This window comes from Sander vitreus, chromosome 8, assembly GCF_031162955.1.
Source record: "Sander vitreus isolate 19-12246 chromosome 8, sanVit1, whole genome shotgun sequence".
Lineage (NCBI taxonomy): Eukaryota > Metazoa > Chordata > Actinopteri > Perciformes > Percidae > Sander > Sander vitreus.
The window spans coordinates 30,290,141-30,578,498 of NC_135862.1; the positions used below are offsets into that span (position 1 = coordinate 30,290,141).

Below are 288,358 nucleotides of genomic sequence, written 5' to 3' on the forward strand. Positions count from 1 at the left end.
TTTTAATACGTCACCTAACATTTTGTGTGCTGCATTGCGCCAACTCAATGTAATTAGATAGGATACATGTATGTGTCAAAGTCCTGAGAAGGAAGAGAGGTCAGAAGACACCTGGTGTTGTGGGGGCGGACATTTGAAGGACACGGCAGTTGTTGAAGCTTCTGACAATAGCCAGTCAGCTGACTAGTACCAGAGTGGTTTAACCTATTTATGTCCACACAAAAAAAGACCATAAAAGGGACAGCTCACAGAAGGGCAGTATGTATTAATATGGGTGGATAAAGTCAAACTGTATAGCGGCACAATTTGAGCTATAACTCAAGTCAAGAGTCTCCTACACATCCTGTAGTGGATCCGGAGTGGATGGGGCTCTTCAGTGAAACAGTACAAGACATGCCAGATTGCCAGCCAGTGCTTGGACATGTGTATGCCCGTTATATAATACGCATAGGTTTTTGCACCTAGCTGTAAGTAATTCATTAATTCAATAGTCTATTTAATAGTTATACCGGTATATTTAAACATTGACAGTATAGTAAATTAAATATGATTCAAATGCAGGACTTAACTCACACACATCTCTCAGCCACCTTCTGACCCTAAACACCGCAGGAATCAGTGTTGTCTGAGCCTTGTTCACATGATTGCCTTCTGTGAAACCCGGAGCCACAGTTTGCGACACTTTTGTACTTGTTTCATGTAATCAAAATGAACCTCTGTCGCTTTGTAAGAGCTGAACCGGTGTTGTGCCAAGTTTTGCATCCCTGCCGATAATTGCACACTCAAAGGAAACTAATGATTTTTAAGGCAAAGTACTGTTTAAAAACGATATCATCTTCTTTGTCATGTTCATCAATGAAGATAGCCTGAATAAACTGAAGTCTATAATTTTAAAACGTTTATAGGCATCAATGTGTTATTAGACTTTTATTAGTAGCAGTTTCCTTGCTGCCTGTGAGGTGGATGCAATTTTCGGTTTCATTCAGTATTAAATAAATTAATAAATACATAAATAAATTAATAAATACATGAATGAATAAATAAATAAATAAATATGCCATTGAAATACAGTACATCATGAAATAAATGAGGCAATAAACATAAATAATTAAATAAATGTAAATATTCATATATAAATTAATCAATTAGTTAAATAAATATATTAAAAGGTTTTACTTTTACTTATTTCATGGTACTTTTATTTCATAAATCCACATTTATTTTTTTCCGTGGACTTTTATTTCCTAATGCCACATTTATTTATTTCCCTCTCTATTTATTTCCAGTTCTTATATGCAAATCAAGGGGCGTGGCTATCTCTCACATTTAGAACAGACAAAAAAAGGCTGGCAAAGTGAGAATGGATGGACAAATAGAGTCTTTAAACGCTTCAGATGTAAAGTTATTTACTGTCAAAGTGGCGCCAAAATGAATGGCAGTCAATGGAATGCTAACGGCACCTGATTGCTTATTAGCATCAAAATGGCTCCATGCTGGAAACCTGTACATTTATCTATCCTGCTTCCATTACAATTTTGCGGGGACCAATCACAAACTGGCTTATCCACCTGGTGCGCTATTGGTGGGTTTAACAGGATGACGATAGAGAAGCAACCAAACAGCTTTTTGTTTACATTCAACATGGCGGCCAACATGGTCTATCATCCCGAGAAATCGTGGCTCTTTTTGGTGTGTCATTCAGCACGATTCAGAAGAGATTGGATGAAGAAGGCCTTAGGTTAGTTAACTTACTTATTGAGCTAAAGAGTAGGCTATGGTGGGCAAAAACATTTATAATACAGGCCACATTTTATCCCCCCTTACAGGCTGTGGTAGTAGCCGTATATTTTATGAGTCGGGCTGTTATAGGGTGCTGCCGTGCTATCGCTAGCTATAGGTGGACCAATTCATTAACCCAGCTGCTGTTTTAATCACTGCGGGTTGACACAACATTAGCTGAGGCGTTGTTAAGTGAGCTAACTGCTCTAATTCACATTAAACTGAACATTTGGTGGTGATGTAAGACAAGGTGAATTGGACTTCTTTGGGACTATTTATGTGGACGTTTCTGTATTTATTGTTTATTTTATATAACATTGTGTTTACAGGTGTGTCAACTGCAGCGGCTGCGCAAGAAGGAAACAAGGTGAATGAGTACAGAAACGTCCACATAAATACAGTGCTCTCAAGTGTCACGCATTGAGCGTGACAGTCACTCATTTCGGTCTGTTGTCACGCACTCCCGCCACACATTGTATTTCTCACGCGGAAAAACTATTTATAATATATTTAATATGCCGCAGTGCCCACAGCGCTGCTCTCACTGCGGAACCGACAGGAATCAGGCGCCCCTGGAGTTCTTAGTTGAGCCTGCCACTTATCAGCCAATCAAAAAAAAAGAAAGGGGCTACAATAGCCAATCAGATAATAGCACTGTTGTATCTGGGTAAGATTTAACGCAACAACCAATGAAAAACAAAGCATAGAGCAGCGTACAGACACACGTATCAGCAGAGCAATCACGTAATGCACAACAGACTATGGTGCAGGTAGATTATTTTCTGAAATATAGTGACTATTATAACTTTATTTTTCTCAAAATATCACGACTCCTCCAAATCTCAGAGAACACAGATATATTTTGAATGTGCACAGAGTTTTGAACATGAGCAGAAATGTTGCTCAAACTTAAAAATATTACAGTCCAGGGTTTATTAATCCATTAAAATGAATTCATGTATCATAGAGGTGAATAATTGTCATATGCACATTTAAGGAGGTTACTTCCTCAACAAGAGACGCAAAAGAGGAGGGAGGAGTAAATGATGCCTAGGTTACATGTGTGCTGACTCAGATATAATTAGAAAAGTCGATCGAGAATAAATAGATGAAAGCAATACAGAATGCCTGAGAGCCTTCCTGCTAAATATTCCATCATGTTTTTATATTTGGATTGTAATCTATGTTTCCCTTTACATAAAGATATTGCCAGCATCTATAAAAGGTAGAAATAGGTTTATAAACATTCACCAGAATGCAGGAAATGAAGTGTTTAATGCTCAACATTTTCTGGGGGAGGACCCCCAGACCCCCGCCTCATTACTCACCATGTCTTCAAAACTTGAGAGCCCTGTAAATAGTCCCAAAGAAGTCCCATTCACCTTGTCTCACATCACCATCAACGGAAATGTTCAGTTTAATGTGAATTAGAGCAGTTAGCTCACTCAACAATAGGGTTGGGCATCGTTTAGATTTTAACGATTCTGATTCCAATTCCGATTCTTCCTTTCGATTCCAGTTCTTGACGATTCTCGGTTACGATTCTTTGAGGGGTGGAGTTGAAACGGGTCACATGCCTATTTTCACAAATAAGAGGAAAGTTTTATTTTGAGTCAATGGTGGTTTGCAGTTTTACTGCTTTTTCAATGTAAAATAAAGCCACACTAGAGCGCTGCTTACTGCGCTCCAAGGCTGCAACACAACAAGCGCCTGCCCGCTTTCGGAAACCCAAACTTGCGCGTATTAAATTGGGAAGCGATGATCGGATTTGAAACCAAATCCTCTAAACGATTCCAATAAAGAAACGATTCCGATGGAATCGTAATTTTTGAAATGATTCCAAGTAGGAATCGGTTCTCGATGCCCAACCCTACTTAACAACGCCTCAGCTAATGTTGTGTCAACCTGCAGTGATTAAAACAGCAGCTGGGTTAATGAATTTGTCCACCTATAGCTAGCAATAGCACGGCAGCACCCTATAACAGCCTGACTCATAAAATATACGGCTACTACCACAGCCCGTAAAGGGGGGTTAAATGCGGCCTGTATTATAAATGTTTTTGCCAACCATAGCCTATTCTTTAGCTCAATAAGTACGTTAACTCACGGCCTTCTTCGGCCAATCTCCTCTGAATCGTGCTGAATGACACACCAAACAGAGCCACGATTTCTCGGGATGATAGACCGGACAACAGAAAGTTAGCCAGCATGTCGCCTGGAATATCCAGAGGCGGGCATCCAGCACCTGTCCTTGCAGTACCAGCGGTAACGTTGACTTCTTGGACTTGGACATCATCCACACGAACACGGTGCTCAATCAATCTTAAACAATTTAAAACACCGTTGTCTATGTATATTTCTTGAAGAGCAGTTATCTGCCTTAGTATTTCCAAAAATTCTTCAATATGTGCCAAAATAGTATCTGCTGATAAACCATGTTGTTCAATTTGATCTGCTAATGATAGCATGCTATCTCGGAGCCCACCGATGTCTTCCATTAAGTCCACACTCTCACTTCGCCAGCCTTTTTTTGGCTCTGTTCTGAATGTGAGAGATAGCCACGCCCCCTGATTTGCATATAAGAACTGAAAATAAATAGAGAGGGAAATCAATAAATGTGACATTAGGAAATAAAAGTCCACGAAAAAAAAAACATGAAATAAGTAAAAGTAAAACCTTTTAATTTATTTAACCAATTAATTCATTTATATATGAATACTTACATTTATTTAATTATTTATGTATTTATTGCCTCGTTTATTTATTTCATGATGTACTTCAAAGGCATATTTATTTTTGTATTCATGTATTTATTAATTTATTTAATATTAAATAAAACGGCATTTCATAATGGCAGGGATGCAAAACTCGGCACAACACCTGACGGACATCTCTTTTTTTAAAGATTTTTTTGGCATGCAGCAAGCCTTTATGCATGGGGCGTCCCACCGACGGACATGTCTCCTAACGAACATAATCCCACAATTCTCATTGAAATAGGCTACTTTACTAGCTTTGTAGTTAATTAAACACACACTCCCTCCACCGCATCTGTCGGTCCCCTTTCATGGCTGACTTGGCGCAATTAACTGAATTGGAGTTGCTGCGCAAAAACGAAACCAAAACAATACCCTGTCCTTGGTTTCGTTTTAAAATAATAGAAACGCAGGCTGCAGTGAGACGCAGTCTAAGACAACAGTTGTTGGTGAGTGCTTATATTTATCACTTTTAGCACATTTTTAAACGAATATGAACTGCACCGTTTAATGAAACCTGTAGGCCTACCTGTGTCTGTGTCTGTACTGTAGGGCAGCAGATAAAAACAACTCGGAACACTTAAATGCCCTCGGTTATACATTATTTCAGGACAGGTTGAGGATTTCAGAAATAAAAGCGCACTTTCTGACGTTATGTGTTTTTCTGGGACAAGTCTTTTACACTGAAGGCATGAGATAGCCACATTTAAAAACAAACAAAATCAGCCTTTTTTGTCTCATGTCTGACATGAAAACAGGATATTGCTTTTCGAAGTAAGCACAACTATCTCAGTTGTCTGTTTCTCATTAATGACTCACCGAAGATACCCACATTTGAATTGAATTTACACAGTGCGTCAATAGTAGAAACTACAACTATAGCATCATCAACAACTATAGCACAAAGCACCAAGGGAATATTTATGGACGATGATTAGGGCCACATGTGAAAATGTTATTTCAGTTCTGAGTTTAAACTTAGAATTCTGAGAAAGAAGTTCAGAATTCTGAGTTTAAAGTCATGATTCTGACTTTTTTTCCCCTCAGAATTCTGACTTTAATCTTAGAATTCTGACTTAAAACTCAGAATTCTGAGTTTAAACTGAAATAAAATGTTCACATGTTGCCCTAATCGTCTTCAATAAATATACAATATTGGAAAGTTGATGTACATTTTTAAACCAACCACATCCCGTGCGTGAAACGTTTTAGTGTTATAAATGAAAGCCAACATGTCCATTAAATTAAAGGTTAGTTTAGAGGTTCCATTAAGAAATTAGCAAGTTTAAATTAACAAAAGAGCAGCACTATTTCTAATTACTGCATGTGAAAAGGCCTCTACTTCTCTGCATCCACTTTATAAACTGGCTTGATGATAATGATGTCATGAGGTGGTCATTAGGATATATAGCCCTCTGAGGTGCAAAGGCTCTTTTGCAGTTCTGCGCAGGCTCCGCGTAGAGCTTCCGCCATAGCCTACGTAAGTGGCCTGATGTTTATACTTGTGCGCTGGTGTGTGTGTGTGTGGGTGGGGAGTGTGTTAGAGCGAGGGAGAAGTGAGAGAGTGACAGTGATTAGCTTCGGGGCGAGTACCGACTCGTATCTAGAGTCATAGTGAGAGAAACAAAGTGTCTCCCCTGTGTTTTCTGACCAACGTGGGAAATCCTTAGCAGGAAACGTTAACCCTCTCCTTGATTTCATGTTGTTTATGGAGAAGGAGAACCAGGAAATGAGTCAGGGGAAAAGCAACGCTACCAAGCCACGGCCGAGCGACGTGTGACGCTGCAACGTGTAGTTAAATTTTTCGAGAGGTGCGCGTCAGGCTATGGCGTAGGGTCCAGCGTAGACACAGAGGGGTCTGCGGGGGTACGCCGTCGATTCTGTGCAGAAACATAAAAGGGCCTTAAGTGTGTGAAGTGACTAATTGGAACACACAAAATGTAGGTGGCTCCCCATTAGTTTAAAAAAGGTGTTACTTAGTTTTGTTGTATTATTACCATCAGTTAAAGCTATCTTTGATGGATGAGATTGGTTGTGAATGTATAGGCTATATGTGTGCTTGTTTTCATGTTTACTTGTTTGTTTATTAGCTGATTAGGGCTGGGACGATATGCTTTTGTCCCGATTCTTTCACGATACATGGGTGCCCATTGGATTTGAATTGCGATTTTCGTTAATTGCGATTCGATAGTATTGAGTACTGCAATTTTCATTTGCTTCTTTAACAACAAAACAAGATAAATTATACACTTCTAGAGACAATATATCATGAGAAATTTCTAAAAACAAATCCATAAACATGAAATATATCGGTGAATCATTGGTAAAAAAATAAATAATAAATAAAATATTGATTCTGGGGAAAATAATCAATTTTAAAAATCGCCACGATAAATACGTGAATGGATTTTTTCCCCCCACCCCTACAGCTGATGGAGTCTGACCATGAATGAGGAGGCTGACCCTGACAACCTAAATGTGAACTCCGTCTTAGCTCAGGAATTCTCAGAACTGCTCCAAGTCCTTAGCAGTCAGTCACCCGCAATCCTACTAAAGTTGTGCCAAATAATGCCCAGTGATGCTCGTCGGAACATCAACATGGACCCTAGTAGCTGTTCTGCAGCAGCAGTAACCGAACATATCAAAGTGATGTTGGAGTACTTCAGGGTGGCCAACCATGCAGATTGCTGCAACTTTCTTCAGAGCATGTGTATCTTATGTGAGGGCATCCCCATGCGCCTGGAGTCGAGGCTTATGTCAGTGGCTGGATATGGAAATAGTGAGTATGAAATAATGCTATGAATGTTGACATGAGATGATAATCTTATTTATATTTTATACTGATTGCTAATATCTTTCAATGTGAGAATAATAAGATGCTTTATTGTCAATGCGTGTTAAACAAAACCAAATTCAGTTTGGCAGCAATCCATTTGTCTTAGCAGCATATATAAATAAGTATAAATTGTAATCTACATATACATATACAATATATATCTATAGAAATATAAAGAGTTGTATACCTTACATACATTGAAAATATACAAAGTAGCCTGTATTTAAATTACAGAGTGCCATTTTAATATTTACAGACAGAATCAGCCATGCTTGCGGCTCTGTGAGCGTGTCTAGGCGTATAATGTTTAACAGCTCAACATTTTAGTTTACACTCACTTAAAAAAAAGTACAGATACATATGTGCTTCCAGGACAAGAACAACCATTTCCTGGGGGAAAGTCTTGTGTTTTAACCTTAACTTGTTCTGTGACACGAACTTCGCTCCCACTCTTGAAAGTCTTGTGTTTTGCGTATCATCCACTAGGCTGCCTCACTTCCACAGTTGCACTTGGGGCCTGGTTGATGCAGATGTAGATGTTTACGGTTGAAAGCCCAGTGCAACTACTGTACATGGCGTAAAATGATACGCCAAAAGCCACAAAAAAGCATTGTGTTACCAAGCAAAATGATTTAACAGATTGGCGTGTATAAATATACAGCATTCCGTAAGAACAGACTTCTCAGTGTATTAAGGACCGTGAGTTCATGGCAGAAATGTATATAAAATATAATACATTTAATATGTATGTGTATTAAATGGTAATTTATCAAAAATTACAGGGCAGGAAATGAATTGGGGCTGCATTTCACGCATTCGTGGGTGAAAATGAAAGTCTCTTATGGAAAGCACCTTTGCATTGCACCATTGTGTAATTAAATAATTCACCAGTGTTGCAGTTAAGCAGAGTCTTTATTTCGCAATAAACAAAAAAGAGCCTGATCAGAATAAAATGTATGTGTAACCAATTTGAACAGAACTATTTTGCCTATTCTGTTTACTTTTGCTTTTGGAATATATAATCCACTGTATCTTGTATGTGCATGGTCGCTCATTTGAGTTGAATAAGGTGATCTCATTTGTGGAGGATTTTTAGTAAAAAAAAGTAAAAATAGCCTCATTGACAAACTGAAGTGGAAAAGTGAAAGTAAAAGGCAGCTGTTGGGAGAAGCAGCAACGGTCAACATATCATCAGTAAATCTTATGACTTTTGTTTCACTTTTGGCATTTCCTTTGATTATTTTCTTTCCATCTCTAGATTATTTAGAAAGAAACTTAAAGTCAAAGCCTAAACATCATATGCAACATATACAAAATTCTTGATAGCATTATTCTTTTGGATTTCTATGGATTATTCTTTTGGCTATTTCCTAGTACTAGTGTATTTTTGTATGTACTTTATGGTTTGTATGTGTTTTTCTATACTTTAGATGTTTCCGAAAATTCCAGTCCCTGTGGAACGGATGGGAAGTCATCATCGGCGCCTTCAGAGCAGCAGCTCATCAAACGGCCACGGATTGGTAGAACACATACATAATGCTTCAACCTTGTTACATTGCTACTGTATAAACTAACCTAGAAAATGGCCATTTACTGGTTAAAGTCAATGAATTTATTAAGAGAACTGCTTACAGTGTGGCAGATTCCGCATTGCTTCCAATAGGTCCTACTGCCAATTGCAAAAAAATGGTAACCCTTTATAATAAGGGTACATGAATTATCATGAATTCATGCATGAAAAAGCATGAATTCATTCATGTATTACTTCATGAATTATCAGGAATGTCCATCCATCTTCGTCCACTTATCTGGTATCGGGTTGCGGGGGTAGCAGCTCCAGCAGGGGACCCCAAACTTCCCTTTCCCGAGCCACATTAACCAGCTCCAACTGGGGGATCCTGAGGCGTTCCCAGGCCAGGTTGGAGATATAATCCCTCCACCTAGTCCTGGGTCTTCCCCGAGGTCTCCTTCCAGCTGGACGTGCCTGGAACACCTCCCTAGGGAGGCGCCCAGGGGGCATCCTTACCAGATGCCCAAACCACCTCAACTGGCTCCTTTCGACGCGAAGGAGCAGCGGCTCTACTCCGAGCTCCTCACAGATGACTGAGCTTCTCAACCTATCTCTAAGGGAGACGCCAGCCACCCTCCTGAGGAAACCCATTTCGACTGCTTGTACCCTGGATCTTGTTCAGGAATGTACATGGATTAATAGTATCTCATGCATGACTTAATGCAGGAACAATATGATAATTAATGCATCAATTAAGGTATTTCACTCATCATGATTTCTGATTTATTAATGATGTTTATGTGTTCTTCTTTAGTATATCGGTAGTTAAATTGACCTGAAAGACCTGAATGAATGAAGCGTTGTAATCACGATTAACTAAACATCACTTCCTCATTACTACATCATGTTTGTGGCCCTTCCAATAAAGTGCTGACCTGGTCCATCTTTAACATTGATAAATACGATTTGTGACCCCTCAAATAAAGTCAGCCCTTCTGTCTATTTAGACATCACATTTTTTTTTAATACAAATGAAATCATAATTTTGTACTTCATCAAGACATTTCAGGTTTACAGACACTTAAAAGTTAGTAAAAAGTCAAATTCATAAATATCTTACTTGGGTGAGCATTGTTCTGTACTGTTTAGGTGCCTTATGTTATTATGTGAATAAAGCAACTATACAAATGCATCTACAGTATACTGTATTACATGTAAATTTAGTGACTTCAGTATCATTTTGCCAACCCACTCCTTTATATCCTAATACATTTAGTTTTATGCCACCATTATTCATATCCTTTTTATCAATGTTAAAGATGGACCAGGTCAGCACTTTTTTTGAAGGGCCACAAACATGATGAAGTAATGAATAAATAATGCTTAGTTAATGATGATTACAACACTACAATTCAGGTTTTTTAGCCTGTCACTTAGATTTACCAATGAAGAAGACATAAACATTATTAAATCAGAAATCATGATGGTTGGAATACCTTAATTGATGCATTAATTAAGAATACGTTCCTGCATTAAGTCATGCATAAGATACTATTAATCCTTGTATACTACTGATTGTTCATGGAGTACTACATGAATGAATCCATGCTTTTTTCATTAATTAAGTCATGCACGAACTCATGATAATTCATGTACTTATTATAAAGTGTTACCAAAACATCTTCTACATGCAAAAAAGCATTTCCCCCAAATACAGTGTCCTTCAACTGTGGCTGTAAAACAGCAAACGTGACATATCAAAAACCATTAGTTTATTTTTGTAATGCAAATTTTTAACTTTTAAAGATTTAATATTTGTATTTTTCAGAGAAAATCCCTTTTTCTGTGTTTGACATTTCAATGGAAAGTATATGGGGTGTGCTGGCAGGTCCAGAGAAAGAGACACTAAATCACAAATGTCATGAGTTACATGGAAGAAACCAGGAATAAAAAAAAACAGCAACTCTCAGACTTTCCATCTTAAAACATTGTATCCAGTTCTCATAATACATTCGATCTAAAGTCTCATTTAGGTTCATCTTTGCACATGCACATTTCGTACTCTGAAACATACTGTCCTTAATGCCCAGGTGTAAAATACTTGCTCTTCTTGGACATAGTTATTAGTAAGTGCTGCTTGCTATCGACATCAAGACTAACCATAAAACTCATAGTAAAATCAAAAGTGAAAGGAATGAGATGTTTCCATTTTAGGACACTACAGAGTAGGTCTAGACCACACTATAATTTAGAGAGACCCAACATTTTCTTCCAAGAGCATCCATTTTGTGCAGTAGGTATCATGTTAACTTAACCAGTTAATTAACCAACCATGTTCAGATGTGATGAACCAAAACCAGCTACTTGAATGACCAAGAGCCAACTCCCTCTGCATGAACTGTAAATGTCCAGCACCTCATTTAGTGTATTTGTATTTAAGGAGTGTTTTGGATTCCATGAGTCATTTTATTCGACAGACACACAGACCTTTTCAAACCAAATAATCCGGTTCTTGTACTGTGACTTTTCTAAATGTTGTATCTTGAAAGCGTAACTCTCGTGAAAATGCAACCAAGGGTGTTTTTTTGAATGTACCTGAGTCAAGCTTTCATTTAAAAGAATATTTAGGACAGAATCGCCACTTTTAAGATTTACCGTATTTTCGTTTTTCGGTCAAATGGCCTTTTGAATGGGAGTGCTAGGGGCACTTTTATGCTAGCCTCAAAATAGCTATTTTTAAAACACTAAGAAGGCTCAACACAACATGAAACTTTGCTCGAAGTATCACCAGGGTCTCTACACATGAACTGCAGCATTGGGAACATTGTTTGTGTACCCAGAGTTTACTAAAAAGAAAGGTTTTGAACAACTGACCGTAGGTCTTGTTGTTTCCGGCCGCTACTACCTCGGCAGTCAAAATGAGTCGATATCTGAATGTGAATGAACGGACTCCATATGAGGCTCCTTTTTGAACTACGAGGTCAATTTTGATTTTCAATAATGACAAAACAAGAAATAATCCGTGAATTTATATGGAACTAAGCTTTAGGAGCTTTCCGTCTTTACTCTCTTCCCTGTTATGTTGTATTCGGAATTCGATTGTTTTTGACTGACAAAATGGCTGCGGCCGGAAACAACAAGACCTACGGTGAGTTGTTCAAAACCTTTCTTTTTAGTAAACTCTGGGTACACAAACAATGTTGTCAATGCTTTCGTTAAGGTGTAGAGCCCCTGGTGATACTTAGAACAAAGTTTCATATTGTGCCGAGCCTTCTTAGTGTTTTAAATATAGCTATTTTGAGGCTAGCATAAAAGTGCCCCTAGCACTTTTAAACGAAGGTTTGACTCTGGTACATTCACAAAAAGACCCTAGGTTGCATTTTGGCACAAAAATCAATAAATAAATATGTGTGTGTGTGTGTGTGTGTGTTTACATATGAGCAGGAACTTGAATTGAATAGAAGGAAACTTTTGGCCCTGTGGGGTGCTGCCCACAAATTCCACCCTCTACAAATAATGTGTTTTATAATGTATTCTACCCACAGATCACTGGGAACAGTACATTGCTGCAGTGATGCGTTTACTGCAGAGGAGGTGGGAGCGACTCAGTGAGCACCTGGTGAGGGAGGTCCAGCCTGAGAATGTGTGGGTCAGACTAAGAACAGCGAACAGAGGCAGGGACAGACCTGATCAAACCCCTGCATCAGCAGAAAAAGGGGGCAGAACACCAGGTTAGCATGACTTCCTTTTCCTCTCATTGTACATCAGGAATCTGCTGAATATACTTGAAAATCTAATATTCAAGTGGTAGCACTTCAAATTACGGCCCGGTAATAAGATGGTAATAGTGGGGTAACAGTGTGATAATAAAGAGGTAATATATAGGTAATAATATGTAATTACCAAAGTAATAACTGGGTAATACATCACATTAATAAGATGTAATACTGGGGGTAATAAGGTGATAAGAAGGTAACAGATGTAATAACATGCAATTACCAATATAATAAGTAGGAAAGGGTTCGATAGCCATATGTATATCTGGGTAATGGTAATATCCATCCATCCATCCATCTTCATCCGCTTATCCGGGGTCGGGTCGCGGGGGTAGCAGCTCCAGCAGGGGACCCCAAACTTCCCTTTCCCGGGCCACATTAACCAGCTCCGACTGGGGGATCCCGAGGCGTTCCCAGGCCAGGTTAGAGATATAATCCCTCCACCTAGTCCTGGGTCTCCCCCGAGGCCTCCTCCCAGCTGGACGTGCCTGGAACACCTCCCTAGGGAGGCGCCCAGAGGGCATCCTTACCAGATGCCCGAACCACTTCAACTGGCTCCTTTCGGCCCAAAGGAGCAGCGGCTCTACTCCGAGCTCCTCACGGATAACTGAGCTTCTCACCCTATCTCTAAGGGAGACGCCAGCTACCCTCCTGAGGAAACCCATTTCGCCGCTTGTACCCTGGATCTTGTTCTTTCGGTCATGACCCAGCCCTTCATGACCATAGGTGAGGGTAGGAACAAAAACTGACCGGTAGATTGAGAGCTTTGCCTTCTGGCTCAGCTCTCTTTTAGTCACAACGGTGCGATAAATTGAATGTAATACCACACCTGCTGTGCCGATTCTCCGACCAATCTCCCGCTCCATTGTCCCTCACTCGCGAACAAGACCCCAAGGTACTTGAACTCCTTCACTTGGGGTAAGGACTCATTCCCCTACCTGGAGAAGGCACTCCATCGGTTTCCTGCTGAGAACCATGGCCTCCGATTTAGAAGGGTGCTGATCCTCATCCCAGCCGCTTCACACTCGGCTGCGAACCGATCCAGTGAGTGCTGAAGGTCACAGGCCGATGATGCCATCAGGACCACATCATCTGCAAAAAGCTGCGACGAGATCCCCAGCCCACCGAACTGCAAACCCTCTCCACCCCGACTACGCCTCGATATCCTGTCCATAAATACTACAAACAGGATTGGTGACAAAGTGCAGCCCTGGCGGAGGCCAACTCTCACCTGAAACGAGTCCGACTGACTGCCGAGAACCCGGACACAGCTCTCGCTTTGGTCGTACAGAGATTGGATGGCCCTGAGAAGGGACCCCCTCACCCCGTACTCCCGCAGCACCTCCCACAGTATCTCCCGGGGCACCCGGTCATATGCTTTCTCCAGATCCACAAAACACATGTAGACTGGTTGGGCATACTCCCAGGCTCCCTCCAGGATCCTTGCGAGAGTAAAGATCTGGTCCGTTGTTCCACGACCAGGACGGAATCCGCATTGTTCCTCTTCAACCTGAGATTCGACTATCGACCGAACCCGAACGGTTTTCCAGAAGTACCTTGGTGCCGACCGAAAGTCCTTCTCCATGTCTTCTCCAAACTTCTCCCACACACGCTGCTTTGCCTCTTTCACGGCAGAGGCTGCAGCCCTTCGGGACCTTCGGTACCTTGCAACTGCCTCCGGAGTCGTCTGGGATAACATATCCCGGAAAGACTCCTTCTTCAGTCAGATGGCTTCCCTGACCACCGGTGTCCACCACGGTGTTCGTGGGTTACCGCCCCTTGAGGCACCTAAGACCACAGCTCCTCACCGCAGCTTCAGCAATGGAAACTTTGAACATTGTCCACTCGGGTTCAATGCCCCCAGCCTCCACAGGGATGCACGAAAAGCTCCGCCGGAGGTGTGAGTTGAAAGTCTGTCGGACAGGGGCCTCCTCCAGACGTTCCCAATTTATTTGGTAATTTTTGGGCTTACCAGGTCTGTCCAGAGTCTTCCCCCACCCCCTGACCCAACTCACCACCAGATGGTGATCGGTTGACAGCTCCGCCCCTCTCTTCACCCGAGTGTCCAAAACATACGGCCTCAGATCAGATGAAACGATTATAAAATCGATCATTGACCTTTGGCCTAGGGTGCTCTGGTACCAAGTACACTTATGAGCATCCCTATGTTCGAACATGGTGTTCGTTATAGACAATCCATGACTAGCACAGAAGTCCAACAACAAACAACCACTCTGGTTTAGATCAGGGAGGCCGTTCCTCCCAATCACGCCTCTCCATGTGTCTCCATGTGCGTTGAAGTCCCCCAGCAGAACTATGGAGTCCCCGACTGGAGCCCCATGCAGGACTCCACTCAAGGTCTCCAAGAAGGCCGAATACTCCGAACTCTTGTTCAGTGCATATGCACAAACAACAGTCAGAGTTTTCCCCCCCACAACCCGCAGGCGTAGGGAGGCGACCCTCTCGTCCACCGGGTTAAACTCCAACGTAGTGGCGCTCAGCCGGGGGCTTGTGAGTATCCCCACACCCGCACGGCGCCTCACACCCTGGGCAACTCCGGAGAAGAAAAGAGTCCAACCCCTATCCAGGAGTATGGTTCCAGAACCAAGACTGTGCGTAGAGGTAAGCCCCACCAGATCTAACCGGTAGCGCTCCACCTCCCGCACAAGTTCCGGCTCCTTCCCCCACAGAGAGGTGACATTCCACGTCCCCAGAGCCAGCCTCTGCTGCCCGGGTCTGGTCCGTCGAGGCCCCTGACCTTCACTGCCACCCATGTGGCAGCGCACCTGACCCCAGCGGTTCCTCCCAGAGGTGGTGGGCCCATGGGATGGAGAGATGTCCGCCACGTAGCTTTTTCGGGCTGTGCCCGGCCGGGCTCCGTGGCAAACCCGGCCACCAGACCCTCCATCCGGGCTTCCTCCGGGCAGGGTCACTTCATCCCTTCCTCGATGTTTCATAGGATTTTTGAATGAGATACCATGATAATGGTAATATAGTTATATTAATATTGTAATAACATGGTAATAGTAGGGTAATATATGTTGATGTTTTCACAGTATTATAGGCTACTATCAGCGTAATACCTTCCAAATTAGATAAAACTTCTTGGAATTTAAAATTGGTAATTACCATAGTATAATGCTGAAATTCATCCACCCTTTATGTTCCAAACATTTTGCTTTTGTTTCAAGGTAATTCTTTGCAAATTATATGTTTAATCTTGTGACTTCTTAACTGGAAACACGTCTGGTAGTTTCTGTGTAACAACCATGAATCAGTGCTGCAAAATGCAAAACTGCCTGTTTCTATTGTATTACATGGTAATATTAGGTTAACGGAGGTGTAGAGATGACCTGGAAATGCTTCTGGTAGTTTCTGTGTAATTTCCATGACTCAGTGCCGCAAAATGCAAAATTGCCTGTTTCTATTGTATTAGGGACTGTTCGTTATTTATTTCAGGGGCCACCGGAGGAGTTTTGGGACCTTTAGTCAAAATAGACCTGACCCTCCCTACACCAGCAATAAATTTTGGATGACACGGAAAAAAGGGATGACCCTCCCCAGCAGTTTATTGATGCCTTCTGTACTGGTTTGCGCTTGGCAAAGACATACAGATAACTAGGGCTGTCAATTGATTAAAAAAATGAATCTAATTAATTACATACTCTGTGATTAATTAATCTAAATTAATCGCATACGTAATTATTGCCCGGTGCCTTCACCGATACTTTTTAAGAAAGTAAAAAAAAAGTCGGCAACATTAAAGAACGGCTTGTTTATTACGAAGGCCATATGGTCAAAATGAAATGATTTAATAATAATGTAATACCTATAACAATAACTTATTTCACTAGTAAATTGCTGTTGAATGAGAAAAACAACCACCAGATGGGAAAAGGGCATTTAACAATAACTTTGAATGCACCACGAGGCTGTAGGTTACCAGTTTCATTGAACGCACCGTCTGTGTTTTTCTGACAACGGCAGCTGCAGATTGTTACATCCCGGTGTTGAATCCTCTACAGTGAAATACAGTCACACTTTTCACCGTTTAGCATTAGCTGTCAGCATTTTAACCGTGTTTAATCCAGCTACTAGCTAGCGGTAGGCTAAAGTTAGCTGCTGTCAAGTAGCGTCCCGTGCAGCGATGTTTCTGTTGCCGGTTTCAATGACGGTTTCAGAGCATCAGAGAGAAGTGCAGACATATCAGTGGCACCGGAATGAGGCGCCGAAATCTGCGTTGCTAATCGGTCCGGTAGATACAGGTCGTGAAGGCACCTGTGCCGTATTAGCACCGGATATCGGTACCCAACCCTATTAAGGAAGAAGATTTTAGTAAATGTTCCATTTAATGATCCAGGCAGCACATTCGCATCTCCCTCCTTCTTTTTACAGTTGAATGGTGGCTAGAACGGCTCCGGATCAAAGCTCAATATGGAATGGATTAATCTGCGTTATTTCTTTTTTTTCTCAGATTAATTAATCGAAATTAACACGTTATTTTGACAGCCCTACAGATAACCATTATTTGTTTACAGCCATGGCATACGTGACTAAACCGCCTTCTCATCTTATGCATCACACTCCTCTGTTATGGTAGATTTACTCACTAACATTGTTGTGGAAACACAATAAGCATGGAAACTAAATGCACACTTCCTGCATTACTGCATTACTTCAAATACTAAGTTACTCATCTAGTAAACTAGTATTCACATGAAATAAAACAATAAAACATTGAGACCATTCTGACCAATGCTTCTGGTAGTTTCTGTATAACAACCATGAATCAGTGCTGCAAAATGCAAAACTGCCTGTTTCTATTTTATTACATGTAATATTAGTTAACGGAGGTGCAGAGATTACCTGGAAATGCTTCCGAGTTCCAAGTTTATTTGACTTAGAAAGGGTGAAACTGGGAAATGAAACACAATGACCAGTTACTTACATACAGTATTGATGAGTCATAAACATTATACAATGATAATTGTAAACACAATATAACTGCACGTAACTGTAATGCGGTAGTATATACAGTAGCTAACATGTAAGCTGAATGAATAAAGGTAATACCATACTAGCCGCTTCAATCCTCGACATTCCATGCCTTTGGTAACATTCTTGGTATGTGAAACAGATGCTGACATACTGTTCGGATATCTTTGTTAATTATTTTCAGAAAGTTTGATGTGCAATATGTATATTTTTGATGATGATTGATAGCTCATATTAGACTGACGGTATGCTTCATTAAGCTGGTTTGCCATTATTATCTTGGGTTGTGCTACATGTAAGTATATTTTAGTTTATTTAGATAAACAATATAGGTTAAACTATGTACACTGTGTAACAATACATTACATATTTCCTTTATTTCAGCTTACATGTTAGCTACTGTATATACTACTGCATTACAGTGTCGTGTAGTTATTGTTTTTACAATTATCATTGAGTCATTGATCATTGAATAATAGAATAACAGAGGTGCAGAGATTACCTGGAATCTCTGCACCTCTGTTATTCTATTATTACCATGTAATAAAATAGAAACAGGCAGTATTTCATTTTGCAGCACTAATTCATAGTTGTTACACAGAAACTACCAGAAGCATTTCCAGGTAATCTCTACACCTCTGTTATTCTAATATTACCATGTAATACAATAGAAACAGGCAGTTTTGCATTTTGCGGCCCTGATTCATGGAAATTACACATAAACTACCAGAAGCATTTACAGGTCATCGCTACACCTCTGTTATTCTAATATTACCATGTAATACAATAGAAACAGGCAGTTTTGCATTTTGCGGCCCTGATTCATGGAAATTACACATAAACTACCAGAAGCATTTACAGGTCATCGCTACACCTCTGTTATTCTAATATTACCATGTAATACAATATAAACAGGCAGTTTTGTATTTTGCAGCACTGATTCATGGTTGTTACACAGAAACTACCAGACGTGTTTCCAGTTAAGAAGTCAAAAGATTAAACATATAATTTGTAAAGTATTACCTTGAAACAAAAGTGAAATGTTTGGAACATAAAGGGTGGCTGAATTCCAGCATTATACTATGGTAATTACCAATTTTAAATTCCAAGAAGTTTTATCTAATTTGGAAGGTATTACGCTGATAGTAGCCTATAATACTGTGAAAACATCAACATATATTACCCCATTATTACCATGTTATTACAATATTAATATAACTATATTACCATTACCCAGATATACATATGGTTATTATTGAACCCTTTCCTACTTATTACATTGGTAATTGCGTGTTATTACATCTGTTACCTTCTTATCACCTTATTACCCCAGTATTACATCTTATTACTGTGATGTATTACCCAGTTATTATTTTGGTAATTACATGTTATTACCTATATCAGCCAATGTCAACTGGTGGCCCACGGGCCACATCCGGCCCGCCAAAGCGTTTAGTCTGGCCCACAGAATAATCATGAATTCAGAAAATGTGAAGAGGAAAAAAATGCGTTCTGTTATTTAGCATTTCAAGCATTTACAGCATGTAACATTACACAGGTAGAGCACAAACCCAGCCCCTGTATTTGCATCTCTATTCACATGCCGGGATTCTGTACAGCGATGTCTGCGCGCCACACACACACAGCTGAGCCGAGATGTGTGTGCGTTAAAACACGCAGTACCTGACTGGGAACGATACAAAGAGGATTACCAATGGCTGCTGGGGCAGATGAACTCACGCTAGTCTCGTTACTTAAGTAGGCTACAATAAAACCTTTGTGAGTAAAAAGTCAATCCTTATCAATGCACTCACCTGTATAGACAGGCATAAACATGTAGAAAGCGATATTTCAATCTGCTCTGTCTGCTCAGTCCACTCTTGTCCACCGCGCTGTTTTACGCGAACACAGCTCTACTCTGCAAATAGCGAATTTTTACAAACAAGCTAAAACAAAAGCTGTCTGTTTGTAGTCTAACTGTTTTAGTTTGCTGGGAATCTTGAAATTTGGACAAATTCTTATAAATTTAACTGCTGGCTGAACGAGCCATCCTCTCCGCTGGAGCGGTAAACCTATGGATGTATTATAAGACCAAAACAGATGCATGTGGCTACTTAATATGCATGTGAATGACACGATCGTTATGTTCGCGTTCTTCATTGTTGATGATGATGTCACGCTTCACTAGGACAGGAACCCAAAAGCAGACAAGGACAAGGTAAGTAGAGTGGAAAAAAGGTAAGTATTTATTTGGTTTTGGTACGTGGAAGCAGGAGAAATCCAGCTGGTGAGGCAGTGGGTGGAATTGAGTCGGCTGACGGATTAGTGCAGACTCAGTAATAAAGGTGATGCAGACGACCAGACGGTGATGGAGTGAATCTTCCAGGTCCCAAAACTGAAGACAGAGGAACAGGCAGATTAGCAACGGTAAAACGTCACAAAAGAGCAGAACAAACTTCTCAAACTTACTAACTGGCAATCTAGCAAACATACTGGTGAGAATAACGATCCGGCAGGGAATGGATGTCAGTTCACGGCTTAAATGGTGGAGAGGTGATGATCAGGACCAGGTGTGCAGATTGCAGATGAGATACAGGTGAGTGTGATTGCGGATTCTCCCGCCTTGCTTCGTCGCCAGGCAACTAGACAGGATGCGTTCAGGAACTCAGAAAAACACTGACTCACAGGTGAAAACAGAAACTGAGGCAGAAAGTGAACCTAGGAAGCAGGATTCCTGACAGATTATGCTGGTTGTATTGTTTTGCAACAGCATCATTTCATCGCAAATGGGGCATACATGACGAATGCATAGCTTGCTTATCAGTCCATTCATCATTCACCATTACCTGACAACAGCCATTTCTTTCTGCAAGCATTTTCCACCAATCAGGACACTGCATACTACAACCATGTTTCCCTAATCACAGACTTTAACCATCACTCCTCAGTGAACGTGAAAGCGTATTAGGTATAAATTCATTTTATTTTCTTTATTTGTAAGTCCGGCCCCCGGAGTGTCTGCTTAGAAACATTCTGGCCCTTGGAAAAATGCAGTTGATGACCCCTGACCTATATATTACCTCTTTATTATCACACTGTTACCCCACTATTGCCATCTTATTACCGGGCCATAATTTGAAGTGCTACCATTCAAGTTTAAAATATAAATATAATCAGGGTGTGATTTGTGAGGGGGAGGGATGTGTTTTTTTGATGATGCACAACAAAACAAAACATGCAAGAATTAAATCTCCCTTCCAATACCATGGCCGGCCATGCCAAAACACTCATGCACGTCAACATCCAATGGAAAATAATCTCAAAGTGAAATAGCACAACGTGGTGTCAACATAAAACACAGTGCTTTCAAGCCGGAGAGTGGAGTTCACTATGCGGCGAAAACAAAAATACTTTCACCCAGGAAACACTCCTCGGGAGTGTTTTAATCCAAACCACAATCTTTTTCCTAAAAAAAAACACGGCCTCTAAAGGACCGTCATCTGGCGGTGCCTGTACCCGGCTCACAGCCCCTGTTGGCAGCTGAACAACTGCCGCTGGTAGCTGGCGTCCTGGAGCTCTGTAGCAGCTATATACAACCAGCAACTGCCGCTCGGATTTTATCGTTCTATCACACTATAGACTGTTCACGTTACAGCACTTTACTTAGTTGAAAATACTTCTATTTTAGGTATATAATTTATATATATTCTAGGCTATTGGTGAAGTAGCATTGATCACTTTGAGGAGGGGGATACATTTTGTCCCCACAAAAAAAATCGGTAAATCCTACGCATCCCCACCGGCAAATTGCACCCTGAATAAAATATAGGCTACTTTAATGTGGTACATGCAGGTGAAAAAAACTGACATTGAAAGGGTGAAAAAGAAAACCCTGGTTCTCCTATGGTACAGCTTTGTCATAGGACCTGTTCCTGTGTCAACTGACGTCCTCTGTGCAAGTGGAACTACGTACTCCTTCGCTGGCTTCATCCACGACGGAGGAGCTATAGGTAGCTCTGTGTATTTTAGCCGTTTTTGTATTTTTTTGAAATTAGTATTTTAAAAAAAAGCATTTCTCATGTCACAGAAACCACTGAGAGTAAATATTGTGTTTTGGATGTTATTACCTGTCAGTATTTTTGTTCTGGTGCTCTGCACAGATCGAACACCCGTCTGCATGCTCTTAACCCCAGTTGTGCGCCGCGGTTGCCTGGCATCGGCAGCCGAATAACCTTATTTCAGAATTTATTACACACATACCGCCGTTGGGCGGAGAAGAGTACGCCCTTCAGCACATAGACAAAGACTGCAGGCAGCGCTATTTCATTAGTCATTGCATATTTCTGTAATAGGCTAAATAATGTATGATTTATGTGAGAGTAACAAATGAAATTTACACACAACACAACAATAACAATGATTTTTCATTAAAATATGTAGTTTTTTATATGCAAATGAAAAGGATGAATTCTAAAGCCATGTGTTAACTGACGTAGTTAGAGCTGTCCACTTGTGATCAGATCACCCAAGACGCATGTTAATGCCAGGTCTGAACAGGGCCATACATGTCATGGCTGGCCGAGGTCTGAAGCCGGAAAAAAGGATTCTGGACCCAAAATGCACGACACCACAAGGCAGATGCAGGTGTAGAATTTATTTAAATAGAAAAAATCCAGGGTAACGTTAATACTGAAGTCCATAAATCCAAACAGAGGTAGGCTAAAAAATGTTATAACAGAACTCCAAAAGTGTCAAGAAAATCCAGCTGAACAAATACACGGGGAACAAGCAGGAAACATTCGACAATAGACGATGAACCAACACCAGACAAAGGAAGCACACATACTAAACACACAAAGGAACGAGGGTAGAAACGAGGGACAGGTGACATGAAGGCTGAGGAACAGGTGAAAAACATCAGGGCAGGGCAGACAATCACAGAGGCGGGAAAACACAAAGCAGGAAGGAAACAAGAAAAGACACAGGACAAACAGAGACTACAAAATAAAACAGGAACTGAAGCATGAAAACATAAACAAGAATGGTACTGGGAAAGAACAACAGAATGCAGCAAAAACCACAACCATGACAATACAGACACAACATTTTCCTACTCATGAATAATTAAAGACTGCTCTATAATAACTAAACATGTTTTTCACCAAATTTAGAGCTTGATGGGGATTATGGGTACATGGATTCCAGAGTAACTTTGGAGACCTTCCTCCAGGGATGTGCAGGGAAGGTGACAGTTCTCGTTGGCCAGGCTGGATCAGGAAAAACTCTGCTGATGTCTTGTTTAGGACAGCAGTGGGCACATGGACTAGTAAGTTTAAATTTTTGTCATCATTCAATAGTTTTTTTAAATAAATATTTCATCATTTTCAAGGATGTTCTGTGTAAATCTGTTGGATTGTTGTCAGGGCATTTTGAGGCAGTGGGGATGCTCGAAAACTCAGGAAAATGGGCTCTCTTGTCAGACATGGCGAAAATTGTAAAGTTCTGCAGTGATTGGGCTCGGGTGTGGCCAGCAGGCTATATAGCTCCCCCAACGGCACACCTGGGTTGGGATTAATGCCCTTTGATGTCCATGAAATTTGATGGGAGCATAGTTGTCATCTTTAGGAACATATATAATTTTTTCGAATGTGTTTCACCTGACAGGATGTTAGCCATCTTGGATTTTGTGCGTTCATTTTCATTTTACGCACAAAAACTCACAAACCTTTGTACCCACGTTCAAACTAGTAATTATTTCGATAGATATTACAATCGGGCTTGGGCGTGGCATGTCATTCTATAGCCCCACAAATTATTTTTAGCCTTTGAATGCATTTTTTAAGCCCTTGTAACACTCTAAAAACTCACAAAAGTTGGTGCACACATCAAAATCTGTGCGCATTACGAGACTATACAGTGATTTGGTTTATGCGTGTTTAGCTGTCTCCATAATGCCCCCTAATACATGGAAGGCCTTAATTTGCTCCGATATTAACAAAATTTGGTACCCACATTGCTCTCATCATTTTGGGCATTTTTCCAATTGGCTTTCATTAGCTTCTCTAGCGCAACATATTGGACGGAATTTGCAGTGCATCATTTCCAGTGTCACGCACTTTACCCAGAAAATAATGTCTCATGCAATTTGTGCGCACAGTGTCGAAGGGGCGAGGCCCCGTTTATCGCTGCTTGCAGCTTTAATTATTTTTTATTGTTTTTACAATAGGGGGGTTTTCTTCAAATTGCACCAAACTTTAAAATAATAATCTGATCTTTGGGTTGTATAGCAAAAGTACCTACATTTTTGCACATTTGAATTTGTGCAATCCAACTCTTGCGTCAGGTGACACATTAGGCTAAATGTCACCTAGAAACTATTAAAGACACAGCGTTCTGAGCAACTAAAATGCAGATCAGCACAAACAAACTGCCAGCTGCGTATTCCAATTATAGGGGAAATCTTGTCGGTTTACAGGTCTTGGGGGGTTACGTGTGAAGAAAGTTGTATTAGTCCTTTTGTGGCTCCAGAGGGAGCTGAGTGAAGTCTGCTAAATTACCTCAAGTAATATCATAGGCATCTAAAGGCTGTCTAAATCCTGTCCAAAACTTTCTGTCACAGTAAAAACACATTTAAAGGGGTGATAGAATGCAAAACCGATTTTACCTTGTCATAGTTGAATAATGACAGTTCAGTGGTTAAATAGGACATACATAGAAGCTCAAAATCCCAGTGAAACTCCTTTACTATGCAAATCTCACATTTTGAAACTGCCGCTGAAAATGGGCGAATCTCAACAAAGCTAAAAGTTGACGTCAACATCTCAACTCCTAGTCTTTGGCACGCCCCAACATTTGCATAGGCTACACCACTGACCTGAGGTCAGCTTAGTCTTCTGAATCTAGCTAGGTCATGCAGATCTCCAGAGGTCCGCTATTTAATTACTAAATTCACTTCTGAGACTTTTTTATCAAAAATCAACTATGTAGAGGTCAAATATGGGCCGTTTTACGAAAATTGATGGCTAATTGCAAATTTTGTCCGGCTGTGTGTCGCAGTTCAGCAGGAACTCAGCAGGCTACGTGACAGCGGCCGGTGCTACCTCGCCGCCCCGTGTCCTACTTCATAGACTCCGGCTCGCTGTGAGCTAGCTGGATCTCCGTCACGAAGGGAAGCCCGTGGCGCTCCATACCCGCGCAAAGTCACCGTTTCTGGGTTACTGGACTACAAAATGCCGAGGCCCTGATGGAGCTTCAGGGCCTGCAGCTAGCCGCAATTTCAAACTGTAAATATACTCTAATTATGCCGAAGGTGAAGCTAACTAGCCGCGATCTGTACGCTTAGGATTGAAGGGACAGTAGTAGCTAACGAAATCCCTAATGTTCACAAAAATGCATTCAATTGAAATCAGACACCGTTGTTAGCTTTATAAGACCTTGGGGTAGATGTTATATAAGTGGTGTGACGAAATTCAAACTGTAAATATACTCTAATTATGCCGAAAGTGAAGCTAACTAGCCGCGATCTGTACGCATAGGATTGAAGGGACAGTAGCAGCTAACGAAATCCCTAGCTAATGTTCACAAAAATGCATTAAATTGAAATCTGACACCATTGTTAGCTTTATAAGACCTTGGGGTAGATGTTATATAAGTGGCGTGACAAAATTCAAACTGTAAATATACTCTAGTTATCCCGGCAGCTGGCAGCCAGCGAGCTCTGCGGAGCCCCGAGCCCCGGTAGTCCAGTAACCAAGAAAAAGTGACTTAACTGGGTATGGAGGTTGCCATTTCCTCGTCAGACTGTGTTGAGCTCCTAAAGTCCGACAAGTCTTACCAAATTTGCAATTAGCCATCAATTTTCGTTAAACGGCCCATATTTGAGCTTTATATAGTTGATTTAGTGAATTTAATAACGAAATAGCCCAACAAACAATGTATAACTTTGCAGTGTCTGAAATATGAGACCTGCTGTCTCGGCTCCAATGTGTTTCTATGGGGTTCGCTCAAACCAATCAGCGTGCAGCTCATCTAAATATTCATGAGCATACCATATTTGGAAGAAAATCTCTTGTTCCAAATAGAGCCATATTCACAGGATAGTTAAGGGCTTAATAAAATAGCATTCGGGCAATTTTCAGCCCAACCAATGTACCCTATTAGGAGATCTTACGGAACAGTGTGAAATACCCTATATAATCATTCTATCACCCCTTTAAAGGTTCCCTGTGTTTTGATCAAACAAAACTTACATTTAAATGTAAGCTTACTTCAGGCTAAGGCTAAAGCTATTTATTTTTAAATCAGCAGTCAATATGAGAGATATTCAATACTTGTCTTGGCTCAAGGTTAGGATAAAAAGTAGAGAGTTTAAAAAAAGCATTTAATAAAAAACCCGGCACTGATATTAACCACAATGCATTTCATCCTCCAACACTTCAGTGGGAGATTTGGCTGTGCCTACTCTGCTTGTTTCATGCGCTCATTTTGTGTTTATTCTATTCTCTCACTGTTTCTATCCCCCCTCTCTCTTATTTCATGCAGGGCCCTATCCCTTCATCCTACCTGTTTGTCCTGCAAGAGTTTCGTCAGCTCAATGTACTGTCCCACCCTCTCTCCCTGTCTGAGCTGCTATTCCGACACTACCTCCCTCTGGAAGGGAGCAACGACGAAAAGGTATGCAGGTAGCAATACTACAACAGAATCGAAATAAAACATCCTAAAAAGGAAAGAACTGTAAAGTTTTTTTTTCAAAACAGGATGATAAAAAAGAAGTGAGAGCAGGAGAAAAGTTATTCAGACTGAATGACATGGGTTATATAGTAGAGTGCTACAGACAAGGGCATAGGTTTGGTCTCAGAAGTAGGAAGGTAAGTCCAAAAACTGTTTTCTGTATTAAGATACATTTATATCAATAATATTGGTTGTCCATTAGTAGTACAGTCAAAGGACTTGTGTAAAGAGACTTTAGAGAATAATGGGTTGATAATATTGCCACTGAACATGCCCACCAGTGAGATATATTTTAAACCGTTGGTCAGGTTCCTAGGAATATTTTTTGAAAGGCTAGCAAACCAAGCAAACGCGACTAGTGTATGTCTTTAAACCTTAAGAACCTTGGGAACGGAACTCCCGCCTTTACACTCTGCTCCTAAACATGTGTAAATCTAAAATATTTTGTTGAGTGTTAAGGAATATTTAGTTCATGTTTCTATATTTACAAATATTTTGGATCAATATGTTTTGTGTTTATTTAGTAAAATTTTAGACACAATTTTTTATACTTTTATTAATTGTTATGGTTTTTTGACTTACCTAACCTTTTAGCTTAGGTTGTACTTATTTTAGGGATATGAAGCATTTGAAGATACTTCAAGAAATGACATCACAACAAGCAAACATACCAATGTAGGCACTGGCTGACCTTTTCTATTGCAGAGTTCAAAGGGTTAAGTTCAACTTGGTAAACTAATACATTACTGTTGTCATTCTTACATTCCTCATGTCCTGTGTTCTGAGCAGAGAGCCATTGTGGATTACCTACTTTCCAATCCAGAGCAAAGCTGTTGGGTGCTGGATGGCTATGAAGAGTTTCACAGCAAACTCACCAGACAAGAGGTGCAGAGAGAGCTTTTGGACCCAGAACAGCCTCTGCCTGTTGCAGACCTCATCTCAGGGCTGTTAAATCGCCATCTTCTTCCAGGATGTACTGTGGTGGTCACCTGTCGTGCACGCGATGTCATGGATTTTGAAGGCATATCAGATAAAGTTGGGCAGCTGCAAGGGTGGGACTGCCATGAGATCAAGGAGTATGTGGACAACTTCTTTCAAATTAAAGGTAAAAACATGCATCCTTTTATATTTACATTGAGATATTTGTTATTCTGCGTAGTGTCACAAAGAGGATGAGGGAGAGTGTCATCAAGGAAAGGACCCAAACTCAGACAGTCAAGACAGCAGGACGATTTCAGTGGTTTATTTATGAAATATAGCTTACACACAAACAAAAGAAGGCAGACTTGACCAGGCTGGACAGGCAATAGGTCCAGCAGGCCAGTAACAAGCAGACAAGTAACAGAAGCTCGAAAACAATGACTGAATATGCCTATTACTCATAGAATCTGGAGTTACACTACGTAACTTCCGGTCTATTTCAAATATACTCCACTCTCCAATGCTGCGTTTCCACTTACCACAATTTGGGCGTTTTCGGCAGCGCGATTACATACAAAGTCAATGCAAAGACCCAAATAGACGCGAGTGGCGAGTGGCGTGAATGACACGAATGCCGCAATGTGAATGACGCAAACACGCATTATTCGCGTAATTTGAATGTTAAGTTTGGTTTGTAGAGCAAAATGCAGGGTGTCTTCTGTTGATCAGCCTTGCCATCCATCCATATGTCCATCCATCCATCCATCATCTATAACCACTTATCCACAGAAGGTTTCCAATCACTGTTTCACTGTGCCGCCCCTAGTTTGACCTACTGTTGCTTAATTCTGTAACTGTATACTACATATAGGTATATATATATATATATATATATATATATATATATATATATATATATATGTATAGTTGGTGGTATAGTGGTTATTGTTGTTATTTGTGTGACTTTGTTTGTGTTCAACACTTATTTTGCATTGAAGAAAGTCCCTTTAAAACATAGTAGCATTAAAGAGGATTTCCACAAACTCTACTTTTCATCGTGGCTACTATGTTGGCTGCGAAAACAGTTTTAAAAATGTGTCATAAGAAAATAACATGATGATGACGTCAGGGAGACTTCAAATTATTAAGTTGCATTATGGGAGGTATAGCATCAAGTGTTTTTGGAACTTTAACCATATTAGGAATTAAAAGTCAGGAAACCTCTTGCTGTGTCTAAAATCACGCACTTCTGCACTATTTTAAGTGCAGAAGTGCGTTCACACTAAGAAGTATGGCAAAATGCAGTGCACTCCGAGTACCCGGATGCTGCACTTTTAACAAAAAGTTGAGTATGGAACGCTAGACACTACTCACCCTTACCAGTTGCCATCTTTGCTAAGGAGCGAAGCTATGGGACCACCAACTTATTTTCAAACTTGTGAAAATGGCCGCGAGGAAGCTGCTGCAGGTGCGATTTAAACTGCATATATATATATATATATATATCTACCTTTAATTTCAATGGGCTTAAACTAATTTACATCTCAACTTTAAAGGTCACTCAGCAAACAAAGCTGTTGGGGTGCAGGCAGCAGATCTCCTTCTTTCCAGTCGACACCTACTCGCCATGTCATCTCTCCCTGCACTCTGCAACATCTGCTGCATCTGTCTGGAGCATTTACTGCTGAAAGGGGGAGACCAAAGAGGGATGCAGATACCGGAAGAAACAGGAAGTGAGAGGAGGAGAAAAGCGAGAGAAAAAGGAGTACAGATTGCAGGAGGAGGAAGAGGAGAAGAGGGCAGTATAGGAGGGAGTTATGCACAAAGCAGAGATCAAGGGGGAGGGAGAACGAGGGGTGAAGACATAATGATGGACGGCACAAATGGCAGAGGCCAGATGCCTTCCACACAAGCCCAGATACCCTCCACCCTCTCCCAGGTCTACCTCACTATTCTTGGTGCCTTTCTGAGCCGTGACCCTAATACAAGAGGAGGCAATGACGAGCCAAAGACCACACCACAGAGGTGAAGGGTGAAGGCTGAGTAGAGCACTAAACATATTAACACCATTCTACACCACTAATACCATACATAACTAATAAAGAATTTCAATGAATGTGATTGACAAGGTAAAATCAGAGCTTGATCCCTCGATATTACATTCATTTTAGTATTTTACACAGAAGGAGAAGTAATCCAGAAAAACTCCTACAATGATTTATTAATAGTTTTTTATAATGATTTAAAGATTTTACATAAGATGGTGCAGCTCAATAAGAACACGGTAACACAAAAATATAATGTAAAAACACATAAACATACACATAAACATTAACATGTATCCAAAATATTTTTTTTTAAAACCCATTAGTGCAATGTATTCACTTTAATAATAGGCTTAGTTATTTTTTCACTTTTCACATTATGTTTGATTATATAACATACCAATGCAGCAAATGTTTATTTGTCTCTGTGTGCAGTGTTGTGTGTGAGCTGAGTCAGCTGGCCTGGAAAGGCTTAGAGGACAGCAAGATCCTCTTCATGGAAGAAGACATCTCTCAGGATGTTTTGGAGTTTTCAATCAGGACAGGGCTCCTCGCACAGGTCAGATTTGACTTCAGAGCATGTGTGTATGTTCTATGCATCTCTGAAATTAAAGGGCAGTAGTAGTTGTGGGTGGAAGAGGTGGGGGGGGGGGGTTCTACCTTATGTCCCTATGGTTGGAATATCTACACTATTCTGTACCATGAACAGCCATAATCTGAGCCGTTGTGGGCATGGTGCAAGTGATTTTTCAATAAAACAGGAGCAGCGCAGGAAAGATTGTGGCTAAAATGGTAAAAACATGTTTGAGGTTTGAGTTCTTTTGCCACTTTGATAACCACCATGCAACATTTTAAAATTGGTGTCATTTTTAGCCATGCAAGAATGGGTCAAGGTATGGCAACCCTGACATTCGTTGTTTCCGGAGGATGAGTTGTAATAACTTTGTTGATATCATAAAATGTTATTTAATATATTCACCTCTCTGCTTTCACATTGTCACACAAACACACTATATAATACTGCTACACATCATCTTACATGCTCACAAAATGTCCACAAAATCTTTACTCTCACCCGCTAACCAAAACTTAATCTCGACTGCTAAAGATGAAAAGCAAACATTGAACCCTAACTTTTATTTATCGCACAATTAATTTGTCTTTACAATGAGCATTAACACATTTTAGGGGTACTAAACCAGCAAGTCCGACGCCCAAGAGCATCTGTATCGTTTAATGGGCAATTAAAGCATCATCTATTTCTCATTTCTGATATTTTACACATATGAAAGGATGAATACTGTGGACCTACATAACTCAGTGTAATTATAAGTGATTACAAGTGCATGTGAGTTAATATTGGCATGCAAATAACTTTCTTTGTTCCATTCATTCTTTCAATGAGCTGTACGGCCATCATCCAAATGCATCAATTTGGCTGCAGGGGGAGAGGGCGGAGGAGAGCACCAACATTAACTAGGGATCGACCGATATGGATTTTTTTGTGCCGATGACGATTTTTTTTTCATCAGACTTAGCCGATGACCGATACGGGCTGCCGATTTTCTTGAGCAGATATTTGGAGCCGATACTGCTTTTGCTCCCTCAATTTACATCATAAAAATGTAAACCCTGCCACACTGGATTTGTTTTCGGAATCTGCCATTTCTTTAAAAATAATAAACAAAAACACAGCTCAGTGTCACCTCTGCAATCATCTTACATTCATATCACCCAAATTATGTGTGCAATGTGCATCATATGGATGGGTGCACTGCATATGGTTAACTGTGCAAGGGTAAAAGGCTTTCATCAACATCTACAACACAGCCTTGATGATGCATTGCTTGCTGACATATTGTAAGACAGATATAATCAGGTCATCACAAAATGTCCTTTGTCAACACATTTAAATCATTTAAGAAAACAATAAACCTGAAAAGTAGCCATTGAAATAAAGTGCTTGATTCGTAATTTAAGACTGCCATGGTGCTGGAAGCCTGCCAGGCTTCCAGCACCATGGCAGTCTCTATCCCTACTATGGCAGTTCTAGTGTTAAAGCCTCACAGAGGCATAGCTGAAGACTGTTAGTCTTGTTAGTGACATAATATAAAATATGTTTTTCCGTATCTTCCTGTCAGGTGGAGCTCAGACGTGAGGATGGGATTCTTGTCAACTCCTACCGCTTCATTCATCTGACAATACAGGAGTTTTTGGCTGCACTCAGAATCATGACCAGTACTGATGTTAGCGATATGCAGCTCAAGAAGAGGTAGGGAACTGATTTCAGAGAAGCCAAATGGAGCTGGAGGGGAACATGGTTATATGTTTCAAGGTGATTGCAGTCTTCCTCTATGGAGCTGTTGATCATGTGGCCTTTCTAAAGGCAGTTGCAGTAACCAGATAACTGTGCTAATTATACGTACTGTTCATGGAATCAATTATAAGTACAGCCTCAAGCGTCAATCCCAGGTTCAAACGTTTTCTCGCCCAGCCGAAGGAAGCAGCTCAATTGCCAAAGTCAAAGCCACATCAGCAATGAGCGGGTTTCAGGCTTCACAAAGCTGAACAAAGTCACTTTAGCTGGTTTAATTCTGTATAAAAAGATGTAAGACCAAACACACACCTGTTTCATCACTGCAATGGATGAAACAAAAAAAAGTCATCATTGCACAACCCTTCATCTGATTTTAACACATCTTGGTGGGTACGTTCAGGTCTTCATCCCATATGTCTCCATTGAGTTTTAGCAGGATTGCTGGAGAACAGCTTGAGTTATGGCCAATTCCCTGCTAAGAACAGCTAAGCTCTCTTAATTAATGGCCATCATGTTTTTTGAACAATTTTGCTCATTAGTAGAAAAGTGTACCTCAGCCTCACAAGGCTGTATTCCAATTTTGTTGTTCATAGAAACAAAATTAACAAAAGCCTATTCATATTATTGTTTTTCTGTTTCTGTTTGTGCAGATAAGCTAAACAAAACCCATCATGGTGGACTTCTATGGTCCAAGAGGCTTTTTTGTTGAGCACATTGAGCTGGATTTGTGTGACAGATTTGAAGTAAATTGGTTTTACGGTGTGAGGTGCATGGCTTTTCAAAGTTTTCACTTTTTTGGGCTGTGGTCCAAAATGTTTTGATTGCAGCAATAAGTTCCGATTTCATTTCAGATCAGGCGACCTACAGTATTAAATAGAAAAGTCAAACATTTGTTATTTAAACGTTATATTCAATGTTAACATTCTTATGTGTCCCAGTTTGTTTCAAGGGCCCTGTTTTAGAAAGCAGGTTCAACAAACAAAGTAGTCATTTTAACATAGTTAATGAAATGCTATTAAAATAAAAAAAAACATGTTCAGACTATATGCAGCTATTTAAAAAAAACCTCACTTTTAAACTACATTTTCCAGCTGCACCACAATACTGCTCACCTAGAAATATTAACATATAATATCCAGTATTAAAGGAATTGTCTATATTGTCTATTGTATTGCAGGAAAATGTCAGTGTGACCAGTCACATTATGTGTGCAGAGTGCCGTGTTATGAACACAAAAAAGGACATGCAGAGGGTTTTTTATACGGCTTGTTACTTCTACCGACTCTTCAAGAGTCTATGTCAAATGTTATAAAAGGGGGCGTGGCTAGAGTTTAGCGTGCGACATGAGTGTGTACACAAGTGTAGTCCACATAAAGCACATTTCATGTAAATCGGATAATGTTTGTCACATGAGGCTAACTTCCTGTTGCCATTAGTAAGCGCTATGACTATAATTCCATGTTGCACCAAAACAAGTTCCTTCCAGGGACTATTTTGCAGAGCCACTGTTGCTGCGTCCGGAACTTAGCGCCGCTTATGACGATTGTGATTGGTTTAAAGAAATGCAAAGAACCCAGAACCTGTTTTCACCTATCCTAGAATATATCTGTGGTGTAGCCAGACCTTAGTCCACAGTGCTGTGGAGGCCTGACAATGCATCTACCATGTCATTTTTTTAAATATTTATTTTTGCAAGAATTTGCAGTTGTTATTTTTTAATTGTTTGTTGTTCACAGTACTGTTCGCAGTAAACATGTTGATGCACTGTGGGCTCAATTTTTGATGATTCAAAAATCTGGCTGATTGTTTGTGGAGGACAGTCTGAAGATGCATTGTAGTAGGTTTGATGTCAATTGAGCAAAATATGTGGAAGGAGGTAGGTTTAATTAGTATAAACACAGAGTGATGTTTTTAATAATTCATGACAGCTCAAAGCATGTGAACATTTTTGCTCACTTGGCCTTTGGCCTGAAAGTTACAAAGTGCTAGCATGTACGACTGATAGTTTGTGCCACCATCAGGACTATAAGCCTACAAAGCCAGTTGAGGAAGGTTGGCATAAGACCAGACCTATGTGTGTTTCTTTTCATGCATTGAAAGGAAGATTTCCTGGTAGAAAGAAGAAGGAGAACTAGAGAAACTAGTTGGAATGCTTAAAAGCTGGCGCTATACTGGATTGCTGGCTTAAATGTGTAAGAAGAACTTGTCTAATTAGTATGAATGTCATTGAAAAGTTGACTTAAACCAATATTGTATGACAGTTGTGGAATATTGTAAGTATTTTTTAAAAGCTGATGCTAAACTGAATTGCCCGGTTTAATTTGGATGAAGAAGCAGCTGTGTGTGTAGGACGTACAGGTGATTTATTTAGGTTTTTTGAATTTTGGAATGTGAAATGTCTAGAAAGTAGTTGCTATAAGCAGTGCCTACTTTAATCAAAATTCACAATCATTAGCAAATTGAATGCATTAACTGACTCATGACCTTAGATTGTGCGATCCCAATTCCGTCCGAATCCATGCAGCCAATTAGGATATATAAACCTTTTTTTCATTTGTGTCACCCCCTAGAGGAGAAGCACAAGTGCTTTAATGTGTAAGCTTAGTTACTACTCTGAACATTTGTCTCAAATATCACCATAATCATTAGTGGGCCAGAGGTACTTTTGGAACGACACAAGGTGCAGAGTACTATAGCATTTCAGTACATAATGTAACACTCGACGCCAGGAACATACCAGGAATAACCTGGAACAAGATGAGCCTTGTAAATTGAGCATGCCATGAGATGTCCTTTCGGAGGCCAGGAATTCACAGATGCAAGCACAACGCGGATGGTCCAATTATAATAGGGGAGGGTCAGGGGGCCAGTAGAGCTGAGGGGGGCACTGACACATCAGACGTCATAGCAGGTGGCAACCACTGTTACCCAATAAAAGCCTTCTTGTTTATAGCCATATTATAAATTATATCAACAGTCTGTTTTTCTTGATGCCTAGAGAGTGTCTTGTTGAGTGCACGTCACCAGTCAACTGAAAGACATGTCAGCAAGATTAACTGAATTACTTGAACTCTGCACTTCCTTTAATCAACACTTTTCAGCACACAGGGCTCAATGCTAACTTTTTAAAGTGGTTGCCGGCTTGACAACCAGGCATCAGCTTTTGATTGCCGAAATTGACAGTACGGTTGCCATGTTTTAAACTGCCTATATTTGGAGCAATTAGTTTCTTATCTAACTATACCACACATTTTAATAATGAAACAATGTGAGAATGGCTTGCAATATAATTTCCTATCCCTCTTAAATAGGGGCGCAACGGATCACAAAGCTCACGGTTCCGATAACGGTTTTGAGTCACTGATTGAATAAATTTTTGGATCAGCACAAAAAAGGGGGGAATTTAAATGATTATTAAAAATGTAATAATAACTTTTAACAATAATTACTTCTTTCACCAGTAAATTGCTGTTAAAAGACAAAAACAGATGAGAAAAGGGTTTTTTACAATAACTTTGAGTGCACCACGAGGTTTACCAGTTTTAAGTAAACGCAACATTTAGTCCCGTCGGTTATGTTTTTCCGACAACAGCAGTGACCAAGTGCTAGTTAGCTCATAGCTTTAGCGGCAGGCGGTTGTACGTCCCGGTGTTGGAATACTCTACAGTGAAATACAGTCACACTAAACCGTTTAGCTGTCAGCATGTTAAACGTGTTTAATCCAGTTACTACTGTACCTAATGGTAGGCTAACTTTACCTGCTGCCAAGTGTAATGTTTTATTAGTGTTTACTAGCGTGACATGCAGCGATGCTTCTGTTGCCTCTAACGTCGGTTGTGGAGCATCAGAGAGCAGTGCAAACATTTAGGTGGCATCGTAATGAGGCCCCGAAATCCACGTTGGTATTCTATCCGGTAGATACCGCCATTAACGTGAACAGAAAATTGCGTTGCCTGTATCACGGCAAACGCGCATGTGTGGAAAGCGGTCGCACAACAGCTGATATGTTGTTTCACACACGAACGTAGTGTTCGGAGACAACCAAATCAAATTTTGAAATAAGATTTTCCAGTTTTGATTTGTTTGTATATATTAAAAAAACTAGGGCTGTCAAAATAACGCGTTTTTTCCCGATTAATTAATCTGAGAAAAAATAACACGTTAAAAAAAATAACGCAGATTAATCCATTCCATATTGAACTTTGACCCGGAGCCGTTTGACTGCAATTGAAGGAGGGAGACGAGAATGTGGTGCCTGGATCATTAATTGGAACATTTACTTGTAAAAATCTTCTTCCTGCCAACCCTGGCTTCCGAAATCTGGTGCCACTGATATGTCTGCGCTTCTCTCGGATGCTCTGAAACAGACAATACAGGCAACACAAACCGCTGCACGTGACGCTAGTTAACACTATACTCGACAGCAGCTAACGTTAACCTACCGCTAGCTAGTAGCTGGATTAAAAACAGTTAAAATGCTGACAGCTAATGCTAAACGGTGTAAAGTTTGACTGTGTTTTACTGTAGAGGATTCAACACCGGTATGTAACAATCTGCAGCTGCCATCGGAAAAACAACACAGACGGTGCGTTCAATGAAACTGGTAAACTACAGCCTCGTGGTGCATTTGAAGTTATTGTAAATGTCCTTTTCCCATCTGGTGGTTGTTTTTGTCAGTCAACAGCAATTGACTAGTGAAATAAGTTATTGTTATTGTTATACATTATTATTAAATCATTTAATTTTGACCATTTGGCCTAAGCAATAAACAAGCCGTTCTTTAATGTCACCAACTGTTGTTTAGTACCCTTTTTTTTTCTTTTTTTACTTCCTTAAAAAGTATTGGTTCAGGCACCGTAAATTATGTATGCGATTCATTTCGATTAATTAATCACAGAGTATGTAATTAAGTAGATTACATTTTTTTAATCGATTGACAGCCCTAAAAAAAAACACAATAACTTAATCTGGTTGCCAACGGCAACCGGGCAACCATTACTGTCGAGCCCTGGCACAGGAACATAATCAGGTTTTTTACGCATATATAGAAATATGATTCATAATAATTATAGCAGTTGGTATGATGAGCAGTGGCAATTATAGTAACAATAAAAATAATGGAACTATGACTAGAAATAATAGTTGTAGCAGTTCAGGGCGTAGCAGGGCATAGCAGGGTGTAGCAGGGCGCCGAGCAGGACCACCCCAATCCAAGGAAAACTGCAAGGGGAGAAAACATAAGAACTCCGGGGAATAAGCTACCCGGAGCTAAGTTAGCATTAAACATTACTGGGACATGAATGCACACAAATGGAAAGAGAGAGGAACTCAGTTTGTCAAATGTAGTCCCCCGGCAGTCTAGACCTATAACAGCATAACTAAGAGCTGGTCCAAGGCAAACCTGAGCCAGCTCTAACAGGGTTGGTTGATGGATTTGAAGACTATGAGGAGAAGCAGAGAAGAGTAGGGGTGCCATGTCTGTAGTGGAAAAGCCCGCTTTTATTAAGCAACTGTAGGAAGGCATTCGGAAATGTCAACAGATGAGCGCATCAGCGCACACGGGGCAACAAGTGCATCAAGTGAAACAGGCCCATTGGCTACCTACATAATAAGCTGTTTTAAATTTAAAATGTTCAATGCCTTATCGCGCTGATGTGACAGAGCCCGAACCCAAACATCATTTCTAAATATCTGTCTGAACTCTGCCCGGCCCGTCGGGTCCCGTCGGGCTCGGTCGGGTATCCATCCTCTAATGCCTTACTGTACATTGTGTGAATTCTTGTTCTCATCTGGCTGGAGTGGCCAGGAACTGTCCTCTACACAGCAACATAATGGAGGTGTGTACCTAAATCTTAGTCCAAATACAATATTGACTTTGCTCTATCTTCTTCCTTATTGCTCTCTCAGATTCAGTCTGAGAACTCGCTGGACGACCAAGTCAGACCAGAGGACGGTCTTTACTGACTCTCTTCATCTATATGTATGTGGTCTGGCTTCCCCCCGCTGCACTCCAGACTTGGTTCAATTTGCCAGGACCTCTGGCCAAAGTTGGGTCCAAAAACGACAAACCCTCGTTCTGAAACTACTAGAAAACTTTTGTCACAGCAACACCCTAACTGGACCAAAGGTAGAATATGAACTGAAGGGAATTAGGACAAATAGATGTATAATTACCTTTTTACCCATTCTCTCCTCATTTTTACTCATTCTTTCCTTAATTATCATTCCTTCTTACATCTTCCCAGATATTGGATCTTTGCCACTGTGTCCAGGAGAGCCAGGACAACCAACTAGCTAAGCAGGTTGTGGGTACGAGACCCACCCTGGAGCTGCGCAACATCACGCTATTACCTAATGATATTGATGCTCTGGCTTTTGTAGTTAACTCAGTAGGTGATAATGGCATTGGATTGGACTTTGGAGCGTGCTCAATGGAGTTGGAGTGTTTAGATGTTCTGCCCAGTTGTCAGTTCATTCACTACCTCAGGTAAGTCCACACAAATACTCACACAAGCAAAATATAATATAACCATACATAACATCCCCACGCAAGCACGCAAGCTTGCGTGTGCGCGCGCACGCACACACACACACACACGCACGCACGCACACACACACACACACACATACACACGCACTTGTCTAATTGCTTTTCATTACAAAATGAAAAATTTGAAATATTTGTTAGAGAAGCAAAATCTGCTCTACATTTCATATTATATTCCCCTTGGGTGATTTTCTCTTCCATTGGAGACCATCAGTCATATAAAGTATGCACAGTCAAAATGCTAACACCTAGCATTTGGGCATATAGGGTGAATCATTATTTTTGTCGCCAGAGGCGTAGTGGGAAACTGCAGTTGTACATGGAAATGGTACAGTGAGGCGAATGGTGTTCAGCTGTCAAGAGTCTGAAATCTGTTTAGCTTAATAACAGTGAAGTAGCTCTGGAAAGATTTACTGCTTTCCCTTCAACATTCCTCAGCTGATTGGCCATCTGTCCCGCATACTTTGAATCTGACTGAAGCTCTTTGTGTCCTGCTGTGTTCCTGTGGTTGGGTATGGGTAGACATACAGTAGCCTGGACTCAAGTGCAAAAATATGGCAATGACAATTTATTTATTTATTTGTGAACACTTACACATGTAATTTAACTTAAACATTATACAATAAACGGTAAAGCCAAAAGGAGACTAAAGCGAAACTGGCCAGGACATATACTGAGCTGCAAAAAAATGCAATTTAAAAGGCCTATTTTTATTATCTTAACTTTATGTTTTAACTGAAACTTGGTTAGATGAGAACAACAGTGGAGCCCAACGTTAGAAAGGAGGTGGAGTTGCTGTTTTATTTAACAATGCTTTCCGATGCAAGACCATTTCAATTAAAAAATATGCTTCTTTTGATTATGTGGCTCTTCAGTTAATTTCCTCCTGTCGAGCTTTGTTATTCAATATCTACCGCCACCAAAATATTCTGCAAATTTTTTCAATGACTTTGCTGAACTACGCTCAGCTGTATTGACTTTGCCTGCATTCTTATCGTGAGTGCTTTCAACATCCATATTGGCAACCCCCAGGACAGCAGTGCTATCGAATTACCTTGCATTCTGGATAGCTTTGGGCTGACCCAGCATGTGTCAGAGCCCACACACAATAAGGGTCACACTCTTGACCTAGTAATAACTCATGGTCTCACTATTTCTAGTGTTGTGGTTACTGATGTTGCCCTGACCACTCCTGTGTATTCTTTGAAATAACAATCAGTGTCTGCACTAAGGTACAAACAATAATAATCACTAAGCGGTACATCACTGAAAACACCAGCAAACTGTTCCTGCTGTCTTGATATTCTTCCCACAAGCTTCTTGAAGAATGTTTTTAACTGCATGCCATCAGACCTCCTGGAAATAGTGAATAAAACTCTTCTCACAGGCTGCTTCCCCAAAACATTGGGGACAGACAGCAGTGTTTAAGCCTTTTTTTTAAATGTAGACACCTCAAAAATGCGGAATTATAGGCCCATATCAAATCTCCCATTTCTGGGGAAATCATAGAATTGGCCGTTTTCAATCAACTCAGCACCTTCCTGGCACTAAATAACTGTTTTGATGTTTTCCAATCTGGATTTCCATCTCATCACAGCACTGAGACTGCTGTTATGGAAGTACTGAATGACATCTATTTAAATACAGACAATGGAAAAATCAGTCTTAGTTCTGTTGGATCTCAGTGCTGCGTTTGATACAGTGGACCACAAGATACTGCTGGACAGACTAGAAAACTGGGTCGGACTCACTGGCACAGCCCTTAACTGGTTTGAATCCTATCTGCAGGATAGAGAATATTTTGTGTCAGTTGGCCCTTACAAATCTGAGCTAACGACAATGTCATGTGGAGTTCCCCAAGATTCCATTCTTGGTCCAGCCGCCTTCAACATCTATATGCTCATGCTATATGATATATGCTACAGATCCTACCATAATTATGTGGATGACATGCAGATTTACATCACCATGAACCCACAGGATTATGATTATTAAGAATATTTTCAAACAGGGATTGAAACCCAGTCTTTGCATGTTATTTTAATCACAGTCTGTTTTAATAAAAGCGCATGTGACATCTCACATGCGGCTTTGAGCTTTCATCTGAACATTTAGCCCACTTTGTAGGAAATGCCGAGCTATATATTGTGTATCGACACTTAGCCAAAAAATACAGAGATATTTTTTGTGCCATATTGCCCAGCCCATGCTTTTGCACATTTATATCACCCAGGAGTAGGACAAGTATACTATCAACGGGAATGAAACTCTCTTTAGTGGCCCCTCTTAACCAGTAATTGTACAATAAATGGAATTGCAACATTGATTATTCTTTGAACTATGTAGAAGTTCATAACCAGCAGATTAAATCTTATTGTTAATTTTTCCCTGAGATTTTTCCTTTTGTGTGCTTAACACATTTGAAATATTTAAGGGGGGTCTTTGCATCTCATATTCCAATCCAACACAAAGGTTTCTTTCATTAATGTTTCATTTCACTATTTGTGTGCCTTCAGTTTTCGCAGCCGCAAGTATGGCGACAAGTTTGCTGAGAAGTTGTCCTCCATTCTGCCAAAATTCACAACGCTGAAAAAACTAGAGTAAGATTCAAATTTCTTCTTGTCTTCTTCCTACTCTATTTCCTTTCCACAGTCTCCACAGTTTTTTTAATCACTCTTTAATTCCTATCTAGCTTAGCAAAAGTGGAGTAGTTTAAAGGCAGGGTTGGTAAAGTTTAAAAAGCTAGCAAGATTTGAAAGTAGCATCTCCTCGGGGCTCGGTCTGTCGCAGCTTCAGAGCAGGGCGAAGAAAGGACCGACATTTTACTCAAGTAATCTCAGCTGTAGCAACTTTTGCTCAAATTTCTCCTCCATTCTCCAGTAGACCTACAGTAACTGTGGCTTGTACACGGGAGGGGTAGAGTACGTGCAGCGGAGCAAGGAGGCATTTCATTGGTTCTTTCTAAGTGGACCGCGAGGCAGTGATTGGTAGGCATTTCAACAGGATTACAGTAGCAACAGATGACAGATCTTTTTCGCTCCTTTTTCAGAGCCCATAAGTTATTTATTGCTGTCGGGTATAAAGACCATTTCAAACATATACAAAAGTGTGTATTGGAAATCGCTACCAACACTGCCTTCTCCAGAGTGTACTCACAGATCAATGTAATTCCCTTTTGAAATACTGCAAGGAATGCACCAGAATGAAGTGGAAGAAATCAAACACCCCAACAACGGTGATTGGCTGATTTTGTCTTTGTCTTCCCAAGGTTTTGTGGCGCCAGTCTGACTACCACAGGAGCAGCTAGTTTGGCCTCTGCTCTACAGAACTGTCCAAACATCACAGAAATCAAGTATGTTTTCTACAACATCATTTCACTGCTAGAGCAAATAACATGTCCTCTTCATTGGTGTTCCTCAGTTCTTTGGAAATGTGGGAACAGATTGTTGTGTTTCTGTCTAAATGGGGTTGCTGACTCCTGATACCTAATATAATGGTGAAATATTTTGGGTGCAGGTTGCAAACTTTAACACCACACTTTTATTTTTGTGTTGCAGTCTGAGTGACAACAATCTGAAAGACGGAGGAATCAAACACGTAGCTGATATTTTTACCAAACAACCAAGACTGGTCCTGGTAAGGTAAGTACATACTTCCAATTAGATGCTATTTTTAAAATCCCCACAATCTTCAGATTTTGCTGATTTTTAGCTAATTCCGTGTATCAAAGTTCAGTGTTTTTGCCTGTTCACCTTGCAGGCTGGGTCAAAACAACAGCTCTCTGGAAGCAGTGGACTATCTCATTGGGAAAATGTCTTCATGTTTGAACATCCAGCACCTTAATGCAGAGTATGACCACACCCTGGCACACATACAGTGTCAACTTGTTATGTTTGCATTATTTAAAGCAACACTATGTAACTTTTAGCTGCAGCTGTAGTTCCAATGAGACAACCTGTAGGGGGCCCGAAGCGGGAAAAGTTACATAGTGTTGCTTTAACACCCTACAGTACATCCACACAGGCGCTCCATTATGGGATCTATGTATGTTTTGGGTCATTTTCCACTCACTATCACACTTTCAGCATGCAACGGCAATATATTGTTGCTGTCAGCATTTCTGCAGCCAAAATATCTTCTCAGTCACATACAAAATTGAGGTTTAGAAACTTACTTTAGAGACCTCAAAGGAATTAAGTAAAAGGACATCACAAAGTAAACTTGTTATATATAACTGTTATACAGTATCAATGTTTGTTTTTGCAGTGGGAAGAAGGAATTGACCGTAACTTTCTTCCAAAACTCTGATTTGAACCGGTGAGTTTAATGGATGGACATAATGAGTAAATACAAACCAGTAATTCAATGTCATTGACTTACATCCTTATCAAATGAATACTGCACATACTGAAATTCTGTCATGTATTCCCCTCTGCAGCCATATAACTAAATCTGAACCAACAATCAGGTAAGGCATTAGATGATAACACTCTTATCAAATGTTGACCACTTTCCAGATCTTTACTAACATAGCCAGTTTCCTTGAAGTTTCCTCCTTTAAACAAGGTGCTTGTACCTTGACCTTGTTTTTTTAACAACTTAATCTGATTCTGTGACATAACTACTGCCTGACAGCAGCTATTTGAGTTTAATTCATGTGCCGATTCATTTGATTTTGATACAATTATGGTTTTTATCTTGCGCTACAATTTCTTTTCCAGCTTGCTGAACCAGACATGGAGCAAGCCTAAGATGCAAAAACTTGCAAAGTCACTGGCACGTTGCAGCGCCTTGTCGGTCCTGGAGTAAGTAACCCTAAATACACCTCCTTTTAAAATTTAGGATACCCCCAATGATACATGAACATACCAAAACAGAATTATGCAGTACTAAATACAATAACAATAGCCATTTATTGACCTTTTGTGTAATCCTGGCTTAGCTATCTTTACAAATGATACTAAGTGTAAAAAAAACTAAGTGTAAGTAGTTGGTAGAAGTTATTTTTTATGTTAGCCATCACCTGTCCTTTTGCTATCAGAACTTGGTTCTGACATTTTGCATATTTTCAACAGTCGGCACTATAGTTTGGCACTGCTGGTCAGAATGGAAATTCTGTCTGTGTATCAGATTGTGTGTGTGTGTGTGTGTGTGTGTGTGTGTGTGTGTGTGTGTGTGTGCGTGCGTGTGTGTGATCTTTTGTGCTGTTTATATTTTCTGCTCCACCAGTTTATGTTGGCAGCTACCTATGTCGTGCCCTTTTTTGTCTCTGACATTATTTTAACATTATCAACATTCTTGTCTATCAGTCTGTCCAGTAACTGTTTAGGCAACACAGGATTGAAGAAACTGTTGGACATCCTGCCTTGTCTTAGTAACATCCAGGAAATAAAGTAAGACTCACACACACAATGACAATAAAAGATACATACAAAACAATTAAAAAACATCAGAAACTTTACTGGTGAACTTTATAACAAACCCCCATATAAGCTGTTTTTTATGATATGCATTTTGATGATTTTTTTTATTGAGGAAGTGTTTTGAAAAAGAAGGATGAGACTCTGTGTTGTGTTACACCGAGCTAATCTAATATTGGTTATCTGGCAAAAGCATGACTGTTATTTTCTCACCAAACAGGCTCCAAACCAAATGAACCAGCGCTGGCAGCTACTGTGTTTACCCCGGGGCATTACTCGTTATAAATGGCTTGTTTAGAGCTAAATAAAGTCCTTCCCCTTGGCACATTTGTTTTTGTGTGTGTTTTTCAGCGCCAGTAACAACGGGATTGGCATGGAAGGAGTGGTAATGCTGGCTGGTGCATTGTGTTCCCATCACAACTTAACACAAATTCACATCAGGTATTCTTTGTTGTACTGTTTAGGCTTTTAATGATTTTATTAGAGCAGCAACAGAGTGAGCACATGTTTCACCAACGTGGCGAGCTGCCAGTTAGAACTGCAACAGCTGCTTAAGAGCTCATTTGTGTCTGTTTAAGTACAAGTATAAATGCCATAGACATTGGCATATAGATCAATTGATTGGGGAGACAGTGGTCTTGTTAACTAAATACTGTTGTTAACATGTGCAGATTGTTAATCTTATAGTGTCCTGTTGGTTTTACAGCCACAGAGAAAGACAGCAGGTGATTCTGAAGTTCGGCCCTGACGAAAGGTAGAAAAGCTGCATCTGTGAAATCCTCCACACATCTGGATACCTCTGTCTGCATTTTAATGTGTCAACTAATGAGCTCATTCTATGCTCTTTTTGTAGGGATGACAAACAGCAGCTAAAGATGTTCAGGTACAGTAAGCCGATAAAGAGTTTAAAGGAAAGGCACACAGTTGACAGTCATTACTTCGAAATTAAAATACAAAGAAACCATCCTCTTTAATGCTGCAGGATAAACAACAGCAGCCTCATGCCATCGGACACAACCAAAATCTGTGGACAATTGGTCCAGTGTCGCTCCCATTTTGAGTTAGAGTAAGTTTGATTGTTTTGATTGTGTATCCACACGTTATTATTTCATGATTTTGACCGAACAGGTAGACGGTAATATACTTTTATGTTGTGTCAGTTTGTCTCACAGTTCATTGCCAGACGAGGCTATTGAGAATCTGGTGAAGGTCCTGCCGAAGATGGCATCACTGCAGCGACTCAAGTAAGACGTACACACGTCAGTAACATATTACAATCACCTCTAAAATAAGCAGGGAGCCAATGGAGCCAGGCCAGGATTGGGGTGATGTTATGTCCTCTGTTAAAGCAACACTAGAGAACTTTTCCCGCTTCGGTCCCCCTACAGGTTGGAAGCGGAACTGTCCATCACATTACATTATGCAAGTTTGCCAGATCAGGTAGCGCAAGCTGTAGTTACAATGAGACAACCTGTAGGGGGACAGAAGCGGGAAAAGTTCTCTAGTAGCAGTGAGAAGCCGAGCTGCTGCATTGTGAACCAGTTGTAGGCGAGAGAGGGACCTTTGGTTGATGACAGAAAGGAGAGCATGATGAAAACACGAATGACTTTTTCCAGGTCGGGAGTGTGAAAGCATGGGTTTGATTCTGGAGGTGGTAATACATACATGATGGTAAAATATACATGTCAACTGCAGTGTGTGCAGGTATAAACAGAACGGAATTGTTTAAGGTAAAGTGTCCCAGTGCGGTGTGAGTAAAGTGTCGTAGTGATGAGCTCAAGAGTTCAGCAGTCTTATTGCAGATACACAGATCATAGAAATATACACAAAGATGCTAAAAAAAAACATGTATGTATGAATATTTAAAATTGTTTAAAATTGTTCAATTGTTCAAAGTGCCACCTCACCAGTGTGACATGGCAAACATCATGTGGTATTTTAACAGAGCAGGAGTCGTTAATGATACCAAGGTATTTCATTACAAGGTTAATTTTTTCTTTTCTTCATTGGTTCATTTTTCAGCACCGGAGGTTGCCGCTTGTTTTGAACCCAGCATATATTTGTTGTAATATTATCAATTACCACTTTCTCATTTAGCATGAATCAACCCTATCCTCTTTCTCTCCAGTGTCAGCCACAGCATCACATCCACAGCTGGAGCCCTGATGTTGGTCAGATGTTTGACTGTCAGTCAGCGAGTCAAATCAGTGGTGATCACGTAGGATTTTTTTTTAATGCTCTTTTCTGTATCCAGGCAGTGTGTTCATTGGCTACACTTAATATGAGTAATTATATGTAATACAGTATGCCCCTGAAATAACTTTAAATACTGCTTCTAACTCTCTCTTCTTCAGGCCTCAGATTGAGTCCTTCATTCATTTTGACAGTGTGAAAGTCGAACAAGCCAGCTGCAGGTTTGTGATTTCTTTTTTTTTGTCTATTGGTATAAGTACAAACACTTGGTGGGTGTTTGCTTTTCAGACTGCTCAGTCTGTCACTTACCCAAGCATTCATTGCACATACTGTACACTATATCAAATCTAACTTTCTCTTTAAGTCTGACTGCCATTGTATGCGGTTCAGTATAAAAAATGATCATAAAACTCTGCCAGCACTGTTAGAAAGTGCTGTCTACCATAACTGAAGATGATACTTGGCAGCAAATTTACAATTTCTCAAACTGTGAATTAGTTGAGAACATTTTCCCTCTTTTTATTTTTTATTTTATTCCCTTTTATTTTTAGTGTTAAAACACAAAAAATGCTAAAACTGAAAAAATATACAACTTTTTAGAGCAGCACACATAACGTCAACCACTGTGAGTCGCCAAAAAGAAGAAAATGATAAAAGAAAAACGAAAGTAGTAGTAATTGTCAGTTTGAAGTACACTCTGCATTTTTTTGTGACCTTATTTTTCTTTTCAAGTACGTTTTTAGCAAAAAGAAAAGTGTGAACACACCATAACTGTCTGTGACTTGCTATCTAATGTGTTTTTGGTCTGTCTCTTTCTGTCTGACTGACTGTGTGTGCTCACAGGTTAACTCATTGTAGCCTGAACGGTGAAAACTTGGAAAGGCTGCTCGAGATCCTACAGCAGGGTCCCCAACTGTCTGACCTGGAGTATGAGCCACAAACAAACCCAGTCTTCTTACTTATACATTATTAGCGAACACCCATATACTGTACATACTAACCTGGGACCAGTACTTATTAACACAATATTGGTATGGATGCTGAGTTATTCTTTCTTTTGACTGCAGTTTATCAAGCAACCAACTGGAAGATGAAGGAGTGAAGTGTTTTCTGGATTCTCTACAAAAGCTCAAAATCACCAGCTATGTGAAGTAAGATTTTAACAGTGATGTTTACCATTTTCAGTTCTATATTAATTTGTACCTTATAAAACAAAAATAACAGTGATTTAATGGAGGGCTTGTTAAAAATAGAAAAGACAAGAATTTCAGTTAATCCCTGTTACCAAAAAAATTAGTATTTCACTTTAATGATCTATTTTATGTAGACATGCAGCTAGGCCTGTTGTGTAGAATACTACAACATTATACAGAGTAAATAATGTATTTAATAGAATAGGCATATTTCAATAAGAATATAGGTCACATTATACTATCAAATCAAATGGGTTAAACATAGAATAATACTTTCCTGGTCTTTAATGTGTCTTCATCCACAGTTTGAGCAACAACGGTCTGAGACAGCAGGGGCTGTTGGATGTGGCCAGCACACTGTGCACCTGTAACAACGTCTCCGGTGTCGAAGTCAGGTAAGTCTGAGCATTGTGGAAATGAATGAACAAAGGGCCAAGAAAGGTAGCAATTTAATAGAGGTGGGGGGGGGGGGGAAATCCATGCAGCATAGTATCGCGATATTTTTCGTGGCACGACTGTATCGATACACAGACGCCAAGTATCAATCTATTACTATATATGTGGTGGTCAGTTTGTCTGCTTGACAATCCCATTTTGCAGCAATACAATTGAAGTGAAACTGAGAAATGTATCTTTTTAGATAAAACAGATGTTGACAAAGTTTCCTTTTGGGGACATAATATGGAATTGGGGAAAAAAAAGGGTAATATCGCAGGGTAATATTGCAAGATGTTTAAAATCGCAATAATATCGTATCGTGACATAAGTATCGTGATGATATCGTATTGTGAGGCCTCTGGTGATTCCCACCCCTTACAATTTAACCGATTGTTGAAAGCATGAAAAACTGAAAGAATTAACAGAGTCCTTTTCCCTGTCGGTCCCTTTGTCCATGGACTCAACCTTCTGATGTCTGCTGCTAGTTTGGGAGCAGAGGAGAAGTGTCTCATCTGGTTTACACAGTGTGAAGGTTGTGTAAAAACGCTGAGGTAGGACAAAATTACAAGAGTACTAGTAACTAGCAGCTCCTACAGTAGCAAGCATTGACAGATGGAAACAAACAGGAAGTGGCAAACATTCAAATTCAAAGAGGCTTTATTAGCATGACCATATAGACATATAGTATTGCTAAAGCACATAGTACAACAGGTACAAATACACATATATATACTTTTTTTAGGATGCAGACAATAAAACATTATGTCAATATTTGTGCAGAAGCATGTCAACAATATTTAATAGCAGCAAGAACATAACTGATGGATATTAGCAACAACATGACGTGTGTGTGTGTGGGGGGGGGCAGGCATTCTGCTGCTAGACTGTAGCTCTCTGTGTGCTCTCCCAACAGGATTGGCATTTTGTTTATGTTGGTAATTTGGTCAAATTTGGGATGTTTGTGTTTAAATTTAGGGAAATATTAAGTTAGCTAAATATGTAGTTCACTAACCCTGGCTGGAGTTGTATGCATTCTGAAACAAAAAGTTCAGTGTCAGCCAAAACAAGCCAAAATCGTCACCATATGTTTTTATTGCACGGTGGCACAACTAATGCTACAATATGTCAGAGCAACACCACTGTTTGATTGATGGCATTCTTAACGGACAGCTCTGTTTATTGTCTGACTAGGTAGTTCAAAGGTTTCAGTGCCTATTGCATCCATCAGTTAGGCAGTATACTGTATACTGTACCTTTGAAAAGTCCTCTTGTATTGAGTTATTCTTTGTTTGTTCTCTCCTCCCCCCTCCTCTTTTCTGCATCCCTGCCAGTGTCAGAGAGAGTAGTTTGGAACATGACCATCTGGTCAGATTAGCAGAGATTGTGTCTACCTGTCCCAGTCTGACCAAACTAGAGTAAGTACACCTCCATCTTCAGACCATCTTATACTGTAGCTCTCATTAGGGCTGAACGATTTTGGGGGGGAAAAAATGTAATTGCGATTTTTCTGCCAGATATTGCAATTACGATTGGTTTTGCGATTTTTTTTCTTAAAAGTTTAGCTAAAGTTAGCTAATGTCAAGGAGCATTATAACATGAGACACCATAACTGCTCTATATTCCTATGCAAGGATGACATATGGATATGAAATGCCAGCAATAAGTGTTTTTCTTTTAATAAGCATGGAACATTGAACAGTCAAACACAGAACATTTATCACAAAAGCTAAAGTTATAATAATCAAAAAACAATTAAAAAAAAAATATATATATATCAGTACTTTCCTGTACACTGACATTTCTGATATGCCTCAGTTCAATAGCAGCATCTACATATTGCACCTTCTACAATAAGTAATACAAAATAAATGAAACATCCACTGAAAATAGGAAACAATCTGGGATATGTAACATTATTCCAGCATTTATCTTGTGAAAAAACAGTAAATATAATAATAAAAAGAGGAATAAAAAATGTTAAACCAAATGTTACACCAAACATTGAACTTCATTATGATTAATTAATGAATGAATTGATTAATCGCGGTCTTCACGATAAGCTAATCGCATTCTTTCAAATGGAAAAGGATTAATCACATTTAAAAATCGTCTCTACAGCTTCAGCTTATGAGGAATTCTTTTTATTAAAATGTAATTGCTTGAATGAAAATTCTTTGTCTTATGAAAGCCTCTCAAAACTCCTGAAGAATTACCATTTTAAACCAGATTTAAACAGACTAAAGGCATTTATTTTTTATTTAAGAGACTAACAAAAATATGGGTTTTTTTTAATGCATTTTTTATGTTTTTCTTGACTCATTTAATGTGAGTATATATGAATAGAAACAGAAGGACATCTACTGATTAAAGTGTCTCAGGTTGTCCAGTGTTTACTTAATTACTTGTTGGTCCACAGATTCAAGAACAATTTGCTGCAGTCGGATTGGATTGAAGACTTTGTGAAACTGTTAAACAGCAGTCAGAGGGGATTCAGTGTCAGGTAAGACTTGGTCTATATCCACGGCGTTCCACTTCCGAGCTGCATTTTAAACTCCGGTGGATTTCTGAGGACTATGGTTAACTGCTCCTCAGATCTCTGCAGGGTAAATCCAGACAGCTAGCTAGACTATCTGTCCAATCGGAGTTTTCTGTTGCACGACTAAAACAACTTTTGAACGTACATACAGTGTTGCCAATAGCAATAGGTAGCTAGCTCTAGCTCCAAAAGTCGCTAAAAGTAGCTAGATGACGTCATATGCTCATTTGCATATGTGTGACGTCATTACGCAATCATTTGCATAAAGCTTAGTGGTTGTGTCAGCAGATAGATAGAAAGAAATAGAAGTCTTTAGCCTAATAATCACAACAGGAATTTATATTACATTATAATTATTACTTAGGTAGCCTATGTTTGAAATAAAACCAAGAAATTTTACAAAGGGAGGGAGAGCGATCGATAAAGAATTCTCAAAGAGGGCTAGCTTGCCCAGGGCCAGGCCAGCTCAGCGGCGTTTTTCTCCTGTCGCCTCCTGCTGTCTCTCGTACCTACACCGGCCCCCGCACCCTGTCCCCCCTCCCCTTCTACCTGCCTGCGCAGTTCTGCTGCACATGAGGAGAGAGCAGAGAGGGGAGGGGCTGCTCCTCATTCACAGAACAGAAGAGAGAGGGGACTGTTTTGCAGACAGAAAGTTGCCAGCTTTGTCGCTAGTTGCTTTTGTGTAAAAAAAGTCGCTAAGGGGGTCTGAAAAGTCACTGAATCTAGCAACAAAGTCACTGAGTTGGCAACACTGTGTACACATGTTCTACCAAAACAAGTTCCTTGCCGAGGCTATTTTGAGGAGGCACCATGGCTCTGTCCGGCGCTAAGATGATTGTGATTGGTTTAAAGAAATGCCAATAGACCAGAGCATGTTTTTCTCCCATCCCGGAATGCTGTGTGGACTAGCCAGACCCTCCTCCGCAGCTCTGTGGAGGAAGGTCTGGCAAAGCGAGACTAGGTAAGAAGGAATACAGTAGATGTACCCTATGCCATTGTGTAGGAACATTTTTCTGTCGCTTGTTTAAGCTTAGATCTTTATTTTTTTTAGCTTTCCTTTTCTTAGCATACAATCCATATTGGCTTCTTTTTGTCTTGGCAAAAAACATCTGTATCACTCTTTCTGTCTCTCTCCTGTCAGTATTGAGGAACGTTGGATCAGATCTGAGGAAGCTGTTATCTTGGTGTGTCGCTGTCTGGACCTCAGCAGCAACATACACACTATCAGGTGAGATCTGCAAATGCATGCAAGTGTACACACACACACACACACACACACTGTGACAGTTTGACTTTTGTATCCGTTTTTATTATTTGGTCAATGAACAAGACCTGGAGTTTGTAGTGAGGTTGATCGGTGAGCAGATGTCAGTGGCGGATTGATAAACGATTTAAAAGGGATTAAACGACATTACTTATTTTCTGCCGCGGCCGATGCTCTGTAATACTCCTTCCTGGTCCTAAACTGAACGACACATAACGCGGAAGAGCTGAACAGTTGCGCAAACTGGGGACGAATCGGTGCAGAAATGGACGTTTTCAGGGTTGACACAGCTGGTGAAAATAATGTGATGAATTCCAGGTTCCAGATTTTGCAGTGAAACACGTCTGTTATTATGTGTAACATCACTGTGTACTTTTGCAGGGTTCACCACACCACTCTACACCTGTCTTTGATGAAGTCGTCTGAACTGACCTCAGTCAGGTAATATATTTAGGTTGCATATTTTATTTAAATACAGTCTCCCTCCACTCCAAAAAGCTTAATGTGGCTTCACTTGACCTTCCCTGTGCAGAATGATCCGATAACAGCAGGAAAGAAAATGCTAGCACATAACTTAATAACCTCTCCTCTCCTTTCCTATCCTCTCCTCTTCTCTCCTCTCCTCTCCTCTCCTCTCCTCTTCTCTCCTCTCCTCTTCTCTCCTCTCCTCTCCTCTCCTCTCCTCTCCTCTCCTCTCCTCTTCTCTCCTCTCCTCTCCTCTTCTCTCCTCTCCTCTCCTCTCCTCTCCTCTCCTCCAGCCTCGTGGACTGTGCAGTAGAGGGGTACCAGCTTGCATCTATGAAGAGCATCATCTCGAGGTGTCCTTTACTGACAGAGCTGGAGTTAGTACTCTATATTTTCTTTATGAATATAACATGCAAAAGGCATGTATGCAAGGGAGACTTATTTGTAAAACAAAATGGAAGAAACAAATCCTGTCTGTTCTCGTTATTCACAGCTTCTCCCACAACAGCCTGGGCGTAGAGGGAGCTGAGTTCCTCTGTTCTGTCCTGCCCTCGCTGCCAAATCTCACTTGTCTTAGGTGAGAGCTTTTATGCTTCACATTTGACTCTTTTACTAATGCCTGTTTTAAAGTTCTAGCATGACAAGCTGCTACTTTTGTTTTCTACAGTATTGGTTCCAAAGAGGCTTGTGTGACGGTGGTTGAGAAGCTCTCAGAGGCCTTGCTGCAGGCTGCAGGCATTCAGTGCTTAAAGTGAGCAACACATACACAAACAAATTGTATTACTTGTCTGGAGCTCTAGCACTGCATAGTCTAAATCCACGACGTTTCATTTACGGGATTGTTCCGGTTCCGCTGGTGGTTCCGCCTGATGTCCCTCACCTTCTGCCTTTCTTTGTGTTGGCATTCTAAACTCCGGTCGATCCGGGAAACATCCTCCGAGCTAGAACCAACAAATGTTATAATATATATATATATTATTTATTATTATTTTTCAAGTACTCGACAGCTGTTTTAATTCCAGAGTTCGCCTCTCTACGTGCACGTTCCACCAAAACAAGTTCCTTCCCGAGGCTATTTTGCAGAGGCAGAGCACCTGCGTCCGGCGCTCGGCGCCGGCCAAGACGATTGTGATTGGTTTAAAGAAATGCCAATTAACCAGAACACGTTTTTCTCCCATCTAGTAATGTTGTGTGGACCAGCCAGACCCTCCTTTGCAGCGCTGTGGAGGAGGGTCTGGCTTTAAGCAGATAGCCAGCATGATTATAAGTTGAAATCAATTCTTTATTTTTTCCTCTCCCAGTCTATCAGGTCATGTGATTAGTGACACAGCAGCCCAGATTATGACCCGAATGTGGCCCCGTCTAAAATCACTCAAGTAAGCGTTTAACAGAATAATAATATTTTCACAGACCAATCACCAACATGTAAGAGAAATAAAGTGCCTATAATGTGGAAGTTGTGTACAATTTGCCTTTTCTTCTCTAGTCTGTCTCATTGTGAGTGGTCAGCTGCTGCAGGGCTACAGCTCGTCACAGCACTGCAAGTGTGTGTCAGTCTAGAAGGCCTTTGGTAAGAGACACATGCACACACACATGCATATGAATGATCATGTGTGCAAAAATGTCTGAATACATATAAAGTGGCTCCTATAATGTGTGTGTGTGTGTGTGTGTGTGTGTGTGTGTGTGTGTGTGTGTGATGTGTTTCTGTGTGCACCCCAAGTCTGGACTCCCTACAGCTGAATGCGGAGAGCAGTGTGTGCCTGGGTCAAGCACTAAGGAATATCAACTCTATACGCAGTCTCAAGTAAGAAACACAATCTGGTCTACTGTAGCAGTCTCATTGTTGAATTTAAAGGCTTACTTAATATTATGTGCTCCCTGTTTATAGCTGCCCATTATGTAGTAAGTATGTATTTCACATATGAAGCTAAGCCTGCCAAGTTATTTCAGGCAGGAGTCTTCACAGTACATCTACATTACTGCTACAGTCACACTGATGCACAACTCACACATATCCAGTTCCACTCTAATAATCTGCTCTATTTATGAGTTGCAGTCACAGTAACTGCCAAAGCTGCTGCTCACTTTCACTGCTCAAATTGCAGCCACTGCTGCTGCAGCTCATCATACCAGCCTGTCATCGGCTCCATGTGAACCTTACACAGATGAGGGGGGAGGTCAGATCCCATGATTCCATTCCCTCCCCCTGGGAATTTACCATTCCCTCTCTCATAGTGCTAGGTTGTAAAGTGTTGCTCACTGATGAGCTTCAAGTGCAGAACTTCCATGGCAGATGTTAATAATGTTTACATAGCATATGAATAGATATCATACTTACATGGAAGTAAATCCTCCTCACATGAGAGATATCCACCCCTAGGTCGGAACCAATATAAGGATTTCACAGAGGATTTGATGCCTGGTTGAACATTTCATTTGACCCTTTGTTTGTGCATTGTGTGTGTGCCAGGCTAAATAAGATTGTCACAGCAATGGGCCCCTCAGAAGCAAACGGTGTGCTAGATCTCCTAGCTGCTATGGAGGGACTCATACGAATGGAGGAGATCGAGTGAGTATGCTGCACATAAACAAATGTGGTTGACCTCATTTTAGTCTGCGATGAAAAAAATGTGGCCATCAGTGATCTTGGATGGGTTCTTTCTCTTGTCGTGTCAGGCTGGAGAGCTGGAGGATGGCTGATAGAGGAATAGAACAGCTGACCAAACTCCTTCCTCTGTGGACGAAACTCAGGAAGATCAGGTAGGCAGGAAGTTCCTATTGGTTAAAAAAAAAAGAAAGGGTAGATAAACACTAATAGGCACGTACAGTACTGTCTGGCCTTTGATAACAGATTATTTTTAACGTGTCACATTTCAAAAACGTTTGGATACTCTTCTTGTCTGTCTCGTATGCTCTTGTGTATGTTCTGATTTTATTTATTCAAATTATATATATATATATATATATATATATATAGTGTATTGTTTTATTAATTATCTTTTGATGAGAGATCTATAGTCAATTAACGCCACTAAAACCCCCACATTGTCAAGGCGTTATCACCAGGTTGTGTGCTCTCTTTACTTTATATTTTACACATATTCATCATTTATGATGATTTATGTTATTATAATCCTGCAGGTAACTATTGTATGGTTCTTGATGACTGCAGAGCCTTTGTGTGTTGTAGAAAGTTTCTTGGGTCGCGTGAGCAATCTTTGTTACACTTTGCTTTGTGTTTGGTGTGAACTGTTCGTGCAGCCGGTATACTAGAGACAAGACGTGATAAAAAAGAAATTCCCTCTGTAAAAACCGTCGACTATACATGTCAACAAAATGGAACAAGATTTTTTTAACCTGGCTGTTGTCCAATGTTCTGTTCTGAAAAGGTATGCAAACGAGCGCATATTTGATAAGATAATGCATCATTTGCATATTTTAAAAATAAATTTTAAGAAAACCTGTAACACAAATAATGACTGGACTAAGGCAAGTTTCGTGGCGATTTATTATTAAAACGTTTACCCTAGTCACCTGTAGTGACTTAAAATGTTTGAAAAAGGAAAGGGCAATTGGTTGCTTTCATTTAATTACTTATTTAAAGTGTAATTTGGGCTTTTTTTTCAATCTTCCCCATGCATTTGTGTCTAATAGACAAAAATCTTTGAATTTGGTCCAGTATTGAGCAAGATCGCAATGACGGGCGATGTGAACCGAGCTACAATGTAACCTAATGGGGCAATTGTGCACCCTCGATTTTTTTTTTTGGTCGCTACTGACAGGGTCAGATTGTTACTAAAAGTGTCTGATAACACTATCGATCTCGACTTTTTAAGATCAGACAAAGATTTTTGGTCACATCAGTCTATTAGACAAAAATGCATGGGGAAATGGGGTCCAGGTTGAGAGAAAAAAACGAAATTACCCTTTTAATGTACTAGTTTTATCTTAGTGTCTTTGAGTTCTTTTTAAAGCGCTATATAGATAAAATGTATTTTTATTATTATTTAGGAATACATGACTTTCATCACTCCATGAATAAAGAAAGAAAGAAAATAGTGTCCAAAAAAAAATATATATATATATATATTTCCGCTATGTTTTTAGGAGTAAAATGTTTTACATATCAGGATATGAATGATGCATGAAGAAACCCCTCTTTAAAAAGAGGGGTTTCAGAATATTGATGGGAATTCATCTGGAATACAGATGTTCAGTGCTGCTGAAGTGGAGATTTTTGCCTCAAGAGTATGAGAACATACTTATTTTGAGAAAACAGCCATGTTTTCAGAAATGTTATGTTTAAATATGCAAATTAGGCATTATGTAATACTAACTGTTGGTGAATTTAGGAGAAATTTACTGGTGCAAATAGACAAAGTGTACTGGAGTAGATTAAGCACCTATATTTGTATTTCAGTTGTTTTCTTTTGACTAGTCTAAAAGTTATGTTAACTTATTAAATAGAATGGAAGAAAAATAGCCCAAAACCTCAAGATTGACCCTTGAATGAAAAAAAATGCTTGTATTTTCAATAATAAATCAATCTGCTGCTTTGCTATTTTTGGCTTCACTCAGGAACACAGTTGAGCTAGATGTAACGATCACAGGCTTTACTGCATGATCTTGCCTGTGTAAAACGATCACTCAATAAATAGCAGGCATTTTATTAACTGTCACCCCCTTCTTAATGGGGACCAGCTGCTTACGTTGGCAGCAGGTTCTTCCGTTTCAAGTGTGGGACTGACAGCAGCAGTTTGGCCTTCATTAGGTGTTGCTGTTTTTATTTATTCATGGCACATGGTATTATTGTTGTTGTACGTGTAATAATAATACATTTTACTTATACAGTAAATATGTCATTTTGCTCTTCACACCCTTGTTTCACAGAGAAGACAACAAAATAAAATACAAAAAAGGACTGTTAAAAAGCACATTGAGGTTAGGCATGGACCGTTCACAGTTTCAAAACCACTAAAATGTTCCGTCGTACCGTTCCTGCGGTACAAGCTGTTTTTTATGAGTCGTCAAGGAAAGAAAGTGCAGTTTAGAAATCCCTCTCCCTGCCAGTGTGCAGTGTGTTTAAAAATAAAATATATTGTGTTCAATGGAGAGAGAAATTTTTTTTTTTTTTTTAACCCAGGCATTTCAAAATAATACATTTTAAAGTTGTAATTGCAATACCGCAATACCGTGAACACGTGATATTTTTAGTGTGTTATGGCTGCTTCATTGCTTCTGATTTTAGCGCCACATAGCGGTAGTATAAAACAAAAAAAAACACTTTCTGCCTCTTACCTATTTATTGAAAAACTAGTTTATTTTTTTACATTTTATGTTATGTGGGTGTGTGTCTGCCTGTCTTCCAGTCTATCGAAGAACCTTATCAGCGACCAATCAGGAGACAAGCTACTTGAGGCTTTGAAGAGCTGTAGTCACCTGGAAGAGATCCAGTAAGGACACAATGACATTTTTTTTTTTTTATGTTTGAATCATTCCTGTGAAAGCTGTATTGGAAAACCAAATGAAATACCCTGTAAGAGGTGAAATATTCTAATTTTACATTTGCACGCCTTGTTCGCATGTCTAAAGACACTATATAACATTCTTGTCCCCAAACAAAGGGGACTGTGATAAAGACACAGTGGTTTTGAAATGTTTGTCTGCATTGTTAAAGACTGTAAATCAACCACTTGGAAGTTTGCTACCCTGGAAATGAGAAGCACCCATTTCAGCTGAGCCCTGTTTTAAGCTGTATAACATTTTGGTTCAATGAACACTTTTTTTATTACCCCATGTAATGATTTCTAGTCTTCAATTTCAGTTGTGTCCTTTGCTAAACTTTTCAGCTGTATTATTGTAGGGGTGGGAATCACCAGAGGCCTTACGATACGATATCATCACCATACTTATGTTACGATATCAGCACAGAAATAAAACATCAACCTAATGCTTTCTCCCAGTCTGTCCAGTAACGGTCTCGGGGATCTCACTGCTGCCAGGATGGCCCTGGTTCTGCCGTCACTGACGCACATCACTGTGTTGGAGTAAGTCACACACACATTCATACTTTTTATTGACATTTATTACACTTGTCAGGCTTGTCCTGAGGTTTATGTTCTTTTCTAGTATTTCAGAGAACAGGATTGGATATGAAGGGTCAGTGAGTCTGTCCAAAGCAATAACGTGCATGAAGAACCTCACCAAGATTCAGTAAGACTCTTAAGCTTCTGCTGTTTTGAGAGTGACAGTCCTGATTGATGACTAGATGTATTGATTAGTAGCTTTCCATTAAATTATATGTTTCTTTTTCTTGCACGGTCTGGCAGTCTGACCTCTATTGGGACTTCAGAGCTGTGTGCTGTAGCTGCCAGTCTGGCCCACTGTCCCCTCATACAGGATGTGGGGTAAGATTCAGTTTTTTGTTGCACGACTAAAACAACTATTGAACGTACACATGTTCCACCAAAACAAGTTCCTTCCCGAGGCTATTTTGCAGAGGCACCGTTGTTGTGTCTGGGGCTTAGCTCCGCCCAAGGCGAACGTGATCGGTTTAAAGAAATGCCAATAAACCAGAGCACATTTTTCTTCCATCCTAGAAGGCTGTGTGGACTAGCCAAACCATCCTCCGCAGCGCTGTGGAGGAAGGTCTGGCAATGCGAGACTAGATGCGGAGTGGTAGCTAGCTTTCATTACTGCCAATAATCACAATGTGTGACAGCATTTCACTCTGCCACTTTTTGTTGTGATAAAGCTCAAAAGCAGCTTTAAGCCATCTACATTTCATATACAGTGCCAAGAAACAGTAAGTGAACCCCTTGGATTTCCCTGCATTGTTGCTAAATGTGTAATACAATGTGGTATTCAAAGTAAAAAAAAAAAAAATCAAGAAAATAATAATAGTAATAGACAAGCTACATCTGCCTGACATGGTAACATTACAAAGAATTGCATGCATTGGTGTATTAATTAAATTATTTGCTTGAACATTCAACATCAGGTTAAACCTTTCTTGGCAGCAGTGATCTCAAACCAAATGTTTTGTTGATAACATCTTCACATTGGCCAGGAGGAATTTTAAAACCATATCCCTGTTTATTTATATTTATATTTCAGGAAGGGCTCTCTTCAGTTGATGTCACGGAATCTTAATTGATTTGAGGCCAGGATTGACCATTCTGTTTCTTGACCATTGCTTTTCATACAGTATATCTAAGAAATGTTTCACTGTGTTTCAGGGCATTTTCGTGTTACGTCTCCCAACTTCAATTTAGCATCAGATGACTGACAGCTACCCTGAAACTTAAACTTGTAAAAGTTTTTTTTTTTTACATCTTTGAGTACATTATTTTCTCAATGAGTAATGTTTGTTCAGGCCCAGGGGTAGCAAAATGACTACAGATGATGATAATTCCTACTCCATTTTGCTTTACTTTAAGTATGATGCAGGCGACGGCATTGCCAGAAAATGGCTAGGAGAATCATTAAAGATCCAAATAACTGATATTGGGAACTGATATGCATTTACATTACAAACTCCAACACAAAACTTTGGTTAAACGCTTGACGCGATTATATAATAAACTTGAAACTTTCAACATAATACCCAGTAAAAGATAGTCAGATAGTGTTGTGGGTGGGACATTAAGTCAGAGTCAGTGGTGAGTGAAACCGAAGCAGAGGGACAGACACAGAGCTGTAGCCAAGCCAAAGTACCGCACTTTTTAATGAATTAACTTTATCGGTTATCAGGAAATTAAAAGGCTGATTCAGATAATCTGCAACAACAAAAACGGACCGATAATCAGCCAAGGCCGATAATCGGTCTATCCCTAGCTTCTACCCTCACTAACTGAGAACACTGCCTAAGACTGGTTCTCTCCACTTTTTAAAAAACTTTTGTTTCGCCATTTTGCTTCATCTGAAGTGTCTGTAATCAATGTAATGTGTTTTGTACAGAAAAAGGCACAACTAACCACTAACTACAATTTCAACTCAATGATTGGGAATTCTAACTTGTGGGTAGCTTTTTTTAAAGGATATTTATGAAAGGGTTGACATTCTATTTCCTATTTGGATTTTTAATATTGAGATTATTTAATAGGTATGCCAATTCTGAAAACAATTATATGAATGTTATTGGTTTACATGGAGTGTATTTGTCTATTATAATATAAGTAACTTTGATGCATATCAGACCATATTTTATGGATGAATTATGCATAAATGTGGGAAATTCAAAAGGGTTGATTTTCTTTTGCTTAGCACTGTATATGGGACACAAACATGATCGATTCTGATTTCAAATGTCTGTGTTTTTAGCCCCGATCTAAATGTTGAGAGGGAGTGATTGTTTTTCCAAATTCCAAACAGCTGCATTTTTCTCTGTTTCTAGTCTGGGATGGAATAATTGTGGTGATAACGTGGCAGTGGAGCTAGCCAGAGTTATGCCTCTCTGTCAGAAGCTGAACAGAATAGAGTGAGTTTGTGGAAATGCACACACACACACACACACACACACACACACACACAGTGTAAGTTTTCTCTTTTTTATATTGAGGTGTTTTCAAGATTTAGTTTTCCTATAGCTTTACCATTTCTTTCATCTTTATTCATTTTCCCCCTTTGTTTAGTTTTTAGTTGTCTTTACTGAAATCAATAAAATGTGCTCCTGTGGGTTTAGATTTAAATTTAAAGTGTAACAACCGTTTTTTTCAACCCGATTTTCCTATGTTTTTGTGTCTAAGTGACCAATGGGAACAACAATTTTTGACATTGGTCCAGCATTAAGCAAGATCGCTGCAGTCGGCAGCGGCAAAACAAGCTACAATGTAAGTTAACTGGGCAATTGTCCAGCTTGTATTTACCTTCACAAAAGTGCTTATTTTGCCACTGACAGGCTCAGAAGTGTCTGACAACATTATGGAAAGGATTTCTAAGGAGGTCGACCTTTCTGTTAAAGAGTAAGATCCTTTTTTTAAACTTAAAAACATCTGCGGAATTGCGTTCTCTAAACCCACCAGACTCCATGTAAATAAACAGTAATTTTAGCATGGTGAAATACACTTCATTCAAAGTCGACAGAAACTAAATAAAACTATGAAAAGACGTTTTGGGTCATCTTTCCACTTTTCCAACCATCACAACTCTAGTTGTGGTTGAAATAAACACATAGTTTACCAATTTACATGTGAAAATATGTTGGTTCTATATACGCTAAAAGTATTTTTAAATAGAGTCTGGTGGGTTTAGCGCTAGTGACCTCAGAGCTGTTTCTGGTTAAACAGCAGGTCTTAAAGAGGTTTTAAAAAGGCCTATCTCTGTAGGGATCCTTTCCATAATGTTGTCAGACACTTAGAATAATAATCTGAGCCTTTTAGTGGCAAAAAAAAAGCACTTTTAGTAGACCACACTGATGCTGAACATTTGCCCCATAGGGTTACATTGCAGCCCTGTCTGTGGCTGCCACTTACAGCGTTCACTGGATCAATTTCAAAGATTGTTGTTCCCATCAGTCACATACACACGAAAACATAGGAAACTAGGGTCCAGGTTGAAAAAACAACGGTAGTTACCCTTTAATTCCTCCTTTAGTTGACTTACTTGTCCACCACAAACTCACACTTGGAGGGTATAAAACGGTGTGTATGTATCTGTTTATTTCTCCCAGTCTGGAGTCAAACACTGTGAGTGTTTTTGGAGCGGAGGCCCTGGTTAGAGCCTTACAGTTGTGTCCTGCTCTGCAGCTCATCAGGTAAACTTGCTGCCATGGTATCTCTCAGGCAAGGTTTGGATCATATCACCTTCGCTATCTGCTGACAGCACATTGAATACTTACGCTGTGTGACTTTGATTTATTTATTTATTTATTTTCACTACAATTTATAATGTCTTGATAATGCCTGCTATAATGTTCCACTACTGTGCTTTTCAGGCTGTGGAGGAACAAAGTCTCCCCCAGTGAGGCCCAGAGGCTCAGTCTGAGGGACAGGAGGCTGAATTTCTCATCCACCTAATGTGATCCGTATTGTTGGACGGTGTTACTTCCAGGGCGAAGTAACATTCCAGTTCATCAGAATCTTCAGAGATCAACCACTGCTACAGCCAGTGTTGGAAATTAAGTGGATCAAAGGGCAAACATGTCCTAAGAAATCTTAGAATACCTCAGAAGAATTACAGTTTTTTTTAAAAGTCTCCCCAAATTGTTTAGAGAAATTTGGGGAGAAAAGTTGCTCCAGTAGGATATCCATGTAACAACAAGAGCTTCGCTAGGGAACAATGTGATTACAGCTGTACTGTTGAATGTCTTTAAAGTGGCTAAATGTAACTTTCGAAGCCTGACCGAAGTTGACTCGCCCGTCGTCTTTCACTTTCACATTCCCTCTTAGTTTTTAGTTCTTTGTTTAATTTCCTTCGATGGTCCTGCCCCAGTACCAGCCATTACTACAACAGATAACTTCTAAAATAACGTTAAAACAATTAGGCCTATATAAAGAAATCTCCTGCTTCCTTTTACCTGGCTCAAAAGGCTGGATACTAACACAGGCTTTTTCAGTGTAAGAAAGAAATCTGTGACCCATCAGAATGTGTGACTGTAGCGCCGTCTACCTGCCGCAAATCATTCTGTGACTGCGCGGTAAAAATCGAACCCTGGCAGAGGCCTTACTAAAAACTATATAAAATGGGCTTCTTTTCACTGACATTTGCCGTCATTTAAGACCATTGTATGAAAAATGACAGAGCTTCAAAACGTTACATATAGTCACTTTAAGGTTGTTGTTTTTTTGACTATTTAAATGTATGACTTACCAAGGATGACTCTAAATGAAATAAGCATCAAAAATGATAATACAGCAAATTATTTAATCAATGAAATAAAATTGTGAGTCAGTAAATCTGAAGGTCCCAATAGGGAGATTATAAGAATGTTATACAGGGCTTACACTGATAGAAATGTGAGAAAGTGAACTAGTGCTCCAGAAAATTCACTTTTTCATTTGTTTAATTGATATAGCACTTATTAATAGTGTTTCCCAGCAGCACATTGCTTTGCTTCTAACTAAACACACAAAATGGGCTTAAAGTTTATGTGCATGCCAATGGAAATGGATTTGGTAAAATAAGCCACTTAAGAACCAAAATACTAATTTCAGGTTGTATGAGACACATTTCCTTATTTTTTTTAGGATGATGTGTGTGTGTGTGTGTGTGTGTGTGTGTGTGTGTGTTTCTAGCTGTAGGTAAATATGATTTATGTGACAGGAGACTGATGGATATTAGTGGTGTACTGAAATGATACAGAGCTCAAAGTTCTGTAAAACCGTGATGAGGTTAACGATATCCCTAGCTGAGATAGCTGGTGGAGGGACGTCCTACAAATAGCTGATATACTGAGTCACTTTGCACTGTAATGTGTTTACAATAATTAGAGGCCACATTAGTGAAAACACAATCAATCACAAACTTACAGTAAAGGAAGAGTTGAAAATGAGGACCCCCCTCCTCTGTTATCTACTCTTATGGTCATTATAGGTTGTGGTTTCTATCCAAATTGCATATTGATTTCTGCTGTTTTCACGGAAAGCTATTTAGTTAGCTAAAACTATATATATATATATATATATAGTATGTATATACTAAAAATGTTTTTCACGAGTGAATTATAGATGATACTATTTATATTGAAAAAGAAGTGTGAAGCGCCATACATTTTGAGAATAACAGATTCTAGTTTCTTGTTGTGCTGATAATGATGCTCACATTCTGAGACAAAATCACCTTATTTCCTCACCCATTCCTCTACGTGTTGCTGTCTAGCTTTTCCTTTTTATTCAGTTTTATTATGATTTTTTTGCATTTTTTTTATTTAAAGGTTGTCTACAAAGCCACTGGATTTTAATGAGCACACAATGGGATGCACTGTGGTACTGTTGCTCATCTGTTAGACAGGTTTTTTCTTGCACTGACTTGCTCTAAAATGTCAATTGAGATAAAAAAAAAAAAGACTACCTTGACTGTTGTCCTTTATTTACACTTTACACGATTAGTTTCTCTGATTTATTTCTTTCTTTCAACAACTTGCCACTAAACTTTTTAAAACTTTAAATTAAATAAACAAAGTCATTTCTAGAACATGGAATTTTATTTCTGTTAAATCTCAAAGACAATATGTAATACACAACTATTTCCACATACACACATCATCATGTTTACATCACTAAGAGTGGAATATTAATAGTTACATATGTTGTTTTAGTTAAGATGGTGTGCCAAGATAATCTAGTTTCTAGAGTACATAAGTTATTTTTTTTTTCCACACAGCTTGCACGAAAGCGTGTTTATAACCCACTCTTATTTCATTCGGACTAATGCCAACAAAAGCAACTGATATAGCAGCTGTGCCTGTCAGTGATGGCCATACAGTCACAGGACTCCCATTCCTTCATGTTGATCTGGCACTCTCTTGTGGTTAATACTGGAGTTGCACATGTGGTGAAATTATGTGCTCCCCTCCTCATTCACAGATGCACATAGACAAGACATAACACACTACCCACAGTGTAATGTAGATACAGTGTAGATGCTCAGTCTAGGTGCTAGTTATAGGGTTATCACTAAGTTCATGCAGGTGTGTCGGCCAGAACACCACTTAAGGCCAAATATCTCATGAAAAAATAAATGAAGAGCTGAGAGATGTTCTTTTTCCGTTTATTTCTTCCTGGTTCCTTTGTGTACGTTTGAGTGTGAGTGTGGTTTCTATAAAAGAGAGGTACAAAATACAAATGAATAAAGGAAATATATGTATACACTCATTCCTTCTTACGCACTAAGAGACATTACCAAACATAAAATAAACAATAGTCAGCATATGGCTATATATCTCTTAAACTCCAATAATGTAAGCAGAGAAAAGGGATTCAAACACTTATTGTATGGGATTCTCATAGATTTTCTACCCTCCGTTAAGTTACTGCTAACGTAGACAGCACTTCCTGTTGTTTATGATACACTTAAAAGCCTCCAACTAAACTGAACGGCTTGGTGCTTTTATTGTGAAAACCCAGGACCGGATGCTATGTTCCGTTCAAGCTAGCAGGTCTCAATAGTGAAGCCTTAATAACGGTACAGATAACACTATTTAACACCACTTATTTCTTATTTTACTCAACCACAAGTACTGAACAATCCTAACAACAAGTATAAAAAGTATACACATGTTTAAATACAATGTTACATATTTTGACCCGACATACTGAGTCGGGTGAGCCGAAGGCGATAAACTAGCTAGCTTGAATGAACGTGGCTTTAATTAGCACAGTGGTTGCGTAGCGTGGCGACCCCTTAAACTCCTAACTCTCATCCACATCAAATAGCAGAAATAAAAGCTGGTTTAATAAAGAAATACAATATCACGAGTGATGCAGCACATATACTTTTCTCATTTACGCACACTCTGAAAAAATATGCTCCTCACAACTACAGTCCAACTGACGACTAGCTACCTTTTTTTTTCTTTCTTTTTTTAAACTTTATTGAAGAATGTGGACATACAGTAGGAAGGAACGTCTTCTGTACATCTTAACAGTCTATGTTCTAGACGAGCCAGGGGGTTACTAAAGGAAAACAAAACCAAAACAAAGCAAAACAATTCATACAAATATTTTGTAAAGCTTACAAAGGTCATATGATCTAACAGCTTTTTTGTTTGTACAGGTGGAAATGGAAAACATGTATTGTTTAATATTGGCAGTCAGCTCCAAAAAGCTTGGCTTCTTTTTCAAAAACTTTGACTTATGTAAATAAAATTTGGTTAAAATAATTATCAAATTTATCACATAATACTCAGAATAAAGCTTTCTATCATATTGAGTGAATCCAAACAATACATTTTCCCAAAGTAATGTGAATTGAGGGTAAATGTGAACAGCAATGAAATGTGATAATCTGCTCCAAAGTGTCTTGGTATATTGGTAAGACCAAAATAGATGTACCAGTGTTTCATTTAGTTCTCCACAAAAGGTACAGCTGATATCAATGTCTTTTTTCATTTTCCGCAGATAATGGTTAGTTGGGTCAAATCTGTGGAGCATTTTGAAAGAGATCTCTTTAACTTTGTTGGTTAAGAAGAACTTGTGTGGCAATAGCCAAACCTTTTCCCAACAAATCTCAACATATGAAGACCAGTACGATAAAGCAGCAGGTGTACTCTTAACGTCTTGCTGAAAGAGTTGACGAGTTGCCTTATTCTTACTTTTAGCTTGTAGTGAAAAACAAATATTACCAACAATTGTTTCTTTCACATTTAACAGTACAGGGTGATCGCCAACTCCATTAAAACCTTTAAAGAGTGCAACGAGAGCTGAAGGTATTGCATCAAAGACAATAGAGAACTCCTTCGGAGAGACAGGGATGCCGTAGTGATGAATAAACTCAACGTAATTATAAAGCTGACCACGCTGGTTGAGTAATTGGCTTAGAAGCAATATGTTGTTGTCAACCCACTGTTGAAAGAAAATGGATTTGTTTTTATACAAAATATGTCTGTTGTTCCAAATATAAAACCTATGAGGAGAGAAATTATGCTTGTAGATCAAAGACCAAGCCAGCAGCATTTGTTTATGAAATGACGAAAGTTTAAGAGGAATTTTGTCAATATTATAGGTACATAATAATAAAAACTGGAGTCCACCAACTGAGGAAAAGACATAATGGGGAATAAAATTCCACAAGGAAGTTGGACATTTTAAGTACGACTAGCTAACTATCTTACTGCTTATTGACTGTGTGACGTCAGCTATAATATACCAACCAGCACGCGCTTTGACAAGCACTGAATAAACGAGAGTAAACGTTAAACACAAAACACAACATGGTCAACTGCAATAAACAACAGCAACACCAACACAATTTTGGGGCCTTTTCTACTAGAGATGTTCCGATACCAGTATCGGTATCGGCTCCGATACTGCCTAAAATGCTGGTATCGGTATCGGGAAGTACTGGAGTTAATGCACCGATCCGATACCACGTAATAAAGCCCTAAAGAAAATCTACGTTAAGTAGTTTATGTTATTTTTCCATTATAACTGACTGTCAAACTGCATAATAAAAGAAAGTTCTGTGGCATTCATTGTTTGTGTTTGTTCATGTTTCACAAAGAAATTAACCTGAGCCAGACCGACATCAAAGATAGAAATCATATCACATCCATACAGGGATAGCAGTATACAGTTGTTGAAACATAATAAAATATATGACACACTGGTATCGGATCGGTACTCGGTACTCAGGTATTGGAATCGGTATCGGGAAGCAAAAAATGCCATCTCTATTTTCTACACAGTTATACTGATGTTTCATGACTGAATCTAGACTCTATTAATACTGTTCTGTTCTGTCCTTATCACTGTCTTTTGACAATTATTACTTTAAACTACACACATTCTCCTTATGTCCATTTGAATAATCAGTGTTTGTTGTGGGTAACGTACAGTAGTAGAATTAAGTAATCTACTCAAGTACTGTGCAATTTTAAGGGTAGGTTACTTGTAGGCTACTCCACTACATTTCTTATAACTTATAGTTAATATTTTGACATAAAATATATGTGATCAGTTGATAATCTTTTGTTATGGATGAAACAACCCAACACTAGGCTATATAAATTAGCTTCGATCAGCTCCACCAACATCAAACATAAACAGTTACCAGTAATCATAATCCAAAAAATATAATATGAAATAATATAACACTAAGAGAGGCCACCCATGCATAATGGATAATGCGTAGGCCTGTTTTTGCATTTGCTTGTGTACATTTATAATGCAACTGCAATGTGTTGAAGTTATGAACTAAAGTAGGTCGTAATACATGTATTAACCACAAGAGGGCGCCAGTGGAACAATATGCTTATCCATACTAGATTTTACAACACTATGTATTACAGAAACATCAGGCTGCTGTAATGTAGAGTAGTACTGGTCATTAAATAACACCATAATGTACGACAATCGCACAAAGCATGTCTTTATGAGTGTCAAGTCTACCGGTGATACTAAAACTATATCTGGTTAAAAAACACACACACACACACACACACACACACACACACACACACACACACACACACACACACACACACACACACACACACACACACACACACACACACACACTTTAGACGGAAGCGCTTTGCATCTGTTTGACAGCGACGCTTTTATTTTGTAGGGGGAACTCGTAGTACGTCCGGTCGTAAGGTAGTTCAGTTAGCTTGACGCAGCTCGGTCCATCAGTGCAGAGATACGAGAACAGAGTCCAGGTGGCTACGAGGATGATTTATATTCACACACTGTTGCGTCTTCCAGGATACTCGGCATAAAAATGGCAACAGCAACTTCAGTGTTCAGTCTTTGGTAGAAAAAAAAGCTTTGGGGGATTTAATTTCTCCTCTCACTGAGCGCGGTAATTAAAACAAAAATTCTAAACTGAAAAGCGGCAAAGAAGTTGGACGTAATTTACTGAGGTGAGCGTGACATCAGTTTTCATATTTGTTTCTCTTTGATATTCATTTGTAGAGATTTAACAGTTAGGTGGTGTGGTTTTTGCTGTTAGAAGCTACTAAGGGGCGCTCAGTTTTCAAAAAATGACTCCGCAACCGAAATGTACAGTCAGTCTGCTGGTTAGAAAGGTTAAGATGTTGGAAGGATGTGACATTTTACTGCACACCTTTTACGCTGGGTGAATATCAAAGGTAACGTACAGAAGTACGCGCGCGCGCGCGTGTCTGAGTATGAACGAGAGAGTTGCTGCTTTAGTGGTTTTTTTTAATGTCATGTTCAATTTAAATTGACAAATGATTACTGTTTACAGTCTGAACTTCTTTGGCACGAATATGGCAGCCAGGACGTGTAATTAGACTTAATGTGCAGAGCTTACTCTGCTATTAACAAGTATGAAACAGCTTCCATGCTGTTTTGCTCGTCAGTCAGTTAGCCTCCTCTCTCTCTCTTTCTAATGCTCTGTCCTCCTGCAAAGAGGGGACTCAGGTGTGGATGTGAGGTGTGACTGGCTGTGAACGTCTTCAGCAGGGTCAGTAGTAGGCCTACAACCAAACACCTTAACAAGACTGCCAGGCCTCTGGCTGCCTGTAGTTTGGGCTGATTTGTGTATCATCCTGCTATCCATGTACCTGTAATGCACTCAAACACATAGTGCTGCTCCACTCTCCAACACACAAAGTGCAAATGGTCTTTGTATAATGGCACACTAAAAGAGACGTAATTTTGTGTTAATAGCAGGTCCAGGTTGTTTGCAGCTGCAGTAAATCATTCCAAGCAGAGTTGGTTCAGAAGGTTATGGCGTCAGCAGCTTTAGTATTATTATTGGAAGACAGGAAAATCATGTTATGAATAAAATGAAGTTGCATATTAAACTGGGCCTACAATAATGTGTAGGGTGGCCTAAATCCTTTCTACATACCTTTTTAGTGCATAGAATACTAAGCTATTAAAATAAGTGTTGGCATGATTTTATAAATCATGTTTTGATGTTAAACGTGCATGTGGCACAATGAATCCTTAAGGATTAACTGTATCTGTGGATGGCTACCTTAGTGACTAATCTATAGGCCAGTAAGCCTATCATCAATGTTTGTTTTTTTCACAAATAGGCTGATTTATATTTGTTAATAATATGCTGGATTCATGTTAAGACATCTTCATTTTTGAAAAAAAAACTTTCAAAACATTAGTCTTGCTTTGCCAGACCTTCCTTCACAGCAGCGCTGCAGGGGATGGGAGAAAAACATGCTCTGGTTCACTGGCATTTCTTCAAAACCAATCACAATCGTCTTGAGCAGCGCTAGGCGCCGTACGGAGCAATGGCGCCTCTGCAGAAAAAGCCTCGGGAAGGAACTTGTTTTGGTGGAAAATGTGTACGTTCAATAGTTGTTTTAGTCGTGCAACAAAAAACTGTAATGAAAGCTAGCTACCACTCTGCATCTAGTCTCGCATTGCCAGACCTTCCTCCACAGCGCTGCGGAGGAAGCAGCCTTCTGGGATGGAAGAAAAACGTGCTCTGGTTTATTGGCATTTCTTTAAACCAGTCACGATCGTCTTGAGCGGCGCTAAGCCCCAGACACAACAACGGTGCCTCTGCAAAATAGCCTCGGGAAGGAACTTGTTTTGGTGGAACATGTGTACGTTCAAAAGTTGTTCCAACTCAGATTGGACTAGATAGCTGTCTGCCCCGCAGAGATCTGAGACAAAATTAACCATAGTCCTCTTAAATCGACCGCAATTTAAAATGCCAACACAAAGGAAGCCCAAGGCAACGGATATCCGGCCTAAATGAGTGAAATCCTGCGTAATTTCCGTCGGCAACGGAGCAATCCTGGAAGTGGAACATCAAGGATATAGACTATCAAAACATTAACAATAATTTGCCGGCCCCCCTGCACTAACTCTGAGGACCCCCCTAGGGGTCTCGGGCTCCCTGTTCAAGATCTCTGACTTTAACAGTAGACATTGTTTTTCTCCCCTGAGGCTCTGAAAGTCAGTCTTGACTATTAGAGGCAGGACATCCTGCTGTAACACCTGCCCTAATGCATTGCAGCATCATGTATGAATTGGGTGGTGTCTGTAAATGGGTGCTAACAGACATTTTGTGTCTTTGAATTTTTATGAGCTTGGAAAAAGGAAGTGTAATCTTTATTATTATTTCATCCATTCATCATCCATGAACAATGAATAAATAAGTAAGTATCCAGTCAAAACAACCTTTCACCACCTATGAATGACTGAGTAAATGAATGAACATTTTACACTGGTATTTTCAGGACATCACCACTACCAGTATGACATCACAGGAGCAAACCGGGGAGGGGCACGCTGCTTATGACACATTAGTATCTTAGCAACTGACAGTATCCTTTTAGCTTGCCGCTCTGAGAACAAAACCACCTTTATGGACACAAGGTGGTGTGTTGTTTATCTGTCCTTAAATCCTCTAGGAAATTATTTAAAATATGACACAAGTTATTACTGAGAACAGCATGACGTAGTTCTTATTACACTCAAAAAGTGTTCATACACGTGTGTGTTTTCTCTTCATGCCTTTCTCCTTGCCTGAGATTTCTCCATTTTGAAGGTTTTGTGACGGCTTTGATCTGTGTTTCTGTGTGTGTGTGTGTGGGTGTGTGTGTGTGTGTGTGTCTCTTTGTAATATGTTTACATAATACTGGATATTGTTGGGGTTTCCTGAGGGCGGCCGTGACCTACACCAGAGTCAACCTCAATGGCCAATGCCCAACATTCTGCTTGTGTGTTTACGCCTGTGTTTAATTCTTCCTCAGTGGGTATTTCTAGCCAAACAGTAGGCCTATCAGTGTCATTAGTCTAATTAAACTCTCTTGGCACCTCACGATTCAATTCAATTCCGATTCAGAGGCCAACGATTTAATTCTAAACCAATTATCGATGCATCTCGGTGCGTGACTTTTAAAAAAAAATATACATATAAATCAGAGTTTGCTACTCAGAGTTTGCTAATCACTTCTTAGACAAAGCAGCTAGACAACGCTTAGGTTTTGACATATACAGTATTTGTCACACACAAGTTTTAATGAAATGTTTTGTCTACTGAGGTTTTTGTTTTGTACTTATTCCATGCTTAAGCCTAAAACCTGCTTGTGAACGTCACCTTCTATCACAGTAGTCTTCCGTGTCAGAGGCTCAGTCAGTCATGTTTAAAGGTGGATCATTGGCTTCTTAGAACATGAAACATGAGGTGGTCAGATTTAATGTGATAAAGTAGATGAACAGCCTATATGTGTTTTGCCTAATTATTTTAAGTATGTCTTATTAGATCATGTGTATACAATATTCTTTTTCCTTTTGGCCATTTTTGTGTGTTTTTTTCTTTTCTTGCCTAAACTCTAAGTTGTTGTCCATTATCCCATGCTCTTTCAGTCACTCTGTTTTCTGATTTGTACTTGTCTGGAGACAGTCATTTTTAAACAAAAAAAATGTTTTTAATCGATTATTAACTAATCAGAATCGAGCATCGACTCGTTCTAGACAGAATCACGATGCATCTAAGAATCGATTATTTTGCCCACCCCTAGTATTTAGTCTGTAAGACACCAGGAGAAATATTGTAATTGTGATGTAACAGATTTTTTACACAGTACTTGTGTACTTTTTCCCTTCTTTCTTTCTTCACACAATAATATACTCCTAACAAATAAAAATTGAAATGTTACCTAAATTCAACACATCAAACACTCTCTCTAAACCACTGATTTAGAGAGAAATGCACACTCTGCCTGGCAACAGATTTGGACACCAGTATGTTGCTAGCATCTCATTTTTTCTCTGCAGTGGTGTTTCTAGTCATTTATGATTTTGTCAGCTGTCAGTGTAAGACACACATAACACCCTTGCCTCCTGTGAAGGATTACACAAGACCCCTAACGAGTAACTACAGTTTGTACATGTTATCCTGGAGATCAGCCATCACCGTGTATGTAAACAACAACCTACAGGACAGTTAATTTCCCAGAGATTGTGGTGAATTATGTCATAGAAATGTCTTTGTTTATTCATTGTTCAACACAACTATATATATATATATATATATATATATTATATTTTTGTGCAGTTTTATCATGGCAATTTTGTATTTTATGAGTTTAAATATCAACAGAGAAAGTATCTATACAAACACATTGGTACTTTTTTAGCATATTTAAGCCTTAATTATGGACAGTACAGAGATAACAGGAAATGAGTACGTATTTTAGAGAAATCCCCTGATTTCCAACTGTTCTGAACGCTCCGGTTTCAACAGTATTTTCTACTCTTGTTTAAGTTTTATGCAACTCTAAGCCGGCCTTCTATGATTGGTCATCTGCTCCAGGTAGGCAGGAGTGGAGTGTTTTTGTTGTTGTTTTTTTTTAAGCTACTGTGGCGTTAACATTGTCACATGTAGCTACATGCTAACGGCAGTAAAATATCTAATCTTGGCTGCCAATGTTGTTAAATTCTCCCCAATTCTGGGTCACATTACTCCTGAAACATTTCCGGTTATGTAGTATTTGGTTAAAAGCCTTTATCTGCGTTTTTTTTACTGTAGAAAATGTTGCTATATTCTATTAGTGTCCACTGCTAACTATAGTAGCTACATGCTAACGGCAGTAAAAGATGTCATTTTGGCTGCCAATTTGTTAAATTCTCCCCAATTTCAGAATGCATTATTGCTGAAACATGTCCGATTGGGTAGTGTTTGGTATCGAAGCCTTTATCTGCGATTTTTGACTGTAGAAAGTGCTGCTTCTTTCCATTACAATCTAACGTTAGCCTAGTGCTAAATATTAGGTAGCTGCATGCTAACGCGAGATAGCTGTAATCTTGGTGGCCAATGCCAAATGGTCATTTCTCCCCAATTCCGGGTCACTTTACTGCTGGGACATGTCCGGTTGTGTAGTATTTGTTTTAGAAGCCTTTATTGGTGATTTTTCACAGTATAAAGTGCTGTTATATACTCCATTGCAGTAGTTCCAGCTTCAACCAGTGAAACAACAGCGGAGGCTGCGACAAAGTATTATCCTGAAAATGCTATATAATAGTTGCCTTCTAAACTGAAACGGGGTTCACACTCTGCTGTGTGCTCTGCCTTTTAATTACCTCAAGTTTACATACATGTTGCTGATTTGGTAACATCTCTCACACACCCACCAAACGAGAGAAAGCATACACAAAGCTGATTGCACACCGTTTCACCCTGGTCCGAGGAAACATGTCGTTCAACACGGAAACCGTAGCAAAATGGTGCACAACGTTTTGAGATTGAACGTGTCCCTGGTTATCAGCTCTCACGTCACTTGAACTAGCGCCATCATCAGATCAAATACTGTATATCACATGTCCAATATAGATAGATCTTTAACGATTAGTCGTTTAACTGATTAGTTGATCAAAAGAAAATTAATTGCCAAGTATTTTGATAATCATTTTTCAAGCAACAATGCCAAATCTGATGGTTTGAGGTTCATAAATGTGCAGCTTTTTATTCCTAACATAATGGTAAAGTCAATATTTTTGTGTTTGGGGCTGTTGGTCACACAAAACAAGGCATTATATGACATCAATTTGTGCTCTAGGACATTGTGATGGGCATTTTCCATTTTTAACTGTGATGTTTTATAAACTTTCAACAATGAAAATAATCGTTGCAGCTAATCCAATACTTTGGTTTATGACCACATACCTGCAAAACTAGAGATGTTCCGATACTGATACCAGTATCGATATCGCCTCCGATACTGCCTAAAACGCTGGTATCGGTACTGGTACTGGAGTTTATGCACCGATCCGCTACCACGTAATAAAGCCCTAAAGAAAATCTACGTTAAAGTAGTTTATTTATGTTATTTTTCCGTTATAACTGACTGTCAAACTGGATAATAAAAGAAAGGTCTGTGGCATTCATTGTTTGTTCATGTTTCACAAAGAGATTAACCTGAGCCAGACTGACAACAAAGATAGAAATCATATCACATCCATACAGGGATAGTAGTATACAGTTGTTAAAACATAATAAAATATATGACACGCTGGTATCGGATCAGTACTCGGTATCGGCCGATACGCAAGTTCAGGTATCGGAATCGGTATCTGGAAGCAAAAAAATGGTATCGGACCATCTCTATGCAAAACGTCCACAAGTCTCTGCTGTACTTTGTGCTTAGTGCTAATATTTAGCAAATATTAGTTTGGTAACACACTAAACTCAGATGGTGAACATAATGAACATTGTACCTCTTAAACATGAGAATGTTCACATTGTAGCTCTTAGCACCAAGTGCCAAGAAACAGGCTAATGTGGGCATGTATGAAACTGAAGTTTATTTGACTTATTTCTCTGTTTTCTTTCCGCCAGGGTAATTCATTGTGACCTCAGACCATGGCATACACTCTAGGCTCGAACACTGAGGACCAGACACGCAGTGTCGCACCTCAACACTGCATCACTCGGGTGGAGCTGTCCGTCACCGCAACCAGCCTGCTGGACCGAGATGTAGCCTCCAAGTCGGACCCCTTCTGTGTTCTCTTCCATGAGGTGGATGGGAACTGGGTGGAGGTAAGGATGGAGGGATGATGGGATAGGAGAAAAACTGACAGATGGAGAGAGAAGTGGAGGAGGACCACCACTTCGGATACTGTAAACTTATCATTCAATTAGTCAAGTATAGCTACTTAATGAGTGAAAACAACAAAATATATACCGGTCATCAAAGTTTATTTATCCAGCATCTCTATTTTTTATATTCAAATGTAGTGCTTCTATTCATTTAATGAACTTAACACAGAAACAGTGATATACAATTATTTCAGTGCAATGACAAAAATCATCATTCAATAATGGTACAACTATTTCCTGATTTTGTTTCCAGGCACACTAGGCACATTGGTTTGCTTTTGAATTCCGTAAAAAGATAAACCGTTTCACATCTTGCCTAGAAGACACGATTCTCTTGGTCCAGTTTTCCTTTTTGGCCGCTTATGTCTCTCTTCGTGCCGTGTGTCGTTGCCAGTCAAGACCTGACGAGGCCGCAGTCGCTTGGCAGCAAACCCCTTGCCTTTCAAGGAAGCGCCCTGTAACGGTGGACAGTATATAATTAAAATGGGAATGTATTGGGCCGCTTGCTCCCAACGCCTGTGAAACCAACAATTTGTTATTTGGAAATTGATTTGCGGGCCGTACTGAGTGAGGACGAGGGCCACATGCAGCCCGGGGACCGCCAGTTGCCCATCTCCAGGAGAGACATTTGTTTTCATACAACAGGTGGAAACAGGAGAGAAATCAGTAGGGTATGAAAATGGCAGATTGAGGAGAAAAGGCTGAACAGAGAGATAATATATTAGCGTTCGGATCATGAGGAGTCAAACCCATTTCTGGTGCTTCTCCATGCTGTTTATTTCAACTCTATGGAGGTGGAGAGAAGAGGATAAAAGGAAGGCAGAAATAAATAGAAAACTGAAGGGAGGATGGAAAATTTAAAAAGTGTTAGAAGTGCTTTCAAGGCCACGTCCACCATGCTGGCTCTTCTAGCAAAGAACAAACATTTTCTTTGTTGTCTATGTTGCTTTGCAGACAGTATATATTGTGAGCCAGATCCAAACTCATGATGTCTTGACCATCTGGCATGAGCCCTGGCGTGCTGAGCCCAGTAGGATGTGGCAGCATTTGTGAGCGTTCTTTTAACGTTGTTCTGGCATTGCATAGTCTTGGTTAAAGGCTCTATTATGAATGCCAAGTTAATGATATAAGGTTCCACAAGTAGGATCCATCATGGGTCGATATTAGCTTATTGCATATATATTTGTGTTAGTGTATATGTCGGGTGACAAGTAATAAGACATTACCGTTGCCAGCAGATATCCAGATAATGGATAACGGATTTTCGCGGCCAAGACTACCTCGTCGACTTGAGATGCGAGAATGGAGCTGGAGTTGAGGGACGACGTCTCTGTAATTATCTGCATATGAATGCATATTTTTTTTAAAAGCTAATAAAAAGCTAAATGGTCGTCAGACGATAGCCGATGGATTCTGAGATTGCATTTTGGCCAATGCATTCCACTTCTTTTGCTCTCCACATGGACTGTTTACCTGCATGCAACCAAAGCTCGCTCAAACGTGATTGGTCAATACTCCTAAGATTACAAACAGAGACCAGAACGCTTCCGATACCATAATCTTTTCCTGTTACCTACAGATTCTGCATTCAAATGCAGATATGTTAATATAGATATATATAAATAATAGATCTGTCTTTAGGTTTCACAGTTAAACCTTGTTATTTTGTTCATTATGTATTTATTTTTATTTAAACTTTTGAATACCACACAGAGTGTTGAATATGTTCAGCTCCAGCGTACTATTTGAATTTATGTATTACATGAATTATAATTACTCGTAACATAGTAGGTAGTAAACTTGACATTCCAGTTCATAAGGAATACAGGACTAGAAGGCAAAGGCAAATGAAAAAGGTACATGTGCAATAATTCAATAGCATAAGTGTTTAGCAAAGCACTGAATTATGATTTTTGCAATCATTACAATTTTTGGATACAACTAGATCAGTGGTCTTCAACGTTTTTTTAGGCCAGGGACCCCTTAGCTGAAAAAAAGACAGAGTAGGGACCCCCTACTTGTATACAATTGAGTTGCATATTAAACTTGGCCCAACTGATGAACATAAATTTAACAGTAACATTAAACATACATGTGGAAGGCACAGTGAATCTTTAAGCTTAACTGTACAGCTACCATAGTGGCTACCTTATATAGTAAGCTTATCTTCAACATGTAAACAGAATCTTTTTTTTCAAAAATAGGCCAATTTATCTTTGCTATTGATATGTTGGATTCAAATTAATGTATATTTTCAGACATTTTAATTTTTGAAAAAATAAACTTTCCAAAACATATTATATTTTGACACATATATTTTTAATAATTTGGCAGCCCCCCTGCACTAACTCTGAGGCCCCCCTAGGGGTCATGGACCTCCTGTTGACGATCTCTGAACTAGAGAATCATTAAAAAAACATTCTGCATTGATGCATTTCCGTTGACCTTGTTCACATGACATAGATGGATGATTCCCATGTTTACGACTACTGAATGTTTACTTCAGCACAAAACTCAATACAGTTGTTTGATTGCCGAGTTGGTCATGTGAGGGTTAAAAACACCAACAGCACTGACAGACTGGGATATTAAATCCCAAATAAGGTTTCTCTCTGTCATGTTTAAATTCTTTGCCTGAAGTTTTGAGGAATGCCTCTACACCTCGTCGGTCAGGACCTGTAGCTCGCGCTCTAAACCTTTCCTTATTTCTTTTTCTCTTTGCCATTGTTCTGCCTCCTGTGTTCTTGGCACAAAGGCAGCATTTATACTTTGCCACGTGGATAATTGCAATCAGACGCAGAAAAAGGGCAAATTGCACTGAGCTGCAAAACGTGATGGGCGTGTTTGCCCTGTAATATCATTAGTGCAATACCTTTTTTTGAACCGGAACTTAAGATGGGGCAGATAGCGGTTGCAAGTGAAGCGCAATTCATGGTGCTATCAGCCGCCACAATCCATTCATTGTGAATTCGCTCCTGACGGTATAGCTCTATCAAATAAATATGGGTTTAAGAACCTTTGATGACGGACTTAGCAGACATGAGGTGCTGCTGTGGCTTTATGGTGCTTCAGAGTTTCCCTGTCGTAACTGGGATGTTGACATGAATGACAACTGGCAATTACAGTAACATGGTGGACCAGAATTAGCTATAAAAAGGTCAACTTAAAGCCACCCAGGTGATTTTAATTATTGTATCTGATTAGACCTCCTCTCAGGACTGTGTGGGCATTAACAGTCTGTGCTTGATTGGCATATCCCAGACTCTCCTATTAGCTTTGTTTCACCTGTTAGGGCAGGACAACAACAACTACAATAAGTGAGTGAACAGTATGTGTGGGCTTGCATAGATATCAAGCCTTTTTAAGTTGTCTTTACTGTCCACAAGAAAGGTAATGCATTCCCTCCAAAATTCAAGGCTTTTTTAATGATCAAAAGTAAGTTATTATTATTGTGGGAACCTAAATCTTTGCTTTCAACATACAGTATTATCAACTTAGCAGCACAGTGTCTCATTGGTTAACAAGAAGGTGCTGTGTTTAAATATTCTGTCTAGCGGCTAGCTGCGACCTTTCTGTGTGGAGTTTGCATTTCCTCTCTGTGTCCACCTGGGCTTCTTCCAAGTAATTGATGCCTCAGTTTAAAGACATGCAGGTTGAATCCTTGGTCACATCAGGATTTGAAGCGGTGAAATTTCACAGCAAAATCAATTCATTCCAATATATTAGTTGATCCGCTTGAGGAGGTGAAATTAACAAGCATATTTATGCCGTTGACCAATAGCAAGCCATCTTCTCAGGGGACAGAGAGCCGGAGGGTCCAAAATAGAGGAAGCTATCGTACCTCTAATTAGGTATGTTGCACTATTTTAACACTTAGCACTTTTATTTAACGTCCTCTATCAGAGTAGAAACTGTGTCCACAAAGAAGGCTGTTATAAGACTAGGGTTGGGTACCGAAACCCGGTGCTAATATGGCACCGGTGCCTAAACGACCGGTATCTAACGGACCGAATAGCCATGTGGATTTCGGAGCTTCATTTCAGTGCCACTGAAATGCCTGCGCTGCTCTCTGATGCTCCGAAACGGACGTTGCAGGCAGCCAAAGCTTGTTAACAGTACACTTGGCAGCAGGTAATGTTAGCCTACCGTTAGCTGGTAGCTGGGATAGACAGGGTTAAAATGCTGATAGCTAAACGGTGTACAAGGTGGCTGTATTTCACTGTAGAGGGTTCCAACACCGGGACGTCCAACAGTGTGCAGATAAAGACACAAACTAACCACTGCCTGCCGTTTTTCGGAAAAACAACACAGCCGTTGCCTTCACTTGAAACTGGTAAGCCTCATGGTGCTTTCAAAGTTCTTGTAAAATCCCCTTTTCCCATCTAGTGGTAGTTTTTGTCGTTTAACAGCAATCTACTGGTGAAATAAGTCATTGTTGTAAGTTATTGTTATTACAATATTAATAAATAATTGTAATTTGACCACATGGCATAGCAATAAACAAGTTGTTCTTTAATGTCGCCGACATTGTGTTTTTTTTTTTTAAAGTATCGGTTCAGGCACCATTTAAGCACTGGCACCATTTTAAAAGTATTGCTTTAGCACCAGTATCGGAAAAAACCCAAACGATACCCAACCCTGACAGGAGTTGATGGTACAAATATATCTTTTGAATTAACTGTGGGAACTTATTGTCCAGTTAGCGATCCATCTAATCTAACAAGTTTGCTAACAACTTGTTCAATTAATCAATTTTATTTGTCACATGAAATCGTTCGAGTAATGTAATGTAATCCCATCGGTGCCTCAGTTGATGTAGACATTGATACGGACGCAGACATGGTCTTATTTGTCCACGTAGTCGGGATTGAAGCCATAGGTTGTAGCTGACAGCCATCTTCACCTTTTCCTCTGTGTTTACTCTGATGTTTACATTTGAAAAACTTGACCGACCAGGCTAGCAGTCAGCAGGAGACTGGTGAGTTGATTTCCCGATCCTGATGAGGGACTCATAGCCACATTCCGTCACCGTCCAACGTGAACCACATAAAGCACAATTAATATTTGTTAAATAGGCAAGGATACATTTTGCGGAGAGAAGTCTGAAGAGTTTCCTCACCTTCAAACTTGTTAAATCTGAGAGCTGTATTATCCCTCTTTTGTATTGAACAAAATGGTTTAAAATGCTGACCCAAATGGCATGGGGAAGTAGATAAAGAGTAGGGAGAAAATAGAAAGACGCTCCGAGAGCTATTGTGACTGATTAGCGCTAGCCCAGCTGGGCTGGCTTTCAAGTTAAAGGTTAGCTCACCAGCTACAGCAGTTCACCAACTCCCCCTAACGTCACTATGTCACCAAGCTTCTGGCCCCACCTATTTTGCATGGACGAACAAATGTCATTTTGTGATTGTGAGAGCTAATTTAGCCCTGTGATAGACTAACAACCTACCAACAGTGTAGCCCACCTTATGCCTCAAAGGGGGCAGGGACTGGCTCCAGTCCATGACAACACTGCACAGGATAAACTAGACTATAACAAAAAGGATTAGTTACGAATCAAAATTATTGAGCACAATCACAACTTTAACCAGACTTAATTATATTTATGTAAATGACACTTTTAGTGGCGCTGCATCAGTCAGCGGTTCTGTTGAGTCCAGGCACTTTGTACTTTGTGTTCCGTTTCTTGTTTAGGGAGCTTTCTCGCTCCCTCTAATTCTGCAAACAATATGTGATGTGAATGTATAATATACAGTATTTTCATTGTGTAGAAAAATAAAAACATTTAGTTAAAGTTAAAGCTACTGAAGAGGAACATAGTGATGAAGTTTTGGTGTGTGTAGGCTGCTCCCTCAAGGCTTTTCTGTAGCTAACAGCTGGTCAACACGACAAACTGGTGTTTTTTAGTGTGTATGTATGTATGTGTGTGTGTGTGCATGCATGCATGCGTGTGTGTGTGTGTGTGTGTGTGTGTGTGTGTGTGTGTTTGTGTGTGTAGGCGAGTGCCTTGGGTTGTAGCTAGTTGTCGGTCAGCAGGGCATGTGGCTCTGATATGAAATTGCCAGCGGTTACTATGGCAATGGGAAGGGAAACAAAAGCTTAGTGCTCGTGGAGTGACGGAACGATGGAGGAGGCGAAATGAGGCCCGAACCTTTTCTCGGATATTATCCACCGATCTCTCTCTCTCGCTCTCTCGCTCTCTCTCTCTCTCTCTCTCTCTCTCTCTCTCTCTCTCTCTCTCTCTCTCTCTCTCTCTCTCTCTCCCTCTCTCTCTTTCTCTCTCGCTCTCACACACCCCCTGGCTTTCTCACTTTCTCTGATCCCCCTACTGTTAGTTTTGTTTTCTCTCTCCTCCTTTTTCCAATTGTCTTTCTCATTTCTGTCACCAGTCTTCCCCCTCTCTGTCTCACTTTCTATCTTCGGCTGTCTTGTGAGATAGAGGTGTGAGAAGCAGCTGGGTCCATCACGGGGAAAGAGAGGGTAAGAGTGTGAGTGCGAGGAGGTGTCAGAGAGGGAGATGAGAAAAGGGTGGAGGGAAAGAGAGGGTGAGGGGAAAATTAGCGAGAGAAAGAGAGGATTGAGAAGGAGAAGAGGAAGACAGAGATGAGAACATGTTTGAACAACGAAGAAGAAGTGAGACGTGTTGGTTTACCACATACAGTAGGAATGCTAAAATCAGTGGGGTTTAAAATCACATCTTCAGTGCAGGCTTATGTAGCTTTGTAATGTCATTTGTTGGATCAATCTTTGTGATACTTTAACCCATATTGAACAAGTTGAGATCAATGATCTCATTTACAAGTGTGACCTGGCCAAGATAGCAGCATAAAAGGTTACAGACAAAAATAATCACAAGAAAACATAGAAGAAATATTAAAAAACCTACGTACAGTGACAAGTACCAACCCATTCGTTCCCCATTAAAATCATGCAGAATGATATTTCTGCTTTATTATACATATAAATATAAATGGAGCATCTAAGAAAAGTTAGCTAAATGACAAGGGGTCTCGTTTATAAATGTGAACCTGAAAATGTGCGTACGCCACTTCCCACGCAAAGGTTGTGATTTATAAAGAGAGATGGTGAGGTGGGGAACTGAAGTCAGACTGCAGAAAATAAATGTGGGAATAACGATTACTCTTAATATTTTCAAGTAGGGGTGCACGATTCAGAAAATGTCACGATTCAATATCGATTTGGTATCAATTGGTAGAGCTTGAATCGCAATTCGAATATGAATAGATTTTTTTGCACACCCCTATTTTCAAGTATTGATGTCTCACACATTTCTTCCTCACTGCATATCATCCACGTTATCATGAAGATTAAATCCAGCAGTGTTATTTGCGTTAATTGTACTGAGTGATACTTGTTCCATAAACACCTTGTAAAATCCAACTCAAATCTTAAATCAGAATTCGTTCTTAACATTTCATCGGTGCTGTCTCACCATCACGTTGTCTGCTACGGAGCACATGAGGAGGAGATGGCCCGACTGCATGGAATACAGGATAGCATCAAATATCCTACCATTAGATAACTGCAGAACACAGTGTAAATAACTAAATATCTTGTCTTTAATAATGTGCATATATCATCAAATGTCAAAGTCTGGAAATATAGCCGTTACTGGGGCGCAATCGTTACACTTAATGTCCTCGTTATCGGTCCGAACTTTAATACTGTTTGTGACAAAATCAGCATGAAGAAAAGTGTGTTTGCCTATTAGACTTTCGTCTTCAAATTGTATCTAGGGGTGGGGGATACCACTAGTTGATGCTGTGATTTTGGCAAGGTGTCTACAATCACAAATTGTTGTAAACATATAAATACTGCGGTGACCCCTGTGCATAATGCTACATGATGGCACTGCTTGCACTGCAGGAGGACTACGCCAATGGAAGTATCAGGAGAGAAAGAGACTTCAGGGACCATGACGATTTAAATTCCCTAAAGCTGTGCTCTTGGCTCTATGTACTGAATTGGGTCCAGTAGAGAGGGCAACACACCAGAACCGTGCCATTCCGGTGCAGGTCCTCGCCACTCTGGGGGCAACCGGCTGTTTCCAGAGGGAAATGGCAGACAGCTAAGTGTTTTATATAAATATTATATATAATCTTCAACTTCATCGCTAAGGCTCGTTTGGATATAATATTCTGTTAAATCTTATCATATAGGTCTGGTATATCGAAGCTGTCCCTGAGTGCCATAATGCCCGTTTTGGAAGGTATTATTAATATAGGTAGTCTATACATCAGGTTTACCTACACTATGCGAGAACAGGCTGAAATTATAATTCAATTTGCAGCAATTCCCGAGCGTCTGAGAAGTTTTTTGCTTTTTCCACGCCAGTCGTCATGATTCAGCGTAAAGAACAACTGCCAGGGTCATTAACATGCTGATCAGCATTCATGAGGTGCTTTGCATTGACTATTTATGATTAAAAATGGGCATGTACAGGGCGGGAAAAGAGACTGATTCACGTACGCACACTTGGGAACTATGACGCGGCGCAGGGAATTAGAGGACCAAAAACAGGGAGCAAACCGAAGGCGATCCAAAAGGCAAAAAACTCACAAGAACAAGACAGAAAACAGACTATCAAAATAAAACAGGAAACAGAATATACAAAATCCACAGGATACACCACAGAACAGAAATATACACAATCCAAAGAATCCACAACAGAGAACAGAAATATACCGAAATATGCAAACAGGCAACAGAAATACGAACAACCCCAACAGAAATATCCATAACCACAACAAGGAACATTGCTTACACGTTTTATAAATCTGATTCGTTTTTGGGGTACGCCATTTTTAGTAAGGATCCTACGCACAGTTTTATAAATGAGACCCAAGGTCCTTCACCAAAACTGTCCCCAGAACAGTGTTTGTGTCCTTTGTTAGGTTACGTCTAGTGTTTAGTGATTTAACAAATCAATTCAAATATCCATTTGAATGCAGGCCACATTAAAAAAAAATTATGTGAGCAGTCAGTTAAAAAAAAATATGATCTGGCAATAAATCGGAATTGAGCATTAAAGCCTGCAGTTTGAACGTAGCCATATTGTTTGATGCGTAGTGCTGTCCTTGGTGCTGATCATGCAACTGTCACAATGTCGCTGTTTTAGTGACTTTGTTTAGCACAAATAACTGAGTTATCGGACTATTTGTGTATGAATTGTAAGGTTTAATAGTGGGGTGAGATTACACAATTATAGCATACTTTGCCATTCCTATAAATAATAGGCTAGACATATTCATAAGTTTGAAAATATGTTGGTGGTCCTGGCTCAAGCCCTGTAGCAAAGATGGCGATTGTTGAGGGCGTCGTTTTGAGTGCAACGTCTGGGTATTCTTAGTGCACTGCATTTGGCCATACTTTGTCACTTTATATATATATATATATATATATATATATATATATATATATATATATATATACTTTGTTTGTGTAAATGCACTGAAAATAGCAAGTGTAAGTACAGAAGACCGCGAACTGAGACACAGCACAGGTCTCCCATTGGAGAGAGTGGGGAGAGCCAGCAATGGAGGGAGCTGAGCCACTGGACTTGTGCGCAGCACCATGGACTCCTACCAGGCCCAAGTCAGCCTGTAATGTACACTTTATAACGTTTCAGATAGTTTTGAGTAGTTGTATTTCAAACCCTAGGTCCTTGAGCAGTCAAACAACACAAGCCAACCCCAAAGAATTGCCAATTAACAAACACCTGCAAACAATGGGAAATTTGTTATAGTGTGTGTAATCTTGTAATCATAACACTTTAGCTCCAGCTGTTCATATTGTTATTATTGTACCATTTGTAGCTTAGAGGAAAAAATCTGAATCCTTTTTTGTTGGCTTATTTTTTTGTCTAATTAATCTGATAGCAAACATTAACAAATGAATAAAGAGGGTAACAAATGTATGAAGTGCTACAAGGGTCTGATTCATTTCCATAGCCCAATGAGCCAGGTCAAATCCACAGTGGCACAAATATGAAACATGCACTTGAGCCTGCTGGGCTGCCATGATGCCCCAGAAATATCAGTTTTTAAGCCGCAAAGTGCAGCCATACTCCTCTGCTCTCTTCCCATGAGTGAGACAGATGGATAAGTGCTGTAAGCACTGTTAGCAGGCTAAAGTTAAAACCCTTTCCCCTTCTGAAGTAGGTCTGCAGCCTGTCTCTTCTCAATTCTTTAATAATAACAATTTGTACAGTCAGAGAAATCTATGATATTTTAGATGAAAGCATTCATAATGACATGTTAAAGATACATTTTTATAGAGGTACCTTATGTCTCAACAGTTATTTGATACTGCTATATACTCAAAGTGAAAACACTGACAAACTAGAGACCATCTTGCAATGGTATCACACCAGATGCACCGCCAAATCAGACCAGGGATGTAAAGTAGGGGGGCCAATGGCCTCTTCCCTACCTTCTACCCCCCTACTTCCGATGCCCTTGCTTGGACCACACCCATCTTCGAACTTGATCTTCATTTTGATCTCAACTACAACATCTGGTGTTCAGAGAGAGATATCTAGGCTTTAGCATCTGTGTTTAGGCGACTGCAATATCTTTGTTTACCTTGAAGATTGATAACGATGAAGAGGCGTTACGTTTAGCTGTAACGCCTCCAGCATGAGTTTAAATACACCTTCAGGAAGACAGAAACTTCAGAGAGTTGGGAGGGCACTGCACAACAACACATTCATGGTTAAACTGTACTGCCTGCTTAAATGTCTCCCTAATTAAGTGTTCATTAAGTGCTTCTGTGTAAGTCAATAAAATCTCCCAAATCTTCTTCATGTGAAATTAGTTGAGCTGCTCCTGAGTTTTTCCCTTAACAGGTGCCACCTGCTCATCGGATAAAGATTCACACACATTTACACACCGATGGCGCTGCATCAGCAGCAATTCACGAACCACCAACCTTCCAATTGGCAGGCGACCACTCTACCACCTGAGCTACAGCCACCAATTGTCAGCCTGCCTTTGTGTTACCAGTCGTCTTGTTACCACTGTCATTATCCTGAGTTTTTGTTAAGTCTGTTTCCTGTTTTATTTTCAAGTGTCATTTCTCCTGTGTCTAGACTTGGTTGACTTCCTACCTTGTATGTTTTCCTGCCTTTGTGATTGTCTGCCCTGATGTGTTTCACCTGTTCGTCAGCCCTTATTTCACCTGTCCCTCGTTGCCTTGTAGTGCTCCCTTTGTCTAGGGTAAGATTGTCGTCTCTCTCAGTGTTGTAGCTTCCTGGTTTTTAAGTTTCTAGTTTTCCCAATGTATTGGATTTTGTGTTGGATCTTCTTGTACCTGTTGCCTGTATGCCTCAGGACACCTTCTGTTGTAATCGGTTTTCACTTAATAAATCTTCAAAATCTTCCCGCTGCCTCCTCGTCTCTAAACTTTACATTTTGGCTCCAAACCTGCTATTTTCCAAGTCGTCACAATGGCAGTCCATCCAGTAGTTGTTGGGATGTTTTGGTCTGTACCGTAGTGGTGAACCTACAGACCAACTGACTGACGAACATTGCCATCATGTAATTTTCAGTTTGTATTGATTCTTGCGGCCGCTTTGGACAACAGCAGTATTGTTTTTACCACACCTGCTGTCGTAAAGGTCTTTACGGTGCTGTATTACCCACTGTATTACTGAGTTAGCGTTACGGGGAGGTCATACAGTTGCGAAGAATGTTTTGCTCAGACAGAAAATCATTCATTTACAATAAGAGGATAATTTACAGATGCATCGTTGCATTTCAAGTGTTACGGTACTATGCCTACTTTGGATGTCTTGTGAGATAAACCGGGTATCACTGTCACTGTGTCACGAGCCAAAGCATTAAGAGTTTGTTACAGAATTCGGGGTGGGTTTTGAATAATTTACAATCCCATAATTGTCTCCATCTGTTGATAGCCTGACCGAAGTTGACTCACGTTATTGCCGTTGTCTTTCACTTTCACGTTCCCTTTTAGCCTTTAGTTGTTCTTTGTTTAATTTCTTTCTTTTCTGTGATGGTCCTGCCCCAGTATCAGCCATAACTACAACAGATAACTTCTAAAATAACATTAAAATACAATTAGGCCTATATAAAGAAATCTCCTGCTTCCTTTTACATGGCTCAGAAGGCTGGATACTAACACAAGCTTTCCGGGGTTATAAAGAAACCTGTGACCCATCAGAATGCGTGACTGTAGCGCCGTCTAACTGCCGCAAATCATTCTGTGACTGCATGGTAAAAATCGAACCCAGGCAGAGGCCTTACTAAAAATGGTGTTCTTTTTACTGTTAGACTCATTTGCTGTTACAGATCATTAAGACCATTGTATGAAAAATGACAGAGCTTCAGAAACTAGGGGTGTGCAAAAAAAATCTATTTGATTTTTTATTTTTATTTTTAATTGTATGTCTACTGCAATCACATGGGAAAAGTAACTACATTTACATACTGTGAATCATTTTTTTTAACCGAGAATTGTTTTTGAATCGAAAATTTTGAATTGAATCTTGAGCCTGAAAATTGATATCAAATCGAATCGTGACATTTTCTGAATCGTGCACCCATATCAGAAACAGTAAAAAGTTACATATAGTCACTATAAATTTAGCAACACTTATCTACAAAAACTGAAACACCACATCACCAGACACTGTAATAGAATATGACAACAAACAAAGTAAAGTGCTTTGTTTAGTGCTTGTTAATCAGCAGAAGGAGAGATGCAATTCAGTCCCAGAGTGTTGGCATTTCATGGCTGCCATCTCAGGTTCATCAGTCCAATGACCATTCAAAAATGCCTTTTATATTCCCTTAAATTCTGAGGCGGTGACAGACTAGACGCACAGTATTGTGACCTTGTGTAATGGTGGATAAACACACTATGCAGTATCAGGCCCCTTGAAGAAAACTCCGTGGCCACCCTAGAAGTTGATATTACCAGTGAGGAATTGTCTGCGGTCATAGATTGTATGAAGGGGGGGGAAGACCCCTGGGCCCGATGGGATTCCCATTGAAATTTTCAAAACTTTTCAGGACATGTTAATACAATCTCTGCTTGAGATGTATAATGAAGCACTAGACACTGGGTCCCTTCCCTCCTCTCTAAATATTGCTGTGATCACACTGTTGTTAAAACGTGGGAAAATGTCCACCCTATGTGGATCCTACAGACCAATTTCACTTCTTAATAATGATCTCAAAATTCTTTGTAAGGTATTAGCTAGACGGCTAGAAACACTTTTACCACAAATGGTTCACTCTGACCAAAATGGTTTTGTTCAGGGACGACAAGGCTTCCACAATATACGAAGAGTGCTTAACAAAAATCTGGATGTACAGATTATGCTGTCTTGTCATTGGACGCCGAAAAGGCCTTTGACAAGGTGGAGTGGCACTACCTATTTGAGGTTCTTCAAAGATTTGTTGTTAAGGGGAAATTTCTCTGATGGATTAGACTTCTCTATGCTGATCCCCAAACTATGGTCTTAACGAATGGACTGTCCTCAGCACCCTTTAAATTGCACAGGGGAACGAGACAGGGCTGTCCCCTGTCTCCACTGCTGTTTACACTGGCAATTGAGCCACTTGCCATGGCAATTCGTAATAATACCAACTTTAAAGGCATAAGGATAGGAGATAGGGAACACCGTATAGCCCTGTATGCTGACGATGTAATTTTGTTCTGCTCAAATTTACAACAGACTTTACCTACCCTACTTGACCTAACAGACTACTTTGGCACCTTTGCAGGATACAAAATAAATTACTCCAAATCTGAAATATTATTTATGGATGAAAAGGAGAGACTAAATCCTCCAATTCATACTCCTTTTATGGTCTCACTCAAGGGTTTCACCTACTTAGGGGTCAAGATACCCCCTACTATTAACAAAGTAATAACAAATAACTTTGATACATTGTTAGATAAGGTTACGCAACTTATAAATAGGTGGACAAATTTACCAATTACTATGATTTTTGTAAAGTTTTTTGTATCTTTTCCAATCCATCCCACTTGCCCCCCCCCCCACCACCTTCACTCTTTCATACACTTAAAAAGCTTTTTTTAAATTTTCTATGGAACAACAAGCGTCCCAGTCTCAGACTCTCCCTGTTGTATCTACCGTATGATAGAGGTGGATTACAACTACCTAAATCTTGAGTGGTACTACAGGGCATCTCAAATCAGAGCAGGGATGTTTTATTTTGAGAGGAACCACCCTCCAGCCTTGGTTTCAGTAGAATCACATTTAATTAACATCCCTCTAAATCTTTATATATATATACTCTGATAACAAGCTGAAACTAATTAAAAAGACTGCAAACCCTTTTCTCAAAAATAAATAAATGGTTTGGCATAATTGTCTGGCACACCTGGGAGAAACTCCTAAATTATCTCAGTTCTCCCATGATTTTTGGTAATGATGACTTCCGACCTGGTAGAGCAGACGCAGGCTTTAAAATCTGGGCATCTCCAGGTGTGGCTAAGGTAGCTGACCTCTATAATGAAAACGTAACCCTCATGTCATTTGAAGAACTTGAGATATGGAATTCCTTCCAAACATTTTTTTTTGTTTCATCCTGTCCATCCTAGTTTGAAACTCTCTCCCCGATCCACTCTGGAAGATTACACTCTAAAGTTCTTACACTCTAGGGGACAGGTTTCATTACTGTACAATTTGTTTGTAAGTAAGTCTAAAGAGTCATCACAAAACTTACTACATGCGTGGAGAACAGACTTGCAGGAGAATATTACAGATGAGGAATGGTCAAAAGCATGTTCTCTAGCTCAAACCCAATCCATAAATACTAACTCCAAACTATTGCAATATAAGTGGATAAGTAGACTATACATAACCCCAGCTAAGTTGCATCGCTTTAATTCTAACATACCAGATACCTGCGTCATTCTGGAGGAAGGTGTTGGACCTGGCAAGCCAGATCACTGGTGAGGAGGTGCCCCTTAGCCCTAAATTATGCTTATTAAATCTCTACTCAGACAGCTTTATAACCTCTAACAAAGTTAGGTCTCTACTGAATATTTGTTTTTTAGAAGCCAAACGATGCATTGCTTGCTCTTGGAAATCAGACACGCCTTGTGGCACATCGCAGTGGTTGAGGGGAATTACTTTTTACTTAGCTCTAGAAAAGATAAGTTACACAACAAAAAATAAGCTTGACAAGTTTTGGAAAATCTGGAGCGTTTTCTTCAATTTTCTTGAGAATAACAGTATGGATGTGGTTGGTCGGAGTGATAACTAGCTGGACCAAGCGGGGTTTTTTTTATTTATTTTTTATAAATAATATAACATTCTCTTAATGCCTGTAGTGTGCCATCTGCAATCGGTGTTGAGATAAACAACGGCGGTATGTTTTTCATGTAAGCATACACCTATGGATGTACAGACTTATGACTGTGGATACTACAGCTACTACATTTGATCCTTGGTCTTTTTTCTGTTTTATGTTATGTGCCTTGTACTGTTTTTGTCTGTAAAATGTACAAACATTTCAATAAATACATGGTTTAAAAAAGAAAAACACACTATGCAGTGTGGTCAGGGTAAGTCAGTCTGGAGAGTAGCTCGGCCTGTAAGTATTAGTCATCCAACCACCAGGGTTAGAGGACCTAGAGCAAATAACGTGACTCCCACAGTGCTCTTAGAGACACTCACACACTCTGTCTGTATCTGTCTGTGTGCTGTCCGGGCTATTTTGGGGCATCAGAATGACTTACTTGTGTTTTGAGTTAAAATAATCTATAATCTTTTTAATCTCTACGAAATTTCTCGGTAGATTTTTTTATCCCACTCCGCCGCAGATTCTGTCTGTCTGATAGTCCGGTACACTGTTGTTCAGCCATGTTTCCACAACAACAAAAACACAGCAGTCTCTGAACTCGCATTGGGAGTTTCGTTGAAGTTGGATGTAGTCCAGTTTGTTGTCTAATGAGCGGACACTTGCAAGCAGGATTGATGGAACAGGTGGCCGGCTAGCGTTAGCTTTCGAACCTAGCTGCTTTCCACTCCTGCACACCGCTGTCGAGGTCCCTTTCCCCGGCTAGCGGCATCGGGCAACACCGCAGGCTGAGGTGCTGGTCTCCGTAGCAGGCGAGGCTTGCGTAGTGTTTCGAGTATTCCGTCTATAATAAAGTGTCCTGCATATTCTCCGATCTGTACCAATACATCACGGTGGTACACATGTGCGGTAGTTTGAATGCACATAATTGTTAAAGTAAAAGTTTTCTGTTGAAAAGACGGAGCTCCCTGTTAGCGATGCTTCAAGATGGCTGACCTTCGTTTTGCCTCTGGAATACTCGGGGAAAGCCAACAGTCCAACCCCCTATGGGCGGGTTGCATGCGGAAGTAGCTACTACTACTGGCTGTAGTCCATAGCCTCTGGGCAAAAATGCCTCTTATGATGCAAAATGACGATTTTTGCATCATAAGAGGCTTTTTTCCAGACCCACAATACAGAAATCTCTGGTCTCGGGGACATGAGGGAGAGAAGCACGGTCATTCAAAAATACTACCGGGTTTCTACTGATACAAAGCTTAATGCTAAATCGGTGAAGTATCCCTTTAAATGATTTTCAAAATTATTTTTCTCTCCTTGTTTCTTGCCTTTTAGCTTGGCCGCACTGAAACAGCTGTGAACAACTTGAACCCAGTGTTTGGAGTGAAATTTCAAGTGGACTACCACTTTGAGGAGATCCAGAAGCTTCGCTTTGCCATGTTCGATGAAGACAAGTGTGCCACTCAGCTCTACGAACATGACTTCCTGGGAGAATTCATTTGCACTCTGGGAGTGGTATGGATTGATATCTCCTTTTATGTTCAAAGTTGGTTCTGTATTTAATAGGATAAGTTGCCATAAAATGTATTGACCTTATGTGACCTACCCATTTATTTTTTTGTTCTATTAATTTCTGGTTTTGTCTTTAAACTTCTGGTGTTAATTGCCAGCTATGTTAAACTCAAGCCAAAAGTCTTGGCCTTGATCAGTTCACACACTCATTTCTCAAAGTTGGACAAGATCCACATTTTTGAGTAGGATAGGCTAGAATACAGATTTCAGTGGTTCAAACCCATATTTCTTTAGTTTTGTGTTTTGTCTTAATTGTTTCCTGTCCTGTGTGTCTCTTTTTAATTGTCTACTAGATTGTGTCCAATAAGAAACTTCACAGACCGTTGATCTTAGCCAATGGGAAGCCAGCTGGCAAAGGATCCATTACGGTAATATTCAGTACTGTCTCTCTCTCTCTCTCTCTCTCTCTCTCTCTCTCTCTGTATCTTAAACTTTCTTTGTGTCTCTCATATTGACACACACACACACACACACACACACGCACACACACACACACACGCGCGCGCACACACACACACACACACACACACACACACACACACACATTGTACCGTATTATCAAATCAAAGGTTGTTAGTCATGTGGATGCAGTCGCTTTTGTTTACTATAATGGCATGTTTGCTATTGTTGATGATGATGACAGTGATGTTTCTGTTATTGATGAATGTTATTGTTGCTGCTGTTCCTGCTGATGTTGATGTGAATGTTAATAGTTGCCAGTACGTTTGCTGCAGCTAATGTTGTGCTGTAATGTTATTTTAGATAACAGCTCAGGAGCTGTCTGACAACAGAATCATCACTTTGACCCTGAGTGGGCGTAAACTGGATAAGAAGGTAGGCAGTTAGACACACACACACACACACACACACACACACACACACACACACACACACACACACTAAGGCTACATCTACACTACTACGTTTTAATTTTTAAGCAGCGTTCTGAAACAAAAACAATCCCCGTCCACACAAGAGTTGAAGTTTAGTTTTAATTTTAGCTCCAGTAGCAGAACTAATCTCCGTCCAAATTAATACGTCTGACAAAGCATATCACATGACCATTCGCATACACTGGGCATGTGCGTGCCAGTGTAAACAGGATGCAGATTGTCTATCTTTACTCTGCGGTTGAAAATAATGGATGTGTAAGTTGAAAATAAAGAAAAAACAATGGCGACAAGTGAGACCAGGGATTTATTTGCTTGGACCGACAACGAGGTGGAACGGTTACTGAAAAGTGTGAGACCACAAAGCAACCAAACAAACCAAAACGTGGGCAGCAGTGTTTTCTAATGTTCCACGTTTTAGGGGCTCTTGAAGCGCCGGAGTAGTGTGGACGCGAGGTGTACACGTGGCAAAAGATGTTCCATTTTAAACTAAAAAGTAGTAGTGTAGATGTAGCCTAATGAGCTATCATGTGCACAGATAGGTGGAAATTAAAACCATGCAGAATTTCTATTTTTATTATTTCAATGTTTTATTTTCAATCTTGGACCTACAGTATGAAGTAGCCATTGGTGTATGGTGAAGGGAAGAGTGACAGCAGGTCAGAAACAGCACAGCTTGAATTGTGATTTGAACTAATACTGATGTGTGCCTGCTGTGCACCCTCTAGTTAAACCACCATAGTAAACACAAAGCACAGCCGTTGCAGGAGCTCAGAGTATCTTTTAATTAATACATGAATTAAACAAAAAGAAAACAATTCCTCTCTGCAATATGATGTTTATTTATTGTTGGCCACTGCAATTTAATCTACTATAAGCTATATATACATATAAACTAAACTTAAATCATGTGTTGCAGTTTGGCTAAGGAGAGGAGAATTAAGGATAAATCAAGTAACATCTTTAAAAAGACAAACTGTCTGTTCTATGCAGGACTTTTTTGGGAAGTCAGACCCCTACCTGGAGTTTCACAAACAGGGAGAAGACGGCAAATGGATGCTGGTGCACAGGACCGAGGTGAGTCATCAGTGGGGAATAAAAGCTCCTTTATCTAACTGTCAAAATTGTCAACCATGTGCGGTCATTGTCAGCTAAACCAGGTCTTACACAACAATAAGTGTACAGCCCCGAGTGTAGGTAATTTTACTGTGGCTACAACTGCATTATATATCTGCTGCTGTGTAATTCCATGATTAAGTGCCTTTCTTTTATGTCTGTGACTTCAGGTCATAAAGAACACTTTAGATCCAGCATGGAAACCCTTTACTGTGCCGCTTATTTCTCTCTGCAATGGAGATGTGGACAGAAACATCAAGGTTAGTTAGAGTATCATCTGTTACAAAACTGGTGTGATGTGGCATTTCTACTTCATTAAATGTTAGCAGTGCAGATTGGCAATTAAAAGAAGAACAGGACGTAGCATGTTTGTGCACTGTTAGTATTGCATAAAAGTTTGATCATGTTGTTTTGATGATGTTGTGTCATTATCGCAAAGTCTGGACAATAGGGGTGTGCAACATTTTTTTTTTTTAATTGTATGCCTACTGCAATCACATGGGAAAAGTAACAACATTTACATACTGTGAATCGTTTTTTTACAAACGTTGTTGGACAACAATGCAATATAAAAAAATTGCAAAAGGTGTTACTGTCCATATAAAATGTAACCAATTATTCATTTTGATAAAAGTTAAGATCCTTTGAATAGAGAGTTTTTACAATGAGCAGCATGGAGAAGTGTAAAGAGGGCCAAATACCAGATACATAACCACTTGATAGTTTGGAAAATGGAAAAGGTGATGGAATGATGCGATTTGTTCTACACAATGACAGGTCCTGTGTTACGACTATGATAATGATGGCGGCCACGACTTCATAGGAGAGTTTCAAACCACTGCTGCCAAGATGAGTGAAGCCCAGAACTCAGTGGAGGTAAAACATATTTGACATTAGTGTGATTAGGTGTGTGTTTGTCAGTTCAAGTTACTGTAACTAAGACACAGGCTTACATGCAGCAAGTCCAATCTAGGGAGGCAACAAAAAAAAAACATACATAGCAACTATGATGAACAGACAGGGGAACAAACTGGTATACAGAGAGTAGCTGATGAGGGAATGAGATCCAGGTAAGGACATGGGGAAGGCCAGGCAGAGCAGCAGAGCAGATGAGTAGGGCTGGGTATCGTTCTAATTTTTTCGGTACCGATACCAATACCAATACCATGACCTGGATACCAGTTCCTGAACGATACTTTTTTCGATACCAATTTTATAAAATCCATTTGAACAAAAGTTAAATTACAACACAACAAATCTTTTTATTTAGTTTTCAGCTCTTACTATGTGAGCCCTGTCTCTGTGAGTAACGTAGAGTTTTTCCTGCCTGCCTCTACGACGTGTAACCTTACACAGCCTGCTACACCAGTATTATTAGATCTTGGCAGAAGCATGCTCCATGCTTATTGGCTCACTGATGCTGATGAGATTTACTCCTTAGGTATTGAAAATGTGGTATTGAATGACGAGGCATTTTTCGATACTCAATACTATATAGGGAATTTAGTCGGTGCCTAAAAAGTATTGAATTCGGTACCCAGCCCTACAGATGAGGGAAGTGGGAACAGGTTTGTCAATGGGTGGGACAGCCAGGTGATAGGTAAAGGAAGGAAAGTTTGAGGGCATCAGGTTGATGGATGGAAAATGGCAATGATGGGGCCTGGGGAATAGGGAAGTGGCTGGATACGAGGGACACAGAGACAGACTGTGACAGTTATCTGTATGTAACTGTATTATTGCAGTAAATCCTGGATTACCTGCATTTTAGCTGTCACTTCTTATATCTTTATTAATATCTTTTTTTCAGTAACAAAAATAGGATAATTTGGGACAGAGAGGGAATGTGAATAGCGACAGTGCAAGGGTCATGACCTGGATTTAAACCACTACATCATCCAGTTTGGGCTGCTGCAACTTAGCTGCCGAGTCCTTTTACAGTAAAACAGAATGTTAATGGTTTGATTTTGAAACACTAAACCATTTCTTTTCTAAATTTAAAGGGCATTTATCTGATTTTGCACCAAATAAATGAAAATCAGGCTCTGTCATTAGCCAATGGATAGTAGTTTTATTTTACTTTTTAGCTATACTGTATTTGCCACAGCCCTGCCTCATACTGGTTAATCATGCACCGATTTGCATTGCTGCATTCACACATTATGGCCGTCAAGGACTGGTTGGGTCTTAAGTCTGAGCTGCTAATAAATAGATACTATTGAGATTCATTCTTTTCACTTTTGCATTTCTGGTCTGCTAAAGATGTAAAGATGCAGGGATCAGAAAAACGTTCATTCATTAGTAGCTCAGTGTGTGTCTGCATGTGTATCTGTGTGTGTGTGTGTGTGTGTGTGTGTGTGTGTGTGTGTGTGTGTGTGTGTGTGTGCGTGCGTGCGTGTGTGTGTGTGTGTGAGTGTTCATTTGTGAAACTGGTGGGTGTGTGTGCATGTGCCAAAGCAGCCTCATGACTTGTTCTCCCACTGAGTCTCTTCATGTGTGGTAATGATGTGGACACACACACACACACACACACACACACACACACACACAGAAAATAAAAAGATGCGGGATGGAGAGAGAGAGAGACGTTGTGAAAAGAAGGATGAGAAAATTAAAGGTGCTTTTGAGATGTAAAACAGCCTTTAGCTGAGCCCTAGTAACACGACAAGGCATTTAGAGCTACGTACCTGTCATATGAATCACCAGCGACTCAAGGCCTGTGGCGTGTGTGTGTGTGTGTGTGTGTGTGTGTGTGTGTATGTGTGTGCATGTACATGAATGCGTGCATGTGTTGTGTGTGTGTGTGTGTGTGTGTGTGCATGTCTCAAATGTTTCTTTTCATCAAACACATTGCTATTTAATGTGTGTTGGTGTGACTTACAGTATCAAAGATAGTCCTAAGTTTAATGTGTCTTTCATCTTCATGTTCATCACGTACAATTAACTCATTAAGTGTTTTTAATAAAGAGTATTTTTATGGTTTCTATATATATGTTTGTCATATTAACTGTACACTACACCATTGTAGCATAGTTTTCTTATAATACATCTCCATGTTAACTGTAAGCGGCGTGTGGAATACATGCAGATCCAAGTCACAGTCTCTCAGTCGTGTGTGCATTTCCCCCCATCCCACCGACTTGCACTCTTTACAACTGTGCTGTCATCTCTACTATTACCAATTTCCCCCCGATTTCCCCTTTGATACTTTCTTATTACGTCATTGACTCTTTTCGCTGCAATTGTGTTTCTGTCTCTTCAGGTGGAGTTTGACTGCATCAATCCCAAGAAACAGAAGAAGAAGAAGAATTATAAAAACTCTGGCATTATCATAGTAAAGTTATGTAAGGTGAGGATGGATGGATGGATGGATGGATGATTGAATGGATGATTGGATGGATAAGGGGTGGAGCATTGGTCTTTTGTCAACAAACCATGTTTGTTTTACAATCTTAATCTTTGCTTGCGTCTAAATGATAATGGTTGGGTTCTTACTGTTAGGCTATAATTAGCCTGGCACATAGACCTGTGCAATCACATGTAAAGCACATTTCCCACGTCATCTCCTTGCATCTTTCCTTATGCAGTTTTTGCATTGGTCTTATGACAATTATTATACCGCTGTAGTAATTAATGTGTCATTTATGATAAATAAAACGGGGAGATACGCTGATGTTTTCAATATTAAAGAGTAGAGTGACTACAAAAACAGACACAGGCACTGTTGCCGTTTCAAGCTTTCGGTTTTAGTTGCAGATTCATGTTCTGTCGATCGACTGATCAATTAATCGACTAATTGTCAATCCTAGATTCAGTGTTCAAGATGAATTCCCATTTAGAATACCAATAGGATAAGTTATATCCATTAAAATGTTGAGCTGGAGGAGAGAAGAAAAATAACTGACTTGACTGTCAAAAGAAATCTCTGCACGTCTTGCCACCTCATAATGACCCATCTTACCCTCGACTCAGTGGAACATTTGATTAAACTATTGTGGTTTTGATCAGCTGACACACGTCTTACTGTGTGTCCATAACTCCCTCTGAATAACTAATTAGCGTGGTAGCTTTGAGCCCCACAGAGGACACATTAAGCTGGAACACTGTGTCTTTAGATGCCTATTTGAATGACATTAAAGCTGTGTACATATGATGACAAGCTTTCATAATTAATTCTTTTCCTTCTTTCTCTTTTCATGCGCACAATCATGACCAAGCCTTTGTACGGACATGTACACACACACACACACACACACACACACACACACACACACACACACACACACACATATAGCACATGCACAAAACAACTAATGCAGTAATTATATTTGGCTGACGGCAAGGATTAGACTAATGACAGTAAAATCCATGCTAATATTCATTGGAATTGAAATGGAAATTTTAAGATAATAATTGGTGCTCCTTTGGTGGTACGTTGAAACAGAAAAACATGGGCTGTTTTGTCATTTTAAAACAATTATGAAAATATTTATTACAGTGTGCTGTGTTTAGTTGTGTACTGCATAGTCTAGGTGTTAGTCTAGGTGTTAGAATGAACTAAGATTAGTAGACAGTCAATTAGTCAGAAATTGTACCTTAAGTAAAAGAATAACAAAAGTCTGTGTGCTTATGTGTAGCAGAGTTAACAGTATATAATGGTGGTGAGATTTACACATTCTAATGATTTAATTGAGTGTATCACATACTGTATCAATAAATCAATACTCTCTTCTCTTGCTGATGGTTTTGTACTTTGCCCTGTGATTTTTGTTTTGCTAGATTACAAGAGACTACACTTTTCTGGATTACATACTGGGAGGATGCCAGCTCATGTTTACGGTGAGTATAATATTAGCTTGCCTGTTTTTCTGCTTCTGCAATGACGTGGCAATGAGATACATGTTTCCGCATGCCTTGCTCTCGAAAACAGATGGAAAACATTTAGACTCTTTAGTTTCATCTCCCGGGGTTATGGTTAGATGGCGATCATTTACATACAGAATAGAAAAGTGCGATGGCAGAAGAAATGAGTGGAGTGGAGAAGAGTATTGGGGTATTGTGAAACATTGAAATGTGGGTCCTTTTGTTGAATTGTGAAAACAGGAGGGAAGAAAGACAACAGGGAAAAACAGGTAAATACAAGACATGTATATTTTTAAATGGTGAATCGAAAGTAACTGTGACATTAAGATTTGGGGATAGATAGAGAAATAGGAAAAGAAAGACATAGAAAGATGTGTATTTTACCAGAGAGAGGGAGAGGGACAGAAAATTGTGATAGTGTATTCTGGTCTGTTGTTAAGAGAAACTATTGTGTCCCTGGTGATGTCACACCTTTGTGTGCAACTGAGAAAGAGTCCTGTTTTGTAATAGCCAATCACACACACACACACACACACATACACACACACACGCACACACGCGCATACACACACACACACACACACACACACACACACACACAGTTGTTTCATTATTTTCCAGGTCGTATTTTTCCAACAAACACAGCTGCCCTGTTGATAAATCTCAGGACCATTCAGACTGGCTCACTGTTACTGTAACACACACTAAACACAAATGTACACATTCTGAAACCACATGCACATTAAGAAAATGTTATACTTACAGCGCATATACAATCAGAGCACACACACACACACACAAACACTCTGTGCCAGCTATACATAAGCACATACACAGTGTTTTTCTTTTCTTCTCTATCTCTACAACAATTTCCCAGCTTTGTGAGCTAGAACCGGGCTCCAGATGCAGCAGGGTACAGATAATGTAGTCTGTTACATGCTTGATTTTTTGTGATCAAGTGTATTCTGGGTTTAAACACCTGTGCACCTCCTTGTATTTTACAATGTGATGTTTAGTAAAACAAGTGACTACATAGGGATCTAACCTGGAAAAAAAGCTTAAATGTAGTCCAGCATATACCCTTCTGTGGTGTTATATCGGTACTTTGGTTAAATGTACTGTCATGTGACTTTACAGGTGAAGCAATGTCTCTAACGATTGAGCAATTACAGTATATTAAGAACTGTCCTGTCCAGATTGTTTCGCATGTTTTAGCACATTCTTTTAATTCCATTTTTAGACGGTTAATATTACCAGTTAAGACATGTAGTCTGTGTATTATAGGACAACATAAAATTGAGGGTGCAGAGAAAAATAATTTGAGCTTTACTCTGTTGCATATTCTGAATAGCACTGAATCCAGACCATCATGTCACTGAAACCAATTTACCAATGTGAAATTATAATGGGACTTTTATTTCCACAGTAAATTACCATTTAAAGCAACATTGCATAACATTAGTATTTTTGTGATTTGTAATATGTGCATTTCACTTATACACCGCTGAATTATACATCGCTACACTTTGCTAACACAGCCAAACATCAAGCATGTGCAACAACACAAGACATAGCAAGCCAGCTAATATTACTTACTAGTCCAACATTACTTGCAGCTCCCCGGTTTTATTTTGCGAAGCTCTCGCCAACGACCAATCTGTGATTTACTCTTGTCCAATGGCCTCTTGCTCGGCCACTCTCTCCTTTACTCTTCTTAGCTTTCTCCGTCAACATCATCTTCGGTGTCTTGGCCTCTGCCATGATGTCCGTATAGGCTGCTGAACCTCATTCTGTTGCCCGCTTACCCGACTCCGGTTCTGGCACGACACCGGCACTGCTTCCTGCCACCATTCCCCAATTTTTGGGGCTCAAGGTCTTAGTCAAGTACAAGAGAGTTTTTGCATGGAGGTAACTTTACTTGTGTTGTTGTGCAGACATGCTGTCAGTGTCAGAGGATGTGTTCTGTTATTCCTGGGGGGGCATAAAGCTGCTAGATCTTCTCTTAAATGTAGGGTATTGTTAAGGAGCACACCCATGTACTGTCAGCCTGTTATTTTCACCTTATCTTATTGTTGTAAATTAGGCTTTAAAGCAAAGAGCACAGGGTGTTTCCATAGTGACACGTTGAGATAGATGACAATGTTTGTACCATTATGAATATGATTGAGGTAAATATGTGGCGTGAGCATGAAAAAAGAGCATTAAAGCCAAACGGTATAATGTTTCTCTGTATGTAGGTTTTTGTCTGTGAAGACAACCGACTATATAGTGACTAATATGTGACGTTATTTTTGGATATTCAAATTTGTAATGCAAACCAAAAAATAATTTTATAATTAAATTGCCATTGTCGATTTACAGCTTAGCAACTGGCAAGCCAGTCAAGCTTTGGATTTCTCCCAATGTTGAAGCAGTGTACATGGTGGTGTAGTAAGAGCGATAGACAACATTTAAAGAGTTTGGAGGTAGGTGTCTCTATGTATACATTCCAAAACCAAGAACACTAGAGCAAAATTGTAAGGAATAAAATAAACTTTGTGTTTATCTGCCTTAATGCAAGCTGCAAACCGAGTGCTACAAGGAAAGAAAGCAAATCATTTAGCTACTTTAATTTGTGGGGCTGCAGGTTACGTTAAAGGAACACCCTGACTTATTAGGACGTTAGCTTATTCACCGTATCCCCCAGAGTTAGATAAGTCCATACATACCCTTCTCATCTTCGTGCGTGTCGTAACTCTGTCTGACGCACCCAGCGCTAGCCTATTTAGCACAGATCCTGGAGGTAACCAGCTCCATCTAGCCTACTGCTCCCAATAAGTGACAAACTTATTGGGCGCAACACCTGAAAAACACCGTTGTTACTCTCTGCTCCTCACCACGGGGCTTCTCAGGTGCTGCGAGCAAATCACTCCGCCCAAGTAGCAGTGTTTCGCCTTTTGAGAATATAGTTCCCAGTATGTATATGGTTAGAAGATGGCTGTGTGTCATGTGACCTTGTTATTTGTACACACTGTGACTATACAAATCACAACTTGTAAATAGGAAAATGTTGGCGTTATTTTGTCATCAGATAGTCCTCATCCTTAAAGCTTTTTCTTCTGTACCGTTAAAGCAGCTGAACATTAAAATGTGACCTGAAGACAGTATTTTTAATAGGGCTGTCAAACGATTCAAAAATTTTAATCGCGATTAATCGCTGAAGTTCAATAATTAATCGCGATTAATCACATTTTTTATCACATGATTAAAATTCTATTATTTTGCATTTCAGAACTGTTTTTAAGTACATATTAACAATGGAAAGCAATTCTTACGAGTGTATCTTGATTGGGAATCAAATGAATGCAAAGAAAGTGACTTTATGAACTTGACTATTATTTATTTACCGTAAACAAATGTGTGAATCTGTCATTATTGCACAATTCCTACAAGTACATAACTAAAACACCACAGCAATTGACTGAGATGTAACACTAACACGTTGCTTATACAGTACAAACAAAATGGTCCAAAAACCAGATGCCACAGCAGGACATTTAACCTTTACATTTTTAACAAGGATTGAGAACAATTGACTGAGATGTAACACTAACAACCACCGTTAAGGCAAACGAGTGCAAAGTCCAGCCAGAGTCAATATAGTGTTTAGTAACTCCTAAATAATGTTGATTACTCACTGACGTCCAGTGATTACTCACTGACGTACAGTGATCACCGGTTAATGAGACAGCGTTTGCATTTGGCAGCAGTTCCAGTTTAGCTGCTTTCTCTGTTATACAGGCTGTGTATGGTGAAACTACTGTTCCCCTCGATGGCAGTGTATAAGACGGGTCAGAACATGCCAACCGTAGCACTTCTTTAAGACCCGAGTCCTCTACGATGCTGACAGGTCTGCAGTTAGTTGCCACCCATTTTGCAAGAGCTGTAGTAATTTTTTGGGATTTGTTTTCATCCACAGGTCGGCAAGTAGCACTCTCAAAATACTGCTTTGCTAGCATCAAACTGCGTCACGTTAATATGCTCAGCTCGTAGGTGGTAGCTCAAGCTTGACGTGCTTCGCTGATATTTTAATTCGGCTTTACACAACGTGCATATGGCTTTCGACTTGTCTACTGAGCCGTCCGGGAGTTTTTTTAAAAGTAAAGCGCCATTCAGAAGTGTGTTGCTGCAGTCTTTCTCCATGCCGGCAGCCTGCCTGCATTCTGCAGCAGAAGATGTGTTATGAAGAAGTACGGCAGCGCCAAAGGGTCAAAATAGTAGCCGTTAGGCACGACGCAAAGCCCAGTGAAGTGTAAAATAAATTAATCGAATTGCGTCAGCCCTTAATCGCGTCGCGATTAACGCGTTAACGCTGACAGCCCTAATTTTTAACAATCAAATATTCATCAAGTATTGGAGCTAACGTTAGCTTTATTAGCTAGTTAGTTAGTTATCTAAAGCTGATGAAGGGAAAATTGTTGGTTGCAAGCTAGTTCACTTCTAGTCTACCTCAGTTTGAAATCATTGACCCACAGAATTTTAAATGGTAAATCTGCCCCGTAAATTATTGTAAACTGCCTATACAGCCAAATTTTAACTGGACATGATTTAGTATCATTAGATTAGATTAGATTATATAATACTTTATTCATCCCACAATGGAGAAATTCACTTGTTCACACCTAATTGCTGAATATCTGATGTAGATATGCTCTAATCAGCTCTTGATGGCCAGTTAAAAAACAGAGTGGGAAGTTTTGACTTGTCCAGATGTGCTTTGAAGTTTACGGGCGTTAGAATTCAGACTACATCCAGTCTGCTCTCTTTTGGATGACTGAGGTGAATGAGAAACACTCCCCTCAAGTGCCTCAGTAAAAGGTTGGACAGTGTTGCGCAGCTCTCAGCCATGGACATAGTTCAGTGCTCTGTGTGTATCAGGATGTTGCTAAAGAGGCAAACATGCAACATACTGTGGTAAAATAGAAATATTACATTTTTTGGATTTTGCAAATGGGTGCTGGTAGTTACTGACTGATGTAAGTATTTTATTAATTTCCTCACTCCGGACCTTGCTCGTTTGTAATGAGCATAATTTAACTGCAATGGGAACATTTGCCTTATCTAGTGGTGGTTAGATGAGCAAATTTAAGGCGGAATGGGAACTCTTAAATCCTCCCTGCTCCCTCCTAATCTTTTGCCTTTTGTCACAGACCTGCGGCACTTTCACTGATGCACACACACACACACACACACACACACACACACACACACACACACACACACACACACACATACACACACACACCTAATTCTGTCTTAACACAGATACTTCCTCTCGCCTGCTTACAAACTCATTATATAATATCCTTGTCACACTCCTGCTTTCATACTTACACACTACGACCAATTTACATGTAAAATCCCAAACCATAACTTTTACACACACACACACACACACACACACACAAATCCAAACACAGTATCTTCTTCATACAGACATTTTATCACAACACAGTATCTTCTTCATACAAACATTTTATCTCATGTACCTCTGCACTCTGTACAATACTTATACTGTTGGTGGGCACACACACAAACACACACACACACACACATGCACACACACACACACACACACACACACACACAATATCTTCAAACGTGCACCGTCCCTGCTTATGCACACTGACTGATTTAGACATGCACAAGCACACATAATCTCACGTAGACGCTCACATTTTACATACACACACACATACAGTGAGTAGCAGCCGTTTGCAAAAACACACACACACACACACACACTCACACACGCAAGCAGGCAAGAACTGTTTTGCAGTGTTCAATCAGACTTAGTATGGCTCTAATCCTAATCTCTAGGAAGGGAAAGTCTCTCCTCACGGCTGTGGGAGCAGGAGGAGAGAGCAACTTTCTCTGTTACACACTTCAACAGAAAGGGACAGCCTGCTACTGCTGATGGGCTGTTTGTGTAAAGACTCATTTCAACCAAATTACGCTATTATCAATATCTTATGTTTGATATCATTCAGGGTCGTGTCGTGCCCCTTTCCCTGGGGACTCATGTAGAAAACAAACTTTTCATGAATGAGAGCACAGACAAGCATCTTCAGAGCTCAAGATGTTGACAGATGATATCAGTTAAAACCAGTACATAAGAAGTAATTCCACTACTTTTGACAGTAACTAATAATGTAACTACTATTACTTTCTTAATTTAAATAAATGGGCTCAATATTTGTTACTTTTGTTGTGATCATCAAGCAGACAAACGCAGCCTATTCCCCAAATTGTTTCCAGGTTATCTAACGTCACACAACCTTACGACAAAGTAATGACATGAATCAATCAGCATTAGACTGTCACTGCACACAATGGCCGACTTTAAGAAATTGTGATATGTTTTTAAAATTACAAAATTGCATTACAAAGATATGGGCATTTAGTGGACAAGGAGGGTCAAATGAAAGATGCTATTGAGTTGCATTATGGGAATTGTAGGATCCATTTCTTTTTTTTTACTTGACCCATACCAGAAAATAAAAGTCTGGATATTTCAGCCTCAGATGAATGATTTTTGATCATTCTTTTTTAATCTGTTTGTTGTGAGTAGCTGATTTTCACTTATTATTTGATTGCAGTCACTTTATTTTTTTATTTTTTTCATCAGTGTCAAGCTACTGTCAATCAACTCATTTCCTGTAGATGTTTCACATTAAAAGCCTACCACATAAAGGCGAGATTATGCCTTTTGAGCAACCGGGTTAGCACACACCAAATGTTTCGGCCGATGACGTAGACGGCCCTACCGATTTTGAACAGCTCACCGGGAGACGGAAGGCAGGATACATTCAGAAACCCTTATCTCACTCAAAACAGCATGGATGTTTTTTTTCCAAGTTTGTATGCATGTGGAAGCACCAGAGACACAAAATAACACCCCATATCCCAGAAAAAGTGATTTTTATTTCATAATATGGGCACTTTAATGTAACCTGTGTATGTAACCATGTAATCTGTTCAGGAAGTGTTGAGTGTCATTAACAGTATAACACCAATGAAAAACAGAAAGTATAATTTACTCCAATTAACTAGTGAGTGAGTGAAAAGAACAGTATTAATGTTATGGAATGACTATGTTGTTGTACTGACTGAAGTAGTGCTGTGGAAATGTACAATAAATAGCTCATACCATACTGGGTTTTTGAGATAGATACAGACGTCGACAGCAGTGGCTGTTATGTGTTTTGCTTAGAACTTGTCATGAAGGACACGATACACAATTAGGGCTGCACAATATGTCGTTTTTTTTTGTTAGTTTAAAGAAAATATCAGCAGAATACTGCACTTTAAAATGTAACGGTCATTCTTTTTTTTTTAGTGGTGCGGGTTTTTTTTTTTTATTCAATTCAATGTTCAGTTTGTTAAATAAAAGAATGTTGGAAAGTATTTCCTTTCATTTATTTTAAATGCATGTTGCATTTTAGCAGAATACTGAAAACATGCAGAACTGAGTACACTTTAATATCTGTTTATTTATTGCAAGTAATATCATTATCGCAATATTCAACAACGCTATCGCTTATTTTCCTCGTGCAGCCCTACTATAAATAGACTTTCCTACAGTTAAAGTATGGCAGTGGACAGCAGGTCCTAGTTGTCAGTGGGCAGAGTGAGACATAGTAACTCCAGTCGATGCTCACACAGGCTCTCACGCACTCATCCATCCACACTCCCCTCCATCCATCACTCTCTCTCTCTCTGTGAGGTCCTGGCGGGAGAATTGGCTTATACTCAACAAGGCACAGCTGAGAAAACTCCAATGTAAATGTCACTATGTCAATTATTTGACAATAAGTTGCCAGTAGTGGAATCCCGCAAATTTTTACAGTCACAGACGTTTTCTACCACATTGCTGCGCTGAAATATACAGTAAAGAGATGCTGCTCTGTTGCCCCCTGTTCATCTTAAATCTGTGCTCTTGCTTGTCAAAACTGTGTGTTTGTCATGTTGAGTTTAGTCTACTTATGTGTTAGCAATGACTAATAGCTTGGGGCGAGGCATAAGTTAGAAACAGAATGGTGTCATCTCCTACTGTCATCAAATTCACAGCCATCAAACTAATAATGTCTGTCACCTGGAGAGGGCACTGGAGGAAGAATGCTTTAATAGGTTGGGCGCCATCAACTGTCAGTTCGGGCATATATATTTATAGGTTCATAATAAGAAAAAATGAATGGATACCAGGGCTGGAAAATGAACATCACTGATATAAACAATCTCCTCCTTAGCAGTGTACACATTCATGGATTGTATAGTAGCATGTATGCAGGCACGCTCACAGTACATTGTTAGGGATCTGGAAAAAACTCATTTGCCAATAAAACAATGTTTTGTGGTTAATTTGGTAATTTAAATAGTCCAATGGAGATTTCATATCTATATCATATATATATAGCCAATTAGAGCCACAATTTACATTAATTTTTAATGGGTTGTAATTACACTTTATTCCCGAGAAGACAAATTCAGCATGCATGCCCTGTACATTTACAAAGGCAGGCCGTGACATGTGATCCCCGGCTCCTCCTGTCCGCATGTCGAAGTGTCCTTGAGCAAGACACTGAAGCCCAAGTTGCTCCCGATGGGCAGACCAGCGCCTTGCATGGCAGCTCCGCCATCATCAGGGAATGAAAATGTGTGTGGCGCTTTATAAATGTAGTCCATTTACCAATTATACAAAATACACAAAAAAATCCTGATTCTGTCACCCTGCGTTTCTCTGTGTCCGTCACTCCTGCTGCTCTTTATGCTCTGTCCTCTCTCTCCTCGCATTCTTTACCCAATTTCCTCTCTTGTACTCACACATCTACCATCTTTGCTCTCTTTTCCTGCTTCTCCATTGTCTCTTTCCTTGGTCGCTGTCCCCATTGAACCAGAACATTGTTGGTTTATAAAACGCCAAACAAAGAGAGAAAGGAGTTGCATTAGACTGTCTTTAAGACGATAGGAAGGAGGCGGAGTTTCTGGGTCTGTTATTCACTGCCTGAGGAAAAGCTTGTCACTATTAATCTCATATTATGTTAGGCTGTGTGTGTGTGTGTGTGTGTGTGTGTGTGTGTGTGTGTGTGTGTGTGTGTGCCTTTTAGTTTGGGTACACGTGTTTTAAAGCATCTGTGTTCATATTTGTATATACTGTATGTCAGCGCAGTGTCACTCTGTGGTCTTCTGTGTTAAAAATATGCCTCTATGTGTTTTCAGGGATACTCGTTTAATACACTGATGCGCGATGGAGTATTTTTCTTAATCTGTCCTCAGATGACAATAATTCCTTGCTTGGTGACCTTAACGTTTTGAAATGTATTTAATATTTTAAAATGTTGGAAGGTATAAACCCTGTAAATACATTTTTAGAGTAAAGGTCTAAGTTTGTGTCACAGAAAACATACTGTAGGGCCACTAATAATTCATAGTTATATGGCATTTGTAAGATATTGTAAGAGTCTTCTTCTTTCTCAACAATTTAAAATGTGATGAAAATAACTGTAGGGCAAAAATACATTATGTTAGATTATTTGTATGTCCTGCCCTTCAGGGGGAAAAAAAGATGCTTCTTCTTTTAGTGAGAGGCCATTTTATAGTAGGCCTATCGCTTTATTTTTCTGTTCATATCATGGCACAATATTTTGTGATACAAAAAAAGCAACAACATGCATTATGGAGTTGATAAGTGAATCACGATATCAACTAAATCATAGCAATTGGCTCTCGAACAAGGTATGTGAGAGGTGCATGTTTCTCACTTTAGATGTTCTCTTACTCCAAGATAACATGTTCCAGCTCAGACACAGTTTTTAACACTTACAGTAACAGCAACTCCAGTTTCTCTTTGTTTCCTTCAGACCTTCACTTAACATTGTATAATGCCACTAAAAGGCAGAAATAAATACTGTCATTGTTTGCTTTCAGTCAGATTGTTAAAAATAGTAAGTGTAAACATTGTATTGTGTTTTATTATGGACCCTTAACAGACATGTTATGTTTTCAGCGACATCTGAGTTATCAAGGTGTTGTTTTTCAATACTTTGAACATATATCATGTGACGACCTCAACATTCTAAAACCAGAGTTTAGTCAGGCAAAGAGGGCAAATCTGCAGTTTGTGAATCTGAAGTTGTAGTTATGTAGTTTTACATAATCATGGCAAGTGACCTTTTAGTAGAGAAACAAAGTTAAACCACCAGTGGCTCCAGATAAGTAATTGAGGCACCAATGAGAGCGGCATGTGTCACATGAAGAGCTAACATTAATTTCCTCATTCCACATTTAGCAGATGCACAGTAGAGTTAAACAGAATAACATATCAAAACGCACAGCTTGTGTAGTTGCCAGATGAATAATTTTGCCTTTTAGATTTCTATCCGAGTAACCTGCACCGAAGAAAAACAATAAAACGGGGCTCCTCCTGGGATATTTTTTATTTAATGTCAAAAGAGACTGTTCGACTGCTGCTGCTGTCTATATTCACTTTTTTTTCATTCCATTTTTGTAGGTGATTCTGCTTTGTTATACTCAGTGGAGAAGGAATTAAAGGAAACAGCTAACGACCCACAGCAATTACAGTATCTCAAAATATCACTAAGGTAAAAGCAGTGCAGGTTTCAAAGATGGGCTCTAATCTGTCACTTCTCTGTATTTCCATAGGTCGGTATAGACTTCACAGCATCTAATGGGAACCCTCGAGAGCCGTCCTCCCTTCACTACATTAACCCACTGGGCAGCAACGAGTATCTCGCTGCCATTTTAGCTGTGGGACAAATCATACAGGACTATGATACGTGAGTATCCTCATGGCTGTTGCACTTGTTTTTAATCAGTTAGGACTACAGTTATCTTGAAATAGTTGACTTCACTTTAATGGTCCAATGGTTGTAAACTGCATTTTCGAGGGAAGGGGCAGATTAAATACAAGCATTAGACACTTACACTTATACCCCGTTTACACGTACATGGTTATTTTGAAAAACTGAGACATTTCCCTTTGTTTGTGCCCTTCTTTACACGCAAAAGGAGAATTCGCCTCCGAAAACGATTCTTTCTAAAAACTCTGGCCAGAGTGGAGATTTTGGAAAACTTCATTTGCACATTTGCATGTAAACTGAGACAAACTGAGGTTTGGGCAGCCGAGGAAGTTAGGAAGAGAAGAGAGAGGAAGTGATTTGTTATTGTTGTTGTTGCTATTTTCGGGATTCTGATTGGCTAACGTGGGCTTGAGCTTCTCGTTACACTGCCACCTACAGGTTTGGCATGCGCTTGACGGCATATACTGTATACACGGGTACGTGTAAACGAACACTTTTCTGAAAACTGACAGCTGTGTATGATATTATTTTTGAAAACGGAGAGGTTGAAATATCCATTTATGAAACTAGCCGGCCACGTGTAAACGTAGGACTAAAGACTGATAGCATAAGATGAGCTGGACTTGGGACCATATGAGAAACAATGAGGATACAGAGTATTTTTTTGTAATTTCCATGTACTTGTGGGCATCAAACTGGTTTATCAGTTCCCTAATATCCATCTTAATCCCATCATACCTAAGAACCACTGTGTAAACTGTGTACGCTTTAGAATGGGTGTCAGTAAAACACACATAACTATCAATTCTTTTACTGTTTTAAAGATTGTCAGAGTAAAGGCCACCAATAATTCATAGATTTACATGGCATTTGTAAGATAATGTCATATTATTCTTCTCTCTCAACAGTTACTATAAAGTGTGATGAAAATCACTGTAGGTCAAAAAGACTATGTCAGATTGTTTGTGTATCCTGGTGCTTCTTCTCTTAGTGAGAAGGCTTAATTTTTCTGCCAGCTCTCTGCTAGTTCTCTAGAAATGTCTTTGAATGGGTTTCTTTGTTAAAAGGTAACAGGATTTCCTCTGCTGTCTAAATCCAGCTTGTAGAATTTGATTGAAAAAATTGAAAAAGGTTTAACTAACGTTCCAATGTGTTGTCATGGTTTCCTCCTCAGCGACAAAATGTTTCCTGCTCTGGGATTTGGAGCCCAACTCCCTCCAGACTGGAAGGTATGTGTGTGTTTGTTGGTGGTGTTGTTTGTTTGTTTGTTTTTGTGTGTGTGTGTGTGTGTGTGTGTGTGTGTGTGTGTGTGTGTGTGTGTGTGTGTGTGTGTGTGACAGAAGGAGGAGGGCGGGTTCTCATATGCAAACTTACAGTTAAAGCGAGCCTATATCTCACACACACATACACACACACACACACACACGTCTAAAACTAAGCATTATACATGCATATTCACATGATTACGCAACTGTTAACCCATCTGCGTTGCCATGGCACTGAGCTGATGAAAAGGACAAAGGAGAGAGAGTGGTACACAGAGGGAGAGAGAGAGGGTGGGAGGGAGAAAGTGTGGGAGAAATGGACAGTATTGCTCAACAATATTTTACAGTGTAGTGAATGAAGAATATCAACTTTATTGTCTTTGTTTCTTGTCTGCTCAGGTGTCACACGAATTTGCCATCAACTTTAACCCCACCAACCCATTCTGTTCAGGTGAGTTACTGTGCAGCAGTCCCAGATGCCATCGGTGACCCTGAAACAGAATTAAAGTTCAATTAAAAGGACAGAAGAATATAGTCCCATTTTCTCTACAAACATTTCGACATAAGGCTACAATGCCATTGTGACTTTGTGGAAATACATTTAACACTACAGAGAAAGAGCTAAAACATCACTGCAATAGAAACTGGAGTATTCTTTATTTTTAACAAGAATGCAGGACACCCTGAAAAAAAAACATGCCATCTCCAGCTCATGTGACAGCAGCAGGTGCTGTACTCCTCTATAAGTGTCTTACGGAGTTTGAGTAAATAACACCTTCACACTTCACCTACACTTTTTACGATGTTTGTGTAAATTGGTAGTATAAATAGCAGTGCACACTATGAAACCAAACAGTTGCTCCTGACAATTCAGACCAGTGAAAGATCCAGAAAAGTTATTTATTGATTGTGTACAACGCTTAAGAGGTTAAATTATGGAGATAGATTAATTTCAATATAATTTGTGTGAGCAGATAGACAATCCCTATGTAAATGTGTAATATGTAGATATCAAAAAGCCCGAGCAAGAACAATCTTTGCTGAGTTTTGTTGGTGGCCATGATGTTGTGGCCCTCCTCCCCACGGGGTTCAGGAAAAGTTTGATTTTCCAGCTTTCCATTAGTGGTGAAGGAGTTGGCTAAGGTGAACGCTAGCGATGTTAAGCCGACGTCACGACCAAACGTAATGCAGTGCAAAGCAATTGCCCTATCTGCTCCTTTCCCCATGTTTATTATAAGTAATTAACCCTTTATAGGGCACTCATTGAAATCTTTGGAAATTCTAAATTGTAACCTCAGAAAGCTAATGGGGGATGGTACAGGACATTTAAAAAAAAAAGTTAACAATATTTTTCATCTTTGCATTACAAATCAAGGTCAATGAAGTTACCACATATGCTATCACACATGCCCGTCACACATGTCCGTCTAGGGTCAAAAAAATTACCGAGCGTGAATTTAAAAAAATATGAGAAAAACACACAAAAAAGGAACATTTAGTTAGAGATATCTCTGTCTTGGGGTAGGCTACTGATACTGGCTTGACTGTCATACAAGAAAAACATTTAAGATCATAACTAAACATGGTAAGTTGAACCAGAACATCAACATCACCTTTGCCACCACTGAGGATGAAATTATGAGCCACAAAGTTCATAATTTCATTATCAGTGGTGGCAAAGGTGATGTTGATGTTCATCTGGGTTGCATATAAGTTGGTTTGATATGTTATGTGCGAGATTACTTCACGACTTAAGTACCTGCTGAAATAATCAAATGGACTTTGGATGAAGTCAGGGGAAATGTGCTGGTATTCAGGCAGGGGTGTGTCGCCCTCTGCCAGAGGGTTCCCGGGGTTCTGGCTTCCTTTTGTTGGTGGGCCTCTTTGCCGTTGGTGCCGCCTCTTGATTGTCATCATTTTCGTCCAGGTCCTCATCTACAAGCACCTCCACTGCAGGCTGCACGCACTTTCTTTTGGCAGAAGGGCCATCAATGTCCAGGTTGTGGGTGGGTGGAAGGAAGTCGGGATCTGCCACATCGTTGTCTTCTTCCTCTGAGCTATCATCATCGCTGATGGCAGGGTTTACGGGAACAACAACGGTATCCCTCTCCCCATAAAAGAGCCGAGCAGACAGCTGCAAAAGGAATATGTTTTTAAATCAATATTAAGCCAACTCTGATTTATTTGTTAAGGAAAACAGTAACAGTGTAATGTAGATCTACTGGAAAAAGAGTATTGACATAGAAAATATAAAAACATGATAAAAACAGAAAAATCAATTATAATTACTGTTAGTACCACTTATATTTTGCTCATAATTGTGTTTTATCACAAACCAATATTGAGTAATTAAAATCAATTCACACAGTACAAGGCCTCACACTAAAAATAAGCACCTGTGTATGCCATTTAATTATAATAAAACGCATACATTCATAAGGCATATGTCTAAAAATGGACACTTGTGCCACTCATGCTAGTCTTATACAGGGTATATGATCAAATATGGTACATTTAGCTTTCAGCCAAACATTAAGCTAATTTTAAGAAATGCTGTGCAAATAACAACAATCTCAATCTTTAACACAACTATTCAACCAAATAATGTGTGAGTTACATCAACTTACTATGTTTATTTATGATGTTATTACCATAGCTGTGGGAGAAGCCAGGTTCAAAAAAGCAATATTTATGATTTCTGCAAGATGGCTGTGTTTGAGGTGCTCCAGGCCACTGCTGATTGGTCAGATGCCATGATGTCAATATCTCTCAGATAGCTTGATCTCCCCTGATTGGCTGAGAGAAAACCACATGACTCTGCAACTCCAAATGGAGGCAGGGGGAGGGCATTTTGAATGTGTGCGGAAATAACTAAATATGGTTACTTGCCCCATAAAGGGTTAAGTGTTACCACTGCGTTTCTCCTCCTGATCATTGATGGTGCGCCATCTGTTGTTATTCCTAGGAGAGACTTCCTTGACAAAACAGCATGAATACTTCCTTAACTGTGGTACGGCCTTGCATTGTTTTCACACAAAGTAATTCACTTCAAACTGCTTCAACACCACGAACAGAAATGGCAAGCTGAGCATTTTCATTTATGTGAGTACTCTCACCCAGAGCCACAGAATATGCGCTGAAACATTTGTCTTTGTCACACAACTGATCATAAACATCATTTGATAGCTCAGCAATCCATTGTGTTGTCTGAAAGGCTGATGTTGCTGAAGTTACCCTTTTTTCTGGACATGATACTTGCAACTTCTAGCATGCATTTTTTTAAACTGGCCTTCAGTAAACGGCTTTACCACTTTGGCAATCACCCCATTCACCACAAAACTATCTCTCACCGCTGCATTGGCTTCCTTGTTTACCTGTTGAAAAAGGTTTTGTTGCATGTATAGCCCTTACTTTAGCTGTGCAGCCCATTTGCTCCTCTCCTCTCCCTGGTATTTACTGTACTCCTGTGCATGCTTAGTTGAATAAGGCTGCTTCACACACAACTAAAACCGGGACACTTTGCGCGTGACCGTAGTGCTCGTGCACGCACACGCTTTTTAACGTGAACATGTGCCAGCCCAGCCCAGACATAGACACAGACAGATTAGACACAATTTTGCCAACAGCACACGTAGGCCTACTGCTCACAACATAATGGGGTATCTCAGTTAATATTCATGAATGTTCTTGGTATGTAGCCTACATATCTAAGAAATAATATTAAAAGACATTGAGTGAGTTTAGTGTGCGACCAACTTTATTTTTCAGAATTAAAGCATTCTTTTGGAAAATGCACCCACTGAACTTGTGACTGTATTTTTCATTGCATGGCACTAAACGAATTATTTGGAACTGCTTGAACTAAAGTTATGGTAACACTTTACAGTAAGGGTACATGAATTATGAATTCATGCATGAATTAATTCGTGATTTGTGCATTACTTCATTCCTTTATATCTTATGAATCATCAGGAATTGACATGAGTTCATAGCCTCAACACATCAACTAAAGCATTAGGTAAGGTGGGTACATCATTATGCACAAGTTGTGTTCAAATCAGAATGTGTGCAGTGATGACCACATTTTTTTGCAGAAAAAAAAAAATAATCATGATCATAATTCATAATGATGTGCCCACGTACCTAATGCTTTAATGGTTGTGTTGTTCATGTATGGTCACGAATGACAGACTATGAAAATGTAAATTCCTGATGATTCATGGGATATTAAGGAATGCAGTAACACATAAATCATTAATTACATAATGCATAATAATACATAGCCTACATCAATTAATTCATGATCATTCATGTACCCTTACCGTAAAGTGTTACCAGTATCTGCTTCACATTTTCAGCAGGGCAGCGTCGCGGCTGTGGTTGACTCTCCACAGTTCTCATTTATTTAAGTCCTAACGTGAAAAAGCTTAATGTGGTTTAATGTACCTAAACAACGATCAGTGATCACCAAATTTCTCTCTCATATTGCTCCTCATAACCACTGAAAACTGTCAAAAAGTCTAATCTAAAGTCCAATTATTATGGACGTTATCTGACATTAAGCGTTTCTGCTTCATTGAGGCTATTGTAAGGAAAAAGCTTAACGTGGTTTAATGTACCTAAACAACGATCAATGATCACCAGATTTCTCTCTCATATTGCTCCTCTTAACCAGAGCAATATGAGAGAGAAATTTGTTAATCATTGATCGTTGTTTAGGCAAGGCAAGGCAAGGCAGCTTTATTTGTATAGCACATTTCAGCAACAGGGCAATTCAAAGTGCTTTACATAAAACATTAAAGAGCAGTTAGAAAACGATAAAAAAAACAACAAAGCAGATTAAAACATGAAAGACAAGAATAAAATTGACAGTGCAGTATAAGAAATTAAACATTAAAGGGCAGTTATAGAATGACATACAGTGTCATCAACGCAACTTCAGTATAACAAATGAACAGTTATTTAAAGAAAGGTAACATCAAAAAGTTAGGTCTTTAGCTTTAATTTAAAAGAACTGAGAGTTGCTGCGGTCCTGCAGTTTTCTGGGAGTTTGTTCCAGATATGTGGAGCGTAAAAACTGAATGTTGCTTCCCCCTGTTTAGTTCTGACTCTGGGGACAACAAGCAGACCTGTCCCAGACGACCTGAGAGGTCTGGTTGGGTCATAGTGTAGTAGCAGATCAGAAATGTATTTTGGCCCTAAACCGTTTAGTGATTTATAAACCAGCAAAAGTATTTTGAAATCAATTCTTTGAGGCACTGGAAGCCAGTGTAGAGACTTCAGTACTGGAGTGATGTGATCCACTCTCTTGGTCTTAGTGAGGACTCGAGCAGCAGCGTTCTGAATCAGCTGCAGCTGTCTGATTGATTTTTTAGGGAGACCTGTAAAGACACCGTTACAGTAGTCAAGTCTACTGAAGATAAAAGCATGGACAAGTTTTTCCAAATCCTGCTGAGACATAAGTCCTTTAACCCTTGATATATTTTTAAGGTGGTAATAGGCTGACTTTGTAATTGTCTTAATGTGGCTGTTAAAATGCAGGTCTGAGTCCATGACTACACTAAGATTTCTGGCTTTGTCTGTTGTTAACATTGTCGTTTGAAGCTGAGTGCTGACTTTTAATCGTTCCACTTTTGCTCCAAAAACAACCACCTCAGTTTTTTCGTAATTTAATTTAAGAGAATTCTGGCACATCCAGTCGTTAATTTGTTCAATGCACTTAGTCAGTTGTTGTATTGGACTATAGTCCCCTGGCAATAAGGTTATATAAATAGGTACATTAAACCACGTTAAGCTTTTTCACGTTTTAGAATGTCCCCATTTCCACCCAGCGCTCGTCCGCTGACTTTTGTCGGGACTCGGGACACTCAATTCAAAATCGGGACTGTCCCAGTCAAACCAGGACGTCTGGTCACCCTAGGCCATAGGCATTGCCCGTAAACTCAACACAAAAATAATCGATCTCCCACTTCTCCTGAAAGTCTGTGTTCATCATCAACTTGTCTCTTGGCTTTCGACAACGATATGTTGACCTATCACCAAAAGACGGCGCTAGCTGTTCACTTGTCAATCAGTCTGTGATTAGCCCAAACGCCTGTAAATTGGCCATTTAGCTTTCAATACGGTTGCAACATCGACAACAAGTGGCCGGGAGTTGGAACACAAACCTTGTGCCGTGCGCTGTGTTTTTACAAGAAAGAGCAAGGTTGCTCAAATGGCGGGCTGCATGAAATCGATGAGGGTGCCGTGAGTCTAATACCTGTGCTGTAGACTCTTAGTCTTGTTTAAATATGGGTGCAAGTCAAAAGGTTACTCATCATGATTTGTAAATCATCAGTATGTTGCACAAAGTATTAAAGAACCACAACGTAAGCACTCCTTTTAAATATGGTGCATTTGTTAACGCACCATTAGTGTTTGAGATGTGTAGGATGGCAATGTGCTGGCAATGCAAAAAACTAGTACCGACTAGTAGGAGCACAATTGTGACACCCAGATGGAAATTGTGGAACCCATATTTTAGCCTGACAGAGGCTGGAGGTTATGCTAAATAAAAAAACAGGTCAAATGACAATGAAACAAATGAAACATGAAGTTCTGTGTGCTTCTTCAAAATAGATGTACAGCTTGTCATTAATATAACATGTAACTCCACAAATGGCCTTTGTTTTTTTTAGGTTAGCTGGTGAACTGCTCCTCTACAAACTACATAAGGTCATCTTTTGTTGGAAAGGTCAATTCAGCCTCCAGTGCACTCTAAAATAAAAAGTTATCAGGCCTGATTTGGAGGGTTGCAGTCACTAAGTGCTGCTATAACTGCCATTTAAAACCTTTTTATGTAAAGTGCAATATGCTACCACCCTAACAATGGATTAGCATTATATTTTGGCACTAAATAATTGTTTGTTGTCATCTAGTATCATAGTTTCATATATCTCATTTATACCATTGTGTTTTTTACTGTAAAGGGGATAATGTTGTTACATTGAGATGTGAATAAAGACAACCGTGGGCGTAGGAAACATTGAAAATGTGGTTGGGACAATATAACCTGGGTTCAGAGTACATGTCATTTCATGTATTCTCTAGTCTTTCAACAGGTGGTTTGATACTTGTATCTGGCTATACTAGCATGAGAAACATTATGGGTACATTTTGTATTTTGGGTCCTAGATCACATATTTGAAGATATTAAAAAGCTAAGTACAGAAATTATTAATAAATAATTATATATTAAACTAACTATTTTAAAAGAGAAGACATTTCGGGGACTGAGGCAAGTGTTCAGCAAATAAACTCATTCACATATTTAATTGTCTGGTTGTATTTAGCTGATTGGAGTCTGAAAAAGCACTGCTGATGAGAAACAATCGTTTTCATGAGCTTCTGGCCCTGAGTTGAAACTGTCTCACTTCAGCTGGGAGATATGCGTAAAAGACACTTTTTCATATACATGGCCCATCGTTATTTTCTCCCTATTACAAACCTCTTTTCCTCGTCTTTTCGCTGTCTCTCTCCTACCCTCACCACCTCTTACCCATCTTTCAATTTAAGGTTTGTTGTTATTTGAATTATTTCTTTCTCTCTCTCTCTGTGTAGGTGTAGAGGGTATTGCCCAGGCCTACTCTGCCTGTCTCCCTCACATTCGTTTCTACGGCCCAACTAACTTTTCTCCAATCATCAGCCATGTAGCACGTTTTGCTGCCCAGGCACTTCAACAAGAGAATGCAGCGGTAGGTGGCAACATCTTACTTATCTGACTTTCCATGTTTTAATTATTCTTCAGTTGAATATGTACATTGCAGACAAGAATGATGAGAAACAGGGGATAATACAGTATGTAAAACATTTGCAAATATGCAGACTATATTGCAGTTTCCATTACAAACAGTAACCACTACAACTCCATGCCTAAACGCAGCCAGCCATCAATTGAAATCCGTCAGAACACACCTGCCCATAACAGCCCACATGTCTATCTTTCAGACATAGACTGTAAACTTATATACATGTAGCATCTGTGATAGATTTCTTAAAGAGACCCTATTGTGCTCTTTGGAGATTCCTCCGTCCTTTAGTGTGTCGTATAGTAACGTGTGTTTCAGGAGATAATATAATCCATACCTATTTTTCAGCCAGGAGGTGATTATAAAATGCAGCTACATTTCAGCAAAATGATTACAGTAAACATGGCAGCTAAGAATGTAGTAGTACTTTTTATGAATTTGTTCCTGTATAATAAATAAAAAAAATCTGTAATCTCACAATCTGATGTAGTAAAATTAATAAATTCATGTATCAAAACCCATTTGGTTTTTCACAGGAAGCATGTTAGTAGATACATTTATAATTAGATTAACTAATTAAAAACAAAGAGTGAGGTGAGTGCTACTCTCCATGTAGTTAGTTACATAATGTATTAATTGATTATACTGATAGCAATCTTTTGGATTGGATTGGCCAGCTGACCAATCAGAGCTCACTGGGCTTTTCAGAAGGGGGGGGCAGGAGCTCAGACAGCTTTTCAGACAGAGGCGCTGTAGCAATGGCCAGTATGAGAAATATAATGTGTTTTTTTAACATCAAAGCATGTAAACCTATTTTAGGAGACCCCAAAAATACAAATATGTTGCTTAAACTGAGCATGATAGGACCTCTTTAAGGGAATTAAGTAAAATGAAAGCATTGTCTATTCAGTTGGCTTTATTGTCTGGGGAAATTGATTTTTGACTGCACGTCATCCCAATCCTGTCATGTATGCACAGGTCATGATCTAAATGCAGACAAGTCCTGTTGAGAGAAGGGCTTTGAAACTTGCCATTCAAAAGACCCTGTTCTTTATCCAATTCTGCTCAAGGAGGTTTGTCTAACCTCTTGGCATGTTCAGTGTTAGGTAATGGCATCACAGATCACATTCCTCAGGAACACCTTCCTTCAGCACACCGCGGGTCGCCTCACAGAACATACCGGAGATGCGCGTCACTCTGCCGCGGCGAGCCAGACGGAGGCGGGTTTGGTGATCTACTGGATGTTATTACAGAGCACTTTGGTTTCTGCTAGTCATCCACAACGTTACTGCCATGGATGTATTATAAGGTTACTGCTGCATCGCTTCCTGTTTTTCCCAACTACGTACTGCCCGAGGCCTGAATCATAGAACGTGCGTGCGTTGATCGCCCGTCCAAAAAAATAGTGGCGTTAAAAGGAATTTGCGTTAACTTGTTTGTGTTGTTATCGCATTTATTTTGACAGCCATACTGATAACCCTACTTTTTTTATCAGAGCCCTCTGCACAGCACTCTTACTGTTCCTATGTCGTGCTCTCATTGAAATGAAGTCTTAAATGAACAGTATTTGTCTTGGCTGCATAGAGATTATTCAAACCACAACTACATGTGCAATCACTGCTACTGCTCTAGCACAGCTTCTAAATCTGTCACTTGGGGACCCAAATAAGATAAATATTTGCATTTGAGCCACAGACTTGTTTACTGTGAGGCAGCAGTGGTTAGCACTGTCTAAGGTCCTGGGTTTCAACTCCAGTAAGGCCCACAGGTGCAGCAGCAGAATCATGTCAAGCCAGTTAATCTATTTTAATTTCCAATTGCATGTTTCTAATTCAGAGCTAGCAATGCAAAAAAAACAGAAGTCATTTTATAACAAAAACAAACAATCCTTTAAAAAAATAAAAACCTGTCCATGGTTCAGTCTGTTTCAATTTATTTTTTCACGTTGGATTGCGTGACTACACTGCAGGGGTGGTGATGGCGCAGTGGATATGACACATGCCTTTGGTGTGGGAGAGCTGGGTTCGATTCATCAACCAATGTATCCCTAAGCAAGACACTTAACCCTAGTTGCACCAGAGGCATGCAACCTCTGATATAGAACAATTGTAAGTCGCTTTGGATAAAAGCGTCAGCTAAATGACATGTAATGTAATTTTCAACAAGATGAGTTTGAAGCACAAAATCAGAGGTCTCACACATGTTGCTGACATCTGTAGGGCAGCAAGATTCGGGTTGCATTACCCGTGAATCTCAACATCATGTTACCACTGGGGTCATTCATACCAAAGAAATTACAAATGTGTGACACCTCACAGGAGCTTCAGATCTACAAACGTTCAACAAATGGTAGATGTCCCTGCCTTGTATGTATCCAGTGGTATGTTGCTAAAAATCTTGTCTAAATCTGGAGAGAGTGCAGTAGCTGGGTATCATTATGCTCACATGGTGCTTTTTGTCCCTAATTGTATCTTGTCACCCTGTGGAGAACAAATACACGAGCAAAATACACAAAGGATTGTACTCGTCTGTGTGTTGTGTGCCAGAATCCTTTTGTTTCTGTAAGAATATGATTGCAGGCCATTTTCTTGTTTTACATTACAGGGAGTTCAAACAGGGGGGGAACATAGGAAGGAGTGACAGACAATGAGATGTCACAGCTGCAGCAGAAGTGTGGACCACATACTGGGGCAGTAGTTAGACTGGTGTGTGTGGTGTGTCTATGTGTGTGTGCGTGTGTGGATGGGTAGGTTGTAGACTGTACAGATTGGCTGTTGCTCTGCCTCAGTGTTCCTGTTCCTTTAGATAATAAGAGAACCTGCGACTGCAGACTGTAAGAACACACTCCTGTTACCGACATATTTACACACACACACACACACACACGCGCACACACACACACACACACACAGGCTGCAGGCCAGTGCAGTTTGTGCCTGTCCCAGTGTGTAAGCGACCCTGTCTGTATGTGTGATAATGATTCTCTAATGAGCGCTGCTGTTAGCACATTAAAGAGACAGGCTTCAGAGCCCTCCCTCTGTGTGTGTGTGTGTGTGTGTGTGTGTGTGTGTGTGTGTGTGTGTGTGTGTGTGGAGGGGGGTGGGGTAAGTGGGTGGGGTAGGTTGTAGGCTGCACAGATCCGGCCGCTCTGTCTCAGTATTCCTGTTCCTGTTCCTTTAGATATCAAGAGAACCTGCAACTGCAGACTGTGTAAGAACACACTCCTGTTACCGACACACACACACACACACACACACACACACACACACACACGGGCTGCGGGCCAGTGCAGTTTGTTCGTGTCCCAGTGTATAAGCGACCCTGTCTGTATGTGTGATAATGATTCTCTAATGAGCGCTGCTGTTAGCACATTAAAGAGATAGGCTTCAGAGCCCTCCCTGTGTGTGTGTGTGTGTGTGTGTGTGTGTGTGTGTGTGTGTGTGTGCCTTTGCGATAAATGGTCAGTTCCTTGGCATAAGTGAAGTCGCAGTTGTATTAGATGATCAAGATCAGTATGTTTTACAATGATTGGCTTATTCACACTTACAGACGTGGCTAGTAACATCCAATCATATTCATGGAGGTTTGTAGCGCAGTAATTATAACCCAACTCATGCCTACGCTGTTTGCTGCTGCAGCTCCCATCACCACCCCAACCTCCTTACGTGGTAGTTCATGTTGTTGAGTTAACTAAAATGTATTGTTCATGTATTGTATGCGTTGGGGGATTAGCTCTCTTTGTGCCTTTTCTGCCAAATCTAACTGTATAACCATTTTGCCATAAATGGTCAATTCCTTGGCGTGTCTGACTGAACTATGAAACCAACCAATTTTTAAGTTGTTGAGGTGATTCTCAGCTCAGTCTATAAAAACCTACTTTCCTGCTTTTACTACTTTGTTTTGTAAACTCAAGATTGTTGTACCTGTCAGAATCCTGTCTGGAGTAAAAATCTATTTTGTGATGTGATTGGTCTGTAGGCAGGTTTTTGACACGTTTTGATCTGAACATCTGAAGTTAACTTGCTCAGGACAGCATATGTGAAAGAGTCTGTTTCGTGATACTGGAAAACCCAAGCTAAGCCCAAAAATAGCTGGCTAACACACTAATCTCAACCCGTGGTACAGGCCTCTGGTGTTTGGGTTTTCCCAGTTTGTTTTGACCGTTTGCATTGAATGGAACCCATTTGTTTCATCATTGGGTTAATGCTCAAAAAATTGTCACAAAAGTGTTTGTGTGCATGCGTGCGTGCGTGTGTGTAGGTGTGTGTTTTATGCATTACGACTAGATTGCACAGCTTTGTAGAATTTTCACCTCAAATTGGTTGATGTGTTTGTCATCAATATTGTTAAATGTTTCATATATATAATTAGAATAAAAATAAAAAACCAAAGTAGCTTGTCTAAACATGTAACCTCACTGAAAATGTTTCATGTCTAATGATTGTCCTCCACAGCAGCTGTATTTTGAGGAGTTTCTTGTGTGAGTTTGGATGGTTTTGTCACCTAAATGTCTTTTGTTTGTGTGTGTGTATATGCACTCAACAAAATTATAAACGCAACACTTTTGTTTTTGCCCCCATTTTTTATGAGCTGAACTCAAAGATCTAAGACTTTTTCTATGTACACAAATTGTTATTTTGTGAGAGACCCCGATCAGGTCGACGAGCATGCAGATGAGCTTCCCTGAGACGGTTTCTTACAGTTTGTGCAGAAATTCTTTGGTTATGCAAACTGATTGTTGCAGCAGCTGTCCGGGTGGCTGTTCTCAGACGATCTTGGAGGTGAAGATGCTGGATGTGGAGGTCCTGGGCTGGTGTGGTTACACGTGGTCTGCGGTTGTGAGGCCAGTTGGATGTACTGCCAAATTCTCTGAAACGCCTTTGGAGACGGCTTATGGTAGAGAAATGAACTTTCAATTCATGTGCAACATTCCTGCAGTCAGCATGCCAGTTGCACGCTCCCTCAAAACTTGCGACATCTGTGGCATTGTGCTGTGTGATAAAACTGCAAGTTTTAGAGAGGCCTGCAACTTTATTTTATTTTTTTTCTGACCCCCCCACCCCAATACAGTAAAACTGCACATTTTAGAGTGGCCTTTTATTGTGGCCAGCCCAAGGCACACCTGTGCAATAATCATGCTGTCTAATCAGCATTTTGATATGCCACACCTGTGAGATGGATGGATTTTCTCAGGCAAAGGAGAAGTGCTCACTAACACAGATTTAGACAAATTTGTGAACAATATTTGAGAGAAATAGTTCTTTTGTGTACACAGAAAAAGTCTTAGATCTTTGAGTTCAGCTCATAAAAAATGGGGGCAAAAACAAAAGTGTTGCGTTTATAATTTTGTTGAGTATATATATATATATTTTATGTATTGTATAAACAATGTACAGTTTACTCATAATTTGCTAATTTAACCTTTAGGGTGATGCAGACTGGCTGGCTGCACATGGTCTTTTACATATTTCTGTGGCAGAGATGTTGTGCTTTAAATCTTCCCCTCTAATGCTTTGCTAATACCACTTGCAAAGCACTGGGTTTACAGTATTACAGTTTTTGGCTCGCCACAGTTTATTTGCTTCTTTTTTTTTTAAATCATTGGTGTATGTTTGTTTTTTTGTAAAAAAAAAAAAAGAGTAATAAGAGACAGGATGAGTGCCATTTGTCTGCACAGTCCATCTCCAGACCTGGCCATGACACATTCCGTATTTTCCACTTTATACACACATTTCTGTGTGCCCTTTATGCATTCAACATGGTTCAATTTGCAGAAAATAATCCAACAAGAAACTTCAACACGTATGGATTCCAACTGCTACAGGGCCTGACGCTTTCCCTTCTGATTCACTGCAAATTATTCACCATTTGTTCTTCCTTTCCCAACCTTTTTTCCTTGGCGCCTCTAAGAAAAGCTGAGCCCCCCCTCCAAAACCGAAGTTGAGGTAACTCTCGAGATAGAGCCTTACTTTCTTTTTTTGATACAGAGGAGGTATCAGCACTTTTACGTTTCTCCGCCATGTTTCATTCATAAAATAGTGATGCCGTGGCGGCAGGAAAAACGAGGATGATAGCAGCTAGCAGCTGATCTGATGACAGCAAGGGTCCCAGGTTAAGAGGTCCCGGAGGTTTGGCCTACTAAGTAGCCTGCCTACAATTTTAAGCGAGAACAAAAATACATAGTTTTTATACAGACTTTTGTATACATTATATATTCTAGTGTATTATCATAATTTGTTTAACGTGCAAATTTTTTTTTTTACCTCAACCTCAAACCAGATAAAGACTTGCGCACCCCCTGTGATCTTTGCCGCCGCCCTGATGGGTCCCCGGACCCCAGGTTGGGAACCACTGATCTATTCCCCTTGTTCATTTGTGGATTCTTTTTGTTTTCTTCCACCATTTTTTTCCAGGGACAGATGGCACGCTCTGTTATATGAATGGAGTCCAACTTGCTGCGATGCAGAAAAGCTTTCATTCTGTTTTCTATTTTTCTCTCTGTCGCGCAGTGTCGTCCAGCTCTCTGTCTCCCTCTTCTTAAATTATTTCCTGTCTCCTTTTCACTGTCACACCTAACAGTTTCGGAAATGTCCTTTTTTTTCCCCATTTCTCCCTGGTCTCGGTCTTTGTTCTAGCCCTCCTTGTCCGCCTCCACAACATTATGTCACTTTGCTTAGCATTATTGACAGCATAATCATAATGATTGTAACTGATTGTCTCGGTCTTCGTTCTTGATGCAGATTTATTTTCAAGTGACTTTGGAAGAAATTCAAGATTTAGCAGTGACATCACATGAAAACGGGATTTCTCATTTCCCTTGTTTTGTTTCCCTCATTTCTCTCTCTATAACTTCCCTTAAACCATCCCTCCTCCCCTTTGCAGCAGTACTTCACTCTCCTCATTATAACGGACGGTGTCATCAGCGATATGGACGAGACGCGCGATGCCATCGTACAAGCGTCTAAGCTACCCATGTCTATCATCATTATTGGCGTGGGCAACGCAGACTTCGCTGCCATGGAGTTCTTAGATGGAGACGCCAGCGTTTTAAGGTCCAACACAGGAGAGGAGGCTGTTCGGGACATTGTGCAATTCGTCCCTTTCAGGGATTTCCGAAATGTGAGTATTGGTCTCAGAAAACTAGGGGGGGGGGATGACATGTACGTTGACTTTAACAGGACAATTAAGAATGTAGATTGGTAGTACGTTAAGTCGTTGACTTCCAAATGTTGTTCCTAAAAACTAGCAGCTACAAAAATCCGATGAATAAACTAAAGTATGACTGTGGCAAATTAAAATTGAAAATATTAAAAATGATAAAATAAAGTAAAAATGGCGACAACGCCACCTAGGTTAAAAGAGCCTAGCAGTCTGTAAAAAGGCTGCACATGTTCTTAAAATCAGGGGTGAGCAGAGTTAAAAAACACAAACTAAGGTTAAAACTTTACAGTAAATGTATTCATATACGGTATATTTATAGTTCTGGCGACAAAAAACAGCACGGGTAAAAAGTTTTAATTAAAAAGAAAAGTGTAGAGAGGGTACTTAGCTTGAAGAGGGTTGTATCGCAATGACACCCCTCTGCTGTTCCATATCGCTTCCCCTACTCTTGCCTGCGGCGCTCCTTCCGATGCCGCTACGCTCTTCCCAGCTTGTCTGATTGTCCTCAAAGCACTCACCCAGGGAACTCCACCAGCCAGCAATCTCAGATGCTGACTGCCGCGAGTCGAGGAGCCGGGGATGCAATTTAAGGAAAGTGAGATGCACCTTGTGTCTCTGTGCTTTTCCTCCTGCCGCCAAGGTGTCACCTCTGGCTGCCCCCCTTCCCGCCCATAGGAACGTTTCAGGGGGAGAAGCCAGCGCTGACCACACGCACCTTCGTCTATATCAACGAAGTTTCTTTTGGGATTGTTCAGGTGCCGCCGGACATTCCGCCGCATGTCCGTGACCTTCAGCTTTCTTTGCGTTTTGTCATTTGTCATTTTAAACTCCGGTGGATTTATAAGTACTATGGTTAGCTGCTCCTCAGACCTCTGCAGGGTAAATCCAGACAGCTAGCTAGACGATCTGTCCAATCTGAGTTTTCTGTTGCACGACCAAAACAACCTTTGAACGTACACATGTTCCACTAAAACAAGTTCCTTCCCGAGGCTATTTTCAAAGCCCGTCTACGGAAAGCCTTTTCACTCCCTATTTAGCCCCATTGTACCGAATTTGTTTGCAGTTCCACCAGAGTTCCACTGGGGGTGATCGCAGGCGAGTGCTAAATGAATGGGACTCTATGGAGCTAGAGGCTAAATGAATGGGACTCTATGGAGCTAGAGGCTAAATGAATGGGACTCTATGGAGCTAGACGGCTACATGTGTCTCTTTCGCCTGATTGTCGTTGAGAAATCTCAGATTTGATTGTAGTTTTTGCAAGTTCAACATGGATTATAGGTCGAAAGTTGAATGAACGAGTACTTGTGTCCTTTCGATTTCTTACAGGTTGAGTCGTTGTTGCCCATAATACGCTAGCATTCTGTAATGAATGCTGATTGGTCAGTGAAGGACTGATTACGATCGGAGATCCCGCTTGACGGCATCCGAAGCAGAGCCAGAATGTCAGAGTGAATATTTCGTCGTTGGTCTTTAAAACATTAGCAAACCTCTTTCTAGCACGTGTATTAACAGGGAGAGCCTAACCTGTCAGCTGTGTTGTCGATGCCTCGAGAGAACAAAGGAAGCGACTCAGAGCTTGCCGTAAAGCAGTATCTCTGGTCATATATGTGTATGACGTCATTGACATTTTAAAAAGACTTTTTAGAACAAAAAAGCCACTTCTAAAAATCTAACACCCAGCAGTGTGTATTTTCTTAGCCTCCCTTTTCAAATGCAACATTCAAATTACTAGACAAAATATTATATCCGAAGAAAAGTGGATTTTGAAGGGTATAGCTCCATAGAGTTCCATTCATTCTGCACTCGCCCGTGAGCGCCCTATAGTGGAACCGGAGTGGAACTGCAACCAGTTCAGAAGCCTGAAGTATCGAGAGAGTGGAACTTCTTCCCTTATTAGAAATTCTTTGCTATTTTGCAGCGGCACTGTTGCTCAGTCATGTGCTTAGCGCTGCCCACGACGATTGTGATTGGTTTAAAGAAATGCCAATAAACCACAGCACGTTTTTCTTCCATCCCAGAATGCTGTATAGACTCGCCAGACCCTCCTCCGCAGCGCGGTGGAGGAAGGCCTAGCAATGTGAGAATACACGCACGTGGTGCTGCTTCCCGGGTCCCTCGTCCCCTGTCAGAGCTCCACGCCACCGGGTTCTTCTCCTTCTGTTTCTCCTGTTGTCTCTCTCCTCGTGCTCTGGTTCTCTCTTGTCGCTCAGCTCCACACCTGCTACTAAATGGTCCTGTGTGTACACCTGCTGCTCGTTGAGTTAATTACTGGCTGCCATGGTGGGTGTGCAGTTTAAGGGCAATAGGAAAAAAGCGATACTGTTGAAAAACTACACAATAAAAACAACCAACTTAAAACATGCAAATAAAACCATGCAAAATAAAATAACACACGTCATGCAATTAAAAACACTTTTGCCCTGTGAGTGAGTATTTCAAAAACTTTACTCTAGTGAAGTACTTGACTATGTTAATTTACAGCTGTGGAATATTCGTCCTCAGTGGAACTGTTGAAACATGAATAGTTAGAACAAAATATGTCTCTTTACATAGACGCGAGTTTCTGGTGAGTCATCCACAAAGTTTAACAGCCAAACAGCACGAAAGACGTCTTTCAGTCACCATTTGCCGATGATGCCACTTGAGCTAATGTTTCGACTTGCTGATGTGATTTGTAGTGGCACTTTGACTCCATCTCAGTTCTGCGGTAGAGGCTTTACCTATGACATGATGTCATTCTGTCTGAATGTGAATGTGTTATTCACTCAGACTGTAGATGCTCACACACAACACACATACAGGCTCTGCTTGATGAAGAGCGAGCCGCCTGGTTGTCTCAGACTCGACAGAGACACTGGGACCGTGTGTGTTGATGAGCATACATACATCTCATGTAAACAGGTTTGACGTGAGTGTCCATACACGCAGGACTGCATTTTTGTTCATGATTATATATTCTTATATATTTTGTGTGTGTGTGTGTGTGTGTGTGTGAGTGTGTGGGCTGGAGGTGGGCAAGCTGACAACAGCGTTTGCTGGCTTCGTTCCAGTTTATTGGTGGGAGGGTGAGAGACAGCAACAGACATAATAAAGAGGAAGATGGAGAAATTATTATTATTATTATAACCTTTATTCATTCAGGGAGGGCCATTGAGAGCAAGCTCTCTTTTCCAATCTAAAAAAAAAATGACAGTACAAATAAATAATCTGATCATAAAACGATACCCAAATTACAACTACTACAATTACTGGACACATCTTCAGTGATGTTCCTGGAATCATTGGGTGTTTCGGGTCTTTCAACATCATACACCCTCATCCAGGCGACCCAGCTGAGGCTGATCAGACCCCAGCTTGTGTCCAGTTGGCGAATCTAGCTACTTTGCCCCCCATGGATCTCCTCTCTTGAGCCATAGCCATCTTGAGGCTTTCTCTCCCGCTTCGGCGGCATTATGGATGGCTCAAACTGTATGTGTTCCTTTCATTGGATATAAAGGGGCCTGAAAAAAAGACCAACAGTACACAAGCATATGCGGAAAGGAGTGACCATAAACATCCGACAACCATATGCAACCATCAGCCAGCACTGGTGCACTGGACATGCAGATACCAGGGCTAGTGTGGAAATAAGACCACAATCACCAGTAATCTTACCTTTTTTCATCCTTCGTTTTGCTCCGTGTTTTTGTAGAAATAAATGTGCTCTCTTGCTCCCTTTCTCTCTCAGGCACCCAAGGAGACGCTCGCCAAGTCGGTCCTGGCCGAGCTGCCTCAGCAGGTCACCCTGTACTTTAAACAGCGGAATCTACCGCCCACCAACACAACGTCGAAGTGAGACGGCCAAAGACGAGAGCCCACACGCTGTACGATAGCTCATCAAAGCCTCTCTTTCCGTTTACGGCAAACAAGACAGAAGGAAAGTGTCTATATTAGCTGTGAACAAACATGAGTTGTGGACAACAACGAAAAAAAAAAAATCAAATATTGAAGATATCCCTGCCATTATATTTGCAAAGCTGTTACTGGTTAGAGAATGTTTTGTCAGTATCCAGTGTGAATCCATCAGAAGTGATTTTTTCTCTGTTTCTTAAAGCTTGAGAACCATAATAATGATGTGTAAAGAACCTTGCATGTCTACAGTGATGGCAGGTGTCTGAAAATGATATGGATATATATGAATATGCAGGTAAAACACTGGCCTTTTATTTTATTTTTTTAGAGAAAATATCCAGATTTATCAGGATGTAGTTTTTTTGTTGCTTTTTGCATGTGTGTCTTGTGATTGATACCATGTGATGGATACAACTCCCTGGTGTATAGTCCCTTCTATGCTGAAATACTGTATATCAGTGGTTGAATCACGTCCCGTTGTCGTATGGATCCTTTTCAGGTAGCAGATTAGATGAAGGCTGTTTGCTTTTGTGCTCATGTGTGGCAGACTGAGGCTCAGACTGAGCCTGAACAGAGAACTATTTCTTCACCCCTGCTTCGGCGTCAGGGTGGGAGGGTTTTAATTCTAACGTTTTAATCACCGGCCATCTCAGAGGTGGGTTTTAATGCTCCACTCTGCTGATTTGATTCAAGAGAACAGAACCAGAGGAGGGTGAGGCCTTAGTGGCAGCTGTAGCACTAACCCAAGATAGGTTGTGGATGTGGGATACTGTGTGTGAACTGTCTTAGGCTGTTAAATACCAATAAGGCTGCCATTTTGCTAGATTTTGCAAAATCCTTTTATTTCTTCTGAATTTAGTTCATCCTGCATGTTGCCAATATCTACTCACTGTTTACAAACTGATGCTGTTGATCACAAACTGCACTTTTTTTTCTTTTTTAAATTATGTATCAGATTTTGTAAATATTTTAATGAAATTCCGCTGAAAGGGAAGAAAGTGTTACATGGCAAAGAAAGACGTGTCAAAGAAGGCTGTTACTGTCAGAGTTTGAATGATTGGAAGCAGAAGAGGAATTTCTGATATGCATATATATCGAATGTAAATTTATATGATGCTGTTCATGTTCTGATAAGCCAATGTTTCTGACATGTTTTTAATGTACTTTTTATGCAGTGCTGATTTGTGTAATTATCCTACTATGTGTATTGCTGTGAATCTTTGTACTAAATGTGTTGCTATTCATTTTATAAAGTAGTGTCTATGTCCACATTCAGGTTAATAAACTGAAGGAAATGTCACATGTCCTGTGTCTCTGTGGATATAAGACCATCACAAATTGCCTGGTATCGTGACATCCCTACAAGTGACCATAAGTTGTGAACTCTGAGGGGAATAAGTACCTACCTGGGCTTCCCCGTACCGATCCCAAATCATCTGCATTACCTGAGGGCCCTGAATCCTCTCCACCTGCTCCACAGTCGGGTGCACCGCATTGAGACGGAATCCAGAGACGTGACGCTGAATATGGTCTGCTGTGTTAGATAAAGTGAGCTTTTCCTGGTTTACCGACATGCCCATGAGAACGAGGACTTTGGATGTTCTCCGTTCTACCTCCTGGAATGAGGAGGCGCAGACAAGCCAGTCGTTGAGGAAAGGGTACATCTTTACTCCCCTCAGACCTGGTGATGTTAAGGCTGCCCTCATGCATCTTGTGAAAATGCAAGAAGCCAGGAATAGGCCTAACAGTAGTAGGATAGCAACTACCTGATATGCTTGACCTTAAAAAGGCAAAGCAGAAAAACTTTCTGTTCTGGGTGAATAAGAAAATGAAAGTAGGCGTCCCTGAGGTCTATAGAGGTGAACCACTCTCCTGGAGTGATAGGCAGGAGGATGTTGATTGTACAAAGCACCTGAAATGCAGACTGATCTCATGATATGGCGTATATACGACATGCCAATTCGTATGCCATTATTGGCGTGTTATAAAGACGCATACTCGCTTTTTAGCGTGTTTATCAACGCCGTTTGGCCTCCATTGACTTACATTACCTTGCGATTAAGTGTGAATTTACACCGTAGCGAGCAGTACAAAAGGGCGAAAATCTGCGTAGGGAGGTTGGTGGATGGGTAAAACACAGGACTTTCACCCAGGAGACCGGGGATTGCGTCCCACGTGTCACGTTTCCTAAACTCAACCGTCGCGTTCTTCTTTTCCTAAACCCAACCATTGCTTTCTTCTTTTACTAAATCCAACCCCGTTGTTCTTTTCCTAAACTCAATAGTCGCTTTCTTCTCGCGATAACACGCCACGTGGCATGTACGTTTACGTTCGCTGCATAGCGCGTAGACATCCACACGGATAGCTCAAAATGTGACCTTCAGATAGACCTCCTTAGGGTCATGAGCCTTTTTTTGGTATCAGGAAATATGTATGAGTAAAACCCAGCGCTCTGCGTATATGGGTCTACTACTGTAACGTCCAAAACAAAAACTAAGCCCTCACTGGGTCTGGGACCCAGGACACCTATTATATGACTCATTGTCATAGCAACCTCTTTTCACAGCCACACCATGATACTGAGCTTCATCTGTCGGTTAAACCAAGAAACCCACGGCTTTCTTAATGTCAGTGAACTGTCCTCAGACAAACTAAAATGCTTGCTACTGGCCATGAACAAAAGCTAACATTATCTCCCACTCTCATTATCACTCTGTTTACCAAGGCTTTGAGGCACTTTAGGCTACCTTGAGCAACACACTCCTACACAGACGCGTTTCCTACCAAAGAAAATTACAAACATTGCACTGCTTATGGTTGTTTAAAGACACCGACAGGAGTTAAGTACATTTTGATATCATCTCACCTTGACTGCCACGCTGGGTTTCTATCAGCTTACTCAGCTTCTGATGCAATGTTCTCCTGCCAAGCTGTTAATGAGGACTGAACACATCCCAGAATCCAATTACCCAAATTAGTTTTGATCTAGTCCAATTTTACACGTTTCATTTTATGGCCCATGTGGGTCTGGCTCTAAACCACATCTTCAGATCTTTTAACCCCCCCCAACAACCTGGCAGAGCCTTCCAGGTCTTTATTACGAGGGAAAGCAGAAGCAGCTTTTTACAGTTTCATCTTTCATACCCGTTTTCAGTCTTCATTTTTCTAAATTTCTTCTCTATGCACATGTAATGAAAATACACACATCCACAAAATTGCGGTGGTTAATAAAAGCTTTATATTTTGGTCGGAGCTGTAGGATTTATTATAGTCCATCATGAGTCTGACAATGTTACAGGAGTGTAGTGCCAAACCAGTCAAGTATTCCTTTTAGTCTATTCGAAAAACCAAGTTTCACCACGTGCATGCAGAACCACTAGTGGTTGTACCAAGTATTATTTATTTATTTATTACAGTATTTTAAATCTGAAGGATTGGGATAAGGATTTCTGACAATTTTATAAGTTTAGCATTTTTCTTGTGAAATACTGGATACGTTTACCTCTTATTCATAATCCATATCCACACACCATACCTGTGATGGGTGGTGACATACAGACATTAACACAAGCGAACCATTGACCTAAGGGAGACAAAAACAGGCCGATTTAATGCAAAATCATATTTCAAATCCATAAAAAGTCCCCGATGTTAACAAAAAAGTTCCTCACACACACACACACACACACAGTACAAGGGAGGCTCTTTATTTCTCTCTGCTCAGACTTTGACCAGAACCTTAAAACAAAGTACTAATGAGAAAACAAATTACATCACACTGATAAAAACATTATTTTTTAAAACCACTCACGCTTTGCATTTAAACCAAACGGAGAGCGAAGTGTGTCCTGCCCCGGCTCTCTGTCCTCTGCTGCTGCTGCTAGCTAAAAGGTGCGACTCATTTGACACGGCCTAAAGCAGTCTCTTCCTTGCTCCACAGCTGTCAACCACTGTTCCCTCAGCCAACAGCACAGCTTGCAGTCGCTGTGCCTTGGGTGGGAGTAGGGTTGGGTGTAGGGGGGGGAGTGGGAGGATGTCGTCGGGGTAGGCAGTGCGGGATTGGTTGCTCGGCTTAAACTGCGTGAGATGTGATTGAGGGAGGGAAGGAAGGGTGCCACAATAGCAAAAATCACAAATAGATACACAGATTTAGTTCAGAGTAGAGTTTAAATTGGTCACAATGTTACTGGTTCTTAAGATTATATTACTCGGCTGAACTTTGTCTGATGACAAAGAGCAACAGTTCAACTCACAGCTGTGACAACAACAGGAATACTGAAAGTGTTTCCTAGGTGTGTGTGTGTGTGTGTGTGTGTGTGTGTGTGTGTGTTGACAGTGTTATGCTTTATGAGGATAGCAAATACTAAACTTGTGTGCTTTTTAGGTACACTTCTGCTGGCTTCGTCGTGTGTGTGTGTGTGTGTGTGTGTGTGTGTGTGTGTGTGTGTGTGTGTGAGACACACTAGCTTTTCCGTTTGCTAGCCATTCTGAAGGCATGCAAACTTCACTTCACCTGGTAATCTCTGACTCAACAGAGAGAGTACGCTTGTCTAAGCACATGTAAAAAGGTTTAATGTGAATGTCCGTACACGTGTGCAAGGACTCAGTGCATTTTTGTATATTATATTATATATATATATATATATATATATGTGTGTGTGTGTGTGTGTGTCTGTGTATGTGTGTCATGTCTATCTGTAGGCCCTACTGTGCCGGGGGTAGGGCAACATGATTGCGTCCACGCTACCTTCGCTGTCCGAACTGCTGTCAGAGTCGCTGCTGCCAGAATAAACCCAGAGTCCTGGTAAAACGCCGACGCACACGGCCGCTGACGGCAGGTGCAACACGCCTTGACCGGAGCCCAGGGCAGCCGAGGGGGCCTTGGCCGTCAGGCCGGGGACTGTTTGTTGATCTTCAGCTCCCCCTGCTTCTCCTCCTGCTGCTCCATGCTCCTGTTCTGAACAGCACAACACACTGTGAGATTCAGAGCGTGTACATGCAGACGTCCCTGTGTAAGGCCATTTCAATTTGGAGGGTAGGAAACTCTGCATTATGTAACCAAGAAAAATGAAATATACGGTATACATGTTTTTTTACTGTACTGAAAGGCTATTTTTATTTCGGCGCCCATGTCATACAATCTGTCCACGCATACCGGGCGTGTAGCGTCGGCCCGCGCGCTGCAGCGATTGTTTCGGCGTCTCCTCTACGTCTTGCGCGAGACCGAGCGTGTGTGTGTGAAGCCAGGCGGGTAATCACATACAGGAAGACCAGAGTACAGCTGGATACTTTACAAAACACATTTCAAAATAACTAACACACACACACACACACACACTGAGCATTAAACCACGCAAATTCAAAACTTGCGTCAAGACGGGCATGCTACATCATTAAATACTGTAGGTTAGATTCTCCGCAATTCAATCTTTCAGTTCATCTTACGGAAATCAAGTGCACCAAAGCATGATTTCATAATCTTAGTGGCTATGCTAACAAACAAAAGAGCCGAGAAACGATAACGATTCCCTACCTGTGAGCTGGTCCTAAACGCTGAATCCTAATCATAAAAATGACTGAATATCATCGGTCTGACAACTATCTGCTAACTTTGTTCGCCGAACTTCTTCCAATTTGAAAGAATAGCCGTTTCACAATCCAAACAATGCAAAGAACGGACTTGTGCTCTTGTGGAGAAACGTTCTTGCAAGACGTTCTTGAAAGAATGAACTCGAAAGGTCACGGGCACACAGAACGCTGTTGACAGTTTGAGACGATGCGTTCTTGCTGGTATTGCTCAACGCCCCCAGCACAAAATATGAGCCAGAATGAGAAAAAAACAACAACAATGCAACCACTTTAGAAAACATTCAAATGAGCTCAGAGGCCCGTTTCAGAGAGCAGGTTTAGTGAAAACTCTTGAGTTTGTTAAACCTGAGATGAGGGGAACTCTGGGTTTTCCGTTTCAGAAAGAGAGGTTAATCAAACCTGAGAGAGAGGAGGGGGGGGGTAACTCCAGCCCGTTTCAGTCTGTATCAGGCACATTTTAGCGCAGTATTGTCATCTGCATGAATAAAGAAACAGTGTTGGTTTATTGACCATGTTAGGCAGACTATAAAACTTTTTTTCCTCAAACGCGGCATGTCCATTTGTCGACGATCCCGTTGATGAAGAAGCTGTATTACTTCGCAGGGAGTTAAACATACGTCGGGAGATGATATTGAGGCCACGACTATAGATGCATTTTCATTTCCAGATAACTACCAGGCCTATTTGAGCGGTATCGTTTTTCTTCACAGTCGATCAGATATGTATACCTTCTCCGTCCTCATTTCACTAACGTCACCCATCGTGGACATGCGCTACATCCCAGCAGATTATGTTGTTTTTTTTTGTTTTTTGTTTTTTGCAAACGGCAGTTTTCTTTACAACATTGGCGACGCGGAGCATATTAGTAAAGCCGCTGTATGCAGAGCCGTCAGAAAAGTGTGCCTCGCTCTGAAACGGGTTTTTTTTAAAACGTTTTTGTAGAGGACACAAACCAGTGGGAGACATTAAAAAGAAATAAATGATTATAAATTATAATTCCGTTAATGACCTGGTGCTGCAACCTCAGAATGGGATCAGCTTGCTTTTCCGCCCGCAGATTTGCACCTTAGTGAAATTATAGGTGTAATACCATTCAAGTTTTCACCAGTAGTATTATACCTGTGATTAAATATGAAATGAATACACTATATTAGGAGCATTGACTCAAGCAAGAATTTCCTCCCACACCATTTCTCGCTATTTTGCAGCAGCTAAACGAAATATATGTTCAAACTCGCTGTATGTGCGCATGAGTAGTTCCAGTTCCAGAGGGGTTAAGTATGCAGACCAATTTCTTTGTGGTTGTTGCCATGGTGAATCGTAGCTCCATTCATGCTGCCTTTTTATTGTGGGGGTGCACGCGCTTAAAGGACAATTCCGGCGCAAAACAAACCTAGGGGATAATAACAGATGTGTACCCACTCTGTCGTTCTGTGGGACATGTTTTCATGCTAATTGAATGTGCTCTGTTGCTCTGTTGCTCTCTCTCTCTCTCTCTCCGTTCAATAAACTGTCTGTACACTTACAAAGTTCTCAATGCTTCGGTTAACATTTAGGGACCCTCATTATGCTACCGTTGAAGTGTGGTGATATTTTGAGCCTTTTTAGTGGTATAAATAGCGATTTATGTTTACTTTCCCTGTGCCCCGAATACTAGCGTTGTAAGCTAATCAGCGGTCCGCGCTAGCTTGTTTCAAGCTACAAACACATTCGATTAGCATGAAAACATGTCCCAGAGAACATCCGTTATTAACCCCTAGGTTTGTTTTGCGCCGGAATTGTCCTTCAACGCTGAGTGAACCTACTCTGAGTTGATTGAACCAACTCAAATCAGCTGTTCTGGAACCGAAAACTCAAGAGTTTTCCATCTCAGGGTAAATCAACTCAGAGATCAGGGTTAGACTCAGAGTTTGTGAAACCTCCTTCCTGAAAAGGGCCCCTGGACAAAAGAAACAAACGCATACCAATGTTCTCGAAAAATAAAACTTCTTGATGAAGATTGTTGTAGCCAATCAAATTCCCTTTCCAACGATGTATAGCATGGGTAGGCGCGTACAAACCAATGAGTAACCGAGCCAAGTCCCTCCTGAAACATTTTAAACCATGTTTGAACTGATGTAGTGCAGGCTAGGTTTCAATCATTAAGACTAAGCAAGACTATTTTTCAGAAACTAGAAGAATTTAGGTTCGCAAATGCAGCCTCATACATGCAAAATGTAATAACTACAGATAGTCTTGCTTTGGTTATTGGCAAACAGACACCTCACCTTGGCTAATATATAGCTTAACTGGGTAACAACTACCCTGTAGTGTGAACAGTTAAGATCACAATCAGGGTTTGAACCAAAGCAAGCGACACTCAACGATGTCAATCCTGGGCGCTGTTTGACCATGAACCCTTTAATGTAACGTGTAATTAACACAAGCTCAAGCTAGCCCTGAGCTTTCTGTCGACTCAGGTTTAGGGTGGCCTTGGTACGACTTTCTTAGGTTTCCATTATGAGGCAGACCGCCTCCGCTTTGCAAAGAGGGTCAGTCGTCCTGTCCAATTATAAAAGTAATTCCAGCTCTGCATGTAGAAGAAAAACGCACACTCCTTGTATGCAATCTATGCGCCATTCAATCACAAGCAGTGAGCTGTGTACAAGTTTTTTTTGGTCGGATAGCTCTATCATTTAGCAGTTCCAGGAATTGTCAAGGAGGTACACTACTCAATTTCTGTCTGTCTGTCTTCAGACAGACATTCCTCCTGATACATCGGCCCCAGGCTGCAGCCCACCTGTGTGTCTGTCTCCGTTTCCTGTCGTTGCTGTTGTTGTTAACCTCTGCTTCTTACTGCTGTCTGACGACTGGGAGGAACTGGGTAAGAACAAAGAGAACAAAGAGATTTTGAAGATTTAAAGCGGCTCTAATCAAGATTTTCATGCCAACAATGGGTCAAATGACTGAGTGCAATGTGAACGGGGTCAGTAGCAGTGACAAACCCACAGAGTTTACTCACCCGCCTCTGCAGTTCCGCTCAGCTCTACGGAGCATTTTAGCGTCTTTCAGCTCACTGTTTTTGGTTTTGTGACACACAACTTAACTTGGGAGGTTCAGTCTTGACACACATTCAGTATTGTGAGAAAATTGTAAACTCAAGGTTCATTTACTTAGCAATTCCTCAAGCTTTCAGCAGGTGGACTTGGGATTAGGGCTGAAAGCTTCGTAAATACTTTTTGGGTTAACAATTTTTACGATTCAATTCACTCTCATGAGCAACATTTCCCTAAAAAGGTAGTAGTTTCCTGCTAAAGACCTCTGATAAAGCGACGCTTCCTGCACAACGCCGACTAGCTGGTGAACATAGTGAAGCATTTAGCAGCCAAAACATATATCCTTCAGGAGTTGGCGAAGATTAAAACAACTAAAGGAGAGTGAATATTTGACCTTAATTCGTAAGATGGACACAAACTACTTCAAATGAATGATAATGTTGTTCTGTGTCTGCTGGATGAGGAAATAGGCAAGCGCTTTCTAACGAGTTTCGTACTAACTTTAAAAGGTCAGCGCTGTATTCACAGCATGTTCTGCTGCCCCTGAGCCCAAAACAAAATCAGGTGATGCAGCTATAAAGGACGTGTATCTGTGTGCCTACCTGCGTCTCTTGACAGCTCCAGCCAATAGATGGGCCTGAGACAGGTGGCTGGTCCTTTGCTCCGCCCCCGGTTGTTTAGCAGCCACCTTCTTTTCCGGCTCTTTGCGGCTTTCCGTGGACACTTGCTTCACTAGAGCGCTGTGACAGTACCGAGTTAAGGCGAATAAACCATATTGGAGCCTTGGAGAGGGAACAAAGAGTGGGGCTCGTGGGCAAGTAGAAATGCACGACCTATTCAGCAGCAGTCCAATCAACAAGGTATGTTCTGTCCTCCCTTCAGGGAGGACAGAACGCCATTACATCTCTCCATCAGTGTGCTAGAAAAAGTGGCACAGTTCTGAGAGGCTAAAAACGCACTAATGCAGCGAAGCAGAGAGAGCTGACACAGATATGAAGCCTAAAAGAAGACCAAGAGATGGACAGAGCTCAGGAGACATGTAATCCGGGTCGAGATGCAGAGACAGAGAAAACTGGACTGAGAAACACATAAAGCACAAGACAAAAAGGGACAGATGGACGGGAAACCACGGACACAAAGTGGGGCATTAAGTATACGTGAGGTTCATATGAGCAGTCATGAGTTTTCACTGCATTAACTAAGGTCTGCACCTGTGTGCGTGCGTGTACTTTTTGATCACAGCAATTGCTTTAAAAACGGTCACCCTAGTTACCAGCCTATGATACAGTTTCCACGACAACCCATTCTCTTCTTCATCTGCACACAAACCTGTCTGTCAGAAACCTGTCTGTCGGCAAAGACAAAAAGAGAGTGGCAGAGAGGAGCAGATGAAGAGCACAGAGAGCAACAACCAACAAGCAAAACTACTTGACATGTATTTAAAAGTGCAAGAGTTCCATATGGTGTAGTATTTACACTGTGATGTAAGGCAGAGTATCTAGGGATTACACGAGTTCCGTTTATGAATCAGATGGTCTGTCCTAAATACATAAACAATATCTTTCTGCTTCTTTCATGGGCTAAAATTTGAGGTTATGTAATGCAGTGATATGATGCAGATGCTATTTGGCAAAAACAAAACAGGCTGGTTCCAGACCTCTGACCCGCTGCCCCCACCTAAGATTTGTTCAGTGATTGCGCCCACTCATAGCTGCTTTCTCTAGTTGGAGAAAGTCAGCCAATCAGAGTTTAGTAAGCAGGATTAAGAATGGAAAGGACATCTTCCTACAATCGCTAGCTGGAAGAGCTAGACTGAGAAATCAGCCAGGCCGATATATTGGTCGATATCAGCTTATTGCAGAAGAGCTGATCGCTGTATGTCAGCTGACAACATTGTTTACATTAAATTATGTCTAAATGTTATTACTTCATTCAGCGCATAGACTTCAAACGTGGCAGATTTAATTTCTGAATGGCAGACAAAAATTTAAAACTTTTTTTTCCATTTCAGAACCTGTTACTTCGTCAGCTTGAGTATTAAAGACTTTGGATGTTTCAGTGGGCAGCGAGAATTTTTTGTTTCGAAATAGCGTATGGGCTGGAAGGTGTTTTGTAAACCAAAAATCTCAGCCCCAGGCATTAATGTTTTTTCATTACTAGGAGTGTCACAATTTGTTTAGATTTTAAAGGTCACTATTTGATTCCATTTTTGATTTAAACATTGTCTTTTCAGCAGTGACGCAATGCCACAATAAGAGCCATTGGATGGCAGAAGGGTACTTTACAACAACAGTCGTGAGTTGTTGTTTTTTTTTTATTATTGAAGTGCAACTGAATGCACCACTAGTTTAAATTATTGAAGTGCAAGTGAATGCACCATTCGTTTAAAGAGGTGCACATGAACGCACCATGAAGTCCCATTGGAGGCCACACGCATTACCCTCGTTTCTTTACATAACTTAGTCACGGAGAAGGCAAAAAGGATTTTTCAGTTCTGTTGTTTCTCCGTTATCTGCGACTACGGCAGTGGCAGTGGCTATCCGTAAGCTAATGTTACCTGTGTATTTGGCTGCCATGTAGGTACCAGCTGGTAAGCTACGCTATGTCTGTTTGTTTTTTTCTACAGACGTGGGCAAGTAGGCGGGGTAAAGAGAGGAAATAATACTGGGGGGCTCGCCGATCCTGCTTATGATTTTGATTGTTAAAATAGAAAGCTTATTTTGATCTTTTTTTTTATATTTAAAATCAAAACCATGACGACCTTATGACGATGATCAAAACCATGACGATATTCTTTACTAAGCATTACGAATGACACATTTAGCCTTAAGCCTTTCATTTTAGCATTAGATATAAAATGTGTATTAGGTTTAAGAAAGATTTGAAAGCATGCCTCTTCTTTAGAAATAAACTTGACTGTCTTGCTCTGGAGGCACTTTGAATGTTTCATTTGAATTGAATTTGTTTGAATTGATACTCGTTTTGATATAATGCAAACATTCAAAAAACATACACATTTTGAATGTCAGCATGCATCTTATTGAAGTAAATTGATACTACTCTCTGATTCTCATTTCATAACAAAATAAACTAGACGCACAAAGTGACAGTGACTTCCTAGTGCTTATTTTAAACCTGAAAAACTGCTCACTAAAATGGAGGATAACCAATTAGTATATTTAGGCTAATAATCACAGAGCTACACTGGCTAATTAAAATGTTTTTTTTATATAAACCAACATGTGATAAAAGGATATTCTGTATTCCAACAGTTCCTGTTTCTCCTCATCCCTGCGTTGCTTCTCCACCAGGCACTGTTGCCTGGAGACCTCGTCCAGGAAGCTGCTCTCCTCCTCGTCCAATCCCCTTACCATGTTCCCTGTCACCATGGAAACAAACATGCTCTCAACACATGGCAGTCGAGTGATGGCAATTTTCAGAAGAAAAAAAAACAGATGTAACACATTTACTGTTGATATGAATAATGTACATAAAGGAATGACAGGATATGGATTTGCACCGCTGCAAATCTGCCATCTGATACATTAATTATTAAAATACCAGTAAGACAATATATAAGTACTCCATTACTATCATATTTAAGTGAAAGCACAGAAGTCATGTCTGCAAAACATGGGAGGTTGTGAGAAAACGAATGAGGTGGGAAAGGTTCCATTTTTAGAAACGTCTTGGCCTTTTGCTTTTTTGTATTGTAATGGCTAATCTCTAATTAAATAATGATTTAAATGAAACCATCTCAGAAGTTTAGAGGGTAAATATCTTTTTTTGTCAGAGAATGGAGTCACACTCCCTCTGTGTGTGTTGTAATCTGAGTTTCTCCGTTCTTTGTTTTGATAGTTGGTCCGGCCGCGTGCCTTGCGCGTCAGTATCTGACGCCGAGGGCTGTGACAAAGCAGTGGTATCTGACGAGTTGGGAAACGGTCTGTGAGAGCCGTGTGGAGGTAATCCCTTTAAAGCTGTAGTACGTAGTTTCTGTCTCCCCTATGAGGAATTCTAAGTAATGACAACAAAACTGTCGGCGTGTCCACATGATACAAGCGTTCCGTGATTGCGCACTGCCCCCACCCCTCCTTCATGCAGTTACTTGTAACCAAGGAGGACACGGAGGATTAAAACAAACATGGTGGACTCTTCAGATAAGGTAATTATCCATCGCCGGAAAACACAATCTTCTGAACATAGCCATACTGAGAAATACAGAGAGAGTTGTGTGAAGCTGATTAATTAGCTTTGTAGCAACTCAATTGGCAATGGCTTGAATGTAACAGAAGTTCATTAATATCAAAAAGCAGTGTTTCCCACAGATTAGAAAGCAATTTTATTCAACAACGGTATGGAATATTTTCCTCATATCGTGCAGCCCTACATTTTACAGCTATTTTTTGCAGTTTAAGTGCCACTAACCTAGAATCGCCAGACTAATTTGCAAATGCGTAGTAATCTAGAACATTCAGTTCATCTTTGATTTCCAAGGGGCGCAGACCGAAATGTCTCGACGCAATTAGATAGACCTACAACCATTCATCGCAACGAGACGTGTGACGTAGCGCTGAGCGACACATGCAAGTTGGGCCGGTGCTTGGTCCGTTTTCAGGCAGGAAAAGAAATGGCGGCCTGGTCACAAACTTTCTTACATTACGGTTAAACACTAAAACGTGTTTCTAAAAAATTTGAGACGGGAAAATAGGCACTACAGTAACAAAATCTTAATTCATATTTGATCAGCACTGCCTAAATGATACGAGTTTCGGGGGCATGGTGGGTTGCGCTGGACAGATCTAAAGGAGGGGGATGCTCCTCTGTCAGTCATCGTCTTAAACCCACCCCATATTAGATATACGGTTGTGAATGGGCCGCCCCAGGCTAGTACTAAGCATGCAGCTATTCAATTAATTCATTTAAAGTTAGACAGCGTGCAGCAGTTTCTTTGTAAAACTGAGCAGACGGAAATTTGAACTTGAGTTCTGAAGTGGACTATTTACCTTTTGATAGCACTGAAAGGTACTGCTAAAAACAAATCCTTGTCATGACTGTTTATCTTTATAACACATTGCCACTGGCTATATATAAAGTGTTAATTCAAACCCATATGACAAACGGAGGTAAAAGTCCTAATAACAGATATAACAAAGAGAAACAGAGACAAAGACTCACTGAATTTGAATTGCTCCTCATACTCCTCTTGTTTCTTGTCTTTCTGCTCCTGCAATCGCTCAAAGAGGGAACGTGGGTCATACACCTCCTCCGGCGCATCTGAGCAGTACACAAACAAACGTGGATGTATGCACAGCTGCATGCATTTTAGAAGTTCGGCACGTTTCGGATTTGTGAGCAAGTGAATGTGTTGTCCTTACCCTCTGGGTCGTCAGGTTTCCTGACTTTCTCCCATTCCTCCTGTCTCTTCTTCCTCATCTCATCAAGCTCAGCTTCCGACACAAACTTCCTGCTGAGGTCAACGCCCGGTGGCCCTGCCCCTTCCATTACTACTGACCTACACACAGCACAGTTGCGAAATAGAGAATTTAAAAAAAGCTAAACACAGAGTCCATTGGGCCCTAAATTAAGTCAGTGCTAAAAGCTAACTGGAGATTTGAAAATATGACTACACCTAGTACTGTGAAGTACTAGTGAAGTTTTCAACAGAGCCACCCACTGAAACTGTAGTTTCAAAATACGTCTTAAAGCTACAAAGAAAAAATTATTCCCAGTGTCTTAGGCCTGGTGGGGGGGTAATTTAACACTGGGGGAAACCCTATAGTGTATCACTCCAAAAAAGTAAGCCTATGTTTTTTACTTAAGGCTGGACAAGACTACTAGTTGAAGAAGTCACTGGCAGTTGTTTTCAATGGTAAGCCATGCCCGAAAACCGCCACAGGCCAATCGTGGCTTAGCAACCGTAACTAGGCGCGGGAGGTCTATCAAGCTTTTGAGCGAGGAAACGCATCAAAGCCCGTCTACGGAAAGCCGTTCCACTCCCTATTCAGCCCCATTGTACCGAATTTGGTTGCAGTTCCACCACAGTTCCACTGGGGGTGATCGCGGTTCATGCTAAATGAATGGGACTCTATGGAGCTAGACGGCTACATTTGTCTCTTTTGCCTCATTGTCGTTGAGAAATCTCAGATTTGATTGTAGTTTTTGCAAGTTCAACATGGATTATAGGTCAAAAGTTGAATGAACGAGTACTTGTGTCCTTTCGATTTCTTACAGGTTGAGTCGTTGTTGCCCATAACACGCTAGCATTCTGCTAATGAATGCCGATTGGTCAGTGAAGGACCGATTACGACAGGAGATCTCGCTTGACGGCATCCGAAGCAGAGCCAGAATGTCAGAGTGAATATTTCGGCGTGGTCTTTAAAACATTAGCAAACCTCTTTCTAGCACGTGTATTAACAGGGAGAGGCTAACCTGTCAGCTGTGTTGTCGATGCTTCGAGAGAACAAAGGAAGCGACTCAGAGCTTGCCGTCAAAGCAGTATCTCTGGCCGTATATGTGTATGACGTCATTGACATTTTAAAAAGCTTTTTAGAACAAAAAAAGCCACTTTAAAAAAAATCTAACACCCAGCAGTGTGTATTTTCTTAGCCTCCCCTTTCGAATGCAAAATTATATCCTGAGAAAAGTGTAAGTGCACAGATAGTTTATTAAAAAGATAGTATCTTTTTAATAAACTATCTGCTGTATTTTTTGTTTTACGAGGCGGAAACACACTAACTAACTTACTGCAGTTAGATGACCAAAAGACCACAAATGTAAACCGCAACAACTACTGGATAACCACAGCATGTGTGAGATTTTTGATATTGATGTTTTTAATACCTATATTTCAAGAGAGGACTAATCTGAACTCAACCTGTAAGGTTTTGGCTCTCCCTTGTGGTAATCTTTAATCATCACAAGTAATTAAAATTATAGCAATTTAAAGAACTTCTCGTCCACGAAGACAGCTCAAGAAAACCATAAGACAGCACGGCCGATTTGCAATGAGGCGACGATCGAGTCAAATACGAGGTCTACCTAGAAGGGGCCAAGATTTATCGTGTGTATCCCTGTTGATTCACTCACGGCGACGATAACAACATTAACGTTAGCCGCTCAAGGTAGCTAAGCCTTTTAAGCCAGAGGACACATTCGGTTAATGATACAATTTATATTTTACAATGTATGAACAAAACAGCATCAATCTGCAGTACACCAGTCAGACTCATTTGCTTTCTATTGCTGTAGTTTAGATGCTCGAGTGGTAAAGCAGTGGACACGCAGATATGCCTATGAGTAACGTTATGTGCTGCAACCCCTGGCTAGCGTTAGCTTCATTAGCATTCAAGCAAGCTGTCAGTAGCCGAACATCGTGTCATGTTGGAAAAGCAATACTTTCAGCTGCAAAACCGAGCATAATTGAGTTTCAGCTTATGGCCGTTCCACATCATGTTGAAAAATTTCTGTGTCACTTAAACTTACCAAGCTCGGCTAGTCGATATAATACAACTGCTCCAAATCAATGACGTTTTGTGTCACGGTAAAAATATCCCGTCGCTATTTTCAACGTGCGCCTTTAGTTCCGACCTGCTTTTCTGCAGAGGGGCCGAGCGACTTTTCTTCATGAACTATATTGCTGGAATTTAGTGCAATATACAAACAAGACAACCGTGCCAACGAGTGATGACACTAGACCTAAACCTAAAAATTAAAAAAATTAAAAATTATTTAACGGTTCTGGTGTAGAATAAAAATTCAAAACTCAATACATCCATGTTCAAAACAAGGAGAGAATAACAAAACAATATAATAGTTGTATGAGTTATGAATAAATGTGCAGATCCCGAATAGATCATTTTTTAACTTCCAAAAGGGACAATTTCAAAGGATAAAACTTACGAATCAACTTAAAAAACAAGCATTTTTTCACCTTTTCTCCATATCTGTCACGTAACAATATATTGTGCAGGGGACAGCAACAGTGTTGTTCTTTTTTGTAGTTATTTAACTTGGTGCCAGAAAAACAAATCTTAAGGAAGAGATGTTACTCCACTCCTATCAACGTACACATGGGACAGCATACAATAAACGGAAACAACAAAAGATTCTCCAGGGGACAGATAGACCAGGCCCTTACAACTAAATAACCGAGACACTAATATTATGTTTTCAATGATTTTTTTTTTATATACAATATTGCAATTGTTCCAAATGTTGAAATTTGGAGATAAGAATATGTTTATAGAATAATACCCAAGTTTGGGAAAATTCGAGTTTGATAAGGTGTTATGTATTATTTGATAATCAATTGCATAATAAAACCCATTTCAGAAAACATGGTGAGAAATGAAAATTCCATTGATGTAGGGTTTTTAATGTAGGCTAATCTTTAATTTCAATGTATCTTAAATGCGTTATTTACTCTGCGATAAATTACATTATAGATACATTTAGAATTGTAGATTTGAGTATTATAGTGAGTTTTATTTTTCCATAAAAAGTTTGTGAGCACAATATTTACATGTTGGACCAGCGAGATTAACTTTGTCAGCTTCGGACATACTCTCTGTGGGTTTAGAGGACAAAAGAAGTCACTACTGTATCTTCTAAAATAATTGGCAATTTGAAACTTCATGAATCCCCAATTATTACAACACTATTTAAAGAGGCTATACGTAACTTTCCGTTTGTGTTGATTCTAGCGGCCTCTTTGGGCAAAAAACGGTAGTGTTTTTACCACACAGCTGTGGTAAAGGTCTTTTCTTTACGGTGCTGTACTGTCCACTGTAGATTACTGAGTTAGCGTTACGGGGAGGTCATACAGTTGCGATGAATGTTTTGCTCAGACAGAAAATCATTCATTTACAATAAGAGGATAATTTACAGATGCATCGTTGCATTTCAAGTGTTACATACTGTAACTTAGCCTACTTTGGATGTCTCGTGAGATAAACCGGATATCACTGTCACTGTGTCACGAGCCAAAGCATTAAGAGTTTGTTACAGCAACCAACGTAACAATAACTTAGATTCATGAAACCCAAAGACGCTTTACACAAGTAGCCTATAGGGGAACAAGGGAAAAGAAAATAGCAGGCCAACACAAACACGGCCTAAAAGGAATAAAAAGTCAGCGCTAAATGGAAGGCGGACGTAGGGTAATTATATGTCGGCTACTGGCGTACAACCACATTGTGCATTGTAAAGTTATTTTATGAATGAAATATTGCATATCAGGGCCGGGGGACGTTTTTGAATCATTTACAATCCCATAATTGTCTCCATCTGTTGACAGCCCGACCAAAGTTGACTCACGTTATTGCCCGTTGTCTTTTACTTTCCCTTTTAGCTTTTAGTTGTTCCCTCGTTTAATTTCCTTTTTTTCTGTGATGGTCCTGCCCCAGTATCAGTCATAACTACAGCAGATAGCTTCTAAAATAACACTGAAATACAAGTAGACCTTTATAAAGAAATCTCCTGCTACCTTTTACCTGTCTGGATACAATAACACAGGCTTTTCCGGTGTTACAGCGAAATCTGTGACCCTTCAGAATGTGTGCTCTGTAGCGCCGTCTACCTGCCGTAAATCATTTTGTGACTTTGCGGGAAAAATCGGACCCGGGAAGAGACCTTACTAAAAACTACATAAAAATAGCGTTCTTTTCACTGTTAGTCTTGTTTGCTGTTACAGGTCATTTATGACCATCAGATGAAAAATTACACAGTTTTATATACATTTAAAAGTTACATATAGTTACTTTAATTTAGAGCTTTGTTCCAATAACATTCAACAAATGTATCAATATGTTCAATGATTTCTGTTTGCTGAAGCATTGAGCTATTGAGGTTCCAGTACGAGGTGTGCTTTGAGGAATTGGAGGAATATAACAGAGGAAGCTTATACAAATATGAATTGAGTTCTAAGCAGTAAATGGTGAAGGAATATCAGCCTGTTCCTTATATCATTGGATATTAACCAGTCTGACCAGATGAAAGACTTCTGTAGAGGACACATTTCTCCACACATGTCTACTAAATAAAATAAAGGTATTCAAGTTGTCACATACTGGACATGCCTTAATCTTCAGTCCTGTCTAATGTTTCAACCTTCCATTAAAATGTACCTTCTGAATACCCAGAGCACAGTGGAGGCATCACACAACGCATAGAGTAGCTTGAAAACACTTCAGAATGACTTGACTGTTTCCCAACATGTAAGATAACTCTAAAATAAGATAAGATAAGCCTTTATTGTCATTGCACAGAGACCCTTACAACAGAACTGCGAGTGCCATAACTGAAGGTTCATTAGAGATTAAAAACAAAATAAGGGATGAATAGATAAAAACAAGAATAATTGAAGGCATTAGACACTAAGGACAGGTAAAATGTTCGACATGATGTATGATATTGTAACATATTGCACACGTGTGATAATGAAGGCAAGTTAATGGTTCTTGTGTGTGTTGCGAGGGTGTAACTTTGGGTTCAACACTGGGGGGGTTGAGAGCTCCACTTTTGAACAAAATTTAAATTTTTACACTTCATTTCCAGGCATTGTGGTGAATTTTGAAAGTCCCTAGTGTCCCCTTTGCCCTGTGTTTCCTGTGTGTATTTCCCCTGTCTGTGTAAGTAGGTCAGAAGGCGGGACCTGTCGAAGGCGGGACACCTCTCTGCTCACGCAGCTGCTCATCATTCTCAACAACTCTGCAGTACTACTGAACAGCCACACAGGGGATTTCAGTTATCCTGACTGATTAGATCTCTGCTCAGGTTGAAGGTGGTTGAGCTTTGATGATAAATCTTCATCTACTATTAATGAATTTCAGCAATAAAAACAAAAAAGCCATTAAGACCTTGAAGTTGATAAAGAAATATAATATGGAGTGATATGACACATTTTATAATGCTCTGGCATTATAAAATGTAAATGTCTTTTTTTTATAGTATTATCTTTTCTTTTGTTCCTGTTCTGTAACGTCTATTCTATGTATCTGTTTGTACCTTTGTATATGAACTTTTGTACAATAAAGAATTGAAAAAAAGAAAGGTATTGGTAAGCTGTCATTTGTCCTGCCCTAACAGGTGCATGGAAGCTAACAGGAGGCTCAGGAAAATGTCAATCAATCAGTCTATACACACCCACACAGTCCTAGGAAAAGGTCCAATCTGACAGATTAACTCAAAACACCTGTGTGAGTGTTCAAGACATTTAACTGAAATTACCTGTGTGAGTGTTCAGAGGTTTTTAAGCCCTGGTTCCACACTTTGCCAGAGTGTCTCCCTGAGTGGGAACTAGGCTGACTAGATTCCAGTTATTGAGGGTGCCTGGGTAGCTCACCTGGTAGAGCTCGCGCCCATATACAGAGGCTCGGTCCTTGACGCAGCGGCCGCAGATTCGGTTCAGACCTGCGGCCCTTTGCTGAACGTCATTCCTCTTCTCTCTCTCCCCTTTCATGTCTAAGCTGTCACAAATAAAGGCCTAAAAAATGCCAACAAAAATAATCTTAAAAAGAAAAGATTCCAGTTATTGTTTTGCCCTGGTTTCAGTTTAATTTGCTACTTTGCTCATTGATGTTTTTTGCTCCTCTGCTCAGAACCGCTCAGAACCAGCTCCAATCTGCCTCCTACCTGGTGCACTCCAACTAATTCATTCGAAGTCAGACCTGCTGCTTGCTCCACTGAGTCCTGCCTAACCACCGGTTTGAGAGTCTGGGGGATGTGTTGACAGTAGTTTATAGGCTGCCATTAGTTGTAGAGGCAGTGTACATTACATGGTTTTGCTCTGTAAGTGAAAATAGGTTAGTTATTTATTTTAGCAATATTTTTCTGATAACCTGAGTAGGACTACCTCAATGTTTGGTCTGTACTGTACTTTATGTTAATGTTAAAAGGCAAAATACAGTTATTAACTTGAAAGTAAAGCATTCCTGGTGTTTTTTTTGTCATATTGCAATAGCCTGTTTACACTGATTTTATACCAAACAACTAATCAAAGCTGATACTGTACGGTAATAAATAAATCAGTCATAATAACATATTACTGTACATGTTTGGAATTCCTTATATATAGCTATGCAGTGTTGAGCACTGAGCTGCCTGGATGGAACGCAGCAGGTGATACAACACTCATTAGTACCACCAGAGACTTGAGACTTGATTTGGACTTGAGCTCAAAGACTTGAGACTAGACTTGGACTCGAGCTCAAAGACTTGTGAGCATCTCTGCCTGTACCTCCTTCCAGATGGTTATCACAAGGTGGTGGCTGTGGCTCAGGTGGTAGAGCTGTCGTGTACCAATCAGAAGGTTGGTGGTTTGATCCCTGGCCCTGCAGTCCCAAGACGAAGTATCCTCTGGTAAGACACTGAAACCTGAATTTCTCCTGATGCTGCGCCATCGGTGTGTGAATGTTTATCTGATGAGTAGGTGGCACCTTGTACTGACAACAGACTACAGGTGGCACACTGTATGAATGTGTGTGAATGGTTCCTGTACTATGTTAAAGCTAACCCTCAACACAGAGACTTAAACAGGCATATTTTCATACACAAGGCTATTTTGGGCTATCTACTTCAATCCTACCTTCTGACCTATATCAGTGTCGGGACATACAATCTTCATTCCCAGGGTCTTTTCCTTCTGTCTGTTCCAAAGGTTAGAACTGAACTGGGGAAAAGGGCGTTTAAGTTTGTTGCTCCCCCTTTCCATCCATGAAACTTATTGAGCTGGTCTCATTGGTCGCTTTTTAGAGGATGTTAATTGACTTGGAGGCAGCCACATCTGGCTGTAGATGTTTTGCCTGATGTGTTTAGGATTCTGGTTGACTTTGAGGGATTTAATAATTCAGTTGTTTTGTGTTTTTGTGTATTTTGTGTTTGTACGTATGTGTGGTTGTACTGCTGCCTGTCTCGGCCAGGAAACTCTTGAAAAAGAGATTTTTAATCTCAATGAGTCTTTTCCTGGTTAAATAAAAGGTAAATAATACTACACCAGGTACACCATCAAGCTGAGGGTCATATTGACCCTGGAAAAACGAGCACTCCGTACATCTCTGCCAGCCATCCTACCATTAATCGTGTGCATGGTTATCATTGCCACTGTGATAGAGAGGTGTAATTCTAATCTATGGTCATTTGCAGTTGAGTCACAGTCACTCCATAATGCAATTGTACTGTATTTCTTTTCTTGGCATTTGGTGTTTATTGTACAGTCTATCAAACAAAACAGAGATGCAATGGAAAGACTGATAAGATATTGGCAATATTGCTGTTTATTTTTTAACTCATAAATGCATATCAATAAAATGCTACTGCAGTTAATGTTGCACACCAGACTAAAAAGATGACGAATCGGCCAGAATGGCCTTCATCATATCAATCCCAAATAAATCAATTACCAAAGCGTGTCATTCTTGTTCCTCCATGTTGACTCCAACATGTTCCAGATGGATGAAGTAAACAAAACAGAACATTTTGCCCCCTGATTGGATAGTTTGACTTCTCCTCTGATTGGATGGTCAGTGGGCAATGTGCTGATTGGCTAGTCAGCTCAGGGTCAAATCTCTTGCTTGTAACTTGTAGCTTAGTCTGTAACTTCAGGGCCGCACACACAGATAGCAAATTTGTATGTCCGTCGCTCACACTTTGTGAAATGTCACTATTGAAAATATTCCTCCACCATTTTTATTTACACATGCACAACCTAATTCTTCAGCTACAAAACTTTTTACACACTTGCAAATTACTGTATATCTGTGTGCACAAAACCTTTTCACACATGCACAAAATAATTCTACATCATTTCACAAGCTCAAAATATTAAAGACCCTTATTTGATTCCATAGTCATTTGAATACATTGGTAGGCCTGGTGGTAAGGACACATGTCAAAGCATGTTATGGAATCAACAAGTTCTCCAAAATAACAGCAAAAATGTTCATCCAAGCCCTACTCAAACTACTCAGAAGTGTTTTCCTGATCTGATGCTCCCATCGGCATGACAACATCATTTGTCTGTTCCTTTAAAAAAGGTTACACATCACTGTTGGAAAATAAATCACTTTTATGACTTTACAATGCTATGGTTAAGGTTTGGTTCAGTTTAAGCACAACAAGATCTTGGTTTAGAGAAACATTATGGTTTGGGTTAAAATAAGTACTCCGTTTAGGCTACAGAAACACCATGGTTCTATTAAGGTTAGGGGATCTTTGTCGATGTTTTGTTGACCATTCCACTCACCCGGACCTCTGCTATGCAGACTTAGTCACTTTAAAACATCACCTGACTTCCTCCTTTGCTCTTATAATAATTTCTACAGTTGTGTAAAAACATGTTTTGGGGTACTTACTGAAACAACTGATGCTGTCGTTCTTCCTGGGAGGACAGTCTCAATTCAAAAGTAAGTCTATATCTACTTAATGGAACACACAGTACATTAAAAGCACATTGTAGCCTGTAACCTAAACAGATATAATGTAGCTATGACGCCTGGCATAATTCACTATGTGTGTTAGCTGTCATAGCTAGCATATAGATAGTGACTGCTGTGAATAGGGCAGCTGAAAACTAAGGAAAGAGCAAATGGCAGTCGGTGTGTCTGCAGACAGCCTCACTGTGTTGCCCTGAGTTGGATCTTCATGCGATAAGGTTTTGGAGTCAGCGTGACCCCATAGACTGGAGTATAGTCTGGCTCTCCTGCATCCTCAGGCCAGATGAACTTAAACTTCCTCAGGAGGGTCACCATGATGAGGAAGAGCTCCATACGAGCCAGACCCTCTCCAAGACACATACGAGGACCTGGGACATGAAAAAAGACCTCAAAATCATCTAATGAAGCTTAGCATGAGTTCCATTCTCATTACCCCTCTTTCTCTCTCACCCTCTTCCTCTTATCAGCTGATTAGGGGCGTTTTACTCTTTTAAGGCGCTTTCACACCTATAGTTCGGTGCACTCGGTGGTGATTCGGGGGTAAAGTTGCAACATTGTTGCATTTTTCATTTGGTTCGGTTTGCTTTTACACTGTACTTTGTCAAACGCACCAAACACTGTAAACACACGTCACACGATTGAGACGGTCGCTTGTTTATTGGACAGAATATCCGAAACTCGCCGATAATTCTGGTCTCAGAAATAATGGAGCAACACCATTTATAACATCTTGGGTTTTCTGGTTCTGCTTTAGCGTTTCTAATATTTTAGAAGAAGGCGATCAATGTGAGCAGCTGACACGCAGCAAGCGAAGGAGAGAGAGAGTTGATGATGTCACATAGACGACCAGCCATGGGGGCTCGAAACAGCTTATGGATATGAAAGTTATCATCCCTTAAATCATATATAAGTCCGTAAATTGTGTACAAGGTTAAAATTGCAGGCTAGTAAATGCTCTGTTTTTGGTTTACTTCCTGTATTTGGGTAAGATCGCATTCTCACCTGAAGTGAACCGACCTCTAGTTCACTTGGAAACGAACCGAGACCCCCGTTTTCAAGTGGACCAGAGTTTGCTTGTTTGATCCGCACCATAGTTCGGATGAGCTTTCACACCAGCCCAAACCAACCGGACAATCCGACCAAACGCTCCAGGGTTTGGTTTAAACGGACCAAACGAGGTAGGTGTGAAATCAACCTTAGTTAAACTGCTCAGATTTAGCCATGGTCTCTATCAGCAAATCATGTCCATGCTGTCAACATTTAACAAAAATGTCTCCTCTATTGCTGTCAGCCGTCATTTCAGTGTGAATCGTCACAACCTTTCTCCACCCTGCCTTTAGTACATCATTTCCAGCGTCCAGGTCTGAGATCGCAAAGCCCGCCCCACTTCTCAACCGTCCAGATTTCAGCCTCCTCTTCATTCATCACCACCACCACCGTCAGTGTCTAGACTCCATCAAGGGTACCTTACACTACTCATGGCTTCTCTAAACCCTTTAAAATATGATTCCGTCACAATGGGGTCTAATCGCCAAAGACTTTTTCAGTTATCATCTATTGTGCATGTGTTAATTAAATAATTGTTCACTTAAAACTAGTCTCCTGACTGAATAACGGTTTGATTAAACCCACTGTGTCTGCATGCCACTGAAGGTGTGATATAATTGAGTTTTGTTTGGTCATGCGCTTATACCTGCAGAAAAAGGCATGAAGGCCTCTGGTTTAACAAACTCTCCCTGGTCATTGAGGAAGTTTTCAGGGTTGAATTCATTGGGGAATTTCCATTGTCCCTCCTCATTCAGCACTGAAGTCAGGTTAGGGATGATCAGTGTGCCCTTAGGAGAAAATATCCCAGTTAGAAGGCTAAATGCCGTAAACATTCTTAGTAAAACTTTACAATCATTCACTGAAAAAAAACAAAAACAATCAGGCCTGCCTTATTTCACGATTCAAAATGTCGTCAAAACTTGCTGTTTACAACATTAGCGTTAGCTTGCTAGTTTTGGGTTGTTTCCTGTAGTGAAGGCGTTTTGACACAAATATAGCAGTAAGCTAGAGGAGGGGCTTATCCTGGTTATGTATTTCCTTGATCCAGACTAGAAAATCTGTTACCAACATTGAAAGACACTTAATTTTTCTTACACTTACTGCTGATCCAGTACAGTGAGGTTTCTTTCCACAACACTTCACTATAGTGTTCACTATACCAGTTGCTTCTTACCCTGGGAATGGAATATCCCATGAGCTCTGTGTCTTTAGTTACACAGTGAGGGACGCTGAGTGGAACAGTGTTGGCTATCCTCTGCACTTCATGGATCACAGCCTGGATGAAGAGAATTTTAAACATGTTCTTATGCTTTATGTGACTTGGGGCAGAAGAAAAAAAATTAAGACTTTTTGTGTAAAAGTAGACCAATAAACTTGCAATATGGGAACCTGCCAGCAATATGTTGACAACCAGGCAAACAAGATCATGATAAATGTGGTTCATTCCCCTACCTACCACTTAGACCCATGTGTAAACATAAAATAAAATTGACATTATGTCAAATATGCCTGATGATTTACCTGCATGTAAGGCATGTTGTGTCTGTCGTCGAAACTGGCCCGATCCTTCCCTTCCAACACCTCGTCGATCTCCTGCTGACAACGCTCTGACAGATAAAGCAGAGAGAGATAACAAAAATTAGCAATACAATTGAAATGGGAAGACGATGACACGATGAACAACATGACTGAGTGTGGGTGAATGGTAAACCTGGATGCAGGTATAGAAGTAAAAAAATCCATTTACTCTTGTTACTGAAATAGTCGTTTTTCTGTGTACTTTTAGTACTATTTTAGAGTTAGGGTCCACAAGGCTTGTCCGTCTTCCCACTAGAAAAAAAAAAAAAAAAAAGTCCCACAACACTCTTTGGCTATCATGTCATAGAAGTCTATCATTGGGCCGCACCGAATTGAACTGATCATTGTTCCATATTCAAATGTATGTCCATCATAGTCACTGTATCTAGGTACACATTGGGTCATCTTATATAGAAATGAAAACACCTAATCACTGTAGCTATATTGTTAAGTGCAGATTTTTCATTCAGTGCAGCCAGTATGTGTATTGTAGTAGGAGCGTTCAAATAGGCATCAGCAACCAGACAACCCCCTCCAGCTTTAGATGATGCACTAATATCTGGTATTTAAATAACTTTGTCCCATCTGGAAGCAGCAGGTTCTCAAGGGTTATTTTCCGACATGAACATTTGCTCAGGTCCGTATGTACAAAGTAAGGAATCAAATGTTTGGGCCCATGTTATGGCTGTTGAGCTGGCACATATTCTGCTTTGGGCGCTGGGACCAGGGGAGGTCTGGTTGTTGTACCCTGTTGCTGCTGATACCTTGAATGGCTAGAAGGTGGAGCCTCCAGAACATAGATACATTTACATACAACGACTAATTTGTACAGCATAGTGCGTTATTGTGATTAGCGAGCTATGGAATTTAATTAACTATTTCAGAGGGGACACATTTGTGCTAAATTGTGCCTTTACTGCAGAAATATGGTGTACCTGAGCTGTTGCTGTGATTTACAATATACTGTTCTTTTATAACTGAAGTGAGAGCTTTGTCCATATTTGCAGCAAAAAGTCAAGTGTATTATTGGTTGGTGTTGCATCTTGTCACTGCCTTTTTCAAAATGCCCTTCTGTTTATGACTTTCATACAAATAATTCAAGAGCATGAAATGAATAGATCAACTTTTAGATAAAAAGACAATGGTAAAACTATGGAGCCGGTGGCAGAAAAGCAATTTACATGTGCCTGCATACCTTGTATGTGTGGGTAGGTCATAAAGTAGAGGAAACCAGTAAGCAGGGTGTTGGAGGTAGTGTCTGTCCCAGCAAAGTGAAGATCTAGAGCATACATCCTCAGTTGTTCTTCTTCAAAGGAAGAACCATCATCGCCTCTCTTAAAAAATGGAGAATGATTGTTTTATACAAACATACATTAAATGCAATCATGCCTTACTGATACACACAAATACACACTATGAGACATAATGAAACTACAAGCGCTTGTACATTTGGTAGTGAGCTGATCACACACACACACACACACACCTTATCCATTTCATCCAGATAGCAGTCAACAAAGTCTCGTGGCTCTCCAGGGACTCGGGTCTTCTTGTGCTCTTTCATCAAACGAATCGCAAGATTCTGACAAGTCTGAAAAACGCTCAAGTTCAACATTCATAATTTGTATTAATTTACCTTTATTTCCATTCCACTGTCAAAATGCTTGCTATGTTTTAAATGTTGTCACTGTATGTGTGACTAGTAAAAACATCCATTGATGTTTCTTTGTTTTACGTTTAATCCTTAATTAAATAATAATTATTTCTTTTAAATTTAGACTTTTTCCATGATTTAATATAGATATTTACATTAAGTTTTAGGTCCAATTAACATACCTCAACATTTTTAAAGGCCTTGGCGAAGGGCAGCGGCAGGCCACGAATAATGGGAAAGGAGTCATAGAGCTGTAAAAAGAAGATACATAATTAGTTCATTTCATTACAAACCATAGCCTGTATAAAATATGGTAGTAGTTTCCATAACGTCAGCCATAGGTTTCTAAAGAGCCAAAATGAAGCTCCAAGTGGGTGACTCCTGTTGGCTCTGACAGTCAAGGTCTTGGCAGTGGGTTACGCTGCCTAACTCTCGGCTAATCCAAAAATGGGGAAAGAGGTGGAGCGTGGATTGCTTTTCCTAGGGTTCCCGGATGTTAACACTGAATTTTATACATTAAATTTTGCAGCTGAATTTTGCCTATTGAATTTGAAAATATGAGTTGAATTTTATAAATTGTATTTTGCATCTAAATTTGGTATATTTAATGTTGAACTTTTGATTCTGAATTTGTGAACTTAGAAAAATAAAAGGTGAGAATGAGTTGTTGAAAATTCAGAGGCAAACAATTCAGATACATAATTTTAATGCATAAATATTCAGTGCTAAAAATTCAATGGCTTTTTAATTTCAAAATCCGATGAATCCTTAATGGTCATGGGTAGCCTAAATGGGTTCCATTCAGACCTTAACATTAAGTCTTTTACTGTAAGATGTCAAGACATTTTCACTTGGCTATACCCAATGTTTAGATCTGTTGTATTTATGCAAATTAGCATATGCAGTTATTAGCTTATGCACAGTTTGCCCCTGTTAAACTAATTCTTTCAAGGTTTTTTATTGACTGACAAAATTGCAATACATATTTTCCCCTTTTTAACCAGAACATAACTCCCCCCGCCCCCATATCCCACCCAATTACAACCAAACCTGTATTAAAGATTACTACAAGAGATAATTTAAAACACAGACTAAATTATAATACATAAAACATAAAGGTTGAGAAGGTACAGAATGACAAAAAGTAAAACACACCTTAAAATCATAAAAAAAAGAAAGAAAAGAGAAAAAGAAAATTAAAGAAAAAAAAAAAGGGGGGGGGGGGGGGGAGAATCGCTACTCCGAAATTGTTGTAGTTGGTTTCTCAAAAAATGTCAAGAAGGGGCGCCATATTTTGTAAAATGTTTCCTCAGATCCCTGGGTAGTGTAACGTATTTTCTCTAAATTCATACAGGACATAATGTCTCTAATCCAATGTGAGTGGGAAGGAGGAGCAGGGTCTTTTCCACTTGATTAAGTTAATTCTACGAGCCAGTAAGGAGGAGAAGGCCAATACCTTCAGCTTCACCTTAGGCAAGCCCAAATTGGGAGCAATGCCAAAAATGGCAGTAAAAAGGGTTTGGCTCAATCTGATGGTGAAGTACTTCAGAAATTGTTTAAAAAACTGAAGTCCAGGGGTTAGGGTGTGACACATCCAGAACATGTGAAAGAGTGACGCAGGTGCGCTCTTGCAGCTATCACAGGTCGGGTCGACGACAGGGAACATATGAGCTAGTTTGGTTTTGGATATGTGGAGACGATGTACTACTTTAAATTGCACAAGAGCATGTCGGGCGCACATGGAGGTAGAGTGTATACGATCCAGGACTGAATCCCACATGTGATCAGTGAAGGCACAACCTAGATCCTGTTCCCACATGGTTCTTATAGCTGTTAAAGAGGGAATATGCAACTTCGAAATAAGGTTATAAAAGACCGAAATTGTGCCTTTTAATGTGGGGTTAACAGAAAGAAACATATCGACAGGATTGGCTGGGGGTTTATTAGAGAATTAACTTCTGTATATAATGCCTGATCTGTAGAAATCTGAAAAAAACAAACAAACAGTCTTTACGATACCAAAGTTCTTCGTCAATTGAGAAAAGCTAGCAAATAGATCAGTAATAAATAACTGCCAATGCAGATTAAGTCTTTTTTATGCCAGATCTTAAATGCACCGTCCACCATTGAGGGAGCAAACAAATGATTAGCTGCAATTGGGCTGAGAAGTGAAAAAGTCTGCAGACCAAAATTCTTCCTAAATTGGGTCCAGATTCAAAGGGAGTGCTTAACCACAGGATTACTGTTGGGAATAGCAGAAGAGAGTGGGAGTGCGGCGCTTAAGAGGCATTCTGATTCAATATTTTTGGGGGAGTATAATATGTTCATTAACCGGCGGGTATTATAAATTGAGTGGCGTCCCTTTATGACGCCAGTTTGGTCGGGGGATATGATAGACGGAAGAGCATCCTCCAACCTGTGGGAGAGGATTTTGGCAAGTATCTTTACATCCGTATTTAATAGTGAAATTGGTCTGTATGATGCACCATCTAGTGGATCTTCACCCTTTTTTAACAGCAGGGAGATACAGGTCTGATAGAACGAGGGGGGGGGGAAACTATGTTCAGAAAACTGAACATAAAAAAGGCGATAATTTGGCTGACAATTTCTTAGAAAAGTCAGCTGAAAGTCTGTCTGGGCCAGGAGATTTACCTGATTGCATAGAAATTATTGCTGCAATAATTTCCTTCTGAGTAATAGGTGCCTCGAGGCTATGTCTCAAGTCTTGAAAGGGAAGGCATGATTAGTTACTGAAAAAGGTTTCCATAACAGTTACATAAACTATACAAATTTGAATAAAATATTTTGAACTTTGTTAATAAATTTCTGATCTGGTGATGTACACCCACTGCCTGTCCGTATACCAGGAATAAGTTGCGTCGCTCTAAATCCGCGCAGATGATTAGATAGGAGTTTGTTAACAAACAATTTCAAAAAAACATTTTTTGTTTGTCTTGATGTAAATAATGAACTCAGTCATTTTCATGGTGATATCTAAAGGTTAACATTTTTACCCTATTCACGTGAGAAAAAGAATGAATAGGCGTATGAATAGGCTATATTTGGGTCTTTTTCAAAACTTTCCCCTAATGGGATTCTTTGGGGCTTTTTTTCCCTTACTCGGGACACATTGAGGATACAAAAATCAGTTGAGTTTGCTTCTGTTGCAATTTGTTCTACCTTTTTTCATAAAATGACTGAACTAAATCCTTTTATGAATTTGAACATTAATATTGTTGATATTTCTTCTAAGGCAGAAAACATGTTTTGACTCACCATAGCCCATGGTCCATTGGATATCTTGGCATTCTCAGTAAAGCATCGAACAATAACTTTGATGAACTCATCATCATACTCGTAGCGTGTACCAAACAGAACCTGGCAGATGATGTTGGAGGCCGCATTATGAAACATAACTTGAGGATTCAAGGTATTGCCTGTAAAGACATAATGTTGACAAAAGTATAACATAGCATTGTACAGTACAAAAGAAAATTAAACCGCACAATGCAAAATTAATTAATATTAATGGAAATGTATGATCAATGCCCACCTTTTCATATTATCAAACAATATTAGAGTATTTGTGCTGCTCAGTTTTCCCTGATTAAAGTTAACCCTCCCATCCGTATGAAGATTGTGTGGACCCTCAGATGACATACCAATGCTCTTTTCCAGTTCATCAATGGTGTAATCTATCTCTCCATGAATCCTCTCCTCCATGGAATTCTTCCCCATACCAAAGTTCCTCAAGGTTGTAAGAGCAAAGCGACGATGTTCCTTCCAACTAGAGCCATAATCTGCCAAAATCACTCCTAGGTATAGTATAGTGACACAAAGAGCATACAGTATGAGCTTACATGTCATCTAATGTTTAAAGTCAAAACTGTCCAATGTGTGCATTGCTGTTCTATTCCAGAGCATATGTACTTTTCAACCTGTTTTAGTATTAACTCTTCACAGCATATTAATATCCTTTTTTAACTTTCAAACCTGAGGCAGCTCTATGAGGGATTCGAGACAAGATTCAGTGAAGTTTATTCATAGTCATTTTCCATAGTAAGTTACTCTTGACCTGAAGTCAATGAGAAACTATCGCCTCTTAAGCATGCTTTCCTGCAATTAGAAGATTCTGCTAAAAGTTCCTTATCTCAGGCCAGTTATTAGCAAATAATATGCAATGGCTATTTCACATGTTGCTACAAACAAATACTAGGAATTCTCCCAATCATTGCTGCATCACTTTAGGCACAAAAAGCTTTTGATCAGTCTTGTCGAACTAGACCTGCAAGCAGGCGTGAACGGGGTCAAAAGCCCCCTGGCGCAACTTTTTGCAACAAATGCACCTGGAACTGGCCAGGAGGTGACTGCCGATACCTTAGCCAGGTTCGCCTGCACACTACATTGAGCCGCGACGTAACCTAGAAAGGAGACGAGGAGGCGTGGAACTCCTACTTCTCAGCCTTGACGAAGAAAGAGTTCTCCAGTAAGCTTTGCAGGACTGACTGGACACGGTAGACATGCTCCTCTTAGGACTTGGACATGGTAGACGAATACATAGCGATGTCTCTCGGCACGTCATTAATCAAAACTTGGAACATGTGGTTCGGGCATCTCCCTAGGGAGGTGTTCCAGGCACGTCCAGCTGGGAGGAGGCCTCGGGGGAGACCCAGGACTAGGTGGAGGGATTATATCTCTAACCTGGCCTGGGAACGCCTCGGGATCCCCCAGTCGGAGCTGGTTAATGTGGCCCGGGAAAGGGAAGTTTGGGGTCCCCTGCTGGAGCTGCTACCCCCGCGACCCGACCCCGGATAAGCGGATGAAGATGGATGGATGGATGGAACATGGCGGGGATGTCAGACCAAAGGGCATGACTAGGTATTCAGTTTCCAGTAGGGGTAATGAAAGCAGTTTTCCACTTGTCGCCCTCTTGCATCCTGACCAGATGATAGGCATACAGAGGTCGAGCTTAATTAAGATGGTCGCCCCCTGGAGCAATTCAAAGGCGGAGAAGATGAGAAGGAGTAGGTAGCGGTTCTTGATAGTTCTTAAAAAGCCTGGTTTGGAAGAGGGGTCTTTGGTTGGAGAAAGACAGAGAGGAAGTATGGCTCACCAGTAATCTACCCTGTACTGGTGAGCCCTGTCTTTTGATGGACAGCAGGAGGCATAGTTGCTAGCCTGACCACAGTATATGCAAAGATTAGCCTATCATCGACGCTCCTTCTCTCGCGGCACGGCTGTCTTGGAACACAATAGACAGACGGTGGCGGAATGCCCCGACACTTAAATTCAACTAAAATGTAACGGTGAACCATCAGTGTTCGACCTACAGTTTGTTGAGATGCCTCTCCAAACGCAGAAACGAAGCGCAATCACACCATAAAACGTTAAGACACGTTAAGAAAAAAGATCCGTATTTTGCCATAATCCAATGACACGAAAAAAAAGAAGTAATCCACAGCGATCAGTAGATCCACAAAAAGGGTCACGGTGTATGCAGCAAGGCCTACGCGCGTCACATTCACCAGCCTGCTCCAAACAGGTGAACGAGGCCTCTCCACTTCGCCGTTTAAACAAAGTGGAATAAAATGTATAAAAGTCCAAATCTACACAAAACGCACAATCAACGGCAAGATGTCCAGACTAGTGCAACGTTCATTTTCGTTTTTTGCGTCCTGCATATGCGTGGACAATGGTCTCAGGTGAGAGACAGAGCCCTGAAAAAATATATTTTTTACTAAAGCAGTAGGCCTATATGAAATCAGATGTATTATACCTACCACCATTTAGTTGTTTTGTGTTATTTAAAATATTTATAAAATATCTGGTCATGCCAGAAGTAATTATTCCACTCATTTTTGCAACAATGCAATTACCCGTTACCCGTTACCCGTCCTACAGTAAGGTATCTCTTTTTTAATTAGCTAAGTTTGATAATACATTCCCTGCCCTATAACATATCATGACTGTTCTACCTTTCTTCTGGGTGTCATTGACAAACAGGTCTTGGGGTCGTCCAGCAAAATCAGTGCCCTTGGTCACCATAGCCTCCTTCATGGCCTTCATCCCATTGATGATAACAGCTGGTCTGGTACCAAGAAACAGACTGTAGACATTTCCATAAGACTTCCTCAGCTGGGAGAGAACAAATAACATATCAGTGTTTAAAATACACACATATATATATATATATATAATGATAATAGCTATCTAAATCTTCATAAATACTTTACATAGTCTTAATTAACTATTAACAAGGTATAATATTCATCAAATGCAACTTTATAATAGCCATCCAAATAATGTTTATTTACGGCTTATGAACAATTTCTTAATCATTAACAAATACTCAATATAACACATAAGATGTTGTGATTTGGGCAACAATAAACTGTTAGAATAACATAAATTATAGCATAATTAATAATTAATAAACATTAATAATGATAATTTCGTTGTTAGTTAACAATAAAATAACTATTAAAGGTCCCATGACCTGGTGCTCTTTGAATGGTTTTATATAGGCCTTAGTGGTCCCCTAATAATGTATCTGAAGTCTCTTTTATATAGACCTTAGTGGTCCCCTAATACTGTATCTGAAGTCTCTTTCCCGAAATTCAGCCTTGGTGCAGAATTACAGCCACTAGAGCCAGTCCCACAATGAGCTTTACTTAGTATGTGCCATTTCTGTGTCTGTAGCTATTTAGGAGGAGGGGGGGGCAAGGTGGATAGTGGGGGTGTGGCCTTGACCAACTGCCACTTTGCTCGTTTGAAAGCCATGATGTCTCTCTCTTTCTCATGGGCGGGCCAAATTCTGTGGGCGGGCAAAGCAGAGAAAGGGGAGGTAACCTTGCTCCTTATGACCTCATAAGGAGAAGATTCGAGATCGGCCCATCTGAGCTTTCATTTTCTCAAAGGCTGAGCCGGATACCCAGGGCTTGGTTTACACCTATCGCCATTTCTAGCCACTGGGGGACCATAGGCAGGCTGGGGGAACGCATATTAATGTTAAAAAACCTCATAAAGTGAAATTTTCATGTCATGGGACCTTTAACTTAAACCATCATTTTATCATTTATTAATGGTTATTATAGAACGTTACCCTGCATGTCAGTCCGGTTCGTAAATGTGTAAAAGCCTCTCTAAATACGTACTGAGATCTGTGAATCTGTACAGTTTAAAGTCGTTTCATATTTCTGTTTTTCCATTATGCAAATTAGCAAAAAATCCATCATGGCGGGATGTTTACGGTCCAAGATGGGTTTTTTTGTAGAGCAGAGTGAGCTGGATATGTGACATTTCAAGTCAATCGCACTTACAGTGTAAAAGGCGTGGCATTTTGGGCGTTAACTATAGTGCTACTATGTGGCTGATTGGGCTCATATTTATTGTGAAGCATTTACACATGATTTCCAGTTACGGTGAAAAGGTTGACCGATAAGACCCTATCAAGCGGCGAAACATTGGCGTCAGTGTCGGTGTTGCCAAAGGTCTTATTGACTTTTCAGCCAATAATATCCATGTACACATCTACAGATTTGTCTACACATATACGGTTGTTGTACTCTCTACAGATTTGGAAATATTGTTGCTACAGTGGCCCCATACCTGTACTGCATGGGTTGGCTATAGTCCAAGTGCACAGGCAGTCAACTTTGTACAGACAACCTGCTATGAGTAACCTTTACCCTCAGAAGCATATTGTGCTTGTGCCATTGTAGATACATTTTAAGTAGGTACTAATAATAGCAATTACATCAATGTCATAACAATTTCAGGTTTTGGAAGAGCAAAACATCATTCATTTTAATGATTTTTCTTACCCTCTCAAAGTCCTTCAGCGGGTTCTCTAGGCTCAGGTGCAAAATATTCCCTAGTATCGGCAGGATAGGGGGTCCTGGTGGGAAGTTTTTAGGCCTCTGGGATTTGAGTAGAAGAATGAGAAAAACAACACAGAGCCATAGCAGAATGATAGAGGCAAACATGGTTAAACTGATGTGGCTAAACTGAAGAGGAAAGCTGACTGACTTGCTTTCAAAGTGTAGCTCAGCTCTTAGTCCGGCCCCTTCTGGTTGTGTACTTTGCTCCCCTGTATTAAAGGTGAATGGGAACATTTAACAGAAGCAGGACACACACTTTTAGAGGCACAAGTTGACACAGACTTTGGTTTGAATTATCCACTATAAACACTATACTCAGGTTATACTGTATATTGCTAAAGTAGTTTTAAACAAGCAAATTTAGCTTGTCCATAGTGAAAGAAATCAATGAGTTCCAGCCAGTGGTGCAATGTAATCCAAGCACATTAACTCAATTCCTATACTTAGTGCACATTTGAAGTATTTTCTTTTTTATGCCACTCTCTTGTCACAGCCCATTCTGTGACCTCTAGACTTCCCCAGTTTCCTGTTTGTTTCCCTGCCTGTCTTTCCCCGACCCCTCCTCTTTGTGTGTGTGTGTGTGTGTGTGTGTGTGTGTGTGTGCGTGCGTGTGCATGCTTCTCAGCAGGGGCCTGGCTCAGCAATCCTTACATGGCACACCTGACTCTTATCAACCATCAAACTCAGTATCAGAACCCTGGCTCTCCACTCACTCGTCGCCAGACTCTATGTGTAAACTCTCCAGGCCCATGTACATTGAAAGAAACTTGAATTGCTCTGTTGTGGAGATTGTGCAGAAAATATTCTCACCAGTTGTCTCTTCCACCTCCAGTACCTGCCAGAACCTGAGCTAAGCCTGCCACCTGTCATAACCTGCCACCAAACTCACCAGCCTGCACCAGTCCCCCACCACAAGATGCCAGATCTCCTTCCACCTGGATAGCCATCTCACCTGTTTATCATTCTAACACTCTGCGTGTGTCAGTGTGTCAGCGTCTGAATCTGCCTTGGGGTCTAAACAGAGCTTAAATCAAATCGTAATATTTCTACTTCTGCTCATTCACAGAAAAAAAAAAAAAGTACTTTTGTACTCTACTTCAATTATTTGACAACTTGAGTTACTATACAAATTAAGACGTTTGCATACAAAACAAACAGCTTACAAATGTTTTTTTTCTAAATAAAAATACCCAACAGTAAATACAGCTAAAACACATAACTGATTAAAGATTAGTCGATTGAAAGACTATTAATTGGCAACTATTTTCATAAAGGTATAAGTGATTTTTAATGCAAAAGATGCTAAACATTTCAGTTCCAGCTTCTCAAATATGAGAATTAGCTGCTTTTCCATTAACTTATTTACATTTTAATTTATTTTCAATAATTTGGAGGTTTGGACTTTTAGAATGCTTTATATATATTAATACATGAGTAATAATAATCTAATCATAATATATAACTAATAGTTCAACAGTCACAGGGAACATTTGTTATACCTGTGAAAGTGTCAGGACCGGTGACCAGAACTCAGACGCAGACCAGAAGTTAGTTGCAATTTAAGGTGATTTTATTGAACAGAACAAACAGAATGTGGTTCGAGAGGCAGGTGGTTCGGATGAGTCAGAGAGAGGGAATGGGGTCCGGGCTCCAGGTCTAGCGGTGCTGGCAGGTTGGTCAGGTTTCTGGCACAGGGCGAGGTGGTTGGCTGAGGTGAGACAGGACAAAAACAGGTTAGCAAAAGGGAATTCTCAATAGTGAAAGTTTTTAGGTTGGCTGGCGTGTTATCATACAGGTTGATTCAACGATCCGGCAGAGACTGGAAGGTTGGCCTGGCTTATATGGGGAGTTGATAGTTGATCAGGAACAGGAGTGCTGAGTGGTGTGATGAGCATTAGGTGTGTCAGCGGGAGCTCCCGTGACCACGCCCACCTGTGGCTTCCAGAGCATGAGGGAGAGGCAAAACACAGAGGCCAAACCAAAACACACCAAGCATACAGCAAGCACACCAAAAGGGGAAAAAAGAACACAAAATGCACATTCACACACATACTATGAAGGAAGGCCAGGGTCACGGTCAGCGTTCCGTGACAGAAAGGTAGTTCCCCATGATCTAGGCCTCATTTATAAATGTGGCGTACGCACAAAAGAAGGCGTACGCCGCTCTCTATGCAAGAATTGGGATTTATAAAAAGCAAACTTGACGGGAAAATGTGCGGTCCTCCAGGGACACTCTGACCCAGGCGTAAGCACAGAAACGGGTGAAATGAGAAAAGGCGACACTGACGGCAGATGGATAAAATACATGAAACTGTCTGAAACTGAGACCATCTTGTAAAATAAATGGTAAGGTGGAGGTTGGGGGTGTCGCCTTGACCAACTGCCATGCTTCACTCGTTTGCAAGCCATGATGTCTCTCTCTTTCTCATGGGCCAAATTCTCTGGGCCGGCAAAGCAGAGAAAGGGGAGGTAACCTTTCCCCTTATGACGTCATAAAGGGAAGATTCCAGATTGGCCCATCTGAACTTTCATTTTCTCGAAGGTAGAGCAGGGTACCCAGGGCTTGGATTACACCTATCACCATTTCTAGCCACTGGGGGACAATAGGCAGGTTTTGAGTTTCGACCTAAAAAGAGCTACATCTGTCCGAATATCAGGGGGTAACTTGTTCCAGAGTCTCGGGGCAGCAACTGCAAAAGCCTGATCACCCCACCGTTTATACCTTGACCTTGGGACTTCTAAAACCAGTTGATTTTCATTTGCATAATGACGCACAATGGCTGATTTTTCACTGTTGGAAGATGTGGCAAATTGAGACCAACAGCAAGAAAACTTGCTGGCAAACGAGGACGAGTGGCCTCAGAGCAAGTTCCGACTTCCTCGAGCTGTCTTGTTGGATCTCTGAGCTGTTTTGGGCCCAGTGTTACAGAGGAGCACTTGGAGAAACCACGCTGTGCCAGTCCCACTTCAAAAGGTGTTGGCTCCTTAGCTAGTTTTTTGCATCAACTTTAATACCGGACCATTTCTTTTTAAAGATGCAGTAGGTATTCCTTTGCTTTGTTTTCCTCTGTGTGCATGATGTTGGTATGGATGAATATTAATTAGGGGCGTTTCACTGACTATTTAGGGGCAAATATGGGTGTGACATGAAGCTGCCAAAGCTGCGCCACATTTAGAGTCAATTGTGATTTATAAAGGGAAACCGGTCTAGGACGTGCGTTTGTACGGTTTTATAAATCTGAATATTTCTGTGCGTACTCACGTCCTATGTTTCGTCCGTACGCCACTTCTGATGCAAATTCGTCGCACAGTTTTATAAATGAGGCCTCTGGTTTGGATTTGGTGGCAGTTTGTACAGCTCCAATCTGCAGACGAGTCAGACATCTCTTTTCCAGAAGTTATGTACAAGTTGCCCGATGGCTACATTGACATAGGATCCACAGGCCAATGCACAATATTATGTTCCTGCTATAGAGGAATCTTAGTTTCAGGACGGTAGTCCTAGGGCCGCATTTGTAGGTCCACATTTCTAGGACCATAGTTTTTAGCGATGGCGCCACCTAGCGAATTGCAAATTCCAAATAGCCAAAAAGTCACTTAGACGCAAAAATGCATGGGAAAATAGGGTCCAGGTTGAAAAATATAGTAATACCCTTAAGTGAGGAGCATACCTATAATTCTCACATGACCACACTCATAACAGTTGTTTCACAACCTATGTTTCTCATCCTGTCTCTAGGTATTTTGTACTTTTCCACTGTCCCATATTGATGTAACCTGTCAACAATACAAGCTCATCATATGTTAACAGGGAGGGTGATGATCTAAACAAGCTTGCACACATATTGCAAAAAGCACCATTGGATATCTAATCCAGTTTACACATATATTGCAAAGAGCATCATTGATTATCTAATCAAGCTTACACACACATATTGAAATGAGCACCATTGCACTTCTATATTTATTCCACAGTTGCTATAAACATGTAACTTCTAAGTAATGTCATTTTGGTATTTAGGCCCATTAGTATGTTAACTTTAATTAATTTCTTCACAGAGAATGAAAAGATTTGGTTAATATTGCCATTTATTTGTTTTAACTCATAAATGCATATCATTCAAATGCTATTGCAATAAATGTTGCACTCCAGACTGAAAAAGATAGATTGGCCAGAATGGCCTACATCATATCAATCCCATATAAATCAATTACATATCAAACGACTGATGCTGTCATTCTTCCTGGGAGGACAGTCTCAATTCAAAAGTATCTAGTATGTCTATATCTACTTAATGGAACACACAGTACATTAAAAGCACATTGTAGCCTGTAACCTAAACAGATATAATGTAGATATGATGTCTGGCATAATTCACTATGTGTGTTGTTAGCTGTCATAGCTAGCATTTAGATAGTGACTGCTCTGAATAGGGCAGCTGACAACATAGGAAAGAACAAATGCCAGTCTGTGTGTCCGCAGACAGCCTCACTGTGTTGCCCTGAGTTGGATCTTCATGCGATAAGGTTTGGGAGTCAGTGTGACCCCATAGACTGGACTGTAGTCTGGCTCTCCTGCATCCTCAGGCCAGATGAACTTAAACTTCCTCAGCAGGGTCACCATGATGAGGAAGAGCTCCATACGAGCCAGACCCTCTCCAAGACACATACGAGGACCTGGGACATTAAAAAAATACCTCAAAGTCATCCACAACAGTGATTAAACCAATTCATACAGTGAGATCCATACTGTTGTTATTTTATGCTCTTATACCTGCAGAGAAAGGCATGAAGGCCTCTGGTTTAACAAACTCTCCCTGGTCATTGAGGAAGTTTTCAGGGTTGAATTCATTGGGGAATTTCCATTGTCCCTCCTCATTCAGCACTGAGGTCAGGTTAGGGATGATCAGTGTGCCCTGAGGAGAAAATGAAGCAAAAGACAAAAGGGCATAGAGGAAGGCAGAAAACATTTGTTAGAGGATTTATTTCAGTTATCCTAGTAAGATAATGTTCCTACCATTATTGAAGTATGGTACAAACAGTATTGTAATCTGTTTGGAAAATCTGTAGTGTCGCATTGCCAGACCTTCACAGCGCTGTGGAGTAAGGTCTGGCTACACCAAGGATACATTCTAGGAAAGGAGGAAATAAAACGTTCTGGGTTGTTTGCATTTCTTTAAACCAATTACAATTTGCCTTGGCAGCGATAAGTTCCAGACGCAGCAACGGTTGCTCTGCAAAATGTTCTCGAGAAGGAATTTGTTTTGTGGAACATTTGCACCCCGCAAATTAAAACACTACATAAAATATTAAATGAAGTGTTAATGTTCACACAATACAGTAACGTGAGCTATTTCAATTAGCTGGATACATGTCTGAACATGATTTTCTTTAATAGCTGCATGTACTTTGTCCACAACAATCCTCGCCAATTGGTGCCGAAACATCCCAGTTAGATAGTAAATGCCGTAAACATATTTTTAAATCTTCACAGTCTTCACATTCCCAAAAAGAACCAAGCCGGCCTGCATTATTGCAAGATTCAAAATATACCCTTCCATTTTGAACATGTAACATTAGCTTGCTAGCTCTGAGGTTCGACACACAGCTAGCAGTAGGAGATGGGCTTATCCTGGTAATGTACTTCCGTTGATCCTAACTAGAAACATTTTAACCAACATTAAAGACACTAAACTTTTTTCTTACAATAACTCAAATCAAATGAGAATTAAAATTTGAATTAAGAGTCATGTTTAACTTTGTTCCCAACAGAGGTTACCATACCTTGCCTCCACAATAAGGTACCGTGCTGATATAGTCAGTGAGGTTTCTTTCCACAACACTTTACTATAGTGTTCACTATACCAGTTGCTTCTTACCCTGGGTATGGAATATCCCATTAGTTCTGTGTCTTTAGTTGTACAGTGAGGGACGCTGAGTGGAACAGTGTTGGCTATCCTCTGCACTTCATGGATCACAGCCTGGATCAAGAGAGATTTAAACATGTTCTTATGCTTTATGTGACTTTATGGAGCAGAAGAAAAGCAATGCAGGCTCTCAGAAGCTCAGCCACAAAACAGTAGAGCAATAAACTTGCAACATGGGAACCTGCCAGCAATATGCTGACAACCAGGCAAAAAATATCATGATAAATGTGGTTCAAAAGCAGAGATTATAATTGATCTACACCAAGGACCCCAACCTAAACAGATTATTTTACCAGATTCATGGTTGATTTTAACACGTTTGAAAATGACTCCCTACCTGTAGCAAAGTTTGTGTCATGCTGTAACAAACATGCAGACCCATGTGTACACATACAATGAAAGTAAAATTATGACCTGCATGTAAGGCATGTTGTGTCTGTCATCAAAACTGGCCTGATCCTTCCCTTCCAACACCTCGTCGATCTCCTGCTGACAACGCTCTGAGAGAGAAAGTAGAGAGATAACGATAATTTGCAATACAATTTAACTAACATATATTGGCACACCTTCCAAAATGAACCCAAAATAAAAATATAGCCATTAAATTACCACATCATCAATTTAACAATGAATACCAAACTAAGCAAACTAACACTGGGAAATACTAAGAAATATACAGACACTATTCACAAGATGTACACTTTTGGGATAAAGTCTGCCGTTGGCCGCCTACTTTAGCCAGCATTCTTCTCCCCTTGTGCTATCTCCGCTATCTATTTTGCAAGAGTACCGTCTCTGCATCCAGGGCTTAGCACCACCAAAGACTATTTTGATTGGTCTAAAGAAATACAAACAAGCCTGGATGTTTTTTCCCCTATCCCAGAATGTTGCCTTGTGCAGCCAGGCAGGTTTGTAAATTGGGTAGGTAGCTTCTCACAAACTGTGACCAGAAATGGTTAGCAAGCATTAAGCTGTGCTTGCTTAGCTGCTCCATTGCAGTGTAAATCACTTGAGGAAGTTCACAAGTGCCTGCTTCAAGCAGCAATGTTGAAAACAACAGACAAAGCAAAAAATCTCGGTGTAGTCATGGACCCAGACCTGAATTTCAACAGCCACATTAAAGGAGAATTCCGGTCGATTTCAACACGTAGCTCTGTTGTTTGGAAATTTGGAGTGCTGTCAGTAGCAAGAAAGACCAAAACAATCGGTGCTGCCTACACCGAGTTATCCCCTCAAATTTTTAGCATAAGCGCTTGTGTGCTTCCTTCAGCAGCGTGAGCCACCAGCGGAAGATTGGGATTTTTGGGTGGTCAGGCTATTTATGGCTCAGGTCCCCTGACCTGGCTCCATGCTGTTTTATGGTCCCAGGAGCCAATGGGAGATCAGAGTTCTCGGACCTGTGGCCATTTTGTGCAGTAACACCTACTTGTGACTTGCTGGTTGTTGCCGTGAAATGGCTTCACCCTCTTTTCTGAGGAGACATGGATTGGAATTTTCCATGTAGGCCGTTTCTTTGTCTCAGGCCCATGGTCTCTGAGCACATGTTGGCCGGAAATCCTTTGTTTGAAAAAGATAATGTTTATCCCACTACTGGATGGTTCCAACAGTGGACAGTAAATCTCAGCGCCATCAGAAATGAATCTAGGTGCAAAGCTAAGGCACCTAAAAACCATTCCCCATCTTTTTACTGTGTCTGCCAATTTTGATGAAGAATGGCCCAAAGCAATCTTTTCCTTTGGAGTGGAAGTGTGGCTTTGAGAGTCTGAGCCTTGCAGGTGGTAAATCAGCCATTTGTGGAATTGACGCCTTCCATCTTCTGCACTCAAGGAGTGCAGTTGTGAAGAAGTTGGTAAATACATTCTCATTAGGGGCTGAGCCCCCTTAAAGGTCTGATCCTAGAATCGCCCCTGCTGCTACTTCATACTTCATACACCTCAGAGGGAAATGTTGTAATGTTTACTGCACTACATTTATCTGACAGATTTTGCTTTATTGCTTCACTCTTATGAGTGACTCTTATTGCTTGTTTCTGCAACAGATCATTGAGTATCGGATACAATTAAAACTATTGAGGAAATATTTTCCTTTGACATTGGTCCAGTATTAAACGAGATCGCTGCAGTTGGCCACGGCGAAACAAGCTACAATGTAAGTTAATAGGACGTCAATTGTCCACCTTGTATTTATGTATAAAAGTGCTCGTTTTGCCACTGACAGGCTCAGATTAATAAAGTGTCTGACAACATTATGGAAAGGATTTCTAAGGAGGTCGACCTCTCTGTTAAAGAGAAATTGCATTCGCTAAACCCTCCAGACTCCATGTAAATAAACAGTAATTTTAGCATCGGGACAGGTCACTGAAACCGGGGACGTCTGGTCACCCTAGTTTAGGGTCTTAATCCTGGAATAGGAGCTTGGTTATTGGATGAGCAGAATGAAGGACTGGGTGAATGGCAAACACCTTAGTAAGGTTTTACAGTCAGCACCGAGGGTCTTGAGCATCCCAACCAGGCTTCAAACTTTGAGAGCAAATCTCTTAAAGGCTTTGACTTTACCTCTGTGGATATCAGAAGCATACATCACTGTAGCTATCTTGTTAAGTGTGAACTGGTGAGGCTGGCAAAATGTATTGTTTAAGGCAGCCATAGGGGTATAGTATAGTCTGTATAGGGGGTTGGAATGACCACACCACCACACAGGCCTCTACCAGCTTTAGATGGTCTACAATTAATGGTATTTGAACAACTCAGTCCCAAGACACAAAAAATGCCTTTTCTGTTTAAGACTTTTATAGAAAAAATTCCTAAGCATGAAATGAATACATGTTTTAGATAAAAAGACAATGGTAAAACTATGGAGCCGGTGGCAGAAAAGCAATTTACATGTGCCTGCATACCTTGTATGTGTGGGTAGGTCATAAGGTAGAGGAAACCAGTAAGCAGGGTGTTGGAGGTAGTGTCTGTCCCAGCAAAGTGAAGATCTAAAGCGTACATAATCAGTCGCTCTTCTGAAAAGTTAGAATCATCATCGCCTCTCTAAAAAGAGGAGAATGGTTGTTTTAATACAAACAGACATTAAATGCAAGTATGCATTACTGATGCACACAAATACACACTATGGTACATGAAAACTACACAAACTTGTGTGCACACGTAAGCTAAAGATACATGCAGATCATGCGGCGTACATAAGGTTGTAATCTAAAAATCTTTTGAAAAGGTACACACGCAAGCACACGCACACACGCGCACACACACACACACACAGACCTTATTCAGTTCATCCAGATAGCAGTCAACAAAGTCTCGTGGCTCTCCATGGACTCTGGTCTTCTTGTGCTCTTTTATCAAACCAATCACAAGATTCCTACAAGTCTGAAAAGAATTCAAGTCAACATTCATAGTTTGAATGAATTAAAAAATATTCTTCCCACTGATAAATGTCATGTTAAATTCTCAACCCAACATATTTTTAACATACCTCAACATTCTTAAGGACCTTGGTGAAGGGCAGCGGCAGGCCACGAATAATGGGAAAAGAGTCATACAGCTGTAAAAGAAGATAAATCATTAATTTATTTCAATCTAAACCGTAGCCTGTATAAAACATGGGCGCTAGTCTGTGATGTCAGCCATAGGTTTTGCTGTAAAGTTAGGCATTTTAACATGGGGTGGACAAGTGGACTTTCGAGGAACTGCCGTTTTAGGCACTACATTGGCTTAATTTTTTAGACCCAGAAGGTTCCACTTGAGCCAAAAACACAGATTCGGCTTGCTGGAATAATTGCTGTAATTGTTTTGTCCACACATATTTTATTTGAATGGACAGTAGTGCATTAATTATACAAAGTAACTGCTGGTTAATTTACAAGCTAAGATTCTGTGTTTATTTAGAAAACAACACTTCAATGTCAGTTAGTAGGCTAAGGATTGTGTCATAACCACGCGACTTGCTGTCGCATAGTAGAGGAATTACCATATAGTACAGGAGATGCTCGCAGGCAGTTTCGACTTACATTAGCAGTTTAATTACTAATGTTAACTAGCATTTTAGTTAGCAATAATTAGCCTGTCTATGTTATCTCCTAACATATATCTACGCTCTCCGTCTCTGCAAGATTTGGAATGATTGAGATTTCTCTTGGCACAGCAACCAGAAGACTTCCAACTTTCAGACAGGTTGCTCACTTCACATCTACATCTTGAAGCTCAGTTGGAGGCTGCGCAGTAACGCTCAGCCCTCAACCGGAAAAGTGCTTCTAATAGCCTTCACTGGTCTCCGTTCAGAGCAACGAGATCTGTTGGTCCATTTCTTTTTACTGTCTATAGAAAATTTGCAGGTGATGATAAAGTGTTGCCATCTTTCAAGCCTAAATAGCACGGACACCTGCTGCAATCACAGAGTCGAATGAGATAATGGAAGGACAGACAATCCAAAGTTAGGATTCAGATGCAACATTTATTCTGACTTTGTATTCGTGCAGAATTGGAGGGCAGTGCAGGATGTAACGCACACTCAAATCTTTCAACTTGATTAAGACATTTGTCTTGCTGTGTTTCAAAAGCCTATCAGCTTTTAAAAGTAGACTTATTATATACTGTTTTCAGATACATACTTGTATTTTGTGATTCTGCTAGAACATGTTTACATGTTTTAATTTCAAAACACTTTTTTTTTCTCATGCCCATGGCTGCTGCTCCTGTATTCCCATCTTATATTAGTCTGAGATGTTCTGTTGGAGCACCTGTCTCTTTAAGCCCCCCTCCTGAAAAGCCCAGTCTGCTCTGATTGGTCAGGGTTTCCGCATCTCCACGACTCTTCTGGGACTTCTGTAACTACTTTGTTGTTGCACTCCATAAGAGCAGGAGACTAACTGCAACAGATCATATAGCAGGACTTAGAAGCATGAAGCAAGTAATCAGCAATAAAGGCTTCTAAACCAAATACTACAAAAACAGACATGTTTCAGCAGTAATGTGACCCGAAATTGGGGAGAAATTAATAACATTGGCAGCCAAGAGTACAGCTTTATCTGGCGTTAGCATGCAGCTACTTGTAGTTAGTAATGGATGTAATGTAATAAAGCAGCACTTTCTACCGTCATAAATCCCAGATAAAGGCTTCTGAACCAAATACTACCCAAAATGACATGTTTCAACAGAAACGTGACACCCGTGGGTACAGTGGTCGCCCCATAACCGAAAGGTTGGGAGTTCAATCCCAGGCTCCTCCGGCCACATATCAAAGTGTCCCTGAGCAAGACATTGAACCCTAATTTCTTCCCGGCCGCTGCATATACTGTATATAGCTGTCTACTGCTCCTAATAGACTTAGGATGAGTTAAATTGCAGAAATAACATTTCACCACATTGTTCTGTGTGTATGTGACAATTATTAATAACGTTTGTTTGTTGTTGTTTGCTTTCACTGACTTACCATGCAGCTACATGGGACAATGTAAACACAGCAGTAGCCTAAAAAAAACTGCAATAGCCTGCCTGGACCAATCATAGAAACCCAAAGAGTAGAAAAATACGTTGAAACCGGAGCGTTCAGAACAGTGGGAACTCTGAGGTTTTTGCTCATAGGGATTCTCTGAACTACGTCTCACTCATTATTTGAAGCTCTGGCCAAGTTTAACATGAAAATCAGACCTTGTAACGTTATATGACAGAAAATATGTAAAAGCATAATATTCCCCTAAAAAATTAGTATAGCCATCTTTGGGCACCCAGAGTTCTATAATAGTAACTCTATTTGACACCAAATGTTCAAAGAAAATTGCAAGGAGAAAAGTAAGCGAGGAAGTTGGACTGCCTGGTAAGTTCTGAAAGTAGGTGTCTGTAATTGTTGTGTTAAGGGAGCCGCTACAATGTTAGCATAGCATAGCTCTGATAGATCTGACCTCCATTCAGAAAAAAGCATCTTAAAAGTTGTTTGTCTTGTGGACAGACCTGACCAAGCATGAATTCAGACTTTTTACTATCATCATCATGATGTAGTCATACTTTTGATCCGTTAATTGGAAATAAATCACCTCAAAACCAGTTTATTTTGGGTTCATACTGCTCATACTCCTCTCAGGCGCGTCTCAATGTGGGCAGCGCAGGATGTGACCCCAATGACAGCCAAGTGGGGTCATCTACACATGTCTTTGAGGTTTCTTTGTTAGTTGAGGCTGCAACTTTGCCAGTTAAAGTTCACCAAAGTTGAACTCCACACGATGCAAAACGAATTTGCTTTGCTCCCGGAATCAAATGTTTTCCCCCAGTATTGAATGGAAGTGAGGTGGGGGATGAATCTTCGCAAATGTTAATTTTACGCATGTGTGACCGTGCTTTGATTCTGTGGTAAAACGCATACAAGTAATTTGCATGTGTGCGTGTTGTTAGCATGCTAATGTGCTAAACTAAGATAGTGATCAACGGTAAACATTATACCTGCTAAATCAGAATCAGAATCAGCTTTATGTGCCAGGTATGAGGACACATACGAGGAATTTTGCTTTGGATTATACATTGCTCACAATGTGCTTACTCATACAAAACAAACAACAAAAACTAACACTATATACATACTATAAACAGAAACAATATAGACAGGTTGAGGCAGTAGTGCAATGAAGAGTGCAAAGTGTGCAGGAGTAAATTATTTTTTGTGATAAATTATCATTTTAATTATGGAGCATAGTGCAAAGGATGCTGGAATAAATAAGTATTATGTTATTATATAAGTATTATATTACAATATGAACAGTATAAACAGCTCTGAAATAGAGAATGATGAATAAATAATAAATGGAACCAGTAAACAGGTGCTGATTAGAGACAGTGTTACTGGGTTATTGCACAGGAATTGAACCTGACACTGTGAATCAGAAGTCAGCTGTTCATCAGAGTGATGGCTTGTGGAAAGAAACTGTTCCTGAGTCTGTTGGTTTTGGCGTACAGTGCTCTGTAGCGCCTACCAGAGGGGAGAAGCTGGAACAGGTTGTGTCCGGAGTGAGATGGGTCTGCAGTGATGTTTTCTGCCCGTTTCCTGACTTTGGAAGTGTATAAGTCATGAATGGAGGGCAGGTTGGCACCGATGATCTTTTTCTGCAGTCCTAACTTTCCGTTGTAGTCTGCTCCTGTCCTTTTTGGTGGCGGATCCAAACCAGACAGTGATGGAAGTGCAGAGGACAGACTGGATGATCATCCCGTTGTCTGAAGTGTGAGTTAGTGAGTTGGTGTGGGGGAGGGTGTCACTGTGGGCTTTTCAAACCTACAGTAAAATCCATTCAGCTCGCTCAGCCAGTCGTTCAGGACCAGCAGTATTGGTGGATGGTCTCCTGTAGTTTGTGAGTATCTGCAGGCCTCTCCACACTGCCCAAGGGTCGCTGTTTGTGAAGCGGTTTTCCAGCTTATCAGCATAGCTCTTCTTAGCTGCTTTGATCTCTTTGGTCAGTGTGTTCCTGGCCTGGTTATACAGGACTTTGAGCTGCTCTTTGGACTGACGAAGCTGCCTGAGTTTTGCTGTGAACCAGGGTTTTTGGTTGTTATATGTGCAGAAGGTTTTAGTCAGCACACACATGTCCTCACAAAAACAGATGTAAGATGTCACAGTGTCAGTTAATTCGTCCAGATCAATGGCTGCAGCCTCAAAAACACTCCAATCAGTACAGTCAAAGCTGGCCTGTAAATCCCAGCTTTGACTCGTTGGTCCATCTTTTCACACTCTTTACAACAGGTTTAGCAGATTTTAGTTTCTGCCAGTATGTCGGGACCAGACAGTGATCAGAGAGTCCCAAAGCTGCACGCGGGACAGAGCGATAGGCGTCTTTTTAATGTAGTATAGCAGTGGTCCAGTGTGTTAGTGGCCCTGGTGGGGGCAACTTTAATATGCTGTCTATACTTTTGGAAGTTCATGGCTGAGGTTTGCTCTGTTGAAGTCCCCAAGAACAATGAGCAGGAGTCAGGATGTTTTTTCTCTACATTAGTTATCTGGTCGGCCAGGTGCAGTAACACCTTAATAACACATGTCTGAGGCGGAATGTAGACGGCGACCAGAATAAACGAGGAAAACTCCCAGCGGTGAATAGAAGAGTTTGCAGTTTATGAATAATGTTTCTAAGTGAGGGCTGCATGATTTCTTCAGCACTGTGACATCTGTACACCAACCTTCGTTTATGTAGAGACAGAGTCCCGCCTCCTTGTTTTTTCCCCATGAGCTCCAGTACGCGATCCGCCCGGGGAAAGATTGAGATCCCGTTAGGTGCAGTGCGCTGTCCGGAATGCGCGGGGTGAGCCAGGATTCAGTAAAACAGAGGGAGGCAGATCTGCAGAAGTCCGAGTTAGTTCTATTGAGGAGGGACCGCAGTGCGAAAGGCTTGCTGTCTCACTTAACCAGCGTGCCAGCGCTCCTCTCTCGGCATCTCCGGTAGATCCCATACAGAGCTGCTGCTCCTCCAACTAATAACTCAGAGAAAGTTCCAGGTTCGATAAAGAGCAGTAGAATAGTATGAGCAGTTGAAAGTCCAACATCTGCATGTTAGCATGTTAAAGTTACTATTTATGTTACAGCACTACTGATCCGAAGAACAGTCACACGGACACGCTAGCTTCAAAGAATGGATTGATGCCACTGATAGTATCATGAATTGTACATCACTTGTAACCGCTATCTGCCCTGTCTCAAGGTCCGATTCACAAAAGATATTGAGCAAATTTCTTTTTTTGCATCTGATCGGTGCAGGCCCAGACTGTATCTGCAGCATCAGGGAAAAATCCTGGTGGCCTAGCTAGCTGATTGGCTCGGAGTGTCAGACCAGTGTAAACCCCTAAAGGCCGCCAGCGATTTTCTGCCGACACTCACCGCCTTTACTGAGGTTGTAGCAGGCTCAAAGATGATCCGAATTATGATAATAGTATCTTATGAAACTTAAGTACTGTCACTACATAACTACAACGCTGGGAATAACTTGTCAGTGTCTAGGCTTCCAGAGTTAGGTTTACTCATACCTTTGAATCTACTGTATGAGAGCTAAACACTCGGCCTGGTAGGCTAAAAGCAAGGGTGAGAGGCCTACTTTTGTCATAGCCGGGCCGTTGTTCCGCTCTTCGGACCAGCCAGGTCACTGGCGCGGTGTGAATCAGCCTCGACACTCCATTGACAGTTAATTTGTAGACATTTAAGACGCGGACAAAACTTTAACAGAACTTGATGGGGAAACGTCACGTTCCCGATCCTCATATGCCTGCATTGACTTGGCACAGTATGGTTTCAGACTTCCTATAAGGGGTGCTCAAAATGTAATTGAGGTCCCCTACCTTCCTCAACACTCTGTATGGACCAGTAAAACCAGGTCTCAACTGATCACATGGTCCTTGAACCAACACCAACAGAAGGTCACCTGGATAAAAAGTGCGCAAAACAGCTTTCCTGTCATACCTGGTCCTCATTTGAGCCTTGGCTGCAACCAGGTTCTTCCCTGCAACTACACAGGCTGACTGCAGCCTGGCTCTTAAAGAAGAGACATACTGTAGGATCCCCTGGTTATGTCGGTTTAATGACCTGTTCCTTAACTAGGTGGAACGTGCCCCTCACCTCGTGACCAAAAATGAGGACTGAAACTCAGAGACTTAGTGGGAGCATCTTGAACAACAAACAACAAGAATGGGATGGCCTCATCCTATTCCTTTGGCTGTGCCTCAATAAATGTTCTCAACGTGCTCTTTAATGTGCTATGAAACTGTTTTATAGCTCCCTGTGACTGCAATTTTCAACTCAGCCATGACATACTTATACAGCTTGGATGTGAAATTTCAACAATGAAAGGGACTACCTTAAAGAAGTAGAGGAATCGGGGCGCTGTATACAGACTCAGCTTTTTTTTTATTTGCACATTGCTTAAGCCTATATCATGGGTAGGATTCAGTCAAGGTATTTAAATGTGCCAGAGAGAAACCGTATTTGGGATTTGAATATCCCAGCCTATCAGTGCTGTTGGTGTTTTCCAAAACACACCATCAGACTTAAAAAAAAAGATGGCATGATTTGAAGCAGAGGACACACAGAATTAATGAGCTTCATTACCACCAACTCTCTGAAGACGCCAATAATTTCCCTGTAACGTGTGGCTATTAGTGCTAATCTTTGTGAGTTTAACCGTTTTTGCAATGAGGCTCATTTGCATTGAAATGGGCTAATTTTGCACTGAATATATGCAAATTACCTAGAGTGCATTTTACACTTTGCCGATGCTTTGGGAATTACAAGGTCTTATTGTGTTATTTGTGCAGGTTTAGCTGTAAAAGAGTGCAATCCTTTTGAGAATTTGAACATTATACTTGTTAATATTTCTAATATTTCTGAGCCAGGTTTGAAGGCAGAAACATGCTTTCACTCACCACAGTCCATGGTCCATTAATTATCTTGGCAATCTCAGTAAAGCATTGAACAATCACTTTGATGAACTCATCATCATACTCGTAGCGTGTACCAAACAGGACCTGGCAGATGATGTTGGAGGCCACATTATGAAACATAACTTGAGGATTCAAGGTATTGCCTGTAAAAAGATGATGTTGACAAAGTATGATACAGCATTGTGCAATAACAGAAAAGAACATTAAACATAGCAAAATGCAAAATTCATTCAAGTTAATGAAAATGTATAATCAAAATCCACCCTATCAATGAGTAGCAATGAGTATTTGTGCTGCTCAGAAAACCCTCCCATCTGTATTAGGATTGTGTGGACCCTCAGATGACATACCAATACTCTTTTCCAGTGTATCAATGGTGTATTGTATCTCTGTCTGAATCCTCTCCTCCATGGAATGTTTCCCGAGACCAAAGTTCCTCAAGGTCGCCAGAGCAAAGCGGCGATGGTCCCTCCAAATAGAGCCATAATCTGCCAAAACCACTCCTATAACAGGTATAGTGACACAGTGAGTATACAGTATAAGCTTACAGGTCTTCCTAATTTACTTTCAAACCTGAGACATTGCTATCTATTCGAGAATTAGCCAAGTCATTGCTGCATCACTGCTGCTGCAACACAGAAAAAAGCTTTTGATCAGTCCTAAATTAATTTGTTAAATTAAGGCCCTTACATTCTCTCTCATTTAAATAATGATATTTTCTCAGAACTCTTTTAGTACAGCGCAGGGTCTGGCATGGCTGCCCATACAGCTGCTTCATTTTTGGCATTGAACCATTAGCGTGTGCAATTAATTCCTGCAATATCTAGTGTGTAAATCTTCATCATTATGTTTTAAAATTAAACACGTATGCTGATATGTTTCTCACCTCATCGGTAGTATGTTTTCCAAAACACACCATCAGACTTTAAAAAAAAGATGGCATGATTTGAAGCAGAGGACACACAGAATTAATGAGCTTCATTACCACCAACTCTCTGAAGACGCCAATAATTTCCCTGTAACGTGTGGCTATTAGTGCTAATCTTTGTGAGTTTAACCGTTTTTGCAATGAGGCTCATTTGCATTGAAATGGGCTAATTTTGCACTGAATATATGCAAATTACCTAGAGTGCATTTTACACTTTGCCGATGCTTTGGGAATTACAAGGTCTTATTGTGTTATTTGTGCAGGTTTAGCTGTAAAAGAGTGCAATCCTTTTGAGAATTTGAACATTATACTTGTTAATATTTCTAATATTTCTGAGCCAGGTTTGAAGGCAGAAACATGCTTTCACTCACCACAGTCCATGGTCCATTAATTATCTTGGCAATCTCAGTAAAGCATTGAACAATCACTTTGATGAACTCATCATCATACTCGTAGCGTGTACCAAACAGGACCTGGCAGATGATGTTGGAGGCCACATTATGAAACATAACTTGAGGATTCAAGGTATTGCCTGTAAAAGATGATGTTGACAAAGTATGATACAGCATTGTGCAATAACAGAAAAGAACATTAAACATAGCAAAATGCAAAATTCATTCAAGTTAATGAAAATGTATAATCAAAATCCACCCTATCAATGAGTAGCAATGAGTATTTGTGCTGCTCAGAAAACCCTCCCATCTGTATTAGGATTGTGTGGACCCTCAGATGACATACCAATACTCTTTTCCAGTGTATCAATGGTGTATTGTATCTCTGTCTGAATCCTCTCCTCCATGGAATGTTTCCCGAGACCAAAGTTCCTCAAGGTCGCCAGAGCAAAGCGGCGATGGTCCCTCCAAATAGAGCCATAATCTGCCAAAACCACTCCTATAACAGGTATAGTGACACAGTGAGTATACAGTATAAGCTTACAGGTCTTCCTAATTTACTTTCAAACCTGAGACATTGCTATCTATTCGAGAATTAGCCAAGTCATTGCTGCATCACTGCTGCTGCAACACAGAAAAAAGCTTTTGATCAGTCCTAAATTAATTTGTTAAATTAAGGCCCTTACATTCTCTCTCATTTAAATAATGATATTTTCTCAGAACTCTTTTAGTACAGCGCAGGGTCTGGCATGGCTGCCCATACAGCTTCTCATTTTTGGCATTGAACCATTAGCGTGTGCAATTAATTCCTGCAATATCTAGTGTGTAAATCTTCATCATTATGTTTTAAAATTAAACACGTATGCTGATATGTTTCTCACCTCATCGGTAGTCGTATCAGTACTCTTATGTTTTAAAATTAAACACGTATGCTGATATGTTTCTCACTACAAACAGACCAGATTCTTCTACACCAGCAATTATTGATCCCATCCCACTGCTATAATTGGAGAGCGGTGTGGTCGTTAAGTGCGTAAGAGGGATTATTAGGTACTTGTATCGGTAGTCGTATCAGTACTCTTAAATTAAATAACTTTATTTTGTGTACTGGGCACCTTGGTGTGCAATGGCTGAAGGATAGATAAGCAAACAACAATAAATGGCCAAAGAAGATGTGAGTATAGACAAATAGCTGTTAATAGCAAGCTATCCTCTGTCATTTAATTAGCCTTGAGGGAGCAGTGGTTGTTTATCAAAGCACAGTTTCCAACTTTCGTTGGAAAATTGGACCAGATTCAGTCGGACATCTCAGTCTGCACAGCAGACATCAAGAAACTAAACAAGGAATGCTCTTAACTCGACGCGCAAATAATGAAGGTTACAGTCTACGTGTAGTGCTGTGTGTAGTAAGCATAGCACCCTGTTGGTTCTTGAACGTACCTAAACTAGACCAAATTAGCTCCACCCAGACCAAACCCCCTCGTTAGCTGAGCTTATATAAAGCACCTGTATCATCATGGCTTTATCGCTGCCTGTTGGTCGCCACATGGGACCATCTCTGTGACTTTTAGGTAGGTAATTGTGTTAAGTCTGTTTAAGCTTTCAAGGTGTTTTTAAATACTGAGTTGTATATTTTGCAGCAGTCTGCTGCCTGCCTGACTGTTGGGGCCTGGAAGGGATTCCAAGCTCCCCTGCATGGAGTGGTGTGATGAACTCTCCCTTAGCCTACTGAGTACATTTGAGTGAAGGTATAAGTAACTTAAAGCAGCAAGTCTGGTATGATCTCTACCTGAGCTAAATGTTATTGCACATTGACCACTGCTTTTAAACTTGTCATTAATGTAATCTTCTGTCTGAATTGTAGGTTGTCAGCAGCTGTCTTGCCTTAGTTTAGTTGTTTTTTGGATTTTAATCATTTTAGTACATCTTTGTTAGTGCCCCCAGGACACTCTCCCTGTTTGGTTTGCTTGTATTTTAGGTTATCAACTGGTTTGTTTTCTTGACTTTGTTAAATTGTTGTTTTGCTTTCCAGTGGCGCTAGTAGCCAGCTTGTGGTGGAGGCTAGGCACGTTATCGTGGTTCCCTTCACAGATTGTAGTGATAACCGCATGGTGACACGATTTGTGGTGACACGATTTGCGGTGAACTGGTTTGCAGTGACTATCAATTGCAGTGGGCACATGCGGTAGCTAAATTGGTGCACCCCTGGAATACACCCTTCAACAGCTGGCCTCTGCCCCCCCCCCTTCCTTTGATAATTTAAACCATACAACCATACCTGGGAGTGTATCTGTTTTGAAAGAATTAACCTGATTGCTAAATATATTGTAATACAACCGTTTCTACGTTTTCTATTGCAATTTCATTTAAACATCCTCATTTCTAACCGTCCTCTTTACAAAAACTTTCAGTAATAAATTATCCATTAATAAATGAATATTTCTTTTGTAACCACGTCTCTGTCTTACTTCAATTAGTGAACCTGTGTGCCCTTTTGTATAACTTGGGAGCTTGTTGAAATAGAAAACATTTCTTGGGGTGGAAGTCCCCAGGTGGCGTTGTCGGTTAGACTCGGGTGGCGACTCCTCCCCTAGCGTCACCCGCCTTGCCACATATGGTTTAAACTAATGCCATGGGGAAATATGGTGAACTAGAATCAGGTTTAGCTCAGCAAGAGGACCGGTCCCGTTGGGACAATATCCGCATCATTGGCGTCGCCGAACGCGCTACAATATGCAACGCATCCATCCCCAAATGGTTCCCTGCAATTGGAGAAAAGTTGGCGATCATGAGAGCTCACTGCATCTGCCTGCCACATGGTGCGCCAGAGGCCCCCACACAATTATTTCAAGATGCGGTTTCATGCATCCTGAGTTTTCTCCACTGAAAATCAACCTTCGCCTTACTTGGTCAAATAGAGAGCCGAAGTCTACTTCCGGTCCATGGGACCTATTGTTAGAAAAATATGAACAGGAGTCAATGGAGAGAATTTTTTTGGTTTGACTTGTGCAATGCATTTCACAAATGATGTGTGTAAATTGTGATGTGTGAGATCGCTTAGTGAACTACATCTCTCGCCTCAAACAATATACGTCACTAGAGAAATATGGCTGTCCAGTGCTTAATTTGTAAAGTGGGAGGTCCCAGAGTGCAGGGGGGGGTGGAGGTAACGGGGGAAAAAATAAATGACACTGCCTACGTAGCTTCTGACTAAAAAACCTAAACAACGCTGTGTGTACATCAGGGCCATGGTTATTTTTATTTCAGAACATGCACTGCATCGGTGCGAAATGTAAATTGCACTGCAACAATCGTTTTCACAAGCAGTAATTATCCATTGGACTATTAAATTAACAAAAAACCCACAGTGGTCTCCACATTCTTGATCGGCAGAAACGTTTGCTTGTTTGGGATCAGACTGGCCAGCGTATTTGAAAAAGTTAAGCAAACTTTGTCTTTTTGACAGGCTATAACAGCAATCTCAACCAGCACAAGCGCTTGTCACTTGAAGTGCAGTGCCGCATTGTTGAAGTGCCTCCCCTCCCTCTGTTCCTCTCCCCCCCTCCGTCTTACCCTGAAAATTCACCTCAAAACGCATCGAAAATGCAAACGCAAGATTTTTGTGGAACTTCAATGGGGAATAAAGATTACCAAGACATAACATTGAACACTACACAAACGGTCTTTTTTCTTTCATTTAGGCGATTCATTTTTCATGGTGACACAGGAGGTGCCGGATCCAATAAAAAAGGTTCCGGATCCAACGTTGGAGGTGGTCTCCTTGTTGAGCTTTACCATCTTCTTCCAAGACGAAGTCAGAAGTATCAAGAGGTGAAAACTATTATAAATTGGGTCATGTCGAGAGCTGCAGCTACTCGAAGGAGGTTTTGGAACTGCGATTGGAGGGAAAATGTGGTGACATCAGGTAAGCGACTTGGACTTTTCCCATAGCATTTTACATGACTATCTTGCGACAAACTGACATTCTTGACATGTAAAATCATTTCATTTTGAAAAACGTGTAATCTAAGGCACAAGTCGATTGGGACCAGAAAATGCTTTGTCTTTTGCCATTGACCACTGTTTTTTTTCTCAAAGATAGGTCCCATGGAGGCAAACAGAAGGGGCGGGACTTTGGCTCTCTATTAAATGGGCAATGTGTTTACATCACCTGGCATAATATTGACGTGGCATTTATACAGGAGTTCCAAATGAGAGACGGATGTTAAATGGTTTGCCAATAGGCATTATACTGCTGCCTCTTCCTCGCATAAGCGTGTCCTTCCTTTTTAAAATTTTAGAACATTAAGGCAGCACAGACTGTTGCATTTTATATCTCAAAACTGTCATCGCAGGGCGTAACATTTGCTTTCTTTCCATTTATGCTCCAAATCAGTTTGATCCAGATTTCTATAACAATGTCACTGCACTTTTATCAGATATGCAGAGCTTTTTTTATTATAGGAGCAGACATGAACGCTACTCTGAACCCTGAGCTTGACCGTTCTCATGGGGGCAACCAGCATTCTGATAATTTTGCAACTGCTGCATTTCAAGGTCTTATGTCAGGTTTCAGCCTGACTGATTAATTCCGTGCCATTAATCCCTCTTATAGTCAGTAAATATTTTATTCTAATAGACATAAGACTTATTATAGGATTGATTATTTATTGGCTTCTCAATATCGATATAGCTATATCACAAGTTCATGATGTAGACATTCTCCCTAACCCACTGTCTGATCATGGTGTAGTAATTGCTAAATTAACCCTCATGGACACACCCATCAGGGCAACAAGATAGTGCTTTAACATAACTACTTAAAAACAAAGATTTCTGTGAATACTTTAGAACGGCATTGAATAACTTCTTGGCTGAGAATGCTGGTTCTGTTGATCCACGTATGCTTTGGTACGCAATCAAGGGCTGTATTAGAAACTCCTATCTTTTTCTTCCGACCTCGACAAAACTAGACTGGGTGAAATATCTGAACTTGAGTCAAAATTACATTATTTTGAGCAGGAACAACATAACCTAGGGTCTCATTTATAAACGTGGCGTACACACAAAATGGGGCTAAAAAGGTGCGTATGCCACTTCACACGCAAAGGTTGTGATGTATAAAAAAAATCTTGACGGCAGAATGTGTGGTCCTCCACGCAAACTCGGACCCATGCGTACGCACATTTTGGAGACGATGTAAATTGGTGAGGTGGTGAACTGATGTCACTGTAGAAAGTAAATGGGAAGAACGTAATATTTTCAAGTATTGATGCCTCACACACTTCTTAAATCCAGGAGTGTTATTTGCGCTTGTACTGAGTGAAAATTGTCCCATAAACGCCTGTAAAATCCAACTAAAATCTTAAATTAAAATCCGTTCTTAATATTTAATCGGCACTGTCTCACCTCATTGTCTGCTACAGAGTGCAGGAGGAGATGGCCCGACTGCATGGAATAGAGGATAGCATCAAATACCCTACCATTAGATAACTGCAGAACACCGTGTGAATAACTAAATATCTGTCTTTAATACTGTGCATACAGTATATCATCAAATGTCAGTCTGGAAATACAGCTGTTAAGCTCTCGCGCAATCGTTACACTTGATGTCCTCTTTTTCGGTCATAACTTTAATACTTTTGGTGACACAACCTGCATGAAGAAACATGTTTGCGATTAGGTCTTCAAATTGTATCTCAGGGTGGGGCATACCAGTAGTTGATGCAGTGATTTTGGCAAGGTGTTAACAATCACAAATTGTTGTAAATGTATAAATACTGTGATGACCCCCATGCATATTGCTGCATAATGGCAATGATAGCACTGCAGGAGGACTACGCCAATGGAAGAATCGGGAGAGAAAGAGACTTCAAGGACCATGACGATGACTGGCTAATATGCTGATTTAAATTCCCTAAAGCTGTGCTCTTGGATCCATGTACTGAATTGGGTCCAGCAGAGAGGGATACAAACCGGAACCGTGCCATCCCGGTCCAAATACAGGTCCTCGCCACTCTGTGTGCAACCAACGGTTTCCAGAGGGAAATTGTATGTATGTATGTATGTATGTGTGTATGTATGTAGTTCTGTTAAATCTCATTTTAGTAAGGATCCTACGCACAATTTTATAAATGAGACCCCTGGGCTTTTCAGAGGAAAGAGAAAAGCCCTTGATTCAGTCAAGGCAGACTTAAATACCATCTAGAGCAGAATTTCAAATTCATAGAACAAGAAGGAATTACTATTTTAATGGAGCTAGAATGAGTCACCTTCTTGCGCAAAGATTGCAGAAAAATGAGAAATATTCGAACATTACAGCCATCCGATTTCAGGTAGCCCTTCTATCCAATCCTAAAGAGACTAATACAGAATTTTGTTCATTTTATGCATCACTATACTCCTCTAAAATCTCCCCGGACAAAGACCAGTGTGTAAACTTTTTAAGCAATTTGGAGGGATTGATATCTATCCATCATTATGCAACATGACCACCAACACATTTTAACACTAAACACATTTTTAGCCGAATAGAGACCGACCTAGAGAGATGGTCTCATCTTCCTCACCCACTGCGGAACCCTGTCTATTATTAAGATGGATGTTCTGCCACCAGTGAACTTCTTCTCCTCTGTTACCCCTACCTCCCACCAATTACTGGGAAAAAATACATTCACTAGTCTCCAAATTCATATGGGGGGCAAGCAACCCCGGCTTAAGATGTTTATCTTGCAGCCCCACAAATATGAAGGTGGTCTTTCTGTTCCAAATTTCAAACACTACTTCTGGTCATTTGGGCTTCGTCCCCTCTCGACATGGATCAGTCCCATGGAGGCCCATGGAAGAGAGGCTCGCCTTACCTCACAGGCTGCAAGATTTGATGTATGCTGCTAAACCAATTAAACACTCCAAGCTACGCCTAGGGCCTATTGCTTCCGTCCTTCTCAGTGTGGCGTACAGCAGAGAAGGTGTTCAGAACGACTCAAAAGCGACATGAATAGTCCAATTTTTAATAACCTCTCACTGGGAATGTCCCCTTCTTGTTTCCTGCCTAAAGCAACAGAGGCATGCATATACAGTCAGGTCCATAAATATTGGGACATCGACACAATTCTAATCTTTTTGGCTCTATACACCACCACAATGGAGTTGAAATGAAACGAACAAGATGTGCTTTAACTGCAGACTTTCAGCTTTAATTTGAGGGTATTTACATCCAAATCAGGTGAACAGTTTGTATATGTGCCTCCCACTTTTTAAGGGACCAAAAGTAATGGGACAATTGGCTGCTCAGCTGTTCCATGGCCAGGTGTGTGTTATTCCCTCATTATCCCATTTACAAGGAGCAGATAAAGGTCCAGAGTTCATTTCAAGTGTGCTATTTACATTTGGAATCTGTTGCTGTCAACTCTCAATATGAGATCCAAAGAGCTGTCACTATCAGTGAAGCAAGCCATCATTAGGTTGAAAAATCTAAACAAACCCATCAGAGAGATAGCAAAAACATTAGGTGTGGCCAAATCAACTGTTTGGAACATTCTTAAAAAGAGAGAACGCACCGGTGAGCTCAGCAACACCAAAAGACCCGGAAGACCACGGAAAACAACTGTGGTGGATGACCGAAGAATACTTTCCCTGGTGAAGAAAACACCCTTCACAACAGTTGGCCAGATCAAGAACACTCTCCAGGAGGTAGGTGTATGTGTGTCAAAGTCAACAATCAGAGAAGACTTCACCAGAGTGAATACAGAGGGTTCACTACAAGATGTAAACCATTGGTGAGCCTCAAAAACAGGAAGGCCAGATTAGAGTTTGCCAAACAACATCTAAAAAAGCCTTCACATTTCTGGAACAACATCCTATGGACAGAGGAGACAAAGATCAACTTGTACCAGAGTGATGGGAAGAGAAGAGTATGGAGAAGGAAAGGAACTGCTCATGATCCAAAGCATACCACCTCATCAGTGAAGTATGGTGGTGGTAGTGTCATGGCGTGGGCATGTATGGCTGCCAATAGAACTGGTTTCTGAAGTGTTTTCGGGCAATATTATCTGCTCATATTCAGCCAAATGCTTCAGAACTCATTGGACGGCACTTTACAGTGCAGATGGACAATGACCCGAAGCATACTGCGAAAGCAACCAAAGAGTCTTTTAAGGGAAAGAAGTGGAATGTTTTGCAATGGCCAAGTCAATCACCTGATCTGAATCAGATTGACCATGCATTTCACTTGCTGAAGACAGTTGCAGTAGAGGCCTGGCAGAGCATCACCAGGGATGAAACCCAGCGTCTGGTGATGTCTATGCGTTCCAGACTTCAGGCTGTAATTGAATGCAAAGGATTTGCAACCAAGTATTAAAAAGTGAAAGTTTGATTTATGATTGTTAATCTGTCCCATTACTTTTGGTCCCTTAAAAAGTGGGAGGCACATATACAAACTGTTGTAATTCCTACACCGTTCACCTGATTTGGATGTAAATACCCTCAAATTAAAGCTGAAAGTCTGCAGTTAAAGCACATCTTGTTCGTTTCATTTCAACTCCATTGTGGTGGTGTATAGAGCCAAAAAGATTAGAATTGTGTCGATGTCCCAATATTTATGGACCTGACTGTATTGAAAGATGTTTGATGATGGTCTCTGTGCCTTTAATGACCTACAAACTACATATAACCTGCCTGGGTTCTCTTTCTATCTCCTGAGTTAAGGTCCTTCATGAGGGCTTTCGGTGTCTCTTGGAATACACCACTCATCCCTCATGCTTTGCACAGTGTTTTTAAATAAGGAGGGTCAAACCAAGAGTTTGGTATCTGTACTGTACTCCCTGTTTTCTTCATCTGCTTACAACATGTGTACAACATGTGTGGTCTAGGGATCTGGGTCTTCCTGTTGATAATGAATCAATACTATGGAGCAGAGTATGGGCCGCTGTGGTAGAATCCTCTTAGAACCCTGATCATCAGCAGATCCTTTTGAACTTTATCCATAGGAGTCCTAGAACTTACTCCAAGGAAACTCCACATAATGAGAATTAGTCCCTCTGCAATATGCAACCTCTCTGCTGATGGGAAGATAGGCTCTTTCATGAATATGTTTTGGGAATGCAGCATTGTTGTGGATTTTTGGAGTCAGGTGTCCTCTACACTGTCAGGTGTGTTGGGCACTGTAGTACCATGTTCATATCCTAATAAACGTGTATTGTTAGCCTAGTGGCACTCATGACTCTTTCCAGGACAAGCCTGGGCCCTGTGTATTCACTTCTTCATCAATCAATGTTGTGATAGGTAATAGAAAAATGGTGAATCCGCTAAGTAAGAAAAAGAAGCACTTAACTGCCAACTTAGCAAATTTAGCATCCATTCCTCGTCAGCCACAGCCTGTCCCAAAAAACGAGACATAATTATTTTAACACTAACATTAGCCTTACTAAACGTCAGGTCTTTGGCGGGTAAATCATTTTTAATCAATGATTTTATTATTAAGCACAATCTTGACCATGTTTTTAACTGAAACCTGGTTAGACAGTGATGCTATTCTTGTAGAGTCGGCTCCCCCTAGCTTAAATTTTATGAGTGAGAATAGAGCGAATAAGAAAGGAGGTGGAGTTGCCATTTTGTTTAATGACTCGTTCCAATGTACTCAAATATCTTATGGAAACTTTGCTTCTTTTGAATATGTGGCTCTTCAGCTAAGGTCCCCGTCTCGACCTATATTTCTAATTATCTACAGGCCACCTAAATACTGTGCATCCTTCTTTGGCGACTTTAGTGAACTGCTGTCTATAATCTGTATTAACTTTGACTGTGTAGTTATTGCTGGTGATTTCAACATTTATGTTGACAATCCCCAGGATAGAGGGACCAAAGAACTTTGTATTTGTGAGAACTTGTGAAGATTTCCAAGGTTGTGGTGACTGATGCTGCTCTCTCTGATCATTCCTGTGTTTTCTTTAATGGCACTATCTCTGTGCACAAAAGTGTCTAAACAAAGTTAATAAGAAAACGGTATCACTGACAACCCCAGTGAAACATTCATTCAGCTTTTCTCGTCTACACCCACCCTCTCAGGGGTCTCAGTCACTGAGCTTGTAGACAGTTTCAATTGTAAAATTACAAATGTTATTGATGCCATTGTTCCCATTAAGGTAAAAACTGTCTCTGATAAGAAAAGATCTCCATGGAGAAATGCCATACTGGTAAGAACAGAAAAAAAGTGTCAAAGTAGAACGCAGGTGGCGAAAAACTAATCTCCAGGTCCACTACAACACCTATAAAGAGAGATTTGCATTTATAATTTGGAACTGAGGAATGCAAGGCGGTTCTTCTCGGACATTATTGCCAAAAACAATAACTCTAGTGCTTTGTTTGCTACTGTCAATATAACAAACCCTCCAGTACCAGTAGCATCTGAACTTTTATCCACCGAGGCCTGCAATGATTTTGCCACCTTTTTCAAAGACAAAATTCTGAAAATTAGACAATCAGTGCTTCCATATCGAGTACAGGGTATGTGTTGTCACAGTGTCCAGGCAAAACAAATTCCAATATGACCCAATTTCATATGATTAACCGTAAAAACCTGGAGGACATTATACAACATCTGAAAACCTCCTCCTGCTGCCTTGATATTCTACCAACGGGCCTTTTCAAAAATGTTCCGAATTGTTTGGCTACAGATTGTAAACACGTCTCTTCTCTCAGGTATCTTCCTGCAGTCATTAAGCCACTCTTAAAAAAGAACAATCTAGACACGTCACTAATGAGCAACTATAGGCCGATATCAAACCTTCCATTTTTAAGTAAAATCACTGAAAAAACGGTTTCTCAACAACTCAACCTTTTCTTGTCACTAAACAACAGTTTTGATGCCTTCCAGTTGGATTTTCAACCACACCACAGCACTGAGACAGCTCTTGTTAAAGTCTTTAATGACATCCACTTAAACACAGATAGTGGCAAAATTTCAGTCTTGGTATTACTTGATCTCAGTGCTGCATTTGATGCGGTCGACCATGACATATTACTAGACCGAGTTGGAAAGCTGGGTTGGCATTTCTGGCTCAGTACTAAAGTGGTTTGAATCTTATTTAAAGAATAGGGACTACTTTGTGTCTATAGGGAATTTTCACTGGCTCAAATTATGGAAAACAATAAAATAAGTTACCATAGTTATGCGGATGACACCCAAATTTATATAACCTTATCGCCAGGGGACTATAGTCCAATACAACTGACTAAGTGCATTGAACAACGACTGGATGTGCCAGAACTTTCTAAATTAAATGATGAAAAAACTGAGGTGGTTGTTTTTGGAGCAAAGGAGGAACGATTAAAAGTCAGCACTCAGCTTCAAATGATAATGTTAAAAACAACAGACAAAGCCAGAAATCTAGGTGTAGTCATGGACTCAGACCTCAATTTTAACAGCCTCATTAAGACAATTACAAAGTCAGCCTATTACCACCTTAAAAATATGTCAAGGGTTAAAGGACTTATGTCTCAACAGGATTTGGAAAAACTTGTCCATGCTTTTATCTTTAGTAGACTTGACTACTGTAATGGTGTCTTTACAGGTCTCCCTAAAAAATCAGACAGCTGCAGCTGATTCAGAACGTTGCTGCTCGAGTCCTCACTAAGACCAAGAGAGTGGATCACATCACTCCAGTACTGAAGTCTCTACACTGGCTTCCAGTGCCTCAAAGAATTGATTTCAAAATACTGTTGCTGGTTTATAAATCACTAAACGGTTTAGGGCCAAAATACATTTCTGATCTGCTACTACACTATGAACCACCCAGACCTCTCAGGTCGTCTGGGACAGGTCTGCTTGTTGTCCCCAGAGTCAGAACTAAACGGGGAAGCAGCGTTTAGTTTTTATGCTCACATATCTGGAACAAACTTGCAGGAAACTGCAGGTCTGCTGCAACTCTCAGTTCTTTTAAATCAAGGCTGAAGACCTATCTTTTTGATGTTGCCTTTCTTTAAATTTTAATAAATAAGCATTGTTGACACTGTATAACAATCTATATAAGCATATAAAGAGTAATTCCTATTTTATCTGCTTTTATATATTTAACTGTTTTAACTGCTCTGCAATGTTTAATTTCTTATACTGCACTGTAACTTTTTTTCTCGTATTTTATCTGTTTTTAATTTTTATCTGTTTTCATGTAAAGCACTTTGAATTGCCCTGTTGCTGAAATGTGCTATACAAATAAAGCTGCCTTGCCTTGCAGGACTAACCGCAGCTAAAAAGAAGTTGGCTCTCGGCTGGCAAACTCCTCACACACATACAATGGCCAAACACTTTTCTTGATGTAATCACCATAGAGCTTTTAGTGGCTAGAATGCAGGGCAAGATTGAGAGAACTATTTCACAGTGGGCTGGTGTGTATGATAAGGTAAAGGTGCTAGTGAAATGAGGATGGTTTCCTGTCTATTCTTGATGCAAGTAATGTATGATGCTGTATTGCTTTAACTTATCCTGAGATCTTTGGTGTGGGGGGGGGGGTCGTCACTGAGGAGGGTTTTGGGAGAGAGTGAAGCAAAATGTTCTTAACTGTTAAGTATCCCATGCACTGTTTCTGTACTGGATGTGTTTTTCTTGCTTTCTTTAAGAAAATAAACATTTGATCACAAAAAAGTGGTATCTGTGCATCCCCACTTTTTTTAAATCTATCATAGCGTCAGTGTATGTTTTTCATTATTATGCTCTTGGTTATGTTTTTTGTTTCCTGTAGCTGTCTTACCCCTCTTTTATGTGTGTGGAATGTTTTTTTTATAGATGTAGCATGGGAACCTCTGGCAGGCTATCTTGGTTTTATAAGACCGGGGAAGGTCCTTTTAAGGAATAGCTCAGTGCTTAGTGTGTATGTGAGAGAGTGTGACGGTGAATGCGCTCAGAGCAGACAGTTTGCGGCTATCACAGCAGAGAATAAATTCAATTTTATTTATAGTATCAAATGATAACAAGAGTTATCTCAAGACACTTTACAGATAGAGTAGGTCCAAACCACACTCTATAATTTACAAAGGCCCAAGCATGGTGCAACAGTGGCTTTTAAATCAGTGGTTTACTTGTTAAGTGCTAGTAAATGTACAGTGTAGGTTTCAGTTTGTCTTTGAATAAATGCTGCAGCTCTTCAAACCCCAAGTAAAGCTCCCGTGTCTTGCTTCTTAACAACGCAACAAAATAAAAAGAGCCCCGGTAGCACGGGGAGGGAAGCAGTCAGCGGGAAAAACCCTGAAACCAGAGAGAGGATACGAGAGGACAAGGAAGCCTGTCTACAAACCAATCACTTACAACTGTCAGGGGAAGCAGCACACGTTTGAGATGACGACAGGACGTAGTTTTGTCACGTATAGGTCTTTAGTGCGCTTGCATAACTGCATTGTGAAACCAAAACTTACCGGATCAAATGCAAAAACATGAACCTTGGTCTGGACCTTGGTTCGGACTTTCAGGTGTGAAAGCCCGCTTAGTTAACATGGCTGAATACCCTGTGCAGTCGCATAGCAGGTTACTACTAGACAATCGGTATGCACCTTCTGCTTTTCTTAGTGGTGAAGAGAAGCCTCCTACAAAGATAAACTAGGCAACATGTGACCTGTAATTTTTACCCCAGGTGTTTGTTTCTCCCTTTTCATCATTTCCCAGCATTTCATTTACTGGGATACAGTAATGATGACAATAAAAAGGTAAACTGAGAAACCATACATTTTAGCAAGATGTATAGGATTCATGGTACCTGCCCCATCCCTACATACAGTACGTGCTTAGAAAGAGATACATTACTGACATACAATATGTACTATATACTGTATATATTTTTTAAATTAGCTAAGTTCGATAAAACATTCTCTGTCCCATGACATCGTATCTGTTCTACCTTTCCTTTGGACGGCGTCATTGACAAACAAGTCTTGGGGTCGTCCAGCAAAATCAGTGCCCTTAGTCACCATAGCCTCCTTCATGGCCTTCATCCCATTGATGATAACAGCTGGTCTGGTACCGAGGAACAGACTGTAGACATTCCCATAAGTATACCTCAGCTGGGAGAGAACAATATAACAATGTCAGTCTTAAAATGCATATATATCACATAACTACAGATGGATATTACTCATTGAAAGGGCAATTTACAAACCAGCAAATGAGAATACATGGATTGAGATACAGTTGCAGAAATTTCCACACACAAATTTGCAATAACTTTGCTACAATAATGACCCCATACTTGTACCACTGGTTGGCTGTTGTCCAAATGCACAAACAGTCAACTCTGTACCGACAACCTTTTAGTTACCTTTACACTTAGAAGCATATTGTGCAAAGATTGTATTGGCTTTCCCAATTGTTTTTTTATTTTACACTTGGTCACAAATGTAAGTATTGAACCATTGTAGTCACCTTTTAAGTAGCTACTATAATTTATTATTAACTACATCAATGCCATAACAATTTCAGGCATTGGAAGAGCAAAACATTAATTTCACTGTTTTCTCTTACCCTCTCAAAGTCCTTCAGGGGGTTCTCTAGGCTCAGGTGCAAAATGGTCCCTAGTATCGGCAGGATAGGGGGTCCTGGGGGAAAGTTCTTGGGCCTCCGAGATTTGAGTAGAAGGATGAGGAATACAATGCAGAGCCATATCAAGAAGATTGAGGCAAACATGGTTGATGGACTGGACTGAACTGAAGAGGCAAGCTAATTGACTTGCTTTCAAAGTGTAGCTCATCTTAGCCCTGCCCCTTCTAGTTGTGTACTTTGCTCCTGTCTCCACAGGGAGCAAAGTAAATAAGCAAAAGGTGAACAGTTACATCAAGCAGAAATAGTTTATAGTGCTGACACAGCAAGCAGACATCAAATAATTAGTGGCTATAAAGCCTGAATCTGACATCGCTTCAACTCTTTTCACGTTGCCTGTGTCTTGGCCAAAAAGTTGCACTTGAACACACAGCAACCACTACAGCAGAGTAGCATGTATGTTCTGAACCTGCGTAAGAGGACATTACTCAGTGGCGTAACGAGCCAACACCGGGCCCCTAAACAGGATTATCAAGGCGGGCCCCCCTACTACAGCACGTGATGACGGCGCAATGTCCACGGGTAGGCTACCATCAATAGGACAGGATAGGATCATAAAGACACAGCATATAAGAGATGAGATGACTGACAAAATCAGGAGTAGCCTAAGCACACCAAAACAACAACAAAAAAACACTGGTGAATGCGCACCATAACACATGAAAAAACACAAGGGCAGTCCCTCCAGGATTTCGTGGCCTTTTTTTTAGATTGTTACGGCCCAAAATGCCTGATTTTGCGGTAAAAGTTGCGATGTTTGTTGCAAAGAAGTTGCAGAAGACAGTGAAAGTTGCAAAAAAAACTTGTTTGTATAGTTCTTTAAGGAAACTTGTTTTGGGGAGAATAATAACTATTACTATTAAATAATTACTCTGGGCTGAGATTTCCTAGGAACCTTACCAAAAAGGCTCAGGATGCTGCACATGTTGGTATAATATGAAAATGGCTGGTGGATTTAAGACAAAAAGTAATTATTTATTGAATGAATCAAATTTGAACATATGTGTCACTGTCAGTGGCTTGTTGATCTTTACATTGTTAGTTAATTTCCTAACCTGGCCTGGGACACACATTCATACGGTTTAATAAAGTACTTATTGAACTTTAACTTAGCATTGCACTTAGAATAACGAGTGTAGCTGTCCTCAATTTAGGTCATCCTGTACGTCTCATCTCCGTTTTTTCCTGCATCCACTGTGTGTGATTTTGTGTGTGTGTGTGTGTGTGTCAGTCGCGGCGGGGAACTCAGCAGCCCCGCCCGCTGCAGAGATTAAACAGGATGTAAACAGCAGCAGCCTTCAATGACTTCAGAGTTTACATTGATGTTAAAATGTATACAGGTTGGCAGGACGGTCTGAAATGCTTTGCACGGTCTTTCGCTGTACGTTTTGTTGGTAAATGTGAGATGTTCGAGTCACACACGTGAAGAGAACGGTCTCTGAAACAAGGAAATGAATTTGACCCGTTCTCACTCCCGCTTGGTCAGTGGCCAAATGCGATATTCAATGCGATCTTCCAGTCACGCGGGCCCCTGATTGGTCCGGGCCCGTAAGCACCGCTTACCCTGCTTACCGATAGTTACGCATCTGCTCTCCAAATTAACCTTAAAAACATGAAGTTTAGTACTGTTTTCCAAGCTCAATCACTCTAGGCTTGTAGCCGAGGCAGTTGGCTGGCATCAGGAGGAGGGCTGCTGTCTTGACGGTGCTTAAAAAACTGGCGGATATCCATTTTAAAAATCCATTAATTACATGAGAGGCTATGTAATGTAGGCTAGTGACTGACGAATCTTTAATGCAGTCTGCTGCTTTCTGCTGGCTACGCAAGAGATTGGTCAACACTGACAGTCCCATAATGCAGCGCAATATGGATAGTCTTCGTCTTAGGTTTAACAACCTATGAAACTAATAATGAACAATATGAAACTAAAACGACATAAGCTTAATTTAGAATGGCTTAGGAACAATAGGCTATTTAGAGGCTGATAAACGCTATTTAGAGGTGGATAAACGCAATTTAGAGGTGGGTAAACGCTATTTCCGAATTTCGGGAGGTGCGTAAACGGCGTTTACGTGCGTTTAGCCTCCACTACATCCCTGGACACAAGCAACAGGAAAGCTTTGTCTCACAGCACCCCTGCTGTGAAGGTGGAGACTTCAACATGAACCCAAGAAAAGCATGTGATTTCATCAAAGTGTAACCATTTATTTTATTTTTAAATTTTGTAGACACAGATACTCATACTCATATATGTACAGACATAGGAATGCTTTGATCTTTTGTTAGGTGGTCTATATCCACGACATTTCATTTCCGGTATTGTTCAGGTGCCGCCGAAAATTCCGCCGGATGTCCCTCATTTCAGCCGGATGTCCCTCATTTCAGCCGGATGTCCGTCACCTTCCGCTTTCTTTGTGTTGGTGTTTTAAACTCCAGTCGATTTATGAGGACTATGGTTAACTGCTCCTCAGATCTCTGCAGGGTAAATCCAGACAGCTAGCTAGACTATCTGTCCAATCTTAGTTTTCTGATGCACGACTAAAACAACCTTCGAACGTACACATTCCACCAAAACAAGTTCCTTCCTGAGGCTATTTTGCAGAGGCACAGTTGCTATGTCCGGTGCATATCGCCACCCATGACGATTGTGACTGGTTTAAAGAAATGCCAATAAACCAGAGCACGTTTTTCTCCCATCCCGGAATGCTGTGTGGACTAGCCAGACCATCCTTCGCAGACGCTGGGGTCATCATCTGCCGCACTCAAAGCTTCGACTGCTGCTGCAGAGAGACAGAAACAGCAAAGCTGCACCTAGAGAAATAACCAGCTGAGAAAACCGAGTTCCTAGTGTCTTCATCTATCCATCCAGCCACCCATCTGAGTGCGTCAAAACTTTGTTTGCCTGTGAACTGGATTGATGCCTTGGGTTGTGTTGGGATGATAGGGTGACTATAGGGCCTTCATGGTGTTAATTTCCTTTTAGACTTAAAGCAACACTTTGTAACGTTTCCCTCTTCGGTCCCCCTACAGGTTGTCTCATTGGAACTACAGCTCGTGCAGCTGTAGTTCCAATGAGACCACCTGTAGACCGAAGCAGCGGGCCGTGCAAGCTGTAGTTCCATTAAGACATCCTGTAGGGGGACCAAAAGAGGGAAAATTTACAGTGTTGCTTTAAGCCGATGTCCATTTTGACTGATTCTGCATAAATGGTTGCTTCATTCTTTGTTTGCCATTCATTTGTTAATTCTGTGTTAGTTTCCATTCATTCCTTTTTTCAATCAGTTATGCCTATTCTGATTTAGTAGTGTATATTCTTAAGTAAACATTCTTTATTTATAAGGAACATGAATACATGAATTTGTGTTTGAAATGGTACGCCACTGTACACCGAGTTATGAATTAACTCTTGTAGCAGACCTCCAGATTATGAGATTGAAAAGGCATTGTTTATCAGTTTCTCTCTATTGAGATGGTGCCCCAAATTAATTTTTTGTTTTAATTACACATTTAACAACTTTTGCCAATAACCAACATAGAGTGCAGGCATTCTGAAATGAATTAAAATAATAATTATTGTCAATTAATTAACTACCCATATACACTAATTTGATGACTTACATCATTACCCGGCTGGCGTGCAGCCCCCCAGAGTCCCGGCTGTTTAGCAGCCCCCCAGAGTCCCGGCTGTTTAGCAGCTCCCCAAAATCCCGGCTGGCTAGCAGCCTCCCTGAACCCCAGCTGGCTAGCAGCCTCCCTGAACCCCAGCTGGCTAGCAGCCTCCCTGAACCCCAGCTGGCTAGCAGCCTCCCTGAACTTCGGATGGCTAACAGTCTCTCAGAGCCCCGGCTGACTAGCAGCTCCCCTGATCCCCGGCTGGCTAGCAGCCTCCCTGATCCCTGGCTGGCTAGCAGCCTCCCAGAACCCCTAGCTGGCTAGCATCCCAGATCCCCGGCTGGATAGCAGTCTCCCTGATCCCCGGCTGGCTAGCAGCCTCCCTGAACCCTGGCTGGCTAGCAGCCTCCCTGAACCCCGGCTGGCTAGCATCCCAGATCCCCGGCTGGCTAGCAGTCTCCCTGATCCCCGGCTGGCTAGCAGCCTCCCAGATCCCCGGCTGGCTAGCAGCATTCCAGATCCCCGGCTGGCTAGCATCCCAGATCCCCGGCTGGCTAGCAGCTTCCCTGAACCCCGGCTGGCTAGCATCCCAGATCCCCGGCTGGCTAGCAGCCTCCCTACCTTTGCTGTCCTGCTCGATCTTCAGACGGTGTGTACCTTCGCCGTCCTGCTCGGCCACCAGAGGGATATCGCCTTCGCCGCCAGCCCCCCAGAGGGATATCGCCGCCCCCTGGCCCCCCAGAGGGATATCGCCTTTGCCGCCGGCCGCCCTCTAAGGCCTGGTCGGCCACCAGAGGGGTCCCGTCTCCGCTGCTGCCTCCAGTTCCCTGAGCCCCAAGTCCAGTTTCCTTGATCCCCGAGTCCAGGTCCCTGAACCCCGAGTCCTGTTCCCGAGTGCCCTCTGTCACCAGTTCCATGGACACCGGTGGTCAGGGAAGCCGTCAGACTGAAGAAGGAGTCTTTCCGGGATATGTTATCCCAGAGGACTCCAGAGGCAGTTGCAGGGTACCGAAGGACGCAAAAGCAGCGGATGTGGGAGAAGTTCGGAGAAGACATGGAGAAGGACTTTAAGTCGGCACCAAGGTGCTTCTGGAAAACCGTTCGCCACCTCAGGAGGGGGAAGCGGCGAACCATCCAAGCTGTGTACAGTAAGGATGGGACGCTGTTGACCTCAACTGAGGAGGTAATAGGGCGGTGGAAGGAGCACTTTGAGAAACTCCCAAATCCAACTAATACGCCCTCTATGTCAGCGGCAGACCTGGAGGATGATGGGGGATTGTCGCTGAAGTAGCTTTTGACTAGAGATTGATGACATCTGTCCAGAAATGCTGAAAGCTCTGGGTGTGGAGGGGCTGTCTTGGTTGACACGCCTCTTCAACATTGCGTGGAAGTTTGGGACAGTACCTAAGGAGTGGCAGACAGGGGTGGTGGTTACCCTGTTCAAAAAGGTGGACCAGAGGGTGTGTGCCAATTACAGGGGTATCACACTTCTCAGCCTCCCTGGTAACGTCTACTCCAAGGTGCTGGAAAGGAGGGTTCGGCCGATAGTCGAACATCGGGTGGAAGAGGAACAATGCGGATTCCGTCCTAGTTGTGGACCAGCTCTTTACTCTCGCAATGATCCTGGAGGGAGCCTGGGAGTATGCCCAACCGGACATGTGTTTTGTGGATCTGGAAAAGGCGTATGACCGGGTCACCCGGGAGATACTGTGGGAGGTGCTGCGGGAGTATGGGGTGAGGGGGTCCCTTCTAAGGGTCATCCAATCTCTGGATGACCAAAGCGAGAGCTGTGTCCAGGTTCTCGGCAGTAAGTCGGACTCGTTTCAGGTGATGGTTGGCCTCTGCCAGGGCTACGCTTTGTCACCAATCCTGTTTGTAATATTTATGGACAGGATATCGAGGCGTAGTCGTGGTGGGGAGGGGTTGCATTTCGGTGGGCTGGGGATCTCATCGCTGCTCTTTGCAGATGATGTGGACCTGATGGCATCATCGGCCAGCGACCTTCAGCACTCTGGATCGGTTCGCAGCCGAGTGTGAAGCGGCTGGGATGAGGATCAGCACCTTTAAATCTGAGGTGATGGTTCTCAGCAGGAAACCGATGGAGTGCCTACTCTAGGAAGGGAATACCTAGCGGCAGAAAATTACACATTGTACGTTCAAATGAACTTTCTGATCTGACTAAGATGTTGTCTGACCCCCCCCCCTTCTTCATTGTCCCCCAAACACCATAGCAACCAGTGCTATCAAATTTTGAAGATTACGTAAACATCATATATCAGCGTCTTTAATGAATCATTGTGCCATTTATAGTAAAACAGGTTTTTTAATACCACTTTTAGTTTTTGAGCTGAGAGAGTATTTTCATTACCACTGTAACAGAAAAGTGGGATTTTATGGTCATTTTTAAGAACATTACCAACTCTTTCATGCTTCAGTGAGACCTCTGTCACAGTCACTCCATAATGCAATTGTACTGTCTTTTTTTATTATATTTTACTTCTTCTACTTTACTACTTGCTTTTTGGTTGTGTAATGTACAGTCTATCAACCAAAACAGAGATGCAATGGGGAGACTGAGACGATTTGGTTAATATTGTTATTTATTTTTTTAAATCATACATGCATATCATTAAAATGCTATTGCAATAAATGTTGCACATCAGACTAAAAAGATGACGAATTGGCCAGAATGGCCTCCATCATATCAGTCTCATATAAATCAATTACATATCAAAGCATGCTATTTGAATAATACGTAGGCTAAGTGGTAAGTATACTTATCAAAGCATGTCATGGAATCAAAAAGTTCTCCAAAATAAACAGCAAAATACGTCGTTTGTCCAAACCCTACTAAAACTACTCATGAAAGTGTTTTTTGATTTGATGCTCCCATCGGCATGACAACATCATTTGTCTGTTCCTTTAAACAACGTTACAAATCACTGTTGGAAAATAAATCTGTTTTATGATGTTACAATTCTATGGTTAAGGTTTGATTACTGATTAGGCAGTAAAACAACTTGGTCTAGTGAAACATTATGGTTTGGGTTAAAATTTCATTAATGTTAGGAGATCTTTGCCGATGTTTCATTGACCCATCCTATACCCCACCAACCCGGACCTCTGCTATGCAGACTTCATCACACTAAAACATCACCTGACTTCCTCCTTTGCTCCTATAATAATTTCTACAGTCGATAGAGGGCTTTGTCACTTGTAAACACGTTGTTTTGGGGTACTTGCTGAAACGACTGATGCTGTCATTCTTTCTGGGAGGACAGTCTCAATTCAAAAGTAAGTCTATATCTACTTAATGGAACACACAGTACATTAAAAGCACATTGTAGCCTGTAACCTAAACAGATATAATGTAGATATGATGCCTGGTATAATTCACTATGTGTTGTTAGCTGTCATAGCTAGCATTTAGATAGTGACTGCTGTGAATAGGGCAGCTGAAAACTAAGGAAAGAGCAAATGCCAGTCTGTGTATCTGCAGACAGCCTCACTGTGTTGCCCTGAGTTGGATCTTCATCCGATAAGGTTTGGGATTCAGTGTGACCCCATAGACTGGAGTGTAGTCTGGCTCTCCTGCATTCTCAGGCCAGATGAACTTAAACTTCCTCAGCAGGGTCACCATGATGAGGAAGAGCTCCATACGAGCCAGACCCTCTCCGAGACACATACGAGGACCTGGGACATAAAAAAATACCTCAAAGTCATCCACAACAGTTTGATTAAACCCACCTTGTCTGCATGCCGCTGCATTTTTCATACAGTAAGAGCCATACTGTTGTTGTTATTTTATACTCTTATACCTGCAGAGAAAGGCATGAAGGCCTCTGGTTTAACAAATTCTCCCTGGTCATTGAGGAAGTTTTCAGGGTTGAATTCATTGGGGAATTTCCATTGTCCCTCCTCATTCAGCACTGAGGTCAGGTTAGGGATGATCAGTGTGCCCTGAGGAGAAAATGAAGCAAAAGACAAAAGGGCATAGAGGAAGGCAGAAAACATTTGTTAGAGGATTTATTTAAGTTACCCTAGTAAAATAATGTTCCTACCATTATTGAAGTATGGTACAAACAGTATTGTAATCTGTGGTGTCGCATTGCTAGACCTTCACAGCGCTGTGGAGTAAGGTCTGGCTACACCAAGGATACATTCTAGGAAAGGAGGAAATAAAACGTTCTGGGTTTGCCTACAATTTGCCTTGGCAGAGGCCTAAGTTCCAGACGCAGCAACGGTTGCTCTGCAAAATGTTCTCGAGAAGGAACTTGTTTTGTGGAACATTTACACCCCGCAAAAGAAAACACTACATAAAATATTAAATGAAGTGTTAATGTTCACACAATACAGTAACGTGAGCTATTTAAATTAGCTGGATACTTGTCTAAACATGATTTGCTTTAATCGCTGCATGTACTTTGTCCACAGCAATCCCTGCCTATCAGTGCCGAAACATCCCAGTTAGATAGTAAATGCCGTAAACATATTTTTAAATCTTCACAGTCATTCCCCAAAAGGACCAAGCAGGCCTGTACTATTGCAAGATTCAATAGTAGGACTGTTTGGTCCCAGGCTAGCCAAACTACCCTAAAGCCTATTGAGAGGCTTTATAACCGTGCCCTAAGAATTTTAGATAAAAAGCCCATTCGATTCCATTACTGTTACATTTTAAATAAACATAAAATCTTAAACTTTGTTAATTTTGTTAATCTTAAATATATAACGTTGTTTTTTAAATGTTTGACTGGACTTGCACCTGAGCCACGTAAATTTGTGAACATGCTGGAATCCTCCAGATCCACAAGAGCTGCTGTATGTGGAGAATGTAAAGTTCCATTTTGTAAAACTCTGTGAAAGGAGCCAATCTGTGGAACTGGCTTCCTACAAATATAAAGACTCTAACTAAAATGTCCACCTTTCAAAAACTATCAAAAGCATGGTTCATACAACAGCAGCAGTGTGATCATGCCATATGAAATGTATAGCTGTGTGTATGTGAGGTGTGCATCTGTGTGAGCTTGAGTGAATGCGTTTATTTACTACACTTATTTTTATTGCTGCTAACTGGTTTCTGGACTTTTTATTGTATTTACTGTAAAAATGTGACTCCTTTATTATTTTAACTGTTAAAAGCCCTTCTAGGGACAGGTGTTGCGAATTAGCCATGGCTATAAACACTGTGATACAGGCATCAAATTGTTCTTTTTGTAATAATCTATGTTTTTTGTATCTGTCCTTATTCAAATAAACAACAAATGAATAAATTCAAAATGACGTCATACCCTTCCATTTTGAACATGTAACGTTAGCTTGCTAGCTCTGAGGTTGTTCTTGTTGTTTCAACACACAGCTAGCAGTAGGGGATGTGCTTATCCTGGTAATGTACTTCCGTTGATCCAAACTAGAAAAATTGTAACCAACATTAAAGACACTAAACTTTTTACTTACAATAACTCAAATCAAATGAGAATTAAAATTTGAATTAAGAGTCATGTTTAACTTGGTTCCCTACAGAGGTTACCATACCTTGCCTCCACAATAAGGTACCGTGCTGATATAGTACAGTGAGGTTTCTTTCCACAACACTTCACTAGTGTGATTACGATACCAGTTGTTTCTTACCCTGGGAATGGAATATCCCATGAGCTTTGTGTCTTTAGTTGTACAGTGAGGGACGCTGAGTGGAACAGTGTTGGCTATCCTCTGCACTTCATGGATCACAGCCTGGATCAAGAGAGATTTAAACATGTTCTTATGCTTTATGTGACTTTATGGAGCAGAAGAAAAGCAATGCAGGCTCTCAGAAGCTCAGCCACAAAACAGCAGACCAATAAACTTGCAACATGGGAACCTGCCAGCTATATGCTGACAACCAGGCAAAAAATATCATGATAAATGTGGTTCAAAAGCAGAGATTATAATTGATCTACACCAAGGACCCCAACCTAAACAGATTATTTTACCAGATTCATGGTTGATTTTAACACATTTGAAAATGACTACCTACTTGTAGCAAAGTTTGTGTCATGCTCTAACAAACATGCAGACCCATGTGTACACATACAATGAAAGTAAAATTATGACCTGCATGTAAGGCATGTTGTGTCTGTCATCAAAACTGGCCTGATCCTTCCCTTCCAACACCTCGTCGATCTCCTGCTGACAACGCTCTGAAAGATAAAGTAGAGAGATAACGATAATTTGCAATACAATTTAACTAACATATATTGGCACACCTTCCAAAATGAACCCAAAATAAAAATATAGCCATTAAATTACCACATCATTAATTTAACAATGAATACCAAACTAAGCAAACTAACACCGGGAAATACTAAGAAATATACAGACACTACTCACAAGATGTACACTTTTGGGATAAAGTCTGCCATTGGCTGCCTACTTCGCCAGCATTATTATCCCCTTGCGCAATCTCCGCTATCTATTTTGCAAGAGTACCGTCTCTGCATCCGGGGCTTAGCACCACCAAAGACTATTGTGATTGGTTTAAAGAAACACAAACAAGCCTGGATGTTTTTTCCCCTATCCCAGAATGTTGCCTTGTGCAGCCAGACGGGTTTGTAAATTGGGTAGGTAGCTTCTCACAAACTGTGATCAGAAATCGTTAGCAAGCATCAAGCTGTATCTCCAGCGGTGCTTGCTAAGCTGCTCCATTGCAGGGTAAATCACTTGAGGAAGTTCACAGTTCCTTGACGCCTGATTAGCAAGAGCTTTGGGGTTATTTTTAAACAGATTCTCTTTACTATGCACCACCAAAGTGCAGGGCAGCTATCTTCTTGCTAGCAAAGGGCTGTGGGTCAGATACAAACCGACCACTGCCAAGGACTCTACCGGGTGAGCACTCTAACTAGGCGGGTGGATTAAAGTGTTTTTTGACCAGTTGGTCTTTCAACTTGGTCTAGGCTTAGGTTGACTCAGTTTTGTCTCAACTTTTTCTCCCTAGTCTAAAAGTTCTGCAGGGGTTCCTCGGCGGGCAGTAAATCTCAGCGCCATGAGAAATTAATCCATAATGATGATTGTCTGGACATCTAGGTGCAAACCTAAGGCACCTAAAACCAATTCCCCATCTTTTTACTGTGTCTGCCAGTTTTGATGAAGAATAGCCCGAAGCAATCTATTCCTTTGGAGTGGAAGTTTGGCTTTGAGAGTCTGAGCCTTGCAGGTGGTAAATCAGCCATTTTTGGAATTGACGCCTTCTATCCTCGGCACTCAAAACAAATAGTAATAATGTCTTTATATTGCTTCAATGGCAATCAAAATCCAGAATGCGACACAGCTCCCAAAATACTCTTTCTGGGCCCAGATGGCATAGTTTAGATTCTTAATCCTGGAATAGGAGCTTGGTTATTGGATGAGCAGAATGAAGGACTGGGTGGACGGCAAACACCTTAGTAAGGTTTTACAGTCAGCACCGAGGGTCTTGAGCATCCCAACCAGGCTTCAAACTTTGAGAGCAAATCTCTTAAAGGCTTTGACTTTACCTCTGTGGATATCAGAAGCATACATCACTGTAGCTATCTTGTTAAGTGTGAACTGGTGAGGCTGGCAAAATGGTTGGAAAAACAACCACCACACAGGCCTCTACCAGCATTAGATGGTCTACAATTAATGGTATTTGAACAACTCAGTCCCAAGACACAAAAAAATGCCTTTTCTGTTCATGACTTTCATAGAAAGAAATTCCTACGCATGAAATGAATACATATTTTAGATAAAAAGACAATGGTTAAACTATGGAGCCAGTGGCAGAAAAGCAATTTACATGTGCATGCATACCTTGTATGTGTGGGTAGGTCATAAGGTAGAGGAAACCAGTAAGCAGGGTGTTGGAGGTAGTGTCTGTCCCCGCAAAGTGAAGATCTAGAGCGTACATAATGAGTCGCTCTTCTGAAAAGGAAGAACCATCATCGCCTCTCTAAAAAGAGGAGAATGATTGTTTAATATAAACAAGCATTAAATGCTATTATGCCTTACTGATACTGTTCTAACCTCTCTTAAAGGTACAATATGTAACATTTCTGCATTAAAATGTCTAAAAATAACCATACCTATGTTATATATTTTTTTCAGTTATGTTCTTACATTATCCCAAATGTTTCCACCAAATGGCAAACCCAGAGAAATCTGTTATTTTATTTTCAGACACGGCACGTTTCATTTAGTCGCCCGTTAGTGGCGTCATATAACCTTTCACCCTCTAGTTACTCGTAACTTCCGTCAAAACACGCACCCAGATGATGTGTTCAGGAGTAATTGTAAATCATACAATGTCACAGTAAAAAATTCTTGTAACCGTAATACTGCTTTTTCTGCCACAAGGCATCATTTTGTGATTAATTACATGCCACTTTGCAACACAGTAATACAACAGAAACCTTATTTATTGATACATATCAATATCTATCAAGCTTAACGTTACTACAATGTGTTGGTTGACGTTAGCTGTATAGATAGACGACTAATCTAATGCTAATTTAGCCAGCTAGCTAGCACACCCCGGTCTGTCTGCCTCACTCCCCCCTGGCGCAAAGACACTTCATACGGGATGAGTGCTGACAACACCCCCGGGACATATATAGCTAGTTACCGTTAGCCCCTAGCCAGCCAACAGCCACCCAATATTACAGCAATCCTTATCTGGCCAGCACTTAACGTCAGTGCCAGATGCTAACGATGCTAACGGCAGTTTAATGAAGTGTCGGGAAACAGGCCATATCAGAGCCAGGCATCCAGTCACAACAGCAGCCATCCACAACGTTAGTTGCGTCTCCGTTAGCGCTACTGGTGTTCATGCCAAAAATCTCCTCCCTGCCGAATTTCTCCCCCCTTCGCGTTTAGCTGTCTTTACAGTTAGCTAAATTAACCCAACAAAAGGTGGGTTAAGCACCAAAACGAATAGTTAAGATTACAGAAACGTGAAGGGGGAGATCTTTCTGGGCAGCTTGGAGATGTTCTGCTGCTGCACTGCTGGCTAATGTTAACTTGCTGGCTCACTAGCTAACTGGTCAGCTAGCTACCAATACAGATCAAATCAGTAAAAACGTAATTATGTTGGGGACAATGCAGCTATTTTCTTAGAATGACATGAATAAACGTTACTAAACGTAACGTGAATAAACTTGAATTGGTGCACTCGCCCGTGAACAGATGCATTCTAACCAGCGATGTATTTAACAATAAAAACTACCTACTCCCATAATTCCACGCAACTTCCCAATGTCATTAAATGTCTGTGTTTACAATCCATTGTTTTGGTTGAGAGACCCCTAGTGGCAGAAAGTTGCATATTGTATGTTTAATCAATCAATCAATCAAAATGTATTTATATAGCACTTTACAGCAACCAGCAGGTATCCAAAGTGCTTAACATCAGAAACCAAGAGTAAAAACACATAACATACAATAGAAAGAATGAACATAGAAAACAGTGAAATCAGAAAAGGTTACAAAGAAACAGAATAATGAAATTGTCACACCACTGCTGCGTATTAAAAGCCAGACTAAACAGATACGTTTTGAGATTGGACCTAAAAAGAGCTACATCTGTAATAGTGCGAATATCAGGGGGTAACTTGTTCCAGAGTCTCGGGGCAGCAACTGCAAAAGCCTGATCACCCCACCGTTTATACCTTGACCTTGGCACTTCTAAAACTCGCTGATTTGAAGAACGCAAAGACCGGTTGTGCTCCCGCAAAGTTAAAATTTCAGACAAATACTCCGGGGCCAGACCATTTAAGGCCTTGAAAGCAAACAATAAAATCTTAAAATCTATTCTAAAACACACAGGGAGCCAATGTAGGGTGTAGAGAACGGGAGTGATATGTGCGCGTCTAGATGTATTTGTTAAAAAGCGAGCAGCAGCATTTTGCACAAGTTGAAGTCGTGAGATGGAGGTTTGATTCAGACCAACATAAAGAGCATTACAGTAATCCAGCCTTGAACTAATAAAAGCATGAATCGCCTTTTCTAGATCGTGCCTGTTAAGCAAGGGCTTAACTTTAGCCAGGAGACAAAGCTGGAAAAAGCTCATTCTAACATTACTGATCTGCTTGTCAAATTTCATGCTGCAATCAAAATTAACCCCCAGATTTTTGACAGCTGACCTAGTGTAAGATGCCAGAGCTCCCAAACTCAAAGCTGGACCATTTTACGTGCCTGAAGTACTGAAAATAATACACTCAGTTTTATCTTCATTCAAATTAAGAAAGTTTTCTGAAAGCCACAACTTAATATCAGTGATACAACTAAGCTGGGAGTTTGCTTTCATAGGCAAATAGATTTGCAAATCATATGCGTAACAATGAAATGACAGTTTGTGCTTTCCTATAATAGCCCCTAAAGGCAGCATATATAAAGAAAACAGAATGGGGCCAAGAATTGAACCCTGGGGTACCCCACAAGAGAGAGGAGCAGCTGACGAGGAGAGGTCACCAATCATGACAGAAAAACTCCTTTTGCCAAATAGGAGCTAAACCATTTAAGTGCCGAGCCTCTGATGCCTACACAATGCTCAAGGCCAGAGGGGAGGACTGCATGGTCCACTGTGTCAAAAGCCGCTGTGAGGTCCAAAATAACTAAAACAGTAGGTGTGTCGCCTTTTAGGCATTATATTGCATAGGCTTTTATTTTGTAAAAGCTTTTATTTTGAAATGGTTTCATGCCTAAGGAGTTCCAGGGTCAGGGGTTAGTTTCCTGTTAGTGGTTAGCGAAAGATGGTAGAATCAGCCAACATGCTTTCGTCATCTATTGCAATCCACATAGTAAATGCTGCAGAGGCAATGTCGTAAGTTGATCATTTCATTGTGTTAATTATAATGTAAATGTTAAGATGCATATTTACAGTAAAAGGCATTTGATGACTGTAATTAAAAATGTTTTATTTACATATATTTACATAGGATTAAACAATTTTGTATCTTGTGTTTTGTTAGAGTTTTCACTCTTCTGTCTGTGACATGATGTAAAGAGCCACAGTAAACAGCTTGAGAAGCTTACTACGACTCAACTCGTCATTTTCAGAAAGAGTTTAGCTAGTTGAATAGCTGCAGTTGCTACACTGTAGCGAAGACAACATAGTGAAAAGACAAAGAAGGCTGGTGTTGTACATCGTGGTAAGATGGATGGTAAACAAAGCGACAGGGATTCAGTGGCTAGTAAAAGAAGTTCACAGTCTTCAACTTCATCAGTTGGCTCATTAACACGTGCTCGTGCTAAAGCGGAGGCAGCCAAAGCAAATGCTACATTTGCGGACCAAGAAAGCTAAAGCCAAGTTAGAAAGAGCTGCAAAGGAGGCTAAGCTACAGAAAGAAAAGGCAGAAAGAGAAGCAGAATATCACAAAGAGAAAGCAGCTATTGAGTTTGAATTGCAGCTGGTGAAGGCAAGAAAAGATGCTGAGCTAGTAGCGCTTGCTAGTTATCGTGAGGCAGCAGCTGCCGAAGCTGAAGCTGCTGTGTGGGAAGATGCAATGGACAACTTTGTTGTATTGGATGAGGCAGGCCCATCAGAGGAAGACAAACTGGACAAGTGAATATGTCCAGTCTCAATACGACCTACACTCAGGTGAAACCCATCCACGTACCAAATCCCTAAGGCAAGCAGCTATGAATGCTAGCTCCCCAGTATCTCAGCTCCCTGCAAATGAAACCCTTCAAGAATATTCTTACAGTCCTTTCCTTTCAACATGGCAGCCGCCTGTTCGTCCCAAAGAACCGTCATATGCTAATAACACTACCAACCCTGCACTAGCAAACTATGGCTCGGAAAATGTGCAATCGCCTTCAGCTATTAAAGTGAAAAGTCAGGTCCCACGAAAGGGGACTGACCATCAGGCAAACACAAAAATGCGTAACACGTACTCAAACAGTCCTGCTCAGCCTTTCTTTCCACATTACATGGCAGCAGCTAGCCATGGTGCACCCGTAGCTGGGCATATGGCACAGTACTTAGCTCGTCGTGACCTGGTGAGTTCAAGTTTATATCAATTTGATGATAAACCAGAAAACTATCGAGCTTGGCATTCATCATACATAAACGCCACTCAAGGGCTAGGCCTCCCAGCTACCGAGGAGCTAGACTTAATGACTAAATGGCTCGGTAGGGAATCCAGCAACCAAGTCAAACGTCTCCGTTCAGTGCACGTGACGAATCCTGCCGTAGCACTCAGAAAGGCCTGGGAACGTCTCCAGGAATGTTATGCAGCATCTGAAGTTTCAAAAGGAAACTTTTCAACCGGCTTGATCATTTCCCAAGACTTTCAGGAAAAGAACACGCAAAGCTACGTGAACTAGCCGACCTGTTAATGGAAGTGCAGGGAGCCAAGGAGGACGGCTTCCTTCCAGGCCTGTCTTACCTGGACACTGCAAAAGGGATTGAACCGATAGTTGCAAAACTGCCTTATGGTCTTCAAGAAAAGTGGGTATCTGCCGGTTCAAAGCACAAGGATGAAAACAATGGATGATTTCCTCCATTCAAGTTCTTTGCAAGTTTTATACACTACGAGGCACGGAAAAGGAATGACCCTAGCTTTGCTCTTCAAGGTACTAATGGCTTACCCGAAAAGCCTGAAAAGCCTTCTGTTAAAAGCAACCAACCCCCTATTTCAGTTCACAAGACAGATATCGTCTCAACACACTCAAACACAAACAATCTAAAAGGTACCAGTGATCCAAACAAAACCTGTCCGATACATTGTAAACCTCACCCACTCAGGCGATGCAAAGCCTTCAGAGCAAAACACCTAGAAGAAAGAAAAACCTTTCTCAAGGCAAAAGGAATCAAATGCTGTGGTTCAACTACTCACTTAGCGAAGGACTGTCCAACTACGGTTAAGTGTACAGAGTGTGATAGCACCTACCACGACGCTGCTATGCATCCGGGTCCTGCGACTCAAGACAGGGCTCCCTCAACCTCACCACACAACGGCGGGGAGGGAGAAGAGAGCAGTGACACTAAAGCCGTCGTCAGCGCAAGCTGTACCGAAGTTTGTGGAGCAGGACAAGTCAGCAGGTCATGTTCTAAGATTTGCATAGTGAAGGTATATCACAAATATCAACCAGACAAAGCCATCAAGGCCTACGCTATATTGGACGACCAAAGTAACCGGTCATTAGCAAGGTCTACTTTCTTCGAGCTTTTCGATGTCAAGTGCGAACCATATTCCTATTTTTTAAGGACGTGTTCTGGCACAATGGAAACATCTGGACGTAGGGCTGAAGAGTTTGTGGTGGAGTCACTCGACGGCAGGGTCACAATCCCTCTACCACCCCTCATCGAGTGCAATGACATTCTTGATAATCGGACAGAAATCCCAACGCCAAACATAACTCTATGTCACCCTCACCTTCGCAAGGTAGCGGAACACATTCCAGAAGTTGACCCTACAGCAGAGATTCTCCTGTTGCGCGGCAGAGATATCATTAGAGTTCACAAGGTACGGGAACAAATCAATGGTCCGCACAATGCCCCATTTGCTAGTTGGAGAAGTCTGCTTGGGGAATGCACACAAGCCTACAGTCAGCACCTTCAAGACAGCTGTGCTTGACAATGGCCGCCCATCGCTCCTTCGACCTTGCACCAGTTTCCTACAAGTCAAAGAAATGGTTCCTTGCAGCAGGGAGGCAAGACACATCTCCAGCAAGGTTACAGGAGAGATGTTGGGACAAACTGTTTTCAAACATACAGAAAACGACAACAGGTTCGTATCCTCATTTGAAGACAAGGTTTTCTTGAAGCTTATGGACGAGGAAGTCTTCAGGGATGAGTCACAAAGTTGGGTAGCTCCACTCCCATTCCGACAACCAAGACAATACTTACCTAACAACCGGGAACAAGCAGTGCAGCGCTTTGCATCACTCCAACGAAGCCTGAATAGGAAGCCAGATACGCAACAGCAGTTTGTAGCCTTCATGGGAAAAATATTGGAGAACGACCACGCCGAGGTCGCACCACCGCTGGAAGAAGACGAAGAATGTTGGTACCTGCCAACCTTTGGGGTGTTCCATCCACAAAAGTCAGGTAAAATCAGGGTGGTGTTCGACTCAAGTGCTAAACATTCAGGGGTTTCTCTCAATGATGTGCTCCTCACAGGCCCAGACCTGAACAACTCACTTCTGGGAGTTCTGTTGCGGTTCCGGAAGGAAAAGGTTGCTGTCCTAGCGGACATACAGCAGATGTTTCACTGCTTCGTGGTACGAGAAGATCACAGGAACTACCTCAGATTTCTGTGGTATAGGGACAATGATGTGACCAAAGACGTCATAGACTTCAGAATGAAGGTTCATGTTTTCGGCAACAGCCCGTCTCCTGCCATAGCCATTTATGGGCTTAGAAGAGCTATCAGAGAGGGTTCCCAAGAACATGGGGAAGACACACTTGCCGAGTATTCACAAGTTTGCCTCAAACAGTAAAGAAGTCTTGCAAGCCTTCCCACCAGAAGACTGTACAGGGGCCGTAGATGATGTAGAGCTCAGTGGAGAAGCTGCACACACTCAACGGAGCCTGGGTCTCCTATGGGAGATAACAAGGGACACGTTCACCTTCTCTGTTTCAACTGATATGAAGCCGTTTACTCGCCGTGGAGTCCTCTCCACGGTAAACAATGTTTTTGACCCCTTTGGGTTCGTGGCCCCGGGCACAATCCAAGGAAGAGCCCTTCTCAGGGAACTCACAGCGTGGCTTTCTGATTGGGATACACCGCTACCTGCAGACAAATTGAGTAAGTGGGAGGCCTGGAGAGACTCACTCCAGGACCTCAAGCTCCTTCACATACCAAGGACATACACAGCAGCCTCTCTAGCTAAAGCGGTGAAAACTGAGCTCTGCGTGTTCTCTGATGCGTCCACCAAAGCCATCGGTGCTGTGGCATACTTGAAGGCCATACAAGAAGATGAACAAATTCAAATTGGATTTGTTATGGGAAAGTCAAAACTGGCACCTCAGTCTGAACCAACCATTCAGACATGGCAGAGCTAATTCATGATGAACTGGATGTTAAGCTGGATTCAACCAAGTTCTACAGTGACAGCAAGGTTGTTCTTGGCTATATCTACAACGAAAGCAAACGCTTCTATGTCTACGTGCATAATAGAGTTCAGTGCATTTGCCAATCCACAAGACCTGAACAATGGCACTATGTGCACACAGAGGAAAATCCTGCTGACCATGCATCACAGTCAGTTCCTGCTTCACATCTGCCCGAACCAACGTGGTTTACAGGGCCCAACTTCCTCTACAAAACTTTCAACGAACCAGAACCAGTCAAGTCATTTAATCTCATCAAACCAGATATGGATGTAGAGATCCGTCCAGAAGTAAGGAGCTATGCCACACAGCTCCAAGAGAAAGGACTCAGCTCAGAACGCTTTCAAAGGTTCTCCATCTTCAAGACCCTTGTTCGAGCCATTGCACTCCTAATACATATCGCAAGGTGTCAAAAACCATCCAACTGGAACGACAAATGTAAGGGATGGCATAAGTGTGATCTGTCTCGCACTCCAGATGAACTATGCCAAGCAAAGGAGGTCATCATCAGAGCTGTTCAGAAGGAAGCATTCAAAAAAGAATTTGAAGCTTTGGAGACATCCAAGCCAGTCCCTTTGAACAGCAGCCTTTATCCATTTAGCCCAACGTTGCAGAATGATCATATCTGCCTTGGAGGCCGGCTGAAGAATGCTAACCTGGACATTGGAGAAAAGAACCCGGTTATCCTCCCCAAAGACAATCATGTTTCCTTGCTACTTGTCAGACACCACCACACTGAGGTCAAACATCAAGGTCATCATCTGACGGAAGGTGCTGTCAGGGCAGCAGGACTTTGGCTCTTGGGCGGGAAAAGGATCATCAATTCTGTTCTACACAAATGTGTAACCTGCCGTAGGCTTAGAGGTAAATTCCAACAACAACGCATGGCAGACTTACCTCCAGAAAGCATTAAGACCTGCCCTCCCTTTACATATGTGGGTTTGGACATCTTCGGACCCTGGGTCATCTGCACCAGACGGACAAGAGGGGGGCAAGCTGAGAGCAAGCGGTGGACCATAATGTTCTGCTGCATGAGCTCCAGGGCTGTCCACATCGAGGTCATTAACTCAATGGACACATCGGGCTGCATCAATGCTTTAAGGCATTTCTTTGCAATAAGAGGACCAGCCAAACAACTGAGGTCAGATTGTGGCACAAACTTCATAGGGGCCTGTAAAGAACTTGGAATGGGCAAAGACCAACCAGATGTAACTGTGCTGACGTATCTTAACCAAGAAGGGTGTTCTTGGGAGTTCAATCCCCCACACGCCTCGCACATGGGTGGTTCTTGGGAACGCCTGATCGGTTTGGCCCGAAGAATTCTGGATTCAATGCTCCTTGAACAGTACACTCGCTTAACTCACGATGTCCTGTGCACACTAATGGCAGAAGTCACAGCAATCTTAAATACGAGGCCACTAATCCCAGTTTCAAATGATCCTGACGATCCATTCATCTTGACACCATCAATGCTCCTAACTCAGAAAGTGGGAGTCCCTCCCCCACCAGGGGACTTTACAGACAAAGACCTCCTCACCAAGCAGTGGAGACAAGTTCAAACTCTGGCCAACAGCTTCTGGAATCGTTGGAGTCGTGAGTACTTGCCCACCTTGCTTTGCAGGAGGAAATGGCACAAGTCCTACCAAAACCTTCAGGAGGGAGACATTGTCCTTCTTAAGGACACTCAAGTTGCCCGTAACAACTGGCCAACGGCTATTATCACAAGGACTTTTCCTGGAAAAGATGGAAGAGTGAGGAAGGTGGAATTAAGGACCACAGTCCAGGGATCTTCAAAGACTTTCCTCAGGCCAGTCTCGGAAGTCGTGCTACTTTTAGTTAAGGACTGATGTACTAAAACACGCTCATTTCCTAGTTTAGTAGTACTAGTGACCTCACTGAGGCCAGGCAGGGAGTGTGTCGCCTTTTAGGCATTATATTGCATAGGCTTTTATTTTGTACAAGCTTTTATTTTGAAATGGTTTCATGCCTAAGGAGTTCCAGGGTCAGGGGTTAGTTTCCTGTTAGTGGTTAGAGAAAGATGGTAGAATTAGCCAACATGCTTTCGTCATCTATTGCAATCCACATCGTAAATGCTGCAGAGGCAATGTCGTAAGTTGATCATTTCATTGTGTTAATTATAATGTAAATGTTAAGATGCATATTTACAGTAAAAGGCATTTGATGACTGTAATTAAAAACGTTCTTTTTACATATATTTACATAGGATTAAACAATTTTGTATCTTGTGTTTTGTTAGAGTTTTCACTCTTCTGTCTGTGACATGATGTAAAGAGCCACAGTAAACAGCTTGAGAAGCTTACTACGACTCAACTCGTCATTTTCAGAAAGAGTTTAGCTAGTTGAATAGCTGCAGTTGCTACACTGTAGCGAAGACAACATAGTAGGATTCCCAGCATCTACAGACAAGGCAATATCATTATGTACTCTCAACAGTGCAGACTCAGTACTGTGACATGATCTAAAACCAGATTTAAAATTTTCAAACACAGAATTCTGCTGTAAAAAGGCTTGTAACTGTATGAAAACAACTTGTTCCAAAACCTTTGAAAGAAAAGGCAGATGAGAGACTGGTCTAAAATTGGACAACACTGTGGGGTTAAGATTAGGCTTCTTAAATAGGGGCCTGACCACAGCATGTTTAAAGGCAGCTGGGACAGAACCTAAACTATGACAAGAATTAAATAAAGTAAGAAGACTTGACCCAATGGTGCTATTAAAAACCTCCTTCACCATCCTGGCAGGAACAATGTCTAGGGGACAGTTGGTAGGTTTCATGTGTTGTACAACCTCACTAAGTAACGTCAGAGAAACTGGCTTAAATTCCTGAAATACAGCTGAGTGTACAGGAGAAGCAGGTAAAAACACATTAAATTTAGCACTGGCATTTTTCCTGACAGATGCTACTTTGTCGATAAAATAACAGAGAAACTTCTCACATGTACTGATTGAAACATCTGTCGGAGCAGAGGTGCATGGATTTACGACAGAGTTAATAGTATTAAATAACACTCTAGGTTCATGGCAACTGCTAGCTATGACAGAAGAGAGATGGTGCATCTTCGCCACTTTCACAGCCTTCTGGTATGTGGCTAGACTGTCCCTTAATAAACCCAGTGATACATGTAAATTGTCCTTCTTCCATCTTCGTTCAGCTTGTCTGCAGTGTTGCCTAAGGGCCCTTGTGGTGTCCTTTAGCCAGGGGTCCGTCTTAGGTTTAATAGATTTAATCCGATGACGGGCAGTAGAGTCTAGGATTTCGGTGCTTGTGGAATGGCACACAGAGAGAATGTTATCTGGGGAAGAGGGCGATACCAGACCATTCTTTACATAAAACTGCGAGCCCACAAACGCAGAAGCAAACTCTCCAGCTGAAGAGGAGGTGATGCAGTGGCGCCAAGAAGCTGAGGAGACAGGCTTAATAGCGGGTGGTGGAACACTGATCTTGAACCTGATGGGGAAGTGATCTGAAATACCAGTTTCTGTTATTTCTCCAAGTGAAACTGAAAGCCCATAGGAGATGATGAGATCCAAGGTGTGGCCTAGATGATGTGTCGGCCCTTCCACACATTGATTAAGGCCAAAAGAGTTCAAAAGTATTTTTAAATCATGAGCAAGTGGGTTTGAGAGACAACACACATGGATATTGAAATCCCCACAAACCAGGAGCTTGTCGTATTTAGGAACAACATAAGCTAAAAACTCTGAAAACTCACATATAAAATCCTTGTTGAGCTTTGGTGGGCGATAAACAACTGCAAACAACACAGGAGAATCCAGGTCAGCCACAAACAGCTGAAGTTCGAAGCTATTATAACTGAGTGCAGGTAATAACCTGCATCTGTACTCATCTTTGAAGAGAGGGGTCAGCCCACCACCTCGACCTGACACTCTGGGGGAGTTCAGGAAAGAACAGCTGGGGGGGAGGAGCTCCAAAAAGGCGCCTTCATCACCTGGTTTCAGCCAGGTTTCCGTCAACAACAGAAAGTCCAGCGCATTTGTCGTAAAAAAGTCATTCAATATAAAAGTCTTATTTGTGAGTGATCTAGTGTTGATCAGCGCCATGCGAATTGGGCACCTCTCAGTCTGTTGGGAAGCACGACTGAGCGGGCGGAGATTCCCATGCACGCAGCCTCGATTGGAGCGCTTCCTGTTCCAGCAGCGGGGAAACGGGCACTCAGAGTCCAGTACAGTCTGCCGGAGCCACCGGTAACTGTGGACCGGAGAACGCCGCAGATTGCAGCCGATGAACTCCGCGGAAAACCCGACACATGGATGGCCCAGATCGCAAGTGGAGGATGATGCCAGGTACGCTCTGAGCCTGACACGTACTCCTCCTCTCTTGCCGCATCTCCTGCGGCGATTGTTTCGGAGCGGCAGACAGGGCTGCAGCGTAATAATATGGATGCCAGGAAGGGCGGCGTACCTGACTGACCGTCAAAGATTGGAACTTTCTCCGTAGACTTACATATACTTAAAAGAGTCAGGCGGTCATACATCAGCAGTGGTGACACATTTTCGAGTGACAAGCAGTAGAAACAGGCAAATCAACAAGTAGTTGTTGTTGTTAAAAGTAAATTAAGAAAGTGTTTTTTAACATAATATTGTGTGCAGCAGTGCCCCCTTTTGGCTAACCAGCAGCAGTAGCTTTAGTTTAAGTTTCACTTTCAGTTGTAAATTTCCATCAGCAGTCAACTGATTGTGCTGCAGAGTGCCAGTGCTGTTTCTCCTGCTGCATTTTTTCTTCCTACATTGTCGCCTTGGATGCTATTTGTCCGTAAGTACTGTATATATTACTAAAAAATGTTAAAAGGAATTGTACATGGCATATCTTTGGTTTATTGGAGTTTTCTAATGTCAAATCACTAAATTAGTTAGCATGGCTAATAGTTATGACTCAGCATTTTCTGTTGCTATAAGTTGTGGGTTTGCACTATACTTTGGGTATCTGTATTGGTTTCATCTCATTTATGTGTGTCTTCTGCTCTTTGTTGCAATTTTACAGTATAAAACAATAAGGAAAGTAAAGTTTCTGCGTCGAACCCCAAGAAAAGTTATGCCTTGTGTTTTTTGGCGAACTTTACACTGTTAGCTAACTATCGAGCTTTGAAGAAGCAACTCATTGCAAGGACAGTATAGATACACACAAATACACACTATGGGGCATGAAAACTACACAAACTTGTGTGCACACGTAAGCTAAAGATACATGCAGATCATGCGGCGTACATAAGGTTGCAATCTAAAAATCTTTTGAAATGGCACACACGCACACACACAGACCTTATTCAGTTCATCCAGATAGCAGTCAACAAAGTCTCGTGGCTCTCCATGGACTCTGGTCTTCTTGTGCTCGTTTGTCAAACCAATCACAAGATTCCGACAAGTCTGAAAAGAATTAAAGTCAACATTCATAATTTGTATTAATTACATGATTTTCTTCTCACTGATAAATTTCATGTTAAATTCTCAACCCAAGATATTTATTATATTTTTGTATATTTTTAACATACCTCAACATTCTTAAGGACCTTAGTGAAGGGCAGCGGCAGGTCATGAATAATGGGAAAAGAGTCATACAGCTGTAAAAGAAGATAAATCATTTGTTTATTTCAATACAAACTGTAGCCTGTATAAAATATTGACGCTAGTCCGTGACGTCAGCCATAGGTTTCTGAAGAGCCAAGATGAAGCTCAAAGTGTGTGGCTCTGACCATCGTTGTTTTAGCAGTGCCTAACTCCCGGCTAATCCAAATATGGAAAAAGTGGTAGAGCGTCGATGGAGCCGAGACTGGCCGAATGAAGTCTACAGTCTATGCTAGCCTCCTGTGATGCCATCCACCTGTCACTCAAAGCAACCATTCCTTAAAATATTAACAGGAGAGATAAAAAAAAAAAATCACCCACCGTACAGTTGTCATGAATGGGGAAATTATTTAGAGCACGGGTCGGCAACCTTTTTGATATGAAGTGCCCTTTCCAAAATTTCTTGTTTATTAGTGTGCCATGTCAACATTAAGTTTAATTATGACATCACATCAAAATGTAATATCCAGGGAATCTAGCAACATTTGATAACATTTATTTCTCATAATCAGGACATTGTAATTATTATTATTGTATATTATTTATTGATTATGGAAACATGGTTGTAGTATGCAACGTCCTGATTGGTGGAAAATGCTTGCAGAAAGAAATGGCTGTTGTCAGGTAAAAATGTTACTGTCAAAGAGGCTGAAGCGATGTGGAAAAGCCCAGATTTAATGATAAATAAGCAGGTCCTGTATGCCTCATTTGCAATGAAACGATGCTGTTGCAAAATAATACAAGAACGAAGAACGCGAACATAACAATCGCGTCATTCACGTGCATATTAAGTAGCCACATGCATATGTTTTGGTCTTAATACATCCATAGATTTACCGCTCCAGCGGAGAGGATGGTTTGTTTAGCCAGCTAAGTTTATAAAAATTTGTCCAAATTTCAAGATTCCCGGCAAACTAAGATAAACAGTTAGACTACAAACCGACAGCTTTTCTTTAAGCTTGTTTGTAAAAATTCGCTATTTGCAGAGTAGAGCTGTGTTTGCGTAAAACAGCACGGTGGACAAGAGTGGACTGAGCAGACAGAGCAGATTGAAATATCGCTTTCTACATGTTTATGCCTGTCTATACAGGTGATAGCATTTTAAGTATTGGCTTTTTACTCACAAAGGTTTTATTGTAGCCTACTTACAGTAACGAGACTAGCGTGAGTTCATCTGCCCCAGCAGCCATTGGTAATCCTCTTTGTATCGTTCCCAGTCAGAGATATGAGTCAATCAAACTACCGTATAATAACAGCTCGCGCAACTGTGAATGTTGTAATTTGGCATCGGATGAGAGAGTGCTTCAGCATTTCAACACATCAATAACTCTGCAACACATATTGCCAGCGTGCCATTGGTTAAGGTCCTGCGTGCCCATGGTGGCCTAAAGTTGCCGACCCCTGATCTAGAGTGAACAAAACCGTTTCTGGTACCAGTTTGTAAATATGTTTTTTTCTGCTGTAAAGTTAGGCATTTTAACATGGGGGTCTTTGAGGACTGACTCGCTTTTGGAGCCAACCTCAAGTGGACTTTCAACGAACTGCCGTTTAAGGCACTTCTACGTTGGCTTCATTTTTTAGACCCAGAAGGTTCTGCTTGAGCCAAAAACACAGATTCGGCTTCCTGGAATAATTGCTGTAATTGTTTTGTCCACACATATTTTATTTGAATGGAAAGTAGTGCATTAATTATACAAAGTAACTGCTGGTAAATTTGCAAACTAAGATTCTGTGTTTATTTAGAAAACAACACTTCAATGTTAGTGAGGCAAGGTGAGGAAGTTTGTCAAGCTGAAAAAAGATCTTTAGAGTGTTAGAGTTAGGGTTTGCCACAGGTGGTTCATCTGAGAAATACCAAGACACTATTAGCTACTGCAGAAGTGCTGCAGAACTATGGATGGCTTCAAAATGCAGTAATTTACGGTAGTCTCTAATTGGTTCTGAAGAATGATACGGCCACACCCCTCTCATTCAAACCTTAATCTTCAGTGTGCACTGGGAAAATTTGCAGGTGATTATGATAAAGTGTTGCCATCTTTCCTCAAGCCTAAATAGCACGGACACCTGCTGCAATCACAGAGTTGAATGAACAGATGGATGGACGGACAATCCAAAGTTAGGATTCAGATGCAAAGTTTATTCTGACCTTGTATTCGTGCAGAATTGGAGGGCAGTGCAGGATGTAACACACACTCAAATCTTTCAACTTGATTAAGACATTTGTCTCACTGTGTTGCGAAAGCCTATCAGCTTTTAAAGTAGACCTATTATATACTGTTTTCAGATACATACTTGTATTTTGTGATTCTGCTAGAACATGTTTACATGCTTTAATGTCAAAACACTTTTTTTTCTCATACTGCCCATGGCTGCTGCTCCTGTATTCACCCTTAGTCTGAGATGCTCTGTTGGAGCACCTGTCTCTTTAAGCCCCCCCCTCCTGAAAAGCCCAGTCTGCTCTGATTGGTCAGGGTTACCGCATCTCCATGACTTTTCTGCAATCTCTGTAACTACTTTGTTATTGCACTACATACCAACTGCGGAACGGCTGCGGATCCGCTCCGGAACTGCGGCGGAGTCAATAGGTTTCCATTAACGTCAATGGCCCTCATTTATGAAACATGCGTACGACCTAAAACAGGCGTAGGATGGGCGTACGCCGATTCCTACGCAAAGCTCGGCATTTATCAATTTGAACGTGAGCGTAGGCTGCGATAAAATCTCACGTCTGGTCTGAACTCGTGTACGCAAGTTTTCGAGTCAGTGTGGACTTGCGGTGCAGCATATAATCAGTTTAACAGGAGAAGGAGAAGTCATCAGTTGATCTTATCAGCAATGGCAGCTCTGGCTCTTTAAGAAGACCTCAATGCGCCGGTGGAGCGCTCCATCGGATTGATTAAGGGCAGATGGCTCTGTCTTGCATCACCCTACTATACACGGCAGAAAAAGTCTGCAACATTGTTTTAGCCTGTGGGGTTCTGCACAACATCACACAAGAAAAAAAGGGTGCCATAAATGTAGTGATGGAGCCAGATGACCCGATGCCCAGAGAGCAGTGTCCAGCACAGCCCAAACTGGGGCTATACGAAGGAGACATATTATTCCTCGCTTTTAAAAGATATAGTGTTATGTTTGGCAATGATACTCAATACAGGAAACATGACGATGCAACAACATTTTTATTTATTCAGGTTTTCGTTTCTCTTTTAAAGTGTCGTTAATGGCCACAAGTGAATGATGAAAAAAACACGAGTAAAATAAAAGACTGCATAAACTCCGCTACTGTGTGTTTATTTAAATATACAGTGGTGTGAAAAAGTGTTTGCCCCCTTCCTCATTTCCTGTTCCTTTGCATGTTTGTCACACTTAAGTGTTTCGAACATCAAACCAATTTAAACAAAAGTCAAGGACAACACAAGTAAACACAAAATGCAATTTGTAAATGAAGGTGTTTATTATTAAAGGAGAAAAAAAATCCAAACCATCATGGCCCTGTGTGAAAAAAGTGATTGCCCCCCTTGTTAAAACATACTATAACTGTGGTTGTCCACACCTGAGTTCAATTTCTCTAGCCACACCCAGGCCTGATTATTGCCACACCTGTTCACAATCAAGGCATCACTTAAATAGGAGCTGCTTGACACAGTAAGGTCCACCAGAAGATCCTTAAAAGCTACACATCATGCCGAGACCCAAAGAAATTCAGGAACAATTGAGAAAGAAAGTAATTGAGATCTATCAGTCTGGAAAGGGTTATAAAGCCATTTCCAAAGCTTTGGGAATCCAGCGAACCACAGTGAGAGCCATTATCCACAAATGGCGAAGACATGGAACAGTGGTGAACCTTCCCAGGAGTGGCCGGCCGCCCAAAATTACCCCAAGAGCGCAGCGACGACTCATCCAAGAGGTCACAAAAGACCCCACAACAACGTCCCAAAGAACTGCAGGCCTCACTTGCCTCAGTTAAGGTCAGCGTTCATGCCTCCACCATCAGGAAAAGACTGGGCAAAAATGGCCTGCATGGCAGAGTTCCAAGGAGAAAACCACTGCTGAGCAAAAAGAACATCAAAGCTTGTCTCAATTTCTCCAGAACACATCTTGATGATCCCCAAGACTTTTGGGACAACATTCTGTGGACCGATGAGACAAAAGTGGAACTCTTTGGAAGGTGTGTGTCCAAGTATATCTGGCGTAGAAGGAACACTGCATTTCATAAAAAAGAACATTATACCAACTGTAAAATATGGTGGTGGTAGTGTGATGGTCTGGGGCTGTTTTGCTGCTTCAGGACCTGGAAGACTTGCCGTGATAAAAGGAACTATGAATTCTGCTGTCTACCAAGAGATCCTGAAGGAGAATGTCCGACCATCTGTTCGTGTACTCAAGCTGAAACGAACTTGGGTTCTGCAGCAGGACAATGATCCTAAACACACCAGCAAGTCCACCACCGAATGGCTGAAGAAAAACTAAATGAAGACTTTGGAGTGGCCTAGCCAAAGTCCTGACCTGAATCCTATTGAGATGTTGTGGTATGACCTTAAAAAGGCCGTTCATGCTCGAAAACCCTCTAATGTAACTGAATTAGGACAATTCTGCAAAGATGAGTGGGCCAAAATTCCTCCAGGACGCTGTAAAAGCCTCATTGCACGTTATCGCAAACGCTTGGTTGCAGTTGTTGCTGCTAAGGGTGGCCCAACCAGTTATTAGGTTTAGGGGGCAATCACTTTTTTCACACAGGGCCATGATGGTTTTGGATTTTTTTTCACCTTTAATAATTAACACCTTCATCTACAAATTGCATTTTGTGTTTACTTGTGTTGTCCTTGACTATTGTTTAAATTGGTTTGATGTTCCAAAACACTTAAGTGTGACAAACATGCAAAGGAACAGGAAATGAGGAAGGGGGCAAACACTTTTTCACACCACTGTAGGTACACCTGTAGGTCTAAGAGATTGCAATATAAGCCAGTATATTACTATTAAGACTATAGCATACATATGTCAAGGGTGTATACATTAAATAAACTTCTCTGGAGTCCGATTTACTACGGCAACACTGTTGCATGCATCAGTAATCTCTTTCCATTCCGGAAGTCGAGCACAGATAAAATAAAACATCTGGTTAATTTTCAAAATAAAATGCACCGTGCTCACGGCGGATTATATTTCCTTGCACTACACCTTGAAAACGTCATAATGGGCGGAGACAGGCCTTAAGTCAAGTTTGTGGTTCTGTTTATAGAAACTACATCCTGTTATATCGCGTGATCATACGTGAATTTGCGAGATCTTGTGTGTCCTCATGACTTAAGCTGTCAGTCATGGCCTCAGCCGTTCTGCAACAAATCCGCACCTGGTGGGTATTGAAGGACGGCGGAGCACGGAGCCGATCTGCAGCCGTTCCGCAGTTGGTGGAAATTGCGGGTAACTGCAACGGAGCATATAGCAGGACTTTGTAGCGTGAAAAATCACCAATAAAGGCTTCTAAACCAAATACTACAAAAACAGACATGTTTCAGCAGAAATGTGACCCGAAATTGGGGAGAAATTAATGACATTGGCAGCCAAGAGTACAGCTTTATCTGGTGTTAGCATGCAACTACTTGTTAGTAATGGATGTAATGTAATAAAGCAGCACTTTCTACCGCCAAAAATCACAGATAAAGGCTTCTGAACCAAATACTACCCAGAAGGACATGTTTCAGCAGAAACGTGACCTAAGGTACAGTGGTCGCCCCATAACCACGAGGTTGGCAGTTCAATCCCAGGCTCCTCCGGCCACATATCAAAGTGTCCCTGAGCAAGACATTGAACCCTAATTTCTTCCCGGCCGCTGCGTATACTGTATATAGCTGTCTACTGCTCATAATAGACTTAGGATGAGTTAAATTGCAGAAATAACATTTCACCACATTGTTCTATGTGTATGTGACAATTAAGAATACAGTTTGTTTGTTTTTGTTTGCTTTCACTGACTTACCATGCAGCTACATGGGACAATGTAAACACTTAAAAACAACTGCAATAGCCTGCCTGGACCAATCATGGAAACCCAGAGAGTAGAAAACAACTGGGAAATCTGAGGTTTTTGCTCATAGGGATTTCTCTGAACTATGTCTCACTCATTATTTGAAGCTCTGGCCAAGTTTAACATGAAAATCAAACCTTGTAACGTTATATAACTGAAAATGTGGAAAAGCATAATATTCCCTTTAAACTCTTCTGATGTTGAATCCGAAATGGAGGAACAAATTATTATAGCCATCTTTGGGCACCCAGAGTTCTATAATAGTAACTCTATTTGAAACCGAATGTTCAAAGAAAATTACAAGGAGAAAAGTAAGCGAGGAAGTTGGACTGCCTGGTAAGTTTTGAAAGTAGGTGTCTGTAATTGTTGTGTTAAGGGGGCTGCTACAATGTTAGAATAGCATAGCTCTGATAGATCTGACCTCCATTCAGAAAAAAGCATCTTAAAAGTTGTTTGTCTTGTGGACAGACCTGACCAAGCATGAATTCAGACTTTTTACTATCATCACCATGATGTAGTTATTTCGTCATACTTTTTACTATCATCACCATGATGTAGTTATTTCGTCATACTTTTGATCCGTTAATTGGAAATAAATCACATAAATAAATTTATTTTGGGTTCATACTGCTCATACTCCTCTCAGGCGCGTCTCGATGTGGGCAGCATAGGATTTGACTAGGGTGACCAGACATCCCGGTTTGAACGGGACAGTCCCAATTTTGAATTGCGTGTCCCGAGTCCCGACAAAAGCCTGTCGGGACGCTAAAATGTCCCGGTTTACACCAACCATTATGACATTGTCCCGGTTGTCAGCGATTACATAGCCAACGTGATCTTGTTATAGCCCGATCATTAAGTAACACATGTAGAAAGACTAATAAAGCGTCCAGCGTTTGATTTTAACAATGTGTGAGTCAGTCAATCGTAGCGGTCTGCATAATCTGTGCAGCTAGCGTTACAATGTAGGCTATATTTGTAACCATTGTTGCAATGCCTCTTATTATCTGTCTTGTTTTAACCAGTCCCTCCAGGTCTGCTGGAAAGTCAGCGGATGAGCGCTGGGTGGAAATGGGGACATTCTAAAACGTGAAAAAGCTTAACGTGGTTTAATGTACCTAAACAACAATCAATGATCACCAAATTTCTCTCTCATATTGCTCTGGTTATGAGGAGCAATATCCCTTAATGAAGCAGAAACACTTAATGTCAGCTAACGTCCATAATAATTGGACTTAGAGTTAGATTTTTTGACAGTTTTCAGTGGTTAGGAGGAGCAATATGAGAGAGAAATTTAGTGATCACTGATCGTTGTTTAGGTATATTAAACCACGTTAAGCTTGTTCACGTTAGGACTTAAATAAAGCCCATGAGAACCGTGGAGAGTCAACCCACAGTCGCTCCGCTGCCCTGCTGAAAATGTGAAGCAGTGTGTGTGTTGTTGGTTAGAATAATACTGGTAACACTTTACGGTAAGGGTACATGAATTCATGCATTAATTAATTGATGTAGGCTATGTATTATTATGCATTATGTAATTAATGGTTTATGTGTTACTGCATTCCTTAATATCCCATGAATCATCAGGAATGGATGTGCTCATAGTCTGTCATTCGGGACCATACATGAACAACACAACTAAAGCATTAGGTACGTGGGCACATCATTATGAATTATGATTTATTAAGCATGATCATGATTATTTATTTTTCTGCAAAAAATAATGTGGTCATCCCTTCGCACATTGTGATTTGAACACAACTTGTGCATAATGATGTAGCCACCTTACCTAATGCTTTAGTTGATGTGTTGAGGCTATGAACTCATGTCAATTCCTGATGATTCATAAGATATAAAGGAATGAAGTAATGCACAAATCACAAATTAATTCATGCATGAATTCATAATTCATGTAGTATTACCATAACTTTAGTTCAAGCCTGTGGCAGCAGTTCCAAATAATTCGTTTAGTGCCAGGCAATGAAAAGTACCTTTTCACAAAGTTTTTCACAAGTTCAGTGGGTGCATTTTCCAAAAGAATTCTGAAAAATAAAGTTGGTCCCACACAAAACTCACTCAATGTCTTTTAATAGCCTATTATTTCTTAGATATGTAGGCTACATACCAAGAAAATTCATGAATATTAACTGAGATACCCCATTATGTTGTGAGCAGTAGGCCTATGTGTGCTGTTGGCAAAATTGTGTCTAATTAAATGTTCTGTGTCTATCTCTGGGCTGGCACGTTTACGTTAAAAAACGCGTGCTTGCACGAGCACTACGGTCACGCACAGTGTCCCGGTTTTAGTTCCGGGAACCCTAGATTTGACACAATGACAGCCAAGTGGGGTCATCTACACATGTCTTTGAGGTTTCTTTGTTAGTTGAGGCTGCAACTTTGCCTGTTAAAGTTCACCAAAGTTGAACTCCACACGATGCAAAGATGCGAATTTGCTTTGCTCCCGGAATCAAATGTTTTCCCCCAGTATTGAATGGAAGTGAGGTGGGGGATGAATCTTCGCAATTGTTCATTTTATACATGTGACCGTGCTTTGATTCCGTGGTCAAACACATGCGAGTAATTTGTGTGTGTGCGTGTTGTTAGCATGCTAATGTGCTAAACTAAGATAGTGATCACCGGTAAACATTATACCTGCTAAACATCTGCATGTTAGCGTGCTGAAGTTAGTATGTTACAGCATTACTGATAATAACAGTCACGCGGACACACACAGAGAATGGATTGCAGCCATTGATAGCATCATGAATTGTGCATCACTTGTAACCGCTATCTGCCCTGTCTCAAGGTCCGATTCAAAAAAGCTATTGAGCTAATGATTTTACAGCACAAACACGCCTATAAAGTTTTGTGTGCAATTTTTAATTTTTTTTGCATCTGATCGGTGCAGGCCCAGACTGTATCTGGAGCATCAGGGGAAATCCCGGTGGCCTAGCTAGCTGATTGGCCCGGAGTGTCAGACCAGTATAAACCCCTAAAGGCCGCCAGCGATTTCTGCCGACACTACCGTCTTTACGAGGCTGTAGCAGGCTCTAAAATGATCCGAATTATGATATTGGTATCATATGAAACGTAAGTAATGTCACTACATAACTACAACCCTGGGAATAACTTGTCAGTGTCTAGGCTTCCAGAGTTAGGTTTACTCGTGCCTTTGAATCTATGAGAGCCTCGGCCTGCCAGGCTAAAAGCAAGGATGAAAGGCCTACCTTTGTCATAGCCGGGCCGTTGTTCCGCTCTTCGGACCAGCAAGGTCATTGGTGCAGTGTGAATCAGCCTCGACACTCCATTGACAGTTAATTTGTAGACATTTAAGACGCAGACAAAACATTAACAGAACTTGATGGGGAAACGTCACGTTCCCGATCCTCATATGCCCGCATTGACGTGGCACAGTATGGTTTCAGACTTCCTATAAGGGGTGCTCAAAATGTAATTGAGGTCCCCTACCTTCCTCAACACTATGTATGGACCAGTAAAACCAGGTCTCAACTGATCACATGGTCCTTGAACCAACACCAACAGAAGGTCACCTGGATAAAAAGTGCGCAAAACAGCTTTCCTGTCATACCTGGTCCTCATTTGAGCCTTGGCTGCAACCAGGTTCTTCCCTGCAACTACACAGGCTGACTGCAGCCTGGCTCTTAAAGAAGAGACATACTGTAGGATCCCCTGGTTATGTCGGTTTAATGACCTGATCCTTTAATGATCTGAACCAGGTGGAACGTGCCCCTCACCTCGTGACCAAAAATGAGTTCAAAAGGCCTGAAACCCAGAGGCTTAGTGGGAGCATCTTGAACAACAAACAACAAGAATGGGATGGCCTCATCCTATTTCTTTGGCTGTGCCTCAATAAATGTTCTCAACGTGCTCTTTAATGTGCTATGAAACTGTTTTATAGCTCCCTGCGACTGCAATTTCAACTCAGTCATGACATACTTATACAGCTTGGATGTGAAATTTCAACAATGAAAGGGCCTACCTTAAAGAAGTAGAGGAATATGGGCGCTGTATACAGACTGATTTTTTTTTTATTTGCACATTGCTTAAGCCTATATCATGGGTAGGATTCAGTCAAGGTATTTAAATGTGCCAGAGAGAAACCGTATTTGGATTTGAATATCCCAGCCTGTCAGTGCTGTTGGTGTTTTCCAAAACACACCATCAGACTTAAAAAAAAATGGCATGATTTGAAGCAGAGGACACACCGAATTAATGAGCTTCATTACCACCAACTCACTGAAGACGCCAGTATTTCCCTTTAACTGTGTGTGGCTATTAGTGCTAATCTTTGTGAGTTTAACTGTTTTTGCAATGAGGCTCACTTACATCGAAATGGGCTAATTTTGCACTGAATGTATGCAAATTACCTAGGGTTAATTTTACACTTTGCTGAGTCTGTTTGTGTTATTTGTGCAGGTTTAGCTGTAAAAGAGAACATTCCTTTTGGAAATTTGAACAGTATACTTGTTAATATTTCTGAGCCAGATTTGAAGGCAGAAACATGCTTTCACTCACCACAGTCCATGGTCCATTGGTTATCTTGGTATTTTCAGTAAAGCATTGAACAATCACTTTGATGAACTCATCATCATACTCGTAACGTGTACCAAACAGGACCTGGCAGATGATGTTGGAGGCCGCTCTATGAAATATAACTTGAGGATTCAAGGTATTCCCTGTAAAAGACGATGTTGACATTAAGTAAGATACAGCATTGTGCAAGAACACAAAAGAACATTAAACATAGCACAATGCAACATTCATTCACATTAATGAAAATGTATAATCAAAATCCACCTTATCAATGAGTAGTAATGAGTATTTGTGCTGCTCAGAAAACCCTCCCATCCGTATTAGGATTGTGTGGACCCTCAGATGACATACCAATACTCTTTTCCAATGTATTAATGGTGTATTGTATCTCTGTCCGAATCCTCTCTTCCATGGAATGTTTCCCGAGGCCAAAGTTCCTCAAGGTCGCCAGAGCAAAGCGACGATGGTCCCTCCAAATAGAGCCATAATCTGCCAAAATCAATCCTACAGTGTAGGACAACAAGGAATATACAGTATAAGCTTACAGGTCTTATTAATTTACTTTCAAACCTGAGACATTGCTATCTATTAGATAATTATCCAAGTCATTGCTGCATCACTGCTGCTGCAACACAGAAAAAAACTTTGGTAACACTTTACTTGACAGTACCGACATAATCATGACATGACACTGTCATAACTATGACATGACACTGTCATGAATGTGTCATAAACCTTATAAACAAGTCATAAGTGTTTATGACTTCTGTCATTAAGTGTCATTCGGTTTTGGTCATGACAAGTTGACAATGTTTGGGTTGTCTTGATTATGACAACTTGACATTAATCAAAGTGACATTACCAGAAGTTGTCTTGGTCATGACAAGTTGACATTAAATTTGTTTGGGATGGCTTTGTAATGACAACTTGACATTAACCAGGATGACATTACCAGAGGATGTCTTTGTCATAACAACTTGACATAAAAGAAAATCCACCTCTTTTTGTATTCATGACATGTTGACATAATGATTATTATAATGATATGTGCAAGGTTAGAGACCAATTCTAGCACTTGGTCAGATAGATGTGTGACAGGATATTTCATAAAACTGGCTGTCATGACACTATTATGACAGTGTAACTAATAAATATTTTGACCTCAAGTGGTACCATTTTGATTAAGATATCACGAAGGATAAGACTGGCTATCATGACACCATTATGACAGTGTAACAAATACATTCTTTGACCTCAAGTAAAGTGGTACCATTCTGATTTGTCATTAAGATATCATGAAGGATAAGACATGTCATCACACACCAAATTACCTTCCTAACACATTATCATGTGATGTAAAAATCTTTGTTGACAGTATGGTTATGTAGTTGATATCAGTGTGAATTTGGACCAGAACCAGAAGAAAAGTAGATTGTAGAGCCAGAGAATTGAATGTCAATAAAGAGACTAGAAAACCAGGATAAAGTTTGAGAAGTGTATTAATATACACAAAAACATGGCATACATACAGATAAACACAGGTATGAAAAATAACAACTGAAATAATAAAGTGTGCACATAAAAGAAACCCTTTTCAGTAATAACACGATGAATAAACGTACGAAAGTGTCCTTTCAAAGACGGGATGACAGCTCTTCCAGCCACCACTGCTGTGTGCCGCAATGTAGCTGAAAAATGCAATTCTTCTGTTAGTTTTGTTACTTTTCCCAAAGACAATGAATAAAAAACGGTGGGTGATTAACATCCGATGAGACAACTTTCTTATAACGAACACACAAGTCTGCAGCCGACACTTTTTTTTAAAACATGCGGTGTTAACATTGTCGCATGTAGCTACATGCTAACGGCAGTATATGTCGTCTTGGCTGCCAATGTCGTTAAATTCTCCCCAATTCACATTACTTCTGAAACATTTTCTGTTGATGTAGTATTTGGTTTAAAATCCTTTATCTTGACTGTAGAAATTGCTGCTATATTCTATTAGTGTCCACTGCTAACTATAGTAGCTACATGTTAACGGCAGTAAACATGTCATCTTGGCTGCCAATGTTGTTAAATTTTCCCCAATTCCGGGTCGCATTCCTGCTGAAACATGTTTGATTGGGTAGTGTTTGGTTCAGAACCCTTTATCTGTGATTTTTGACATTAGAAAGTGCTGCTTCGTTCCACTACAATCTAATGTTAGCATACTCCTAGCTAACTATTATGTAGCATCCTAACGCAACATAGCTGTATCACTTTACTGCTGGGACATGTCCGGTTGTGTAGTATTTGGTTTAGAAGCCTTTATTGGTGATTTTTCACGGTAGCAGCGGAGTATATAGCAGCAGAGTATATAGCTATACACTGTATGTATATAGCAGGACTTTTTACCGTGAAAAATCACCAATAAAGGATTCTAAACCAAATACTACACAACTGGACATGTCCCAGCAGTAAAGTGACAGGAATTTGGGGAGAAATTAACAGCACTGGCCAAGATTACAGCTATGTCGTGTTAGCATGCAGCTACATAATAGTTAGCTAGGAGTATGCTGGGCTCTCACAGAGATCTCATTTGTAGCCCTGTTTTTACCTGATACTTTCATAAAAGTATAAACACATGAAGTGAGAGGTATACACACATGATTAAACTGTATTTAAAGCATGATTAACCTGAAGCAGGACGGAGTCATGACTTAATACACCAAAGCAAGGCTTCTAGATCAGGCTAGCTAGCGTTAGCAAATTACCTTCAAAGTTGCAAAGAAATTAAGAAACGTAAAATTTGAAGCCTTTATCCAATTTGCTACGTGGTGTCTTACTGGATGCCTGGACGACCCTCCATATATTATTAACAGATACTTTAGGCAACTCCAGCAAACACCTTGTAAACTTCATCTCTGTCATCATAACGGTCTACTGTCACAGTCTAATGTTTTCTTCTGGTAACCGGAAATGTCCAAGCATCCTTACGCCAATGCGGAAGTGATGCGTGCATAGAGCCTATTGTTCTTTGATGACAAGAGTTCAGAGATGTTCAACATTGGGGCCCATATGAGTTTGGTTTCCTTTTGTCCTTCCACCATGAAGAAGGAATCCAGGGCAATCCGACTAAGTTCAGAGTCTCGATCCTGTAGCTCGCCACCTAGCCAACTGAACTGGGAATCTCTAAACCCGGAAAGTCTCTGGGATCTGAAGAGTCAATGTGATTCAATATCACACTGTGGACTGGACCTCCCCTGCGTAGCGTTTCTCAAATCTCCACCTCCTCCACCTGTAGATAAGGCCAAATAATTGAGAGAAATTACTATTCAGTAATAGAATCAATTGCTTAGGCTACAATGAAAATAAACTGAGGTCATATTTCAGTTAACCCATATCGAAATATCTAAACCTCTATTCAGGTTGTACAACCGTTCTTAAATTTCTTCTCTTAGGTATCAAAAGTATATAAATCCCTTTCAGGTATCAAAATCACATTTATATTAATAGGCAACCTTTATACAAAAAATACATTTCTAATTCAAGTTGTATGGAAACTTAGTAACATTAACACTATCCTAAATATAATTGCATAAATTGCATGTAAACATCTCTCAAATTGTATTATTTTCCCATAACTTCAGCTACAGTGTTGTAATCTAGAGGCATTAAGACATGCGTGCTTATTTATCCCTCCCTGCACTGGTAACAGTAGAAAGAATGCACTAAAACTTAGCCTCTTTAAGTTAGCTACTTCATCATAAACTCCAGTTAAACAATTAAACTCTCAATTTTTACTAATATTCATTCAACAAAATACCCACAGTTAGCAATAGTGTTGAAAAGCAACATTACTTTCCATAACCAATAGATAGAATCATGAGCCTTTTCACAGGCAATATGCAGTAGTCCGCTAGAACACCTTAGCTAACCCATTAGCTTTGCGCTATTAGCACCGATTAGCATGGATGCTAGCAAACTCAAGGCCTAGCTAGTGCTAAGGAGTGACTCACCATTTTGCTGCTTTTAACTCCGTGACAACAGTGGATTCAGACACAGCTCTCTTTCGCTCTATTTACAACAAGGCATAGCCAGTATTAGATAATATTTAGTATGTAGAATTGATTTATTTCACTAATTGTCGTTCTTTTTTATCTTACTGAGTGAATAACGGCAGCCTCTACGTTCCGACGCAGGCACCAAAAGGGACGTGAGGAGACGTAAATCTAGCAATCTTACGTAGCCTAGTTGATAGCTGATTGGTCAGCTCACGGACCCAAGTTCACCCATTGGCTTATTTACAAGCACATCAAAGTGTTTTTCAAGCTTTAAAGTAAATAGGAGGTTAGGATATCGTGATATCTTAATGACAAATAAAAATGGTACCACTTTACTTGAGGTCTAAGAATCTATCCATTACACTGTCATAATAGTGTCATGACAGCCAGTTTTGTGAAATATCTTATATATAATATATAAGTGCTGGAATTGGTCTCTAACCTTGTACATCTAATTATAATAATCATTATGTCACCATGTCATGAATACAAACAGAGGTCGATTTTCTTTTATGTCACAGTTGTCAAAGACATCCTCTGGTAATGCCATCCTGGTTAATGTCAAGTTGTCATTACAAAGACATCCCAAACAAATTTAATGTCAACTTGTCATGACCAAGACAACTTCTGGTAATGTCACTTTGATTAATGTCAAGTTGTCATAATCAAGACAACCCAAACAATGTCAACTTAATGACAGAAGTCCTAAACGTTTATGACTTGTTTATAAGTTTTATGACAGATTCACAACAGTGTCATGTCATAGTTATGACAGTGTCATGTCATGATTATGTCGGTACTGTCAAGTAAAGTGTTACCAAAGCTTTTGATCAGTCCTAAATTAATTTGTTAAAGCGTAACTCTCGCCAAAATGCAACCTAGGGTCTTTTTGTGAATGTACCTGAGTCAAACTTTGGTTTAAAAGCATATTTAGGACGGAAGCGCCACTTTTAAGATTTACCGTATTCTTGTTTTTCGGTCAAATGGCCTTTTGAATGGGAGTGCTAGGGGCACTTTTATGCTAGCATTAAAATAGCTATTTTTAAAACACTAAGAAGGCTCGACACATGAAACTTTGCTCGAAGTATCACCAGGGGCTTTACACCTTAACGAAAGCATTGACAACATTGTTTGTGTACCCAGAGTTTACTAAAAAGAAAGGTTTTGAACAACTCACCGTAGCTCTTGTTGTTTCCGGCCGCTACCACCTGGGCAGTCAAAACAAGTCGATATCCGAATGAGAATGAACGGACTCCATATGAGGCTCCTTTTTCAACTACGAGGTCGATATTGTTTTTCAATAACGACAAAACAAGAAATAATCCATGCATTTATATGGAACTAAGCTATAGGAGCTTTCCATCTTTACTCTCCTCCCTGTTACGTTGCATTCGGAAATCGATTGTTTTTGACTGATAAAATGGCTGCGGCCGGAAACAACAAGAGCTACGGTGAGTTGTTCAAAACCTTTCTTTTTAGTAAACTCTGGGTACACAAACAATGTTTTCAATGCTTTCGTTAAGGTGTAGAGACCCTGGTGATACTTGGGGCAAAGTTTCATGTTGTGTCGAGCCTTCTTAGTGTTTTAAAAATAGCTATTTTGAGGCTAGCATAAAAGTGCCCCTAGCACTCCCATTCAAAACGCCATTTGACCAAAAAATGAAAATACTGTAAATCTTAAAAGTGGCGATTCCATCCTAAATATACTTTTAAATGAAAGTTTGACTCGGGTACATTCACAAAAAGACCCTAGGTTGCATTTTGGCGAGAGTTTTGCTTTAAATTAAGGCCCTTACAGTGCTCCTCTCTCATTTAAATAATTATATTTTCTCAGAACTCTTTTAGTACAGTGCAGGGTCTGGCCCATACAGTCCCCTGCTTCTCATTTTTGGCATTGAACCATTAGCGTGTGCAATTAATGCCTGCAATATCTAGTGTGTAAATCTTCATGATCATGTTTTAAAATTAAACATGTATGCGGATATGTTTCTCACTACAAACAGACCAGATTCTTCTACACCAGCAATTCTTAATCCCATCCCACTTTTATAATTGGAGAGCGGTGTGGTCGTTAGTGTGAACGTACATATTATGAGAAAAGTCCAATTTGATCTCACACTTTGCAGTTTTATTGCTGGACACCTAATCTCGCATTGCCAGACCCACTCCACAGCACTGCGGAGAAGGGTCTGATCCCTCTACATACACTCCTGAATAAAAAACCCGCCACATACAATATTAAATTAAAGCTATATTGCGTAGTTTCTGTCTCCCCCGTGAGGAATTCTAATTGATGACAACAAAACTGTCAGCGCATCCACATGATACATGCCTTGTTGATTTATCCAGCCAAGTTTAAGCTGATCTGGGGTGCTGAGTAACACCTGTTTATGAACCCTGCTGCTTCGTTTAGAAACTGATGTTAATTAGTCATGTTATAGTTAATCTTCTCTAATATAGGCAGGGTATCTGTCTGTGATAACCCTGCACGGGAACGAGCGGTTTGTGAATGTGTGCAGCCCACTTTCTCAGAGTCAAGTGGACTGAGTGACATGGGCAGGGACATAGCTCTTGAGAGTGAATCTAAAGAGTGTATTTGCGAGGGGGATGTTTGTGTTCTTATTGTTGTCTTATTGTTTGTTTATCGGGATTGTGGCGACCCAGGGGGTGGAACAGATCTCTTACTGAAATTAATGCTTACATTACTTGTTTTCATTCGGTGTATTATAGCGATATTTCAAATACTGCCCAGTCTAGCTTTTTGATATGACGGCTATTAAAGTTGCGAGTTGGAATATTAATGGGCTGAATGGTCAAATAGAGAGCCGAAGTCACGCCCTTCTACTTCCAGTCCATGGGACCTATCTTTTGAAAAAATATGAACGGGAGTCAATGGAGAGATATTCATTATTTTTTGGCCTGGTTCGAATTGTGCCATGCATTTCACAAATGATGTGTGTAAATTTAAAAGATAATTTTACATGTCAAAAGATAAACGATTTGACGTAAAGAAGTTGGTTTTGTGTGAGATCGCTTAGTGAACTACATCTCTCGTCTCAAACAATATACGTCACCAGAGAAATATAGCTGTCTCCTTGTCGAGCTTTACCGTCTTCTTCTAAGACGAAGGCAGAAGTATCAAAAGAGGTGAAAACCATTATAAATTGGGTCATGTCGAGAGCTGCAGCTACTCAAAGGGAGTTTTGGAACCGTGAGTGGAGGGAAAATGTGGTGACGTCAGGTAAGCGACTTGGACTTGTAGTCCGTCTAATTACGTATTTTCCCATAGCATTTTACTTTACTAACTATCTTGCGACAAACATTCTTGATATGTAAAATCATGTTTTATTTTGAAAAACATCATATGTGTAATCCAAGGCACAAGTCGATCGGGACCAGAAAATAGTTTGTCTTTTGCCATTGACCACTGTTTTTGTCAATGACCATTTTTTTTTCCAAAGATATGTCCCATGGAGGCAAACGGAAGGGGCGGGACTTCGGCTCTCAATTAAACGGGCAATGTGTTTACATCACCTGGCATAATATTGACGTGGCATTTATACAGGAGTCGCAAATGAGAGACAGAGATGTTAAATAGTTTGCCAAAAGGTGTTATTATACTACTGCCTCTGCCTCGTTTGACAACAAAACACGCGGCTTGCATGTCGTGCTTAAGCATGTACTTTCTTTTGTCAATTTTAGAACATTAAGGCAGCACAGACCATTGCATGTCATATCTTAAAATTGTCATCGCAGGGCGTAAAATTTGCTTTATTTCCAGTTTATCAGTTTGATCCAGATTTCTATAACAATGTCACTGCACTTTTATCAGATATGCAAAGCTTTTTTTATTACTGTAGGAGCAGACATGAACGCTACTCTGAACCCTGAGCTTGACCGTTCTCATGGGGGCAACCAGCATTCTGATAGTTTTGCAACTGTCGCATTTCAAGGTCCTATGTCAGATTTCAGCCTGACTGATTAATTCCGTGCCATTAATCCCTCTTATAGACAGTAAAGCTTTTATTCTAATAGACATAAGACTTATTCTAGGATTGATTATTTACTGGCTTCTCCCTCTGCTATATCACAAGTTCATGATGTAAACATTCTCCCTAACCCACTGTCTGACCATAGTGTAGTAATTGCTAAATTAACCCTCATGGACACACCCGTCAGCAACAAGATAGCGCCTTAACATAACTCAAAACAAAGATTTCTGTGAATACTTTATAACGGCATTGAATAACTTCTTGGCTGAGAATGCTGGTTCTATTATTAAGATGGATGTTTTGCTACAGGTGAACTTCTTCTCGTCTATGTTACCCTTACCTTCTCCCACCAATTACTGGGATAAAATACATTCACTAGTCTCCAAATTCATATGGGGGGCAAGCAAACCCGGCTTAAGATGTCTATCTTGCAGCGCCACAAATCTGAAGGTGGTCTTTCTGTTCCAAATTTCAAACACTACTTCTGGTCATTTGGGCTTTGTCCCCTCTCATCATAGCTCAACCCTAACCCTAACCCTAAGCACTCCATGGTCAAGCCCCTCCGTATATTTCCGATCTCCTGTCCACTTACTCTGCCACCAGGGCACTCAGGTCCACAACCCAACAACTCCTTGTCATCCCCCAGACACACCTAAAAACCAGAGGGGACCGAGCCTTTTCTGTAGTAGCCCCCAAACTCTGGAATTCCCTCCCACCCCACATCCTGTAATACAATTGCCAGTTTTAAAGCAAACCTGAAGACACATTTTTACTGTCTTGTTTTTAACTCTCTTTAATTGCTTTTTTTTTTTTCTTCTTTTTTTTAAGATTCAGAGCTATGAACTGAACTCAACCTTTTCTTATCTTTTTGTATTTGCAAATTTTGTTCCCTTGTTGTTTTATTTTATGTTACATTATTTGACTTTACCTTTGCCTAACTATATTCATGGAACTTTGCACACTTGATTATGTATCTTTAAGGCATACTGTTTCTGCCTTCCCTGCTCTACCTGTAAAGCACTTTGGGTCAACTGTTGTTCGTTTAAATGTGCTATACAAATAAAATGACTTGACTAATGCATCAGAGAGGCTCGCTTTACCTCACAGGCTGCAAGATTTGATGTATGCTGCTAAACCAGTTAAATGCTCCAAGCTACTCCTAGGGCCTATTGCTTCCGTCCTTCTCACTGTGGCGTACAGCAGAGAAGGCGTTCAGAACAACTCAAAAGTGGCATATGAATAGTCCAATTTTTAATAACTAATCACTTCTCACTGGGAATGTCCCCTTCTAGTTTCCTGCCTAAAGCAACAGAGGCATACATATATTGAAATATGTATTTGATGATAATGGTGTCTGCGCCTTTAATGACCTACAAACTACATATAACCTGCCTGGGTTCTCTTTCTTTCTATATCCTCAGTTAAGGTCCTCCATGATGGCTTTCGGTGTCTCTTGGAATACACCACTCATCCCTCATGCTTTGCACAGTGTTTTAAATGAGGGTCAAACCCTATCTATAGGGTATCTTTACTGTACTCCCTGTTTTCTTCATCTGCTTACAAGACGTGTACAACATGTGTGGTCTAGGTGATCTGGGTCTTCCTGTTGATAATAAATCAATACTATGGAACAGAGTATGGGCTGCTGTGGTAGAATCCTCTTAGAACCCTGATCATCAGCAGATCCTTTTGAACTTTATCCATAGGATTAACTTACTCCAAGGAAACGCTACATGATAATTAGTCCCTCCGCAATATGCGACCTCTCCGCTGATGGGAAGATAGGCTCTTTCATGCATATGTTTTGGGAATGCAGAATTGTTGCGTATTTTTGGAGCCAGGTGTCCTCTACACTGTCAGATGTGTTGGGCACTGTAGTTCCATGTTCACCATCAGCCATGCTCTTGAATGACTTCCAATTATCTAACCGCAACTAAAAATAAGCTGGCTCTCGGCTGGCAACCTCCTCACACACTTACACATATACAATGGCTAAAAACTTTTGTTGATATAATCACCATAGAGCTTTTAGTGGCTAGAATGCATGATTGAGAGAACTATTTCATAGTGGGCTGGTGTGTATGATAAGGTAAAGGTGCTAGTGAAATGAGGATGTTGGTTTTCTGTCTATGCTTGATGCAAGTAATGTATGATGCTGTATTGCTTTAACTTATCCTGAGATCTTTGGGGTGGGGGGGTCGCCACCGGGGAGGGTTTTGGGGGAGAGTGAAGCAAAATGTTCTTAACTGTGAAGTATCCCATGCACTGTTTCTGTACTGGATGGGTTTTTCTTGCTCTCTTTAAGAAAATAAAAAAAACATTTGATCACTAAAAAGTGGTATCTGTGCATCTCCACTTTTTTTTTTATCTATTCGGTCCATGTGGTGTAAATGTCAGCAAGGCACAATGACTGATGGGTAATATTGCATGTGAACGTCCAGCGAAGTTATGAACCGTTGTTCAGTTTTTCACTATACAGTTAACAGTTCCCTTTAAACTGAGAATGAGAATTTTTGCTTCCTACAGTTTGTAATTTTAGGGGGCTTTCAACCTACCTTGTTTGGTCCGGAATCACAGACTTTTCAGTTTGATCCGAAACCAAAATTACAGGTGTGAAACCTTTTCCGGACCACGGTCCGGACCAAGAGCCGAAATTTGGTTCGACCACAAGAGTTAGTCTTGGTCTGGATCAAGCTGAACCAGTTCGTTTCTAGTGTGAAAGCATTTTTTGGATGGTTTTATAAGACTGGGGAAGGTCCTTTAAGGAATAGCTCAGTGCTTAGTGTGTACGTGAGAGAGTGTGACGGTGAATGTGCTCAGAGCAGACAGCTTGCGGCTATCAAAGCAGAGAATAAATTCAATTCAATTCAATTTTATTCATAGTATCAAATCATAATAAGATTATCTTAAGACACTTTACAGATAGAGTGTGGTCTGGACCTACTCTATCATTTACAAAGACCCAACAATTTCCCACGAGCAAGCACTTCCTTTTAGGCTTTTAAATCAGTGGTTTACTTGTTAAGTGGTAGTAAATGTACAGTGTAGGTTTCAGTGTCTTGCTTCTCAACAAAATAAAAAGAGCTGCAGCAGCACGGGGAGGGAAGCAGTCAGCGGGAAAAACTCACCAGAGAGAGGATACGAGAGGACAGGGAAGCCTGTCTACAAACCAATCACTTACAACTGTCAGGGGAAGCAGCTCATGTTTGAGATGACGACAGGACGTAGTTTAGTCACGTATAGGTCTTTAGTGCACTTGCATAACTGCAGTGTGAAAACAAAACTTAACGGATCAAATGCCAAAGACATGAACCTTGGTCCGGACCTTAGTTCGGACTTTCAGGTGTGAAAGCCCCCTTAGTTAACATGGTTGAATACCCTGTGCAGTCACATAGCAGGTTACTACTAGGCAATCAGTACGCACCTTCTGCTTTTCCTAGAGTGGTGAAGAGAAGCCTCCTACAAAGTAGGAAATAAACTAGGCAACGTGACCTGTAATTTCTACCCCAGGTGTTTGTTTCTCCCTTTTCACCATTTCCCAGCATTTCATTTACTGGGATACAGTAATGATGACAATAAAAATGTAAACTGCACAACCATACATTTTAGCAAGATATATAGGATTCAAAAACCCTATGAGTGACCGAGGAAGCAATGGAGTGCCCCTGCCTGGAGGAAGCCCGGGGCCCCCGTCTGGAGCCAGGCCCAGATGGAGGGCTTGTCAGCGAGCGTCTGGTGGCCGGGTTTGCCACGGAGCCCGGCCGGGCACAGCCCGAAAAAGCTACGTGGCATACATCTCTCCATCCCATGGGCCCACCACCTGTGGGAGGAACCGCTGGGGTCGGGTGCGCTGCCACACAGGTGGCAGTGAAGGTCAGGGGCCTCGACGGGCCAGACCCGGGCAGCAGATGCTGGCTCTGGGGACGTAGAATGTCACCTCTCTGTGGGGGAAGGAGCCGGAACTTGTGCGGGAGGTGGAGCGGTACCGGTTAGATCTGGTGGGGCTTACCTCTACGCACAGTCTCGGTTCTGGAACCATACTCCTGGATAGGGGTTGGACTCTTTTCTTCTCCAGAGTTGCCCAGGGTGTGAGGCGCCGGGCGGGTGTGGGGATACTCACAAGCCCCCGGCTGAGCGCTGCTACGTTGGAGTTTAACCCGGTGGACGAGAGGATCGCCTCCCTATGCCTGCGGGTTGTGGGGGGGGAAAACTCTGACTGTTGTTTGTGCATATGCACCAAACAAGAGTTCGGCGTATTCGGCCTTCTTGGAGACCTTGAGTGGAGTCCTGCATGGGGCTCCAGTGGGGGACTCCATAGTTCTGCTGGGGGGCTTCAACGCGCACGTGGGCAATGATGGAGACACATGGAGAGGTGGTCAGGGAAGCCGTCCGACTGAAGGCGGAGTCTTTCCGGGATATGTTATGGGAGAAGTTCGGAGAAGACATGGAGAAGGACTTTCGGTCGGCACCAAGGTGCTTCTGGAAAACCGTTCGCCACCTCAGGAGGGGGAAGCGGGGAACCATCCAAGCTGTGTACAGTAAGGATGGGACACTGTTGACCTCAACTAAGGAGGTAATAGGGCGGTGGATGGAGCACTTTGAGGAACTCCTAAATCCAACTAATACGCCCTCTATGGTAGAGGCAGAGCTGGAGGATGATGGGGGATTGTCGTCAAGTTGCTGAGGTAGTTAAACAACTCCACAGTGGCAAAGCCCCAGGGATTGATGAGATCCATCCAGAAATGCTTAAAGCTCTGGGTGTGGAGAGGTTGTCTTGGTTGACACGCCTCTTCAACATTGCGTGGAAGTCTTGGACGGTGCCTAAGGAGTGGCAGACCGGGGTGGTGGTTCCCCTTTTTAAAAAGGGGGACCAGAGTGTGTGTGCTAATTACAGGGGTATCACACTTCTCAGCCTCCCCAGTAAAGTCTACTCCAAGGTGCTGGAAAGGAGGGTTTGGTCGATAGTCGAACCTCAGGTTGAAGAGGAACAATGCGGATTCCGTCCTGGTCGTGGAACAACGGACCAGATCTTTACTCTCGCAAGGATCCTGGAGGGAGCCTGGGAGTATGCCCAACCGGTCTACATGTGTTTTGTGGATCTGGAGAAGGCGTATGACTGGGTGCCCCGGGAGATACTGTGGGAGGTGCTGCGGGAGTACGGGGTGAGTACGTTTCAGGTGAGAGTTGGCCTCCGCCAGGGCTGCGCTTTGTCACCAATCCTGTTTGTAGTATTTATGGACAGGATATCGAGGCGTAGTCGGGGTGGAGAGGGGTTGCAGTTCGGTGGGCTGGGGATCTCATCGCTGCTTTTTGCAGATGATGTGGTCCTGATGGCATAATCGGCCTGTGACCTTCAGCACTCACTGGATCGGTGCGCAGCCGAGTGTGAAGCGGCTGAGCCGCCGCTCCTTCGCGTCAAAAGCAGCCAGTTGAGGTGGTTTGGGCATCTGGTAAGGATGCCCCCTGGGCGCCTCCCTAGGGAGGTGTTCCAGGCACGTCCAGCTGGGAGGAGGCCTCGGGGAAGACCCAGGACTAGGTGGAGGGATTATATCTCCAACCTGGCCTGGGAACGCCTCGGGATCCCCCAGTCAGAGCTGGTTAATGTGGCTCGGGAAAGGGAAGTTTGAGGTCCCCTGCTGGAGCTGCTACACCCGCGACCCGATACCGGATAAGCGGACGAAGATGGATGGATGGATGGATGGTACCTGCCCCATCCCTACATACAGTACATGCTTAGAAAGAGATTACTGACATACAGTATGTACTATATGTTTTTTTTAAATTAGCTAAGTTCGATTAAACATGATCTGCCCTATGACATATCATGTCTGTTCTACCTTTCCTTTGGGTGGCGTCATTGACAAACATGTCTTGGGGTCGTCCAGCAAAATCAGTGCCCTTAGTCACCATAGCCTCCTTCATGGCCTTCATCCCATTGATGATAACAGCTGGTCTGGTACCGAGGAACAGACTGTAGACATTCCCATAAGTATTCCTCAGCTGGGAGAGAACAATATAACAATGTCAGTGTTAAAATGCATACATATCACATAACTACAGATGGATATTACTCATTGAAAGGGCAATTTACTAATAAACACAAAAAAGTTCAATCTTTTATCATCTGAAAGTGCAATTTCAAAACCAGAAAATGAGAACACATGGATTGAGATACAGTTGTAGCAATCTCCACACACAAATTTGCAATAACTTTGCTACAATAATGACCCCATACATGTACCACTGGTTGGCTGTTGTCCAAGTGCACAAGCAGTCAACTATGTACAGACAACCTGTTGTGAGTAACCTTTACATTTAGAAGCATATTGTGCAAAGATTGTATTGGCTTTCCCAATTGTTTTTTATTTTACACTTAATATACAGCAGCCAATAGGTTTTATTTATAGTCAGAAGTGCAGTGTGGTCCAGCAATTGCTGAAACTATTACTATAAGGAAAAACACAGTGTAAGTATTGAACCATTGTAGACACCTTTTACGTAGCTACTATGATTATTATATATTATAGTATTAGTAACTGTCAATCAATCAATGCCATAACAATTTCAGGCATTGAAAGAGCAAAACATTAATTTCACTGTTTTTTCTTACCCTCTCAAAGTCCTTCAGGGGGTTCTCTAGGCTCAGGTGCAAAATGGTCCCTAGTATCGGCAGGATAGGGGGTCCTGGGGGAAAATTCTTGGGCCTCCGGGATTTGAGTAGAAGGATGAGGAATACAATGCAGAGCCATATCAAGAAGTTTGAGGCAAACATGGTTGATGGACTGGACTGAACTGAAGAGGCAAGCTAATTGACTTGCTTTCAAAGTGTAACTCATCTTAACCCTGCCACTTCTAGTTGTGTACTTTGCTCCCCTATACAGGGAGCAAAGTAAATAAGCAAAAGGTAAACAGTAACATCAAGCAGAAACAGTGTATAGTGCTGACACACCGAGCAGACATCAAAGAACTAGTGGCTATAAAGCCTAAATCTGACATTTATTCAACTCTCCTCACGTTGCCTGTGTCTTGGCCAAAAAGTTGCACTTGAACACACAGCAACGACTAAAGCCGAGTAGCATGTATGTTCTGCGCCTGCGTAAGAGGAAATTACTCTCCATGCCAGCAGGTGGCGGTAATCTATTAGTCATTTAAAAAGGGAAATGGGATATTTCAACCGCTTCACTTCCCGCTGGGAGAACAGCAGATACAGTATACTCTGAGGAGCTTATTCCCCGGAGTCCTTATGTTTGTTTTTTTTTGCCCAGAAGTTTTCCTTGGATTAGGGTGGCACCTAAATAATGGTTGCAGCTGTCGCCGTGGCCCTGCTCCGCGCCCTGCTATGCCCTGCTACACCCTGCTACACCCTGCTACGCTCTACAGTGCCCTGCTACGCCCTGCTATGTCCTGCAGTGCCCTGCTACGCCCTGCTACGTCCAGCTATGCCCTGCTACGTCCTGCTATGCCCTGCTACGTCCTGCTATGCCCTGCCACACCCTGTAATGCCCTGCAGTGCCCTGCTACGCCATGAACTACTACAATTACTATTTCTAATCATAGTTCCATTATCTTTATTGTGACTAGAATGCCACTGTTCATCACACCCCCAACTGGTACCGTCAGACACCACCTACCAAGAGCCTAGGTCTGTCCGAGGTTTCTCCCTTAAAGGAAATTTTCCTCACCACCCGAGGTTCCTCCCTAATAGAAAGTTTTTCCTCGCCTCTGTCGCACTAAATGCATGCTCTTGGGGGAATTGTTGGGTCTTTGTAAATTATAGAGTGTGGTCTAGACCTACTCTATCTGTAAAGTGTCTTGAGATAACTCTTGTTATGATTTGATACTATAAATAAAATGAATTGAATTGAATTGAGTATACTTGGAAATGGCTAACCAGATTGTCCGTATCCTGGGCTGTGTATTGACCTCCCCGCAAAGGAGTCTCCCTGCGGTGGGGGAAGCGGACGGACCTAGCAGCCTGCTGCAGATACTTCCAAATCTTGCTAGCAATTCAACATTATCATAGCTATAAGTGTGCGCGGCTTAAAGGTGCACTATGAGTTCCTGCATGACGTCACTTCTGTTGCCATTCCAAGTAAATACCAAACAAAACAGAGCAAGCTCGCCCCTCCCCCCATGTTTCCATAACTGTCATGACAAACTGACTGTCACTAACCCCCAACCATCTTGTCGGTGATTGGTTTGTTGTATTTTGGTGCACAGCCTGTGCCCCTAGTGTTTGACGTTTACGACCCCTGTGTTGTCTCCCGAGACCAGGCTTTTTCACAATGTATTCAGGGGACAGGCAGCTAGCGGATCAAGGAGAGATGCCTACGATTTGAGACAAAAATGAAATTCCGCTGAAACCATGCAGGAATTCATAGTGCACCTTTAATGTCAGTAAGCACCTGTTAAAAACGAGATTTTACATTATGTTACTTGTTCAAACGGCACAACAACAACAAAAGTTAGCCATCAGACTGAAGCTGCTAAAACATTAGCAATGTATCGTGAATAGCTTTTTGGTGAATTCCTAAACTCATCTAGAACTGAGCAAGTCTGTTACAGACTTCAAGATGATAGGAATTTCACTTTACAACCTCTTTAACCAACACAGTCTCACTCCCTACTCGTCAAATGTCTGACGCATGGTCAAGGACCCCTGGCGTTAAGTTTCAACGCCAGGTGTGTACCCGTTGCGTTATTTTTCGATGAAGGGACAGACATTCAGACAGACATTCATGTTATCCCTCACCCTTGGATATAGACGAAAGAAAAAACACACCCCCCTTAACTTGAAATCTCTGACAGTTTTATTATTGGTATTTTTAACTCAATAACAGCTGTTTTAATCAACATTTATTCACGAGATCTTATCATGGTTTATATGTATTTCTTTTAATGCTATTATTTCAGTCTATTTGGAAGCTGGGTTGCTTTTTTGTTTATTTATATTTTTAAAACGATAACGCTACATCTATCAACATTTATTTAGATGTTATCATGGTATGGTATGGTATTTCTTTATTTTAATAATATTATTTCGGTCTTATTACCAGTGAAATATTACAGTATGCTGTAATACAGAACCCGAGCTAGACGCATTCAAAGCCGACATCCCACAATGCAATGTGGGCATTCATTCACAGAATCGGACAGCGATCAGCGGGTCTTTAACGACAGTATTGCTTCAATGTACATATATACAGTCAGTGGTTTTGTCACCAGCAACAACACGTTGCTCAGCTTTGTTCCAGTAAGTTATGCATCGTAATAATGTTTAAATAAATCAGCGGAATTTACGTAGTAATTACCCCTCCTCGTCTGTGAAAGAATGTGCACGTTGTACGTGAGAATTTACACAATAAAATACCAATAATGAAAAAATAGTGCTTTATGCTAAGCACTTTGATTTGCCTTATATATACTATATAAAAAACCTACAGTTGAGTGTTTATAAATACAGCCTAAGTTTGACTAATTAGCATTTGTTTTAACTTGTACTGTTGTGAAAAACAAAATAAACTAGACAGATAGATAAATAGATAGATAGATCGATAGATAGATAGATAGATAGATAGATAGATAGATAGATAGACAGACAGATAGATACTTTATTCATCCTGAAGGAAATATATAAGAAGATGAGAAGCATTTTTTTATTTTTTTATTTACCATGCATAGTTATTTAAAAATGCAGTTTTCTAATTTTGCAGTTAATGAATATTAATAGCAAAGACTAAAGGGAAAAAAAAGAGCATATTTATGTGTGGGACTTAGTTTGATTTAAAATCACACTGCATTTGTTATGGGCAGCTCTCTCTCCACCCTGTTTTGGGTGTTTTTGTTCTGTTTGTCTGTGTGTCTCTGTGTGTGTCTGTGCTTTTCCACCTGGAGTGCTGGAGGTGTGTTCAGAGGAAAGTAGGTCAAGGGGCGTGGCCAAATCAACACTGCACAGCCGTTCCTCACAGCTGCAGCTCATCTCCAAGATTCATTTCCAGCAATACTTAAACCGGGGCTGATCACCTTTTCGGCGCCAGTTTGTTATCTACACCCATGTGGTAACTTGGCTCTGAGTTTTCCGTGTATTCAAAGTTGTGTCCGTGTTGTCTTGTGCACCCTAGCTTTTGTCGTTCTCATGAGGTCATACTTTCCCTGTGTTCCTGTCCAGTGTCCGCTCAGACCTGCTGCCTCCTACGCTGTGCCTACAAGCTTCCAGCCTCACCATCCAGCCTAATCCTCCACCAGTGGAAACTACTGTGAACTCTTCCCTGCCTGTCCGCCTCGAGTCTCGTACGACCTGGATCCTTCCTCCTTGGCTCGCCTCAGTACTCGGACCAGCCAGGAGATTCCCCGCTCAGACAAAACCCACACTGTGTCTCTGAGTACTCTTTTGTTCATTAAAACCTTTACAAACTGTGTTCATTGTCTGTGTGTGAAATCTCTGCGTTCTGGGTCAGAACAAGCCCCTAACAGCATTATTAGTTGTTTTAAATAAATTACTTTTTTGAAATATCAATTTATGGTAGGCCTAACATATATTCAGAAGATGAGCTTCATATCAATCACCGTGGTTACAGATTGTAGCCATTCTAACCTTTGTAGCCTTTTTCAAAATTAAGAAGGGACTAGGAAGCATTTTCAAGAAATGAAAAGGATAAGCAGATTGTTGCCGAGGTTTTTGTTCACAGAGTAAGATGTACTGTATATAGCTTAGTATATACAACGTTTTTTGGCACAAGTTGAGGAAAGGGTCGTGACATGGGTCAGAGGGTATCGGAGGTCATAAATGATGAACCAATCCATCGGCTCTGCTCCTATGACACCTTGGTGTTCATGTGGACAACACCTTTGACTGGAAGGCCTGTGTTGAAAGTGTGTGTTATCATTTAGAGCAGACACAGTGAATCAGATGGTTTATGTTATACAGTTGGGCAAAAAAGTATTTAGTCACCCACCAATTGTGCAAGTTCTCCCACTTAAAAAGATGAGAGAGGCCTGTAAGTGTCCTCATAGGTACACTTCAACTATGAGAGACAAAATGAGAAAAAAATCCAGAAAATCACATTGTAGGATTTTTAATGAATTTATTTGCAAATTATGGTGGAAAATAAGTATTTGGTCAATAACAAAAGTTCATCTCAGTACTTTGTTATATACCCTTGGTTGGCAATGACAGAGGTCAAACGTTTTCTGTAAGTCTTCACAAGGTTTTCACACACTGTTGCTGGTATTTTGGCCCATTCCTCCATGCAGATCTCCTCTAGAGCAGTGATGTTTTGGGGCTGTTGCTGGGCAACATGGACTTTCAACTCCCTCCAAAGATGTTCTATGGGGTTGAGATCTGGAGACTGGCTAGGCCACTCCAGGACCTTGAGATGCTTCTTACAAAGCCACTCCTTCGTTGCCCGGGCGGTGTGTTTGGGATCATTGTCATGCTGAAAGACCCAGCCACGTTTCATCTTCAATGCCCTTGCTGATGGAAGGAGGTTTTCACTCAAAATCTCACGATACATGGCCCCATTCATTCTTTCCTTTACACGGATCAGTCGTCCTGGTCCCTTTGCAGAAAAACAGCCCCAAAGCATGATGTTTCCACCCCCATGCTTCACAGTAGGTATGGTGTTCTTTGGATGCAACTCAGCATCTTTCCCCTCCAAACACAACGAGTTGAGTTTTTACCAAAAAGTTCTATTTTGGTTTCATCTGACCATATGACATTCTCCCAATCCTCTTCTGGATCATCCAAATGCTCTCTAGCAAACTCCAGACGGGCCTGGACATGTACTGGCTTAAGCAGGGGGACACGTCTGGCACTGCAGGATTTGAGTCCCTGGTGGCGTTTTGTGTTACTGATGGTAGCCTTTGTTACTTTGGTCCCAGCTCCCTGCAGGTCATTCACTAGGTCCTTCAGGTGGTTCTGGGATTTTTGCTCACTGTTCCTGTGATCATTTTGACCCCACAGGGTGAGATCTTGCGTGGAGCCCTGGATCGATGGAGATTATTAGTGGTCTTGTATGTCTTCCATTTTCTTAGAATTTCTCCCACAGTTGATTTATTCACACCAAGCTGCTTACCTATTGCAGATCCAGTCTTCCCAGCCTGGTGCAGGTCTACAATTTTGTTTCTGGTGTCCTTTGACAGCTCTTTGGTCTTGGCCATAGTGGAGTTTGGAGTGTGACTGTTTGAGGTTGTGGACAGGTGTCTTTTATACTGATAACAAGTTCAAACAGGTGCCATTAATACAGGTAACGAGTGGAGGACAGAGGAGCCTCTTAAAGAAGTTACAGGTCTGTGAGAGCCAGAAATCTTGCTTGTTTGTAGGTGACCAAATACTTATTTTCCCGAGGAATTTGCAAATAAATTCATTAAAAATCCTACAATGTGATTTTCTGGATTTTTTTTTCTCCTTTTGTCTCTCATAGTTGAAGTGTACCAATGATGAAAATTACAGGCCTCTCTCATATTTTTTAAGTGGGAGAACTTGCACAATTGGTGGCTGACTAAATACTTTTTTGCCCCACTGTACAAGGCTGCATTACAGCGCATTTTAATATGACTTTCATGAAGGTTGTGGAGAGGAATAGAAACCAGTCTCTCCAGGCAAGCACAGATAATATGAACTGATCTATCTTTATTCTCCATGACAAGTATGAGCTCTTATCCTCTGGCAGAAGATATGGGTACCCCAATCTAACTTAACATTTCTAAACTATAGTCCTATTCGGACCTACCTCAATTAAAACTTTAAATAATGTTGCTTGAGGCTGCAGGTGTTTGATATAATCATTATGGTTGTGTGTTGCTCTTGTCACTGTTTGTGAAAGATGAGCAATAGATTGTGGCTGTGTGATGTGCTTCAGTCTGACTACATATAACTTTGTTTATATTGTTTTTTTATTGTAAGTATATGTCAGCTGTGTGATAAAACAATGTGTCAAGTGTTATGTGTGAAGCATTTGAACAACGAAATGAAAAACACTGTCAGAGGACTATAGCAACCACATCGTTGGAAAGGTCTCAACCTTGACAGTAACATATGTCAGTCTGAAGAGGATACATTACTCCTGCTTTGAAATATTGACCTCTGAACTTTGAACCCAGTCCATGTTTGAAGGCTTGTCATTTAGCACTTAATGTGAAACAAGAGGCTATATCAGCTTCGCTACCGTCTTGGTTCTTTCGAGCGTATGGGGAGTGATGTAGGCAAAATAAAATGACTGACTTGGACGTGGGGCCTTCCCACAGGCTGCAGCGAGATGCTCCTCGAAGCGGCGGGCCGCGCGAGCTGTAGTTCCATTGAGACATCCTGTAGGGGGACCGCTGTAAGCTGGAGGTCTCTCAGACCGGTCTCGTAAACAAGAGGCTTTTATTTAGCAGTTGACGGTTCGTTTGTTTAAATATCACATCATCATAAGATTAACGGGAACCTGTGGTTAACTTTTTTTTACGAGTTATACTCGTCTACAGCGAAGCAAGCAGAGGCGGGGGAGAGAGTGATACCCGTTTCTCTTCGGGAGACTTGTTTAAATTATGACAAATATGCTATATACATTAGATTTAGTATTCAGTTCATACTTTTTTTGGTGTATTTGTTTTCTGATTTTAACGCTATAAAGACCGTTGCCGTGCTTGCATCACTCCCTTACCCCTCCTACCAGTTCCTATGGCCACTTCGCCAGTGTGAATGCAATTGGAAAAAACGGTTTTGGGGGACAGTAGTTAGTAGATCTGTTAGAAGTGGACTTTTCCTATAACTACGTTCCTGTAACCACTTGGTCGGAAAGCGGCTATAGTGTCGCTTTAAGCTACTGTCCATTTTGACTGATACTGCATAAACGGTTGCTTCATTCATTGTATGCCATTCATTTGTTAATTCTGTGTTAGTTTCCATTCATTCCTTTTTTCAATCGTTTATGCCTATTCTAATTTAGTAGTGTATATTCTTAAGTAAACATTCTTTATTTATAGGGAACCTGAATACGTGAATTTGTGTTTGAAATCTTACGCCACTGTACACCAAGTTATGAACTAACTCTTGTAGCAGACCTCCAGATTATGAGATTGAAAAGGCATTGTTTATCAGTTTCTCTTTATTGAGATGGTGCCCCAAATGTAATTTTTGTTTAAACAACTTTTGCCAATAAACAACATAGAGTGCAGGCATTCTGCAATGAATTAAATAATAATTATTGTCAATTAATTAACTACCCATATACACTGCAACAACGACCACATAAACTAATAAATATGCAAAAAATAACCCTGGGATGCATGCACAGCTGTCTTGATATTGGTAGGTAATTACATTTTTTTTACTTGCGTGTCCTGTGATAACACATGTAATTAACCCACCTGTGTCCCAGAAGAGTAGGCTCGGGCTCCCCCATGTTGACTCTAGCATGTCAGATGAACAAAGTAAACCGTTTACCCCCCTATTTGACTTTTCTCCGATTGGATGGTCAGCATGATGCAACATGCTCAAGTTCAAGTTCAAACAATTGTATTTACCCCAAAGGGGAATTCAGTTCAACAGTCTGCAGACCAAACAAACCCATTTACACATAAACAGCTGGCATTGGTATCTCAGAGACAACACACGAGAGCCAAGCAATGAGTATACACAGTTCAGTTCAAGTTAAGAACAATGATAAAAATAAATAAATACATAAATAAATAAGATTCCCAGACAAATGGTAAAAATAAACCTTATAATAGTAAAATACAGTATGTACAGTAGTAGATGCTCATTCCAAGAGACTATTGTCAAGGTTTAAAAGTCTGATAGCATGAAGGACTTTGTATAACCTTTTGGTTGTGTAATGTACAGTCTATCAACCAAAACAGAGACACAATGGGGAGACTGAGACGATTTGGTTAATATTGTTATTTATTTTTGTAAATCATAAATGCATATCATTAAAATGCTATTGCAATAAATGTTGCACATCAGACTAAAAAGATGACGAATTGGCCAGAATGTCCTCCATCTTATCAATCCCATATAAATCAATTACATATCAAGGCATGCTATGTGAATACATAGGTAGGCTCAGTGGTAAGTATACATATTAAAGCATGTCATGGAATCAAAACTTTCTCCAAAATAAACAGCAAAATACCTACTAAAACTACTCATGAAAGTATTTTTTGATTTGATGCTCCCATCGGCATGACAACATCATTTGTCTGTTCCTTTAAACAACGTTACAAATCACTATTGGAAAATAAATCAGTTTTATGATGTTACAATTCTATGGTTAAGGTTTGATTACATTTAGGCAGTAAAACAACTTGGTCTAGTGAAACATTATGGTTTGGGTTAAAATTTCATTAATGTTAGGGGATCTTTGGCGATGTTTCATTGACCCATCCTATACACCACCAACCCGGACCTCTGCTATGCGGACTTCGTCACACTTAAACATCACCTGACTTCCTCCTTTGCTCCTATAATAATTTCTACAGTCCATAGAGGGCTTTGTCACTTGTAAACACGTGTTGTTTTGGGGTACTTGCTGAAACGACTAATGCTGTCATTCTTCCTGGGAGGACAGTCTCAATTCAAAAGTAAGTCTATATCTACTTAATGGAACACACAGTACATTAAAAGCACATTGTAGCCTGTAACCTAAACAGATATAATGTAGCTATGACGCCTGGCATAATTCACTATGTGTGTTGTTAGCTGTCATAGCTAGCATATAGATAGTGACTGCTGTGAATAGGGCAGCTGAAAACTAAGGAAAGAGCAAATGGCAGTCGGTGTGTCTGCAGACAGCCTCACTGTGTTGCCCTGAGTTGGATCTTCATCTGATAAGGTTTGGGAGTCAGTGTGACCCCATAGACTGGAGTATAGTCTGGCTCTCCTGCATCCTCAGGCCAGATGAACTTAAACTTCCTCAGGAGGGTCACCATGATGAGGAAGAGCTCCATACGAGCCAGACCCTCTCCAAGACACATACGAGGACCTGGGACATGAAAAAAGACCTCAAAGTCATCCACAACAGTTTGACTAAACCCACCCTGCCTGTGCATGCCACTGCAGCTGTGATACAACGCGTTCCTTAGCAGTGTTTTTTTTTTTTTTAATTCATACCTGCAGAGAAAGGCATGAAGGCCTCTGGTTTAACAAACTCTCCCTGGTCATTGAGGAAGTTTTCAGGGTTGAATTCATTGGGGAATTTCCATTGTCCCTCCTCATTCAGCACTGAGGTCAGGTTAGGGATGATCAGTGTGCCCTGAGGAGAAAATGAAGCAAAAGAGCAAAGGGCAGAAAATGTTCACACAATACAGTATGTGAGCTATTTAAATTAGCATGTCTAAACACGATTTGTTCTAATCGCTGCATGTACTTTGTCCATAGCAAACCCCACCAATCGGTGCCGAAACATCAAAGTAAGAATGCCGTAAACATATTCTTTCTTCTTTCTCTTCACAGTCATTCCATCAAAGAACCAAGCAGGCCTGCTTTATTGCAATTTAAAATTTCGTCAAAACCAGCCATTTTGAACATGTAACGTTAGCTTGCTAGCTTGGAGGTTGTTCTTGTTGTTTCCCGTAGCGAAGGGATTTTGACACACAGCTAGCAGTAGGGGATGGGCTTATCCTGGTAATGTACTTCCGTTGATCCAAGCTAGAAAAATTGTAACCAACATTAAAGACACTAAACTTTTTTCTTACAATAAATTACAATTAAAATTGAATTAAAATTAGCAGAAAAGTCATGTTTAACTATGTTCCCAACAGAGGTTACCATACCTTGCCTCCACAATAAGGTACCGTGCTGATATAGTCAGTGAGGTTTCTTTCCACAACACCTCACTATAGTGTTCACTATACCAGTTGATTCTTACCCTGGGTATGGAATATCCCATGAGCTCTGTGTCTATAGTTGTACAGTGAGGGACGCTGAGTGGAGCAGTGTTGGCTATCCTCTGCACTTCATGGATCACAGCCTGGATCAAGAGAGATTTAAACAACGAACAAATGTTCTTATGCTTTATGTGACTTTATGGGGCAGAAGAAAAACAATGCAGGCTCTCAGAAGCTCAGCCACAAAACAGTAGAGCAATAAACTTGCAATATGGGAACCTGCCAGCAATGTGATGACAACCAGGCAATAAAGGTCATTATAAATGTGGTTCAAAAGCAGTGATTATAATTGATCTACACCAAGGACCCCAACCTAAACAGATTATCTCACCAGATTTATTGTTAGCATAGTTTGTATCAAGCTCTAACAATTACAGTCAGACCCATGTGTACACATACAATAAAAATAAAATGATTAAGTGAAATCTAATTATTTACCTGCATGTAAGGCATGTTGTGTCTGTCATCAAAACTGGCCTGATCCTTCCCTTCCAACACCTCGTCTATCTCCTGCTGACAACGCTCTGACAGACACAGCAGAGAGATAACAATAATTTGAAATATAATTTTACTAACATAAATTGGCACACTTCTATTGCACTGTTACCTTCCAAAACAGGGAAACCTAAATTAAAATATAGCCATTAAATTACCCCATCATCAATTCAACAATGAATATCACAAACTAAGCAAACTTACTCCGGGAAATACTAAGATATATACAGACACTACTCTGACTCACAGGATGCACCGTCTCTGCATCCAGGGCTTATACCACCAAAGACTATTGTGATTGGTTTAAAAGAAATACAAACAAGTCTGGATGTTTTTTCCACTATCCCAGAATGTTAACTTGTGCAGACAGACGAGGCTTGTAAATTGGGTAGTTTGCTTCTCACAAACTGGCTGTATCTCCAGCAGTGCTTGCTTAGCTGCTCCATTGCAGGTTGTAAATCACTTGAGGAAGTTCACAGTGCCTTGACACTCTTGACACAGCTTTGGGGTTCGTTTAAGAATGTCTTCCACACAGTTCTGAGCACCTCCTCTGTGACAGACAGTTTGTGTACAGACTTGACCAAACAGATTCTCTTTCTCATGTACCACCAAAGTGCTAGCCCCCCTGTTGTGGAAAATCTCTTTGGTGTTCGGTGATGAAGCTGGAAATTAAGATTGTCTGACACACTGGAGTTATCTATGTTATTTTATTTAATCTCTTGCAAGTAGAAGGAGACAATTTAACAGAGTGTCAAGCAGTCTGCAAAAGTGTGTTGAGGAAACAAAGGCTTTCACAGAGTTTTTATGGGCGAGCATGCGAGGGGAGGGACTGTATTCTTGTCGACTCATGCATGCTCTTGGGAGAATCACTGGAATTGTTGGGTCTTTGTAAATTATAAAGTGTGGTTAGACCTACTATATCTGTAAAGTGTCCTGAGATAACTTGAATTGAATTGAATTGAAAATTGAATTGACTCAGCAATCCTGGTCCAACAGCTCCTTTAGACGTCTCCTGAGGGGCGTACAGACACATCCTCCTCTGTGGTTCCCCCCCCCAAAAGTCAAGAGAGAGGGAACGACATACAGCAAAGGGCTGTGGGTCAGATTCAAACCCGACCACTGCCAAGGACTCAGCCTAGATGAGGCGCACACTCTACCGGGTGAGCACTCTAGCCCGGTGGGTGGATTAAAGTGGAAAGATATCTGTTGTTTGGTCAGTTGGTCTTTCATCTTGGTCTAGGCTTAGGTTGACTCAGGTTTGTCCCGAAGCAATCTATTTCTTTGGCGTGGAAGTGTGGCTTTGAGAGACTGTGCCTTGCAGGTGGTAAATCAGCCATTTTTGGAATTGCCATTGCAATGGTACTGATGTCTTCATATTGCTTCACTGGCCCGCAAGCTCCACTTACCAAAACACTCTTTCTGGGCCCAGATGGCATAGTTTAGAGTCTTAATCCTGGAATAGGAGCTTGGTTATTGGATGAAGGACTGGATGGACGGGAGACACCTTATTAAGGTTTTACAGTCAGCACCAAGGGTTTTGAGCATCCCAACCAGGGTTTAAACTTTGAGAGCAAATCTCTTAAAGGCCTTGACTTTACCTCTGTGGATATCAGAAGCATACATCATTGTAGCTATCTTCTTAAATGCAAACTGGTGAGACTGGCCAAATGTATCGTTCAAGGCAGCCATGGTGTCTGTATAGGGGGTTGGAGAGACAACCATTACACAGGCCTCTTCCAGCTTAAGATGGTCTACTAATAATGATATTTGAACAACTCAGTCCCCAAGACACGAAAAATGCCTTTTCTGTTTTTTGTGTCTTTCACATAAAAATAATTCTAAGCATGAAATGAATACATATTTTACTTCCGAACTGTCAGACATTTGCAGTCCGCAGGGAAGCCTTCAGCAGCGGCTCCTGCACCGGCGGCAGTCCGTCCAGCTCCCGGTACCGCTCCCGGTACCGCTGCTGCTCCCAATACTCTGCTTCCGGTAACGGTCACATATGGTTAATATACAGCCACATACTTGTTGTCCAAGCCCATGTGTTCTCAGGAAATAAATGTGTGCAGCATTCACTGTCCCGTGGGAAATAATGCCAAGTCGAGCTTCATGCAGATCACCCTGATAGATAACCAGAATTGGAAGTCAGAATGTAAACTGGGCCACAGATGGTAAGCACAATTACATTAACCTAAAACTAACTTAATTAAAATGCCACAGCCCATACTGTTTTTTTTTTTTTTTAATTATTAGAATATAGACATTAAAAGACTAAATCGTTAGGCAAGTACTTTTACTTTTAATACTTAAAGTGCATTTAAAATCAGGTACTTTTTACTTTTACTTAAGCAGGGTTGTCATTGTGGTACTTTTACTAAAGTAAATATGTCTCTGGTTATTTGTACTTTTACTTAAGTACTGAGATTCAGTACTTCACCACTGGTAGCCTGCCTATAAGTGCCATCACGTTCTGTCTGCCACTTGTTGTCTGCAGCTGGTTGTGCTTTGCATATGTGGGATTCTGAAACGTCCTTACATTCAGGAATTGACGTTTGTTTATTCAAAGTCAAAGACTACCTAGGGTGCATGTTAAACTTTGCAGGTGCTTTAGGAATTACACTGTGTCTTTTTGTGTTATTTGTGCAGGTTTAGCTGTAAAAGAGTGCAATCCTTTTGGGAATTTAAACATTATACTTGTTAATATTTTTGAGCCAGGTTTGAAGGCAGAAACATGCTTTCACTCACCACAGTCCATGGTCCATTGGTTATCTTGGTAATCTCAGTAAAGCATTGAACAATAACTTTGATGAACTCATCATCATACTCGTAGCGTGTACCAAACAGGACCTGGCAGATGATGTTGGAGGCCGCATTATGAAACATAACTTGAGGATTCAAGGTATTGCCTGTAAAAGATGATGAACATTAAGTAAGATACAGCATTGTGCAAGAACACAAAATAACAATGCAAAATTCATAATCAAAATCCACCTTGTAATATTATCAATGATATTTCTGCTGCTCAGAAAACCCTCCCATCCTTATTAAGATTGTGTGGACCCTCAGATGACATACCAATACTCTTTTCCAGTGTATCAATGGTGTATTGTATCTCTGTCTGAATCCTCTCCTCCATGGAATGTTTCCCGAGACCAAAGTTCCTCAAAGTCGCCAGAGCAAAGCGACGATGGTCCCTCCAAATAGAGCCATAATCTGCAAAAATCACTCCTACAACAGGTGTAGTGACACAATGAGTATATAGTATAAGCATGGTTGCACTTGACGACCAGACATTGTCAGCCGTTAATTATACTAGTAATAATAATAATAATAATAATAATAATAATAATAATAATAATAATAATAATAATAATACATTTTATTTATGGGTGCCTTTCTTGATACTCAAGACACCTTAAATCAGGGACGGGGCTAGATGGGGGGGCATGAGGTGGCACCGGACCCCCCTGAAATATGATTGGCCTCCCCTGGTGCCCCCCTCCCCTACACACACACACACCCCACACCCCAATCCATTGGGCTAGAGTTCTTGTCATTTCCATTGGATCAGAGCACTGTCATTTGGCTGCCTGTTGTGCCAATCTTCCCAGCCCTTGTAACATGACCAATTAATGTTTCCATGACAACTATCCAAAATTATGATACCATGGATCCAGCACAGGAATTGTTTTTTAAAAAAGTGGTAGACTGAGCCTTTAGAAAATGTGGATTGTATTCAGATGCACAATTTGTTTGAAATGAAAACAAGTTAGATTAATAATGAATATGATGTTTTATTTAGCATAATAATGTGTTGTTCTATCCTATCCAATAATCCTTATATTTATAAGCAGGTTTTTTTATGCTGTAATCTGATAAAAGGCAGTAAACGACGATAGACAACAGTTAAAATACTGGGGATTGGCCCATTTATCTGTAATGCAATGAACTCAAATGAGACATGCAGGAAAAGACACACAGGATACTTTCCACTGTAACTTAAAGACATGTGATTTGATCAATTTACAAGATGTATGCTGTCAATTCAGCAAGGCACAATGACTGATTGGTAATATTGCTTGTAGTCTATATCCACGACGTTCCACTTCCGGGATTGCTCTGGTGCTGCCAGAAATTCTGCCGAATCACAATTCAGTGAATTCAGTTCCCTATAAACTGAACATGTTTTCTCCCTACAGTTTGGAATCTTAGTTAACATGGCTGAATACCCTGTGCAGTTACTATGCAATCAGTACACATCTTTTGCTTTTCCTAGAGTAGTGAAGGGAAGCCTTCTACAAAGATAAACTAGGCAACATGTGACACATTGGCGATTTAAAACCCTTTTTAGGGAGGCTCAAGCGCCCCTAAATTTCATCTCAGCCCCCCTAAAAATTATAATATAAAAAAATAAAAAATTCATAAAACATTTATAAAAAATACATTTTAGTGCTTCAACTTAGAGTTTGCGAACTTGTCTGTTAGTGACAGAGGACAAGCAATTACAGGTTCAAAGGGCTTGAAACAGGTTTAATATCCTGTGTGTCTGTCGCCGATGCTATCCACCTGTAACCCAGTCAAGGAAAGGGTTAACAGAAACCTAGCGTTGACCAATCGGAGGTTGTTGTGCCTTTGGCTGAGTCTCTATCTAATCTGTCAGAGGGAGAGCAGGAGTGTGGTTGTAGTCCCCAGAGAAAGAGAAGAAGTTGTTAATTTCATGGCGCAGATTAGAACCCAAATTGAAACGTAAGCAACTAAAATGGCTGAATGTTAGAACATTGTGTCAAATTGGTCGTTATTACTGTGACTTATAAAGTGTCAGGTTTAGTTCCATGATAGTGTCAAAAAATGTTGACGTTGTTCAGTAGCTAGCTCAGAGATTATCGGCTATTGAAATGACTGATTTAGCAGGAGGGGGGTTTGCATGCACTATATCCGTGTCACATTCGCATTAGGGGCTGAGCCCCCCTGAAGGTCTGATACTAGAATCGCCCCTGATGTGACATTTCATTTCTGTTTCTCCCTTTTCACCATTTCCCAGCACTTCATTTAGTGTGATACAGTAATGATGGCAATAAAAACTTAAACTGCACAACCATATGTTGTAGCAAGATATATAGGAATCATGGTACTTGACCCATCCCTACATACAGTACACTCATAGAAAGAGATATTTCTGACATACAGTATGCACTATATGTTTTTTTTAATAAGTTAATTTTAATAAAACATTCTCTGCCTTATGACATATTGTGTCTGTTCTACCTTTCCTTTGGACGGCGTCATTGACAAACATGTCTTGGGGTCGTCCAGCAAAATCAGTGCCCTTGGTCACCATAGCCTCCTTCATGGCCTTCATCCCATTGATGATAACAGCTGGTCTGGTACCGAGGAACAGACTGTAGACATTCCCATAAGTATTCCTCAGCTGGGAAAGAACAAGATAACAAGTCATTGTTAAAATGCATATATATCATATAACTTCAGATATTACTCTTTGAAAGGGCAATTTACTAAAAAACACAAAAAACATATTTGCCCACTAAGCTCAATATTTTATCATCTGACAATGCAATTTAAAAACCAGCAAATGAGAACACATGGATTGAGATACAGTTGCACAACTCTCCACACACAAACTTGCAATAATTTTGCTACAATAATGACCCAATGCCTGTACCACTGTTTAGCTACAGTGCACAAGCAGTCAACTCTGTACAGACAGCCTGTTGTGAGTAACTTTTACACTTAGCAAATGTTGAAACTATTACTATTACACAGTGGCCACAAGTGTAAGTATTACACCATTGTTGACACATTATAGGTAGCTAATATAGTTTAGTAGTAATTACATCAATGCAATAACAATGTCAGGCATTGGAAGAGCAAAACATTAACACATTTTTATGTTAACACATTAACATTCTTACCCTCTCAAAGTCCTTCAGGGGATTCTCTAGGCTCAGGTGCAAAATGTTCCCAAGCATCGGCAGGATAGGGGGTCCTGGGGGAAAGTTCTTGGGCCTCTGGGATTTGAGTAGAAGGAAGAGGAAGACAAAGCAGAGCAATATCAGGAAGATTGAGGCAAACATGGTTGATGGACTGGACTGCACTGAAGAGGCAAGCTAATTGACTTGCTTTCAAAGTGTAGCTCAGCTCTTAGTCCTGCCCATTCTGGTTGTGTGGAATGGGAACATCTTACAGAAACAGGGCACATACTTTTAGAGGCACAAGTTGACACAGACTTTGTTTTTTAATTATCCACTATAAACTACGGTGGCCCTGAAGTGCAAATCACAACAGCAAATAGAAAAACGCGACAGCAAATCATAAAACACAACGGCAAATAGGAAAACACGACAGCAAATAGGAAAACACGACAGCAAATAGGAAACAAAAGCAAATAGGAAAACACGGCAGCAAATATGAAAACACGACAGCAAATAGGAAAACACGACAGCAAATAGGAAACAACAGCAAATATGAAAACATGACAGCAAATAGGAAAACACGACAGCAAATAGGAAAACACGACAGCAAATAGGAAATCACAACGGCAAATAGGAAAACACGACAGCAAATAGGAAAACACGATAGCAAATAGGAAATCACAATGGCAAATAGGAAACACAACAACAAATATGAAAACACGACAGCAAATAGGAAAACACAACAGCAAATTAGGAAAACACGACAGCAAATAGGAAAACACGATAGCAAATAGGAAATCACAATGGCAAATAGGAAACACAACAACAAATATGAAAACACGACAGCAAATATAGAAACACAACAGCAAATAGGAAAAATCGACAGCAAATATGAAAACACCGGTGTATGTATATATATATATATATATAGATATATATATAGATATAGATATAGATATACTAACCAATGAAACCTATGAAAAACGTCAGTCGCAACTTTACAATAGCCATCCAGATAATATGTATAGATGGTTTACAAAGTATTTTTGAACTACTTAACAAGGTATTATAGTCATCTGTTGCAACTTTATAATAACCATCCAGACACTGTTTATTGACGGTTTACAAACCAACTAGTAACCCTTAACAAAGTGTTGGGAATATCCGGTCCATCTATCTATGTAATGTTTATAGATGTTTTAAAAATGGTTTCTTAAAGGTTTACAAACATTTTTTTAATCATTACCAGATACCTAATATAGTATATGAGGGATATAATGTGTGTAACAATAAACTGTTAATTTACAGCACAACTAATAATTAGTAAACATTATTAATTATAATGTAATTGTTTGTTAACAGTAAAATGGCTGTTTGCTAACAGTTAAATGATAATTAACTAAAGATTAATTAACTATCAATTTACCATCTATTAATGAGGGTTATTATAAAGTGTTAGCCAGTTTCTATCATACTTTATTAATGGTTGGAACATTATCGTACTTGGGTAACTCAAGTACATCTTCTAACAAATGTTTTCTGCCTTCCCTTATGCCCTTTTCTCTTTTGCTTCATTTTCTCCTCAGGGCACACTGATCATCCCTAACCTGACCTCAGTGCTGAATGAGGAGGGACAATGGAAATTCCCCAATGAATTCAACCCGGAAAACTTCTTCAATGACCAGGAAAAGTTTGTTAAACCAGAGGACTTCATGCCTTTCTCTGCAGGTATGATAGCATACAAACAAACACCACTAAGGATCTCATTGTATCAAATCTGCAGTTGTATGCACAGGCAGGGTGGGTTTAATCAAAGTTGTGGATGACTTTAAGGTCTTTTTTTTATGTCCCAGGTCCTCGTATGTGTCTTGGAGAGGGTCTGGCTCGTATGGAGCTCTTCCTCATCATGGTGACCCTGCTGAATAAGTTTAAGTTCATCTGGCCTGAGGATGCAGGAGAGCCAGACTACACTCCAATCTATGGGGTCACGCTGACTCCCAAACCTTATCGCATGGCTATTCAACTCAGGGCATAAGCCCCAGAATGAATGCTAAATGTCGTTTTGACCTATCATAAGGCAACAGACAACAACCAGCCAACAACATGTTGAGCTACCTATAATGTGGCCCCAGTGCCTCACCAAGACCTAGGAATAAGCTGCTTTCTTCATGCTACCCTAGGAAACCTCCACACAAAAATGCAACACATCTGGAGCATTTTTGTACAAGAGATCTCTGGTTTTGTACCTCAATGGTTGGCATGTCTAGCAATAATCCTAAATCCCTGTCTATCCTTCCTATCTTTATCTCTATGCATCGTAAACCTCTAACACTTCAGGGTTTAACATTAAGTTTTTTTATTTTCAATTGCCCAGTCAGGCAAGTAAAATAATTCTACTTGCCCAAGGTAAATTTTTACTAACCTCTGTACAAATAGTTTTTTTTATTAGTGGTTATCAAATGACAACAAAGACTCAAGTACATTTTTATATTTAGAAGTTTCATCGTCATCGTCCAGGAGAAAACTCCTTCTTCCAGGACGCTTGAAACATTCTCTTTCGCTTTAGCTTGTACGCAGCCATCATCATCTTCTTCTTCTTCTAACAAGACAGCCACCAGTTACGTGTCACTAACGCCAACTCAATTCTTGATTGGCCGACAGCATATTCAAATTAAACCATTCAACAAGCATTCTCCGACATGGGCAAGGGGCAAGAGAACGATAACGTAATTTATGATTTAAAGATAATCGCAGAAAAAATTTATTAAAACTTGTTATGGTTGCTATATTTACTTGCCTGGCGGGGCGTTTAACTTGCCCCAGGCCATTGGGCAACCCTTATTGTTGAACCATGCTCTTTCTTAGTAAGACAATTACAAAGTCAGCCTACTATCACCTCAAGACTATATCTAGAGCTAAATTGCATATGTCTCAGCAGGATTTGGAAAAACTTCTCCATGTATTTATCTTTAATAGACTCTAGGGCTGGGTACCGAATTCAAGACTTTTTAAGCACCGACCGAATTGCCTCTAAAGCATCAAGTATCGAAAAATGCCTTGTCATTCAATACCCAATTTCAGTACATAAGGAGTAAATCTCATCAGCGTCGGTGAGCCAATCAGCATGCAGCATGCTTCTACCAAGATCTAATAATGTCTATGATTGGCAGTCTAACGTTACACGTTGCAGAGGCAGGCTCACGTAGTAGGAGCTGAAAAATAAAAAGATTTGTGCCGTAACGTGTAATGTTGTAATTTATTTTTGTTTTATAAAATTGGTAACAAAAAAAGTATTGTTTAGGAACCGTGTCAAAGTCACAGTATTGGTATCGCTACCGGTATCGAATATTTTGTAACGATACCCAGCCCTAGTAGAATCAACTACTGTAATGTGTCTTTACAGGTCTGCTTAAAAAATCAATTAGACAGCTGCATCTGATTCAGAACACTGCTACTCAAGTCACTATGACCAGGAAAGTGGATCACATCCCTCCAGTTCTGAGGTATTTTACACTGGCTTCCTGTCCCTCAAAGAATTGATTTCAAATTACTACTATTGGTTTAAAAACCACTGACCGGTTTATGGCCAAAGTACATTTCTGATCTGCTGCTAGATTATGACCTCCAGGTGGTCTGGGACAGCTCTGCTCTCTGTCCCCCGAGTCAGAACTAAACACGGAGAAGCAGCGTTCAGCTGTTATGCACCACATATCTGGAATAAACTCCCAGAAAACTGCAGGTGTGCTGCTACTCTCGGTTCTTTTAAATCAAAGCTGAGAACTTTTCTTTTTCGTTTAGTAAGGCTAGTGTTAGTGTGTTAAAAGAATGTTCTGCCTCATTATTTGGGACAGGCTGTGGCTGATGAGGAATGGATGCTAAATTTGCTAAGTTTGCATTTAAATGCTTCTTCTTACTTAGCGGATTCACCATTCTTTTTCTGTTACCTATTACAAGATTAAATTGAGGAAGAATTTAATACACAAGGCCCGGGCTTGTCCTGGAAAGAGTCATGAGTGGCACTATGCGTGCAGCCTTGACCCGGCACATATCAGTTAAAGCTTGCTGCATTTTGTACACAAGCATCCTTATCAGTCTGGGGAGAAGGAGTTAGCTGCCATCCTAGCAGAGGTGCCTGGCATTTTACTTTTGGCCGGGGGGCAAATGATGGGGAGTAAGGAAGGGGGGTAAATTTGGTTCCAGCATCTACCAGCTGCTTCATCTCGTCAGTGAACTCCAACATGGGGCAGGGGGAAAGAGGGGAAAGGGTGAGTGGAGAGAGCAATGGCATGGGAGGGGTATCAGGGTTGGTGAGGGGGTTTGAGGGGTGTTGGATGGGTGAAGAGGGGGGTTTGAGATTTCTCGTCTCTGCTCTGTGGTCGAGGGAGCAGATGTGTGGGGCAGAAAGTAAAGTAGGTTAGAGGTGAACAGCTTTACTCCTGGCCATGTGTTCAGTGCCAACAGTCTGCTGAATCTCTCAACTCCTCTTCTGACTGGCAGTACAGGGCCACTGATAAACACCTCTGCGTTTAGGGATCTGACTGTGTTCAGCAGATCCATCAAGTCCAGTTTCAGCAATTCAGACTGTTGCTTTACAACATCATGTGACCCTATAAGCAGTATAATGTTCTTCACAGATGGGTGTGCTGCCACGATATCTTTGGGCCAAGTCAGACACCATGTCTTTAGGATGTCTTTTTACATCTCCCACAATCAGAGTTTCAGGCCCAGTCATTAGCTTTCCCTGTAGCTTTTTACTTTTTGAATTGCTCTGCTGAGTCCTTACCCTGCTGTATGACAATGAGACACAATCCAGGTCATCAGATGGAGGTCCAGGGTCCTGCAGCAGTGGAGCAAATCTGTTATCCAGTTGCACACTCGGTTGTTGGGGAGGCATTTTGTTGCTAATTCTCCCTTTTTCTGCTGTCCACGGTTGTGTCCTACTAAGTACAGGGGTTGAAGAGGCGCTTACCATGTTTCCAGTCACTGTAGGACAGGCTTCAGCTATTGGTAGGCCACGCTCACACAGAAAAATGGCCTACTATGTCGCATTTGTGTGTATATGTGTATGTGTGTGCGTGTATGCTGCTCTCTCAGCCTCTTTACCCCTCACCCTCCTGTCCACATTTTCTCCTATATACCTGAATAGTTAATATGGGTAAAGGCTTTGTTATCCACCTGAATATTAGGAGCTTGCCACATAAAATGTATCTTTTAAGGGCCTGGCTTGTCTATAATAAACCTAGTGTTATCATACTGTCTGAGACCTGGTTGAATAATAACATATCAGATGAGGAAATCAAACTTGATGGTTATGTTTTGTATAGAGCTGATAGGGGTGCTCGTGGAGGAGGGGTATCCACTTATGTCTCTTCAAATGTATTACAATCCAACCACCTTCTACTGAATAAGAAAAAGTCATATAGCATACTGTAATTTACGAATATTGTATCGCTCTATTAACTGTTTCACTCAAGTGATTAGGTTAAGAATTGTGTCACAGTTAATATTTCCTATATTAGACTATGCAGATGTTGTTTATCAAAACACATCAGAATCAAATCTTAAACCATTAAATGTTGCTTTCAATAATATATGCAGATTTGTGCTGAGATGTCCTTTTACTACTCACCACTGTTTAATGTATGACTCACTGAACTTATTATCACTAAAAGCCAGAAGACAGTGTTACTGGTACCAGGTTATTTTTAAATGTGTGTACTCTGATTATCCTCCTTACCTGAAGGAATATTTAATTCCATACAGACCCAGCTATAGACTGAGACATATCCCTTCTTCACTGTGCCAAACGTCTATAAAGAGAGTGGTAGACGTACAGTTGTGTTCAAAATAATAGCAGTCCAACATCACTAACCTCATAAATCAAATTTTTTATTAGGAGTGATATTTCCACATGGCAAATAATTTACTAGTAAGTGTTGTAGAGTCATAGAAAACCAACAGACCCAACAGTCATGACATGCATGCTGCTCATTCTGTGTAATTGAATCTGTAATTGAAAATGGCATGTTCAAAATAATAGCAGTGTTGTGTTCAATTAGTGAAGTGATTGATTCTGTGAAGAAACAGGTGTCAGTTATGGCCCATATTTGAGGAAGGAAGGAAGCAAATGTTGTGCATGCTGGTTATAGTGCATTTCACACTGAAATACTCAGCAAAATGGGTTGTTCCAGAAATTGCTCTGAAGAACAGCGGACTTTGATTAAAAAGTTGATTGGAGAGGGGAAAACATTGTACAAGTGCAGAAAATTATAGGCTGCTCAGCCAAAATGATTTCAAATGCCTTGAAATGGCATCCAAAGCCTGAACGATGTGGGAAAAAACGGTCAACTACCATTCGAATAGATCGAAGAATAGCCAAAATGGCAAAGGCTCAACCAATGATCAGCTCCAGGAAAATCAAAGAAGTCTTAAAGTTACCTGTGAGTACTGTTATGATCAGAAGGAGGCAATGTGAAGCAAAGCTATCAGCCAGAAGTCCCCGCAAAGTCCCATTGCTGGAAAAAAAAAAATTTACTGAATAGGTTGAAATTTACCAAAGAGAGAGAAATGGTGCAACATTCTGTGGACTGATGAGAGCAAAATTGTTCTTTTTGGGTCTAGGGGCCGCAGACACAGTAGATTTTGGGCCATAGTACACTGTGAAAACAGTAAAGCATGGTGGTGCAAAAATCATGTTATGGGGATGTTTCCCATACTGTGGTGGTGGGCCTATTTATCGCATACCAGGGATCATGGATCAGTTTCAATACATCAAAATACTTGAAGAGGTCATGTTGCCTTATGCTGAAGAGGAAATGCCTTTGAAATGGGTCTTTCAACAAGACAATGACCCAAAACACACCAGTAAGCGAGCAAAGTCTTGGTTCCAGATGAACAAAATTGATGTTATGGAGTGGCCAGCCCAATCCCCAGACCTCAATCCCATAGAAAACTTCTGGGGTGACATCAAAAATGTTGTTTCTGAGGCAAAACCCAGTAATGCAGACTAATTGTGGAATGTAGTTAAATTTTGAAACTGCCGCTGAAAACGGGCGAATCTCAACAAAGCTGGAAGTTGACGTAAGCATCCCAAATCCTAGTCTTTGTCACCCCCAACATTTACATAGGCTACACCACTGACCTGAGGTCAGCTTAGTCTTCTGAATCTAGCTAGGTCATGCAGATCTCCAGAGGTCCACTATTTAATTACTAAATTCACTTCTGAGACTTTTTTATGCGAGAAATCAACTATGTACAGGGCAAATATGGGCCGTTTTACGAAAAATGATGGCTAATTGCAAATTTTGTCCGACTGTGTGTCGCAGTTCAGCAGGAGCTCAGCAGGCTACGTGAAGTGGCCGGTGCTGCCTCGCCGCCCGGCGTGTCCTACTCCATAGAGTCGCTGTGAGCTATCTGGATCTCCGTCACGAAGGGAAGCCAGCGGCGCTCCATACCCACGCAAAGTCACCGGTTCTGGGTTACTGGACTAAAAAATGCAGAGGCCCTGATGGAGCTCCAGGGCCTGCAGCTAGCCGCGATCTTTACCCATAGGATTGAAGGGACAGTAGCAGCTAACGAAATCCCTAATTTTCACAAAAATGCATTAAATTGAAATCGGACACCATAGTTAGCTTTATAAGACCTTGGGGTATATGTTATATAAGTGGCGTGACGAAATTTAAACTAAATATACTCTAGTTATGCCGGCAGCTGGCATCCAGCTCCGCGAAGCTCCGCGAAGCTCCGCGAAGCTCCGCGAAGCGCCGCGAAGACCCGAGCCCCAGTAGTCCAGTAGCCAAGAAAACGGTGACTTTCACTGGGTATGGAGGTTGCCGTTTTCTCGTCAGACTGTGTGGAGCTCCTAAAGTCCGACACGTCTTACCAAATTTGCAATTATCAATCTTTGGAGGGAGTTGAAAGTCCATGTTGCCCAGTGACAGCCCCAAAACATCACTGCTCTAGGGTAGATCTGCATGGAGGAATGGACCAAAATACCAACAACAGTGTGTGAAAACCTTGTGAAGACTTACAGAAAACGTTTGACCTCTGTCATTGCTAACAAAGGGTATATAACAAAGTATTGAGATGAACTTTTGTTATTGACCAAATACTTATTTTCCACCATAATTTGCAAATAAATTCATTAAAAATCCTACAATGTGATTTTTCTGGATTTTTTTTATTTTTTTTTATTTGTCATTTTGTCTCTCATAGTTGAAGTGTACCTATGATGAAAATTACAGGCCTCTCATCTTTTTAAGTGGGAGAACTTGCACAATTGGTGGCTGACTAAATACTTTTTTGCCCCACTGTATATTCCTCAGATCATTTAAATGTCAACACAGTTTGGCTACTACACTGTCTTTAATCTGAGGTAGAAAAGACAAGACAACAGATAGTGAATGGCTCCCTCAAGTGGACAGCATTGGGTAATGGATTTAACGTTCAGTGTGATTTTGAAAATGAAACACTTTACATAGGCGTATATGTAGATGTAGGCCTATATAAAATAGATCAGTTTGTTTCGTTTTCCAGAATAAGATCGAGGAGAAGGCATCCATATGTCTGACTGAATATCCTTATTTTGGCCACTCAAAGGCAACTCTTACTGTAGGTAAGTGTTAGACTTCCTTCACTGGTATGTGAATGATTAAATAAAAAAAATTAAATTTTTTTTTAAAAAAGGACAAAGATTGGGCTGATCAATAAAAAAGAAAAAACAACAATAAAGAAAAAACACACAAAAAAAAAAACACCTCACCAACATAATGGCAGAGCCAGAGTAAAACTCTAGATCTCTAGAACTCTAGACTCTAAATCGATCAGAATCACAACTTCATCATGTTCATCTACTCTTTTTGCTTCTCGTGCTTCTCTTTCAGACCCACAGGGCCAAACATTTCTCTCCAGGCTTTCGACAAAAACGTCCCCGTGAACACGTATCAATAGATTAAAAATAACGTGACATTTACACAAATAAATGACCACACAGCAGCGCGCTACCATTATGATTACCTGAAGCTGCATAGACCACGGAAGCCACCCTGTTCATCTCTATTTTTACAGAGAAGCGATGCACGAGTCCCGTGTATTTAAAGCATGATTTATGCTTCTGTGTTAAATCTACGCTGTGGCTACATATGTAGTAGGGGTGGTACGGTTCACAAAATCCACGGTTCGGTTCGTATCACGGTTTTAGGGTCACGGTTTTCGGTTCTGTACGGTTCTTGTTATTTTTTCTTTTAATCTTTAACACTCCAGAAATATACTTCAGCATATGATATATAGCTAAAATTAGCATATTGAATGCATGTTGCACAATACATGCATACAGTGGGAGTTCTATCTATTGTTTTATTTCTGCTGTCATCATAGGTAACATGAAATTCAAAATGTTTCTACACACCAGACTATATACGACGCTGGAGCATCTTCCAACTCCGGGGAGCCTTCCTTCACTTTTCGGTGAACTATTTTCGTAAAATACGAGATCGTATTCAGAACGAGACGCCATTAGAGTCTGTTTTGAAATTCGGGAGCAGCAAGAACCACGTGACGCGTTCGTCCAATCAGCTGCCATGTGTTGCGTTCATGTTGCTCATCCCCCTCGTCGTTTCCAGTAAGTGTTTTAACATAGGTGTCGAAAGTGGGCACTATGGCAGTAAGTGGTTAGTGCACATTAACAGTGGACTGACGAACCGTGCGACACACACACGCTCCGAACCGAGACATGCAAACCAAGCGGTTCGGATGTTTTTTCATGAATCGTACCACCCCTAGTATGTAGGTATGTAGAGAAACGGACCCTATGCAGGACCCTACGCCATAACCTGATGTGCACCTCTCGAAAAAGCCAGAACCCTAGACTGTAAACGTCACGTTAAGCTTGATTTATGGTTGTGCGGAGGCTTCACGCAGAGCTTTCGCTGTAGTCTATGTAAGTGGCCTGAAGTTTATACTTGTGCGTTGGTGTGTGCGTCGATTTCTGTAAGAGAATGGCAGGGCCGGCATGTGTGTGTGCGTGGGAAGTGTGTGGTAGAGAGAGTGAGAGAGTGACGGCGATTAGCTTCAGAAAGAAACTGACTCTAGAGTCTTAGTAAGAGACAAGTTTCTCCCCTATGCTTTCTGACCACGGTGGGAAATCTGTAGCTGGAAAATTAACCCTCTTCTTGATTTAATGTTCTTTATGGAGAAGGAGAACCAGGAAATAAGTAGGGGGAAATGCAACGCTACCAAGCCACAGCGGAGCGACGTGTTATGTTACGCAGAAGTATAAATCAAGCTTAAACGTCACGTTAGCGTCACAGGAACAAACAAAATGTAGCAATATTATTGCGTAGCTAAACTTTGTGTTACCTACATTTAAAATTACAATGACCTGGCGACGCAGATGGTGTTGACAATGTGTGAGAACTCAACCGTTTTAGTTAAGTTAAAGTCCAGAAGTATTAGCAACAAATGTATTTAAAGGTCCAGTGTGTGACGTGTTTAGTTGTTCATTATCAAAATCTGTATTGCCCGTTCACAAACTTGTCCTTTTTCATGAATATTTACCACCACCATCAATTCCAAGTATTCCTTTTGGCTTGAAATTTTACATTTGCATTCGCATCAACTGGGGTAGACCCTCCATATTCATGCGCCATCTTGAAATACGTTAGCCGGTAAGAGACATACAGGACATATTGCTCCGCCTTTCGCGTTTTCGCTGTCACATGATAAACTCACAGGTGCTGCTAATGCTGCTAATGGGTATCGTAGCTTTAAAGAAGGAAACATGGAGGACCACATGTATTCAAAATCCAAATTTCAGGAACAGGAGTCTTCTTCTTCGCCCAGAAAAAGAAAAAAGATATTGAAAAGAGCAAGAGAGCGGCTTTTTGAAGCGTGAAGGCTACTGTAGCTGTAATACTAAATACGTACTTTGAACTGTGTGGCGCGAGAGAGTTGATTGCGATATATGATCTCAACGCTAGATGGGAAATTCCTACACATTGGACCATTAAAGTCTCAAAAGTAAAAGTACATATTATGCAGAATGATCCCTGTCCTCGTTATATTATTTTACCATTGGATTAATATTATTAATGCATTACCATTTAGTTGTAAACATATATAAAATGTAATATATTCCAACATTAATTTCTATCATTTTCATTTTCTCTGGATGAAGAGGTTGACACGTTGCCAAAAGATGTGATTGAGGACATACAGAAAAGAGGAAACCTTGGTTCAAGTCTCTGCTGTCGAGGATATGGACCACAAAGTGCAGTTTGGTGCAACCAGCCAGGCTAACATTCAGCTGGAAGAGGAACTTCTGGAGAAGAGGAAGGCTTCTCTTAAGGTCTTTTTCTCAGAGGAACTGGAAGAGAGACTCGTGGAGGAGAGGGAGGCTTCGCCACGAGTCTCTCTTGAGGAGATGGCCACCATGGTAAGCCTAGCAGATGGGGACACATCTTCGGTCAAACTGGAGACCAATGGGGCTGTGCACTTTGATGATGAGCTGGAAGTACTGCAGCATGAGGAAGTAATGGTTTATGAGACACATGACCTCCTGGTTCAGGACTGTGATGATGATAAGAAGAAGAAGAAGAAGAAGAAGAAGAAGAAGAAGAAGAAGAAGAAGAAGAAGAAGAAGAAGAAGAAGGGATTGCGTGCCTTTTTCTGTAGATTCCGGAAGATGATGACATGTTGCTTTCGTGTTTCCATCAAGCAATAAATCACAGCACTCCCTCTGCAATAATGTTGTTAAATATATTCAATAAAAACTATTAATTTTAAGCAATTAACCATTCTCTCTGTAGTTATTGTTTATGTACTGTTTTTGCATTGGTGTCAATTTTGAGTAATAATCCATTCAACATGCCTCATGAATGCACATAAGTTAAATGTTACACAAATGGACATCGGTGTCCAAACAAATTCCCTAATTTTCAACATGAATTCCAAAAACCTAAATATACATGAGACATATATACAGTTGGTTTGATTCAGGTAGCATCTTTTAAAATAATTTCTTACAACTTGTCAGTCAGCATTTCTTTCCCTTGCTTACATACAGTATATGCAACTAAAAATTCAGCGGACTGCACTGGACAGGATATATATTTATGGTTAATATTTTTAACATTTTAGCTTTGTATTTTAGTCACCTAACCACTTATCTGGTTCGAATGGCCACAAGGTTTGGATTATATAAGACTTCCTACTGTTTGTGCGTGTGTCCGGGTAGGTTCACAGGTTGGGATCTTCTATCACAGTTTGGAGTCAACAATTTTCTTTGCCATATATCGACTTAAAAGATGATGATGTTGATATGTCAATATGTGTCAATGTGTTTACAACTTGTTTTAAAAAACTGATTAATGCAGCTTTAAACATCATAACGGCCTAAATATAGCATTGAATATAAACTACTGTGACCTTTATTGAATGCAACAACATTGCTAATTGTAGCCTAGTCACAGTGTAGTTGACATTTTGTAAGTCCTACAGTAGTATTATATCAGTTGAAACTATAAACACTGAATCCTAAGATATTTTCACTTATAAATGTCTTTCAGCCAGATGTTATCATTATCATAATATAAATTAATTTTTAATTTTTCCATTTTATGATATACTTCTACTCAGGGAAATATATATATATATATATATATATATATTATTACATCGGCAGTCATTTTGTAGATTAGGATTTTACATACAAAACCTGTGATGACCTTCTAAAATATGATGTCTTGTGTATATGAAGTAGTTAAAATCAGGTCACATGACCTGCCACAAAATAAGAATACTGCTCACATGTTACTGCATAATATTATAACACGGACAGAAGTATTTTAGATATTTATTATTTATATATATATATATATATATGTATTTTATTGATAATACTTCTGTCCTTTTAACCAAGATAAATTAAGATTTTGAATGCAGGACTTTTACTTGTAATTGAGTTGTATTAATATAATGAATATAGGATCTGAATACTTAACACACGCTTAATAACAACGTCAGACAGTTGTGAAAATTGTCAGAAATGATAAGGGACCCTTTCTACCTGGCATACAGGTACACTGAATCCTGCACTATTCAGTTTTACCAGTAGCATTTTGATGGTTGGACACTGGTGCATTATTGAAGCTTTTGTGTGGATGCTGTATTGTTTCACTGGGCGGTCTCTTGATTGTCAGTGGGAGGCCGGTGGTAGGGGGAGGGGGGGGGCTTGAATGGTGTGTGTGTGTGTGTGTGTGTGTGTGTGTGTGTGTGTGTGTGTGTGTGTGTGTGTGTGTGTGTGTGTGTGTGCTGACATGGACCTTCTGTGATGACATTCAGTTGGATGACTGGTGTGGCAGGGAGGACAGAGAGAGGGGAGCGAAAGAGAAAAGAAACAGAAAAAAAAGAAACCGTAAGAGCAACAAAGATAGTTGAAGGGAGGATATATTAAACAGACAAGTCAAGGAAAGAGAAAGTGAAAATCGTAGACAAGGTGAGTTGTGTGGACAAAGGATGTACAGAGACAGTTTGACCGAGTGAAATGGAATCGAAGAGACTGAGACAAACTTGGGATTATCAGTAACGGATCACTAGAAGTGGAGTTTCTCCAGCATGGACTAGTCTGGGAGTCTGAACACATACATACACACGCGCACGCACCCAAGTACGTACGCACACACGCACACACACACACACACACACACACACACACACACACACACACACACACACACACACACACACACACACACACACACACATTTGGTTTCCTGTTGTGAGCCATCTTGGCAGTGGACAGGTGACAGTATGCAGGAGTCTCCAGGTGCCATGGGTGTAGATGGCAGCTACGCCAGTAATGTTCCAGCCTTTCTCACCAAGCTGTGGACCCTGGTGGAGGATCCAGATACCAACCACCTCATTTGCTGGAGCGCTGTGAGTCAGTCCTCAAAACTTACTAACTTACTGTACATGATACTGTAGAAACTCTGTGAGGAATGTAATTTTCACTTTACAAAAAAAAAACATTATAACGTAACTCTTAACCATCAACGTCTTTGTAAACACACTTTTGTGTCCATCATCTGCCTTCTGTTCTCTCATAAGCAACAGCACATTTAGATCAAATGATCAGCAAGTGTTAGCTACTGTATCACACAAGGCATATAATAAGTTGTGACTAGGCACCAAAATGCCGTTTTCATGTGACATGAGTACAACATCTTTAATGAAAATTATACACATTATTACCAGGGCTCGTTTCAGCAACAACAAGCCAACAACAAACTTTTTAGGGATAATAAACTTGAACAAAAAAACTATGCATTTACCGTTAAGCCTAGCTAACGTTACTTGTTTAACCTTGCTAACAAAACTGCTAAAACTGCTACTAAAACGTTACTTCCATACCTGTTCAGCTTGCTAACTAGCTGCATTTAACTTGACCCTAGCTAATGACTACTTGTTTAACCGGTGCCATGTCATTTCTCTAACGCTCCATTTTTCTGACCTCTCAATAACCCGAAAAATTCCCTTTGGTCCTACAGCCCACTAGTCCGACGTCCACCAGCGATATTACGAATCCCACTATGGCCACGCCAAGACCCACCCTTCAATAGCATTTATTGGCCAGGCGTCCATGCTTACGCAAGGTAATGTAACCCCATTTGTACAGGTCCTATCACCTGACCAGTCAGTTATCCTAATCTTAACCACTCTAGGTCAAATGCCTAACCCCAATCAATCGAGCTGCTTCGTAGGGCGGGTTTTGGCGTGGCCATAGTGGGATTGGTAATTTCGCCACCAGCGGGATGTCGGACTAGTGGGCTGTAGGACCAAAGGGAATTTTTCGGGTTATTGAGAGGTCGGAACAATGGAGCGTCGGAGAAATGGGCAGTCCCCGTTTAACCTTGCTAACGAAACTGCTACTTCCTTAGCTGTTCAGTTTGCTAACTAGCTGCATTTACCATTGAGCCTAGCTAATAGATACTTGTTTAACCTTGCTAACAAAACTGTTACTTCCATACCTGTTTAGCTTGCTAACAAGTCACTTGTTTAGCATGCTAACTCAAGAAGCAGAATAGCCCCAGAGAAAAAGAAAAGCTGTACCCACGGGTTTAATTTGTATTTTATAATATTCTAATATGAATATAGTTTATCATATAAACAATATAAATCACAAAAGCCAGTTGATAAAGCTAATGTTTGCTGGCCTGTGCTTTTAGGGCAGCTTGTTTTAAAGTTGCACTGCCCTGATGGTAAACTCCTGGTAAGTTGTGGTCTAGTAGAGGGAGGAAGCCTACAACAGTGGTGGAAGAAGTACTCAGATCATTTACTTAAGTAAAAATACCAATGCAGAAGAAAGTAAAAGTGCAGAAGTATCATCAGCTTAATATACATAAAGTATTACAAGTAAACCCCTGTGAATAATAGGTCATTATAGAGGTAGTTTGCATTAATGTGTACTGATGTAGCTGGACAAGTTGGAACTAATGTAATGACCTTATGTTCGGTAGTTTAGTCCAGTGGTCCAACCTTGGGTTCGGGCCCATTTAAAGGGTGACAAAATAAATCTGGGACTAGGAAATAAGAAACGTTTGTTTTGTTTTTTATGAAATATTGGATCATTTTACCTCTTTAGGCCTACAAGTATTTAAATAAAACCATTTGAGAAGTTTAGAGGGGAAATCACTCTTTGGCAGAACTGCTGGCACCTTGTAGACACCTGAAATGTGAGAGAGGTGATGAGGTCAAATGAATTAACAGATTCACACTACCACTTTACAGCAATCTTGTATTTATGAAAAGTTCCTAAGTTTTTATAAATGATTATATCATTGGTTGGTTAACCATTTATTATTGACATTTTACAGTATTCTACAGTAATAAGCCATCATAATACCTACATAAAAATCCCACTTTTTGTGTTTGTCAGGTTGTGAGTCTGCATTTACTATAAGCGTGGGAACTGTTTAATTGGTTTGTATCCTCTGCAAAAGTAGTGTGCTTTATTTGGTGTTAAAATGGCATTGTGATAACCACACTTACATTCTGCTATCAATTCAATTCAGTATATTTAAGAAGGGGACAGTGCAGATGAATAAAACACATAATTATACTTGGGTTAAAAATGCCAGAATTAGCAAAAAGGCTATTTTTCATCTGTGGTCCTCTGACCTCAATGTTAAAAAGCCTTTTTAACATTAACAAAGAAAATAGACAACACAAGCAGAGCAGAACAAGACACAGCACAAAGAAAAAATATTACCAACCAACCAACAAAGCACAAAGCAGCACAACATCAACATTAGCGTTTCACTTTTGACCTTTGACCCAGAGTGAGCAGCTACATGTTCAATTCTGTGAAAAAAGTAGTTAATCATTGTATCCCACCTCTTGTGCAAATGGGTTTTGCTATCTCCCGATGTAAAGAATTTACAATACTTTACACAATACTGATTTTCAGAGTAAAACAGAGCTACTGCAGTTGTTTGGTAAGACTGTAACATTGGGAGAGAGAGCATGACTCATCACTCACAGTGAGACAGAGAGAGATAGAGTCTGCTTGATTGGCTGACTGAGCTGAATTTGGCTGTTGATGAATAGATCCTGTAGCCTGGGAAAACCCTGACGAACTTCCGGCAAATTTGAGATTTGGACTGCAAGTCAGTCTGGCCAAGAGCCCATTTAAGCCCATTTCCAATTTTTCCAAATCGATGCACCAATCACAACCGTTGAGGCAGGCTTTACACAAAGACGATAGCGCAGCGACGGCAAGCAGCTTTTTGTTTACATTCAACATGATGGCCACCGAAGCGCAGCAACCCGTTGATGCCGCTGTCGCTGCTACGTCACCCGGATCGTTTGGTTGAAGGACTATCCAATGCGCCCAGAGGTATTTGAGTGGTGTACGTTGGTGAAGCCCCTTTGAAAATGGGCTGTGAATGAACCTTCCCCAGACCCTCTCTCAGTTACAACTGAGAAGGGTCTGGCGTCAACCAGGCTATAGATTCTGCACTCTGGTGAAAATATAGTACCTCCTTACAAAGCTCCTTTCATCACTTAGGTAGCATTATTTCATATAGAGTATCCATCCAGTGACAGTTGGTGATGTAGAACATTATTGCTGACAAACTCAAGTTACTAGAGGTGTGACGAGACACCCAGCTCACGAAGCGAGATGAGACACGAGATTGGGTTCACGAGATCAAGGCAAGATTTTAACACTATTTTACAGAAAACTACAATGAAGAAATAAGACTGGAAAATAGTCCTTTATTCAATCGAAAGTCCAACAATGAAAACCGAGCACTGAAAGGTTTTGCCACAAACTCAGATAACTGGCTTCTCTCCTGTATACAGTTACACCGTTACTTATTCCATATGTATGGTGGAGAGATCTCTCTTCACTCAGAGAACCAAGGTTACAACATAACTAAGCGTTTTCTGGCAGTAGTTGAGACCAAATGTTTTCTACTTGAATGTGTCACTGTACAGTAGACAGAGAGAAATAAAGCTTATTTTACTATTGTTTCACATTGATTGTGTTCTGAAGCACAAATAAATTGCCATCAAACACTCAACAGATGATTTTTGTGAAGACAGATGCTCTTTTCTCCTCCTCTGCATTTTATTAATTGCAGCAGTAAACAAGGAAGTAGGCTACTCTAGTATCAATTTATGACCATTATAGGACGAACAGAGAATATTACTCTTTGTTTTTTTTTTCATTCAAAGTAAAGTTAGGTTTTGCTGTTCGCTTACCGACTCATTTTAATAGAGAAAGAGAGTGGTCTGCGCGAGACAGCGCCACAGTAAACTGCACGCTGCGGACACGTGTGTGTCTCGGCCAAGAGAGAGGGAGAGGGAGAGAGAGACAGAGAGAGAGAGAGAGAGAGAGATAGAGAGAGAGAGAGGGAGAGAGAGAGAGAGAGAGAGAGAGAGAGAGGGAGAGAGAGAGAAAGGGAGAGAGAGAGAGGGAGAGCGGCGGTACTCTAACGTTCTAACGCTGGGTTTTACAGGCATCTTTTTTCTTCCGTTATCGCTCTGCAAAAGTAAACTCGGAGTCAACTTTGGAGAACTTGTGTACTGATATCGCAAGACATATTTTACCTTGACAAGAAATCTTGTTACGTTTAAAGGAACACGCCGACTTATTGGGACTTCAGCTTATTCACCGTATCCCCCAGAGTTAGATAAGTCCATACATACCCTTCTCATCTCCGTGCGTGTCGTAACTCTGTCTGACGCAGTGATTAGCGCAACACCTGAAAAGCACCGCTGTTACTCTCTGCTCCTCACCACGGGGCTTCTCAGGTGCTGCGAGCAAAATCACTCCGCCCAAGTAGCAGAAGTTGCAGTGCTTCGCCTTCTGAGAATATAGTTCCCAGTTTGCATACGGTTATAAGATGGTTGTGTCTCATGTGACTTTGTTATTTGTACACGCTGTGACTATACAAATTACAACATGTAAATAGGAAACTGTTGCCGGTATTTTGTCACTTATTGGGAGCAGTAGGCTAGATGAAGCCAGTTACCTCCAGGATCTGGGCTAAGCTAGGCTAGCGGTGGGTGCGTCAGACAGTTATGAGTTATGACACGCACGAGATGAGAAGGGTATGTATGGACTTATCTGATACGGTGAATAAGCTAAAGTCCCAATAAGTCGGCATGTTCCTTTAATCGTGGGGACGAGATCTCATCTCATCTCTACAAGTTACATATTTCTGTTTCAGTTTTAAAGGACATAAAAACAAAAATGTTATAATTTTGTTCTCATACCAGTAAATAATCAGTGAGATTTGTATGTCGCTGTACACTTAGTGTTGATGAACAAATGAAATTGCTGCAAAAGTGCTCTTTAGAATCCAAAAATGGTAAAAATGACCATGAAATGACATGGCATAATAATCTGTAATCTGTAATCTGCACAAAATAAAGTCTTCTGAAGCTAAACTTTTCTGCTTAAGGTTTAAAAATCCAACATTTCATTGTATATTTTTAGCACAATAGCATCAAAGTTATGACTCTAATCCCCTTTTTTGGTTATCAGTCTTATGTCATATTTGGAATATATTTACATGAAATACAGAGTAACCTGTTAATTTGATTAGTTAGCCTGGGAGCCAGACAAATCTCCAAGCTCATGTTTCATTTGCTCAAGCAGATACATCTGGCCCCCTCTCGTTCAGACAGATTTCCAGCCAAAGAGAGCCTGGGCGGGCCAATCACAACTGTTTATCTCATGTGGGGCGGGTTTAAGAGAATGACCGTCAGTGGAGCGCCATGCTTGAATGTAATTACCCGAACGTAGTTACTGGATGTAACAGGCAACCTCCGTCCAATGCAACGCACCAAGCTCACAAAACTCTGATCAAACCATAGACTGTAAAAATAATGAAAGTAGCAGCAGTGACGTCACCCATTGGTTTGTGGACTACCGTTTTTAAGCCTCGAGTTTGGCAATTTAGCTGTTGCACTCTTGGTTTTTTGAAACCGGACGTGGTGATTTTTGACAAGAGGGTGGAGCTGGGGAGGATGACACGGCCATGCCAGTGTTTATGGTTGCATTGGCTCTGCGCTAAGCTAAACGCTAAAGAGGGAAAATTATTTTTCAACCCTTCTGAAGCAAGTCAAAATGTTCCAATTAAAGCGTAACTCTCGCCAAAATGCAACCTAGGGTCTTTTTGTGAATGTACCCGAGTCAAACTTTCGTTTAAAAGCATATTTAGGACGGAAGCGTCACTTTTAAGATTTACAGTATTCTCGTTTTTCGGTCAAATGTCCTTTTGAATGGGAGTCCTAGGGGCACTTTTATGCTAGCCTCAAAATAGCTATTCTTAAAACACTGATAAGGCTCAACACAACATGAGACTTTGCTCGAAGTATCGCCAGGGGCTCTACACATGAACGCAAGCATTGAGAACATTGTTTGTGTACCCAGAGTTTACTAAAAAGAAGGGTTTTGAACAACTCACGTTAGCAGTTGTTGTTTACGCTATCCGCCATTTTCCCAGTCCAAAATAGGCGATCTCTGAATGCGAATGAACGGACTCCATAGGAGGAAATGTCATTCTTATATGAGGCTCCTTTTTCAACTACAAGGTCAATATTGTGTTTCACTAACGACAAAACATCAAATTATCCGTGCATCTATATGGAACTAAGCTTTTGGAGCTTTCCATCTTTACTCTCCTCCCTCGACTATTTTTGACTGGCTCGATAGATGGCGACCGGAAGACCAACAGCTACAGTGAGTTGTTCAAAACCTTTCTTTTTAGTAAACTCTGTGTACACGAACAATGTTGTCAATGCTGGAGTTCATGTGTAGAGCCCCTGGTGATACTTCAAGCAAAGTTTCATGTTGTGTCGAGCCTTCTTAGTGTTTTAAAAATAGCTATTTTGAGGCTAGCATAAAAGTACTCCCATTCAAAAGGCCATTTGACCGAAAAACGAGAATATGGTAAATCTTAAAAGTGACGCTTCCATCCTAAACATGCTTTTAAACGAAAGTTTGACTCGGGTACATTCACAAAAAGACCCTAGGTTGCATTTTGGTGAGAGTTACGCTTTAACTTTGATGTGAAAACATACAGTGAGAGGGTCAAAGTTTGAGACGAAAACATGGAAACACCCAAAACAAGTTCATGGCTATTTTAATGTACACAATGCCATGGATGAGCATTGCTAAGCCTCTGTCCTGATTGACAGGTTGGCGTTTAGCCACACACTAAACCATGCCCTGCTTTATCATCAATTTTAAAATACATTGGACGATAATTTACAAAATGAACATCATGCTGTATTGAAGAATACTTGAAACTAGCAATTGAGACCATAAACTCATTCTCAAAATGTTGACTGAGGTAATGAATCAAGTGAGAAGTAGGGTCATTTTCCCTATAGACTTCTATAGAAAAATACTCAATTTTGTAACCATGGAGTCGATCCCTGCTGGAAATTAGACATAATGCAGATTTAAGGCACTTCTGCATTGGTTTCTTCAACTTTTCAGACCCGGAAGCTTCGTCCATTATTTTTACAGTCTATGGATCAAACTGTCTAAGTAGGCGGTGCTGATCAAATATTAATCAAGCTTCTGTTACTGCATTTCCTATTTCTTGCCTAAAATGTTTCAGAAACATATTTTAGTGTACTGTTTAGCGGTAATTTAGTTAATTTAAGTTTATGACCCTTCTGCCATTTTTTTCCTGCTTCAAAACGGACCAAGCATTGCCCCAACTTGCATGTGTCCCTCAGTGCTACATCTTGCATTTGCTAACAGTTAGCTATTTGGGACCAGTCTATTTCCAGGAGCGAAACCATTCATTCCTAAAGTTGCATTGCTAATCTCTTTCTTCATCTGTTCTTCTCATCTTCTTTTTCATTTGACTCCTTTCATTTTCGTTCAAATATAATATGGCAGTTTAACAGATAATTTCTGCAATTTTGATGATCAAGCGTGCAGTGCAAAATGGAGGAGAGGCTGGACAAATTAGGATGAAATAATTCTCCATTTTACCAGGGTCAGAAAGGTCTTCACTTAAAGTGAGGTACTGTATGTACTGTAGTACATCCTGTTTTTTATCTAGCAATAGCTCATCCCTCTATATCACAACACTAGGCAAGCCTTTATGGGACGCCTCACACTACCTTTACCTAAATCTAATGCCATAATGAAAACTGTAATGTCTAGGGCAATGTCAAATTGGAACATATTACCACTGCATTTAACACAGATTACAAGTGAGATCAGTTTTAAAAAGGGAGTAAAATTAGCATTTAGTCCAAAAGAAATCATCTTAAATGGCATATGATAGTGGGGATGTGAATGTGGATTAATGTACTGTTGTTTACCTAAGTGCAAACGTGTCCATTGGTTAAGTGTGTTAAACATTTCTTCAGAAGGAAATGTGAATGTATCAGTAGAACTATATTTTATTGATCATGTGGAATTATTATTATTATGATATATATATATATTTATATTAAATATAATATGGACGTATTAATGTAGCGTTTATTGTCTTGTTTTGTTTTATCTTTTGTGTGGACCCCAGGAAGAATAGTTGTTACTTCCATAACAACTAAAGGGGATCCTAAATAAAAATAAAAAATAAATATATGTATATATATATAGCTGTTACTGCATACAGATTTCAACTTCAAAACAACTAAACTTTGTCCCTGTGCTGTAATTTAAACAGGTCATAAACAATGATTCCTTTGATTTTTGACTTATTTTCTGAACAATACATCATTCACTGAAAGGTTTTAGCATCTCATAGAAACACAGTCACACTGAAAACAATAGGAAAGTAAAGCAATAGTAATGAGGAAAAGGTAATGAGTAACCAGACAAGTCAAGTTATGTTGATTGTAAAGTAAAATATTTCACTAGAAATGGACCTAATAGAAAAACTTTAATCCATCATTTACAACCTGCGGGGCTCTGTCTTGACTATAAATGTTCCCTCTGTCGACACTGAATGGGATATGAGCAGAGATGTTGTAAACTAACTACATTCCTGATTGCTCTCAATTTCAGTCTGGGACAAGTTTCCATGTGTTTGACCAGGGACGCTTTGCCAAGGAAGTTCTACCAAAGTACTTTAAACACAATAATATGGCGAGCTTTGTTCGACAGCTCAACATGTGTGAGTACACTCATCTTGTCTTGTTTTTCTTGTCTTCTCTTGTCTTCTCTTCTCTCAATTGCAGTATGTGTTTATACTTTGTGTATGTTTGCTCTTGTGTTTGTGGGTCTAGATGGTTTCCGTAAGGTGGTGAACATTGAGCAGAGCGGTCTGGTGAAGCCTGAGAGAGACGACACAGAGTTCCAACATCTGTACTTCCTCCAGGGACATGAACACATGCTAGAACACATAAAGAGGAAGGTATGGACACACACAGAAAAATGCACACATACACAATGGCCCAAAGGCAAACTGACCAGAAAGTCTCTTAACCCCTATGTTGTCCTCTTGGGTCAAAATTGAAAATCAACACTTTTGTTTTGTTTTTGCTATTGACACATTTTCTAACGTTTTTGTCCCTTTTTTCGGCATTTTGACACTATTTCTCACTAACATTACTAACACCAACTTATTACCACTAGTTTTTCTCTTATTTTTGGAATTCATGGTCAATAAATGTCATTTATAGGAAATGATTCCTAATTTGAAATTATGAATTATTTGGATTTATGTTGATGGATAATCACAGACGTGTGTAGTTAGGAGACTGTTTTGAAACCATTTACATTTTTTCAAATGCTATAAAATTGAATACCCAAAATTCAATGAAAGCAGTGATCAGGTACATGCAATTGTACTTGCTTTTGGGTATTTTGGTTAAAAAGAAACCCATATTTCTGATATAGAAGTTTTGACAACAGAACAAATATGACCCAAGGACAGCATGAGGGTTAAAATAATGTACACAGATTTTATGTTTGCATTGTTGAAGAAGTCTTTCATTTGGAATTGTGCAACTGAACACATTTACACTGGCATTACAAGCAATGGTGTTTGGGATTCTCCCAGTCGAATGGATAAAGGTGGCCTTTATGAATGTGGAAGTTATTCGTCTCTAAACACAACGCTTCTGTCAGACCTCCACAGTATGTGGATAGATGGTAAATAAGTGCGTAGAGTAGCTAATTAAACGCAGCAGGAATTACTTGGTAGTTTTATAATTTTAAATAATCCAACATGATGTTTTGCAATGTAATCAGGAGTAATGCATTGTCTACGAAAAGACAGAAACGTGATCTGTAAAAGTGGAATTTCGGACACAAAACGTAAGATAGTACCAAGCTAGCAGGAGCTATACAGGCTAGTGGCTCCCCATTGACCCTTTGTGGGCAGACAGCTCGGTCATTCCCTTGTCGGCAAGCTGCACTGTATGGATTTAATGGAGCTTTATCAAGGTAAAATGAATTTCATTGACCAGAGGCGTGTGAATTCTACTTTCCTTTTTTTTCTTAAATCAGTTTGTTGTTGGAGCGGACGTCTACATTTTGTTGAAATGTTAATTTGTAGATTGTAATCTTAATTCTAATGGCATTAGATGACTGTACTTTCAACATAAAACTGTCTCTACAGGATTTCCTGAATAGATTTCTTTGCAAAGGTTCTTAAAAAGTGAAATCCTTTCCATGCATTACGTTATATGCTGGTCTATAAGTAGGGTTGGGTACCTAAACACGGTGCCAATAGGGCACCGGTTCTGACGTAAACAGTAGTAAAGAGACCGAATAAGAACGAAAATTTCGGTGCCTTATTTCGGTGCCTGACTTTTTTTTTTTTTCAGAAGCATTGCTGCAGAGGATGCTACGTTACCATTAGCTAGTAGCTGGATTAAACACAATGGTTAAAATGCTGACAGCTTACGTTAAGCGGTGTAAAGTGTGACTGTATTTCCCTGTAGAGGATTCCAACACCGGGACGTAACAGTCCGCAGCTGCCGTTGTCGGAAAAACAACACACACAGCCTTGTGGTGCATTCAAAGTTATTGTAAAATACCCTTTTCCCATCTGGTGCTTGTTTTTGTCGTTGACCAGCAATTTACTGGTGAAATAAGTCATTGTAAGTTATTGTTATTACATTATTAATCAATTATTTAATTTTGACCATATGGACTTAGCAATAAACAAGCCGTTCTTTAATGTCGCCAACTGTGCTCCTTTTTTTTAAATATTTTATATTATATACATTATAAATATATTATATATATATATATATTATATATATATATATATATATATATATATATATATATATATATATATCGGTTCAGGCACCGTTTAGGCACCGGCAACGTTTTAAAAGTATCGTTTTAGCACCGGTATTGGAAAAAACCCAAACGATACCCAACCCTATCTATAAGTCAGGTGCCACCGCAGTAATGGTGGCTTGTCTAAGCTGCCGCCTAGGACCTGGATTTGTCTATAAGCCACAGTGGCATTTTGAGCTAAATGCTAATGTCAGCATGCTGACATGCAGACCTTCCTTCACAGCGCTGTGGAGGAGGGTCTGGCTAGTCCACAGCATTCCGGGATGGGAGAAAGAAGTGCTCTGGTTTATTGGCATTTCTTT

At 40.6% G+C, this 288,358-nt stretch overlaps 7 protein-coding genes and 2 pseudogenes across 12 annotated transcripts in view; 3 read left to right on the top strand and 6 right to left on the bottom strand.

Moving 5' to 3' along the window:
* The first annotated feature begins 4,893 nt into the window (after positions 1 to 4,893).
* Positions 4,894 to 62,575, top strand: nlrc5 (NLR family, CARD domain containing 5). 4 transcript variants are annotated; one of them, XM_078257782.1, is made up of 50 exons: positions 4,894 to 4,984; positions 6,965 to 7,314; positions 8,802 to 8,891; positions 12,427 to 12,612; positions 22,824 to 22,978; positions 26,194 to 26,325; positions 27,172 to 27,487; positions 28,860 to 29,328; positions 29,784 to 29,907; positions 31,490 to 31,620; positions 37,573 to 37,792; positions 37,911 to 38,152; positions 40,729 to 40,812; positions 41,481 to 41,564; positions 41,770 to 41,853; positions 41,972 to 42,061; positions 42,479 to 42,529; positions 42,651 to 42,680; positions 42,934 to 43,017; positions 43,522 to 43,605; positions 43,984 to 44,073; positions 44,339 to 44,386; positions 44,486 to 44,515; positions 44,615 to 44,698; positions 44,793 to 44,876; positions 45,761 to 45,850; positions 45,987 to 46,046; positions 46,669 to 46,752; positions 46,893 to 46,976; positions 47,324 to 47,413; positions 47,942 to 48,007; positions 48,788 to 48,871; positions 49,873 to 49,956; positions 51,134 to 51,220; positions 51,638 to 51,697; positions 52,015 to 52,098; positions 52,215 to 52,298; positions 52,389 to 52,472; positions 53,023 to 53,097; positions 53,208 to 53,291; positions 53,445 to 53,528; positions 54,195 to 54,293; positions 54,401 to 54,484; positions 57,094 to 57,177; positions 57,688 to 57,771; positions 57,854 to 57,937; positions 58,054 to 58,131; positions 60,120 to 60,203; positions 61,395 to 61,478; positions 61,659 to 62,575. In XM_078257782.1, exons 2-50 carry the CDS (start codon positions 6,981 to 6,983, stop codon positions 61,738 to 61,740), a joined length of 5,373 nt encoding a protein of 1,790 aa, XP_078113908.1. In that variant the 5' UTR covers positions 4,894 to 4,984; positions 6,965 to 6,980; the 3' UTR covers positions 61,741 to 62,575. The 4 variants fall into 4 exon arrangements, with proteins under 4 accessions (XP_078113908.1, XP_078113910.1, XP_078113909.1 ...); XM_078257783.1 differs by lacking the exon at positions 4,894 to 4,984 and adding an exon at positions 6,104 to 6,475; XM_078257784.1 differs by lacking the exon at positions 6,965 to 7,314 and having other exon boundaries at positions 4,923 to 4,984.
* Positions 62,576 to 74,672: 12,097 nt separating this feature from the next.
* On the top strand, positions 74,673 to 130,933 carry cpne2 (copine II). 2 transcript variants are annotated; one of them, XM_078257787.1, is made up of 15 exons: positions 74,673 to 74,863; positions 91,573 to 91,752; positions 92,103 to 92,177; positions 92,572 to 92,643; positions 93,693 to 93,776; positions 93,986 to 94,075; positions 94,593 to 94,691; positions 97,075 to 97,161; positions 98,592 to 98,651; positions 109,377 to 109,510; positions 110,709 to 110,763; positions 111,199 to 111,250; positions 118,399 to 118,532; positions 125,469 to 125,705; positions 129,475 to 130,933. In XM_078257787.1, exons 1-15 carry the CDS (start codon positions 74,687 to 74,689, stop codon positions 129,580 to 129,582), a joined length of 1,644 nt encoding a protein of 547 aa, XP_078113913.1. In that variant the 5' UTR covers positions 74,673 to 74,686; the 3' UTR covers positions 129,583 to 130,933. The 2 variants fall into 2 exon arrangements, with proteins under 2 accessions (XP_078113913.1, XP_078113914.1); XM_078257788.1 differs by having other exon boundaries at positions 94,593 to 94,685.
* On the bottom strand, positions 111,075 to 114,304 carry LOC144522589 (uncharacterized). The gene is made up of 3 exons (XM_078257789.1): positions 114,211 to 114,304; positions 112,559 to 112,933; positions 111,075 to 111,290 (listed from the first exon to the last, which is right to left on the bottom strand). Exons 1-2 carry the CDS (start codon positions 114,226 to 114,228, stop codon positions 112,613 to 112,615), a joined length of 339 nt encoding a protein of 112 aa, XP_078113915.1. The 5' UTR covers positions 114,229 to 114,304; the 3' UTR covers positions 111,075 to 111,290; positions 112,559 to 112,612.
* A 2,396-nt stretch (positions 130,934 to 133,329) lies between the features above and the next one.
* On the bottom strand, positions 133,330 to 147,743 carry psme3ip1 (proteasome activator subunit 3 interacting protein 1). 2 transcript variants are annotated; one of them, XM_078257791.1, is made up of 8 exons: positions 147,578 to 147,743; positions 143,638 to 143,774; positions 143,438 to 143,536; positions 141,519 to 141,641; positions 138,865 to 139,003; positions 138,007 to 138,086; positions 134,386 to 134,595; positions 133,330 to 133,715 (listed from the first exon to the last, which is right to left on the bottom strand). In XM_078257791.1, exons 2-8 carry the CDS (start codon positions 143,762 to 143,764, stop codon positions 133,711 to 133,713), a joined length of 783 nt encoding a protein of 260 aa, XP_078113917.1. In that variant the 5' UTR covers positions 143,765 to 143,774; positions 147,578 to 147,743; the 3' UTR covers positions 133,330 to 133,710. The 2 variants fall into 2 exon arrangements, with proteins under 2 accessions (XP_078113917.1, XP_078113916.1); XM_078257790.1 differs by lacking the exon at positions 147,578 to 147,743 and adding an exon at positions 145,745 to 145,841.
* A 5,128-nt stretch (positions 147,744 to 152,871) lies between these two features.
* Positions 152,872 to 164,955, bottom strand: LOC144521611 (cytochrome P450 2F2-like). The gene is made up of 11 exons (XM_078256172.1): positions 164,794 to 164,955; positions 162,946 to 163,105; positions 160,633 to 160,785; positions 160,247 to 160,407; positions 157,153 to 157,221; positions 156,803 to 156,907; positions 156,512 to 156,650; positions 155,260 to 155,345; positions 154,913 to 155,014; positions 154,385 to 154,526; positions 152,872 to 153,059 (listed from the first exon to the last, which is right to left on the bottom strand). Exons 1-11 carry the CDS (start codon positions 164,953 to 164,955, stop codon positions 152,872 to 152,874), a joined length of 1,467 nt encoding a protein of 488 aa, XP_078112298.1.
* A 4,384-nt stretch (positions 164,956 to 169,339) lies between these two features.
* Positions 169,340 to 197,235, bottom strand: LOC144521612 (cytochrome P450 2B4-like; annotated as a pseudogene).
* A 6,966-nt stretch (positions 197,236 to 204,201) lies between these two features.
* Positions 204,202 to 246,799, bottom strand: LOC144522591 (cytochrome P450 2F2-like; annotated as a pseudogene).
* An 8,944-nt stretch (positions 246,800 to 255,743) lies between these two features.
* LOC144522760 (cytochrome P450 2D9-like) lies at positions 255,744 to 263,483 on the bottom strand. The gene is made up of 9 exons (XM_078258065.1): positions 263,264 to 263,483; positions 262,599 to 262,761; positions 260,409 to 260,561; positions 260,069 to 260,239; positions 259,213 to 259,316; positions 257,274 to 257,435; positions 256,817 to 256,918; positions 256,060 to 256,201; positions 255,744 to 255,931 (listed from the first exon to the last, which is right to left on the bottom strand). The coding sequence occupies exons 1-9, from the start codon at positions 263,423 to 263,425 to the stop codon at positions 255,744 to 255,746; spliced, it is 1,347 nt and encodes a 448-aa protein (XP_078114191.1). The 5' UTR covers positions 263,426 to 263,483.
* Positions 263,484 to 277,069: 13,586 nt separating this feature from the next.
* Positions 277,070 to 288,358, top strand: part of hsf4 (heat shock transcription factor 4) — a 24,779-nt gene continuing 13,490 nt past the window's right edge. Inside the window, exons 1-3 of the mRNA XM_078256173.1 lie at positions 277,070 to 277,195; positions 285,807 to 285,915; positions 286,028 to 286,155. Of these exons, the coding sequence (XP_078112299.1) occupies positions 277,070 to 277,195; positions 285,807 to 285,915; positions 286,028 to 286,155 (363 nt within the window). The remainder of the gene's footprint in view (positions 277,196 to 285,806; positions 285,916 to 286,027; positions 286,156 to 288,358) is intronic.

Bases quoted from the DNA above. Each gene is read 5' to 3' on its own strand.
- nlrc5 (XM_078257782.1), top strand. From the start codon at position 6,981: ATGAATGAGGAGGCTGACCCTGACAACCTAAATGTGAACTCCGTCTTA. The intron at 44,516-44,614 runs GTACAGTAAGCC...TTAATGCTGCAG, and splicing joins CAGCAGCTAAAGATGTTCAG to GATAAACAACAGCAGCCTCA. The intron at 53,529-54,194 runs GTAAGAAACACA...TGTGTGTGCCAG, and splicing joins AACTCTATACGCAGTCTCAA to GCTAAATAAGATTGTCACAG.
- cpne2 (XM_078257787.1), top strand. From the start codon at position 74,687: ATGGCATACACTCTAGGCTCGAACACTGAGGACCAGACACGCAGTGTC. The intron at 91,753-92,102 runs GTATGGATTGAT...ATTGTCTACTAG, and splicing joins TCATTTGCACTCTGGGAGTG to ATTGTGTCCAATAAGAAACT. The intron at 92,178-92,571 runs GTAATATTCAGT...ATGTTATTTTAG, and splicing joins CTGGCAAAGGATCCATTACG to ATAACAGCTCAGGAGCTGTC.
- psme3ip1 (XM_078257791.1), bottom strand. From the start codon at position 143,764: ATGGAAGGGGCAGGGCCACCGGGCGTTGACCTCAGCAGGAAGTTTGTG. The intron at 139,004-141,518 runs TATCCTTTTATC...GGTACTGTCACA, and splicing joins GGAACTGTTGGAATACAGAA to GCGCTCTAGTGAAGCAAGTG. The intron at 134,596-138,006 runs GTGGGCTGCAGC...TGTGCTGTTCAG, and splicing joins AAACGGAGACAGACACACAG to AACAGGAGCATGGAGCAGCA.
- LOC144521611 (XM_078256172.1), bottom strand. From the start codon at position 164,955: ATGTTTGCCTCTATCATTCTGCTATGGCTCTGTGTTGTTTTTCTCATT. The intron at 163,106-164,793 runs GTAAGAAAAATC...GTTCTCTCCCAG, and splicing joins CGCTGAAGGACTTTGAGAGG to CTGAGGAAGTCTTATGGAAA. The intron at 153,060-154,384 runs GTATAAGCGCAT...TTCATGTCCCAG, and splicing joins CTTCATGCCTTTTTCTGCAG to GTCCTCGTATGTGTCTTGGA.
- LOC144522760 (XM_078258065.1), bottom strand. From the start codon at position 263,425: ATGTTTGCCTCAATCTTCCTGATATTGCTCTGCTTTGTCTTCCTCTTC. The intron at 260,240-260,408 runs GTATGTCATCTG...CATCTTTTACAG, and splicing joins TACACTGGAAAAGAGTATTG to GCAATACCTTGAATCCTCAA. The intron at 257,436-259,212 runs GTCTGACAGTTC...GGAAGGTAACAG, and splicing joins CTTCCCTGCGGACTGCAAAT to TGCAATAGAAGTGTGCCAAT.